The sequence below is a fragment of the Pituophis catenifer genome, unplaced genomic scaffold, assembly GCF_029215685.1.
Source record: "Pituophis catenifer annectens isolate HBS135680 unplaced genomic scaffold, rPitCat1.0.hap2 SCAF_7, whole genome shotgun sequence".
In the NCBI taxonomy this organism is placed as follows: Eukaryota; Metazoa; Chordata; class Lepidosauria; order Squamata; family Colubridae; genus Pituophis; species Pituophis catenifer.
Window position 1 is genome coordinate 81088721 of NW_027256887.1, and position 244812 is coordinate 81333532.

General features: G+C 40.9%; 1 protein-coding gene across 2 annotated transcripts; it reads left to right on the forward strand.

Moving 5' to 3' along the window:
- The first annotated feature begins 408 nt into the window (after positions 1–408).
- On the forward strand, positions 409–236046 carry PLEKHA5 (pleckstrin homology domain containing A5). Of its 2 annotated transcripts, XM_070947658.1 has the most exons (29): positions 409–500; positions 681–757; positions 6478–6535; positions 131874–131957; positions 134832–134952; positions 147921–148025; positions 150206–150278; positions 159523–159623; positions 161522–161637; positions 177385–177849; positions 182564–183020; positions 184827–184913; positions 188023–188142; positions 188935–188988; positions 193475–193555; positions 201358–201420; positions 203388–203468; positions 203605–203754; positions 211864–211965; positions 216663–216777; positions 217003–217046; positions 218717–218905; positions 219708–219828; positions 228408–228523; positions 229418–229627; positions 230648–230806; positions 231527–231636; positions 233566–233720; positions 235199–236046. In XM_070947658.1, exons 1-29 carry the CDS (start codon positions 409–411, stop codon positions 235231–235233), a joined length of 3741 nt encoding a protein of 1246 aa, XP_070803759.1. In that variant the 3' UTR covers positions 235234–236046. The 2 variants fall into 2 exon arrangements, with proteins under 2 accessions (XP_070803759.1, XP_070803758.1); XM_070947657.1 differs by lacking the exons at positions 193475–193555; positions 218717–218905.
- The last annotated feature ends 8766 nt before the right edge of the window (positions 236047–244812 follow it).

The window sequence follows — 244812 nt, forward strand, 5'->3', positions numbered from 1 at the left end:
CACCTAAACTAAATAACCCCCGCGGGCGGGGTCTTGAGGCGAGCGAGAGCGCGCGCGGGGGACGGGGTCGGAGGGGGGGAGAGAGGGAGGGGCGGGGAGGAGCGAGATTTCTGGTTGGCCGCCGCTCGGCTCAAGGGGCGGGGCGTCGCTTCCACCACCACCACTCACTCACTCATTCTCACTCACTCACTCTCCCCCTCCCCTCCCTCTTTCTCTCTCTCTCTCTAGCTCGCTCGCTCCCTCTCCGTAGCCCAGGTGCTGGTTGGCGGCCTCCCTCGCGCGCCCCCGCCTGCGCGCGCGCGCGCGCGCCTCCCACTCCTCCTCCTCCTCCGCTCCCCTCCCCTCCTCGGCTCGGCTCTAGCTCGCCGTGCCCGCGCGCGCCGCTTTTCGCCCGGGCTGCGCTCGGACATGGCGGCGGAGCTGAGCGCCGAGCGGCTGCGCTCGCTGCCCGCCAGCTGGAGCTTCGGCATCAGCCGCGGCGGCCGCATCTTCTTCATCAAGTAAGCCGGCGGGGGCGGGGTGGTGGAGGGGGTACAAGCGGAGGGGAGGGAAAGGGAGGGGGGGTTGGGTGGAGGGGGGCGCCCGAGGCGGGGGTGGTAATCCCGGAGGGTGGGGGGGTTCGGGCTCCCCTCCCCTCACCATCTTTCTCTCTCCTCTCTCCCCCCCCCCCACTTTGGCAGCGAGGAAGCGAAGAGCACCACTTGGCTGCACCCGCTGACGGGCGAGGCGGTGATCACCGGGCACCGGCGCAGCCCAGGTAAGGCGGGCACTTTCCTCTGGAGGGCATCGGGCGGGGAAGGTGGGGTGGGGTGGGGAGTGGGGGAGAGCCGGGGAGGGAGTTGTTTCCACCATCCCCCGTTTCCCTGCTTCACTTTTACCTGCACCCCCCCTCTCTCTTCCCCGTGCACCCTGCTCTCCTGCACCCCCAGGTTTGAAAAAAAGAGCCCCCCCAACCCCACTCCTCCCTTTGCCTAATTTTCCCTAATTTTCAAACCTCCCACCATCAAATCAACATTTTAATGCTGCCCCGGTTTTTTTTCTTCTCAACTCTCCCTTTCCAGCCTCCCCCCCCCCCCTTTTATCTCCCTTTCCTTGCCTTTGCCTGCCAGCCTCTTCCTGGATTGGCCTTTGGCCACCGAAAGGGATCCTTCTTCTTCTCTCTTAAGGATTTCCTTAGGTGTATTGCTCTGCATTCACTCCCCCCCCCACACACACACACTTCCACCTCCCTCCCAATTCCCCACTTCTCCGGTTCTGCAATTCCCCAATTTTCCGGTTGGTTCCCTCCCTTTGCTGCATCCTTGCCCTCTAATCTTTAGCCTGTTTTTTCACTTGTGATTGAACATAGACACCCACCCCAAAAGTTTTGTTACTTGGCTGCCCCCCCCTTTTTTTTTTTTTTTTTTTGGAGTGGTGGTGGTGGAGATCATGGGAATGGATATGGCAACTCAGGTTTGGGAAGAACCCATCCTTCTCTTTCCTCCTGTGGCTCAAAACTTTCCCTCTGGATAAAACTGTTTCCTTGGTTTTTGGTTTTTTTTTTGTCTTTGACCTTTTGACCCAAACTATTTGCTTTTCTTTCTGCCACTTGCCCTTTGGTTTGAATGCAAGATTTTTTTGCCCCCCGTTTCAATTCAAGACTACTGTACTACCATTTATTTTGTGGCGTTACGTTTTTCCCCCTCTGCTCTATGAAAATTGTTCCTCTCCCTCATAACTTGAACCAAGGAGATTTATTAATTGTTTCACCCTTCATGCAGCCATCACTGACTTGCCTTCTCTTCCTCCCTCCCTCTCTTGCTCTAACCTTATCTCTTTGTCATTTTATCTGAAGCTCTTCTGGGATCATAAACCTGCCCACTCCTTTCTCACACCCGATCCCTTTCACAGCATCCCCTCGTCTTTCTGTTCTCTCCGTTTATCCTTTAACCAAGTAATTCCTAAGTGAAGGGTCTTGGACTTAGAATATTGTTTTGAACTCTATCTAGGCAAGTCGGGCATCTGATTGGAGCATCCCTTGTAAATCCCTTGTTATCTCCTAGTGATGGACAGTTTGGGCCTCTATGGCCCCGTATGTATCAAGGAAAAAAATCCCTCTGGTTTCTTCGTCATCCTTTAAGCCAGCTTTCTCCCTGTGTTTAAAATGCATTTTCCAGCAGTATATTGACTCTGGATTAATATTAGCATCCCTGTTCCAATTCTGACCAGGACCTCTGTTATTAACCTGCAAATATACTCATGTTATAGGCATCACTTTTCTGTCATTTATTTTCAGGTTATTGCATCCTTAAACCCAACTAACTTTTAAACTTTCTCATGTATGCTCACTTATGCCGCTTTATTAGCCTATCTCTCTCCATGGTTGCTACTCTTCTTTCGCCAGTTACATATCCATAGAACTAAGAGATGCCCATGTATGTTAATTTGATTGTATTTGCTCAAATGAATATTCTGTACCCTTGATGAATGTACCCACACCTGGCATAATGAATTACAAGAGGCTCAGTGCTTTTAAACTTACATGTCAAACAGTGCGTTATCATTCTAGCTTCTCTAACTAACTGATTGTACTTTCACTGGCCTCTAATAGGTGTGATAGCCAAATACTTTGTTTCTGTTTTCTTGTCTCTGTGTTTCTGGTGTTATAATTTAATGGACCCATTTGCATTAGGTTAATGATAACTAGGTTATATGTTTATCCCACTTGTTCCTAATCTTGGCAGATTCCTTTACTATTATTTTCTGCATATATGCTTTGTATTTGCATTCATAATTTGTTATTCCTACCTCTTTAGTCTGATACCGATATTCATCCAGTTTATGACTTGTTATCTGTTGGTTCTCTCTTCCTATTGTTTAGGAGTTAATCTGGTAGACATTTTTATCTGTTCATTGGGAAACCTAACTATACTAATCTTTTCCTGATGACTCCTTCCAATAATGACTCCTGCATTGCTATCTTGCAAGTGCTTTTGTATAAATGGAGGAAGGGAGGGAAGGGGCTTAGAAATTCACCTACCATTCACTTAAGCTGTAGAGATTTCTGTAGTCCTCTTCAGTGATCTGATCTCTATCCATTCAGCGTGCTTTCCAAATAGCTCAGAGACCTCCAACTATTCTGTTTTGAGCAATATGTTGCTTCTCCTGGCTCCCTCAACATATTCTCTTTATGCTGTCCTACTCCATTGTAAAGCTTAAAAGAAACCCATAGCTGAACCTTTATTAAAAAAAAAATACAGAGCAGTATGGTTCTAGCTGTGGGAGGTGAGTATTTTCAGCAGCAGTGGTAGAATAAGCTATTCACTTGGTGTTTTAAGAGTTGGCTAGTCCAGTTGCCACTGATGTTGAGGCAAGTCCCTTCTTAATTGAGAAGAACTGAGTACACATTTTCCTCTATTTTTCATGTTTTAAGGCTATAAGCTTATTGTTTTATATTACATTTATTGCCATTTTTATAGTACATCTGTAAGTTTTCCAGAGACATCAAAGGAGGAGCCAGCTTATATTTTCTAAAATAATGCATCACATAACGTTCAGGATCAGAGTGGCATTAGTGGTACTTATGGAAGGAAAGCTTCGTGTAAATAGCAGCACCAAATTGCAGGTTGAATAGCAGCTTTCTCCTCAATGAAGAAAGATACTTCCCGGTGTAGATTGTAATTTGCAATTTAAGAATGAATATGTATCATATTTTAGTGGTCCTGTGAGCACACAGTACCTTTCTCATCCTTCTTGCCTACTCTCATATTATAACCAACATACAATTCTGTAAAAATTCCTATAGCCAAAAGCTTTTTCACTGGATGAATTCACTTGTCTGTATCTTTTCAGTGTCATACTTTCTAAAGCTCGTTCGCTGCTTTTTGAAATTCATGCATTATCCTTAATTGTCTTCGCCCTTAAAGATACACCCTGGGTTTAGATAAGAGAGTGGGTGGCTTCTGAGTGACAGGAAAAGGTGGGATGAATTGGAGAAAGAGGGCAGGAGCTTGGAGAGACTATGGGAAAAGAGTGGGGGGCGGGTAGACTCCATCTCTGCCATTTGTTTCTCTGGAGACGAAAAGCAACAGAGAAGGTCTGGCTGGAAAAAGAATAACTGGTTGCTGGTATAGCACATCAATCAAGAATGCCATGGGGAAATGGGTGTTGCTATTCAGCAGTGCAATTGCTCCCCCCTTCTCTTTCTTTTATGCAAGTGGATGTATGAAATAAGGGGTGGGGAGAAGAGAGGCAATCTAGGGACACTTGGGTTAAGAGGACGACTAGTCTGGCATTTTTGCATTTTCAGAAATGATTGTTTATATTTCATTAGTCTTTGCTTTTGATTCCATGTGAACCTGGGAGCAGTTTCAAGGCAGAGTGAAGTTCTTTTGTTTATCTCTCTTCCTAGTCATAGTTATGGGAAATGTCATGGGATAGTTTATAGCCAGCTGTGTTTCAGAGTCAGAAACTAGAACTGCTGGTTAATTGAGAAGAGTTCCCTGCTCCTTGTATAATTAGTGTTTGTGTTAATTGAAAAGTCCAGCAGGTAAGGGGAAGGGGCAGATGTGCTTGAGTGATCTGGCTGTTGAACGCAATTGTTTTTCTCCTGTAATTCCACCCTGGTCTTAAATTAATGCTTTTGACTTTACTGAGGGAAGAGTTTTTCTTACTCACTTTTCAGATGTATTCTGTTTCATTCTACCATAGAAATAAGTGCTTTAGCTTTGTTTTGTACCCCTGCGAGTGCCAAAATATGTTAATGTCTTTTAAGGAAAAAAAAATCAATTTTGGTTGCTTTTAAAGTATTTTGGATAATGAACAAAGCTTAGTTTTAGACAAATGGAATTTCTTCTGAAGGCTTGCATGGCAAATTCTGAATACTCTTATGATAATATTTGGATAGGAAATTGTACCAACCAGACCTGCTGTTTTACTCTTACATGGAAATAACATGTTGAAAGCTATTTTACTCTGGCTTGTATAACCTTTTAATTGTGATTGTGGGAACTTATTATGTTTATCTTGAGGAAAGCATCTCTGAATTTAATTGCTCTTTGTTTATAGAATGTTTACCATGCAAAAGTGTTCTTCACCAAGCTCTCAAAATAGCTTTAACTGTCTCACCAAAATATTCTAACACCCAAAGTATTTCAATTACCTGTGCTCAAACATATATATGGTACTATTATAAAAAGCAAAGGCAGCTGTATTTATGCACAGTGCAGTAGGTGAAATTATTATTTTAAGCAGTGAGCCTTGTAATTAAGCACAGCTTTTTAGTGATCCATTTTCTCCACAATGCTTTGTTTTTGTTTTGTTTTTTTGTTCTAAAGATGAGACTAGGTTTTGAATCTTGCTTTTAAAATATTGATGCTTAATTGATGACTATAGAGAAGCAGCACATCTCTCTTGCCTTGTCACTAGATTAATAGTGAAAATTCAACCTCTGTACTACAGGTAGTCCTTGACTTACAATAGTTCATTCAGTGATCATTCAAAGTTACAACGGCACAAGAAAATGTGACGGTTTTTCCACAGTTACAATCTTTGCAGCCTCCCCATGATCATGTGATCAGAATTCAGCTGCTTGGCAACTGACTCACATTTATGACGGTTGCAGTGTCCCAGGGTCATGTGATCACCTTCTGCGACCTTCTGACAAGCAAAGTCAATGGGGAAGCCAGATTCACTTAACAATAGTGTTACTATTAACAACTACGGGTGATTCACTTAACAACTGCGCCAAGAAAGGTCATAAAATGGGGCAAAACTCACTTTAAAAATGTCTCACTTAACAACAGAAACTTTGAGCTCAGTTGTGGTTGTAAGTTGAGGACTACCTATATTGCTTTACTTATGGGTGCTTCCAAGTAAAACTTGAAGATATAGCTTGATGATGATACCATTTTAGATATTTCAGCTCAGGTATTTTACGATTGGCACAACAGCTACCATGTTTCCCCAAAAATAAGACCCTGTCTTATATTTTTTTGAACCCCAAAATAAGCGCTTAGCCTTATTTTCAGGGAGGTCTTATTATTTTGGGGCGTGTGGAATAAGACAGGGATCCTCTTGCCATCTTACCTGATTTCCAGCTCTGTCTCCCTAACCCTAACCAGAGGAATTGGCAGGAACTGGCTGCGCATGGGTTTAAATATTTTCGGGAAAACATGGTACATGAAGTGAATGAATGAAATACTTTTTTTAGTATATCTATCTGTAATTGATGAGAGGAAATATAATACTCAGAAATATATGTGGCAATACTTCAATTTGTTAGGATTTGAGAATGAGTTACTGTGCTGTGTTTTACTTTCATGATTTAAATCTTATTTGCTCTTGAGTTCATAATGAGTAAGAATTTGAGCCATGTGTGAGGTATAAAATTGATAGTAGTGTTTTCTTTTAAAACATTGTAGAGTAAAAAGAGCTAAAACAATTGCAAATAAAAAGATTTTCAAACATATGATGAGACTATTTTTTTTCCTACCCTAGATCTACCCACAGGTTGGGAAGAAGCATATACTTTTGAAGGTGCAAGATACTACATAAAGTAAGTGAAGCTCAGCATGCAATATTCTGCTGAACCTGCTTATTGCTATAGACTTTGTCCTAAGGACCCTTCATAGTGCAGTTTAATGGCAAGATGGATGTGTGCGATAATCTGTAGAATGGGATTTTGCTATGTAACAACAATGCCTAATGGCAGTAGCTTAAGGGAAGGAAGAATGGCATATGTTTCGGATTTTTGCGGTGATCCTTTGGGATAGGTGAAACGAAGGAATAGCAACTTGATCAAGACAGCTAAGCACTACAATATTTGTAAAGCTTTGTATCTAATGGGAAGTTCAGATTTCTCACATAAAAATTCAACTTCTGCACTTATCCTATATTTTGGCCACTCTAGGATGTTTAAATTGACAGTTATGGCGTTCTCATTTTGATGGAAGATGTACTGTAGTTTGGGACTAATGAAAACATAAAACTCCACATCCATAGGAGTGTTGTATGTGTTTGCCATCTTGAAATATTTATTGAAATAAATAATAAAAGTGGATAAAACATCTAATAAATAAAATGCATTTGAAGAAAAAAAAATAAAGAGTTACTGCTCTGTGGGTTCTCCTGCCTATCTAATCTTGAGTCTTAGATGTTTGCATTTATCTGTTTATATCTCTGGCCCTGTGGGTTAATAATAATATTTGGAGGATTTTGCAGTGTGTGACAAATTTTATTATATGATAAAATGCTTCAGAAAACAGTCCGCATGTGTTTCTATTTAATATCTGGCTACTGAAAAAAAAAAGGAATGGTGTCAATCCTCAATGTCTTTATTTAGATAGTCTTGGGAAAATGTCCTTCATGAAATCTAGAGAAGCCATTGGTAGTTACCATAAATAGCATCATGGATGGTTAGACTATATACTTCTTTATTCTATAAAAGTTTGAGGTAATCTCTGTTGTCCTACCTAAAGGACCTACTTCTTAGTGACAAGCCTGATGTTCCAGTTTTGATATTCTTAGGAAATGCACATATTTGTGTATTAAATGCGATTGCTGTTTTGTATTCTATGCAAAAATATACAGTAACTTATTCCACTGAATTTCCTAATAGCCCATTGGAACAAAATACTGCAGAATAATGTAGAGAAAGCGTGGAAAATGCTGAAGTCAGTAACATATTGGTTATCATGCTGTTTTTGTAGAAAATAACCATTTTTGGATTTTTCTGTTTTATGACTTTTGTGGTATGTTTAAGTACAGGATGTTATCAGAACTGTTAAATGGTGGGCATGTGGCTGATAGTGCTTCATCATCAAGTTATTCTGTTGTCATTGAAATAATTATCTAAATATTATGCCAAAGCTCAGAAAGCATATGCTCCTCTTCTCTAAAGCATTCTTAACATAATTTGGTAATGAAATGTTGTGTGACTCTCTGGTGTAAATATGCATATCTTGCAGAATGCATGGAGTTTATGTGGTGGAATGTAATCCAGAGTTCCAAGAGGGAGGGGCTATTTCCCAGGGAGCAAAGGGACAGCATAGCTTGAAATCTTCGATATGCAAAAAAAGGGTGAAGATGAACCCCCTCCCCAGAAGTTTACCGAGTATATCTAATAGTGATGCAAATAGTTGCTTTAGTCTGGCAAGATTCCTATCTATAGGCGAGCAACAATAAAGAAACTACTCTGAAGCAGCTGCTCATGTCATTCTTGGGGCTGACGGTTCATATCATACAGAATAGGTCTGTGATTGAAATGGACTGTTTCTAAATTTAATAAATACAGGTCCTCAATTTATAACCATAATTGAGCCTGGAACTACACTTGTAGGTTGTGCGGGCCGTTAATCCCATCATCATGTGACCGACTTGATTTTCCGACATTTTTGTGGTGATGGTTAAGTGAAGCACCATGATTGTTAAGCAAATCCATAGTCGTTAAGAGAACGCCAAGTGAACCCATTGTCCGCAATGGTGGTATTTCTCAAAAATCAGAAATAATCAGTTTCTGCCAAAAAAAAAAAAAAAAAAAGTCAGTTGCAGTCATGTGACTATGAGGCACTCTAAATGGCCGTAAATGTGGGCCAGTTGCCAAGTGCTGAAAATGCGATCACATAACTCAATGGGGGAGGGTGGCCATCAGAACTTCAAATCTGGGTCAAAAATACCTTTTTTGGCTTTGTCATAACTTCGAACTAAGTGACTTGTCATATATTGAGGACTACCTGTAAATAAATACCTTTGTCACGTAAATAATAAAAATGGCAGCTTTTTTACATTAGGCTGGTAAACCCATTTATTTTGGGCAATGTGAAACATTCTTCAGAGATTGATTCACAAGATTTCTTACAGCTGGATGTGAGATTTTTCTTTTGACAAGAGCTCCCATTCATCTTTTTTATTTATTAAGTTTCTGCTCCTTAAGGTAGATTAAATTAGGTAAAGTACATAAAATACAAAAATATAACAATAAAATGAAAATCATTGATTGCCAATTAAAAGCTGTACTATGAAACAAAACAGTGTGAATAAAATACATTTTTCTGCCAGCTAGCATTTTTATTTCTACTGAAAAGTAGCTACCAGAAAGCATTTTTTCTTATTTCTTTTCATAATTATAGCTCCAGTACTGGCAAAACTGAGAGAAATCTCTTGAAAATCTTAACTTTGAATATGTTTGTAGGGAATGTGTACTATAGTAAATGTGTGTGTTTCTAAATTTAAATGTCATTGCCTCCACTTTGAAACAAGGAATAGAACAGAATAGAACAGAACACAACAGAATTCTTTATTGGCCAAGTGTGATTGGACACACAAGAAATTTGTCTTGGTGCATACCCTCTCGGTGTACATAAAAGAAAAAATATATTCGTCAAGAATCATAAGGTACAACACTTAATGATAGTCATAGGGAAACAGTCAATATAAATCTTAAGGATACCAGCAACAAGGTTACAGTCATACTGTCATAAGTGGGAGGAGATGGGTGATAGGAACGATGAGAAGATTAATAGTAATGCAGATTTAGTAACTAGTTTGACAGTGTTGAGGGAATTATTTGTTTAGCAGAGTGATGGTGTTGGGAAAAAACTGTTCTTGCATCTAATTGTTCTGGTGTGCAGTGCCCTATAGCATCGTTTTGAGGGTAGGAGTTGAAACAGTTTATGTCCAGGATGCAAGGGGTCTGTAAATATTTTCTTTTTGACTCGTGCATTATACAGGTCCTCAATAGAAGGCAGGTTGGTAGTAATTGTTAGAAATAAATTAGTGATTAGTAAAACTGTTGGAATGTCACAGTAGTCACAAAGAGATATAAATAAGTTTTCACAATAACAATCTGACACCTCTAAGGATCTAATAGTTTGGTGTAGTAGTTTTAGCTGGGTAAATTTGCTTGTATCCTTTGCTTTCATGTTTAGAAATGCACTCAAACTTTGAACCCAGGTCTTTAGGGTCATTATAATTTTCTCAGCACAGGTTGTATTTCAGAAGGCAAATGTCAATTGTTTAGGTATAAGATTCATGGATGAAAATTGTATCACAAAACTACTACCGATACAGATATTCTAGCACTTGCCTGATCTGGCAAAAATATTTACATATGAAGCTTCTAATCTCACCTGGTGCTGATTTGCCTGAACTTTTTTATTGTATTTGGGAAGAGCTACTGATCCCCAAGTAAAATATTGATTCCACAGCCCCTAATTTGTAATCTGCTGCTGCATGGTTTCTTGCTTACAATTTTCATCCCTGTGTCATCTCTGCTGCCTTTTGGCTTTCCTGATATGTAATTTCATCTAGGACATATTCCGGAACAATATGGCATGATGGTGAAAAGAATTTCTGTGCTTGGACCTGAGATTCATTTGAGAGGTTAATGGCAAGAGTTCTATGTTGATGTGTCATAAAGGTCCTTTTGAGAAATACCTGTATCCTGCAGTTACATAGGTAGTATCACAAACATTTTTGTAGAGATTTCTGCAAATAGGTCTGTAATACTAAGATCACAACCTGATGGCCAGAATTGATATGTTGTCCCAGAAATACTCAGAAATTCTATTTAAATTGTAAATTTTAATATGAACAAAGGGAAAATCGTTAAATACCTGACTGGGGAACAATCAGACAGGTACAACCATTAGCACAGTGAAAGGTGTGCACTATTGTTGTAAAGTGTTGACTTTCAACAGTATATTTTTGATTGAAAAATGTGTGAGGGCCATATGCTGTTGTGGTCCTTCCATTTGCAAAATAACAGAACTCGGGTCTTCCATTTGATCCCTAACTATTTAGTCATTTTATGAAATGCTCTGCAAATTTTCAGAAGCTTCAGAAGGAAAACTTGTAAAGTGAAAAAATGAGGAATTACAGCAGAAAACCTATATGCAATAGTAACATACATGTAGTCTTTGATTTATGACCATAATTGAGCACGTAATTATGGTTATTCCTTGCAGTTGGGAATCAAGGCATCACATGACAAACTGATTTTTCAGCATTTTTTGTTTCCTTTCCTTAAGGAAATCCATTATACCCAATAGGCTATTTTTGATGGAAACCAGAAGTAGATGCCAGAAACCAGCAAACAATGTCAAAATTTGTGGTGACGTGACAATGGGATGCTGCAAATCGTTATATATATGAGCTGATTGCCAAGCACCCAAAATGTGATCCCATGAGCATGGGGGTACAGGGTACAGATGTTGTAACTTCAAAATTAGGTTAAGTAGCTTTTGGGGGAATCAGTCGTAACTTTGAAGGGTGATAAGCTGAGGACTATCTGTACATATTTGTTGTACTTATGGCAGACGTATTTGAGACATCAGTAGAAAACAATTGCAGATTTGAAAGGCTTGATCTCAAACATAGATAAAATAACAATATGATTACTTAATGAAAGCAATGACAGGAAATACTCTTTTACCTTGTTGAAATTGCAAATAGGATTGCAATGAAGTTTCCTAACCATACATTTTCCTCTAATGAACTGTGATTATAAACAGGAAAAGAATGTGGCGAAATCACAGAGAAGAAACACCAGTGACTCCTATTAACAAACAAAAAATTTTTTAAAAAAATGATCACAGTAAAACGAGGAACATTGTTTTCTTTCCTCAGTAAAATTCTAGCTAGGCTATTTATATGTGTAATAGCAATTGTTTATCATTCCATTTTTTCACTTGTATCTTCCATCATGCATTTCCAATATTTTTCCATGGGATATTTGATGCTTCTTCCACAGGCATGGTACATATTCCAAATTAAGCTTTTGGTCTGCAGGTTAAATCTGAAGACTTTCTGTATTATGGCTGTCAAACCAATAAAACCAGATAAATATCTTTTTGCAAAGAGGTGCCATCATAGCTTGAACATTTATTGCATAAGTATTCCAAATCATATGGGGAAATTTATACTAATTAAAAAGAGTATATGATATCCAAATTATTGTTATCTGGATTGTTACCTGTTTTTCCTTCTTGATGTTGATTCTGTACTAATTACATACTGGAAGTGTTCTCCAGAACAAAGACTGGTAAATGGAGTCTATTTGTTTTGGGTAATAAGATTTTGTCTGAAGTTGTGATAGCATTTTACTTTTAATGAGCTTAGTGAAGGATTCCAAGTTTTATTGTAATTCAATTTAGTAGAAGAATACAGATACTGCAGTTTGATAGTACGGGTTAAAGGGAAAAAATAGATTAGTTCTATCTGAAAAAAGTAGATATTTCTAGCATTGGAAAACCAGCTATTTTATCTACTAAGAATTTAAAGTAGACAAACATACTGAAATTCCTCATGAACAAATTGTTCTTTGGATAAACAGAATTTTGATGCTGAGCCTGAAAAAATGATGTTTAGTTCATAGTAGGACAGTAGGAGTTAAAAAGAAATTGATGGCCCATAATCAATCAACCAATGTTTTCAATAGAGAAAGGTAATTGAAAATAGCTTCACTAGTTTCCCTTTTACTATAAGTTGCTATATTACAAAATTTAATTGAAACTGCGGTACTAGCATTTACAATGATTTGAAGCATCAGTTAAAGTACTTCAGGAAGAAAAAAGGGGAAAAAATGACCTAAGTGAGGTTTTTTCTCCCTCAATTTTTTCATGCCTCTCCATTTCATGTTCTTGTTTAAGAAAAGTGAATTATCTGTATTGCATTTTGCATGCATGAAGCCTCCTAGAAATCAGAAACATGTAATTAACTTTTAATCCCTGGTGCTTTCTTTGCATTCTTATGAGAGAGCAGGTGGCCCTAGAACCAAGGTAGTCTCATATTGATCTTTTGTTCTGAATTGGATGGTGTTTAGGGTGTTATCTGTTTGACCTGTGAACAAACCCCAAACAAACACAAAAAGCAGTGTTCCACTCTGCTGATTTTGCTTCTGGTATACAGTTTTTGCAAGGTGAGAAGAGGTCAGACATATAGATAATTGCAGGGGTGTTTGGCACTGTTAAAGAGATGTTGATATAAATATGAGGTGTTGACAAGGAAGACTCGTCCCAGTGCATGGTATTATGACCTTCTTCAGTTCTATATCAACAAGGCATAGTATTCTTCCTAGAAAGAAATATTTTCAGATTAAAATTTATTCCAGATTAGGCATTGATAAAGTCTTTGTCAGGTGAGAATTTTAGAAGGGCTAGGGATCTGTATTTGGACGGCTTACACAAAGAGGCTAGAGCCGTGATGGTGAACCTATGGCATGCGTGCCAAAGGTGGCACGCAGCACCCTCTCTGTGCACACGCGAGCTGTCACCCCAGTTCAGCGCCGCCACACATGCAGGTGTGCCTCCCGCCAGCCAGCTGGTCTTCGGGTCTGTGCTGCATATGCTCTGGCAGCGGGGCTTGTGCAGGGGGCCACACGTGCATGCATGGGGGCGGGGTTCATGCGGGGGCCTCACACGCATGCACAGGGAGGTGGGGTGCATGCGGGGGACCGCACACGCATTGTATTTTGAGTCTTCGGGCGCACACACATGGATTCACGCCCACACGCGCATACTTTGGGCACTCGATCCGGAAAAGGTTAGCCATCACTGGGCTAGAGGCAGCGACTACAGATAATCCTCAGTTTATGACTACAATTGAGCCCAAAATTTCCATTGCTAAGCGAGACAGTTGTTAAGCGAGCTTTGCCCCATTTTACGACTTTTCTTGCCACAGTTGTTAAATGAATCACTGCAGTTGTTACGTTAGTAACACAGTTGTAAAGTGAATCCCCATTGACTTTGATTGTCAGAAGGTCGCAAGCGGTGATCACATGACCCAGCCACCATAAATAGGGTCCAGATGTCAACCATTCGAATTTTGATCACGTGACCAAGGGGACGCTGCAACGGTTGTAAGTGTGAAAAATCGTCGTAATTGTCATTTCAAATGGTCATTAAATGAACAGTTGTAAATTGAAGACCACCTGTACTTTGGTCTCAACCTATCTATTTTAAAGTGTCCCAAGCTTTATGTTTCTTTAGCAGATTTATTAGTTTTATTATCTAATGCAGAGGTCTTCACTTGGCAGCATTGAGACTTGTGGACTTCAACTCCCAGAATTCTCTAGCCAGTTATGCTGTCTGGAGAATTCTGGGAGTTGAAGTCCACAAGTCTCAAAGCTGCCAAGTTTGAAGACCTCTGATGTAATGTATAGTTAAGGTAAGAAGAAGTCACTGTTCCAAGGGACATATTTTCTTAAAATATATTAAACCTAAGACCACTTTCTGTGGAACAGATTGGTTTTTGTCTACAGGGAAATAAAGTATTGTTTGTTAAACCAATTAGAAAGGGTCCGTTTAAAACAAAAAAAAAAGTGTTTCAACTTGTGTTGCATTTACAGTAGTTAAGGGGGTGATTACCTGGAAAGGTACAAGGGATTAGTCTTGATTTCCCCGTGTTTACTTTTGTTTCTTCGATTCACTGCCAGTTTTCTGCACTTGTGAAATGTTCTTAATTAAACCGTACTGCTAACTCTCTTTATTTTCCCATGGTAGACGCATCCTTGGGAGGCTTTCCATTATGAACTCTTCCTGACAAATTCTTTTGCTTTCCTGAGTGCTGAACCTGAGGCAATAACACTGCTAATCAGATTGGGGTCTACAGCCACTACAGTAATATAAATGTTAATTTAGTTCTGCATTCTGATTCCACATTAGATCAAAACGTCTCTTCCAAGAATCTAAACACTGTACCTAAACATTTTCCCCTCAAACACTAAACTAAGTTAGAGTACTTCATATCACAATCTCATCTTTTGATCTGGGACTACTCAAACCCTCTTGTGATCGGATAAAACAGAAGCTATAAACACTGACTATATCCTCTATTTAGGATGTTCATGGAAGCAGCACTGCTATCCTTAACTTTTAATATCTGGAATCAATTTCTTCTCGATTATGAGTTTTTAAACCTTACCATCAAGCTACAAGCAATCCTCAGTTAACAAAGTAACAGGGACTGAGATAATTGGGATCAGGAACTCATTGCTGAGCTATATGGTTGCAAAGCACCATGTCACATGACTGCATTGACTTTCGACAGCAGTTCCGGTTGCAGTCATTAAGTAAATCCTACACGGTTGTTAAGCGCAACGTTATATGATCACCATTTGCAACCTCTTGATGGCTTCCCCACTGACTCTGCTTCTCAGAAACCAGCAGCGAAAGTCACAAATGGCCGTGGGGACATTGCAAATGGCTGCAGTTTGAAGAACAGATGTAAAGCACCTCATTCTGTGCAGTTGTAACTTCAGTCAGCTGAATGAGTGGTTGTTAACCTAGGACTACTCATATGTTTATTTAAATACACAAGACATATAAGTAATCTTTGTAGTAAATCCTTGTGGGGAGAAGGAGTATTAGTTGAAGCTAAGTCTACAGTCATTTGCATCCATTCACTTGCAGAATTCTATAATTCAGTGTTATTTACAGCCAATGACAAATTATAATACAAGAAGGATGTAAATTGTTTCCATTGTCTGGACTGCTTCAGAGGAATGGACTTTGTCCATTAAAGCACTATGAAGCAGTATATAAGTCTTAAGTGCTATTGCTATTTCTTCCTTTTTTTTCAGCCCATAGTAATAAATCTTGCTACAGCATTCAAAATCTGCTCTATGAATGGTGTTGCATAAGATTGACATTTTATTCTATGAATGTTGTCTCTGCATCTGTTCTTAGAGCAGTGGGTAGGCTGCCTTTCCCCATTAATATTGAGAGATGGGAATTTACTTCTCAAGCAAGGGTTTATCTTTGTGCTTTTGATGCTCCGTGCCTTTGCATTGCAGTGCTCATTCACTTAACATGCATGTCATTATACGGTCAGTGAGTAGGAGTGCAGTCACTGTTGCAATTCAGAAATAAGATACGTCTATTTTCCAGCAAGTATATCATGGTTTCATGCATATTAGCACATTCTGGAATGTAAGTGGAAGTTTGAAATCCTTCCTTGAAAAGGTTGTTTATGTTAGGATTTAAAGAACTGCAATTCCTTTTGTTTCCCTGATATCCCTTTTGATCTGTTTCTAATATTTCTTTGGAAGTACTTAGATGAAGAACATATCAAATCCTCTTCTTTGACCATCTAGTGAGTAAATTGAAAAATAAGATCTGATATAATCATTCATAATATGAAAGCTAAACTCTTTCTGGACAATTAGCCTTGGTAGAAGCCTTGGTAGTACAGTGGTTTAATGCACCCTGTTATTAACACAGCTGCCTACAATTTCTGCAGGTTCGAATCTTACCAGGCTCAAGGTTGACTCAGCCTTCCATCCTTTCTAAGGTAGGTTAAATGAGGACCCAATTTGTGGGAGCAATAAGCTGACTTTGTATAAATATACAAAAGTATGAAGGCTATTGCTTAACGCATTGTAAGCCGCCCTGAGTCTCCGGAGAAGGGCGGCATATAAATCAAATTAAAATAAAATAAAAAATTAAATTAAAAAAAATTAAAATAACGAAAAGGTGTTTAATGTTACAAAACTAAAATTGGATTAATTGGGAAGATACTTCAGATCCAGAAAGCAATAATAATCTCTATTTATTTTAAGAGGCGCCATTGTTTTTCAGAGAGAGATGCTTTATTTGTAGACTTGGTTTTTTGACTTGTTTATTGAATAGAAGCAGATGAACTAAGTATGACTTCCGTTCACTATTTGGACTTTTGGACCTCAGGTATTATATTGATTTTAATAATTGTATTTGGAAATGCATGTTTCTCAATATCAAATGCAGGTTGCAAAGATCTGTTGAAAATCCTACATTTCCAGACCTTTAAAGCAGAGACCTTATTTTGTGGTCTTCATTGTGTGGTCTTCATTTAACAAATGTTTCACTTAACAAAAGAAATTTTGGGCTCAATTGTGGTCGTACGTCAAGGACTTTACCTGTACAATGACAGATCCATTAGCCAGGCAACAATCAGAAAAATGTGGTTTAAGCCAGGGGTGAAATGCTACCGGTTTGCTCCGGTTCGGGCAAACTGGTAGTGATAAAAACTACCGGTTCGGGCGAACTGGTAGTGATAAAAACTACCAGTTTGGGCGAACCTGTATTTTAAAAAAAGCTACCGATTCCTCTGAACCGGTATTTCCGACGATCAGCTGTGGCGCGGGGTTTAGCTTTGCTGGAAAGCAGGATTTCCTGCTTTCTAGCAAAGCTAAATCATGTGCCACAGCTGATTCCCCCCTCTCGCTGTTCTACTTACCTTCCCAAGCCTCCTTTTGGTGCGTACTACGCATGCATGCATGTGTGTGCAGTGCGCATTTGGTGTGCACTGCGCACGTAGCATGTGTTTGGCACACGGTGCGCATGCGCGGCCAGCAAACCAGTTCGAATTTCACCATTGGTTTAAGCTCATTCCAAGAAACAAACTTGAAAAAAAGCCTTGAGAAGCCCTTCCCTAATTCAAATGAAGATGAACAGAGGAAAAAAGCAAAAAGCAAGATTTGGTTCTAATAAATGTAGTATTAGACCCAAATGGTATATATTACTTAGTCTAGTAGTCTACCTTATAGGACTGTCAATATCTTGTTAGTAGTCAAATATGTATTTTGTTACAAGTCCTGTTTATATGATAGCGGTCTGCATTAAGTTGGGAAAACTCAAAAAACTGCTCTTTTAAAGTATTTAAATAGCAGAAGGCTTTCAGTTATCAATAAACAGTTCATAAACTCATTTTTCTTTCTTCCTTTTTTAAAATAAGGAACCTCCTTCCAGGTGGCTTCAATGATTTGCTTCAGTATTGATAGACTATAATTGCTGCTTTCCATTGAACAGTTTTTCAGGGATAATTGAAAAACTATGGACACTGGTTTGTGTTTGCCATATGAGTGGAAGCTGCATTCAACCTTGTCTTTAACTATTTCAGTATTTTTGTCAGCTGTTAGCTATAGTATATAGCCATGATGTCGAACCTTTGTGCCAAAAGCGGGGGGGAGTGTGGAAGGGTGTGGCGCTTGCATGCCCACACCCATAATTTAATGCGGCCTGTCCTCCGTGCATGTGCACATGACTCCCCCAAGCATGCATGCATGACCCCCCCAGGTCCCCCCACTTTTGGCATGTGATGGCATGGTGGGCCCAGTAGGCCCGTTTTTTGCCCTCCCCAGGCTCCAGAGGCTTTCTTGGAGCCTGGGGAGGCATAAACGGCCTTCCCCACCCCACTGGAGGCCCTCCAGAGGCCGGAAATGGCCCATTTCCCAACTTCCAGTGGGCCCGGAAGGCCCGAATATCAGCTGGCCAGTGCATGCATGCACACTGGAGCTGAGCTAGGGCAACGCTTGCATGCCCACAGATATGGCTCCGTGTGCCACCTGTGGCACGCATGCCATAGGTTCGCCATCATGGGTATATAGCAAGGATAGAAAAGTAATCAGTACATTGAGGTACATTGCTTTCCGATTCCCATTTTGATGAATTTAGCAATCCATTTTTTTTCTAGCTCCACATTATTTATTTATTTATTTTTGCATTTTACATCTAGTGATCTTCAGTTTCTCATCTTATAGTTGAGTTGACCTTCTGTTTTTGTTTATTGAAATTGGTCAGGCATGACAATTAATTTGGAGTGTCACTTCCTTTACATAGCTGGTAGGGCTTTGGCTCTCTCTGCGTGGTGAAAATTGCAACACTGCAGTGTCGTATAAAACATGGTTATGTAAATCTATGCTAAATGGTAGATGAACCACTGGCTTCAATTTTGTTTCTTCTCCTAGCAACCATTGTGAGCTACAGATCATAGGCATTTGCAAATATAATACATAATGTAGTTCTTCATGGAGATTCTAACAAAACACACTACATAATTCAAGGCACCTACCATGTAGAATGTGTGTTGCTTTTTTATATAGTGAAAATAATTATTTCCATTTTCTGCTTTCACTCATTGTTGTTACGCAATTGAAACAACAGCTAAAATAATGAATATTCTAGAATTGTCACCTGAATCTGCTTAAAGTTACAGCAGTATAACTTAACCAAAAGTATTTGTCTCTGTAAGAGTTCTACAGAACATGATATTAAAATGATTTCTTACTTCAGAAATAAAAGCTTGTTATTTAGTTGCAGAAAGTGAGATTTAAGCATTGCTGGAATAAACTTGAGGCACACAAAAATAAGATAGAAAGAACAGGGGTTATCATAGCTATATGGGCACAAAGCAGACAAAACCGAAGCTACAGGAGAGAATGATCATGGCAGAATTATCTCAAATTTCATTGCCTCAAATGTGTCTGAATAGAGAAACATAAGAGGAAATGAGCGGGAATAACAAAATCATCTTGGCATCGTGAATTGTCTTTAAATTGTTGGAAAATGAGGATGGATTTCAAATAAATTTTTTTTTCATCTGGGTGAAAATGTCAAGTGAAAGATGCTTAGACAGTAATTAAAAAATTAAAACCTTTCTGAGAAAGAATATCAAGATGGCAGAATATCAAATACTATAAGCCGACTAGAGTTATCGTGACGAGATGGAAAGAAAGTTAATAAACAAACGTCTAATGAAAGATGTTGCTGTGATGTTGAGGTAATCTTCTTTTAAGCTATATGATCTGTCACACATCAGAATGTATTGTATTATTATTTTTCCCCCTGAACCCTCTCTGTGTCATAATCAAATCTTATTTTTTTCCCCACTGTACTTTTCTTCTTCCCCACTCAGCTGACTTGGATGTAATTGGAAAGTTGTGCCTAACAGTGATGACAGTAAAAATAATAGTATGCAGATTTACTATCTTCGCCATCAATATCACCGTGGAATGCCTTACCAAATTTTATTACAAATTTAATCCTGCCATTTTATTACATAGGCAAGATTGGTAGTAAATGTTTTTATTATCATAATAAAGATCCCTCCTCACAAATTTACATCCATTTTTAGGATTAGGCAATACTAGGTTGGGATTCTTAAAAGGGCAATGCCTGGAGTGAGTGACAAGATAAATTGCTTGGTATGAGATATAGATTAATTGTAAAGAAGTTACAGTTGTTGTAGTGTATTAAAAGAACTGAATATTGGAACAGCCCTATAGTCCAAGGTTATTTCCCCTAAAGCACTATCATTGAATGTGTCTGGGGAAAATGATTTGTATTTCATTAAAAGTTAGGGCTATCATTTTTCCTTTTTTTATTTCCCCTAATGTTTGAGAGAGAAAGATGGGGAGAAATAAGTTTTTATTTACTTCATTTTATAGTATATGTATTTTTGCAGATACAATATTTATTTACTTACTAAATTTATATGCAGTTCATCTTGCATAGAGGTGGTTTACAACAAAGGCAGCAAGACAAAATATTAAAATAATAAATAAACTTAATAGTTAATAATATATCTCTGTTTCTCTTCTCTTCTCTTCTCTTCTCTTCTCTTCTCTTCTCTTCTCTTCTCTTCTCTTCTCTTCTCTTCTCTGCCCTGCCCTGCCCTGCCCTGCCCTGCCCTGCCCCCAATATTTTATTTTGGATATAGAGGTTGGTGAAGGTTGAGATTTGGTCCTCTTCTGTGGAATGTGGTATTTTCTATTCAATATCAATGTTTTTATTTAATTGAAAATAGATGCTGCTAATTCTGACTTTTTTAAGAGGAAAACCACAGTGGTCTGATTTTAAAATCAGATTTTAAAAGATCTGAATTTTCAGTTAAAACAAAATGAATGTACAGTAATATGATGGCCAGTGATTTAATTTTGACCTGAGAATCATATGGCTACCATTTACTGCTAATGTCCTTGACATAAAATAATTTTCTTGAATCCAAGATTGGCATCTCAATTTAAACATATTTCAAATTCTATACCCTAAAGATTAATTAGAAATGTCACTTTCTGCCTTCAACCTCTTAAGCCCTTTGTTTTATCTAACAAGTACATTTATTGGCTCCATAGATTTAAAATTAGAATCATTTTATGCAAAAGAGAATTTTGCCATGGATTCTTTCTTAAAATTGTTCTTTCAGCCTTGGTCACCTGCCTTTAAACTGAAAGCTCTGCACCGACTTCATTATATGTGACAGCTGAATGTGGCATAACCACAGTGTGTCAAAAATAATTGAGGGGTTTCCCCAAAATACACTTTTTTTAATATAAGCCAGCATTATTTTTATTCAGCTGACATGAATTTTTGTTTTTCCTTTAAAAGGAAGATGTTTCATTCCATAAGACTTGCTGCTTTCCACAGATTCATCTTTTAGTCAGCACGCAGTGTTTCAAATAATTTGAAGTTAATTTAAAGTGAAGGATTTATTTTGTCATAATAGCGACTTTTATGGAGACATGAAATGTTCAAGTCGTATACCTTCAAATGAAGAAACATGGTTGTAAATTTGAAATGATGTGAAAATATTGTCATATACAAAGAGAATATTATTACCTCTGGTTATAATCCTTTCTTTAGTATGGGGTATCTGCTTTGCTTCTGGGATTAATGGTGCCATGTGCACAGTCTCTTATGGGAAACAGAAGGTTAATATCCTTAGCTATTGAGACTCATTCCTTTCCAATAGCAAAGGGAAAAAAAAACCTGTAGAAAATTGTTTTAGGATTCCTGTCTGGAATAGCAATAACAATAGCACTTAAACTTATATACCGCTTCACAGTGCTTTACAGCCCTCTGTAAGTGGTTTACAGAGTCAGCATCTTGCCCCCAACAATCTGGGTCTTCATTTTACTGATCTCAGAAGGCTGGAAAGCTGAGTCAACCTTGAGCCTGGTGAGATTTGATCTGCCAAATTGCAGGTAGCTGGCAGTCAGCGGAAGTAGCCTGCAGTACTGCATTCTAACCACTGTGCCACCATGGCTCCTAATAGACTATAACTAGTATTCCATTAATTAGATTGCTGAGATAGAAAAATTGTGCCACAGATTTCAGCAACCTGGCTGAGAAGGGCTAGGTTGCCCATCCTTGCTATTTCAAACTATCTTGACTATTTATTTAGACTAACTACAATTAGGCAGGAGACTACAGTGTTGGTACAAAGTAATTATTTGTAAATTATCAAGATCCTGTCAGGGTTAGAGGACTAGCACTCTTCAGCTGAAGAGTGCTAGTCCATTTAGTTCATGCTCACATGCCTGCCTATGGTACACCACAGGGGCAAACTAGGTCCACACCAGAAGGATGAGCGGTGTCCTGCGACATCATCCAGGGCCTGCTCTCACCACTGATGTCGCTGGGCATTACATCCAGGCAGGTCCAGCATCAAAACACCGCCATGTTTCCCACTGAAGTGGTACCTATTTATCTATTCACAGATAACATGCTTTCAAACTGCTAGCTGGGCAGAAGCTGAGACAAGTGACGGAAGCTCACTCTGTCATGTATGTGGTGCTAGGATTCGAACCACTGGAGCAGGGATCATTTCCAGCCATCTTTAAGCCTCTCAGCCACCGCGGCTCTGAGACGATAATTTTATCAGATAAATTTCTGTGGGATGCGCCTTTGCTTAGGGAAGTAACACAGAGAATGAAATGTTCTGTAAGGGAATTATACTTAGAATGTAAAGTCATATAATCCATGTTGGTATTACAACTTTATTTATTGTTTTTATATCCCATGTGTTGGCTGGTTAGTATAGTTAGTGCATTTAATGATGTCAGTGGGTGTGGTGTGGTGGTATGAACCCACTAATCTAATTGTTGGGTTTCTACAACATGATTATGTTGATTTAACCAATTCCTGAACTTAATATAATATCCTGCACCCAAACCAATAAAGTATATTATTGCTTAATATGATGAAACATATTGAACTTCTTCCTATCTAGACTAGACTAAAGTAGTTTAGCATGTTGCACCAACAGAGACGGTGAATAATAGAGCAGGTTTTACCTTAAACTGTATTAGGGCTATTGTTGAGTCACACTGCTCTGCTCCAGACAGGTGTGTGTTTATAGAGATGAAAATCACCTGTAAACCAGTGTTTAGGCCTGACCTAATTAATTCTCAAGGAAAAGGGTAGAATTGTAGAGCATCTGAAAAACCAAAGTACTCCATTAAACCAAAGCCAATAATGTTATCTGCCTGGATAGTGGCAAGGAGCCAATACTTTAATGGTGCTTTATGAATGTACTTTTGGTACAAAATGTCATGGAATATAAAGAAAGAGAAAAAGCATTAGATAGAGACTTTGGGTTTCCTAAAATGGTAAACCGATTGGTGTGATAAATAGCTTAAATAGCTATTACTGATTGGGTTAAGTGTGTTACATAAATATATCCAACAGGTCAGACCCAAGAAACTAATTTTCACTTTTTCTTTCCTTGATATATGGAAGAAACATCACTCATTTTTATGTTCTAAAATGCTGAAAGTAGGATTTTAAGAAGGAAAAATAGGTTTGTTTTAAATCCATCGGAATGCTTCCCAATATTCTCCAGTCTGAAGGCCTACCTAATTTAAACCCAGTTAGTGTTTAGCATTGTAATTAAATTTTCGCAATAGAAAGTATTCTGGCCCAATTGTATTGCATTCTTAATTATAGTGTTTGTAACATTTATTGTTTTTCAATCTGTTAATGACTTTAATGTGCTAGGGAGTATATCTTACACGTACATAATTTGCCTTTTACTGGCAAATAATTTTCCTAGTGACCAGTATAGCAAAGTGACTTTCTTGCTGGCGAAACAAGAATTCACTTTCCTGCTTGCATATAGATTTAGGGTTTATAGGTTTTATAGCTTTACCAATAAACAAAATATTTCAGGAAAACTAAAAGGACTGGTCCGTACACCAATAGGCTTGTGCTTTAAAAGCTAAGTACTATTGAGATATAAAACAAGGGGAGAGCAGCAGAGGCAGGAATATACACGTAATTAGGTTTGATAACAACATGGTTTATGAACTAGAGAATTGTACCAAAGATAGACAAGCTGCTCTGTTTAATCATCCAGTTCCTAGTTGGAAATAAAATAGGGCTTTCTGTCAAAGATAGAGGTCTGAGAATTGTAAAACAGGAGTAATAAAGCATATGGTCCATCATATAAAATACAAATATATGTGTGCCTTATTTTAATTTGGTTCTAGTATAATTTTAAAGTCTTGTACGTTTAATGATGTGCCATATTATTGAACCTCTCTTAACCTACAGGATAGGAAACTTTGCAAGCTGATTACAAGTGCTAGTTTAAAGCCCAGAGAATAGCCTATGGCAGGGGTGTCAAACTCGATTTCATTGAGGGCCACATCAGGGTTGTGTTTGATTTCAGGGGCGGGGTGGGTATGGCCAGCTTGACATCACTCATGTCGGGGGGAGGCATCTGTGCTGGCCCAAGCGCACTGCCAATGAAAACAGGCTCCAGAGCTCCATTTTCAGCTGCAACGACATCCTGACGCCCTCTGCCCGTGAAAACAGTCCTTTGCTCTTTCTAGGGCAGCCCCCGCAGGCCAGATCTAAGCACCCCGCGGGCCAGGTTTGGCCCCTGGGCCTTGAGTTTGACACCCCTGGCCTATGGCGTATTATAGTAATCTGATTACTAGGTTTAGGAAGGAAGGAAAAGAGACCCTCTTTCCTGCAATGTAAGATTGTCTATCTCTTTTCTCAGTCTCGACAATGTAAGATGGCAGACCATTTTGATCTGGCTGATCGTTATGGTTGTGAAGGAAGGTCTTCCCATGCTGAAAATCATAGACTCTCATTTTCTTGTTCTATGGGGTTGGGTTGTAAGAACACGTCCCTGCCCTCCTGAAATTTAAAAACTGCGTAGTATTAACATTATGTAGATTATCTGTTAAAAATATCTATCTATCCTGGCTTTCATTCCATGAATGGTTCCAGAGCTTAAAGTATTTGTGTTCTATTTCTATTTTATTTCTCTTCTTCCACTCCGCCCCGCCCCACCCCATGCAGGTTTTAAAATACAATAATATCTATCCATAAGAAGTAGATTTCTCTCCCCCCCCCAATTACTTATCAGCTGAGTCGACAGATGGTTTATATTTTTTTGTTAGGAACTTGAAAATAAAGGAATGGGCAAGAGGTGCCAATGAATATAGGCACGTATTTTGAAAATAAGCCTTATTATTTATCTTTGTTTGGGAGGGTTGTTTGTTTAGTGAATTTTCCCTTTCTTAGACCACAAAAAACATAACATCTCTCTCTCTCTCTCTCTCTCTCTCTTCTTTTCTATTGTTTCCTGTTGGTCTTGCCTCATCTCCATTGCAAGCTTGTTCTTCTCGTTTAATGTAGCTACTCTCCCCCTTATCCCGTCTCCTGCTTTCCTTTTTTTTTTTCCCATTTTGGTATTTTTGATGGAGGGAAAGAAGTGTATGTAATGTTTCAGTATGTCTGTATGAGAGAGAATAGTTGATTTATAAAGGGTACTTTATGTTACAAACAATTTTAATACAGTAATATTGCTGCTGATTTTATTATTATTGCTAGTTTGTCCTGGATCTAGCAATAAAACTTAGACTTATATACCGCTTCATAGTGCTTTAACAGCCCTCTCTAAGCAGTTTACAGAGTCAGCATATTGCTCCCCAACAATCTGGGTCCTCGTTTTACCGACCTCGGAAGGATTTAAGGCTGAGTTAGCCTTGAACCAGTCAGGATCAAGCTCCTGGCAGTGGAAATGCAGAGCTAGCCTGCAATACTTCATTCTAACCACTGCGCCACCACTGCTCTGAGTAGTGTGTGATTTGCATACATGTGTGTGTGAGGGGAATGAGAGCTGGGAGAGTGGTTGGTTGATTTATGTATGTATAGGAAGGGGCTGTTCAGAAGCAACCTAGGGAACTAGACTTGTATATCTGGTGAGGGTGCTGTGATGATGTTTGGGATGATGCTTTTTGACCTTCAGGGGGGCTAGCATGCAGGAGGCAAAACATGCTGTGGTGATTAGCAGAGGTAGATATGGTGGAAGACAGGATGAGATGCATTTGGGGAATGTCCTCTTAGTGTATTATATCAATACCATGTTCCAGTTCACCCCAATGCCTGGTCATCAGACTTTCAGGAGTCCTGGATTTTGGCAACTACTCTTAAACATCAAGACAGGCTATAATGAGGTTTCTAATCATTGTAATTATTATTCATGATCTAATTATCAGTGAGAGGCTGGCAACACCAAGACCTGGACAGATATGAAGGGGGAATTTTAAAAAGTGTTTATCTGGGTTTTGGGTAAAGTACCATCTGAGACTCCAGGGCAGGTGTATTAAAATAGCGATGGTAATCCAGGATATTCTGGTGGCTTTCAGAGTTGCTGCACCGCAGATAACTGAATGTGACATCCTGTTTGTAAAGTTGGACTCAAGGGATCAGTTAGAAATGTTGGTGCTGTACCAGCCTCCCTGCTTTATACCTCGTTTTACCGAAAATAAGACATCCCCTTATAATAAGCCCAATCGGGTTTTTGAGCGCATGTGCCAAAATAAGCCTCCCCCCAAAAATAAGCCGTCCCTAAAAATATTTAAACACAGAGCTGGAAATCAGGTAAGACGGCAAGAGGAGCCCCATCTTGCTCCACATGCCCCAAAATAATAAGACCTCCCTGAAAATAAGGCCAAGCGCTTATTTCAGGGTTCAAAAAATATAAGACAGGGTCTTATTTTTGGCAAAACATGGGTAATAGCTTTCCTACCTGAGTTGTTCGATTCCATGGTCAGATTGGCAGTGAAATTCCCCTGGTTTATGGTTTCGGGGGGCTTCTGGATGCAGATTTGGATGAAGCTTAGGAGTTCATGGCCATCATGGACCTGAGCCAGATCATTAGGAGCCTGACGCGCAGCAGTGATCATATGTTGGATCTGATGAGTTTGATCCTTGACTCTGTTAATTCCGAGGAAGCAGACAATGTTCATGTGACTGTGAGCTTAGCAACTATATGTTTAGATCCATGTCTTTTCTGATTAGTTAAGGTTTCCTGGGAAATAACATGTGGCTATTTCAAGTGGAATTGAGAATGTGGTGGTCTTCTTTTTCCTGGACCTGTCACTTTATTGGAAATTTACAATAAAAGGAAATGGTACATATTTAGGGGTAGTGTCAGCCAGCTGAGGTTGTTGAAAGTCCTGGGCCTCTAACAGCCTCAGCACCACTACCGAGGAGTGCCTCGTGCAGGGCGCACAAAATGTGAGTGGGATATAGCAATAGCACTTAGACTTATATACCACTTTACAGCCCTCTCTTAAGCGGTTTATAGAGTCAGCATATTGCCCCCAACAATCTGGGTCCTCATTTTACCCACCTTGGAAGGGTGGAAGGCTGAGTCAACCTTGAGCCTGTTGAGATTTGAACTGCCAAATTGCAGGCAGCCGGCAGGCAGCAGAAGTAGCCTGCAGTACTACATTCTAACCACTGTGCCACCATAGTTAGATGGAAGGAGCTGAAGATGTAGACAATCCCTTACCTTACAGAGACCGGGCCTGGGAGAAGCCAAGGTAGGAATGGGTTGGATTAGGGCGGGTCCTCACTTAACGACTGATGGGATTTGGTTAACAGCGGCAATAGAGAATCCTGGCATTGCTATTATAAGTAATACAGTCATGTGATATCATATTTTATAACTTTTTATATTACCTTTAAAGCCCTACATGGCTCAGGGCCAGGTTATCTTCGAGACCGCCTTCTACCACATAACTCCCAGCGACCAGTAAGATCCCACAGAGTTGGTCTCCTCCGGATCCCGTCAGCTAAACAATGCCGGTTGATGGGCCCGTGGGGGAGGGCCTTCTCTGTGGCTGCCCCAGTTCTCTGGAACCAGTTACCTCCTGAAGTCCGGACCATCCCCACCCTATTGGCCTTCCGAAAAGCAGTGAAGACCTGGCTTTTCCGGCAGGCCTGGGGCCGTTGATCTCGCTGTTGCGATCTTGTGAGATTCGGCCATGAATGGTGTGAATGGGTTTTAATATTTTAATTTTTAAATGTTTTTATAATTTTTGTTTTTTAAATGCATTGTAAGCCGCCCTGAGTTTCCGGAGAAAGGCGGCATATAAATTGAAATAATAATAATAACAACAACAACAACAACAACAACAACAACAACAACAACAACAACAACAACAACTACTGCATTGCTTAGTGGTGGAAAATCTGGTTCCAGTCATAAATTGAGGACTACCTGCATTTGAACAATTTTGGTTGAAATGAAAATACGCTCTTCTGCCTTGTGATTTTGGGTGGTCCAGCCTTCTCTAATGAGAGATTGGTCTTGGTAATTAATAATGTTTCAACACCTCTCATATTAACGCATCTCGCTGGTTAATAAGATGCATAAATTTCAGGCTTTTTAATTAAGCATGTTCATTGTGACCTTAAAAAGAATTTTTACTAGAAACAAGCTAATTTTATGTCTAGTGTATAATTAAAAAAAAAAATCTGGCGTTTTAAGTAACCAGTACAGCATAGATACCTAGTAAGTTCTTTGAGCAGCTTCACCAGATTGTTTCTGATTTATAAATCCCTTAAAAAAAAAAAAACAGTTTGACTGGTTATTTTTCAAATAATTCGGCTCTCCACAGTTGTTTAAAATTGGATCTTATGAGACAAAATAGATTTGAGGAATATTGTTTTATTTTGATCCATGATGTGAACATCTTTCATCCACTTGAAAAAAAATGAGACAAAGACGTTACTGAGAAACAAATGATCCAATGTAGAAACCTCTTGAAAAATAGACTTTTGAGTACTGGGAGAAAAACAAATAGTGTGAAGACTACAGGTTGCATATCAGAGCAAAGTTTATTGATGTCAGGTGTTTAGAGCAGCACTGAGTTTAGGTGCTTACTGCTTAGCACCACTGAGTTGATTGAAAAGTGTCATAAAAATTTGTCTTCGGTTAGAAAAAGAACCTTTGGCCTGATAGTTACCTTTATTCTTTACCTGCCGAAATATTTGCAGAAGTCGTCAACACATTTTAACAGCCTGCAGCTACTACAAACGTCCCCTCTGATTTTCAAATAAAACTGGTGTAGCGGCATAGGATTTTTTTCCTTCTTGATAAGAAATGCAAGGAATCTATTAAAATAGCTGAGATGCAATTATATAGATAAGTGTGGATATTGTGGTATTAAACTTACTTAGCCAACTTTTCTAAACCAAATCCCCCCCAAATATTGCTATTTTCTAGAATTATTCAAGGTTATAATTGAAAACCTTATTCATTGCTCAAAATTTATGTCAATTTCAGATGTTTTGTAATTTGCCATCACTTTTTCTTGTCCCTGCAAGACCTGAATTCCTAATGTAAATAAAGAAAAGAAAATTGATTTGATCTTCGGTATTAAACATAAAGTGCTGCAATACATTTTACATTACAAATTATCTTTCAAAATTTTAATTGACAGGTGGAACTTCAAAGATTGGAAGTGTACCAGTAATCACAGCATAGGTGGCTAAGTCTTAAATTGAAGATTTTGAATAGTTGTGATGATTAATAATCTTACGATGTACTTCACAGGATTAGGAAAGATCATTCTTATATGCCAGCCATATTATTATAGGTAATTACATTTTAGCTCCCTTAGCTCCCTTGCAGTTTAATCAGATCAAATACCTTATATTCAAAATACTCTAGACCTGTGATGGTGAACCTATGGCACGTAGGCCACAGGTGACAGGCAGAACCCTTGCTGCGGGCATGCGAGCCATCACCCCAGCTCAGCTCCACTACACATGTGCGTGCATCTCCCACCAGCCAACTGATTTTCAGGTCTCTGCCGCGCATGCATGGGGGGCAGGGAGCATGCGGGAGATGTGCGTGAATGCGCCGGGGTTGGGGGGAGCATGGGGCATGGGCGGGGCACACGCAGGGGTCACGCATGCATTGCATTATGGGTTATAAGTGCAGGGAGGCCTACTAGGCCCAAAACGGAGCACTGGGGGGGGTCACGAGTGCATGCGCAAGGGGGGGGCATGGGGGGTGCATTGCATTAAGCGTGCCGAAAGGCTGCACGCTTTCGGCACGCGACAACAAAAAGGTTAGCCATCACTGCTCTAGACTGTTCCTTAACATTAGAAAATATGAAATTGAAGTAAAAGAGAAGTTTATTTGAAATGTTCAAGTTTTTTCTTTAAATATGAAGTCTGGTATCGAAGATCATAACAGTAATGAGAATAAATATTAGTTTTACAGTTCAGACTTTTGGTGACTTTATAGGCAAGTGCTCTCTCTCTACTACAAGGTAGATTTTTCCTTTCAGTATTCTATAATACCTCCTTTAATCAGTTACATGCCCCCAAAATCTATAACTTGGATTGATAGATCGCAAATATTGATTGTCAAATTTGGAAACACTTCCAAGAAAAGCATATGTACAGTATCCTAGATTTAGTGGTCCATTAAAATTTATTACGTATTAATGTAATTAAACTAATTTCATAGACAGTTTAAATTGAGACATATTTGGTTAATTTACATGAATTGTCTGGAGTGGCTCAGATATAATGAACTTTGTTATTTTGGAATGGTGTTCACTAAAGCGAGGGCCATTAAACTGAGTTTCCACTGCATTAAGGATCCTGTTGATGTCAGTCCAAAATGGAATAATAAATGCAACAAGACCAAACCTTATAGGTTCATGAATGTTCCAGCTCTTAAGTTTCATCTCCAGAAACAGAGTGATTGTAACCAGCCCTTACTAAACTTTGAGAGATCCAGTATACACAAAATAAATGTCTTTATCGTACCAGTTGTTGTCACTTAACAATTGGTCACTTAAAAACCATTCTAAGTTATGATGGACCTCCCCAGAATTACTTACGAGTTGGTTTCAGAGTTCCAATTTCTGTACATACAATATATACCTTGTTATGTGTTTGCATTTTGGGCACTTGGCAGTAAGCTTACTTTTATAGCTGTTTGTAGCATCCTGTGGTCATGTGACTTTGATTTTCAGCAGGGTTTTTTGCCGGTTTCCAGCATTTACTCCCAATTTATGGTAAAAAAAACCAAAACACCCATTGAAGAAAACAGGTTCATTTAACAATTGTGGTGTTTAATTAACAACTGCCACGAAAAAGCAGTACCAGTGAGTATTTCCATTATTCCAGCATCTGATCCTTAAAGCATAGGTTAAAGTGATAATATTAAACTTATTTTACTGGCTTACTTTATTAAAGTTTTAAATGCTAATGTTTATGCTGTCCATCATGAAAAGGGGTTCATTGTGTACCCTTCTCAGTATTGCACAGCTAAACAGGTGGGAACAACTGTTGGTAGCAAAGGTAGATTTGAAAGCAGGTAAATCGTCTTTGCACCCTTTCATTAGAGGCACAAGTCAAGAAACAAGGGAAAAAAGGCTAGGCATTTAATTAGTATTGAAAATAAAGATGAGATTTTGTATAACAATTAAATGTTAAATACAGGACGAAGTTCATCAAGGTTGCTGAAAGTACAACAATCACACAAGCAAACCAGAATAGTAGAGCTGAGGAATATAAATTATTTTATTTATTCCCCCCCCACCCCCAATTCCTGAACAGAATTTGAGGCAGCTCCACTGGTCTGTCTTCCTTTTGGCAATAACCTCCAGCCTTTCATCTGTAATCAAATGATTAGATAGCTTTCTGGAATGCCAGCGAATCCAACTTGGAAACCAATCTAGAGTTTGTTTTAAGTAGGCAATTGTTCCTTTGGTATGTGAAAAAACAACCTTAAAAGAAGGGCTCATTATGCCTAGTTAATGAAAGAATACCAAAGGCAGCTGTGTCTCACTAACTTGTCTGACTCACTTCACATTTAAGATTCATTTCCACACCTGTATATTCAGGCTATCATGTGTCTCATTTATGCATTTTCAATTTTCAAGCTGCCAAGCTTTCAGGAAGGCGATGTAAGGATTATTTAAGGCATTCAGTTCTGCTTAAGCCTTCTGCTGAAAAACATGTGCATGAATGATATAATTTGACCACTGGTTTTACCCAATCATTTGGCTATTTAATAGAGGTATGCCATATGTAGAAGTGTACCTCTAATGAGGGAATGATAATCAGAAACCTATCAGATGCAGATTTTTCTTCCATAAACATGTAGTCCATAGGTTGGACATCTGTCTACTTAGTGATAAAGGAATAGAGGAATTGTGTCGTTAAAAAAACAAAAAAAACCAGCAAATCTTTTCGAAGCTGATAGAAAATTCAGAAGCTTAGACCACCTCATTGTGGTTTCAGATGTACAGAATCCTGGCCTGTTTTGACATGTCCTGTGGTTTGTTGGGTTTATTTGAAGCAGCTTTATACTATGCTGTCATCTGTGAGTACCATGAAAAATTAAGACAGCGTGGGTATGTTTGCATAACTAAACCAGGTTGAACAGGAGCTGAGTAGTTTGTGGTTCAGCAAGTTTTGGGAAACTATTCTTGTACTCAAATTTAAGCCATATTTTGTTTACAGGCAGTAAGGGGAAAGACACAGCATGTTATAGGCCAGTGATGGTGAACCTTTTAGGCACAGAGTTCCCAAACCGGAAGATGCACGCGCCAGAGCGCCGATGACCAGCTGGCTGAGTTGGATCGACGGCACGCATGCTCACAAAGAGGGCCCTGCATGCCACCTCTGGCACACGTGCCACAGGTTCACCATCACAGTTATAGGCTATGTTATGGTGCACTAATATATTTACAAACTTTTTGTGAATGGAGTCTTCTATATTTGCTTTGTGGTTGGGAGTAAATGGAAATCTGATTAGACCCTTAGAAACCTTAGGGTTTAATATTTAACTTTTTTATAATTCCATGTGTGTGAAAGGATGCTGCAATTGGAAAAATAATAATTCTATAGTTAAGATTACTGATGTGAAATTCACCATGTAGACATGTTTGTTCTCAGGTTTGTAAAGGGTCACTTACTATAAGGAAGTAGTGGTCTAGAGGCAAGTTTATATACCGATGAGAGTGGTGTGGTGCCACTTGCCTCCCACTTAGAAGGTTGAGAGTTAAATACCAGGTAGTGGCAGATATTTCTCTCCTAAGGTTCAAAGAAAAAGAACATCTGCTGTGAACTCCACATGGCATCAGGAAGGGCATCCGGCTAATAAATACTCTGCTCCCTCCAGTTGCCTCGACTCTATCCTGAATTAAAGAGATTATAGGGTTGTAAAAAGAAAGTTTTTTCTGTAGTTACTGATGGCAGGATCTGGAGAGTCTATCCAATTGACATGATTCATTTGTTCCAGAGTTTTAAAAAAGTATTTGTATAATTTAAAAAAATTACAAGTACATGTTTAATTTAGAAAGAAATTAGCCGCCTTTAATCATTGCCAGCGCATGTGCTTGGTTGTTATATTTTACAGTTCACACACAGCAGCTTTCTCTTTAACAACTGAAGTGATAGATTACTTATATTAATTGCTTAAAACAATATAAGTAGTACAGTATGCTTTGGGAAATTTAAGCATTATATTCACATTGATGCAACTGATTCCCTTTAATTTATGTACACGGCAAATTAAAATATATAGTTAGGGTATTTCCTAAGCATTTTTATTTTCTCTTTAAAAACCTAGTTGCTTTTCTCTCCCAGCCCTCCTATTAAATATGAGTTAGGATTAAAGAACCCATTGAGATAGGCTTAAATATTTATTTGCACGTAGGGGATAATACATTTCAGGCAACTTCAGTTTACTTTTTTAATGGATTCATTCTCCCTCTGCCTTGTGAATAAAGCAACCTTTCTAGACTCAAGTGCATGTGACAAAAACGATCCTGTGTCTTCCGTAACATCTGAAAAATGCTAGAGCAAGGGTGTCCAGCTGTAGAAACTTTAAGACTTGTAAATCTCAACTTCCAGAATTCCCCAGCCAGCATGGTTCACAGATTGGACACCCCTGCCCTAGTGGAATTGAGGAGAATAGAGGTTCCCCTTGCACATATGTGCTAGTCGTTTCCGGTTCTAGGGGCAGTGCTCATCTCTGTTTCAAAGCCGAAGAGCCAGCGCTGTCCGGAGATGTCTCCATGGTCATGTGGCCAGCATGATTAAACGCCAAAGGCACACGGAACGCTGTTACCTTCCCACCAAAGGTGGACCCTATTTTTCTACTTGCATTCTTTACGTGCTTTCGAACTGCTAGGTTGGCAGAAGCTGAGACAAGTAACGGGAGCTCACCCCGTTATGCGGCACTAGGGATTCAAACCGCTGAACTGCCGACCTTTCGATCGACAAGCTCAGCATCTTATCCACTGACAGCAATACTTATATTTGGATAACAAACGGTGCTGGGGCTTACCTTATTGAAATATCCTGTGCAGAGATGAGGAGATGCTAAGGAACTGCAGGAAGCATTTTTGTTAGCTCTTCCATTTCTCCAAATGGTCCTACAAGTAGTCAGAGCTGGTTGGAGGCTGTTAGTAATAGTTCTGATCAGACAGCATGGAGTAGTAGTTCCTTTTGATGAGTGAATTCGAGATTGCCTGCTCAGGGGAAGGGAATTCCACTCTCATCAGCACCAGCTCATTGTGTACATTGAAGGAAGTTTGCAAAAGTTGCTCCCATTAGTTGTTTCTGGGAATAGGGCTTAGAATAGGGATAGATAGGGATGCAGGAAGTAAGTTGTGGATGACCCTATCTGGATTCAAAGGCTGTGCAAAATTAGGGTAAACTTAGCCCATGAATAGACGAACATCAGGGAATATGGGGGGGTATTGGTGTAGTGGCCTAGTGTTGAAGGCACTTGCCTCTTATTCAGAAGATTGAGGGTTCAATCCTATGGAGCGGCAGATTTTTTTCTCCTAGGGCACAAAGAAAAAATATCGGCTGCAAATTCTGCATGGCATCAGGAAGGGCATCCGGCCAGTAAATGCTCAGTTGCTCCCAACTCTATCTCAAATTAAAGGATTACAGGTTCATAAAAAGGGAGTTTAGGTTAGACTGTTGGGAAAGACAGAAGGCAAAAAGAGAAGGGCATGGCAAAGGATGAGATAATTAGATAATGCCATCAATTTAGTGAGTGTGAGTTTGGGCAGACTCCGGGAGACAGTAGAGGGTGGAGGGGCCAGGCATGCTGTGGTCCATGGGGTTGTGAAGAGTTGGACCTGACTTAGCGACTGAGCAACGACGACAAAGGCTAGACTGGGAAATGGAAAATACATCATGGAAAGTAACAATGTCAGACTAGTTTTGATGCCAAGAAAAGGGCATGGCTATGTAATTACCAAAAGGGACTTTTGGAGTTGATTTTTTTGGTACTGATTACAAAACATGAAAATCATAAATATGGTTGCTTACAACATAACATGAGTTTTTGAGCCTTTAGATTACGAGATATTCCATATTTCTTCTGAAAAAAAAAAAAAGAATGTTTCGTTTCTATTATTCTGAAGTACAAGGCCTGCCACTAGCATGTGTAGAATGTTGCGTCAATCAGACACATAGCTAAGGGAGTCACCTTATTTGCATTTCACAATATAGGCTGCATAACTCTTAAAAGGGTCAAAGGTAGATTTTTTTTTTCCTTTTGGAATTATTTATCTATTGCATAAATTCTATGATCCGGCAATTAGCAGATTGGCACTAGGAATCTGAGTCTCAAGATTTTGTGGTAGGTATTTAATAATGTATATTGAGTATTAAAATATTTTTCAGACATACATTGCTTATACACTCACTTCACATTCTTAAAATAGATATAAGCCAATTTGGAAGGTGAAGGTTAATAATCCTTTTTGATGATAATTCAGTAGAAAGACCTGTTTATTCTGTAACTGAATTTTCTTTCATGAATATTTTCTTTTTTTTTTCCTCAGCAGCAATTGTACCATAATTCATTTTATTGTGAATTTCTTTTGCAAAAGGTGGTATTTATTTTTAGAATTTTCCAAATTGGTTTCAGAGAAAGAGAAGGTTAGAATATAAACCCCTTTTGATTTAATTGTTCAGATGTAAAATAAATGCATATTGTATTTGCACATCTGAGCACCTTAATTGCATGATGGTATTTTAAATGTAAAGATAAGAGCAAAACAATATAGACAGAATATAGTTTGAAATTATTACAGTACCAGTTTATTGTGGATGGATGTAGGTACTTCTAAAATAATTTGCACTTGGTACTATTCACCTGCATGTCTCCCCCCCACCCCAGATTTCTCCTTGAGCAGGAAAAAAGGTTGTTGTTGTTAGTTGTGAAGTCGTGTCTTACACATCACGACCCCATGGACAATGTTCCTCCAGGCCTTCCTGTCCTCTACCATCCTCTGGAGTCCATTTAAGCTCACACCGACTGCTTCAGTGACTCCATCCAGCCGCGTCATTCTCTGTCGTCCCCTTCTTTTGCCCTCAATCATTCCCAGCATTAGGCTCTTCTCCAGTGAGACCTTCCTTCTCATTAGGTGGCCAAAGGATTTGAGTTTCATCTTCAGATCTGGCCTTCTAAAGAGCAGTCAGGGTTGATCTCCTCTAGGACTGACCGGTTTGATCACCTTGCATTCCAAGGGACTCGCAGGAGTCTTCTCCAGCACCAGAGTTCAAAGGCCTCAATTCTTTGACTCTCAGTCTTCCTTAGGGTCCAACCTTCACAGCCATACATTGCAACTGGGAAAACCATAGCCTTGACTATATGCACTTTTGTTGGCAGGGTGATGTCTCTGCTTTTTAGTATGCTGTCTAGATTTGCCATGGCTTTCTTCCCCAGGAGCAAGCGTCTTTTAATTTCTTGGCTGCAGTCCCCATCTGTGGTGACCTTGGAGCCCAGGAAAATAATTTTTTTCCCTAAATTTTGCCTTCCTTGTGGTTTGTGATTGATTTGTTTTTGTATTTTGCAAAGCAAGTGGGAGGGACTCTTTAGGATAGAGAGGACCTTTTGTTCCTTCCTAGGGAGAAAAAAAATAAAATAAGACATTTTATCTGAAAATAAGATAGCACGTGGGTGCTACCGTCTTTTTTTAAAAAGCCTGTAACAACAGTATCCTGAAAGTGAAATGTAAGTATTAAGGTTTGTTGGAAGAAATGTCCATCTGGGTTCAGTTCCAAGTGCGGAGAAAGACACTGGAAACATGGAGACTGCTTGAAAAGATGGTTTAATGGTGGACAGGACCACATGGTTTTGAGGTCCTGGGCAAAAAAAAAGCACATGGGTGTGAGAGAGAGATTTATATCCTCTGTTGGGCTTTGAATTGAGCTTGTATTCTGATTGGTTGTCAGACTCCCATGGGGCCATGCAGGAGTAACTTTGTAAATTGTCTTTTGAGTCCCAGGCTTCGTTGAGCCTTGCTGGGTGATGCAATCTCCCCAGGTGCCATGTGGTGAGTTCTGTTGCTAGATGGGTAGAGGGCTAATCCTATCTTTGTTGGATCTTGGGTGAGGGCATTTGCTTATAAATAGACCTAGCTATCTCTTTATCTCTTAAGTGCTGACATCTGCTGTGGGCTATTGAGAGTGTGGGGGCTATTAAGAGTGAATCTGCTTCCTGCCTAAAAGACATGTTTCCTCTATTTCTCATCCAGGGAGGTATAATATTCTGCCTTTTTAATATTTCCTAGAATATTTCATTCTTCTAGGAGAGGGGTGGGTGCTAACTTCCTACAGATACAAGATGTGCTATGTATCAAGATTCTATAATTTGAGAATGGATTTAGAAAAGGTATCGTTAAACTTAATGTTTAGAAATAAATATGTAAATTTGTATTAATGATAAATTTGTATTAATTCTTCTAGGAGAGGGGTGGGTGCTAACTTCCTACAGATACAAGATGTGCTATGTATCAAGATTCTATAATTTGAGAATGGATTTAGAAAAGGTATCGTTAAACTTAATGTTTAGAAATAAATATGTAAATTTGTATTAATGATAAATTTGTATTAATTCTTCTAGGAGAGGGGTGGGTGCTAACTTCCTACAGATACAAGATGTGCTATGTATCAAGATTCTATAATTTGAGAATGGATTTAGAAAAGGTATCGTTAAACTTAATGTTTAGAAATAAATATGTAAATTTGTATTAATGATATAATAATAAAATACGCTAGTGATTATTCAGTGTAAAAGCCTATATAAACACACAAAAGGAATTGGGAAAAAAGGGATAAAAGATTAAAATATAAATGAATAAAAAGGGATTTACAAATGTCAGAGAGTTTTTAATTTTCCAGTCTTTTATTAAAATTTATCAGGTAATTAGTAATTGTATGTATTATATTATTTTAAACAATAAATTGCTTTTAAGCTTTGAACAAAGCATGACTGTCAGCAACCATGAGCAGATCAATATACATCACCAAATGAGATTATACAATGCAATAATTTTTTAACCGTATTTGTAAAAGTATGTTTTAAAAATCCTGCAAAATTGAAGTATAAACCTCTAAGCATAGAAAAACCTTAATACTGGATGTGTTACAAATCCATGTGTAAAATTGTAATCCAGGAGTAGTTTTCAATTTAAATTAAATCATTTATTTTATTTATTTTTGAAACTTGACGATATTCTAGAGATGATAATCTATTCTTCCAATGGGCAATCAAAATTGAATTGAAAAATAGTGAGAAATTTGGCAAGACTATAAAAGCATTTATTTATCAAGAGTATAGCCCAGCTGAACTATGTTTAAGTCACCCTGCAACCTTTTCTTAGAAAAATAACTCAATCTTTAAAAATTAAATAGGTCATTTAAATGGATTTTCACTGCCTGTCAACACATTTCTGCTTCCAGAGCGTGAAGTGGGAGTCAAGTATTTTGAGATTTAAGCATTTGAACATGTATCCACAGGTTCTTAATCTTGGATATTTTGGATTAAATTTGATTGCATTTGGTTTACTAGTGCCTGAACAGGAAAAAACAACTTAAGTTCAAAGTATGCAGTTTACCAGCTGTTCTGCCTACTAATAGTAGTGCTAATAGGGATGTGCATTCTTTTACATTAAAAGTTTGAAAATGTTTGCATCAACAAATTCTGAAGACTGAATTATCCTTTTTATGCAGATATTTATCAAGTGTGTTGCTTTTCACCCCACTTCATACACCATTACGGATAGTCCTCGGCTTTATGACCACAATTGAACCCAACATTTTTGTTGCTAAGTGAGACAGTTAAGTTGTTAAGTTGTTAACATCATTTTGCCACAGATATTAAGTGAATCACTGGCTTCCCCATTGACTTTGCTTGTCAGAAGATCGCAAAAGGGGATCACATGACCCAGGGTCACTGCAACCGTCATAAATATGAGTCAGTTGCCAAGGATCGAAAATTTGATCATGTGACTACGGGGCTCTTGCAATGATTGTAAGTGTGGAAACGGTCATAAGTCACTATTTTCAGTGTCGTCGTAATTTCAAACAGTCACTAAATGAACTGTTGTAAGTCGAGGACTACCTGTATTAAACATGGTTGATTTTAGTGCCATTCCATGATATTCTAGAGTGGATTTTTTCAGAATGAATTCTGCAGATCTACCAAACCCACAAGGCTTCAAACAGAACGTGTCTTGAAGAGGGAATTCTGCAAGGCACTAAGTCTCATTTCTCCAGGAGGAAAAAAACAATTCTGCTTCTAATCTACAATTTGTTGTACGCCCAGCAAAAAAAGAAAGAAAAAAAATATGGAAGCTACATTTCCGCTTTTCTAGGAACTCCAGTGGGACGTTGTTAAGTGTTGGTTTGCTTTCTTTCCCATGTGAAATTTTGTCTTTTGGTACATTTTACAGTGCAGTTCCTAAAGGCTGAAGCTATGGATGGTTCAGCAAACAGGAACGCTGGTGAGAAAGAGGAAATAGAGAGAAAAAAAATCCAGTTTCCTGTTTTGAACTTCAAATGCTACTGGAATTGTCAGATCAGCTTGTTTCAGGTTCAAGATACCTGTTTCAAACTCAAAATGGGACATTTTGAATAACCCTGACTGGAACATCAGCTACAGATGTTTTTATTTCAGGTTGTAGCCTGTCCAGGCCTGAAAATACTTTACACATAAGAAATACAGAGAGGCCTGTGATTCTCTGGTACTATAGTTGGTCCTTACCATATTTAATGCGTTTCCATTAAATCCCAGCTTGGAGGTAGGGTGGGGAATCTGGTTTAAGAAGGGATACATTACATCTTAACTTTACAACACTAAACATTAGTGTTGATTACTGTAGGTATGATGCTTGTAGCAATGAGCACAATTCTGAATTTTCAAAGCCTTTTATAAATAACTTGGCAAGGTTTCTACTATCCTTGAAGTAAAACTGAATTGATTCTGCTCTTAAACACTGAGTTGCCATATACAAAGAGGTCTTTGGAAAGTTTCCCTTGCTTTTGTGACCTTGCATTTCCTTTTTTAAAAAAACCCATTGTACAATCTTCTTTAAATTTTCAAACATAAGGGTAGTATGGAGGTGTATTTCAGAACACTTAAGTGTGGTTATCGGGAGTTTCTCTTCTCCTTTAGTACTTTCAGCCCAATTGAAAAACTAGGGCATACAAAACCTTTGCTGGACCAATTCTCGAATACAGCTCATCTGTCTGGAACCCGCACTGCATATCGGACATTAATACAATTGAGCGAGTCCAGAGATATTTCACGAGAAGAGTCCTCCACTCCTCTGCTCACAACAGAATATTTTGTGCCACCTGGTTTGAAATTTTGGGCTTAGACAATTTAGAACTACGCCGCCTTCAGTCTGACCTAAGCGTAGTACACAAAATTATCTGCTACAACGTCCTACCTGTCAATTACTACTTCGGCTTCAATTGCAATAATACACAAGCACACAATAGATACAAACTTAAGGTAAACCACTCCAAACTCAGTTGGAGAAAATACGACTTCAGCAACAAAGTGGTCAATGCCTGGAATGCACTACCCGACTCTGGTTTCATCCCCAAACCCTCAAAATTTTAACCTTAGACTGTCTACTGTTGACCTCACCCCATTCCTAAGAGGTCTGTAAGGGGCGTGTATAAGCGCACCAGCGTGCCTACCATCCCTGTCCTACTGTCCCCATTTATTTGTATCCATTTCCTGTATTCATAATCATGTTTATACTTATATCTGTTATCTTATACATGCTTGACAAATAAATAAATAAATAAAAACTAGCTGAACTTGCTAGCATAGTTACTGACATCTGGGAAAAGGAATTGTTGAGGCTTGCTTTGCCAGAAGTAACTCAGCCAGTTGCAGCGTTTAAAATTACTGCCTTCTGCTCATTTTACTTCCAATAGATTTTAAAACAATTTTTGAAAAAAACATTTTTATGCTTCTGCTTTAGCAGTACTTTAGAATCCCAAAATAGAAAATACATACTAAGTAAGACAGAGAATGAATTAACAATGAAGAAAGCAGAAATGCTTAAGCGCTAAAAAGCAGCATTTTTTTGGTTAAAACTCAGAAATTGCTATTTTTTTAAAAACAACAACAGCAACAACATAGGCATCAGGTGTGCCTATCTATTTGGCGAGGCACTGCACTATCATGGAAAACCATTCCCTAAAAATTAATTGCATTATCTTATTTACTGAGGAGTGACCTCTGAATATAATTTTATGGGCTGAGCAAGTATGAAGATTGGGATCCTTTAAGTAATGTTGGCTGGTGCTTTAAAGTTAATAGCATTCTGAAGAGTGCCCAAAATGCATTGGAAGCAAGTGAAACTGGTGAGAGTACTGATATTATAGAGTCATATTCCACCACTTTTATTAGCAGTCTTGATGTCCTATTTCAGACAGAGATAAGTGTCTGGCCATTTTATAAGATAACACCATGAGTAACATTGCAGTAATCCAAATGAAGGATCACCAAAAGATGCTTAGTTACACATATCCAGAAAGAATTATAGTGTGTATATAAGTTTAAATTGATAAAAGATAATCCCAAACTATCTCTGTTTCCAGTGATTTGAGAGATCACTTCACTGAGCAAGCCAAACCATCTCTTGAATAGAATATCTATTTTTGGGGATTGAGTTTCAGTTTATCGACCTTCATCTGGTTTATTACTTCACCTGGCACTGATTTAGGATGCCATTAGCTCTGTTCAATCATTCTTTATCTAGAGCACTTAATAATGTCAGTTGTTATAAATGCTTGCACTCAGTTGAGATCAAACAACTGTAGCAGTGAACATTCAAGTGAGTGGGCTTCCATGAAGAGCCTCTTGTGTTGTTGCTTTGAACATAGAAGTGTTTGCAGTAGAGGACACCATGTGAGTGATATGGGGTGGAGTGGGGTGTCCTTAGTTGCTGTTAGTTGCGAAGTCGTGTCCAACCCATCATTGCCCCATGGACAACTTTCCTCCAGTCCTTTCTGTCCTCTACCATCCTCTGGAGACCATTTAAACTCACACCGACTGCTTCAGTGACTCCATCCAGCCACCTCATTCTCTGTCGTCCCCTTTTTCTTTTGCCGTCAGTTGTTCCCAGCATTAGGCTCGTCTCCAGTGAGTCCTTCCTTCTCATTAAGTGAGCAAAGTATTTGAGTTTCATCTTCAGGATCTGGCCTTCTAAAGAGCAGTCAGGATTGATCTCTAGGACTGACTGGTTTGATTGTCTTGCAGTCCAAGGGACTCCAAGGAGTCTTCTCCAGCACCATAGTTCAAAGGCCTGTGTCCTTGGTAAGGAACATCAAATGCTCTACTTCAGGGATGTCAAACTCATGGCGTCATGTCATCACGTGATGTATCGTGACTTTTTTCCCCTTTGCTAAAACGGGGGTGGGCGTGGCCAGCGTGTGACACATCTGGCCCATGGGACGCGAGTTTGACGCCCATGCTCTGCTTGGGTTAAAGAAGCATACCATCAGCACTGAAATTAATCTAGCCATCTGTAGATAATCTGTGCAAGCCAACTTCTGTAGATGTTGATAGGAGCATAATAGCTAAAAATAATTTGTGTGAAGACCATACAAGGAATCCCAAATAGTAAATCCTGTAGAAGTGGGATTACCACAACATCACATGTTACACATTTAATCCAAGCAGACTGTTCATAAACTAATGAGGTGATCTGCAGAAAAGGATCTACCGGGTTACAATTCTCCCAACTCGCTCTTCTTCCCCAGCAGGTTTCTGTTCCAAAACGATATCTGAAATCTGAATGAGGTAATTCTGAAAAAAATCAGCTTCATCTCTGAATCAGTTGCCTGGCAACCTAATCAAACTTCTTTCCAGGGTGGATAAAAATCAATGATTTTTTTAAAAAAATCAAAAAAATCAGATTTTTTTTATTTAAATCGGATTTTTTTTTATTTTTATTGAATTTATTTTAATAAAAAACTTTTGAGGTAAAAATCTATCGTAAGATAGTTTTCTATTTAAGATACATAAATAATTTAGTTTATTCAGCATGAAATGGAGCTTAGTTATGTAGCATGAGGCGGTATATTCTGCAACACTGGGACTATCGGTGAGTCAACAGTGGGTCAAAGGAGTAGCAGAGATGACAGTTGCTCTTTAAAAATTATGATTTAAATCGAGTTGATTTAAATCAAGCCTTTTTACTAGTGATTTAAATCATGATTTAAATTGTGATTTAAATCAACTCAATTTAAATCAAATCCACCCTGCTTCTTTCTCACAAAAAAAGATAATAGTTAACATCCGAATCAAATTTTTAAGGTTGTTTTGCCGTTTTGGTTTCCTGACTGTTTTTGCTTTTAATGTTCTGATCTAACAGATGGATTTTACATAACATTGTCTCATCCAGTATTTTCTCACAGAATTCCATTGTTCATTTTTTTATTTTCAACTGTTCCTCATTTTACATATATTTGAACAAAATACTACAATCACTGCAAATAAGTAACTTTCTGTGAAGCTTAGACTTAGAACCCCTAAATTTTACTGGTTTAAATCTGAATCTTTATAAGCATGATTATTTTGCATTGCTTGGGGGCCTTTTTCATTTTTACTAGTGTTTTCGCTGTGTATATTTCAGCTTTAATAAAATTTCGATAATATAATATATAAAAATGATAAATATAATCACTTTATTTTTAAAAAAGTTGCACACATTTATACGGGCAATAGCTGCATCTGTAAACTATAAAAAATTAATCCAGTAATAATTTGGAAAATAATTTCAAGAATGCTGAAATTTTAATGAGATTTATTAATCTGCTGTCAGCCACTTAAGGATTTTGCAGTTTCACAGTAGTGAACCTTTATTTTCTGAAAACTTTAGCTCCTCCTAGGAAGAGCACAGCAGAAATGCAACTGTTGTATATATAGTTCTGTGCAGTGCCTTAACAGTTTATAGTTCTTAATTTACAGATTTAGCCTCAATTCCAAATGGGATCTCCTATTTCATTCGATTACCAAGCTCCACCGTTTTGAAAAAATTATTACCTACTGACTAAAAAATCTCTTTAAAAATGCGAACAAATATTTTGTTTTTGTTTCCATATGTTATTTTTAAAAGAGGACAATCCAGCAGCTTCTTTGGAGGTGGGCAGATACTTTCTGCATCTAAATTCTGTTGTAAATGAGTTTTAATTAATAAAAGGGTTAAATCATAATACAGTATGATCGGATGAGACTTTAAAACGCCGCTTTGATAACAGTGGATACTACACTAATACCAGCAGTCATAATAATGATCTACTTCAGAAATTGTTATCTTTGGTGATCTTAATATATGTACTTTTCATCTTCATAATGTAGAATATTAGCCTTCATAATTAATAAATTAGGGATGTGGTGGCTCAGTGGCTAAGATGCTGAGCTTGTAGATTGAAAGGTCGGCAGTTCAGCGGTTCAAATCCCTAGTGCCGCATAGCGGGCTGAGCTCCCGTTACTTGTCTCAGCTTCTGCCAACCTAACAGTTCGAAAGCACATAAAGAATGCAAGTAAAAAAATAGGGACCACCTTTGGTGGGAAGGAAACAGTGTTCCGTGCGCCTTTGGCATTTAGTCATTCTGGCCACATGACCACCGAGACGTCTTCGGACAGCGCTGGCTCTTCGGCTTTGAAACGGAGATGAGCACTGCCCCTAGAACCGGAAACGACTAGCACATATGTGTGAGGGGAACCGTTACCTTTTTAATTAATAAATTGAGGGGCCTTGCAGAACAGATTTTTGAATGTTGAGTATAAAGAATATCTTCCCCTCCCCCCATGCCTTTCAGCTTGAGATCCCAGCTGTAGAAAAGACTATTTTTCACATCTGTTTTGGAGGTTGTGCAGTTGGATGTTTCTGACACCCAGTTCTTACTTGTCATTCTGAAAGGCATGTGTAGAGCTGTGCATTAAAATTCAGAAACCTCTACAACTTCTTAAAAGCAAGATTCTGAAAATGAAAAGGACTGTGTTTTGAAGACTTTGACAAAGTTGCCATATTCTTGGGAAGAAATTATCCGATATTGATTGGACCAAGAAATAAAGACCCTCATTTATTCAAAGTACATAAAACCTTCACCTTTCCGTTGAGAACAGCGTTTGAGTAGCAGAAGAATAAATTGCTCTAATTAGTTTTGCTGGTGGGTCTATTATTGGATTCTGCAGATCCACCTGCTTCCTTTTTTTGTTTCATTTTCCTGAGAACTACTTGATCATAGACATCCATTACTTTTTTTCCCCCCTGTTCCTTTGAAGAAAATTTGGTGAAGCAAAGTTTTGACAATCTCTGGGTAGAAGCAACTTAATCTTCCAGTGTCTTTACTTGTATGATTTCGTGTTTCTGGGCCATGTTTGTTCTGATAAAACTTTTTTATTTGCTAGCGTTGATAACTGTATTTGTACAGTTGACTTAAGCCTGATTTATATATAACCTCAGAGATTCATTCCAGCAAACAGGAAAGGATAACGAAACCAGAGTGATTTAAACCAGGGTCTAATGAGAATCAAAAAGTTGTATTCTTGCTTCAGAATCATGTGTTTCTATTAGCTGTTTGTATCTGTCGCCTAAATAACATATTTAGGGCTTGGGAGATAACTCAAAATAAGCTGACAGTTCTTTATTAATCCAACATAAACTACGTTTAGGACTGTGCAGCTACAGGTAAGTCCTTGGGATACTATGGCAATTGAGACTGGAATTTTGGCTGCTAACCAGTGTGGTTGCAAAGTATGATGACAATGCCAGCAGTGCTGGTTGCCGATGTAACCAGCGGCCACATGGAATGTGACCAGAGTCCTTGGCAAGCAGGTGAGAACACTTGGCAAGCAGGTGGGTGAAAACCTGTCCCCAAATACCTCTCCAGATGTCACTTCAGAGGAGGATGAACCAGTCCCAGTCACGTCAGGAGGGGAGTTGGTCAATGGCACCGAGCATCTGACTGAGAGTGATTTGACGGAAGCCCAGCTACAGGAAGACAGCCCTGAGGCTTCAGGTGGGGAAAGCATGCAGCTGCAGCTGGTTAGTGAGGAGGAGGAGAAACTGCCTTCTGTACCTGATCCAAGAACACGTAGGACAGAGAAAAGGCAGGAGCAGCGAAGGTCAGCCTGATTACCCATGAGGAGGCAGCCTCATCCCTCTTGATGGGCTGCATTGGAAGCTGCCTATTTAGCACAGCAGACAGATGGAGGTAATGCTGGGAACAATGTGTTCCTTTCCTAGCTGCGTGTTTCCTGGATGTTGTGATTCCTGCCTTGCTTTGGATTGACACCGTGTCTTGATTTTGGATTGTGCCTTGTGAATTCTGGACTTTTCTTGCCTCATGAACCCTCTTGTGTTGGGGATGTAATTTTGCCTGATGGATTTGTCTTGTTTGGGAAACTTTCAAGTGCCCTGTGGGCTCATTAGCTATTGCTCTGTGGGCTAGCATTGCTCTGCTTTTGGCTGGACTGAGTTGGGACAGTGCTGGGTTTTTTTGGTGAAGGGAATTGCTGGGGAATATTAATAAATCCACTAAACCCATGATGGCGAACCTATGGCATACGTGCCACAGGTGGCACGCATAGCCATATCAATGGGCATGTCAACTCAGTTCTGGCGTGCATGCGCATGCTGGCCACCTGATTTTCAGGCCTTCTGGGCCTACCAGAAATAGGTAAACAGGCTGTTTCCCACCTCCGGAGGGCCTGGGGGTGGGGTGGGGAAGGCCCATTTTTCTTTCTCACCTGGCTCCAGATCCTCTCTATGCATCTGGGGAGGGCGAAAACAGCCTTCCCCACTCCCTCAGAGGTCCTCCGGAGGCCTGAAACAGCCCATTTCCCAATTCCCGGTTGGACAGGAAGTGACTTTTTTGCTGTCCCCAGCCTCCAGAGACTCCTAGAGAGGAGGGCCTCCGAGGGGGTGGGGAAGGCTGTTTTCGCCCTCCCCGGATGCATAGAGAGGATCTGGAGCCAGGTAAGAAAGAAAAACAGGCCTACTAGGTCATTGCGTGACAGGAGCGGGGGGGGGAGAGGGGGGTTGTGTGTGCATGCGCAGGGTGGGGGGCATAGAATTATGGGTGTGGGCATGCGATGGCAAAAAGTGAATCTCCCCCACCCCGCCCTCCTGGCATGCGATGGCAAAAAGATTAGCCATCACTGCACTAAACCATTTTTATGTGTATGTGCAAGTAAGCGGGACAGCACAATGAGTGCTTTGGGCAAATATTCAGTGGAGCTGAGAATGACCACTGCACATGGGCAGTGAAGTGCTGTGAAGTACGAGGTCCCTGTATGCTAATCCCCCCTAAAAAGACGTGGCTTTTTAAAGAATTACTGACAGAACAAGCATGTTCACCCTTGATCCAAAACATCTCTCCTGCTTTGGACTGCGCGACCATACTTAAAATCACCAGCTTTTGCATCCTGAACCTCCAACAGTTCTGAGTCAACCTTCTCCTCCTCTTTCACATTTTTTGATTTTTTTCCCCTGAATCTTTGCTGCTGAATATGTAGAGCTGTAGGGTGGCTGATATATAAAGGAACTCCAGTTGAAAAAGAAAAACCATCATTTGATTTTAATTTCATAAAGTAATAGAACGTCCAGTATGCAATATAGTGAAAAGTAAACAAGATCCTAGTTTAATTCAGTTAATTGTTTGAGTATCTCATTAAATACCTAGGGCTGATTTTGAGCCAATTGTTTGTTGGTTTATTTGTATCCCACCTTTATTATTTTTTTTTTGCAAATAATTCAAGGTGGCGAACATTTGCAACACATCTTCCTCTTATTTTTCCCCACAACAACAATCCTGTGAAGTGAGCTTGGCTGAGAATGAATGACTGGCTCAAGGTCACTCAGCTGGCTTTCATGACTAAGTCGGGACTTGAACACACAGACTTCTGGTTCCTAGCCCTGGTGCATTAACCACTAAACCAAACTGCCTCTCTGTGACCAAACTCTGCCCTTTATATGTCTCACAAGCTTTGGTTCCGCTCATTACAATGTTCACATCATAAGAGATTCAAAGGGACATCATAATAATTCAGAATAAATTTATGAATTGCCTCGCCATCTGGAAAAGGTTACTGAATTATTTCTAAAGCTCTGGGAACCATTGGTCTGCAGAGATATTGACTTGTAATGGAGAAGACTAAGGGAAAGAGTGAATCTTCCCAAGTGTGGGCATTGCTGTCAAAATGACTTGAAGAGCAACTTGACTAACATTAATGTTCATGACTACCATCAGAAAAGCACTGAGTAAGAATTCAATTTAATTGAGAGTAGCAAGGCAGAAGCTATTGCTCACTAAAAAGAATATTGATGTTCATCTCCACCACCTGGGAGATCCAGGGTTTTTTTTTTAAATGAATATTCTATGGGGAAAAAGCAAAGAAGATAGTTGTCGGTACGCTTGGTGAAAATCAAAGCTCCACTCTGCAATACCACCTGATAAGACCACCTATCAGCTCTAAACGGAAAACAAATATGCAGGACAGGAAGCCATTGTCTGGATGGAATATGGCAACACAGACGGGTTCCAGGTAAGCACAGGAGTGAAAGGGGTTTTAGAACCACACATTAAGAATAGGAACCACAGATTAATTTCCAGTTAAGTTGATGTGTTGCTCATGCCTATATACAAGAATCTAGACAACTAAAGGTCACCACTAAATTGGTGCTAAATAAAAGCTAATGGATTTCAAGAGAGGCTGGACTTAAACCTTTTGTGGGAAGTAATGACTCCAGGCTAATTCCTCTTTTGACTCCTCCCCCCGGACTTTGCCTGTGTTTCTCTAACAGAAACAATGTTTGTACATTCCCCTTATTTATTCTGTCTATATCAGGGGTGTCAAACTCGATTTCATTGAGGGCCGCAGCAGGGTCGCGTTTGACCTCGGGGGGCTGGAGTGGCCGATGCTGGGGTTGGCATGGGCAGCTCAACATCACTCGTGTTGGGGGCACCTCTGCTGCCCGAACGCTCTGTCAGAGAAAACGGGTTCCCGAGTTCGTTTTTTGGCTACAACGGCCTCCTGCAACCTTCTGCCAGCGAAAACGGAGCTTGGGAGGGCTGCACGTGGCTCTCCTGAGCACCGTGTTCAATGGCGGAGGAACTATGGGCTAGTCCATCGCTGTTTCCAGGGTGGCCCCATGGGCCAGATCTAAGCACCCCACGGGCCGGATCTGGCCCCCGGGCCTTGAGTTTGACACCCCTGGTCTATATAGTTGAATATTCAAAGAATCCATTGAAATGTGGCTTCTGGAATATGAAACAATACAATAGCTGTGATGCACAGCATAATATTTAAGCTGTGCATAAGGGCATAAATTGGGAGAAAGACCTCACTAAGAAATGTCCTGAAAATGGACATCTCTCTGTGTCTTATCTGAACTACTGTTTTTCATTAATGAAGTTAATTGATAATGGTATAAAATAGAATTATTTTCAAACCATTTAGAATTTTTTTTATTATTATTATTATTTTTAATTTGATTTATATGCCGCCCTTCTCCGGAGACTCAGGGCGGCTTACAATGCGTTAAGCAATAGCCTTCATTCTTTTGTATATTTTATACAAAGTCAGCTTATTGCCCCCACAAACTGGGTCCTCATTTCACCTACCTTAGAAAGGATGGAAGGCTGAGTCAACCTTGAGCCTTGGAGAGATTCGAACCAGCAGAAATTGCAGGCAGCTGTGTTAATAACAGGGTGCACTAAACCACTGTACTATCAAGGCTCTTTTATTATTTTTTTTCCCCTCTTGAATCCTGAATTCAAACGCTCTTCGGACTCTGGATGACAAATCCAATAAGAACTCAGATCAGTAATTGTGATGCCGATTGTGATTTCTTTATATCGAGTAGCTAAGAATCTCTTTATCCTCCTTGTAAAAGTATGAAATGGGATTTGAGTTTACCTCAGCTAGAACTCTATATTTCGTGATACCATTAATGTGATCATACTGTTACCACCAACAATGATTTTTACATATGAAATGGAAGAGGAAATTGGATAGCAACATTAAACTCCAAATGAGGTTAAGTTCCCCATTTGCAGTCACAGCAAAATCAAAACAAAACAAAAACAAAAACCTGAAAAGCTGGTACTGCTGTCACAGATTAATTAAGTATTCAAAGGAGAGCTGACTCTGCACTTAATGTGTTTCAACATGCACTTTGCACTTTCTGTGAACAAGCACTTTGTTGGGTTGTACAACCTGTTACATGGCTCTTAACCATAGAAGCCATTTACGCATCATCTGACAACCAGACCCATGAACCGCACATAGGAGATTGCACAGTCTCAAACTGTGCACTCTGAAAGACCGCAACTATAAACAAGGGCCAGGTGTAACTTAGTTTTGTCTGCTGAAGGCTCAGATTTCCTGTACTCACCTGTCTAGTACCTGTTACTAAGGGGAAGCCCCCAATAATGTATCAAGACGCAAAAGCCCAACTCTCATCCTTCCTTTTAAAACAAGGGAAATTGTTCTCAAAGTATATTTGATTGATGTTAGCCTCGTATGGCTTTGAGATCCGTAGTGGTATTCACTTACCTTCGCTACCGGTTCGCAAATGTGAGTGCGCCTGCTTCGCTTTGCTCGCACGCGCCACCTCTGTGCATACGTAGAACGTCTGTGATGACGTCCAGGCGGGTGGGCAGAGCCTCCCACTACCGGTTTGCCCAAACCAGGTAGAACTGACTCAGTACCACCACTGATTGAGATGGTTCCAGTATAACTAACACCTGCTTTTTGCTGAATAATTTTTTATTTTTTGGGAATAAGATAAAATGCTGCATTTTAACACTAATTATTTTTTAGTTTAGTTCTTTTATAATTTTAAAGCTTTTAATGTTAATCCTTTTTATATATTGTTTTTAACTTGGTTGCACACCGCCAAGAGACACTTATTTGTGAGACAGGCAGCCATCCATATAAATATGATGAATAAATAAAATATTTAAAAAAATATTTACTTTTACAGGTAGTCCTTGACTTACAACAGTTCGTTTAGTGACCATTCAAAGTTACAACGGCACTGAAAAATGCAACTTATAACGGTTTTTCACCGTTACAACCTTTTCAGCTTCCCCATAGCAATAGCCCTTAGACTTATATACCACTTCATAGTGGCTTTACAGCCCTCTCTAAGCAGTTTACAGAGTCAGCCTATTGCCCCCAACAATCTGGGACCTCATTTTACCCACCTCGGAAGGATGGAAGGTTGAGTCAACCTTGAACCATGATCATGTGATCAAAATTCAGACGCTTGGCAACTGGTTCATATTTATATTAATATGAGCAAATTGTGGCCCAAGGTCATGTGATCATCTTTTGAGACCTTCTCGCAGGCAAAGTCAGTAGGGAAGCAAGTTTCACTTAACAGCTGGGTTACTAACTTATCAACTGCAGTGATTCACTTAACAGCCGTGGCAAGAAAAGTTGTAAAATGGGGCAAAGCTCACTTAACAAAATGTCTCACTTAACAACAGAAATTTTGGGCTCCATTGTCGTCATAAGTCGAGGACTACCTGTACCTTTATTTAACTTCCTGCAAAGGAAGAGATAACAACTGAATGTCAGAGCAGTTTTTCAAAAACTTCGTACTTCAGTTGCGCTGCACCATCCTAAAGGAGATGCAAAAGCATTATGTCTTCATGTTGTGTTTTCCTTGCTTAAGGCGTTACAAGTGAGACTCTATTTAAAGAATGCGTAACAAAATTGGCAGGCTGACACATAGGATACAACAGATCCCAGAATGACCAAGATGACTTCCTTGCCTCCGTCCCCAAATGCCTTTTGTTTATATAAGTAATATCTACAGTTGGGTCCCATGGGATCTGAACAGCGCTAAAGAACCTTAACTGCATCAGTCAGCCCTGAAAGATCAGCTGCCCTCAATTCTTCCCATCTCATCTTTCCTTTTTCTTACCGTGTCATATCGTTTAGAGTAGACGTATCAAGAAGACTGCAACCCACAGCAGTTCTGAGCATGGCTGGAACGGCATTAAAACGCGCTTGGGAAATATTTTTTTTAAAAAAAATAAATAAAAATAGAATTAAATGTAATGCTGCATTTTAAAACTCATTAATTGTGTTGGAATGTAGTCCAGAGTCATAGGAGGGAGGGGCTTTTTCCCAGAGGGGAAACAGACAGCTTGGAATGTCTGGTAAGCAGGAAAGAGAACAAGATTGGGTCCTCTGTAGCAATTCACAGAGTATACCTATAGTTATTGCACATAATTGCTTTAGTCCGGCAAGATTCTGTCTGTAGGCGAACAATAAATTCCTCAGAAGTAACTCCACAGGTCCTTGATTCTTGGGAACTGACAATAATGATATATTTAATCACCTGCTACCATAATAATCTTGGCTATTAACTTGTGAGGAGTCCTGCACAGGTTTGCTTGGTGCTGCCACAGCGCAGGCTGAGAAGGAGCTCCATGTAACAGGAGTTCCCTCTCAGTTTGAGCTGCAGCAACACCGAGAAATCTCAATGGTGCAGGTAAGCTAAGACGTACGCTCCCCCCCACCCAAGACTGAAGGCAAGCAGCCTTGCGTTAGTAGCAACGGTAACAGTTGTAATTGGGAAGACCAGTCGTAAGTCCCCTTTTCAGTGCTGTTGTAATTTTGAACAATTACTAGACAAATGGCTGTAAATCCAGGTCTCCCTGTATTCTTTGCTCATCCCTCCTAGGAACACTTCCACTTGCCACAGTAAGGCAGCATAGCAGGAACTGGTGGTGGGGCTTCATGGTAACTCTATAGTTGTTTTTTGGGGGGAGCTTTGTTGATAGCTTTAAAGGTGACCACCTGCATATTGCTTTGAACCAGGGGTGAAATACTCCCAGTTCGGACCGGATCGCCCGATCCAGTAGCGATAGCGGCGGGTGGTTCGTAGAACCGGTAGCAAAAATCCCTGTGCCCCCCCCCCGCCCATGCCCAGCTGAGCCACGCGATCATCAGAGGTTTTTTTTTAACTTTAAAACCATCTTTTCTACAACCTCTTCGGCCAAAGAGATTGTAGAAAAAATGCTTTCAAAATCCTCTGACGATCCCAGCTGAGTTGCCTGATCTTCAGAGGCTTTTAAAAGATTTTTTTTTTTACAACCTCTTCGGCCGAAGAGATTGTAGAAAAAATGCTTTTAAAAGTAAAAAAAAAAAGTTGGCCCCGCCCACCCAGTCACATTACCTCCCACCAAGCCACGCCCACAGAACCGGCAGTAACAAATTTTACATTTCACCACTGCTTTGAACTGCAAAGATTGAGCTAGTTTGGTCTGGTGCAGTGATGGCGAACCTTTTCAGCACCGAGTGCTGAAAAGAGAGGGCACATGCGGATGGGCGGCACCAAATGCCAAAAAGGAAGCACTTCATGCACTCGTCAGGGCCATGACCAGGAAGAGAAGCTGCCCAGGGGGCATGTGCGTGCCGGATAAGGTACTTCCGGTTTCCAGCAAGTCTTCCGGTTACTGCCGCACATGTGCACATGCCGATCAGCTGGCTGGCATGCATGCTCACGCCGGAAAATGGAAGACCAGCTCTTCTGGTTTCCGGCACTGCCGCATGCACAAAGGCCAGATGATTGTCACATGCGCATGCGCGCCAGAAACCTGGAAGAAGAATGGGCGATGCTGCGTGTGCCAGGTGACATGGCTCCATGTGCCACTTTGGACACGCATGCCATAGGTTCGTCATCACGGGTCGAGTGGTTAAGGCATTAGGCTAGAAAGTTCAAGTCCCACCTCAGCCATGAAAGCCAGCTGGGTGATCTTGGGCCAGTCTTCCTCTTTCAGCCCATCTTCCCTCATAGAGTTGCTGTTTGGGGAAAATAGGAGGAGGAAAGTGTGTTGGATATGTTTGCCACCTGGGATTATTTATAAAAATAGTAATGTCCGGATACAAACAAACTTCAACTACTGGGATTAGGAGCGCTACTACAGGAAGGAACCTTCCGGTTCCATAAAAAATACTACTGTATTTTTCAGAGTATAAGACGCACCTTTTTCCCCCCTAAAAGGGGGTGAAAATTTAGGTGCGTCTTATACACCGAATGTAGCCCCGCCCACCCACTGGCCCCCACCCTTTGGCTCTGCCTCCCAGCAGTTGAACAAATAGCTCCTTTCAGCTTCAGCACAGGCTAATTAGCACAAGTTGATTGGATCGGCCTCCCGACTCTCAGCTGATTTGCTCTCAGCTGTTTTGGGCAGGGCTCTGCTGCTTGCTGCAAAGAGGTAAATTGCTGGAGCAGATTTTTTTTTTCCCTTGTGCTAATCAAGCTATAATGAAAATGAAAGTAAAGCAGGCTGTTTGTTGTTTGCTGCAATGAGGCAAAATTGCTCAGAGGCAGAGGGAGATTTCTTTTTCTTCTTTTCCTCACCAAAAAAGGTAGGTGCGTCTTATACTCCGGTGCGTCTTATACACTGAAAAATACAGTAGTTCTTGCCGTACTCTTTTTCTCACTATGTGAGAGAGGCCTCCTTAAGGAGACACAACAGATGCCAAAGACATGCTGTGTTTTTATTTCCTATTAACCCTAAAAACTATTTTCTATTGGTTCTCCTTCTCCTCAGCTTTTCTATATTCTGGTCTGAACCGAAGATCAATTTATACAGCAGAAGATTCTATTTCTCCCAGCTTGAGAGCCGGAGAAGTTTTGGAGTAGTAGTCAATTTGCTTTAGCTCTTACCTCATAAATGTCTGACAGGGAGTTGATGAGGTCATGTGATCCTTGTCTCCCTTTCAAAATTATTCAGTTCATTTAAGAGAATCTTTAACTTATGACATGTGGAAAAAGGCTGCCGGTTGATGGAAACGGTCATTTACGAAGGAATTGGAGCAGATACATCTGCCTATAATGACAACAAATTGCTTGGGTTTTGACTTTGATCCTAAGAGTGTCGTTTCATGTAAGGACAGGTAGTCCTCAATTTACGACCATAGTTGAGCCCAGATTTTCTGTTGCTAAGCAAGACAGTTGCTAAGTAAGATGTGCCCCATTTTATGACCTTTTTTGCACAGTTGTGTGAAGCAAATCAGTGCAGTTGTTAAGTGATTCATACAGTTAAACGAATCTTGCTTTCCCATTGACTTTCCTTGCTGGGAGCCACCTGGGAAGGTTATGGATGGTAATCACGTGACCATGGGAAGTGCAACCATTATAAATATCAACCCAAATTTTGATTACGTGAGCATGGGGATATTGCAACAGTTGTAAGCGTGAAAAACGGCCATAAATCACTTATTTCAGGGCCATTGTAACTTTGAATGGCCACTAAACAAATAGTTGTAAATCGAGAACTTACCTGTATTAACATTTCTTTATGAGAGCAAACCTGATTCTCTGACCTTAGAAGGAAGTGGGCATGGCAGTCTGAGAAGCACCTGTTTAGCAAGATAGAAAACCCAAAAAGACATTGTTATTAGGAACTTGAATACAGTATTTTGCGGAGCGTAAGACGCACCAGAGTATAAGACGCACCTTAGTTTTTGGGGAGGAAAATAAGAAAAAAAGCTGATTGGCAGGTGAATTGGCCTCCCAGAATACCCCCCAATCAGTTGTTCCCAGAGGTGAATTTTAGCAACAGGTTCCTTGGTTGTGAGCTCTATGCCTTGCTTTTTTTTTTTTTTTGCTTTTTTTTTTTCTGCCTCTGAAAGCCTCCGAAACAACTTCAGAAAAAAAGCCTCTAAAGCTCTATTTGAGGGCTTCTTTTCTGAAGCTCTATTTGAGGGCTTCTTTTCTGAAGCTCTGTTTGAGGGCTTTTTTTCTGAAGCTTCATTTCTGATGCTATTTTCAGTCTCTGAAACCTTCGTTTGAGAAGCTGAGCGGGGCTACATTCAGAGTATAAGACACACCCAGATTTTCACCCTCTTTTTTTGGGGAAAAAGGTGCGTCATATACTCTGAAAAATATGGTAGCTATGATTGATTAGCTATGAAAGGGGAGTAAATCTATTTCTAGCCATTGCCAGCCAGGATAAAGAATATGCCCTGATATTCTTTTAATACTTCTCTATAACTTATATTTTATATTACAAACTAAGTATAAACTATAGGAAATATGATCCTAGTCCAGAGTGACAGAATAGTGTTGGGATATATTTATTCCACTTATATGCCATCTTGCCATCAAGCAACTCTAGGTTGCTTAACACAAAACGATAAATATTGAAATCATAGCAACTTGACATCTTACCTTTTGAGGGGGGGGGTTTGAAATGTTTCACATCTGAGCCAAGTCGATTCTTTCCCCCAAAGAAAATGGTAATATGCCGATGAAGATTCTCCATCATCTAGGTAGAGCTTTGGTAAGCAGCAAAATTTCTCAAACCAAAAAAACATCCAATTGCCAAGACTCAACTTCTAAACCAGTGATGGCTAACCTTTTTCGGACCGAGTGCCCAAAACACGTGTGAGCGCGAATGCGCGTGTGGCTGAACCCCCAAAATGCAATGCACGTATGGACCCCGTGCATGCGCCATGACCCAGGGGTGGGTTCCACTTAACTTTACTACTGGTTTGCAACGGGAGCATGCATGTGCGCTCGGTTCACTCGCGCATGCGTGTGTGCTTCTGCGCATGCGCAGATCATCAGTGATGATGGGTGGGTGGGTGGAGCCTCCTGCCGCCATTACTACCAGTTCGCAAGAACCAGACCGAACCGGGAGCAACCCACCACTGCCGTGGCCCCCATGCATGTCCAAAGACCAGCTGGCCAGCAGGAGGTGCATGCGCATGCACACTGGAACTGAACTGGGGTGACGGCTTACGTCCCCACAGAGAGGGTCCTGCGTGCCACCTCTGGCACGCGTGCCATAGGTTTGCCATCACCGTTCTAGACAGTTCTATCTGGATGTCTGAGAATTGATCAATAAATATTAACATTAATGGCAATAGCACTTAGACTTATATACTGCTCCTTAGTGCTTTTACAGCAGTCTCTGAGCAGTTTACAAACTTAGCACCTTGCCACCAACAATCTGGGTCCTCATTTTACCGACCTCAGAAAGATGGAAGGCTGATTCAACCTCGAGCTGGTCAGGATCAAACTCCTGACTGTGAGCAGAGTTAGCCTGCAATACTGCATTCTAACCACTGTGTTACCAGGTCTCCTTAATTAAAATTAACCGAAGGAGCTAACGAAGGAGCCAATATACAACAAGGTGGCGGTGGAGTCTTCTTTTAATTCACTAATCACCTTCCCGTATGGGACACCCTCACCAGGATCCTGGGGCATTTGGCAAAGCAGGGTTTTAAGGCTCTTCTGGAAAGCAAAGACAGCGGGGGCGTATCTCACCTCAAGGGATACGTCGTTTCACATGGCAGAGGCCAGGGCAGAAAAGGCTCTTCTCCTGGACCCTGTCAGCCAGAACTCCTTGATGGACAGGATCCTCACCAGGGGTGAAATCCAGCAGGTTCTGACAGGTTCTGGAGAACTGGTAGCAGAAATTTTGACTAGTTCGGAGAACCGGCAAATACCACCTCTGGCTGGCCCCAGAGAGGGGTGGGAGTGGAGATTTTGCAATATCCTTCCCCCAGGAGTGGGGAGGGAATGGGGATTTTGCAGTACTCTTCCCCTGCCACGCCACGCCCACCACGCCATGCCCACCACGCCATGCCCACAGTACCGGTAGTAAAAAAAATTTGAATTTCACCACTGGTCCTCACCATGCAGAAGATAAATACATATAGGATCATGCATGTGGTAGTACTGGTAAATGCACCTGCCTTTCAATGCATACAAAACTTGGCAAACTATATGGCCCCAGAATATTTCTCAGAAGTTCCCTTTATAACCATTAACCCAGGCCTGACCTGCTTACCTCAGAAAACTGACTTTTTAGTACTGTATTTGCTGTCTGCTGTTGTCCAGATTTCCAAACTTTACTATGGAGAGAGTGTTTTGAGCAGCTGAAGCTGTGCATTTAAAAACAGATTGACAGAACTCCTTCAGGCTGGCTACATATAATGCTACTTAGATTTGAATTCTCTCATTTGCATAGTGTCACAGTAAATATATTCAAGCAGCTTAAATGGATTCAGTTATATGGAATTAATGTTGCTTGAGTATCTATGAAATATTTCAAATGTTACAGAACCAGCTCATAATTGCCTTTATTTTTCAGTGGATGGGGAAGTGTGTATTTTTAATTTCAATATCCTTTTTTTGACCGAATCTGAAAGAAAACTTTCCCTATTGCTTGGTGAATGCAGACAAACAGGGTTGACTTAAGAAGCCTCTGAATAGCTAGTCCTGCAATTACTTTAGATATTCAGTTGACTATATTATGCCGCAAGTAATACAGAATATAAATGCAGTGGTATATTGCATTCAATGTTGGGTTTGAATGCAAATCAAATGAGAGCAGTATTATTTAATTAAATAAAGACCATTTTTCTCCACTGTTTTTTCAAACACATAGAACAAACATGTGAAAATCTAGCTTCTTGCATTTCTATAAAGACTCCACTCTTCTGTTTGGAATGGAGCATTCCAGTTGATAGTCAATAGGGCCCAATGTTTAGTATGTATTATTACAAAATACTTTTTTGCCATTGAGAAAACTAAAACTAAACTCCATTGAGAGTGGAGACAGCAGCCAGCGTGGGTAGTGCCCATCCAATCAGCTTGAAGGACTGAGTCTGCCAATTATTCCTAGTCCCGCCCTTGTTGCCGGGCAGACCAGCTTTTGACTCAGTCCTTCAGCGCTGGCTGGTGTGTGGGACTTCTCTCTAGTTTAAACTCCTTTTTCGTCTCTTTAGTGTCGTTTTCTCTCGGATTTTTTTGACTTGGACTGTTTGACTGTGCTCTAGTATTCCGATTTGGACATTGATTGCTTTCTCCGGCTGACTTGGACCGTCCTGACGTCGAATTTGTGAGTTGCCATAGACCTCCGTTTAACGCCGGTCTCCCCTAGCTTGCCAGGGGAGTGGAGATTCCTTGCCCTCGTTTCCACCAAGGGAGGGCTTTTGGTCGTGAGATCTTCGAGGGACATTCCTCCCTGCGGTTTTTCCACTCTCCCTCTCAGTTTGGCCGCCCTCACCCTCTTCACTCTCGGCAGTTTTTGACGGGCGTTTTCTAGCGGCCGCCATTTTGGACGCTGATTTCCCGCCGTTGGGGAGAGCGAATTTACAGCGGCCTGCAATTTCTCTAGTAATTCGGCCGGCTGAGGCATTCTCCATTCAAAACGCCTCTCTTGCGGCCGCTCTCTATTTGAATTGAAGCGTGGCGGGCTGAGCGGTTCTCCTGAGGAGCTTCGCGCCCCCGCCCTACTCTACTGTGGCCTGCAGCTGCGGCCTCCTTTAAAGCGCCTCATACTAGATCTAACGCAGTTTAAATAGGACGCTAGCTGCTTGCTGGCGGCAGAGGGGCTTCGCGCCCCCCCTCCCTCCTCCAACGCTGCAAGACCGAGACAGGAGGAATTGCTACTGTGCTAGTGGGGCTTCACGCCCCCTCCCTCTGTTGAAGCTATTTGGTTTGGCCTCTGTCTCTCATTTAACGTCAGTGGAGCTTCGCGCCCCCACACTTGTTCTCGCTTTACAACGGTCACATGACTGTGACCTAGATTGCCTTACTGTTTGTTTGATTATTGATTGCCTCCCCCCTCAGCACGTGCAAAAAGCCTTCCCACCACGCCTTTCAGTTTGAGGAGTTGGTACGCTCCCTTCTTAATTGGTTTGGCCTTTAGTTTATAATCATTCAGTTACAGGCTATTCAAAGCTACCTCACGTGGAGTTTCTCTCGCTCCCCTTATCTGTTCTGAGTCCGTCCATTGAGGCCCAGTTTAGTGTGTGTGAGGTTTTTATATCTATCTTGGCCCCATGCCTAAGGCCCTTGCAAAGTCTAAGCACGGCCGGAAGGCCAGTGCACGTGAAGTTGGCCAATCAGACTCCATGTCTGTTACCCAGCAATCTGTCATGGAAGATTCCAGGTCTCGTTCCAGGTCTTCTCAACCCTCACGTTCTCATCACAAGTCTTCCTCTCGGGACTTGACATCCTCCTCTTCCAAAGCGGAGAAACGTAGAGACAAAGTTTTGACCAGATTATGCGATAAGGCAAGCGCTCAATTAGCCCCCTCCACTCCTCAACCACCTGACCCTTCTGATTCTTCCCCGGCCGCTGTACACCATTCACCTACTCCTGATCAGCTATCGTTGCAGGATTGTCCAGTAACCATTTCTGACGACAATTTGTGGGGTCCTGGCTCAGTTTCTCATCAATTGGCCCCTGATCCAGCACCAGTACAGGCGGATCCTCCCTCTGATCCTGTACCGACCCGCTCTTTGGACTCTATCGTGCCTCCAGATCAACTTCAGCAAATGATCGAGTTGGCGGTCCAAAGGTCTTTGGCCGTCCGTTCGGGTTATTCTAGTCGACATGCATCGGTAAGAGAGGTTTCTCCTTATTCAGCGGACCGCAACGATGAAGGATGCTCTCATTCAGTTCGATCCGCCTCTCCTACTTCTTCCCACTACAGTCATCCTTCTGCCTTAATTGATGAGGAAGCTCCTGATTCTGACCTATCGGAGGATGAGAACCTTCCCCCTGACCAGCCGGCTTTCACAGGTCTCTTCCCTCAAGCCTTATTCAAATCATTACTCTTCAAAGCTGTTAATACGGCCCGTTTATCCTCTCCAAATGCTGATCCGGCTCCACCTTCATCTTCCTCGGGATCTTTGGACCCAATGTTCGCAGAACCAGCTAGACCCATAACATCCGTTCCTACACCTCCCCTTTTTCTGGATGTAGTGAAACGACAGTGGGAGTCCCCTGCCTCTGCTCCCCTCCCTTCCTCAAATGACAAACGGAACTTTCAGGTATCCTCGGATCTGGAAGCTCTTCTTCAACTTCCTTCTGTGGATGCTCCAGTCGCAGCTCTTCTTCCTAACTCTAATGTTCCGGGCGATCCTGATGAAGGTCTTCGGCCTGATGAACGCAGATCAGATCAGGTTCTTCAAAAGGCCTTTCAGAGCTCTTCCTGGGCGATTAAAGCAACTACTACGGCTTCCTTCTTCAATCGAACAACTTTGCTCTGGTTGCGTCAGTTGCAAGAAAAGCTAACCCCCGGAGATGCTCGTATCAGACAAGACCTGAATAAAATTGTGGCTGCCGTCCAATTTTCAGCCGACTCTACTCTAAATGCTGCGAAGTTCTCTGCAAAGTCCTTGGCTTCGGCTGTCACAGCTCGTCGTTTACTGTATCTCCGTCACTGGCAGGCGGATGCCAGGCACAAGTGGCGATTGGCTTCAGTTCCCTTCAAGGGCACGAAGCTTTTCGGGGACGCTTTAGATCCTTTCCTCACAGAAACCAGGGACAAAAAGAAGGTGTTAGCAGCTGTTTTCCGGAGAGGACCGCCCCGTTTCTCACCTTACCCTCCTCGTTCCTTTTCCCGAGGTGCGGATGGGGGATCTTCCTCCTTTTCTTCCTTTCCCTCATTCAGGAGAGATGGGTCTTTCAGCAGACAGCGGGGTTCTTCTGACAGGTCATTCAGAGGGCGTCCCTTTAACCTCAGACGGCCCTTTCGAGGGGGAGGAGGTCGTTTCGCCCGCCGCCGTCGCTGATTGCCCCTTCGACCCTCCCATTGGTGGTAGATTGGGTCTCTTTGCCACTGTTTGGGAGGAATCCACCTCGGACAAGTGGGTCCACGCCACATTAAAATCTGGGTTGGCCATTGAATTCGTTGCCCCCCCTCCTCACTCCTTTGTCTGCTGTCCGGTTTCTCGTAATCCCGTTAGGAGGTCCCTTATGGATTCATCGGTTCAGCACCTCCTGGCTATCAGGGCAATTCAACCTGTGCCTCCCGGTCAGGAGGGTTTGGGATTCTACTCGAGAGTGTTTCTTGTTCCTAAGTCTTCGGGGGGGTGGCGTCCTATCCTGGACCTCAAACGTTTAAATAGATATGTTGTGTACCGAAGGTTTAAAATGCAGTCATTGAAGTCTATTCTCGACGGTGTTCGGCGAGGCGATCTCCTCTCTTCTATTGACCTTACTGAGGCCTACCTTCATATTCCTATCCTCCCGTCTCATAGACGGTTTTTGAGGTTTTGTTATAACGGAGCCCACTACCAGTATAGGGCCCTCCCATTTGGCCTTTCTTCTGCCCCTCGCACCTTTACGAAGGTGCTAGCTGCTTTGGCGGCTCGGCTCCGACTTCGTTCAGTCCGCCTCTTGTGTTATTTAGATGATATCCTGCTATTGTCCCCTTCTTTACATCAGGCTACCATAGATATTCGCCTGACGGTTGAGACGCTAGCGGCTCACGGCTTTTCCGTGAATTTGGAGAAGAGTCATCTCTTCCCCTCCACTAGATTAGTTCACTTGGGTGCCCTGATTGACACTCTCCAAGGCAAAGTCTTTCTTTCTCCCGATAGGCAGACTAGTCTGAGAAGGTTAGTTTCCCAGGTTGAAGGGAGTCGGGTTGTTTCCCCCTATGTCTTGTCTCAGCTCTTAGGTAAGATGATATCTGCGATAGCTATTGTTCCCTGGGCTCAGCTTCATGCCAGGGAACTCCAATGGTTTCTCTTGCCCTTACAGAAGGCTGGCAGAGGCACCTCACTGAAGCCGATTCCGCTCCCTCCTGCAGTACGAAGATCCCTCCGGTGGTGGCACTCCCCCGCTCTCTCGGCGGGGTGCTTCTTCCTCGAACCCTCCAGGGTAGTGGTGACGACAGATGCCAGTCTCCTGGGCTGGGGAGCTCATTGCCAAGGTCATCTGGCTCAAGGGACTTGGTCACCCTCGGAAGCTCGGCATCCCATCAATTGGCTGGAACTGAAGGCTGTCCTTCTTGCTCTAAAGTCATTCCGCCATCTGGTCTCCGGAGCCCACGTCCTTGTTCTCACGGACAACGTCGCCGCAAAGGCTCATTTAAACAAACTGGGAGGCACCAGATCGAAGTCTCTTCTGACCCTGGCTGTCGCGTTGGGCATCTGGGCGGAGCACCACCTGTGTTCCCTGCGGGCAGAGCACATCTCCGGGGTAGAGAATGTTCAAGCGGACTGGTTGAGTCGCCGGCGGATAGACAATGCGGAATGGCGTCTCCTCCCGCTCCTTTTCCAGGAACTGTCTCTTCGCTTCGGCCGTCCTGTGATCGACCTGTTTGCGACTCACGAGAACTCTCAACTTCCGCTGTTCTTCTCGCGATACCCTCATCCTCGAGCGGCCGGCGTCGACGCCCTTCGGACTCCTTGGCCGCCAGGCCTTCTCTACGCATTTCCCCCGACGGCCCTCCTTCCCAGGGTCATCCGCAAGATTATCTCCGAGCGAGCGGAAGTGATACTTGTGGCTCCGCATTGGCCTCGGAGACCTTGGTTTGCGGACCTCGTGTCCCTATCGGTGACCCCATCGTGGCGCATTCCTCTCTCGGACAATATCCTCTCACAGGGCGCCCTACGGCACCCAGACCCGGCCTGGCTCAATCTAACCGTCTGGAGATTGAGCGGTGCACTTTGAGGGAGGTTCAGGTTCCAGCAGACGTTGTGCATACCTTACTATCATCCCGACGTCCTTCTACGGAACGCATCTACTCTGCCACCTGGCGGAGTTTCTACACCTGGTGTAACCAAGTTGGTGTCATTCCTCTCCAACCGTCTATTATCCATATTCTGATGTTTTTGCAGAAGGGCCTTTCCCAGGGTCTCTCTCCTAACACTCTCCGCCGGCACGTTGCAGCTTTATCTTCAGTACTTACCTGTGGCTCATTGTCTTCTCTAGCTCAACACCCTTTGATCCGCCGTTTCCTTCGGGGAGCTAAGAACTTGTGTCCTCCTGCTCTGCATCGATACCCTACCTGGGACCTTCCTCTCGTCTTACAGTCTCTTACGGGTCCTCCATACGAGCCGCTTCGAACTACCAGTCTCAGACTTCTCACCTGCAAGGTTGCCTTCTTGGTGGCCATTACTTCGGCTCGTCGTATATCTGAACTCGCCGCCTTGTCCACCCGTCCGGACCTTTGTGTTTTCCATGCAGACCGAGTGATACTCCGTTTGGATCCGACATTCGTGCCAAAGATTAACTCGGTCTTTCACCGGGCCCAGGAACTTGTCCTGCCTAATTTCTGTCCCCGGCCTTCTCACCCTCGGGAACATCGTTGGCATGCCCTTGATGTCCGGCGGGCACTGCGGATCTACCTGAAGAGGACGGCCCCTTTCCGTCGCTCGGAGTCGCTCTTTGTCTCCTTCTTACCTACCTCTCAAGGCAGTAAGGTCTCTTCTTCAACCATTGGTCGATGGATTCGCCAGACTATTGCAACGGCCTATGATGTCAGAGCCCTTCCACGTCCTTCAGGATTGACAGCTCACTCCACCCGCAGCGCAGCTACGACAGCAGCTTGGGCAACGCAGGCGACTTTGCTGGAGATTTGTAGGGCGGCCACGTGGACTTCCCCTGGTCCTTTCATCCGACACTACAAACTCGACCAGTTCGCATCAGCCGAAGCGTCATTTGGTCGCCGAGTTCTGCAGAGAGTGATTGCCGGAGAGGATAATGTGGTCCAGCGTGATCCCCCCCTAACTTCGGGACAGTGAACTTGGGTATGTCCCACGCTGGCTGCTGTCTCCACTCTCAATGGAGAAGGATCGTTGGTTCTTACCTGATACGTTCCTTCTCGTTGAGTGGAGACAGCAGCCAGACCCCCCCTTTTTTCTTCTTCGTGCTGGACTTGTCATTCTTTCTGTCTTTTCTGCCTTTGGCTTCTCCTCTGTCCCACACACCGAGTCTGTCTTCCAGTCTTCGCCAAAAGCTGGTCTGCCCGGCAACAAGGGCGGGACTAGGAATAATTGGCAGACTCAGTCCTTCAAGCTGATTGGATGGGCACTACCCACGCTGGCTGCTGTCTCCACTCAACGAGAAGGAACGTATCAGGTAAGAACCAACGATCCTTCTGTTTGGAATGGAGCATTCCAGTTGATAGTCAATAGGGCCCAATGTTTAGTATGTATTATTACAAAATACTTTTTTGCCATTGAGAAAACTAAAACTAAAGCATTTGTCATTCAAATGCACTTGAGTATTAATTTACAATATATAAAAAGTCTCAAGCTATCCGTGCTCTGCAGTTACATTGAAAAAGAACAGATATTTTACATTCTCAAGATTGAATTATCTTGTGGAATCTTTTAACTGCTATGTTTGGCATCATCGCTAATGCTAAAATTAACGGTTTCTTTGCTTAAGCATTTATTTTCTCCTGGCACAATCTTCATATGTAAAATATAAAATAGCATTTTCACAATAAGGAAAAAAAAAAGATTTGGAACATTTGCAGGCATTTTTTGTAAGCTCTTTGCTTTGCTGTGTGATTACTCCCTATTTTTTGACTATGAAATTTGAGGATAAGAGTTTGTTTATACAGTTGAAATTAATGTTACCTTAGGGTTATTACCGCCTGTACAAACAGAATTCCATAGTGTTGTAGTTAGACATTTGTGGCTAACCTGTGTTGATAGAACTGTGAAGTCCACAGTTCAGGGAGTTAATACTGCAACTGTGTTGACAGGATAATTTATCTTGCAAAGAGCTCTGTCAAATGTCTCATGCTTCTGGGGTCATTTATTCTTTTATATTATCTGGAGCTTGGATTAGTGACTCAAGGTCAGCTCATGGTGATTTGATAGACAGGTCCATGCAGTTTTCTTGGCAACACTTTGGAAGCTGTTTACCATTGCTTCCTTCTGGCATTTTTTTTCCCAGGCCTATCTTAATGGGTAGTCTGCTGTTAAGCACTAACCATGCCCAAACCTGTTTATCTTTCAAATGCAAATAAGGTATTGTCACCTGCTTCAGAAGAGGTAGACAGATTAGACACTAAGGTTGTCATCTCTAGTATAATCATACACTCTCCAGATTAGTATTGTCTGAATTTGAGTTTTGTGTATTGTTTTTGTTAAATGGAATTTTTTTTCCGAACTGCATTTGTATGTCTGTGTCTGTGTGTGTATGTGTGTATCAGCGAAATGTTTACATTTAGAGATACACTTTGTAGGTTAATATAACGTGATATTCCATTTTATTCTTTTAGCTGGTGATTCTCTGACAAGCTATTTTCTACAATTTAGGGGAAAGTAAAGTATGTTATGAATGCAAACTATTTCTTTCTGCGTACATACAAAAAGAATAGGATTATAGCTACAATTTCCAAATAGATTCTCTCTTTATTCTTGTGTACAATGAATGGAAATTATGTGAAGCAGCCCAAAAGGCAAGGCAATTTGTAATCCAGGACAAATATCACACCAATGAATAAATTCCCTCACATAAATTTTGAAGATGCTCACTTTCTTTTAAGATACCTAGAACCAGGGATAAGAGAAGGAGGTCCAGTCTATTTTTAAATGGATAATGAATATATGCTCCCCACATGTCTCTTCCTTGACTAGTCACAGTGATATTATATATTCTAACCCAAATAATGTGTTGATAATTTGATATTTCCTGAATCATTTACAAATAGCCTAGTTTCTGTTGGTATTCCCCCAAAGGGTATAAGTCAGCAGGTTCTGACCAGTTCTGGAGAACCGGTAGCCAAAATTTTGAGTACTTCGGAGAACTGATAGTAAAAATTCTGACTGGCCCCGCCCCCATCTATTCTCTGCCTCCCAAGTCCCAGTTGATTGGGAGGAAATGGGGATTTTGCAGTAACATTCCCCTGGATTGGGGACGGAATGGAGATTTTACAATGTCCTTCCCCTGGAGTGGGGTGGGAATGGAGATTTTACAGTATCCTTCTCCTGCCACGCCCACCAAGCCACGCCCACAGAACCGGTAGTAAAAAAAATTGAAACCCACCACTGGTATAAGCATTTGAATGTAAAATATTAAATGATAACCTATCCTAGGTAGCACTGGGTTTTGAATGGTTATTTAATATTAAAATCACTGCTCTAGTTTATTTTTCTCCTATAATGCTTCAGTATTTTTAGAACTAAAAGAAGCACCATTTTTTTGTTGCTATCTCGTGGGTTCTGTGAAATTGAATGTTATGCCAATGAATGTTAACATATACCGCATTGTCAAAAAGAAGGTAAGGTTATCTATAAATATGTCACTATTGAGATTTGTTTAGAAGATCTTTTTCCTTGAGTGCAAAAGAGCTGAATTGCTGGATTCTCTCTCTTAAATCGCCATGTGTTTGAAGTTTTACATTTCTCTCTGAAATAGTAGGTCAGAATACTATAATCAAGGTCAGTCCTATTCTAAGATTCCTTTGCAGACCCAGTAGGACTCAGAGCCCCCATCAGTCATTCTGAAGAGTGAGTCACTTTCTAAATTCAAACTCAAAAAAAATAATAATCCAGAGTTATTAATGTGAACAGTAATATGAAGGAAGATGTGTCCTTATAGCACAATGACAAGAACAAGAGCCAGTTGGGGGGAAAAAAGTTAGATAATGAAGTGCCTACAATACATGGCTTGCTCTCCCCAATAGTCTAATTTCGAGAGAGAGAGAGAGAGAGAGAGAGAGAGATCTATCAATTTCAACAGTACTTGAAGACAGGGGTGCTATTCAGCAGGTTCTGACAGGTTCTGGTGAACCGGTAGCGGAAATTTTGAGTAGTTCAGAGAACCGGCAAATACCACCTCTGGCTGGCCCCAGAGTGGGGTGGAAATGCAGTTTTTGCAATATCCTTCCCCCAGGAGTGGGGAGGGAATGAAGAATTTGTAGTATCCTTCTCCTGGAGTGGGGTGGGAATGGAGATTTTGCAATATCCTTCCCCCAGGAGTGGAGAGGGAATGGGGATTTTGCAGTATCCTTCTCCCAGGAGTGGGGTGGGAATGGAGATTTTGCAGTATCCTTCCCCTGCCAAACCCACCAAGCCACACCACACCATGCCCATCAAGCCACGCCCACAGAACCGGTAGTAAAAATATTTGAATTCCACCACTGCTTGAAGAGCTGTGGTGGCACAGTGGTTTGAATGCAGTATTGCAGTCTAATTCTGCTGACTGCCAGGGGTTCAATCCTGACCGGCTCAAGGTTGACTCAGCCTTCCATCCTTCCGAGGTGGGTAAAATGAGGACCTGGATTGTTGGGGGCAATCTGCTGACTCTGTAAACCACTTAGAGAAGGCTGCAAAGCACTGTGAAGTGGTATATACTGTAAGTCTAAGTGCTGTTGCCATTGCTACTTAAGATAGTGGAAATTTATAGTTTATAGCAGTGTTTCTCAACCACAGTACCTTAAAGATAGCAATAACACTTAGATTTATATACCATTCCATAATGTTTTACAGCCCTCTCTAAGCGATTTACAGACTCCGTATATTGCCCCCAACAATCTGGGTCCTCATTTTACCGACCTCGGAAGGATGGAAGAGTGAGTCAACCTTGAGCTGGTCAGGATCGAACTCTTGGCTGTGGGCAGCCTGCAAAACTGCATTCTAACCACTGCACCGCCACAGCTCAAGATATGTGAACTTCAGCTCCCAGAATTCCCCAGCCAGCATTCTAGGAGCTGAAATCCACATATCTTAAAGACGTCAAGGTTGGGAAACATTTGTTTTATACAGCTGGAAAATGTTGCCAAATTTCCAATATGAACTACAATTAAGGGAAACCGCAGCACTCGGGGCAGTACTGTTACCTCTTTGATCACACCAAAATAATCAGTACAATCTAATCATTTTTGATTGAGAAACTAAGATTCTTGCTGAGATACCAAGTGTAGTTATTCAAATATACATGGCTTGAGAACACCCTATAATTACTACCATCGTAGTATAATCTGTATTTGATGGGGCTGTCCATCCGTTTGTATTCAGTCTCCAGAAGTTGCTGTAGGTGCACCTACTTGGCACCAGTTTATAACTTCTGAACCAGACCTTTACCTGGGATGTACTGTTCTGCATTTGCACCTTCGTGGCTTACAACAGACCGGGTTCTGCACACAAGTTTTTAACTAAATGTTTGTAAGGCAAAGGGGAAATAGAGGTGGGGGGGGAGGAAGGAATATATCTAGTAGGGGCATTTGATCTTTCCTTGCTGGCATCCTTCCTTGAATAACAACTGGTGGCATTTGGCCTTGTGCTTATGGAGGAGGCAAATAATATGCATTTCAGCTCTCTAGTTCCAATACTGTTAGCTTGAACTTTGTGATCTCTCTGGCAAAGAAAGATGAAAAGGAAGCTTTCGTAGCAGCTTCTTCACAATGATGTTCTTGAAAAAACAAAAGATCCTGTGGGTCTTGGCCAAAATTTTTCTAATCATCTATGTTTTTTTTTCTTCTCTAGTCCAGATAAAAACTTCTCTAGTCCAGATAAAAGAGGATGGTGAATTTAGGTATTTATTTATTTATTTGTCAAACATGTACAAGATGGCAGGTATAAACATAACAAAGGAAGTAAGTACAGATAAATGGGGACAGTAAGACAAGGATGATAGGCACACTGGTGCGCTTATGCACACCCCCTTTATGGACCTCTTAGGAATGGGGTGAGGTCCACAGTAGACAGCTTAAGGTTGAAGATACGGGGGTTTGAGGATGTAACAACGGAGTTGGGTAGAGCATTCCAGGCATTGACCACTCTGTTGCTGAAGTCGTATTTTCTGCAATCAAGTTTGGAGCAGTTTACCTTGAGTTTGTATCTACTGTTTGCCCGTGTATTTTTGTGGTTGAAGCTGAAGAAGTCGTTGACAGGTAAGATATTGTAGCAGATAATTCTCTATACTCAGGTTTTTCTGAAAGAAATTAAAATGTGCAAATGTATAGTAGGAATGAGTTCCATTTTTGACTGAAACTTAAAAGTTCTTTAGGTATGAAATCGATAATTCCCACACACTTCATTATCTTTTTTAAAAGATATATGAAAATACCCAGAATTCAGTTGACAATTCACTATATTACAGATGCTGGTGCTTAAAAAATGGAGAAGGTAATGGATATGTTTATAATTTTATAAAATGCTTGAACAGTGCTATTTACATCTTGCATGTATCACTATTGGTTGGGGATTCTGCATTGTGTTGTAAGTTTTAGATTAGGGAGCCATGCATAAGCTACACTTCTGATTCTATCCAGGTGAAGTGATGTTAGCTGTGATCATAGTTGTGGTGTGTATATTGATTAATCTGGGATGTGTCAGTGAAAGGATGCAATTCATGAAAAATCATTTCTATGTAACTGCAGAGATCTTTCTGGCCAGCTGAGGGCACCACCGTCATCTTTTCCACATTCCTGGAATCTCTTTTTAAAAGGCTGAAAGAAATAATCTTTGTTTTCCTTGCTGAGTATTACCTTAAGTAACATCAGAATAACTGAATCTTTTTGTATTTGCTAAACTAAACCTCCATATGATTTTGCAATTTCTATAAAGGGGTTTCAGTTTTTTTAAAAAAATCATTTCATAGGTAGAATTTTCTCCCGATTTTTTTCCCATGCTTCAAATTGCGCACATATTTTAGGGCTAGATCTGGAACCGGATTCTCACACTGATCTCACATCTGTTGATGAAATGCAGATTTATAGTATACTCAATATCTGCAATATTCTTGGAGCCTCATGTTTTATTTTTAGAATGGAATTAAACTTTGCAATCTGTTTCTCTTAAAGGAAACCAAATAATGGAGCCACATTTTTTGCTTGTGCATTTTCAAGTGCGTTTTTTAAGAGTCTTAATCTAGCCTTCAGGACGTTGTTATCAATGGCTGCAAATATTTCTGAATTTTATTGATTGATTGATTGATTGGTTGGTTTGATTTATATGCCGCCATTCTCCGGAGACTCAGGGCGGCTTACAATGCGTTAAGAAATAGCCTTTATACTTTTGTATATACCTGCTTAGTAGGGCTTTCGCCCCCCCCCTCCCAAGCGGTGTTCTTTTTTATACAAAGTCAGTTTATTGCCCCCACAATCTGGGTCCCCATTTTATGTACCTCAGAAGGATGGAAGGTTGAGTCAACCTTGAGCCTGGTGAGATTTGAACTTGCAGTAATTGCAGGCAGCTGGTGCTACTTAACAGCACTTTAGTCTGCTTTATAAGACTCTTTGAAAAAACCACCATCTTAATTAAGTTAATTGTATTAAATGCGGATTGACACTAGGCTAAGCCCAGGAACAACACCAAATCACTGAACCAAAGCTCAGTTCTTCATTTGCTTATACACAGTAGACAAAATATTGCCAGACTACACCTATACTACTCTCACCCTAACCCAGGGGTCAGCAACCTGCAGCTCTGGAGCCGCATGTGGCTCTCTCACCTCTCTGCTGCGGCTCCTTGTCACTCAAAATATGCATCTCAACCGCCAATGTGCGACACCCGCCAGCACGTGATTTATTGAGCTTTTCAACCCCCGGTAGGCCATCCATGGATAAATCCAAGAAAAGAAAAGTTTCTGAAGAAAACAGAACGTTTAATTCAACTACATATGCTAGTTTTGTGGCCGCTCAACAAATAGTCAGGCACGGGAAGGGTTTTGTGGCTCCCGGTGTTTTCTTTTCTTTGGGAAACAGGTCCAAATGGCTCTTTGAGTGTTTAAGGTTGCAGACCCCTGCCCTAACCGATATACCAGCATGACATCAGAATCTATTCCAAAAGGCTATCTAATGTCACTGCTTATCAGTATGGGGCATTCTTTCCCCCACTTTTTATTTTGATTTCTCTATATAATAGCATCGTAGATCAGAATAAATAAAACAACAAAAGCTTTTTAAGTCCTAAGATATTTCAAGTATGAACCTCCAATGCAAATGGGACAAATAAATTACCTCAAGGCCTGCGTGATTCCACATTAAGCATTCGTGTGATGAGCTGTCCTTGTATTTTCTCAGCCAACAATCAGCTGTGATAGTCGATGGAAAATGTGTGTCCCCTGCCACAATTATTAGAGCGGTTTCACAATGTTTAGGTTTCCAGCAGAGCCAAGGTCAATCAGGTGCTGCCACCTACTGACTGTTTTTGGTAATACAGTGTTCAATAGTATTAAAGTGTAATACAAGGTGTTGCCCCTAACAGATGCTCTAACTTTGCTGCCCGAAGCCAAGGGGAAATGTACAGAGCTGTGGAAAAAGAATGTTCCAACTGGAGGGGAAAGTGTGCTTTAGCAAAATTAAATTTGTGGTGCTTCTCTAAAGCCAGAATACATATCGGCACTTCCAAATGCCTGCAGTGGTTTCTGTCTCACCCTGGAAAGGAGATTAGTTATCACAGGTAGTCCTTGACTTACGACTATTTGTTTAATCACCGTTCAGAGTGACCATGGCACTGGAAAAAAGTGACTTTAGACCAGTCCTCGTACTTATCGACGGTTACAGCATCCCCACATTTATGTGATCAAAAATAAGTGCTTGGCAACCAGCATGTATTTACAATTGTTGCAGCGTCTCAGTTTCACTTGCTCTCGGTTTGTGATCTCCTCATAAGCAAAGGCAATGGGGAAAGCCAGTTTGCTTACTGACCATGGCAAAAATGATCGTAAAATCATATATATATATTTAAATGTTTTTAATATTTGTATTCTATGTTTTTTATCTTGGCTGTACACCGCCCTGAGTCCTCAGGGAGAAGGGCGGTATATAAATTGGAAATTAAATTAAATTAAATTAAATGTGTGACTCACTTAATGACTGCATCACTTAATAACAGATATTCTGCTCCAAAATATGGTTGTAGGTCAAAGACTATGTAGATATTTTAGGGCATATTAGTATAGACCAGGGGTGTCAAACTGGCGGCTTGTGAGCCAGATGCATCACGCGTAGGCCACGCCAGTGGTGAAATGTAAAATTTGTTTCTACCGGTTCTGTGGGCGTGGCTTGGTGGTGGGGGGGTAATGTGACTGGGTAGGCGTGGCCAACTTTTTTTTTTTTTACTTTTAAAAGCATTTTTTCTGAGGTTGTTAAAAAAATGCTTTTAAAAGCCTCTGATGATCCCAGCTGAGCTGCACGATCATCAGAGGCTTTTTTTTTACTTTTAAAAGCATTTTTTAGGCCGAAGAGGTTGTAGAAAAAAATGCTTTTAAAAGTAAAAAAAAAAAAAAAGCCTCTGATGATCACGCAGCTCAGCTGGGCATGTGGGGGGGGGGGGCGCAGGGATTTTTGCTATCGGTTCTCCGAACCACCGGCCGCCATCGCTACCGGATCGGGCAATCTGGTCGGAACCGGGAGCATTTCACCCCTGGGCCACGCCCATCCCAGCTCCGTGAAGAGAAAAAAGTCACAGTACGTCACATGACGGCAACAGTGACACTGTAAGTTTGATACCCGTGTTACAGACTTTTTTTTTTTACTACAGAAAAGTAGAAAAATACTAGTTTTTAACAGCTGCGGTTAGAGATAGTTCTGGGGATTCAATTGTGGTTGTAAGTTGATTACTACCTGTATAGCAATAACAAGCACTTTTATGCCAAGTAGCTGCCTGCGGCTCATTTGTGTGGAGAAATTTGGCACAGCCTCTAGGCAAGACATCTACCTAGTTGGGGGTTTCCAGCATTAGCAACACAAATATCTGCTTTGGTGAGCAGATGGCACCCTTATAATGTTGAAAGTAATCAACTTCTGCCTGTATAATTCAATACTATGTAGGAAAACCTTTAGAGCAATCAGATAATAGTACAGTACTGCTTTATAAACAGAAAGTTTAAATAGATAGCTTTTAAAAGTTCTTCATTGATAAGATCATAATTTTGTATTATATTTTGTGCATGAGCTTTGTGATCAACAATGAAGAATTTTACTTGCCAGGCTTTCACATGCCAACTTTGTGTTAATTAATGAAAAAAAATTGCTACAGAGAATAAAGCAGGAATGTGAAAGTTAAGACTATTAAATTGCACAGCGAGCCGTAGCTGTATAGTAATAACAGTACATCTGTTGTTCATAAAAAATATAGTGATTTTTTTTTTGTTGGTTCCATTTGTTCCACTAAATAAAGCCATGCTTATGATAGATAGAAGCCTAAAAACACTTCATTTAAAAATAAATCAATTGCTGGAATTTTTGTGACGCAACCATTTTGCACAGTATCCGTTTGAAGTTACGGCACTGAAAAAAAGTGACTTATGACCGTTTTTCACACGATCATTGCAGCATCCCCATGGTCACATAATCAAAATTTGGACACTTGGCAACTGGCATGTATTCAGGATGGTTGCAGTGTCCCAAAGTTATGCGACCACCTTTTGTGGTTTTCTGACAAGCAAAATCAATGGGGAAACCAGATTCACTTAACAACCATGTTACTAACTTAACAACTGCAGTGATCCAGAGGTGGGCTTCACATAATTTAACAACCAGTTCGCCCAGCACCGAAAATGTGAGCACATGCATGCGGCCTTCCGTGCATGCGTTTGCTTGCATGTGCAGCTCGCACGCATGCACGCAGCTTAGAAAACGTGACTTAATAGGACAGCAGAGTGCTGGGGCGGGTGCGGTTCGCCTGAACCGGTCTGAACCAGCTGAATCCCACAACTGCAGTGATCCATTTAACACCTGTGACAAGAAAGGTGTAAAAATGGGGCAAAACTCACTTAACAATTGTCTTACTTAGCAACAGAAATTTTGGGCTCCATTGTGGTCATAAGATAAGGACTACCTGTAAACTTTTTTAAGTTTAGGATGATTTCTTCTGTTTCCTGTTTCTGGAAGGAAAGTATGGCCAACCCTCCCTAGCTCTTCAGAGATGTAATGTTCAGCATTCTCTACGTATATCTAAATGGGATGGGCAGAATCTTACAAGGTGGCCCTGTGCCATATAGCAACAGCACTTAGACTTATATACCACTTCACAGTGCTTTACAGCCCTCTCTAAGCGGGCTGCGTATGGCCCCAACAATCTGGGTGTTGTGGCTCCGATCCCTGAGCCCATCTTATCGGAGGAAGAAGACTCCAAACATGAAGGAGAGGAGCCGGCCAGGCCTCCCTCTCCAGGCCCCTCCTCTCTGGCAATGCCTCAGGTGTCTGCCGAGGGAGAGGAGATTGACCAGGAGCCAGGTGTCTCCGATGACAGCGATGTGGGTGATAAGTCATTCCTGGATCCACGTCAACGAAGGCGAGATAAACGTTTGCAGCAGATGAGGAGGCGTGCCAGGGATTAAGCTGAGTCACTGGACCACACCCCACAGGCTATATAAGAGAGTGTGGTGGCCATTTAGACTCTGTGACGGACAAAGCTAACTTCTGGCTAGTCACTTTGTACAACGCCTGATCTGCTGAAGGTTTCATGTTTGAGCTGGACTGTTTTGAAAACTGTGTGTATTAGTTGGTGTTATCTGGTGGAGGAACACTCCCTCTTCTTGTAGTAAAGCACTTGGCAGACGGTTATCGTATTGCTGCCAAGTTCCTGATAACGAACCTTGTGTGTGCCGAGTACTTCTTTAACCCCCGGCTGGCTGTTTGTGTGTGTGTGTGAGGACGGGGACAGAACACTGGGTCCTCATTTTACCCACCTCGGAAGAATGGAAGGCTGAATCAACCTTGAGCCTGGTGAGATTCGAACTGCCAAACTGCTGGCAGCCGGTGATCAGCAGAAGTGGCTTGCAGTACTGCATTCTAACCACTGCGCCACCGTGGCTCATATAAGGCTTCATAGATGGAAACCAATCCTTTAAATTTGGCCCAGAATCTCACTGGCAGGCTATGCAACCACCACCAAACAAGTCCAATTCTGTGATAATGGATTTGTATCAGTTTGGCCACTCCATTCTGTATCACTTGAAGTCTCCAAGTCATATTCAAAGGCAGAACGGATATAATATACAACAGATCCTCTTCGGGTTATGACTAGTTGTTCAATGATTTTTCCAACTTGCAACAGTGCTGAATAAGGTGGACTTTCTGGCCATCAAGTGTTCCCCACAGTCATAGGATAGAAGTGGAGGGGAGAGGAGAGGGAAGGAGAGGAATAACCTTTATTGTCATTTATTCTCCGTACACAATGGCACACATTAAAATGAAATTCTGCTGTCTGATGATTACATGATTACAATTTCCAGCTTCCAACAAGCAAATTCAGTGGGGAAGCCAGCAGAAAGTCGCAGTCAAGTAAGGTCCTCGCTTACCAACCTGTGTGGTTTTTGTTTTAATGCAAGCAACAGGGACTGCCGGGATTGCCATCGATAAGCAATGCAGTCAAATGATGTCATGGTTTATTAACGACAGCAGTTCCACTCCCAGTTACTGTGATTAACCCAAGGACTGCCTTGGGTAATAAATTGCATGGTAATCAATTTATTGCCGAGCTTTCCAGGTCTGGATAGAACTGCAATTGAGACACCAAATTGGGCAATGGTAACCATTGGAAGTGATATTTCTAGCCAACTTTTTGGGTGAACAGCAGAGATTAAGCTGTTTGAGTTGGTGTCTTCCCACCCAGTCCCTTATAATTTTTAGGCACCCATTCAAGATTTAAAGAAGTTTGGCTTGACCTGATCTATATCACTAATTATCATCAGGAACTAACGACACCTCAGCCCAAATTGACAAGTCGCATCACGCAACGATTACCTACAGACATTAAGTAATATGGGAGGGATATTATCAAGCCTTGCAGTGCTCTGTAATAGTGCCAGGCCTCGGGTGATTCATGTCCCATCCTTGTGACATTAAAACCTAGTGGTTCTCCCAAGCCTTTGAGATTAGATGGAGGGCAGGGGGGGATTCATTACAGGCAGAGAATGCTGAGTCCCCTCTCCTAAGGAGGTCCGTCTGGAAGGACCAAAGAGAAGGGCCTTCTCTGTAGTGGCTCCCTCCCTGTGGAACATATCCCCACAGAGATAAGATTGGCTCCAATTTTGACGCTCTTTTGCAAGGCCCTGAAGACCTGGTTTTGCCAATGGGTCTGGGAACCCCAGAGTGGATGGAGCTCTTTCAAATGGCTCATTTGATTGTTGTCACCAGGGGAATGGGGGCAGGGGTGAAATTTACTTATCTTCGCTACTGGTTCGCAAATATGGGCGTGCGCGCCTCCTCCACACATGCACAGATCCTTCTGCACATGCGCGGAGGGTCAAAAACAGAATGTGATGACATCCGGGCGGGTGGGCAGAGCCTCCTGCCGCCAGCGCTACCAGTTCGCCCGAGCCGGATAGAACCGGCTGAATTTCACCACTGGATGGGGGCAGGGGTGAAATCCAGCAGGTTCTGACAGGTTCTGGAGAACCAGTAGTGGAAATTTTGAACAGTTCGGAGAACCGGTAGCAGAAATTTTGAGTAGTTTGAATAGTAGGCTGGCCCCAGAGTGGAGTGGGAATGGAGATTTTGCAATATCCTTCCCCCAGGAGTGGGGTGGAATGGAGATTTTGCAGTATCCTTCCCCTGCCACGCCCACCAAGCCACACCCACCAAACCACACCCACAGAACAGGTAGTAAAAAAAATTTGGATTTCACCACTGAAATGGGGGTTATTTTTTTTTGTTGTTATAATATGTGGATTTTATCCTTATAAGCTGCCTGGACTCATTGAGAGTTAGTTGGGCAACCATATATTTTTTCTTAAATAAATAAACTTGTAATGGCCACCGGATTGCCTGGTATATTGTTTTCTTGGCTGGCCAGAAATCCCTTTACTTGTATCTCCCAGTGCTGTTTTTCTTTTTCATTTGTAGGCGATGCAGAATGATTGGGAAGTCGGACAACCTCTAACTTTGAGTAAATAAACAAAGGGCATCATGGTTAAATGGTACTGAAGGCTGCCAATAGGTCTGAAGAATTAGGAAAGAGTTTATCCAGACCTCAATAAAGGCTGTCCACCAGAATGAACAATATTCTTTCCATCATAATGGAACGTGTAAGAGCTGATGCTAAAAGAGTTTTTACTTGAACGAACACCATCAACAAAAATTACCTCAGGCATAAAAAATTGTTTCTGCCTTCTACTTCTATAACATTTCCCAGACTCCATTAAAGCATATAACTGTTATTCAAAAACATAGTATTTTTCTGTTCGGAGAACCCACTGAAGATAGACGCTGAAGTATTTGAAAACTGAGTAAATACAATTCTTGACAAATTTGCCAGATGCCTGTAATAAACCAAATTAGTTTACGTGTACAAATCTCACAAAAAGAAAAACTTAACACTAATCAAATAGCAAATATTTATTTTCACTACTGCCCCCAGATGCAAAAACTCTTCTTCATGTATTAATCAATTGGGAGTTTTATTAAAATTGATTTCTTTTTGCTTAGTTCTGTATATTAATAAAATAGAAATACGTTCTTGCGTTGGAATCTGAGCTACAATTGCATCAGTTCTTGTTTATCTTGATGTAATTTTCCCTATCTCTCACTATAAACTCCCAGTTCGGGAGTTTAAGGTCTGGATTCTAAATTACCTCACATGAATTGTATTTGCTATATAACATAGCAAAAGTTTGATATCTTTGGGGAAATTGTACTGTAAACATTCTGTTTATCTTTTTGTGCAAATGGAAGAGCAATTGCAAACAGATAGCAATTAGAATACCGCAGTAGCCATTTTATTTCTGTACAGAAGTTTCTATAAATCTTATATGTCATGTACTTCTCATTAGCGGTGTGTTTTTAAGGTATGATTTGTTCTTTCCCTTAAACCAGCATAAAGAGCAAACCGTTCCAGGCCAGCTAAGAATAGCATTTGAGATAGGGGTCACTTTATTTAATTAGCTCTATTTATATCATTTCCGGCTTCACTTTATCCATTCATTATTTCCAGGGCTGTGATTTCTGCACTGCCATCTTTCTTAGGATTAGTAATTTATAATTGCTGCTTCTCTGCAAGCCTTAACATAAGGGCAAGTTTTTTCAACAGTAATATTTCAAGACGGCGGGGTGGGGTGGGAGAAGAGTATGGTTCTGCCGTCCCAAGTTCTTGGTTTAAAGAAGAAACTATCAAGGATAGAACCAGGATTTGGCGTTGTCTATGGTGATCTAAAGGGACACAGTGGCTCAGTGGCTAAGACACTGAGCTTGTTGATCGAAAGGTCTGCAGTTCAGTGGTTCAAATCCCTACTGCCACGTAACAGGGTGAGCTCCCGTTACTTGTCCCAGCTTCTGCCAACCTAGCAGTTTGAAAGCACGTGAAAAATGCAAGTAGAAAAATAGGGACCACCTTTGGTGGGAAGGTAACAGCGTTCCGTGTGCCTTTGGCGTTTAGTCATGCTGGCCACATGACCACGGAGACGTCTTTGGACAGCGCTGGCTCTTCAGCTTTAAAACGGAGATCAGCACTGCCCCCTAGAGTCAGGAATGACTAGCACGTATGTGCGAGGGGAACCTTTACCTTTATCTTATGTTGATCTAGGACTTTGGCCAGATGGTGGAGATTACAGAGTTACAGAGGAAGGAGGATCAAACAACTTCCTCAGCAGCTGGAGTAGCACATGGCCTAACTTGTGTGGCTCAGCAATACAGCCACATTTATGGCTGTTTGCAGTGTCCCATGGACACGTGACCACATTTTATGACAGTTTCCCCTGGAAGTTAAATCCCATTCACTGCCTCCAGAATGAAGTTCCTCTGCTCCTGAAGGTTGTGTTGTGGCCCGCCAGCAGCCAGCGGAGTTGGCAGCAGACTCGGACAGTGAGGAGGTTGGGGAGGAACATGAGCCAGTCCTGAAGTTTGGGGAAAGCTCTGATGAGTGCTCTGCATCGGAGGCAGAGAGGGGGCCAGGGCCATCAAGACAGTTATCAGCTACTATCAGAGTCAAAGATAAGTGAGGTTGAAAAACAGCTGGAGCCTGTTCCTGATGTGCGCATGCACAGAGCTGCCAGGAGAAGGGAACAATTAAGGAACATAGGTCAACTCAGGAGTAAAGGCACAAGGGGACGCTGAATGGCTCCTCCCATAGGGAATTAATAGGAGCAAAAGGGGAGTGGTGTTTGCAGGAGACAATTAGTTCGTTTTATTAGTGTGAAGATTTGCTTATCTGAGTTCGTGACTCACTGAGACTCCTTGCCAAGTATTTGATTGTGCCTGGAAGCTATTGGCTTGGCAACTGTCCAAGGACTGATAAGGTCTGTGGTTGCAATTCACCCTTGAAAGACTGTTTGCTGGGACTTTGCTGGATGTGAATGCTAGGAATTCACATTAGCCAAATAAAAATGGTTTGTTTTTTTTTTCAGGACAAGGAGTCTGTTTCATGATTTGGTGAAGCCTAGGTCAGAACAGGTTGGGTGGTATGCCCTCTTCTCCATTGGGTTCCCATTCAAGTGGAGAGCTGTCATTGGTTAGGAAAAGATATACTTTTCCTGGCTAAGTGTCTCATTTCCCCCCCCCCCATTGAGATTTGGAGGGAAGGAAACAAAAACAGAACGAGCAGACGTAGCTGTGTGCTAAGTTCATCTGGTACATGCCAATGCAGTTCTTTTCCCTGCTTTTCGTATATGTGCTCTCTTGCTACCGAGACAGATGAAATCTGTGCTTAGTCTCCATAGCAATGATGTCTGTAGGCTGTTGCTTTGCCCTTCAGGATGTATAATAACTGCTTTTCTTAACAGCCTCTCCCACCCCTCCACCCCCACCCCTCCATCCCAAAATCCGGGAAGCATGCTGATTGAATGTAGTAGCAGCTCCCCAGCTCCATCTTCTCAACATTGAGAGGACAGACGGGGGAGAAGCTTGGATGGTGAGTGGCATCCCAACCCCTGCTTATATTGCAAAGTTCTTTATATTCCTATACAGCTAAATACATTTTTGGCTGTATCCTGCAGATGATATTCGCATTTGCAATGGCTTTTCTTTGTTGTTCTGGAATTCTCCTGTCAGCCTTCGCACTTTTATTACTAGGATCTTAATGCGCACTCTTCAAAAATTAACTTAAAAAACAACAACAATGGGATAGACGGTATTTCTCTCCATTAAAGAAGCATCAGATAATCCAGTTGATAATTATTGAATTGAAATATGTGTGTGTATGTGTGTACAAGTACATAACTTCTTTAAGGTAATGTAAATAGCTAATTGCCCATAAGGTTATCTTCGTATGTATATACATGTTCATTATGTGTTAAGGCTATGAAAGAAGGAAAACTAAAGTATTTCATTGTGTTTCTAGTCTGTATATCTGTATTAATTGATTTTTAGATTTTCAGTTCTTTGTTGGTTTTAAACTAGGCCATCACATATTACACAGATGAGTAGTATTGGATTTTTTCCCAAGTAAATACTGAGCATGCTCATAATGAATTTTTATTCTAAAATCACCGCTTTTCACAGTTTTTGTCAGAATGTAGAGAAAAATAGCACAGCGTGTTCTTTTGTCATTATTATATTCAAAAGTAATGTTTCATCAGTGGAAACCTGAGAATTAGATTGAAGCTTATGTCTCACATTTGGAAGACCACAGTTTTAACAGGAGATTTTTCAAGGTGAATTTAAAAATGTGTATTCTTTTCCTGCATGTTTAACATTTAAATATAGTTTCATTTCTTTCTTTTTTGGGGGCCTATTACTGACATCATCTTTTTAATTTAACAGATTAATTGATGCAGTACCAAAAAAAAAAAAAAGTACAGATATATCTTGTTCAGGTTTTATGATGTTTTGTGTATGAATTTTACCTGTTCCATTAAATGAGGTAAACTATTATTGTGGGCTTGTAACATCATGTTACATTATTAGAAGACTTTGTAGTTTATTGGACTAGTTCTCTAGACAAATAGAGTGAAATAATGTCAAGTATTGTTTAACTAGCATCATATGCTTAAACTTACTGCGTATCATGGTATGGGTGGCTCTGTTATAAAGATGTGCAAATTCTATAACGTATTTTGATGGCGCGAAGTACTTTAAAAGCAATTTATAGAAAGAGGTCGTAATATCAGCTATGACTCACTTAGTAGCCCTAGCAGTGGAAATGTTGGTCCCAATTGTGACCATAACTCGAGGACGATCCGTAGTTAATATCAAAGCAGATCTTTTATGATTTATCTTGATATTCCATGCACTGAGATAAGGACGTTAGTATGGATATTTGTGTCTAGTGATTTTGTTGTTGTTTTTTTCTTGAGCCTCAAGGCCATTTTCATTAGTGTTCTGTTTTTATTTTGTTTGCCATCCAGAGTTTCTTGGATAGTTGAGTAGCCAAATAAATCAGCTTAATAAATAAAACAAAAGGCATTGCAGATGTGTCATTACCCAAACTAGGTAACATCATGAATGCTGGTACTGGATAGCACTGATGAGGTTACCTAGTTGGGTAATGAAACATCTGCAAGAAAACAACCAAGCTCAGAGAGCACCAAAGACCCCTGACTTCAAACCCTGAGCTACAAATATTCTCCTTTATTAAAATAAATTAGTTGAATGAAACTAATATACCTAACACAACACAAACATTAAAAATTCTTATAAGATGTCTAAGAATTCATCAGAAACGCAAGCAAATAGAGGCAATTTGGTCTAGTGGTTAATGCACCAGGCTAGAAAACAAGAGACTCTGAGTTCAAGTCCCACCTTAAGCATGAAAGCCAGTGGGTGACTTTGGGCCAGTCACTCATTCTCTCTCAGTCCAAACCAGGGCTGGGTTCTACTTACCTTTACTACCGGTTCGCAACGGGATAGCTCGCGCTTGCTTGCTTCTGCGCATGCACAGATTGCTGATGATGACATCCGGGGCGATGGGCAGGGCCTCCCGCCGGTTTTACTACCGGTTCTTGCGAACCGGTCCGAACCAGGGGCAACCCACCACTGGTCCAAACCACCTCACAGATTATTGTTTTTGTGGGGGGAAAAAGAGGAAGAAGTATGTTGGATATGCAGGCAGTTGGACTGGAAAACCTCCCTTCCAGCTGTATTATTCTATTATTCTGTTAAATGTTTGCCAGCTTTGAGTTATTTATAATAAATAAACAAACAAATCAATAGTTCTTATTACCGAATTAAATTTTAGAGAAGCTATTGTTTATCAGATTGTTAAAATTTAGAGCTCCTGTAACTTCTTGTAAATGATCAGGCCATTGCAGCAAAATATTTATTAAAGGAAACAGCTATTTTTGTCTACTCGATTTAGATAAGAGCGGACTTTAGAACGTTACGATTTAAGGATTGATTTCAACTGATTCATGCAAAGAAATCATGCACACAGATATATCACATGTACATGTATTACTTGTGATCCTTCTTGAATGACCAATTAGTCGTGGCATGCATGTTGAATTCAGTGGTGGGATTCACCAGTTGTAACAACCGGTTCGCTCGCATGTGCGCTGAACTCGCGCTACCACGCATGCACATTACGATCAGAAGTTACCTTCTACTGAATCCAGATTGAGTAAAACAGCTGAGGTGCGGCAATCCGCTCTGCCGTGCCTATCAGCTTGACTTAAAACAAAAGAAATATAGGAAGGTTATAGCTCGGGGCGGGGGGGGGCGGGCCCATCTGATCGTCAGAGTGAACTGATTCATTCTCAGCTGATCGTCGGAACTATCGGTACACCCGAATCGGTCAGAACTGGCTGAATCCCACCCCTGGTTGAATTGTAAGGGAAGTCCTGAAACATTTCAAAATTTCAAAAGGAGACGGTCATTAAAAAAAAAAAATTAGGAACTGGTTCTCTGCCCGGTTGCTGGGTGGCCGTGACCATGGTGGGGGTGGCCTACTTGGCCTCCTGCACCATGGTGGGGGAGATTCACCCTCCCCAAGCTCCAGAGGCTTTCCTCAAGCCTCCGGGAGGGCGAAAATGGCCTTCCCCGGGCTCTGGAGGCCCTCCGGAGGCCAGAAACGGGCCCGTTTCTGGATTTCTGGGAGGCCCATTTTTCATCCTCCCAGAGCCTCCATGCGGGCGCTGCACTTACCTGGCATCCAAAGCGGGCCATATGAAAACTCCTGGGAGGGGAGGGGAGGGGAGGGTGGGGCCAGCCAATCCTTGCAACTACTGGTTCAGTGAACCAGATGTAAAATCCCACTCCTGCATGGATCTACAGTAGATGCAGAGCTACAATGAGAACAAAAAATGGCTTTTTCCAATCTTGGGAGTGAAAAGAAAAACTAAACACCTCTTTCTCTCAGATAACTGTGGCGTTTTATTTTGCTTTTCCCTATGCAGAAGGTCTCACATTTATTCCTTAGCACAAGAAGTACGAAAAAAGATTACTAATGAAGCTGTCTTGGATTACTCATGATCCTATTTTAGCTTTGTAAGTTTATAAGAAGAATTGAGTTAAAAGAAGAATTGAACTGGGTGAGAACATAGGCCTCCCCTTTCAAGGATGATGGTTTCACACAGTGACTAAGAAGATACTTATTGGGAAGTTCAAATATAAATGACCGTAACAGCAGGTACTGTGTTCCCCAATAGTTGATGTGTTCAGCAGGTGGCATACCTCTGATGCTGGAAATAATACAAAACCATCCAGGATTAGTAATTTTCTATGTATTTGCCTTTTAAAGTTAAGCTTATTTAAAGCCATCATTTTACCTCTTGGGAATTCCAAAGTTTAACCATAACAGAATAACATAGTTAGGAGGGTCCTTGGAGGTCTTATAGTCCAACCCCCTCCTCAAGCAGGAAACCATACACGGCGTTTAGATATTTGCTTGTTTGTTTATTAAATAAAATAAAATAAATTTAATATTAAATATTAAGCCGTCATAAATATGAGTCAGTTGTCAAACATTTGAATTCTTTTTTAAAAAAATTATATTTTTTATTTTTAAATATACATCCATATTGTGCGTGGACAGAGTTGTTTCTGGGTATCATTCATATTAATCCAATTCTCAGTAACGATATTAATAATCTCTATCACATTTATCAAATTTAAGTAACCCTCATTATATTGTTTAAACATACATAAACAAAAAATGCCTAACATCTGTAAACTCCTAATCTTTCTATTTTTTTAATTCATTCTAATAAAAATTTATATTCTAATATTTCCCCTATCTAATTTTATTTCTGCCTCTTTCAGCTTGCAATCAGGCAGACATTTGAATTCTGATCATGTGACTGTGGGGATGCTGCAATGGTCAGAAGTGTGAAAAACGGTTCCTACGTCACTTTTTCCCGTGCCGTTGTAACTTTGAATGGTCACTAAATGAACTGTTGTAAGTCGAGGACTACCTGTACTTGTTTCAAGCCAGACTAAATTGTGCACTGCTGAGTTTACTAGTCTCAAAAGCTACGGAAAGTTGTATGAATATTATTTGCATGTTAAGAATTCGAGATGAAGAGCATGTCGCAGAGAAGGATGCAGCCCAATTTTTTTTTGGAATTCTTCTACATCAAGCTGAGGCAGTGCCAGTGAGATGCCATCTGTTTTGCTTCTTGATGTGCAGGGAGGCTTAGTACCAAATGCCTGGTTCTTTGTTGGCTTCCTTGATTGCCTTTGATGTAGCTCTTCTGTACACCTTGATATTAACTTTCAAAAATAGCCTATCCGGGAATGATTTATTCTTCCCCTCGTTTGATCATTTTAGAGCCTTCCTTTTATTTGTACAGAGTGACTTTTAATCAATGTTTACTAAACTATTTCAACCATTTCTTTATGTAAGACTCTACAAACCTGAATGCCTTATTGCTTTATTTGCAATTTCGCTTTTATGAATATTTCATTTAGGTAAGTGTTATCATATATAGTCGAAATTGGTAATAAAGACAAATGGAAATTGTTGAACCGTTTTTGTGTACGCCATTCATTTTTGTTTAGCTTTTCTTATGGCTCTGTAACAAGCCATATTTTTTCTTACTTTTTCGTAGGTTTTATGTGTGTTTTTCTTTTAGCCAGGTTTTTCCTACGTAACCAAGATTTTTCTACGGCCCTAGCTCAGTGGAGTCACATCCACTCGATTCTGGGCTTTTTTTCTTGTGGCAACCAGCCTGCTGGCTGCCAGAAGAAAACAAATATATATATATATATATATATATATATATATATATATATATATATATATATATATATATATATATATGGCTATAGGTCACATCAAAAGTTGCCATTTCATGTCTACGAAGTAATATGGCTGGGTTTTTTTTAATTGCATGTTTTAAAACTGTTACGAACTCTTAAAATACTTTTTAACTAAGATTAAATTGTTGAGCCAAGCAAAGTTGGCAATTTTAATATTACAGGTAGTCCTCGACCACAATTGAGTCCAAAATTTCTATTGCTGAGCAAGTCAGTTGTTAAGTGAGTTTCGCCCCGTTTTACGACCTTTCCTGCCACAGCTGTTAAGTGAATTGCTGCAGTTGTTAAGTTAGTAAGACGGCTGTTAAGTGAATCTGGCTTCCCTATTAACTTTGCTTCTCAGAAAGTCACAAAAGGTGATCACACGACCCTGGGACACTGCAGCCGCCATAAATACGAGCCAGTTGCCACCAAGCGTCTGAGTTTTGATCACGTGACCATGGAGACGCTGCAACAATTGTGAGGAAAAAGGTCATAAATCACTTTTTAAAGTGCTGTTGTGACTTCAAAACGAATGGTTGTAAGCAGGGGTGGGTTCTAAAAATTTTTACTACCGGTTCTGTGGGCGTGGCTTATTTTGTGGGCATGGCTTGGTGGGGGAGTAATGTGACTGGGTGGGCGTGGCCATTTTTTTTCCCTTTTCAAAGCATTTTTTCTACAACCTTCAGAGGTTGCAGAAAAAAATGCTTTGAAAAGCCTCTGCCGATCAGGCAACTCAGCTGGGATCGTCAGAGGCTTTTCAAAGCATTTTTTTAACCAGCTCTTCGGCTGAGAGAGGTTGTAGAAAAAATGCTTTTAAAAGTAAAAAAAAAAAAAAGCCTCTGACGAGGTGGGCGGGGTAAGCGAGCGACGACCGGGCCGGGGACCAGTTTGGGGGCGTGGCCACCCAATGTTATTACTGGTTCTCGGAACTACTACAAATTTTTCCTACCAGTTCTTGCGAACCGGGAGCAACCCACCACTGGTTGTAAATCACCTATAATCTCCTGCTCTGCTGAAGCTTTGCCAGCCTAATGCTAAAACAGAAGTCACTCTAGGTGTCTCACCAGGTATAAGTGAAGAAAAGGTGGGATTTCAGCTCAGTGTTATCCCACTCCATTAGGACAGCTTTTTTTTTTTTAGTACAACAGAGAATGACAAATGTTTTTTTCCTCAGCTTTTCACTCCGTCTTCGAGTTGCTTGTTAACAAGACCTTGCCTTTCAGAAGTTGTACTTATAGGTGCATTACCTGTCACCAGCTCTTTGCTATTTTTTGCCTCATGCTTACAAATTATCCCTTTTTGTTGGTTTAGAACTAGAGCGAAGGAGAAAGAAATAATAAGGTGCCCTTCCATAGCTACTAATTTTCTAGAAAATTAAAATCGGGATTTGATAAGATGACACTGGATGTACAGCACCTTTTCTACCGATCCCGTGCTCATTTATCAAAATGGTTTGGGGAACATTGCATCCAGTCTTCTACCTGTTGCTTATATATTATGTTTTATCTGCGCGCGCGGGCACACACAAAACTTTTTTTTTTTTTAATCTGTTTTTGGAATAACCGGCAAAGAATTACCCTGCTTCAGCGTGCAAGAACTGAAAATAACAGGTTTTTTTTCATAATTCAGTCAAAACTGCTGAGCTTGTCGATCAAAAGGTTGGCAGTTCAGCGGTTCGAATCCTTAGTGCCGCATAGCGGGGTGAGCTCCCGTTACTTGTCCCAGCTTCTGCCAACCTAACAGTTTGAAAGCACATAAAAAAGGCAAGTAGAAAAATAGGGACTGCCTTTGGTGGGAAGGTAATAAGCATTCCGTGCGTCTTTGGCGTTTAGTCATGCCGGTCACATGACCACGGAGACGTCTTCGGACAGCGCTGGCTCTTCAGCTTTGAAACGGAGATGAGCACCACCCTCTGGATTTGGGAACGACTAGCACATATGTGCAAGAGGAATCTTTACCTTTACCTTTAGGCTATCATACAATGGAGTTAATTCCATTCACTTGTAGTCCTTTCAGATATTATAGAATTCTCCTATTCAGAGGAAGTGAGGATGACAATCAAGAATTGGAAATCCTATGATTTCTTGGGTTTTTATTAGAAGGTTAGAAGTGTTGGATAATTGCAGTTGAGTTTAGAATAGAATAGAATTTTTATTGGCCAAGTGTGATTGGACACACAAGGAATTTGTCTTGGTGCATATGCTTTCAGTGCACATAAAATAAAAGATATTAATATGTGATGAAAGCAAGTTACAGTTTGAAATCAACCAGTTTCTACTAATGATAGTAAAGATGATCGTAAACAAGGAACTATTTCACAGTATACTGTGTTTCAGTGTTGCATCGAAGCCAGCCACAAAGCTAAATGAAATGTAAGAAAGAAATATAGAGATATATTTCAGATTTTGAGCGCATGTGGTAGATTCTTTCACAGAATGCGAAAAAAGTCTTGCTGCCAAGGAAGATTTGCCTCTTTACAAAATAACACAATATAGTTTTGGATAGCTAACAACTTTTACCTAACGTATTTCCATTTACCTCTTTCCTATTCATTACTAATATTCTTCTGAACATGTAAAGAAGGCACATACAAGAAATCAGATTAAAAGCAATGTATAAAAACGTTAAGAAAATGGTTGTTTAGAGATTTAAAAGGCCAAAATAAAGAAGGGTGTCTTAATTCTAAGAAGCAAGAAATGTATAGGTAGAAAACCTTTCTGGGTGTGATTTGAGAGTGAGATGCAGATCCCATAAAGTCTAATCCAGGAGTGAAATCCATCAGGTTCTGGAGAACCGGTAGCGGAAATTTTGAGTTGTTGAGTTGCAGGTTCGGAGAACCGGCAAATACTACCTCTGGCTGGCCCCAGAGTGGAATGGGAATGCAGTTTTTGCAATATCCTTCCCCCAGGAATGGGGAGGGAATGGGGATTTTGCAGTATCCTTCCCCTGGAGTGGGATGGGAATGGAGATTTTGCAATATCCTTCTCCCAGGAGTGGAGAGGGAATGGGGATTTTGCAGTATCCTTCCCCTGGAGTGGGGTGGGAATGGAGATTTTGCAGTATCCTTCCCCTGCCACGCCCATCAAGCCACACCATGCCCAAGCCACGCCCACAGAACTGGTAGTAAAAAAAATTGGAATTCACCACTGGTCTAATCAGATATATAATAAAAGAGCTCCTTCATTTTTCTATCTATAGCAAGATTTCCTTTCATCTCTTTCTCACACTCTACTTATTAGGCAACATGTGTTTTAGGCATTCTGTATTGCTGCTTGCACCTGCAAAAAATTGTGTGGGCCTTCTTTTCAAATTGCTTTAAATCCAACTATTTTTCATAGAATAATCCCATAGGTTATTTATTTATCATGAGCAGTTTACCGGGAACGCTGTGTGGTCAGATATATGTGTGATCCGAGCCCTACTCTTATTTGGAATAATGTTATCTATTCGATAATGATTATCAATAGTGTTTCCTATCCAGTAATGACTATCAGAATAAAATTCGGCTGTTAAAATATTTCCTGGAATCTAGTTAATGTATGGAATACTTTCACCACTAGAGGGAGCAAATGTTACTACATTGCTAATGAAAGGTTCCTAAACTTAGCATATGGTGTACAACTACTAGATTGATGCTTTGCTGCTTTGGGCATGAAAGATATGAAACATATTTGGTGGTGAATAAAGCTCTTTGAGTGCTGGGCTAGCAACCAGAAGAGTCAGATTCAAGTCTGTCTTTAGCCATGGAAGCACACTGATCATTGATATTCTCTCAGTTCAGCTACCTCCACAACAGTGGTGGGTTGTTCCCGGTTCGGTCCGGTTCTTGTGAACCGGTAGTAATGGCGGCAGGAGGCTCTGCCCACCCGCCCCAACGTCATCACTGACGGTCTGTGCTCGCGCAGAAGCTTCTGCACATGCGGAGAAGCTGCTCCCATTGTGAACCGGTAGTAAAGGTAAGTGGAACCCACCCCTGCTCCACAAGTTGTTGTTGTGGAGGAAATAGGAGATGGGAGTTCTGCATATACCGTCTTGAGCTTCTGAACAAAAGGTTGGCTATAAATCAAACAAATAAGGGGAAAGAGGAAAAAGTACATTTATGTTTATGGGTCAGGAAGTATAACAGAGAAAGAAGGTAAGAATTCTCAAATATGCATTAGATCAATGGCCTTTTCCCATCTTTAAATTCCTACTTGATCAAATAAACTTTCGTGCCACAGATATATTGATTCATGCTTTGTAGCTGCTTTATGGTTTGGCGTTTGAAGTTTATTAGAAGTAAACACATAGACTTTCATCTACAGTTGGATTTTACAGGAGCAAGAAAAACGTAAGACCTCCAGCCAGGGTGGATTTGATTTAAATCGAGTTGATTTAAATCACTGGTAAAAAGGCTTGATTTAAATCAACTCAATTTAAATCATAATTTTTAAAGAGCAGCTGTCATCTCTGCTACTCTGCTTTGACCCACTGTTGACTCACCGATAGTCCCAGTGTTGCAGAATATACAGCCTCATGCTACATAACTAAGCTCCATTTCATGCTGAATAAACTAAATTATTTATGTATCTTAAATAGAAAACTATCTTACGATAGATTTTTACCTCAAAAGTTTTTTATTAAAATAAATTAGATAAAAATCAAAAAAATCCAATTTAAATAAAAAAAATCCGATTTAAATAAAAAAAATCTGATTTTTTTGATTTTTTTTTAAAAAAATCATTGATTTTTATCCATCCTGCCTCCAGCAAATCTTGTCACTAGAACCATCAGCTGTGTATTGTATATTTATCCCCACTGAAAATGTCTGGGAAGTTGCTGCGGGATGTTACGAGTTCCAGCGTGATCCTTCATCTAAGAGTAACAGGGAAGCAATTTTAGATTCCTCAAATTCGCAAAATAGTTAGCAGCTTGGTGATAGGCTCGAATCGACTTTGATTTAATTCGACCCCACAAAGTATCTGACTATTTCTATGTTTTCTGCTTTTGATATCTGTTGCAGTAAAAGTTACCAGTGTAATGGTATTTTTGCCACCGTGGCAAAAGCTAAACAGAGTGTTTACTATATCAAGATTCAAGTTTGAGAGAGACCTTCAGATGAGTTCATTGAAGGGCATGGTGGTGTTCTGACCTTAGAAAGTAAACAGCACAAACTTAGTCCCGGCAAACCTCTTTAATTCAAACGGCTGTGAATTATTGTCATTCCCAGTCTGAAAGGCTTCTCAAACAGTCTATCAGGGGAGTGTTTACAAACACTCACCTTATCTCCCTTGGAATGCTGCCAGAGAACTAATTGCCTAACTCAGGGCAAGGCCAAACTTAGCACAGAGTCAAAGCTTTTCCAGAGCTTTTACCGACCAGATGAACTAATTGCTTCCTGCAAAAGCTCACGTCCTGTTCACTTCTCTTTTATGTTTTATGGGAGGGGCCAATCATCTCCAAGCCTTACTCCCAAGTCGACCCTGTTTTCTTAATTGTTCCTGTCTTCTGGCAGCTCTGCGCATGCGCACACTGGGAACAGGCTCACGTTGTTCTAATGCCTCGCTGATGTCAGACTCCAGAGACTCCGGAGGCAGCAAAGAACTACCAGATGGCCTTGGCCCCCTCTCTGCCTCCGACTCACAGCCCTTCCCAGGCTCCAGGACTGGCCCACGTTCCTCCCCAACCTCCTCACTGTCCGACTCTGCTGCCAGCTCTGCTGACTACTGGCAGGCCACAACAGGTGTAGGATTGAATGGGTATGTTTGGCTTGAAGGTGAAATGTCTATGGGGAAAGCAAGGAATACAAGGATGGCCCTGGAAAAAGAGACTGATTAATACTAAGTGAGAATTATATAACAAAAAGAAATCAATTTTTATAAGAGTCAGATAATCTAGACAGGGCTGAAAGGCATGACAAATGCTGCAGAAATCCTATACATTTTAAAAGAGTTTCGGTTTCATCAATTTTGACAGAGACGATGCTCTTTATCCTAATTCTGCCTTTTATGGTACAGGTATTCCTCAACCTACGACCACAGTTGAGCCCAAAATTTCTGCCGCTAAGTGAGTTTTGCCCCGTTTTATGACTTTGTCACATTTGTTAAACGAATCGCTGCACTTGGGTTAAGAGCCTTGGTAGTACAGTGGTTTAAAGCACCCTGTTATTAACACAGCTGTCTGCAATTACTGCAAGTTCGAATCTCCCCAGGCTCAAGGTTGACTCAGCCTTCCATCCTTTCTAAGGTAGGTGAAATGAGGACCCAGTTTGTGGGGGCAATAAGCTGACTTTGTATAAATATACAAAAGTATGAAGGCTATTGCTTAACGCATTGTAAGCCGCCTTGAGTCTCCGGAGAAGGGCGGCATATAAATCAAATTAAAAAAGAAAGTTAGTGACACGGTTGTTAAGTGAATATGGCTTTCCCATTGAGTTTGCTTGTCAGAAGGTCACCCTGGCACATGGCCATCATAAACATGAACCAATTTTCAAGCATCCAAATGCAAATCCCATGACCATGGGGGTGCTGCAACCGTCATAAGTGTGAAAAATGGTCATAAGTCGCTTTTTTCAGTGCCGTTGTAACTTTGAACGGTCACTAAACAAACTGTTGTAAGTCAAGGACTACCTGTATCTTGAAAAACCTGACTTCCGCTCCCTAAAAACATTGTAAACCTCTGCTATCAGAGTAATAAAAGCGTGGACCTTTCCAGTCGAATAGAGAATGAAGTCTGCTCTTTTTCAATAACATAAACACTTGGCATGGTTATTTAATCAGATCTATCTACCATTTCGCCTCCATTTCAGACAGGTGAAATGGTAGTTCATCTTTTCAATCCTTTTCCACCTCGGTAATCCCACAGAACTGATCGATTTATGCATGCATCTTTTCCAAAAGTAAAGACGTCGAATCATTTCTACAAGGAGATTTTGTTTGGATCTCTTATTTTTTTATAGGTGTGAAGATAAGATCCATCAAGTACGGTAGATGTCACCCATATTATTGAGCAGAGCAAATATTTCCTAGCGCTACGGAGCTTTTCAATTTTAAGAAGATTTCAGTTCATTAAAAAATCATCATGTTTGGCTTGTGTGGAAGGAAGAGCACTGAGGCTTTCAAAAAAAAAAAAATCTGTACTCAGAGAAACAAAGACCCTCATCTTTATAGCTGGCAAAGCATGCGACTTAAATTACTATGCTGATGGTATTAGATAACAATTATACTTTCTCTGAGTAAACTGGCAGCCTAGACTCCCTTTCTAAAAATAAAAAAAAAAGGAGTTAAATAAAAGAACTTGCTACTGTGAAACATCATGTATTTATTGCTTTTGATGTTAGGTGTGTGTGTGTGTGTGTGTGATTGGGGGGGGCATTTGCATATATTCATAAACCCTCTGTTGCACAACCGTGCTCTTAAGTGAGAGAACAGTGCTTGTGATTCTGTTTCTGAAGCAGTGTGACATCACTCCAGTATCGGTTTTCCCACAAAGCTAGCAACTCTCCCAGCCAAGATGCTTTTTCTTACGCTCAGGTTGCTCACACAGCTCATTGGAGAGCAGCTGGAAGACTAAAGAGTTGTTCTGCCTTGTAGCATTCTCCGTGTTGTTTTCTTTAAGGCTTTGGTGAAGGATGGATTATTCTGAAGGCTGGTGAGCTATTGCATATTCTCTTTAACCCCAATAAAAGCTCCTTCTTACTTCCTTACATAAGCCGAGCCGGGTTTTTAAACATCTAGTTGTGTAAATTGTCTCAGTTTTACATTAAATAAGAGGAAAGAAAGCTCCCTTTGATTCCTTCTTTAGCTTTACTTTTAAACGGTTTGCTGCTCTGATTACTTCTTTAGCTGTAGTTTTATTGTTTGTGGGTCGGATTGCTCACAGCTGCAAGGATTGTATTGCAAAAAAACATTGCTGTGTGGTTGGAAAAAAATAGTCGAGGGATAAATCTAGAGGGTGAATGTAGATGGATTTCACTTCAACGTTGAAGTAGCTTAAACAAAAGCAATTTTAGAAATAGTACTTACTCTATGTTCCGTGTGTAGTAATGACTACCTGGCCATTTCTTCCCATCCAGATTAGTAGACAGATAAATTATTGAAGCATTGATAAAACAACCACAGGAATTAGAAATAGTTAAAGTTTGACACTTTGTACAGATTGTCAAGCTAGTGTGCTACAATTGAAGTAGCAAAACAGAAATGACAGTAACCTTGAAAGAACACTGCCTTGTTTCTATTACAAAGATAATAAAAGAACAACATTTATTTTAGAGATTTCCCTCAAGAGAATTTGATCATTGTTTAAAAAAAAGGGGGGGGGGGAGAAACACATGACAATGACAGTTTGTGACATCCATTATTAATAAATATATAGAATTGATACAAAAGTAGAATCTGAAGACTGTTTGAAAGATCTTTAATTCACCAAATGCATATTTTTTACTGCAGTTATATCAGAGGCTCATGTTTAAATGTTTTACTATTTCCAGTAAAACTCTACTTTTAAAAAGTATACATCTGTTGGTTGATTGATTGATTTCCTTAAAAAATTGTTTTTGATTGATAGTTGTAGCATTCTTTTGGCTGACAGTTCTGATAACCTATCTCTAGAAATTGTAACATATTTATATAAAATAACTTTGAAAATTCTTAGAGATGTTTATACTAACAAAACAGCACACAGTATTTGAAACTGAAGGTATACTTCTATTTTAACCAATTTAGCAGGTGTTTGAGCTCCTATTCCTTGATTTATAAACAGACCCTCTGTTTACTGAAATGATCAAACATATCACTTCTTAGAATGACAACCCTTTTCAGTGAAACTGCTTTTAATTGTATTGCCAGAGCAGTTGGGCATACAAAATATTTCCATGCCAAAATTGTTTTTGTGATGATAACATTATTTTCATATAAACATCACTTTAATTTAATGTGTTGTATTTTTTTTACCATGCAGGATGTCAGCATGCGTTACAATAAGGATAAATACAATTTTTTTCCCCACATCTTATTCAACTTGTTGCAATTCCTATAGCAGACAAGCCCCTAATCCAACAAAGGATACCATGGCAAGGAGAATTCAACCATGGCTTGCATTCATAGTTTGATTAGGTGAATTTTATACTGTGATATTAACTTGGTTTCGGAACAGAATCATTCCTTAGTGGTTATTCTTTGATTTATTTTGTATTAGGAATTTAGAATTGCAAATTTTTGTGTAGTCTTTGTTCTTTAAAATAGTTGAAAATGCTCATTGGTGATGTATGGGGGCTTCTTCCTAAAATCACTGATGTTCAGTCTGCAGTGATTTCTTACATTCCTTGGAATACATTAAAATGTTCTTGTTTCATGCTTAGCATTATACATACATAGACTTAATATTTCTCAAAACTTGTAAAATACTGTTAGTGTCATAATTATTGAAAGCATTTTCATTCCATTTTATCTTAATTAGTTCCATTAAATAGTTTGACATCTGCTGTGGTGAAAAATGAAGAATGAAAACAGGGCATTATTTATTCTTGATCGTCTCTCAATACATCATTGAAGAAACTGTAGCCCACCAGATGTTACTGAACCACAATTCCCAGGGGTCTTAAGTCAGTATATCCAATGAAGAGAGAAGGATGCTGAGAATGATAAATTTAGCAACTTCTGAAGAGTCAAAAAGCTTCCTGCCTCTGTTCCCCATTCCTGTTGCATTCTCCTTGCAGTTCTGTAGCAATCTAATACAGCTTTAGCAGTAGCTTAGCTAAAATGGGAAAGTATGTGATAACAGAAGTAAATGGATGAGAAAGGTAAATGTTCCCCTCGCATATATGTGCTAGTTGTTCCCGACTCTAGGGGGCGGTGCTCATCTCCGTTTCAAAGCTGAAGAGCCAGCACTGTCCGAAGACGTCTCGGTGGTCATGTGGCCAGCATGACAAAATGCCAAAGGCGCATGGAACGCTGTTACCTTCCCACCAAAGGTGGTCCCTATTTTTCTACTTGCATTTTTTACATGCTTTCGAACTGCTAGGTTGGCAGAAGGTGGGACAAGTAATGGGAGCTCACCCTGTTACGCGGCACTAGGGATTCGAACCGCTGATCTGCCGACCTTCACAACAAGCTCAGCTGTTAGCCACTGAGCCACCGCGTCCCCCCCCCTCTCTATAGATGAGATAGAGAGATGCTATTGTAATAACAAGGGTTCTTCTGCTGGTCTGCATTCACATTGTTAAATGGTTGTATAAAACACCATTCAAGAGAAGAAGAGAAGAATGATTAAAAAGTAAGATAAATTGATTATATTCCTAGAAACCTATCTTCTGAATTCTTATGGTGAATCTGTGTAGCAAGTCTAGGGACTTACTCCTTGGATTTGTTTATCCAGGTATTACAGAGTACATTGTGGCTTTAGCTTAGTACTCCTTAGTATTCTAATACAGACAAGGGTACTATGTATTGGAAAGAATTTCATGGCTTTTTCCATGGTCCTCCTGCACATCATAGTTATAGGAATGCTTTTTTTCATATTTCTTTTTTTTTTTTTTTAATTCTGTTACATGTGTACTTAGAACAGGAAAGATGCTTTTAGAAGCTACTACTAGAAATGTCTGGAGTATCTTGTAGTCTCCCACCTTTTTTTAAGATCAGTCAAGGTCAGCTAAGTGTAGCGTCATGATGATACCAAGATTGAATTTGAATGAATCTCGCGGTGGTGCTGGTAATGTGATTACATTTCTTTGGCATTTTTTAATATGCTACAAAGGGAACTTATTAGATATATATAGCTTATGGTTATTCTTCTCTCATTTTTCTTTGATACTTCTTATTAATCCCACATATGAAGATTTTGAGTATTCTTCATCTGTTTACATAAGTTGGTTGTTGATGGTTTTTCTTTGTGTCAATTTTGGACTAAGCTTGATCTTATGCCTGTTCTGTTCATCCCCAGTGACTTTGTTTTTAATTAAATCTTTCACCCACATTCACAATTTGGAGCCTAGCATTTCAAAGCAGGGTTCTTACATCACCATGTATATTGATAATGCTATTTTTTCCACGACGGCATATGCTTCAAATGTCTTTTCTATTTTAGCAGTGTCCCCCACAGAAGAGGTTCTTCCTCTCAAGACTTCAGGATTGAGATTCTTTCTTTCCCCCCCATTTTAATCTTCTTTTGAAGGGTTAGCTAGCTTTTAAAAGCATGGAACAAATGTCTTCTTGGCAATCTTGCCAAGTAGATTTGACTGGTAGTTGCCAATGTTATCCACGAGCTTCGTTAATCAGCAAGAAAATGATTATTTTATCATCCACTAGAAAGGAATGGCTTATATTGATCCCAGCTAGAAGAATAGGTTGCTAGGATAATTTTTTTTTCTGTGTATTTTTTTTCATAAAGTAAATGTTGTTGCCCGTGATCTTCATAGATCATTCATTTTTGTTATGACTTAAACCTAGATAATTTGGCTTTACTAACCAACAGTTACTGTGACCTTGTTATTAAACAAGATCTGATAATTTATCTTCTTGCAAATCAGTGGTTTTGATTCTTTTTTTTTTTTTTTAATTTGATTTATATGCCGCCCTTCTCCGGAGACTCAGGGCGGCTTACAATGCTTTAAGCAATAGCCTTCATTCTTTTGTATATTTTATACAAAGTCAGCTTATTGCCCCCACAAACTGGGTCCTCATTTCACCTACCTTAGAAAGGATGGAAGGCTGAGTCAACCTTGAGCCTTGGAGAGATTCGAACCAGCAGAAATTGCAGGCAGCTGTGTTAATAACAGGGTGCACTAAACCCTTGTACTATCAAGGCTCTTTCTTCATCTCTCTTTATCTCTCACTGGGACAAGAGTGATTGTTGTCCGTCATTTATCACCCCAAGGTGAGACCACAGCAATGCGAAGAAAAATAAGTTGAATTCAAACACCTTTGCTATAAATGGTGCTTAGCTGAGAGAAAAATTGGAACTTTGCAAGCTACTTGTTAATTCCAAGAGCAGCTACAGCTTACATTGTCACTAAAACTACCAGTAGGATTAAAATAAAGATTCAAATTTTAGTCTGAAGGACCTCTGCATGATCAAATAATAAAAAAAAAATGAACTGCATGAAAAGCAGGCATGACAGAATAAACATGATCCTTGCATATAGCAAAGCTAAAAATGATTCGACTTTATCCCGTTCAAACTGAATCAAAATGGATATTTTACATTTGCTTTCATAACACCTCTTTCTGTGCTCTTTAGTCTGCATAACACACTTGGAATACTGCATTCAGTTTTGGTCACCACAATGTAAAAAAGATGTTGAGACTCTAGAAAGGGTGCAGAGAAGAGCAACAAAGATGATTAAGGGACTGGAGGCTAAAACATATGAAGAACGGTTGCAGGAACTGGGTATGTCTAGTTTAATGAAGAGAAGGACCAGGGGAGACATGATAGCAGTCTTCCAATATCTCAGGGGCTGCCACAAAGAAGAGGGAGTCAAGCTATTCTTCAAAGCACATGAGGGTAGGACAAGAAGCAATGGGTGGAAACTAATCAAGGAGCGAAGCAACTTAGAACTAAGGAGAAATTTCCTGACAGTTAGAACAATTAAACAGTGGAACAACTTGCCTCCAGAAATTGCGAATGCTCCAACACTGGAAGTTTTTAAGAAGATGTTGAATAACCATTTGTCTGAAGTGGTGTAGGGTTTCCTGCCTAAGCAGGGGGTTGGACTAGAAAACCTCCGAGGTCCCTTCCAACTCTGTTATTCTATTCTATTCATATGGAAGTTCAGACCAGCCCTTTCTGTCTGCTCTCTTCCAAAAACTTCAGAATATAAACCATACCATCATCTTCTATTAAGTCCAGCGGATGATGGTTGGTGGCTATGTCACGAAGGTATCAAGATAGGGAAGGCCAAGTCAGAAAAAGATCAGCAAAGGTATAGCTTCCTTGCTCAAGGATTGTGTGCTTCAAATATCAATAGATGAGATGACTGTTGCCCAGTTTTGATTAATTTTCATGCAATTTATTTTAAGAAATAAGTCTCAATAGTATTGAGCATTCAAATCTCATTGAAAGAACATGTGAGTTTGGACTGTCCTATTTATTTATTTTTTTAGTTGAGAAACCACTTGTACCAATTTGAAGACTGCCAAAAATTCTTGGTACTTCTTCTGTTAACATTGACGCCCCCCTGTCTGGTGTGGGAATAATTTTTTTAAAAAAAAAAAACAGGGTGGTTTTGATACAAAAACTGCTGACATAAGTCTGTTCTCAACCACACATACTTTCTCTTTCACATAAAATAATAAGAAAGGACAAGCAGAAGCATTTGGTAAATTACGAATATTTTTGAAAAGCATTGTTTATTAAACACAGCAATAGATTTCATAACTAGAAGGAGGGAAGCAAATGAAGAATTTTTTTTGAGATTTATGAAAGAAGCTTAAATGACGTGTAGAAATCTAGAAGTGTTTCTTGTAATGCTTGAATTAGGGTGATGTAAAAACATTTATTGCTGGCTACCCCGTTTCCCCGAAAATAAGACATCCCCTGATAACAATCCCAATCGGGCTTTTGAGTGCATGCACTAAAATAAGCCTCCCCTTCCCGAAAATAAGCCCTCCCCGAAAATATTTAAATGCAGAGCTGGAAATCAGGTAAGATGGCAAGAGGGCATCTTGCTCCATTCACCCCAAAATAATAAGACCTCCCTGAAAATAAGGCCAAGTGCTTATTTCGGGGTTCAAATATATAAGATAGGGTTTTATTTTCGGGGAAACACGGTAGACAAAATAATACATTATTATTATTTTTTTGTCTAAAATCATTGTTCTACCATTGAATAGAATGGTAGGATCTATATTCCAAATGGCAGTCAGGGCTCAAAGAAAAACGGTTTAACTTAATATATATTTAACAAACATTATTTATAGTCAGTATATTTACATCCTAGGGAATTAATAATTTGCCCTGTCAAAATTTTTAAAAAATACATATCGTGGGCAGTATTTGGAGGGTGTTGGGATTTTTGCAGCCTTGTTCTATGAATAGATTTAGATTTTCAGTATCAAAAAGAAAAAGCCATTTGTGACTCTAAAAGGGAAGATTTAAAATGATAGTATTTTTTTTTTCTAAAGTGACCGTTTTAGATTTTTTTTGTAGGCGTATTATCTATGTGATCAGTGGTCATATGTGTATGACTTAATCAAGTGGTAAAGGAAAAATGAGTAATGCAACATATGGTTAGATGAAATTAATTTGAAGTGTTACATGCAAATGACTCATAATTTGGAATTCAGAGCAACAAAAAATTCCAGCAAAAAATATACTAGTATTCCGTTTCTGGCTTTGATTATTGTTGTTTTTTTTAAGTAGTTTGGCCAGTTTGGTCTAGTGGTTAAGGCAGAGATCTTCAAACTTGGCAGCTTTAAGACTTGTGGACTTCAACTGGCTGGAGAATTCTGGGAGTTGAAGTCCACAAGTCTTAAAGCTGCCAAGTTGAAGACCTCTGGGTTAAGGCATCAAGCTAGAAAGCAGGAGACCATGATTTCAAGTCCTGCTTTAGGCATGAAAGTCAGCTAGGTGATTTTGGGCCAATCACCAGGAGACCGTGAGTTCAAGTCCCACCTCAGCCATGAAAGCCAGCTGGGTGACTTTGGGCCAGTCACTCTCTCTCAGTGCAATCCATCTCACAGGGAGTTGTTGTTGTGGGGGAAAGAGCCAGATTGGGGGCAGATTAAGCTGGGAAAAGTCTTGTTATGTAGTTGCTAAGGGTTGACGCCAATGTGATGGCACATAATCAACTTATTGCATTGGGTCTCAGTTTGGTAAATAAATAGTATGCATGTTCTAGTTACATTTGTACAGATGTAGGGATTAATACATATGTGAAATATTAAACCATAGTAGAGCTAAGGCACTTACTTCAGATACCCAAAAGGAAGCAAAATGTTGTGATTTATTACCTTACGTTATTGGTGCAAACAATACAGAAATTTCTTCCTCTTTCATCTGAGGGGAAATAATTTTTGAGTTAATGTATTGTTGTTTTCAATTTTTTTCCAGAGGCCAAATTTCTGTATTTCATTTAAGTCGACAAAGTCTCAGTAGTATTCTGCACTTAGCTCGAAAACCTGGTTAGATATTTTATCAATTGAAACAAACCTAATGCTATGATTTCAGTTGAAAGAGTCCATAAAAATGAACAATAGCATGTTCCCTAAATTCTTTCTAAAATGAAACTTTTGGTTAGCTTTCTCTGACAAATGTACAATTTGAAATAGCCAAATACATTAGAGTGGTTCCAGGCCATTTGCAGTGCATCTTTTCTATCAATGTTTCTCAACCTTGACAGTGTGAATTTGAATGGACTTCAACTCCCAGAATTCCCTAGCCAGCATGGGAGTTGAAGTTCACACACTTGGGAGCTGAAGTCCACAATTCTTGGGGTTGAAGTCCGCACATCTGGAAGTTGAAGTCCACACATCTGAGAATTGAAGTCCACAATTCTGGGACTATTGTTCTATATTGACAATACTATTTATACTTTTATATACACCCTAGATATGAATGAACGAAGAAAGAAAAGATTTTTTTTTTTGAAAAATCATAATTTATAGCAGTGATGGATAACCTTTTCCAGACCAAGTGCCCAAAGCGCACACATGCTCGAGCTCCCAAAATGCAGTGCACATGTGGCCCCTGCGAATGCCCCCCATGCATGCATACATACACACCCATGCACATGCCCCCCCACGCATGCGCATGCGGGCCCCCCCCAACATGGCCTGCCCCTCCCCTGTGCATGCATGGCAGAGACCCAAAGACTAGCTAGCTGGCGGGATGCACGTGCGGAGAGCAGAGCTGAACTGGGGCGATGGCTCACATACTATCAGGCCACTGCATGCCACCTTTGGCACGCGTGCCATAGGTTGGCCATCACAGATTTATAGTAATATGGATGATTCATATGTGTTTCTATCGCTTTTTCTACAGAAACAATGTGATGTGTGAGAAGCATAACATCTTCTGTGAAAGCTGATATAAGAATCATTTCATTTGATTGGACAAATGATATATATCACATATAATGTTTCTACCCTGGATTGACCCATCCCATCTAAATGCCTCTCATAAGCTAATTTCTTGCTATGGGAAAATATAGGTGGCTCCAGTATACAGAATTCAGGAAAAGGGTCAGCAGAGGGTTCCTGGTATACTGGTATGTGAGTCAGCCATGTATGCCCATAAATTAAAAGATTTCTAAATCATGTTTTCTTCTTTAAATATTGACATCGATAACAGATGCTTGAGATATTTCAAAATACCGTATAGCCAATATTTGCATTCTTTGTGCGTGTGTCTGGGCGCGCACGCACATTGTATTAAGAATATTAAGTGTGCAAATAATTTAGATTTTAAAAATACGAAGAATGTAATAAGTAGGCATGAAGAGACTTTTATGTCTCTTTGAGTATCATTACTACTCTATTCCTTTCTATAATGCCATATCTGGGAATAATACGAATATTCTAATTTAAAATGTCTTATTCTGATCCACCCACGTTTGCTTGCTTAGTCTTAAAACATCCAATTTAATATGTTTCATGTCTATAGAAGTATTTCATTAATTCCTCACACAATTTTAAGCTTTGCTTTAGATTTTACGAAGCCATAGACTCAGATAGGAATATCAGTGAACAGAAAAGTTTCAGTAAAGGCAAAAGGACAAAAAAAATAAATAAATCCGAGGTAGCTCATATAATTTGGATAATAGAACAAGGATTTTTTTTTAAAAAAAAACCCTTTGTTTATCGTCCTTTTATTGTATCGATCATTCCAAAATGTAGACGATTTCAAGGCTAAGGTATGCCAGAATACAAGACTTAACTTCTGATAAACCTTTTGTAGGGAGGAAAAAAAATCTCAAAATAGGAAATGAGACAAGGATCTGTTTAAGAAGCTTCTTAAAGAGAGATCCAACTTAGAATTAAGGAGAAGTTTACTGACAGTGAGAACAATTAATCAGTGGAACAGCTTAACTCCAGAAGTTATGGGTACTCCATCACTGGATATTTTTAAGAAGAGATTGGACAGCCATCTGCCCAGAATGATATGTCTCCTGCTTAACAACTGAAGTGGTTCACTTAACAATTGTGTCAAGAAAAGTGGTAAAATGGGACAAAACTTAACAGTTGTCTCAATTAGCAGCAGAAATTTTGGGCTCAATTGTGGTCATCGGTCAAGGACTACCTGTGCAAATAGAATTATGCTAGTGTAGGGATATGCCTGTCCCCTTTTGTCATTATTCTCTTGTCCAGATGAACTGTGAAATTCAGGCATACTCTTTGGCCCACTGTTGCTACTGCATAATCTTACAGTGTTAACATTACCCAGTTGTCTTCTCCTTTCACTGTATTATGGCGAGGCACTGAACTTTCTGAAATTATGCCTGGCCATAGTAATGGACTAGATCAGGGCAAGTAAACTGAATTTCAGTTCAGAGAAGACAGAAAGTGTTGATAAAAGTATCTGCGCAGAAAAATGAGATTCAATCTAGGATACAAACTCAGGTTTGAGAGCGGTTGTAGATCTATTGATGCCAGAGGGATTAGGGGCCTCGGTGGAGCAAAGCATCTATCATAATCTTAGGTTAATTAGAGGTAGACTTGCAACAGTAATTGGTATCCTGTTAATTATTGCAATGCAGTATGTTATGTATGAGGTTCCCCTTGAAGACAGTGGTGAAATTTTAATCAGTGCAAACCACTATGGGATTAGGTGAGATAAACTCTTCATGGTGGTTATTTTTGAACTTTGCTGATTGCTAGTTTGTTTGTAGTCCAGTTTGAAGGTGCTGAATTTCTTCTGTAAAGTCTTTCACAACTTGGAACCATAAAAACTGAGCTCTTCCTATATATCCCTATTCATACTTAACCCTAAGATTATCTTCAGAGAATTTGCTTTAGGTACCCCTTCCATGCTGGGACACTGTCAGTGGTGGGTTGCTACCGGTTCGCCCCAGATCGGGCGAACCGGTAGTGGCAGCGGCGGGAGGCTCCACCCACCCACCTGGACACTTCTGTGCATGCGAGCGCACGAGTGCCCACAAGCAAACCGGTAGCTACAGGATTTACAACCCACTACTGGACACAGTAGTTGGCTCCCTAGAAGCAGACATTTTCAGTGGTTGCCCCAATACATTTCCAGGAGACAATCAAGTGCAAGCAATCACAGATAACTTTCTTAAATTTGGGAATAAATTACAATGAGGAAGCCGCAACTTATTAAACATTAGGATCTATAAAGCAATATTATGTTGCCGTCACACAAAATTCAATGGGCTATATTTATTAATGAAAATATAGATGTATGAAACTGTCAAAGCCAAGAACGAATTTTTGCATTAAGGCAGTACACATAATTTCTATTTTTTTAAAAAAAATAAAACTGTTGGCTTAGCTTCCAAGCTTGGCAAAACCTTAGCCCATCAGATAGACTCTCTGATTTTGTTGGAATTTTAAGAGGAACTGTGCCAGTTTTCCAAACTGAATAAGCTCAAGTGACCATAATAAGAATTCCATATTTTTTTCAAATTAAAATTGGTTTTCACTGCAAAGTTAAAAGTGTAAGATATTTTGTGAAAGCAGCAATGCGGAATGCAAATACAAAGCATCACTAAATCTTTTTGTGAGTTTACAGCTTTCTGAAGGTCTTTCTTAAGATCAAAGTTGGAAATAGGTAGCCATTTAAGTTTATTGATCTCATTCGTTTTATTTTTTTTCTCCATAGAAAATCAGTTAAGTTAGAAAAGATTTGACTATCATCTCTGTTGAATATTCCTTCCCTCCCTTCTCGAGGAAAGGAAAAGACATGCACCAAATTCATTGATTTCAATAAAGTTAAATTGTGTTAATAGTCCTTTTTATGGATCTTCTGATTGCCCCTGTTGACATTATCCTACATTTCCCCACAAAATCAAGTAGACATGTAAATACATGACTAGCTAAAATGTATTCCATGTCCTCTTCCTTGCATGCCCAAATAGAGTGAAAAAAGTGAGATAAAATAATACATCCAGGAGAACAAAATGGTTGCTAACAGACACAATTACTAGCTCAAGGCCCGAGGGAAAAGCCAAGAAAGAATGAAACAGGGCCCATTCAATATCTTAATAAAAATATGGGGATATCACTGAAACATAAAACCAAATCAGGTTCAGTTTGTAGTTTATAGTTTATTCAGTTCAGTTTATTCAACACTGTCAAACTATTTACTAAGTCTGCACTACTGTTAATCTTCTCATCTTCTCATCGTTCCCACCACCCATTTCCTCCCACTTATGACGGTATGACTGTAACCTTGTTGCTGGTATCCTTACGATTTATATTGATATTGTTTCCTCATTGCTTATTTGTAACCTATGACTATCATTGTGTTGTACCTTATGATTCTTGATGAATCATATGTACACTGAGAGCGTATGCACCAAGATAAATTCCTTGTGTGTCCAATCACACTTGGCCAATAAAAAATTCTATTCTGTTCTGTTCTGTTCTATTCTATTCTGCTCTGCTCTGCTCTGCTCTGCTCTGCTCTGCTCTGCTCTGCTCTGCTCTACTCTACTCTACTCTACTCTACTCTAGTAACCATTGGAAATAATAAAAGTTTAGGAATATTGGGTTGACATTTTGAAGTTCACTGATCTATGTAGACTTTCAACAGAGCATTAAATTTTTATTAAAGTTTCTGTTTTGTAGTGTTGGAGGCTAACATAAGATCTGTCATATGAGTGATAATACATATTTCTCTTGTTTCACATACATCAGTTTGAAGGTTAGCACTAGACTGGGGGTCCCCAACCCCAGTCCGTGGGCATGCCAGAAACCGGGCCACACAAACAAGTGAAGACCCATTCGCGGGATGCAGGCAATACATGAAATCAGCCCCCCTCCAGTCCACGTAAAAACCTCTCCACGGAACCAGGGCCTGGTGCCCAAAATGTTGGAGGCTGCTGCTGTCAGGTATGCTTCCTTCAGTATCCAGGAAAGAAAACCCCAAACTCAAGCATTTTGAAGAATTTGGTACTTTTACTGAATATGAAAAGATTAACAACCCAGTGAAAAGCTGGAAGTGAACAAAACGCGCGAAATGCATCTACTAAGCTTCTTCCCCCCCTCGTGTTTATATTTTCTCAGCCAATCTAAAGGTCTTCCAAAGGTCAGGTGGCAACACTTCTGGCAGCGTCATCCATCAGGAATGTTGAGACAGTTGGTCAGCCATCCCCTTCTGAAATCCAGTTTCGATTCCCACGAAATCCCCTCCTACAAAGACAAACCCCCTCCTGCTCTCTTCCCCCCCTTTGCTCCATACCTAATCCCTCCCCGTTTCTTATGGCAGCTAAAGCAGAAAAGCTGAGGCTGACATTCGGCCCCTCTTGCAGAAGAGACGTTAGTCCTAATTAAAAGGAAAAAGAGAAAGAGAAACAGAATATATACAATGATCAAGGTTTATCAGGGTATTTGGCATAGAACTGTTGTACTTTCTTGGGAGCTCGGACATCCCGTTTATTTACTCATTCAGCCTGAGATAGTGGAAAATGTTTCCAGGCAATTAGATATTGGACTTTACCACAGTGTTTTCTAGAGTCCAAGATTTCCTTAACCTCAAAATGTTGCTCCCCTTCTATGAGGATGGGAATTGGAGGGTTGCTATGATCAACCCTTAGGGGAGATGAGTGTTCAGGTTTCAATAAACTAACATGAAATACAGGATGTATCCGTCTCAAGGTTTTTGGTAATTCTAATTCAACTGTCACTGGATTTATCAGTCTAATCACACGGAATGGTCCTACATACTTAGGTCCCAGCTTTTTAGATCTCTGGGTGGTTTGTAAGTATTTGGTAGACAAATAGACTTTATCCCCCACTTTATAAATGTGAGCTGGGGACCTTTTCTTATCGGCTTGTGCCTTATGAGCTCGGTGTGCCTCATCTAATGCCTTCCGAGTCACTGTCCAGGTGCTCCTTAATTGTTCTATCCAATCTATCAAGGAGGGATTTTGGGGATCATCTTGAGGTAACTCGGGAATGGGTACAAAATCCTGGCCCGATGCAACCTTAAAAGGGGTGAATCCGGTGCTACTATGCACAGAATTGTTATACGCCACTTCTGCAAATGGCAACAAGTCTACCCAATTGTCCTGTTGGTAATTCACGTAACACCTAAGGTATTGTTCGAGCACCCCATTGGTTCTTTCACAAGCACCTCTCAGGATCCTCGGACCACGAAACGGAAGAAACACACCAAATCACCAATAGACAAGGTTTTGCTTTGGGATGATGGTTTACTTTCGTAGCAACGAAGGATACAGCAGTCGTACGCGATTTAAAAACGGCGCTATGGGCGTTTAGCTCGTAGCGTTTTTATGTCTCTCCGCCCAGCTGCTGTGGGGCGTAGCCCGCGCCGCGCCCATCCGCCCCCCGAACCAGCGAATCAGCGGCGGAATCCTCTCCGCCCAGCTGCTGTGGGGCGTAGCCCGCGCTGCGTCCATCCGCCCCCCCGAACCAGCGAATCGTCGGCGGAATCCTTTAGCTGAGATGACGTTGCATGCAGGAAGCTGCTGCCACGAGAAGCCCTATATCCGACGCACCCCGCCACCTCACCCGGCCGCCTAACCCAGCGCCCTGAGCCCCACCCCCGTGTGCCACCATGTGCGCCCGCTGGCCGTCCATCCCCGAAGCTGAAGGGCGAGGGATCGGCGGTGAGTTGTGTCGAGCGTGAGGGCGAGCTCGACATGCGGCACCCCTTCACCACGGTGTGGTCTGAAAGATACAAAGCAGATTCGTTAGCTCCTATTATCTCCGGTGGACTCGGTTTCATAGGGTATTTGCGATGAAACCGTTTCTGTAATTTTTTAGCGTGTACATCCTCCATAGGTACCCAGGATGCCTCCTCTTCAGGGTATCCCTTCCATTTAACTAGATACTTGAGCCGGCCCCTACTCAGTTTTGAATCTAATATGTCTTCCACCTCGTATTGGTCATCCTTAACAGGCCCCGGATATGGCGGTCTATCCCTGACACGAGTTACTGGTTTTAGCAGACTCACATGGAACACGGGGTGTATCTTCCCTAATAAAGGTGGGAGTTTGAGAACCACAGTAACTGGGTTTATTACCCGAAGTACAGGGAACGGGCCTAGGTATTTCGGACCCAGCTTCCGGTTTGGTACCTTCAGTTTGATATATTTAGTGGACAAATATACTAGATCCCCAACCTTGAGGGGATCACTATGGGCCCGTTTCTTGTCTGCATGCGCTTTATACACAGTAGCGGCCTCATCTAACGCCTCTCTAACCTGTGGCCATAGTGTACGTATTTTATCCGCCCATTCCTGCGGATTCTGCTCGCCTTTGGGTAGGTCTTCTAACTCGGGTATCGCTACAAACTCACGACCTGTGACAATACGAAAAGGGGTAAAACCGGTACTGCTATGTACCGCGTTGTTATAGGCAACCTCAGCCAATGGCAAGAGACTGGACCACTCGGTTTGTTGATATGAGACGTAGCACCGAAGGTAACGTTCTACCATGGCGTTGGCTCTCTCAGCTGCTCCATTAGTGCTAGGGTGGAATGCTGAACTGAGCCCTTGCGTCGAGCCAATGGCTTGTATAAAAGACCTCCGAAATCTAGCTGTGAATTGCACCCCCCTGTCTGAAATGATACGCCGAGGCACCCCATGTAACCGGTACACATGTTGAATAAACAGTTTTGCTAGCTTTCTGGCTGATGGCAGTCCGTTGCATGGGATGAAATGGGCCTGTTTTGAAAAAAGATCTATCACCGTCCATATGACTGTATGCCCATTACTGTCTGGCAGATCGACCACAAAATCCATACCTATCTCATCCCAAGGCCTAATGGGATTTGCGACTGGTTTTAGTAAACCGAGGGGCTTCCCTGGCCGTGGTTTTGATTTAGCGCAAACAGTGCAGCTTGTGACGTACGCATCCACGTCAGACCGTAGACGTGGCCACCAGAACTGGCGCCGGATCAGGTGTAATGTTTTGAGGAACCCAAAGTGACCGGCAGTTTTGGCATCATGACACCTTTTAAGGACGTCTTGCCGTAACACATTAGGGATATACATTTTATCTCCTTTCCAAGCTAGTCCATTGTTATATGTGACGAGCTGTGTGTTCTCTGCCACCCACTTATCCTGGGATGTGGCCTCCCGTACTGACTCCTCCCAACACCGTTGGTTTTCTGCGCTGGACGCCGCCCTCCCACCGTGGCCGTTACCAGGGAGGATAGCCTGAACAACGTCGTCCCGTTTACTGTGGAATTGGGGTAGTCGTGATAAAGCGTCAGCGAGGAAGTTCTTTCCTGCCGGTACATATTTCAAGACAAAGTTGAAACGTTGGAAATAGTGGGCCCATCGCACCTGTTTTGGGGATAATTTCCTGGGGGTTTGTAAAGCTATCAGGTTTTTGTGGTCCGTCCAGAACTCAAATTGGGTACGGGCCCCTTCTAGAATGTGTCGCCAACTAATGAGAGCCCAGCGGACAGCAAAGGCCTCCTTTTCCCATATAGCCCAACCCCGTTCCGTGGCACTAAATTTCTTGGATGTATATGCGCATGGTTGCAACTGCCCTTGGCTATTGGGCTGCAACAACACAGCCCCCACGGCCACATCACTTGCGTCCACCTGCACTATGAACGGAGTCTCTTGATCAGGATGCTGTAGTACTGGGGCCTGTGCAAACTGAGCTTTCAAGCTGTCGAAAGCCGTCTGGCAAGCCGACGACCAATTCAGCTTCTGACCCGGCCGTGGCTTTCCCACCTGTCCCCTAGTTTGCAAAAGGTCAGTGAGTGGCAATGCTATATGGGCAAAAGAGGGAATAAATTGCCTATAGAAATTGGCAAACCCGAGGAAACTTTGCAATTGTTTCCTCGTCTCTGGGGCTTGCCATTCCAAAACGGTGCTGACCTTCTTCGGATCCATTGTCAAACCGTCTGTAGAAATTCTATAGCCCAGATAATCCAACTGAGTACGATGGAATTCACATTTTGACACTTTCACATATAATTTAGCGTCCAATAAACGCCGCAATACCTGACGGACTAACTGTACATGTTCCTTCATTGTTCTCGTATAGATCAGTATGTCGTCTAGGTACACTAAGACACCACGGTAGAGGTATTCATGGAGAACCTCGTTGATTAATTGCATAAACACTGCCGGGGCGCCTTGCAGTCCGAATGGCATAACCCGGAATTTATAACTTCCTAGGGGGCAATTAAACGTGGTTTTCCACTCATCCCCCTGTCTGATTCTAACCCGGTAATACGCCTCCCTCAGGTCTAACTTAGTGAAATATCGCCCCGTCGCTAATGTGGCCAGAAGGTCTTTTATCAACGGGAGGGGATACAGTGGTTCTACACTCACAGCATTTAGACCCCGGAAGTCGACGCATAAGCGAAGGCCCCCATCCTTCTTCTCCCGGAATAGTACTGGAGCAGCCATATGGGCTCTACTGGGTTCAATAAACCCCCGGGCTAAGTTCTTGTCGATATATTTACGCAATTCATCTACCTCCCTTGGTGTCATCGCATACATTCGGGGTTTCGGTAACTTCGCACCAGGTACAAGTTCTATAGCGCAATCTGTCCTACGGTGAGGTGGTAATATATCACACTTCGCCTCGTCGAATACAGCTGCTAGATCTGTATACACTGCTGGAACCCCCGGTGTCAGGGGTCTCGACCTATGTTCGGTCCCTTCCAGCAACCGACTAGAGGGTTCAGGAGCACTTGGTTCAGGCCCTAGTTCAAGGCGGAGTTTGCGATACCCTCCTTCCCACCAGATAGTTGGTTTCCATTTGTCCAGCCATGTTAACCCCAGGATAATGGGCTCGATCATAACATCCACTACTATGAACCGAAGATACTCTTTATGCTCTCCTATCCGTAATTGTACTAGTTCCGTTACCTGCGTAGCAGGAGCCCCCCCCAACGTTGACCCATCCACCTGTTCAAACTTAATAGGTGAGTGCAACCGATATAACCGTAACCCTAACTGCACCACTAATGCTCGTCTCATCAAGCAACGAGTACAGCCAGAGTCGATTAGCGCTCCCTGTTGTACAGCCAGACCCCGTCATGTGTTCTCCATCGTAACCGGGATCAGAAAAGGACGAACGGGAGCACTCACCATTGGATCCCGGTTGCTGTCCTCCTCGTCGCTATCCCCCTCTACAACGAATGCCTCGCCAGTGCTGGAACGTTCTACAGGCTCGATTGGTGACGTGTCGTTACCGGACGGTCGAGCCTGAGCCACGACCTTGGACCGTTCTGGCGTGGTCCTTTGGCGTTCACGGCCCTTCCCCCCAGTCGCGGGTGTTCGGCTTACGGGTTGTTGGGAGGGCGGAAGAGGGCAGTCCAGAGCACGGTGGCCTATCTGATTGCATCGGAAACAACGAAACGTCGGCCGACGAACGGAGTCTCCAAGCGCTGTAGGTGCACTTCCTCGGTTGGCCACAGGTCGCTCTGGCAGCCTCCTCACTTGGGCTGATGGTCCTGCACTGGGTCTGCTGCGGAACTCTTTCAGCCCCATATCCAGGTCTATGGCTGCTCGAAACCACTCCGACAAACGCGGTGGTAATCCTCGATATACGCATGCCTGTCTCAGGTCCCGATCCAGTCCCAAATGAAATTGATGCACAAGCATACGTTCAGGCCACGCCCGCAACCGCCCAGCGATGGAACGGAATTCTTTCACATAGTCCTTGGCAGGACGGCCTTTTTGTCTCAAGGACACAAGCTCCCCTTCGGCCTGTTGTGTCCTAGAATCATCCTCGAACCGGGCCCGAAGGCCCTCCAGAAAAAGTCCAACGTCGGTTAACTCACGGGCGTGGTCGCTGTGTAGGTCCGCCACCCAGTCAGCAGCCTCCCCTGCCATAACGGTGGTAAGGGCAACCACCATGGACCACTGGGATGGGTAGAACCGGCCATAGAGATCGAGATAACTGATAGCCTGGCTGAGAAAGATTGCCACTCGGTCCGCACTCCCATCAAACGTTGCTTGGAAAGGGGGAGGGCCCCACATAGGCTGGGCCCCCCATGGCCCCGCCGTCCAGGGTGGTATGGACCTGGGCTGACCAGCAGGTGTGCCACGGAAGCTCTGTGAGGGTGCCCGCCGCCCTGTTTCGGCCCGACGTTCCTCCTGTGCAGGCCGACCCCTGGTATCCGGGCGACCCGTTGCCCTCTCCTGACCGTCTGTAGGGGGAATGGTCTCACGTCTCTGTCCAGGGGCCCCCCCGTCTGCCCTCAACTTTGGGCTGGCCAGACGGAAACGGGTATCTGTTGTAGTTGTAGAAGCCCCTTGCCAAGCTGCTGAAGACTCCCCCCCCATAGCCCATGGTTGCCAGGACTGTGCGTCCCGAAAGCTGGCCTCCCCAAACTTCTCCCTTAGGACATCCAGAGTCGAAGGAGCCAGTTCGGTGGAATAACTCCACCCCCCCCCTTCCTCATCATCAATCCACCGCCTCTCTCTCCACCTAAGGAACCTTTCATCCGTGGAGGGTGGGGTCGGCACTCCCTTACTCGGACCGGTGAGGGCTGAGCTATGCCACCATTCTCCAGAGGCCGTAGTTGTCCTCCCCTCCGGCTCGCCTGGCCCCTCACATTGACTCCCCGTCCATTCCTTCGGCCGAACGACAGGGGTGGGAGCCTCATCCAAGCCCCCTGCGCTTGCCTCCACTTGCTCTACCCCGGAGTCCTCCCCCACGCACAGCTCAGGATCCAAACCTTCAGCCATTCGTCTGTTTGGTTCCTCCGCTGTGGTAAAAAGAAAAGCGCCGTTTTCCTCTCAGGATCCTCGGACCACGAAACGGAAGAAACACACCAAATCACCAATAGACAAGGTTTTGCTTTGGGATGATGGTTTACTTTCGTAGCAACGAAGGATACAGCAGTCGTACGCGATTTAAAAACGGCGCTATGGGCGTTTAGCTCGTAGCGTTTTTATGTCTCTCCGCCCAGCTGCTGTGGGGCGTAGCCCGCGCCGCGCCCATCCGCCCCCCGAACCAGCGAATCAGCGGCGGAATCCTCTCCGCCCAGCTGCTGTGGGGCGTAGCCCGCGCTGCGTCCATCCGCCCCCCCGAACCAGCGAATCGTCGGCGGAATCCTTTAGCTGAGATGATGTTGCATGCGGGAAGCTGCTGCCACGAGAAGCCCTATATCCGACGCACCCCGCCACCTCACCCGGCCGCCTAACCCAGCGCCCCGAGCCCCACCCCCGTGTGCCACCATGTGCGCCCGCTGGCCGTCCATCCCCGAAGCTGAAGGGCGAGGGATCGGCGGTGAGTTGTGTCGAGCGTGAGGGCGAGCTCGACAGCACCATTTGTCTGAGGGTGGTGACTGGAACTCAACCCCTGTGCGGAGCCTATCAATCTTAAAAATTCTCTCCAGAAACTGGAAGTAAATTGCACACCCCTATCAGAAATTATTCTTTTCGGAGACCCATGTAGTCGGTAAATCTGCCGAATAAATAATTTTGCGAGGGTTTTTGCTGAAGGGATCTTTGAGCAAGGTATGAAATGTACTTGTTTGGAAAACAAATCAGTTACTACCCAAATGACAGTGCAGCCCTCACTGTCGGGTAAGTCCACAATAAAATCCATAGATATTTCCTTCCATGGGGCGTTCGGTCTAGCCACACTTTGCAGTAATCCAGGGGATTTTCCTGGAGGTCTTTTAGCCGAGGCACATACTGGACAGCTAGCCACATATGCCTGTATGTCCTTTTTTAGTGCAGGCCACCAAAACTGTCTCTTAACAAGATGTAAAGTTTTGACAAACGCAAAGTGTCCTGCGGCTTTGGCATCATGCGCATATTTCAATACGGTTGGTCTTAATGTGGTCGGAACATACAATTTTGATCCAACCCAAGCTAGTCCGTCGCGAAGTGTGCATTCATTCGAGTGGACTTTAAACCACTCGTCAGCTTTTAGCCCTTCTCGTAATTTTTCAAGTAAATCCCCTGAGAGTTCTGGATCGGTTTTACTCTGCGCTCTGGTAGTGACAGGTGTTGCCAATTGCGTTAAGGGGATCATTGGTTGAACCACTTCCTTCTTTATGCTGTTGTATTGTGGTAATCTGGAAAGTGCGTCCGCCATGAAATTTTTCCCCCCAGGAAGGTAACGTAAAGTGAAATTGAAACGCTTGAAATGTTGGGCCCAGCGTGCCTGTTTGGGTGACAATTTGCGTGGTGTTTTTAATGCTTCTAGATTCTTATGGTCAGTCCACACCTCGAAAGGGTGTTTTGCCCCTTCTAAAAATTGTCTCCATGTTAACAGCGCCCATCTAACTGCAAACGCTTCCTTCTCCCATATGGCCCATCTCCTTTCTGTCTCAGATAGCTTACGGGATGTGTAAGCACAGGGTTGTAATATTCCATTCTCATTCTTTTGCAAGAGTATCACTCCTACGGCAACGTCGCTAGCATCCGCTTGTACTACAAAAGGTTGTTCTATGTCGGGGTGTTTGAGCACAGGTTCAGCTGCAAACAACCGTTTCAGTTTTTCGAAAGCGGCCTGACAGTCCATAGTCCATTCTAGTGGTTTCGAGGGTTTGGGTTTTATTTCCCCTTTGGTCTTGAGCAAGTTTGTAATTGGCAGTGCGATTTTTGCGAAAGAGGGGATAAATTGTCTATAAAAGTTAGCAAACCCTAAGAAACTCTGTAACTGTTTACGGGTGCGTGGTGCGGCCCATTCCATTACTGCCCGGACCTTTTCCGGGTCCATCTCTATTCCCTCATGCGATATACGATATCCCAGATAGTCGATTTTGTCTTGATGGAATTCACATTTAGAAAGTTTGGCATAGAGTTCAGCTGCTCTGAGTTTATTCAAGACCGCTCGAACCAATCTTATATGGTCGGCCATGTTGTCAGAATAAATTAGAATATCGTCCAAATAGACCAACACCCCCTTATATAGATGCTCATGCAACACTTCGTTGATCAACTGCATGAACACGGCCGGGGCCCCCTGTAGTCCAAAAGGGAGTACTCTAAATTGGAAACACCCCAGTGGGCAATTAAATGCTGTCTTCCATTCATCTCCCTCTTTTATTCTCACTCGGTAGTATGCCTCTCTTAAATCAAGTTTGGTAAAAATTTTTCCCTTTCCTAAATGGGCCAACATGTCCTTCATAAGTGGGAGGGGATAGACATTTTCCACGCAAATGGCGTTCATGTTTCTATAATCAACAACTAATCTGAAGGATCCATCTTTCTTTTCGCGGAACATTACTGGCACTGCTACCTTGGGTTTGGCTCGTTCGATAAATCCCCGTTCTAAGTTTTTGTCAATAAAATTCCGCAATTCCTCCAATTCTCGAGGTGTCATGGGGTATATTTTTGGTTTGGGAAGCTTCACCCCTGGGAGTATTTCAATGGTGCAGTCAGTGGCCCTGTGGGGAGGCAGAGTGTCAGACGCTTTTTCACTAAACACTTCCTTGAGGTCCCAATATTCCTTCGGAATTTTCTCTTCTCCCTCAATATAGTTAATGGCTACTGCGGCCCCTTCTGGTCTTATGTCGTCCCTTAGGGAGGGGCCTTCCTTTTCCGGAGTTGGTTCTGCCGTACGGATGCGCAGGACCCCCGTTTTCCAATTTACTCGTGGGTTCCATTTACGAAGCCAGGGCAGTCCTAGAATCAGGGGCCTTTCCATGCCAGGTGCTACGATAAAACTGAGCTTCTCTATATGACTCCCCAACTGTAGTTCAAGGGGTTCGGTCATAAAACTAGCTGGGCCCCCTCCTGCAATCGACCCATCTAATTGACAAAATGCAATGGGTCTTTTTAAAGTTTTCAGTCTCAGTCCCATTTCCTCCACTACTTTGGGGCTAATTATGCACCTAGTGCACCCCGAGTCCAACAGGGCTAACAATTGCGCGTGAGTTCCTGTGGAGGGCACCCTTACTTCTACGGGGATGAATAAGGGTTCTTCCGTGTGACTCACCCGTTCATCGGTGTCCGAGTCGGAGTCCGTCTCGCTGTCGTCATCGTTGGTCGGAGTTCCCAACTCACGCTGGTTCCGGGGAGTGAACTCAACGACTTCTCCTTTCAGGGCGGTGCCGCGGGTTTTGGCGGGTATTTTATCGCTTTTCTTTTGGCTGGCCCCGGTGGCTTTTGGCGGTGGTTTGGAGAAACATTCGGCCGCCCGGTGACCCTCCTTCCCACATTTGAAACAGGTGAAGGGCTTTGACTTGGGTTTGAATTCGGTCTTCCCGCCAGTCATCTTGGCCGCCCCCTTACGGTAGAAAGAGGATGACTGGTCCCCCATCCGCCTTCCTCGGAGTTCGCTCCGTTTCAGCTCGATCTCCACATCCTCAGCTACTATGTACCATCTATCCAAATCATCGGGGACCCCCATGCTCCTGCAATCTCGATATATCTCATCATTCAATCCATCCTTGAAACTCTCCAAAAGAGCCATCTCTGACCAGCCTGTCATATAAGGTGCCAGTTCACGAAACTCTTGGATATACTCTGCCACCGGCCTCCGGCCCTGCTGAATGCTCTTCATTCTGAGTCTCGCCTTTTGTTCAGCTAAATGGTCTTCAAAACGTCTTCTAAGGGCCCTCATGAACTGGTTGTAATTTCTCAGCAGGAGGGAGTTGTTATTGTGGAGAACTACCATCCACTCAGCCGCCACTCCCTCTAGGGCATTCGCAACGCTTCTGACTTTAGCCGCATCCGTTTCGTAGTCCTCCCCCCAATCCTGCATGTGGTTCCACACTTGGGTCAGGAAAAATCCCAAGGTTTTAGGATTTCCATCAAACTTCCCAGGAAGGGGGGGGATTTTTGGCTTTTTACGTCTGCGGGGGGGGGGCCTGCAGGGCTGGGGTCCTCTGGCCGGCTGCATCTCTTCCTCGAGCTGCCGAAGCCTGGGATGTTCCCTCCTCAAACTCTTCCTCTCCCCCGCAGGCTGTCTCTTCGGCCTCCCCCCTGGGGTCTGCTTCCCCCTTCTCCACAGGAGTTTCAAAAGACTCACGGTTTTTTCTGCTTTCTTCCACATCACGGATAAGCTGCAAGGCTTGATCTATCATGAGATGTTCCTTCTGCTGCTGCATCCACACTGCCTCCCTTTTTCGGGGTCTGGAAGTCGTCACTCCCCGGGGATTCTCCCCCCAGTCCGGCAGTCTCCCCACTCCTTTGGACCATCTAGCTTCCTCCGGTTCCAAACGGAGTTTTTCCAGCCATTCTGCAGTTTCTCTTTCCGACTGGAGGGCGGTTGAACTCGCTGCCCCCATCTTCCCTTCATCACTCCCTCGATCTGACATACTTTGGATTTTCAGTCCCCTCGGGTTTTGTCCGGGATGACTGAGATGACTTCCAGCTTAATGTCAGGTATGCTTCCTTCAGTATCCAGGAAAGAAAACCCCAAACTCAAGCATTTTGAAGAATTTGGTACTTTTACTGAATATGAAAAGATTAACAACCCAGTGAAAAGCTGGAAGTGAACAAAACGCGCGAAATGCATCTACTAAGCTTCTTCCCCCCCTCGTGTTTATATTTTCTCAGCCAATCTAAAGGTCTTCCAAAGGTCAGGTGGCAACACTTCTGGCAGCGTCATCCATCAGGAATGTCGAGACAGTTGGTCAGCCATCCCCTTCTGAAATCCAGTTTCGATTCCCACGAAATCCCCTCCTACAAAGACAAACCCCCTCCTGCTCTCTTCCCCCCCTTTGCTCCATACCTAATCCCTCCCCGTTTCTTATGGCAGCTAAAGCAGAAAAGCTGAGGCTGACAGCTGCTCTAGACACTGTCATTACTGCTATATAGAACAATATGTATGAAAGACTACAGAGCACCTTATAATTGATTGATTAACTCAGCAGTGCAGAATTAATTGGAAGTTCTCAAGAGTTTTATGTAAAGTATTTTCACAGATTAATTAGTGCACAAAATATTTTATTAAGAATGAAACAAAAACCACTAGTTGATTAAATGGACCTGTTTCCAGTATGTTAAAATATATATCCATGTATGAATTCACTACAAGATGTTAGGTGATTTCTTTGTTGTTGTTGTTGTTAGTTCCAAGTCATGTCCGACCCATCGCAACTCCATGGACAACGTTTCTCCAGGCCTTCCTGTCCTCTACCATCCTCTGGAGTCCATTTAATTTCACGCCGACTGCTTCAGTGACTCCATCCAGCCACCTCGTTCTCTGTCATCTCCTCCTTCTTTTGCCCTCAATCTTTCCCAGCATTAGGCTCTTCTCCAGTGAGTCCTTCCTTCTCATTAGGTGGCCAAAGGATTTGAGTTTCATCTTCAGGATCTGGCCTTCTAAAGAGCAGTCAGGATTGATCTCCTCTAGGACTGACCGGATTGATCGCCTTGCAATCCAAGGGACTCGCAGGAGTCTTCTCCAGCATCATAGTTCAAAGGCTTCAATTCTTTGGCGCTCAGCCTTCCTTATGGTCCAACTTTCACAGCCATGCATTGCAACTGGGAAAACCATAGCCTTGACTATACGCACTTTTGTTGGCAGGGTGATGTCTCTGCTTTTTAGTATGCTGTCTAGCTTTGCCATGGCTTTCCTCCCCAGGAGCAAGCGTCTTTTAATTTCTTGGCTGCAGTCCACATCTGCGGTGATCTTGGAGCCCAGGAAAATAAAATCTGTCACTACCTCCATTTCTTCCCCATCTTTTTGCCAGGAATTGAGAGGGCCAGTGATTTCTTACAGAATAACGTTCTTAGTTTTTTTCCCATCAGCACCTGTTTTACAAATCTGTATGGGGAAAAATATTTTAAAAAAATACTTACCTGGTAGGGGAGAAACCATAATCATTGTAGTCGATTACTCCAAATATAAATGCACAGTTAAAAGTACTACCACTTGCTGGTTTCTGCATCACTTAAATTAGAGAGCTCATTTTCTTGAGCAGGCAAGTGCTTGTTGAGGTAGCATTCTTAAACTTCTACAATACTTTGTATGTAACAACTTTTCACTTAACAAGTTTTTAGTTATAAAATGTACACATAAACTCTTTCTTCAGGCTATAAAGGATTGTCCGATTAAAGTGGCCTTGTATTACCCTTGAAATATATCTTGAAAAGAAACAATTTGTAGAAGCTCTAGAGCCGTGATGGCGAACCTATGGCACGCATGCCACAACTGGCACACAGAGCCCTCTCTGTGGGCACGCAAGCCGTTGCCCAGCTCAGCTCCACCGCACATGCATGCACGTGCCTCCCACCAGCCAGTGGACTTTTGGGATGTGGGGGAGCAGGGCACATGCCAGAGATCTGTGTGCATGCACAGGGAGGGTCGCACATGGGGGGGAGTGCGTGGGGGTGCAGTGCAACCCCCATGGCCCGTTTTTGGGCCCAGGAGGCTGCAGGGAGGCTTGCTAGGCCCAAAACGGGGGCAGGGGATGCAGTGCGCCCCCCCATGGCACATTTTTGGGTCCAGGAGGCTGCAGGGACACCTGCTTGGCCCAAATGGGGGATGGGGTCTCACATGCACGGGGGAGCAGAGGGGTCACGTGCGCATGCACGGGGAGCATGGGGTTGTGTGTGCATGTGCAGGGGGTGCATTGCATTATGGGTTTCAGCACACTCGCACACTTTCGGCACACAACGAGAAAAAGGTTAGTCATCACTGTTCTAGAGGAAGCTAACTCTAGAGTTAGAGGATAATAACTGAAAGTGCTTTTCCCCCCTAATATATAACTACATCCTTTTTAAAACCATCTTTTCTCATATGTGAATAAAATAGATAGATTTTCACTTAAGCTGAGTATATGCGACCTGTGATTAACATGCTGTTATTGGTGTAGGATGGATTAGTTTTAATGTTAATATTTTTGAGTAATTTAAAAACTTGAAGGGGTGCAGAGGCTCATTAGTTAGAGTCGCTGAGCTTGCCAGCTGACAGCCCCAGTTCGAAACCCAACCGCTGTACAACAGGGTAAGCTCCCATTACTTGCCTCAGCGCCTGCCCACCTAGCAGTTCGAAAGCATGCAAATGCGAGTAGATAAATAGGTATCACTTTGTTGGGAAGGTAACAGAGTTCTGTGTGCCTCAGCATATATTCATGCTGGATTTGGATAACACTGTTTTGTCTTTGCATAACACTGAATCCCTCAGCTAAGAAAGGAGATGAGCACTGCCCCCTAGAATCGGACACAACTGGACAGAATCGGACACGACTGGACCTTCAATTTACAAACTGTTATTTCTATCAAACATCTATTAAAGGGACATAACAATGCATTTCATTTCCCTTTATGGAACTTGTAAAGTTAGACTGCGTTTATTTCACACTGATTGACTGCATTATATTGTCTGTAATATATTTTATCTTTTTGGTGCTACTTAGCCTGTGAGAGCGACAATGATAATTCTGAAATCACGTCTTTCCCAGGTGTAAAAATAGGAAAGGAACTAACATTAGTTTTAACTAATAAAAATCTATAATTATTGTAGTCATATAAATTGTGAGCTTTTTTATATGTGAGAAAACAGACTCATAATATGGCCCACACACAGCTATTATTTTTTTCCATGACTTTTCCAAATTCCTGAATTTTTATTGTTAAGAGATCTTATTGTCCTCCCCAAAATGGGTAGCTGTCCTGACATTTTGATGGAAGTCAGTAAGAAAATAGCTAAAAAAAACCTGAGTAATTATATTTGTTCTGTGTGGTTTAGAATTATTATTTTAAGCATTGCTTAAAAATTCTGAAATCAACCTGTGGTTTATGGAGATAGTTTATGTACCTCCTGTTGTCATTTAAATTAGGGTCACTGATATTTTTATTCATCGTGCTCTACCCAGGGCAAAGGAATTACTTCATATTCTTTCAGTGAAATGATTTGTATAAGCCATGTATTCCCTCTGACAAGCTTACATCAATTATCATTCCATTGTCTCTGCTGAAATACAAGCATGTGTGTGCCAACCAAAAAAGGACAAAAAAAATCTTGTTAGGAGTATAAATGGAAATGTTTCTAATCCACTAGCTTGCTGAACACCAAAGCAGAAATTATAAACCATAATAAAAACTAGTAATGCTATTGTTTTGTTTACTATCAGATGTGGATACTAAGAATTCTGGAAGGCCAAATGGATCACTATAGAGTGTTTGCCCCAATAATTTGTGCCTCCAATGAGAACTCAGGTTGATTTGTTTGACGGTCCATGTATTTCTTGGCTGTCTCAGGAATTCTGGGAGTTGAAGTCCACAGGTTGTAAACGGGCCACAGTTGCCCACCCCTGCTCTACGGTATTCTTCACAGTCTTCTTCAACACCAAAGTTCAAAAGCTTAAATAATCTTCTCATCCAGCTTCTTCAAAGTCCAACTTTCGCTTCCATAGAATGTCACAGAGAAAATCATTGTCCGCATGATTCTGATCTTTGTAGGTACTGTAGAGACACATCACAATTTCTGAATATCTTTTCCAAGGTCTCCATTGCTACTCTATTGGGTGTTAGTTGGCAGTGCATTTCTTGACTGGTTTTTCTGGTTAATCCTAAAAGGCAGAAGCTATCCACCACTTCAGTGTTTTCATTTTCAATTTTAAGATTGGTGGTTGTTTCTGTTGTCATGAGCTTGATCTTCATTATATTTAATCTTAGTCGCATTGTTTTCACTGTGCCTCATGACTTTCATTAATATAGATTGCAAATTATTTGCATTTTCAACTTTCACAACAACGTGACTTGCATAGAGCAGGTTTTGTATGTTTCTTCCCACATTTTTAAACCACACTCATCATTTTCCAGTTCCGCTTCCATCAATCTATATTCAGAATATACGCTGAATAAATGCTTTCTTTGCTGGGCTGGAGCCAAGCTATTTCACCACATTCCATCTGTGGTGTGGCTTCCTGACTTGTGTATAAGCCTACTATATTTTACTTGTCTGGGTGTGGCATGTTATGTGAACATGGCAGTTGCATTTTATTAACCTCCTTATATTGTTTAGTAGATCATGGGAACACAGCCTAAATGTTGCAGAAAGTATTTGTCCTGCCTACTTTGAAAATATTTTGATGGATTAAAAAGGGCTGAAAAGGACAATCTTCCATACTATCATCAGAAACTGTAATATTTCTTTCAGTATATGTATGTTGAGATTCCTTAAGAGAGACACAATAGTAGTTTTTGAAATAAATTTATGTTTTTACTGACAAAAAAATAAAGGGAGACTATTTTATATATCTATTTCAAGCTATTTAGCTATCATCAGTTAGCCATACCCTTCTGGGATTTGAAGCCGGGCTATTTTAGGTATTAGCAGGTTCTGACAGGTTCTGGAGAACCAGTAGCAGAAATTTTGAGCAGTTCGGAGAACCGGTAGCGGAAATTTTGAGTAGTTTGGAGAACCAGCAAATACCACCTCTGGCTGGCTCCAGAGTGGGATGGGAATGGAGATTTTGCAATAACCTTTCCCCAGGAATGGAGATTTTGCAGTATCCTTCCCCTGTCATTCCCACCAAGCCATGCCCACCGAATCAGTGGTAAACATATTTGGATTTCATCACTGGGTATTAGGTAGATGTATTAACCTCTAAGCCACGGGCTCTCCTCCCTTTGTTGGCTATACCAGGGGAAAGATTAAGTGTTTTTTGCCAGGGCAACCTGGTCTACCCAATTATGGGATGGAGCATACTGCTTCCACTTTCGCCTTTCAGCCCCAATCCAGGAGCCTTCACAGGCAGTTGCTTTTTGCAACAACTATTTTTGTGTTAAATGTACATTTTTACCGACAAAGAAATAAAGGGACATTAGTACAGATCTATTTCAAGCTATTTAGCTATCATCAGCTAGCCATACCCTTCTGGGATTCGAAACGGATGTATGCTCTGTTCCATAATTGGGTAGATCTGGTTACCCTGAAAAAAAAAAAAACACTTAGTTTTTGAGGTGTACATTTTTAAAAGATTCCCCTTATTCAAATACTACCATTTGCATAGATATTGATTTTTGACAGACCGCTTTCATTTTCCTTTACTCCTGCTGAATATATTGTTAAATATTTAAAATATAGTCACAAAAATATCATGCAAGTTGGCCAACAGGTTTAACTTTGCAACTAGCTGGGATTTCTTAAAACATGCAGAATGTCTGACGTATTGTCCTAAATCTGTGTGTTTCAAGACAGTCACTTCCATAATCTTAAATGTTCTCTAAAGATTCAGGCAGGGGTGGGCCTCAAAAATTTTAGCAAGAGGTTCTCTGCCCGGTTGCTGGGTGGGCGTGGCCTAGTCGGTCTCCTCCACCACGGTGGGGGGGGCGTTTTTGCCCTCCCTGGGCTCCGGAGACTTTCCTCGAGCCTCTGGGAGGGCAAAAATAGCCTCCCCAGACTTTGGAGGCCCGCCCGAACTTTCAGTAGGCCTGTTTTTCACCCTCCCCAAGCCTCCATGCATGCCCTGAACTTATCTACATCCAAAAGGGGCTGTGTAGGGACTCCTGGGAGGGGTGGGGGTGGGGTGGGAGGGGCCAGCCAGGAGTGGGATTTGGGGGTTCTCCGAACTGCACAGAATCTTAGCTAGAGGTTCTCCTGAACCCCTGCATCCCTGGATTCTGTACTTCAGTGCATCCTCTGGAGATAAATCAAAAGGAATTGGTAAGTTCACACTTTGTATTACTACTGGGCTATAGAGTAATGCTGCAAATGTTGAGAGAGCTCAAAATCTGAAATGTTCTTTAACTTACATCTTTTTGTAAGTTATTAACCATGGTGTGACGTTCGTCTGCATATGGTCCTTGTGTCTCATTTTTGTTTTCTTTTTTGAAGACATCCTTTTTCTCTTCGGCTTCCTGAGCTGTCTAAATGAAAGCTTACTATTTCCGCGCTGAAACCTGATAATAGAAGCTTTTCATAAGCCACAGGTGGGGGATGCTGTCTTCCATCTGGTTACTATTACGTTGTTACGTGCTTTCCAATTAGAATCTAAGTAAAAGTTGCCGTTTCATATCTGTTGTGGATAAACAGATGTACCAATCTCATTTTGCGTAATACTAATAGTTTTACTAAATCGCTGTCCTTTTCTGTGGTACTTAGCACCTTTATCCTTGCCTCTGCTGAGTCCAAATTGAGGGTTTTGAATATTCACAGTGAATTTAATGTATAGTTTTCTGGACTGGAAAACTTGGATTTCTACGTCAGCAAACGATTTAGGAATTCCTAGGCAGGCTAAATCCGTTTTATAATTTGCCTGCAGAATACTGTTGTTAAAGATTAAGCGACCCTAAACCTTGTCTTTCAGAGTTTTAAATTTACTGGGAAATAGCTCAACAGACTGGTCCCTTGAGTAAATAATTCAACCTAAATCAGTGGTGAATTACTACCTCCATAGATGAAACATCTTAGATCTTATCCTGAGTTTGCACCAAGCTGTGGGAGCAGGAAAGATTATTAATGTGGATTTCAAATCCTGATGTTTAAAGCTAAAATCACTACCTTTGTGTGAGAATTCAATGACTTTGAAGTTCGTTGTAATGCTCTTTTATTACCCAAGAAATATTCTGATTATGGAGCCTGATAGTCATCTGTGTTTCAGAAAAGCTTTTTCCATTTTCTATTTTCAAACAGATGTAATTGAGAAAAACTTCACATCTTTAGATAATATGAAAAATCCTGAAGTGACATTTCAGGGGGAATATTAAATTTGTACAGCTGCAGATTTCATATAGATATAAATATGTTTATTACATTTTCCCAGAATATTTTAGTAATTTTCTCGATGCATCATGTATCATTGAGGTTCATATATCTCACTGCAAAAGAAGAATTAGTACAGAGAACAAAAATAGCAAAGAAATATTCCCTCTCTCCTGACACACCACACACACAAATACAAACACTTTTTCAAAACATTTGTAAATGTTAAGAAATGTACATTTGCCCGTTTCCTAATATATCTGTAAATACAGTGAAATCAAATCAGTGCTTTTATTTTGGCTGAATGGTCCTCAACTTACAACGGTTCGTTTACTGACTGTTCAAAGTTACAATGGCACTGGAAAAAAAATGACATTTCTGATCTGAGACTACTTAAGGGCAGTGCAGACTGCACACATGTAGTCCTTGATTTATGATCAGAATCGGGACCGGAAATTCTATTGCTAAGTCAAGCGGTTGTTAAGTAAGTCACAGCCAATTTTACAACCTTTTTTTGCCACAATTGTTAGGTGAATCACTGCAGTTAAGTGAATCGTGCTGTTATTAGGCAAATCCAGCTTCTCCCCTTGACTAGACTACAGTGAGATGTATAGTTGTCTGCCACACCTATTCATCTCCGCCCCCTGCCTTTTATCCCCAGAGCTAGGGTGGGGCTTTGCTAGCAGCGGTGGCTCTTCCTTCCCCAGGATCGGCCCACAGATTTCCACTGCTCTCCTCTCCTCTGCCTTCTGCGCATCCGCGCGTCAGGCACTGGACCTAGCTGTTCCTCCTCTTCCTCATCAGCCACCTCCAGACCTGGGGGCTGTTGACTGTCCATCTGAGGGCTGATGGACAGCCCAGACTCAGCCTCTGTCTCTTTCTCTTTGCCGGCTCCATTCCCTCTTTCTCCTTGGAGCTCTCAGGTTGTCCGATGCTGACCCTGACTCCCACGCCTCTCCTCCTCTGATTCGGCTGCTGGAGGGGCCGATGGCCAACAGACCACAACAGAGCCATCTGGAAAAATCACACATGACTCCAGGACTCTGCAATTATCATAAATACATGTAGGTTATCAAGGGTCTGAATTTTGATCACCTGACCATGGGGACGTTGAGGCAGTCCTAAGTGCAAGGATCAGTTGTAAGTCGTTTTTCTCAAAGCCATTGTAACCTTGAGCAATTTTTAAATAAATAGTCTTAAGTTGAGGACTACCTGCATACTATTCTGAGAGTATCCATTTAGGAGATGAAGAAGGAGGAAAGATGAAGAATAAGGACCCCAGAGAAGCCCCATCCTAACATTGTTACTCATAAATGACCGTAAACTCTTTAACTTAACATACTGCCCATTGCAATAAAACCTGTAATACTTTGAATTTGTGAGCACCTTGGTTTCTAGATTATGAGCTTGCATAAGACGCTTGACAGGAATAGAGCATAACCGGTTCTGAGTTTCTCTCTGTGTTAATTGAATAGCTATATATATATGTGTGTGTGTGTGTGTGTGTATGTGTATGTGTATATATGTGTGTGTGTGTGTGTGTGTGTGTGTGTATATATATATATATATATATATATATATATATATTAATAATAATAATAAATACATAAACATATTCACCTGCCCAAACTGGCCCAGAACATTCCATCAAAAATCGCACAGTGTCTGGGCATGTAGATTCAAGAACCTGGGTTTATGTTGTTCTGCCAAATAGACACCCGTTTGATAGCTATCTGTGTAGCTGCAGATATGCTGGTCTATGACCCAGACACATAGGACACAGAACAACAGAGTTGGAAGGGACCTTGGAGGTCATCTAGTCCAACCCCAGCTCAAGCAGGAGGCCCTTACAGAATCATAGAGATGGAAGGGATCTTGGGAAAGATTTGATTTGATGTACCGTGTTTTCCCGAAAATAAGACCCCATCTCAGGGGTGAAATCCAGCAGGTTCTGACAGATTCTGGAGAACCGGTAGCGGAAATTTTGAGCAGTTCGGAGAACCAGCAAATACCAGCTCTGGCTGGCCCCAGAGTGGGGAGGGAATGGGGATTTTGCAGTATCCTTCCTCTGCCACGCCCACCAAGCCACGCCCACAGAATCGGTAGTAAAAAAATTTGGATTTCACCACTGCCCTGTCTTATATTTTTTTTGAACCCTGAAATAAGCACTTGGCCTTATTGCCATGCGCTCAAAAGCCCGACTGGGCTTATTATCAGGGGATGACTTATTTTGGGGGAAACAGAGTAGCTACAGAAATGTTGGGTTCCAGCCTCTTGTGTAAAATGTAATATTGAGTCCTCGGTTTCCTAACTAAAAAAAAAAAAAATGCAGTTAAGAGGATTTATGATGCAAGCTGTTGATTTCTGGTGAAGGTATGTCTCAGCCAGCTGTGCCCACTTCTGAAGGCCTCGCTGATGGAGAGAACTAGTTATGTACTGATCTGAGAAAGAATGGCCCTGCATGGCAATGAAGTTACCATGGAGGCTTCTGGATTTCTGGATCTTCGCTTTTAGACTGGCTGTTGTCAAAATACCAATATATTGACGTTAAAAAAATAAAATAAAACATACCTCTGCTTTCATCTGTCTCCGGGGCTTTTTAATTCTGCATGATAAAGATAACACGAGTTTGTTAAAACAAATCTATTTTGCTCCGAAAAGGAACACTTAAGTAGGTTACATACTGACAGCTCTCACATAATTAAAAGGATATAAAGAAACAAGAGAATAAAATGTTTACTACCCAAGAGAGGCCAATTAAAACTGGTTTTAAATTCCAGACAGGTAGATTTAATTAACCTGCAAGAAAACCTCCAGGAATTTTAGGCTGTGAGAAAAGATGAGAGAATCAGGTTGCAGTACAGCAGTCAAACAAAAGCATTCGCCCAGCAGAGCTTTTCAAGTATTATTTTTCCTGGGAAGCTTCAGGGAAATCTTTACATTAATGCCATCTAGGAGATAGAGTTGCAGAGTTGACATAACATAAATGCATTCAAACTAAATGAGGAGTGGTAATTGCTAATCAGTGAAACAATAGCCTCTCGATTCATTGGAGGCACCAATTAAGCTTCGCGGATCCAGAATGCGCATAGCTAATACTGGTTTCTCTAATAGGCAAAACATGTCTGATTTCACGTGCAAATCTTTTATCTCCGAGTCTTGGATGTGGACGAAAATCCTAAGTATACCCACTCATATGCATCAATGGTGGGTTCCAACTGGTGTTACCACCGGTTCTCTTTGCATATGCACTTTGTGTGCAATCGAACCGAACTTGCCCTCCGCGCAAGCGCATTAGATTTCTGCCCAGCTGAGGCGCAGCAATCCACTCTGCCGCGCCTATCAGCTGGGCTAAAAAAATGACAAATAAAGGTAGTGTTGTGGCTCGTCAGTGGCCTGTGCAGCTAGTAGCTGATTCCGACAGCGAGGAGGCTGGTGTGGTGTTGCGCCAGCAGCCTGTGCAACTGGCACTCGAGTCAGACAATGAGGAGGCTGGAGAAGATGTGGTGCCAGAGGCAGGGATTCAGCCAGGGCCTTCAGAATCTCCAGAAGCTTCCATAAGTGAAGAGGAAGAAGAGGAGGAGCCTCGATGCACGGGGGCGCAGAGCTGCCAAAAGGCAGGAATGGCTCCTTAGGAGGAGGTCTCCTCGAGAGTAAGGCTTGGGGCTAATTGGCCACTCCCTTAGCCTATTTAAGGAGGAACGCCGACTGAAGCAATTTGCAGGGAACAACTTCGTTCACATACCTTCGTGTCTTGTCTTGCTTATCTTATCAGCTTCTTGCAAATTGCTTATGGGCATTCTGCCAACCACAGTAAGCTTTCAGTATTATTCTTTGAATTCTTGGCGGCTGTTAATGCAGTTAATTAACAGCCGTTGTTGTAAAAAACTGGTTTATTTAGTAAACTAAGGTTTGAACGGACTTCGTGTGTGCTGCGTTCTTTGGGATCCGTAGCTGGGGAAGAACAGGTAGGTATAACGTGGGGGCGGGCGGGCAGCTCACAGTCGTAGAGAACCGGTTCGCTGACGTCACATCATCACCACTACCAGCTCGCCCGAACCGGGCCAAACGAAAGCAACCCACCACTGATATGGATGCTTACTGTTACAACAACAGACTCTCAGATTACTTATGGGCAGTGATTGCTTTCTGCAAGTTGGCAAAGTACAGGTTGCTTTCTCGGATGGGGCAGCATTGTGTACAGCTTTAGGCAATCATTGTTTCACCCGTTTGGCTAGGGTGACATTATCCCACTGTGCGAATGCTTTGCAAGTTCAGAATAGGCCTTTGAAAATGGCAGCAATATTAAATCATCTCAGGCATCTTGCAGTAAACAATAAAAAAATAAAACACAGGGGAAAGGTCTTGCAGTGGAGAACTTAGTTATAATTTATACTTCTGCTATTCATAAGGATGGAAGATACAAGGCAAAGTTTAATATTTCATTAAACTAATTATATATATATATATGGATGGAGAGGGGGGAGAGAGAGAGAGATTGAGAGATTGAGTTTGAGATTATTTCAGTTTACTTAGATGTATCTTCTATGCGCCTCACTCTATTGGTCTTAAAGTATGCCTGGGTATGTTTCAGTGGTGGGTTTCAAATTTTTTTACTACTGGTTCTGTGGGTGTGGCTTGGTGGGCGTGGCTTGGTGGGTGTGGCAGGGAAAGGATACTGTAAAATCTCCATGCCCACCCCATTCCAGGGGAAGGTTTCTGCAAAATCCCCATTTCCTCCCGATCAGCTGGGACTTGGGAGGCAGAGAATAGATGGGGGTGGGGCCAGTCAGAATTTTTACTACCGGTTCTCCGAACTAGTCCAAATTTCCGCTACCGGTTCTCTGGAACTGGTCGGAAGCTGCTGAAACCCACCTCTGGTATGTTTGAATATGTTTTTTATTATTTATTTATGTGTGTGTGTGTGTGTGTGTGTGTGTGTGTGTCCACCAACCATGAAGTTTATTTTACTTTACTTGGATATATCTTCTATGTGCCTCGCTCTCTTGATCTTAAAATATGCCAGGATATGTTTGAATATGCTTTTTATTTTGTTTTGTTTAAAGTGTTGTCAGATACTACTGTTCCCTACATAGGAAGTTATCACTATGGTTTTGGCAGAATATTCTGTATATTGAAGGTTGTTGCATCACTGAAGCTTTGCCTTTTCATGTCCTCCACACACACACACCCTTTGTTTGCAAACTTTGGGAAGTTTTAAATAAACAGAACAGAAGGCATAAAGAGAGTGGGATTAAATACAGTGTTTACTACAAGGCATTTGGCCCTTACTAGAAGAATGAAATGTTATAAAAAGCAGTGAAATGATAAACAATTAATTAGTGATTTACAGATTTTTTGATTAGAGAAGAAGGAAAAACTTATTATAGACTGGAAACCTTATATGGACTGAAAGAATTAAAATACGATGAATTATGGGTTTAAAAAGATGGTAGATTAAATGAGGGGCTAAAAGGATTTGTATACTTTCTAAGAGGGAGGAGGGATTATAAAATAGCACTTATCTCTTGAAGAGTGGTCAGAAGACATTACATTTCATAATTTGCAATTTTTTAATTGAATTTTTAGATTTGCCTTTTACTTTATATAAAACTCTCAATAAATATAAATCAAAAAGAAATGGCAGACAATTAATTAAGACAATTAAGCAACAATCACAAGTATTCCTCTCAATTTTATGTAGTAGCAGCAGCTGCAAGTAAGAAAATTTCATAGATAATGTAATATTAATCTTTCTTAAGCAGAAATTTAAAAAGAGGGCAACTACTGCAACAGCTGCTGCTACTACTACTACTATTACTACTACTACTATGACTACTACTACATTCGAGACAGAGGATTAGCCAGTGATATCACCATTGCTTGGGGAACACTCGGTTGGGGACTCCTTTCACGTCCCTGTAAAGTTGCCTATCAAAGTGGTACCTAACGACATAGTTGGGGTTGCATACTTTTGAACTGCTAGGTTGGCAGGAGCTGGAGCGAGTGATGGAAGCTCACCCCATAAAGCAGCAACTCTCGGATCTTAAATGCTGGCTTGCCGATTGTCAACCCCTCCTAATCAACTTCTTAAATTCCTGTATAGATACTATTCCTCTATTGCCGGCTGTAGGATAGAGAAATGTATACTATGTCCTATATTCCATAATCGCAGGAAAACAGAGAATTCAGTTGAGACTCCTACGGTCTCATAATAACTACAGTAGATCTTTGGATCTTTGCCCAATATACATAGGCTATATCTTATCAATATTTTCTCCTTTGTCTTCTGAAGATTATATGCATTCATAAATTGATTATCTACTGCCATTCACGACATGAGAGGCTAGTTCAAAAAGAATCTGAGCAATTTTAGAAAAATAATCTCTCAATAGCATAATTACAATAACCCCAGTGCCCAAGGAGCAGCCAAAAAGAAGAAGGAGAAGAGATAGATACATATTTCCAAAACAAGAGAGTCAACTAACTTAACGTTGGGAGGGAAAGTTGTCAAAAAGAGGAGAACTGCTAATGTCTAATCTGTATGCCTATGGAGATTCTCAGTCATCCAGGTCATAATTGTCCCAAAGTGGCTTCTTTCAAAAGGCCGCTAGGCTGTTTTTTTTTTTTCCTTAAGGGAGAAGAAGAAAACATTTTGCTCCTCATCCAAGAAGCTTCATCAGTTGTGATGGCGGTGGGAAGGAAGGATAGGTACAGACAGTTGAGTCTGGATGGTGGGAGGGTGGAACCTATCCTTCCATCCCCGCCACCATCCAGTCTCAATTGATAATTCCTATCCTCCCATCTCCCGCTATCAGTACCCAATGAAGCTTCTAGGCTGAGAAGCGAAGTGTTTTCTTCTTCCTCAAGAAAAAAGACAGCCCTTTGCCTTTTCGAAGAAAGCACCTTTGAGGCAGTCTAATCTGTATCAACATGCAATGGGGAATTGAACTGTCTTGAAGAATAGGTGACAAACCAGAATATAAATAGAATGTTCGTGCCATTTCAAGCAAAGCCATGAGGAGTCAAAAGAAAAATATGAAGGAAATTACTTCCATCTCTGTTTCACAGACTATAAAAATATGTTTAGATTATATTTATGTAATCTAAATTTACATCATAGCTTTCATTTTTTTCTATTGTCTACAATTTTTTTTTCCAATCATCAAATCTGTATGTCATTTCATTTTTTTTTTTTGTTCCATGCAAAAAGTTCAAAGGGGGTTTCCAATTAGCTGTAAAATTAATCAGTGCATGCTTAAATAATTCCTGTATTTGTTCCTCCACAGTCACAATGAACGAAAAGTGACCTGCAAGCATCCAGTCACAGGGCAGCCCTCACAGGACAATTGCATATTTGTCGTGAATGAACAGTAAGTACGTGTTTACAAAAAGTTGTACAAAAAAATTACATTTTTTTTTTGATATTCTGAATATCTATTTATGTGGTTGTTATTGTGTAGTTGTTATATAATATACAGTAATTGTTAAATAGTACCATACTGTTATTTACAAAATCCCAAAGTAGTTTGTAATGGTAAAACTATTTTAGAATAAGCCAACCCATTGAAAGATAACTGTTAAGGAAGTTAATGCCTGGGAAAAGGTGAATGCAAGCATGAATAACTATTTACTTTTGTTGTTCAACTGATGATCAGTTACTCATTCATATGCGATCCGTTAACCAGGTAGTTGTCTATTTATTTATAAGTCCAATTGTCTCTTGAAAAAGCACCTTTGGGACACTTATGGCCATGTTGTTGAAATAGAGTACACCTGTGAGGGCAATATAAACGGCAACATTTATTTAGGTGTGATATGCCTTCATGGGTGAAGAACCCAAGTTCCAGAACAACGTTTCCCATATTCCAACTTTTTCCAATTTTATTAGGCAATGAAAAATGCGTGGAGATGTTCTACAACTTGTGAAATTTAAAGAATACAATTGTCTCATATCATATGTCAGCATTCCTTTTTTTCCTCCATCTTCTGTTTCTATATTGTTGATATCTTGGTCTGTCCAAGTAATCACCAATCCAATCATCCATTCATCCCAGACTGAAATTTTCTTGTAGTTCTGACTCACAGAGTTTTCCGCCTACAGAGTCCATTCTATTCATAGTTCACCCTATCAATTATTCCCCTAAAAGAGATTTATCTCTTTTTTGTTTTGCAACAAGCATTTGGTTTCCTTGAATTTCCTTTTTCAACGTCCTGGAACTTCCTGAATCCTCTTATTTGGTCATTATAATTTGCCGTTATTGAACAAGATCAATCTTGAAAAGGAAGAAATATGGTGAAATTAGACCTACTCACCCTCAAAATGGGGCTGTGACGTCAAAGATTAATTTTTGCTGCTTGAGTTGTAGAATTAAGAGCCTTGATAGTACAGTGGTTTAGTGCACCCTGTCATTAACACAGCTGCCTGCAATTTCTGCTGGTTCGAATCTCTCCAAGGCTCAAGGTTGACTCAGCCTTCCATCCTTTCTAAGGTAGGTGAAATGAGGACCCAGTTTGTGGGGGCAATAAGCTGACTTTGTATAAATATACAAAAGTATGAAGGCTATTGCTTAACGCATTGTAAGCCGCCCTGAGTCTCCGGAGAAGGGCGGCATATAAATCAAATTAAAAAAAAAAAAATTATACAGACCAGCCTTTCAAAGACTCCACAAAGCATGGATGTTCTGACCTAAGGTCCCTTAAAAAGCAGGAAGCAGAGTCTTGGTCCTGGCAAAACTTCTTTTATTTACATGACTGTGAATTCCTTTCATTCACAGTCAGCAAGTCCTGTCCAAACAGTTTTTCAAAGGAATGTTTATCAACACAGACCTTAGCTCGCTTGGAAAGCTGCCAGGTAACAAGTTTCCAAATGCAGTACAAGGCAAAACTAGGCACAGAGTCTCTCAGAGTCACGTACGAACAAATTGTTTCCTGCAAAAGCCCACTCCCCGTTCGCTCCTCTTTTGTTTCCTATAGGAGGGGCCAATCACCTCCAAGGTGTGGCTTGCTCCCAAGTTGACCCTGCTTTCTTAGTTGTTCTTGTTTTCTGGCAGCTCTGCGCATGCGCACACTGGGAACAGGCTCCAGCTGTTCCTCTGCCTTACTGCTGTCTAACTCCCTCTCTGCCTCCGATGCAGAGCCCTCGTCTGAGCTTTCCAAAGCCCCCAGGACTGACCCATCTACCTCCCCAACCTCCTCACTGTCCGACTCTGCTGCCAGTGCCGCTGACCGCCAGCAGGCCACAACAATGGATGCCTCATCAGATTCATCACAGATTTGGACATGTGTGATTCCTTAAGATTAATTAGTTTATTTCTATAGTTTTTCTTTTTTTTTTTTTGAGGGTTTTTTTGTATTTTTATAAAATCTGCAAATATACTACAAAGAATGCATACTAAAAGCTAATATTCACACATTTGATTTAAAGAAATGAATGTAAATATAATTCTTTTATATACAGCTTAAATCCAAATTTACAACTGCATCATTTTCATGGAGGAGGTGGCATAGATTGAACAGACATTTGAGTTGTAGAACTTCAGCAAACTGAAAAGATGCTATATAAAATTGGTATCATGAATTCCTAGTGTCTTCAAAAAATAGAGCAGTTCTTAAATGCTAATTTCCATTAGAAATATATATAGAGAAATATTTCTATATTTTTTCTAAACACGTGTTTATTACTGTATTAATTCAATAATTTGATATTCAAATTTCAAGGTCTCCCAATTCCGCAACCATTGGGTGGCTTACTGTGAAGTAAAATGTAAAAAAAAAAACAAAACCATATATCTAAGACAAGAATGTTAACCAATAATGTGAAAAACCAAAAAAAATTGCCAAAACCAATGGGGCTCATTCTGCCTGGGAGAACAATCAGATGTTCAGCAATTTACCGCAATGGTTAGTCATTCAGCTAATATAAGCTTGTGATTCATAAAATTGGGCACATCAAATGACTCATTTTTTGGCAGTCTTTTTCTTTCTTTTTTAGCACTATAGGCCTGAGAAGTTTTCAGGTATGGAATTTACTAAAGTAGAGATACTTTGCATTACCTGTTGAGAACCTACTGTAGGATGCTCCAGGGAGACATGTTTTACATAGTCATTATTGTTTTGCATCAACATTTGCTGGGAATCTGGACAAGTAACACATTCAGACTCTTATTAAAAACAATTAAAGGTATTTTTCTCCTAATCTTAGAATACCCGGCAGGTTCTTATGTAATTGAATATTCTATTTCCAGGACTGCAGCAGCTATGACTTCAGAAGAGAAGAAAGAACGACCATTAAACATGGTGTCTGAAGCTGCACACTATAATTTGACATCAGATTACACAGCACATCCGATGAGTCCTCTGGGCAGAGTAAGTTATTGTATTCAATATACATTATTCATTAGTACAAAATTATTGAGCTAGTAAGCCTAACGTGGTGTGGAGGCACAATTATGTGGAGGTTGTAAGACAATCGATCTTCGTTTGGAAGTTTTTTTAAAAAATACCTTTTTTTTAGATCCACGGGTCTGTTTATTGGGTTTGGGTTTGTTTGTTTTTAAATAATTTGTTGTGTGTTGTTTTCTGTGAGGAAAAAAAATTCTCTCAAGTGAAGTGCTAATAAAAATTAAGTTGCGGTATACAGTCTATATACAATATGTATAAAATCCATCATGAATAATAATAATATTGTATTACGCATGCTGGTTTTTTTTAATTATAAACAACTTCATTATTAAAAGCCAATAAACAAATATTAGGACTGTGAAGCAGTTCATTTCTGGGAATAGATGTACTTGGCTCGGTTTAAGGCCTCCCCCTGAAACACCTTTTTTGCTTTCAGATCTAAAGCATTGCACAACCCTACTAAGTGTGTGGCTAAAATGGATTCTTTTCTTATTTTAAAAAGTCACAGAGAACAGATAATCCTTTAATGGTTTTCTAATAAACTATAATCATGATCCCAGTTGGTGGCCCATGCGGTAGTTCTTACTAAAAAGCTTGTGAAAGCAGCCTCAATGCAGCCTACCGCTGAGGCCAAGTGGTTATGGGGGGGTAAAAAGCCCTCCCGGATCACTTTCTGAGGTAATGAAGAGCACGACACAGCAGATTTTGTTAGAACAAATCATGCCATACTTTTGAGTTATATATCCGTATGGTAGAAGATGTCTGAAGAGGTTTTTATCTGCTAAATTGCTACTCTGAAGTGCAAACTTCACTTTTAAAAAAAAAAAACAAGAAGGAAAAGAAAAAAAGAAGGAAGGATGGATGGATGGATGGAAGGAAGGAAGGAAGGAAGGAAGGAAGGAAGGAAGGAAGGAAGGAAAAAGAAAAGAGACAGATTATCCAATTCCTGGTTGGCTTTTCTCACTCATTTGTTATTACTATTTCTTTATATTTTTTCTACATTCAGTTTCTTGGATTTCAGCCAAATACCTTGGATGTCGGAAGTGAACGAAAGAGAGGAAAATTGTCACCCTTTTTCTCTTCCGTCCTTCTTCTTAAGCTGTAATTTTTACTTGAGACATTAACTGCAGTTCTTTAAGAAACCTTACCTTACAAACTGACAATGCTTTTCTATTAAGTGTGGTCAAAATTTAAAAAAAAAGTCATTTTGCTCTTCAACATGGGCATGTGCCGTGTTTCCCCAAAAATAAGACGTCCCCTGAAAACAAGCCCTCCCCGAAAATAAGCTCTCCCTGAAAATATTTAACCGCATGCACAGCCTGTCCCCGTCATTTCCTTTGGTTAGGGTTAGAGAGACAGAACTGGAAATCAGGTAAAACGGCAAGAGGAGCCCCGTCTTGCTCCACACGCCCCAAAATAATAAGACCTCCCCGAAAATAAGGCCAAGCGCTTATTTCGGAGTTAAAAAAAATATAAAACAGCGTCTTATTTTTGGGGAAACACGGTATATGCGCGCACATACACACATGCTCAAACAACAAGGTGGGTGAACATTTTCATTCTGCCTATTCTCTCTCCTCTGTGGTCCGTAAACAGAGCACAAAACAAACTGTAAACCCTAAACCCAAGATGGCGAACCTATGGCACGCGTGCCAGAAGTGGCACACAGGACCCTCTCTGCTGGCACGTGTGCCATCACCCCAGGTCAGATCTCCGTGGCGTTTCTTTCGTGAGCTTCTGTTTCCCTGCAAATGACGAAACAGAAGCTCACGAAAGAAAAAGATCTTACCTCTTGCCGTGATGCCGGTCTTGGGATGCCATTTTTATTCATGATGGTTGCTGATAGAGCAAAATCAGGTGAAATTGTGAAGACTGAAGTCAGCACATGCACATGTCTGTGCATGTCAGTGCATGTGCATGTTTGCGCGCACATACCTTTCAATTTGGACATGCGTGCGCGTGGTTTGGGCACATGGTGTCTTAAAGATTCGCCATCACTGCCCTAAACCAAAAAAGTTTGCTTCTCTCCTACATAATAAATAACTCACCTTCAATTTCTTCCATTAATTTCTGTTAATTATCATGCATATTGCTAAATATTATAAATTTCTCCTTTACCTTCTTTCTGGTCTCATGAAATGTCTCAGCTTATGAAGCATGGGAACACTGTACCAGTGGTGGCGAAACCTTTAGATGGCATATCAAAAATTCAGAAAATGTCTAACCTGTCTCTATTGACATGTTGCCCCACATCCACAAATAAAAGAGAAACAATTCTTTGCATATTGATTTATCTGAAAAAAATACAATCCAATCATGTATGTTGCTATGTATTATATAGCAATAGCATTTAGACTTATATACTGCTTTACAGTGCTTTACAACCCTCTCTAAGCGGTTTCGAGTCAGCATATTGCCCTCAACGATCTGGGTCCTCGTTTTACCTACCTCGGAAGGATGGAAGGCTGAGTCAGCCTTGAGCCTGGTGAGATTTGAACTGCCAAATTGCAGGCAGCTGGCAAGTCAGCAGAAGTAACCTGCAGTACTGCACTCTAACCACTGTGCCACCCTGGCTCATATAAAAAAATGTCAAATAATTACAGTTTTTTTTTTCTTGTGTCCTTAGCGAAAGGATTAGCCAGTGATATCACCCTTGCCTGGAAGAGACCCAGTTGGGGGCTCCTTTCGTGTCCCCATGAAGTTGCTCACCAAAGTGATACACATTAATTTACTCACAGTCACCCGCTTTTGAACTGCTGGGTCAGCAGGAGCTGAAGCATGTGATGGGAGCTCACCCCACCCTGCAGCAGCAGCAGGTCTCAAACGTGAACCTGCTGATTGGCAGCCAATATTCTAACTTCATGGGCCACCACACTCTTCTCATTACAAAAATGAAATAAAAGTAAAACTCATTTTCAGAAAGTCTGGAGGCTGCATGGGAGAATGGAGCGTGCTTTTGAGAATAGTTGTTGGGTGTTGGTAAACGCTGGCGTGTCACCTTCGACATGTGTCACAGGCTCACCATTATTTCTCTGTGCTGTATTTCTGGATTTTTCTAAGCTACAGACAGAAGCAGCATACTGAAAAAAAAAATGGTAGCAGCTAAGAAATCAGGATTTGGAGAGAAAAGATCAACCTCAGAGACCTTGAACAGAATGTTCTGGCAATAACACTAACCCTCTCTGCTATAGCTTGGGGCTTCTCTCCTTGTGTCTTGCCTAATTCAATTATTTTGAAGAATTAAGAGCAACAAGAAACCAATGTCAATTAGGAGTGAGTGCTTATTAATAGTTCTAGTGTTAAAATGGCCCAGCTCACTATTTAATCCACACTGGATGTTTAAAGAAGCTTAACAGCATCAGTGGTTCTGTGCAAAAGTCTAGTCAGTAACTGAAACAATTAAATGTTCTTTTACTATTATCCCAATAACGTTTTCTTCACGTTCTGCTGTTGTTTTTTCCTTTACTGAATTTTTAAGTATAAGATCCCTGGAGCAAGGATGCGTCTTCTTATGATTTATAAAGTGTGGTCTCCATACAGATGGAGTAATTATAAACTAATGACATTAGAGAGTCACTTTCATGGCTGAAAATGTCCACATGAAAATTATTAATACTTTTATTAAGCACACAAGTTTATTAGTACAAGTGCTTTCCTGTCAGGACATGCATCTTTTCTGGACTACATTTGGAAGATCCTTGTGGCAGTATAATAGCTGGGTGCAAACAAGTAGATACTCTTAAGTCTTATAAATACAGTTGGTCCTCGACTTACGATCACAATTGAACCCAAAATTTACGTTGCTAAGTGAGACATTTGTTAAGTGAGTTTTGCCCCATTTTACGACTTTTCTTGCCACTTTTGTCAAGTGAATCAGTGCAGTTGTTAAATTAGTAGCACAGTTGTTAAGTGAATTTGGCATCCCCATTGACATTAGAATAGAATAACAGAGTTGGAAGGTACCTTGGAGGTCTTCTAGTTCAACCCTCTGCTTACTTTGTTTGTAAGAAGGCCGCAAAAGGGGATCACGTGACCCTGGGACACTGCAGCCATCAGTTGCCAAGCAGCCAAAATTTGATCACGTGACCATGGGAATGCTGCAATGGTTATAAGTGTGAAAGATGGTTATAAATTCATTTTTCAGTGTCGTTCAGTGGTGGGTTCCTCCCGGTTCGGCCGAGCCAGTAGTGGTGACGATATGATGTCACCAAACGGGTTCTCTTTGTTCGGGAGCTGGGCTCTCCTGCCCCCCCCCCACCCCCCATTATTATTATCTTATATTTGGCCCCGCCCCCAATCTATTCACTGCCTCCCGAGTCTCAGCTGATCAGCTAGAAGGAAAAAAACTGTTTAAACTCTTGCCGCAGGGCTTCAAAGGGCCGCGCTACAGCTGATCAGTGTTAAAAGGCAGTGTGGTGGTAGACCAGGGCGCTCGAAAAACAAATGAGTAGATCAGTGCCTCCAATAACAAATGGGTAGACCGGTACAGCTCTGCAAGCAGTTAAAAACCTGGTAGATCAGTACCTCTGCTAAATCCTAAAGAATTGTCACATGACCATCAAGCCACGCCCACAAAATAAGCCACGCCCACAGAACCGGCAGTAAAAAAATTTAGAACCCACCCCTGGTGCTGTTGTAACTTTGAACGAACACTAAATGAACTTTTGTAAGTCGAGGACTACCTGTACACATTTGGAAAGAGTCCGTTTCTAATTTTTATGTACGTTATATATTATATTATTACTAGCTGCTATTACTAAAAACACATTGACTTTGCATGGCTAAAGAAGCATTAATATTACCTTCCATTCTTTGGCTGTATGCTAATTGAATATATCTGTTCACAACAATATGAAGTCACAGCTGTCCCTTCTTTAGCTGGTGTCAGCCTTCATACGAGTTCTTCCCAAGAACCTAGGATGAGCACAAAGAAAACTGGAACAAAGATAGCCGTAGATCTATATACCGTCCCTTAGTGTTTTAGTGCACTTTCTGGGCAGTCTACAGAGTCAGCATATTGCCCCCAACAGTCTGGGTCCTCATTTTACCGACCTCGGAAAGATGGAAGACTGAGTCAACCTCTTTCAGGCTCTGTCAGGATCGAACTCCAGGCTGTGGGCAGAGTTTGCCTGCAATACTGCATTCTAACTACTGTGCCACCAGTGCACTAGTGATGTTACCTTGTTTGGGTGATGAAATGTCAGCAAGAAATCAACTAAGCTCAAGAGAGCCCCAAGAACTTCAGTTTGTATGAAGAATCCTGTTCTCCTGTGTCTCTTGACAAGTTTTAGCCCAGGCATCACTGACATTACTTGACAGAAACAGGAGTGGGCAATCGGTGGTCTCAGTTTTGGAACCTACTGCAAATTCAACCGGCAGTGGTTAAAAACTAGGGACATGTTTTTCCACCATTTTGAGATGGAAAACCCATGGAAGCTGTAATATAATCCTATAAAATTCGTTGTGGACAGTTTTGAAAAGCAAAGTCCTAGAATACTGGCCCACATTTCTTGATATTGGAGATGGGCAGTATAAAAACTTAACAAATAAATAAATCTTCCATTGTACATCATCATTCCACCCAGTGCAGCCTTTTCCTCACGAAAAATACAAAAGGAAGCCCCTGGTTTTCAAAAGGTTGCCCACTGTGAGGGAAAACAAGAGTGCTAGATAGGAACCAGTGGTGGGATTCAAAAATTTTTACTACCAGTTCTGTGGGCATGGCTTGGTGGGCGTGGCTTGGTGGGCATGGCAGGCGAAGGATACTGTAAAATCTCCATTCCCTCTCCACTCCAGGGGAAGGTTTCTGCAAAATCCCCATTTCCTCCTGATCAGCTGGGACTCGGGAGAATAGATGGGGACGGGGCCAGTCAGAGCTGGTATTTACCGGTTCTCGGAACTCCTCAAAATTTCCGCTACCGATTCTCCAGAACTGGTCAGAACCTGCTAAATACGACCTCTGATAGGAACAGGATTGAAAGGCAAAGCTAAATAGACAGAGAAAAGCAATGGGAAACAGGGCTAGTAAAAATGTGGCAGAATGGTGATATTTTGTCTTTTACAAATGCTGTGGTACAGAAGGTTAGATGAGTGCCTAAATTGAGGCAGTGAAGATAACGTTCTTTTGATATCTTGGAAACATTGTGATCTAAGCTTCTAATTCACAGCCTGGTCTTCTGATAGTTGACAATAAGTTCTGGCTAGCTTTCCACTTTTCCTTTCTGTGGGAAAACAGCTGCATTTTTAATCTTTGTGGTCATGCACATTCTCTTGTTACTCATGAATAAAAGTGAGAACATTCATTTTGCTATCTCTCGTGACAAGAGGATAGTGCCACCACAACAACTTACCGTCAAGTAGACCAAGCATAAATGCGTAGCCTACAACTGAAGTGTAACCAAATGGGAATCACTTTCATTAGTTCATCAGAATTTAAATCTCATCATGTTGATGTGATATGGCAACAGTTGTAATTAAACGAAGAATAGAATGGAGACCGAATGTTACAGTGAATGTCTTATCATGCTAGTTTTATTAAGCTCCCTTTGGTCTTAATCAGAAAGAATTTTGAAGGTGGTATCCAGGGTAGTTATTCTGCTCATTATACAATAATGGGCTCATATTTAATTGACTAAACTAAGTAATAATTTTAATTAGCAATTTTATGATGTTTGTGTGTCTATATTTTTCTTGATTGTACACCACCTTGAGTCCTACGGGAGAAAGGCAGTATAGAAATATAATAATAAATAAATAAATAAATAATAAATAAATAAATATATAAATAAATATATAAATAAATATATAAATAAATAATAAATGATAAATAAACAAACAAACAAACAAACAAACAAACATGAATTACAGCAAAATTAGGAAAGGTAGCTTTGAAATCTGGAAAATACTGAAAGAGTCTTGAATCTGGGTTGTAAAGAACCTCATATTACAATTTTATTTGATTGCTTATTTCCATTCAATTTAGGTACCTTCTGAATCCAAACCAACTGATTATGGTTCCTCTATACCAGGGGTGTCAAACTCAAGGCCTGGGGGCCAGATGTAGTCTGTGGGGTGCTTAGATCTGGCCCACAGGGCCGCCCTGGAAACAGCGAAGGACCAGCCCGCGGTGCCTCTGCCAGTGAAAACAGAGCGCGCGAGGGCTGTGCGTAGCCCTCCCAAGCTCCGTTTTTGCTGGCAGAGGGTTGCAGGAGGCCATCACAGCTGAAAATGGAGCTCGGGAACCCGTTTTCACTGGCAGAGCACTCAGGCACCATGGGTATCCCCCCAACACGAGTGACGTGCTGGCCACAACCACCCTGCCCCCCTCCCCCCCCCCGAGGTCAAGCACAATCCTAATGCGGCCCTCAATGAAATCGAGTTTAACACCCCTGCTATATATGTACAATCTATATGAATGCATTAAACCCTTAATTGGCAGGAAGACTTTTGTGGAAAACGTTTCTTCAAGTAGGTTGAAGGAAAATTCATTATTTTGTGATTAGAGTGGGGAAAGAAGCATTTCGGTAATTGTATAGATTGGTGGAACCTGATCTCCTTTTGCTCCTGTTAAGCCTAGTTTAGAAAGGATTTATGTTGTGGAATAAGATTTTTCCCCCCGTTCCTCCTCTATGGCTGTGGGTGGAAAAGGGCTGGGATTAGTTTCTTGCAATTCTTCAGAAACTCCACATAAGAAGAACTTAGTTGATCCGTAATGTCATGCAAAAGAAACAAGAAGAGAACGGCTACAAAAAAGTGTTTGATGTTTAAATTTGATCTGACATGTTTCAAGTTAGAGTATGTAAATTTTTATTCTAATATCCCTATAGCCCAGGAGTGTCCAACTCGCAGCCCGTGGGCCAGATGCGTCACGCGCTGGCCATGCCCACCTCCAGTTTAGCAAGGGGGGGGGGGAAAGTTGCGATACATCATATGACAATGTATCATCATGAGTTTGACACCCTTGCTATAACCATTTTGTATTATAACTATTTGTTATAGTTTCAAGAAAATCATACTTTATTATTTTGTTTTCATTGTCTGTTTGGTACTAAACTTAAAAAGAAGTGGTGGGTTTTTTTAAAGGGAATCTCTGCATTAATAATTTAAAAAGAGTTTTTTTTAAAAAAAAAAACTTACTTAACAGTTACTTTTTGGATCCACTATTTAAAAGGATGCTTTTCTACTGTTTCTTTTTTCTTTTTAAAATGTTTTGCTCTTCAGATAAGGATAGCATTATGGGGTGAGCATGATTATTGGCTATTGGCTACTATTAGCCAATTATTCAATCAGGTATTTGCCTGCCAATATAATTGCTAAAGAGTTTCTGGGCTTTGTACCTCCATATCCTTTGACTTCAACCAAATTGGTTGCAGCTGCAGTAAATCCTAGTTTAGCCACCTATGGAGGGCCACGTGTTTCCCATCTGCAAAACAAGAAGGTCTTATGAAATTTGGTGCCTTTATTTTGCATGCCACAAAAGAACTCTTGTCCTGGAATTAACCTTAAGTTTTATTTTCACTTTTCCACTGGCAAACATCTCTATATTCTTGTTATACGGTATATTCTCATGTATAAACCCATCAGTCAGGCGCAAAAGATCATGACACCATGTGACCTTGCAGTTAAGATTTATTACTCAAGCCTATTCACAAGAATCTAGTCACTAAAAGTATAAAATTGGCACCACATAAGGGTCAACAGAATGCAGAAGGGGCTGGTCTTAAAAGTATTTATGGGAATGCAATGACTGTAGACCAGGAGTGTCAAACTCGATTTCATTGAGGGCTGCATCAGGGTTGTGTTTGAGCTTGGGGGGCTGGAGCGGGCATGGCCAGCTCGACATCACTTATGTCAGGGGGCCTGTGATGGCCCGAGCGCTCTGACAGAGAAAACAGGGTCTCAAACTCTGTTTTTGGCTGTGATGGCCTCCTGCAACCCTCTGCCAGTGAAAACGGAGCTCGGGAGGGTCACCCGCTGCCCTCGTGAGCTCCATTTTCTCTGGGAGAGGCACTGCGGTCCAGTACTTTGCTGTTTCCAGGGCAGCCCCACGGGCCAGATCTAAGCACCCCCGGGCCCCGGGCCTTGAGTTCTACACCCCTGCTGTAGACTGATGACTTGCTTACCTCTGCCTCCCAGCTCTGCTTGCTTTTCTCCTACATCATGTATAGATAAGACAACCATCACATTTTTAACACAAATGCCATGAAAACCCACATTTTTCATGATGTTTGGGTTAAAAATGTGAGTGTCCGCTTGCCTTCAGATGGGTTTATATGCATGTATAAAGGGTGTGATGGCTCAGTGGTTAAAGACGCTGAGCTTGTCAGATGGAAAGCTTGACAGCCCAGGTTCGAGACCCTAGTGCCGCATAATGGGGTGAGCTCCTGTTCCCTGTCCCAGCTCCTGCCCATCTCGCACTTTGAAAACATGCAAATATGAGTAGATTAATAGGTACCACTTTGGTGTGAAGGTAGCAGCATTTTCTGCGCCTTTGGCATACAGCCATGCTGTCCACAGGATTTGTGGACAACAGTGTATTTGGACGACACTGACTCCCTTGGCCAAGAAACCAAGATGAGCACTGTGCCCTAGAGTCAGACACAACTGGACTTTCCCTGCCCAGTCGTGTCTGACTCTAGGGCATGGTGCTCATCTTGATTTCTTGGCCAAGGGAATCAGTGTTCTCCAAATACGTTTTCCATGATCCTTTGGACAGCATGGCTGAATGCCAAAGGCGCAGGGAATGCTGCTACCTTCCCACCAAAGTGGTACCTATTAATCTACTCGCATTTGCATGTTTTCAAAGTGCGAGATGGGCAGGAGCTGGGACATTTACCTTATATACAGTAAATATGGGTACTTCACAAAAGTCTTAGCATATATTGTGAATGAGCCAAATCTGACGTTTTGGGTGCTTTTCAACATCTAAAATTCTTAGGTGTTCTTATCCATGAGTCTATACAGTAGCAAAAGATGAAGCTAGAAAACACTGGATAAATACAGTGAATAATGTAGAGATTTTATTTCTTTAAATGCGCTGATCTTGCCTGGTATTTAGGAAAGCATCTTCATGTTGAGGGCCAGTTTCAAAACTGGCTCTCCATGTAAAGGTGCCTTGCTTAAATTGCCAGCAAGCTTTTTTTTTTTAAAAAAAAATATTGCTACTGGTTTCATATATTTTCTAATCAGATTTCAAAGCTTGGATTTTTTTTATATATTCCTAACCACATAATTGTTAGCAGATTCATGTTGAGCTTATGCTGCAGAAAGTTTTCTGTAAATGTCACATTTTTCAGGCACTAAATTTAATGTATAAATGAATAAATATGTTTTTTATTTATGAGCTATGTTAAACTATATTTACAGCAATAAATTTTAAAAGTTCTATTAGATTAATATATAGCAACTAACTATGATGAATGCAAGATGTACATTAGTTGTAACTAAGATAATGATTTGAAGACAATGGGAGTACTTTGAATGGCACGGCTATCTTATTAGATGGAACAGAGCTTACGGTATATTGTTTCATTAACTGTAACATACATTCACAATTGTTGATAAAATATGACTTAATTGTAAAGATGCACTTGTCCCTTGTACAAAAGTGAGTGCCTGCTATTCAGAGTCCACTAACAGCTGGTTTCATTGTCACAGTTATTTTATTCATTTGTCTTTAGCAGCCTTTGCTAAATGTATGATGAAAAAGACGAGAGGGTGTTGCCTCTATTCTTTTACATTTTCCTCTTTAATGAGCAAGCCTGTTTGGCCACATCATTTTAACTTTAAGACCCGCTGCAAGAAATTGTTTGCTACCCGTTATGTCATGGACCATATGTCACAGAAATATCCACATTAGTTATAAAAGTTAATGGAGCTTTACGATTCAGAAGGCAGTACAGTTGTTCAGTGTAATAAGAAAGCAAAATATAACACAATGAGGTCATTTGATAAAGGGATTAAACAACAACTCTGTGTGTCGTTGAGCCAGCTGTGTGTTTAATTTTCTTGATTAATTCTCCTTACCTGTTCAAAACTTGATACTTTTTTGGGTAAAATTATTTAATCTGATAATAGTTTCTGTGTAAGTTCTTTTTTTCCAACTTCTTCTGCCATAGTAAAGTGCTTCCTTCTTCCTATCTTCTGAATGATACCCAAGGGAAATAAATAGTGGTACATGTTAGGCTGAAGAATGAAGAATTAAAAAAAAAAAAAAAAGCCAAATGGGAAATATTGAGTATATTTGAAACAATTCAATTTTAACTTTTCAATCTGAGAGGAAAGAATTGAAAAATTGGACACTAGAATGTTGATTTCATGTGAAATTAATGTAGATGTTACAATCGTTACAAGTTTCTAACTTCATTTCTTATTCTTGGGCCAGCCTAAAACAACTTAGTTCTTCTTTCTTCCTCTGTTTTGCAGAGAAACATTTAAACTTAAAATAAAAGGTGTAGTGATATTTGAACTCCTTTTCTTAATCAAGTAGCTACATGCCCACAGAATCCTGCTTTCCATTCCAATTAATGTTTTAACAACAAATCTTATCTTATCTTATATCTATATAAAAAAGGCTGTATGTATGTATGTTCCAGCATAACTCTGGAATGCCTCGAGCAATTTCAACCAAACTTGGTACACATATGACTTACTATCTGGAAACAAATACTGGGGGGGGGGGGTAAGACACCCTTGGGGGAGGGGTGTTCCAGCATAACTGTGGAACACCTGGGCTGTTAAGGAGAGTGAGTGCGGCATCCTAGAGAGGCAATTGTTTGTGATGTCATGGGAGGGGGAAGGGAGAGCCTGGGCCATTAAGGAGAGTGAGTGTGGTGTCCTAGAGCAGCAATTGTTTGTGATGTCAGTTCCTTTGCAGCTTCCTCTGGAAAAGCAGCCATAATGTTTTCCCTCCAGTGGAGCAATGGGGAAGCACCTGATGGATTTGGGGCAAAGTGCCAGGATCATAGACAGGGCGGGAAAGCGGAGCGCATGGGAGGGGGAAGGGAGAGGACAGGGATGATGGGCATGGGAGTAGGGGGAAGAAAGGCCCCTCTCAATGGCTCCCTGTCAGACAAAGGCTTCAACATCTAGAAATACCCGGGCAACACCGGGTTACCATCTAGTATTAAATAAAAATTCAGATACATTCTATCATTTTTAACTGTAAGTGCATGATATATGATATTCTGTGCTGCTCTTTTCATGGGATCATGTTACTGCTTATAATGCCTGCATTTAAATCTCAAAAACGCCACAAATGGTTTGTAAATATTGATCTGATTTTTCTGAATCAAGTCACATTTATATCTGTGACACTTGTGATAATAGGAGTGGTTTTATAAGGTGCTGTTCCCCATTTTACCATTACACTGTAAATTGGCAAAAGAACATCGATGAAAGCCCTTGATAAAAGATGATTTATTTGCGCGCCACCCTCTTGAACTGATAACACACAATTGTTGTATTTACGGAGAAAATTCTAAGGGGGGAAAATAAGCAACCACTTAGTTAACCTAAAGTACTTTCTGCGTGGAAGAATATTGGCAAAATAATAGATAATTACGGTACGTTAGCAATATTAGCTCATTTTGATTATAATTTGGCTTTCTGGCTAAAAGTTGTTTCGGTTTTAGTGATTCTTTTCTCTGCCCGGTTTCCAATATTCTCTGTAAAACTTACGTTCTTGTTAAAATAGATGCTATGCTTATGTAATGCTTGGGAGCAGAGTTTCTTCCCTTGCTGAAAGCTTCAAGAAAACAGAAATCAGCAAAACTTCCAAAGTAGTTACTGATTTACCGGGGGGAGGGGGGGGGATGGAACGTCTTATAAGTCATAAGGGAAGCATATGATCCAAATCTGTTTTTCTCTCTGAGGTAGCTTTACATCTCCTATATGTACCGAGTATTGATAATTTCCTTTTATTTTATTTTTAGACATCACGCTCCTCAAAAAAGGTCCATAATTTTGGAAAGAGGTCAAATTCAATAAAAAGAAATCCTAATGCACCTGTCGTTAGGCGAGGCTGGTTGTATAAACAGGTAATGTCTATTTGGGGAAGGGGAGGGTTGGAGGTATGTACTATAGTGTCACCTGAAATGTAGCATTGCAATTATGAGATAAGAAAAGTGCAGAATCGCAGCTTAGTTCTACATTACATGAAGAAGTAATCTGTTAATGGTATCTGCTAGAGAACCCACACACTTGCAAATGAGTGATTTTCCTTTCTGTTATTTTGGCCTGCAGGAAATTGGAAAACTATACTAGCTTGTGAAACATTTTATAACTGCTGCAAAATGACAGTGCGTTAGATAAAAGTTTGCTCAATTATTTGGATTTGATTTATTCCCCCAAATAGGGCCACAACTGTTAAGGGATTCTGTTTCTATTGTGCATTGTTTTATTATAAACATTTCTCAAAAGCAGATGCAATATAAATCATTTTTGCTTTAATTCACCTTTGCTGCAGTTCTAACATACAAAACTGTAGCACCTGCATTTATTTATATATTTTTGCCTTTTACTTTGCATTGAATGCAGAAAAGATGTAATTCACATCTTGAGGTGAATACTGAAGTTTGAGCTAAAATGGTAATTTATTGGTACCATATGCCTGTATAAACATCTGCTTAATTTGGTTTACATAATCCAGATATTTAGCATATTTGTACTATAGATTTTACTAATAAAATCACTTTCTGGGCCAAGGGTAGTGTGTCATAATCTTTTATTTTACTTGTGACAAGATTTTGCTCCATGGTCAAAGTTATATTTTAAAAAATAGTCGCTGTGGCACTGTTGAAATCTGATGTGGAATAAGTTGGACCTTAGCCAGCCACAAGAGATTATGTCAGTGTTTCTCAACCTTGGGGACTTTAAAATGGGTGGACTTCAACTCCCAGAATTCCCCCAGCCAGCTTTGTCGTTTTCTTGTTTTCATATATCAACTAGCATTCTTCCTGTGCCATTTGGAATGTGTATTTCTCAGAAGTTTTAAAGTGTTTAGCCTTGTCCTAGTTTCACTCTAGGTACTGAGACCCATCTTCTTAAACTTAAGAGTGCAAGATGAGGCTCAGATAAATTGTTCTTGCTGTTGATATGAATGGTGTTCTTAGAAAGGCAAAGATTGGCTCCTTCAGATACATTTAGATGTTGGTCCCCAGGGTTTAAAGCTCATGTCTTTTATGCAGTAATGAGTTTTTGCTGCCCATTTCACGTCCCCTGATGTTGAAGGCACCTACCTTATGATTTGCAAACTATCTTTTCTGGTATTACTTCCATTCTTCAGACATCAGAGGGGTTCTCAATCTGAGCATAGGTTTACAACTCATTGAGATGGGAGAGGGGGTGAGGATGACATGTTGAAAATGTGACAACCTTAATCTGTAATTCTAGATATCTTGAGGACAGGCAATGATTAGAATAGTATAGAATTCTTTATTGGCCAAGTGTGATTGGGCACACAAGGAATTTGTCTTTGGTGTATATGCTCTCAGTGTACGTAAGGAGAATAAAATACATTATTCATCAAGAATAAAAAGATACAACACTTAGTGATAGTCAAGGTTACTAATAAGCTGTCAAATCGTTCTAGGAAACAAATAAAAACAATATAAATTGAAAGATACAAGCAACATGGTTATAATAATAAGTGGGAAGAGATAGATACTAGTAAGGAAGAGAATAATAATAATAATACAGTCTTAGTATAATTATTTGACAGTGTTGTGGGAATTAGTTGTTAAGCAGAGTGATGGCATTCGGGGAAAAAACTGGGATTACTGGGATATGAAGAAAGGGTACAAATGGAGGATGTCACATGTTTATTTTGTCATTTCTCAGAACTTGACAATTTCCCAACCACATTTGAAAACATTTTGTGTTGAGAAGAAGAGTTTTATGACTCAGTGAAAAAGGCATCGTTGAGCACTGTTGCACACAAGTCAGAAAGGTGAACTGGGAAAATTTCCAGGGTCTAAAGTTAATAGGGCTCTATTATTGGTTGCCTTGGCAACTGTTACACATACATCTTCTGATTCAGGACACAGATGTCAGGCAATGTGGGAATTATATTTGCGACGATCAATGTTTAATGGTTTAATCAGACAAATACGTAATAACCTATGATACTCCAGGATTACAGAAAGGTTCTGATTTTGGTAATGTGCCCAAACTCTTGTATTTCCAGTCTCTATGAGTCTGTATTTCATTACCTACACAGGATAGTACTGGCATGAAGCTCTGGAAGAAGCGATGGTTTGTTCTTTCGGATCTCTGTCTCTTCTACTATCGAGGTAAGTCTTTTAAATGACTCTAAGCAATGGTGTTAAGCTATGCTTCCAAAAATATGTTATCTGTTTCTTAAAAAAAGAAGATGATGACTTTGGAACGAGTAATGGTCATTCTGCCCTTCTGTTGATATAAAAATAAAAGTGCTGATTTGAGCAGTACCCTTAATTTGTTCCATGGGAAATTAATGGTCAGTTAGTTCTAACCTTGTACTATCTGGGTCAGAACAAACTCCCGTCTTTGTGTTTTGCATGTCCCCTGACCTATATCACAAGCTGTGTTATTGTTGCTGTTTAAATGGAATGTCAGAAGCAGCATTAAAGGCTGGAGAAGCTTCACATAAAATAGATCGAATACCTCTGTTCTGTACTCCTAATTTTAGCTATTCCACTGTTGCTTCCTCTGATTGATCTGATATACTGCCACAGGTTCTTCATGAGTACAAATTTTGACACTTGTGCTATCGTTTTTTCGGAATAGTTTAGAGCACTGTTTCTCAACCTCAGCAATTTTAAGATGTATGGGCTTCAGCTCCCAGAATTCCCCAGCTAGCATGGGAATTTAGAATTCCCCAGCCAGCATGGGAATTTAGAAGTTCACAAAGTCCACAAAGTTGCTGAGGTGGAGCGGCACTCATCTAGAGTCTAGAACAGGGGTATCAAACTCAAGACTCACGGGCCGGATCTGCCCCACAGGGTGTTTAGATCTGGCCCATGGGGCCCACCTGGAAATAGCGAAGGACCGGCCAGGTGCTCTGCCAGCACAAACGGAGCTCAAGAGGGCCGCGTATGGCCCATCCAAGCTCTGTTTTCAGCTGCGATGGCCTCCTGCAACCCTGTGCCAACGAAAATGGTGCTCTGAAGGGCCCTGCTCTGTTTTTCCTGGCAGAGCACTTGGCCACCACAGGCGCCACCAACATGAGTGATGTCGGGCTAGCCACGCCCACCCTGGCCACGCCCATTGGTTCCCCCCCCCCCCCGCTTAGGTCAAACAACCCTAGTGCGGCCATCAATGAAATCGAATTTCACATCCCTGGTCTAGAATGCTTGATGGAAGCCACCATATAACCTTTGAAAAGTGGAGTACTCTCACTATTCCTTTCAATTGTTTTATGACAGCCACATCAGTACTATATATCTCATGGATCTCATTTCTCAAGTAGGCTTGTTTTTCGTGGTTTAAACTGTATAAAGAAGGGCTATCCAAACTTGGCAACTTTAAGAGTTGTGACCTTCAACTCCCAGAATTTCCCAGACTCTTGGTAAAACCCACTAGGAAAACCAAAATTGTAGCATATGCTTCTTAGCATCCTATGGGCCCTTCTGATGCTTAAGTTTCCCCATCTTTCCATTTTTTGCTGATAGATGAGGGGTGGAGGGTTTTTTTGGTACAAAATAGCAAATTTATTATGAGGAAAGTAGAATACATGATGTAGAGGAATGCAAATCTTTCTCCAATCTGTTTCAACTGCGAGAGAGATTTACCGGAAGCCAATAAAGAAGTTTATAAGGGGTTATGACTGAATTACTCCGGAGTTTTGACTTTGGATTTTTGAAGCATTAAATCATTCTGTGTTGCTTCAGACTCAATCTTGGTATTCTTAGATAGGTAGCAGTAATTGCATTTGGATAATACCAGGCTTAACTGAGCCCAAAGGAGCCTACTCCTTCACTGAAGCACTTCAGTGCAATTCAGAGATTTTTATATGCAACAGAGAAGTCCTTGTTGATTGATGCTGCAAATTTACCCTTTTTTGTCTTCAGGAAAGTAATCATTATGGCTTTCTCCAAAGGGTGCTGGGAATTTCAACTTGCAGAAAGTGTACAGCATTCTGTTAGAACGTCTGAGCTACTTCTTCTACTTAAAATGTTGTCATTTTATGGGACTTCTTTGTAGCCACCTCTGCCCTTCAAATTTGCATGGTTCGAACCCTGCTGGGCCTGAGGGATTGTTTTGACATCACATTGGTGTTGATATTTTAACTTGATGGGCTCCTGTCCAAGTGCTAAGCAAGATTAGTCCTGACCTTACTTAGCTCCAAGTTAAAAGGGATGGCATCACAAGACAAATAGATTCAGGATGGTTTTCATTCCGATGCTCAAATCTTTTTATCACATTTTTCTTTTTTAAAAAAAAAAATGATATTTTTCATATGTGACACTGAAGCACATAAGATAGTTTGATCAGAGCTATGAAAGTATCTGTATAGTAAAATTAAAAACTGGCAGGTTCAGATAACGGTGAAGACAAGACAATTGGAACATAAGCGCCTTGAAGTCTGGAGTTAAAAATCATCCAGGAGATTGGGTCTGTGATAAAAGTAAAAATGTCCATTGACCAAATGTTAAAAGTGAAAGAATTAATATTGAGCTCTGGAGACTGAAATAGAATGCAAACCAAGATTTTTCCAGCAGAAATATGGCAATAATTTTAAACTGAGCTAATTCCTTTCACTTGAAACGATTACAGAAGGACCACATTGCTCATGTTATAATCAGTTTAGAAATGCAGAGCTCTTATGTTCAGAAAGATTATAGACTGTTGGAAAAGCCAACCCATTCAGAGTAACAATTAGGGGCGCTGCAGTATTGTAATTCAATACATGGAGACTTTGGTTGAGCTAAAATTGTACTGTAATTAGGGAGATGGCTGTCAGTGGGTTGTATTTTTTTCCCCCTACTAGAAGGAAAGTCAGTTCATCCATTTCTGTCAAGGTCTTTCAGAGACCAGAACTTGGCAGTAAATCTCAGTCCACTGTCTTTGCAAAGTTTTACTAATCTGCTAGTCTCTGTATTCAGCTAAACTCTTAGGTACTCGCATGGCAAAACTAGATTAGAATATTTTTTTGCAAACTAAAATAAAGCCATGCTAAATGTTTAAGAGCATATCTATATAAGTAGTCCTTGACTTAGAATTGTAAATGAGCCCATAATTTCAAGTAGTGACAATAATAAAGCAGGACACCATGTGATCAGACCCAGTTTTATGACTGTTTTCTCAGTGGTCATAATAGAAACGGCATGACCATTAAAAGAACAATTTTTGCCAGAAAGCAGAGGTAAACACCAGTTTCTGGCAAAAACATCCCAAATTGCAGTCATGTGATTGTTAGACGCTGCAAATGGACATAAATGCAGGTCAGTTGCCAAAGATGCCTTCATGTGCCTGAGGAAGGAGACATCAGAACTTCAAATCTGGGTCATAAATCCCATTTTCAGAGTCTGTTGTAACTGAAGAATGATTTCTAGAAGAGGACCAGTCATAAATGGAGGCCCACCAATATAAACCACTTCTTATTTTTGCAATAATTAGGCAAGCTAGGTCAGTATTCTTACCTCATTTTACAAATCAGAAATGTATTCTGGAAAGTTAATATTTAATCCCATTGTGATTGAGATTGAGCTAAATTATGAAACTCAGATTTTTCTGGTTTACACTTCATGCTTTCATTATTAGAGTAATTAAATTACATATCAGATATTGACGAAATACAGAATCCCACTTTGTTTTGTGGAACAAAGACCACCATTAATATAGAGCACATCAGCAAATTGAAGACACACTTGGATATTCACATTTGGTCTTTTTTTTTTTATCATTGTGGCAATGTTTTTTTTTTTTTGCTCCCGTCTTTCTTGCATTTGCTGAAGGATAAAAGAGCATTTGCTGCAAACAATTGCGCATCCTAATTGAATAAATATTTGTACCGAAGGCCTGAGATAAGAGAATCATCATTGTTTGTTTCTTAATCCTATTCATATTCTGTCTATAAATAAAAATGCATGTAGGAGGCAAAAAAAATCTTATAGAGAGGCTCTTTTTAATAAGATGGTGATAATGCAAATAATTTCAATTTACCTGTAAATATGGTTGTCCTTAATAACCAATTTAATGTACAAAGAATTGTACATTATTACATAAGGGGACGTGGTGACTCAGTGGGTAAGACGCTGAACTTGTCGATCAGAAAGGTCGGCAGTTCAGCAGTTCGAATCCCTAGTGCCGCGCAACGGAGTGAGCTCCCGTTACTTGTCCCAGCTTCTGCCAACCTAGCAGTTCAAAAGCACATATAAAAAAAAATGCCAGTAGAAAAATAGGGATCACCTTTGGTGGGAAGGTAACAGCGTTCCGTGCGCCTTTGGCGTTGAGTCATGCCGGCCACATGACCATGGAGATGCCCTCGGACAGCGCTGGCTCTTTGGCTTTGAAACGGAGATGAGCACCGCCCCCTAGAGTCGGGAACAACTAGCACATATGTGCAAAGGGAATCTTTACCTTTACCTATAATGCAAATAATTTCTGTATACCAGTAAATATGGTTATCCTTAATAACCAATTTAATGTACAAATAATTAGAAATAAACTAGACATTTATCTGAGAATGAGTAGACCTGTTTCATGGTAGCATATGGTTAAACAGGTGTTCCCATTTCCTCAGCTGAAGTACAGTGACTTACCATCATTCTTACTTTCACTATCACTTTTGCTACCTTAATGATCCTCAGACTGGTTGGTCTAGCCAAAGTTTGCTCATTCTTGGTTGCAAGCCAAGCTGAAGCCAATAAATCAAGGAATCTCTGATAGTGGCCACTGCATTGGACAATTTTAAAACCAAGTGATGAGAGTCAGAAGATGAGGGATTTCCAGGCCTTCATAAAAATGGAGGATTTCAAAGCGGTGTTTATTTTTTTAGCAGAGAGAGAAAGTATTCATAGCATGGAATGTATGATAATGTTGGAAATGGGATAAGTATTGTTCCCATATTGCACATTAGAGACTGAAGATCAGCAAGTACCCTGAATTGAAATTTGAACTAGGACTTTCAATGCTTTATACTCACGGAGGCAGATGTGCTGCTTCCAGTTAGGAGACCCTTAATTAAATGCAAACCATGATGAGCCATTTGGTTTATCCTGGTTGATATAAGAATTAAACACCGTTTTTAAGTTGTGTAGATTGCCACAAGCTTGAGCTATGTTGCTTGTCTTGTGGGCACCATAAAGATTGTGCGGGAGTTCTATATAGAAGCCACAAATGGAAATCCCACTCACAGTCTGGCATGGGGCCAGAGTATTCACTGATGTAAATCCATTTGGTACATAAAGTGGGAGTTGACATGTTCTGTCCACAGATGATTGTGTTTATTCTTCGGTGTGGTGGTTAAGATATTGGCCATCTTCAACAGGGGTGGGTTCTACTTACCTTTACTACCGGTTCACAACGGGAGAGTGCATGCGTGCGAGCGCGCTTCTGCACATGTGCAGAAGCTTCTGCACATGCTCAGATCACCCATGATGATGTCGTGGCAGGTGGGCGGAGCCTCCCACCAGTTTTACTACCGGTTCTATAGAACCGGACCAAACCGGGGGCAACCCACCTCTGATCCTCAGCCATGGAAGCTCATTGGATGACTTTACTCTCTCTCTCTCTCTCTCTCTCTCTCTCTCTCTCTCTCTCTCTCTCTCTCTCTCTCTCATACCAACTTGCCTCATAATGTGGATGTTGTAAGGAAGAATAGGAGAGGGGGCCACTATGTCCTCCATTTTGAGCTCCTAAATTACACCCCAGTATTTATCATTGTATCGCATTGATCCTCTTGATTCACAAGAATCAAGCGAACCATTTAATGATGCAAACATAATTTCAGAGGGTTATATGGTGGAGATATGCATCTACGTACAGCACTGCGTGTATAGTAATTGCACGGATTCACGTAATGCTACTTTCATTTATTGCCTGTGTTCAAATGTAATAGAACTGCTGTGAAAAAAAAGGAAACAAATTGGAGGAAAGTTAAGCAACACAGTTTTTGGAGAGAGATAATTTTTCAGCATAATATTGCCTTTCTACTTTATGCAATGGTTGGACTGTATCATGTTCCTTTATGTACTAATACACTGAAATATCTATATATATTCTTAGCATCCAAAGCAGTGGTGGGTTTCTCCCAGTTCCTCCCGGTTCCGCCGAGCCGGTAGCGGTGACGATATGACATCACCAAACCGGTTCTGCCCCCCCCACCCCCCGCGTTATTCTTACCTTTTATTTAGCCTCACCCCCAATCTATTGCTGCCTCCTGAGTCCCAGCTGATGGGCTATAAGGAAAAAAACTGTTTAAACTCTTGCCGTGGGGCTTCAAAGAGCCGCCCTACAGCTGATCAGTGGTAAAAGGCAGTTTGGTGGTAGACCGGTGCCTCCAAAAACAAATGAGTAGACTGGTGCCTGCAAAAATAAATGGGTAGACCGGTACAGCTCTGCAAGCAGTTAAAAGCCTGGTAGACCAGTACCTCTGCTAAATCCTAAAGAATTGTCACATGACCATCAAGCCATGCCCACAAAATAAGCTACGCCCACAGAACCGGTAGTAAAAAAAATTAGAACCCACCCCTGATCCAAAGGAGTATTTAATTAAAAGTGACTTTTTTTAAAATTCCGGAAGATTTATGTTATATCATTAATAGCCTTCTTTGAAGGCTGCCTGCTTCTTTTGAAAGAAAAGCATCGTTTTACTTCAGAACTGCCACTAAATACAATGGTAGGATAAACTTCCTCAACAATGTGTGGGCACATGTTTTCTTTGGGGCCAGACAGACACTGGTTGAAAAGCAGTTGCAGAATTCAATCTAGTCTTTAGCAGAAATATGAACTGCCAGCACCAGGTTGGCCTTAATATACCCGAGAGTAAAGCTGTGCTACGCTTTGGATTTGATTGAGGAAAAAATGTGTTGGAACACACAGTGCCCATGCTGCTGTGGTATTAATTAATCAATAATTAATTAAAATAATGAATCAAAATAATGAATGTATTAAAGATGCTGCATCTGGATCCAGGATTGGGCTGCTGTAATGGAAGTCTCTTATTTTTTTTTTGTTTTAATGAGTTGCAGACAAATGCTTTGCTCCCACAAATTCCAAGGATGCTCCTTTCCAAACCGAATACAAAACATTGCATAGCTGAATGACAGAGCCCTCTGCTCAAGAGGCATCATAAGCCCCCTTACCTTAACACTGTCTTTAAAATAACAGGCTTTTAATTCGGGTCTTACATTTAATCTTCCCTATGCACTTCGTCAAATAATACATTGATGATTGGGGAAAAATATTTATGATGACTTGTCAAAGGAATCAATCAATGGCTATGAGATGTTCTCAGTTAGGATGGAGAGAGGGAGGGAGGTAACAGAGGTGACTGGAGACTTAGGGTTTGCAGTTGGGCTTCAAGATTATTCTTTATTTTATTTCACTGCTGGAAGAAGCGGAATAGTTTAAAGGAGATGAATAACTCCATGAGTCCTTTCAGGTTTTTTTTCCTATTTACATTCTGTAGAGGAAGGAGTTAAAAGAGGGATCAGCCTGGAATCCCTGCATAGCCACACGTGAACTAAGTCCAACCTCTCTTGAATTTCATGGACCCTTATCTAACTCCAAGGAGATCCGCTCTTAGTTGAGAATATTCTTGTATATTGGCATGAAGAGCAATAAATCAGTTTAATTGGACCTTCATGCATGGACTTATCTTTGTGCCTGACACATTCTTCCTCTAGTAAAGAATAGAATAGAATAGAATAGAATAGAATAGAATAGAATAGAATAGAATAGAATAGAATAGGTTTTATTGTCACTTTAAATGTACACTAATCAGCATACATTAAAATGAAATGTTATTGCATTCAGCTTTCAAAGGATAACCCGTATGTATATCCCCACATACAGACACATATATAATACAAAGAAACATCACAGTCTACTTCAAATGTATACATATACATGGCAGAGGGGGGAGGGAATCCTGCAAATTTACAAGACAGATGGCATAAGGAACAAAGCTGTTACAGAATCTAGTAGTCCTGCTAGAAATACTTTGAAACCTCCTCCCAGAAGGGAGCAACAGAAACAGACCATGAAGTCCCTAACAAAGCTTTGAGCTCTAAGCACATAGCACTTATAAGCAATATCCTGAATAACAGGATGCAAGCTTTCTATAATCTTCTCAGCTGTCCTCACCGCTCTCTGTAGGGACTTTCTTTCTGAGGCACTGCTGCCACCAAACCAAACAGTGATGCAGTTTGCCAAAACGCTTGCAGTTGTACCTCTGTAAAAAGTGGCCAGGACAGAAGGAGAAAGATGTCCTCTCCTCGTCCGATGCAGGAAATGCAAACGCTGGTTTGCACGCTTCAGTAAAGATAATGTATGAAGAAACCAAGTCAGATTGTTATCTCTACCCCCAGATACTTAATACTATTGACCACTTCCACAGCTGCAGCCTTGATGCAAAGTGGAGTATGATTATGCCGACTCGTTCTAAAATCAACAATGATCTCTTTTGTTTTGTTATCATTCGAAACCAGGTTATTTTTTATTGCATGAGTCCACCAGAGCCTTCACCTCCTCCCTATAAGAATCTTCACTGTCATCCCGGATAAGACCCACCACTGCTGTGTCATCCACTTACTTCACAATATGATTCGTAGCAGATTTGGCATAACAGTCATGGGTGCTATGAACAATAATGGACTCAAGACACAGCCGTACTCTGGGGAACCCGTACTCAAGAATTGGAGACTTTCCTTCCAACTCGCACAAACTGGGGCCAATCAACAAGGAAATCAAGTACCCAGTTACATAAAGAACTATTCAAACTTAATAGGCCCAGTTTGTTCACCAAACGCTGAGGAATAGTTGTGTGGAATGCCGATCTAAAATCAACAAACGGCATTCGGACATGAGTGTTTTTCTCCTCTAGGTGCGCCAATCTAAGATGAAGCACACAAGAAAGTGCATCATCTATAGGAGGGGTCTCCAACCTTGGCCACTTTAAGACTTGTGGACTTCAACTCCCAGAGTTCCTCAGCCAGCTGGCTGAGGAACTCTAGAGTTGAAGTCCACAAGTCTTAAAGTGGCCACGGTTGGAGACCCCTGATCTATAGAGCAAAAAAGTAACTTCTTTAGCCACAATTATTGTTTTGTGTACTCATACCTATACAAATACATGTCTCCAGAAGATAAGCAGAGAATCGGACAGAATTAGCTGTTTATCAGATTCTATTCTAAAAGTATCATTATACTTGCCATCTCTAAGAATCTGTGGTGAAAACAGATGGTGGTTACAAAGGGAAAAGAACAAGCAAAATTACGAAATATAAAATATTCAGGTTCCAAAAGCCAGGGAAGATTTATATGCATTTGTTTTTTTCTTACAACTGTATGACAATTTTCTCCTTTTACTTATCGTTTTGCTCTATTTTCTAGACGAAAAAGAAGAAGGAATATTAGGAAGCATACTTCTTCCGAGCTTTCAGATAGCCATGCTTTCTTCTGAGGATCATATCAACCGCAAATATGCATTTAAGGTGAGAATATTCTTCAACTTCGCGTTTGCGGTGTTTTATATTTCAGTGGAATATAGTTGTGAACACGTGAATTGCAGAAAGGGCCTCGGAACAGTTTCTGAAACGGAATGCACACACAGACGTTTCCTTCATTCAATCAGAGTGTGTGTGGTGTTTCCTTTCCATGCTACCCAACTAAGGAATATGATCATTTGATTTGATTGCAGCACCCCTGCAACCTCAGCACAAGACTTTTATAGATTTCTCAGGAAATAAATGCATTTTATGCAAACAATTTGCTTATTAAATAAAGCACAATTAATAGGATCATTAACACATTAAGACCAAAATCAAGCCAACGTTTCAACCCAGCAGAACATGCGAGCCTTGTCTTTTTGTGTCTTTAATACTTGTCAGGGATTCTAATTAGCATTGTCTTTGCAACCTCGTTAACTTCCTCTTCCTGCTCCATATAGTTTCCTCATCCAATTTGCATGTTCTTTTTAATGAACTTACTCTTTTCCCACACCCATAACTCCTGAAGCTGTTAACTCTTGGATAAATTTCCTGTCAGACTCCAAAGAACCAGGAAAGACATGCTGAGATTCTTCTGAACAGTTTCCTTTATTGCTCCACACCTGCAGACAGCAGCCTTGCCAAACTAAAGCAGTCACCTTGCATCATTAAAAATATACAGGTAGTCCTCAATTTACGACCTTTCGTTTAGTGACCATTCAAAGTGACAACAGCACTGAAAAAAAGTGACTGATGACTCATTTTATTTTCACACGACCGTTTCAGTATCCCCGTGGTCATGTGATCAAAATTCTTGTGATCCCCTTTTTGTGGCCTTCTGACTCGCAAATGGGGAAGCTCTCAATGGGGAAGCCAGATTGTCAACTGCAGTGATTCACTTAACACCCGAGGCAAGAAAGGTGGTAAAAATGGGGCAAAATTCACAGCAAATGTCTCACTTAATAATAGAAATGTTGGGCTCAATTGTGGTCGTAAGTCGAGGATTACCTGTAATTCAGACATTCAAATTAAAGTAGTCTCAAAATATAGTGTTAGGCTGGTCTTTTTCCTCATATCTACCTGCTCTCAGTAGAATATGTTTTACAAGGTGCATTTTCTCCATTGTATGCATAATTGACACTTTTTCTATCAAATGTCCTGACCTTTCACATTTTGTTTCTTGGATTTGAACTACTTTGGGCTGTTCTTGGCGATGAGTAAACTAAATCACGCTTCATATTTTAATGGGTGAGTATGTATTTGCAACTTCCTAGCCTGTTTCCCCAAAAATAAGACCCAACCAGAAACTAAGCCCTAGCATGATTTTTCAGGATGCTCGTAATATAAGCCTTACCCCCAAAATAAGCCCCAGTTTAGTTCATTAGCAGACGGAGGTGTTTAGTATACTATTTCCCCCAAAAATAAGACCTAACCGGAAAATAAGCCATAATGCCTCTTTTGTAGCAAAAATTAATATAAGGCCCGGTCTTATTTTGGGGAAAACACGATATGTTTCCCTCCACCCTGATTCTGGTTATCCCAGCTAATCTATTTCTGTAATCTGTGCATACCAGATGCCGGCAGAAAATATTTATTCTATAATTGATAGGAATCATTTAGAAACTCAGCAGGGGCTCTGAACAACAACAAGCCTTCCAAATTTAATACTAATGTGCTTTTCCTCGAGTATAATTGCCTCAGAAGATGAGCATGATGATGAATAGTATTGTATTAGTTACAGTGGGATGAGTTTCTAGCAGCAGCTTGCATAAATCTTGAAACCGATAAATTACTGATTATGGAAACCAGTAATGGCTTTTGATTTTCCTCCAACCTTCTCTTTTCTGTCTTACAGAACGTTGTACCTTTCTCCCCCACAAAATGACCATGTCATTTCCAATCAGGCAGCTCATCCAAACATGAGGACCTATTATTTCTGCACAGATACAGGGAAGGAAATGGAGTTATGGATGAAAGCCATGATAGACGCAGCTCTTGTACAGACAGAGCCTGTGAAAAGGTAATGTAAGTTGACAGCCCCATAGAATCAGCCATTTACGGTTTCTGGCCTTGATTACATATTGTGAGGAGATGTGTTCTGAAGTAGGAGGACAAACCAACCCTCGTATTTATTAGCTTCTTGAAGACCTTAAAAAGTAACATCAAAGTTTACTTAAGCTGTTTCCCTTGAGGTGCACCTTAAGGTTCCTGGAAGATGCAAATAATGTGTCATCTCTTAAGGCTTTCTATAGAGCAGAAGTCTTCAAACTTGACAGCTTTAAGACTTGTGGACTTCAACTCCCAGAATTCTGGGAGTTGAAGTCCACAAGTCTTAAAGCTGCCAAGTTTGGGGACCCCTGCTATAGAGGTTCAGTTGTTTTTAGGAGACCCATACTGGTACAGACTGATGGAGAACAACTGTCCCAGTTTGAAGTAGGGCAAGATCTGATGAACCCCCCCCTCCCCCATACCTTTGAGCCTTATCTGGTCTTTCCCAGGCAAAAGCTGCCAGTCTAGGGGAGATTCGTGGATTATAAACAGAGAACAATAAAGTAATTGTCCCAAAGGTGCTTTTTCAGAAGGCAACTTGGACTTTATTTTTTCCTTGAAAACTTCACTTCTCGCCCAAGAAGCTTCTTCAGTTCTTCAGTTAGGAATGGAAGAAGCTTCTTGGATGAGAAGTGAAACATCTTCAAGAAGCTTCTTGGATGAGAAGTGAAACATCTTCAAGGAAAAAACAAAGAAAGCCCAATTGCCTTTTGAAAAAATACCTGTGGGACAACCATGACCTTGGATGATTGAGAATCTCCATAGACAATAAAGTAGCTAATTTAGACCGTACATGTGTGGGCCTAGATCTAGATCTGGATCTGGATCTAGTTGTTCGTGGCCGGCACAGAGGCATTTTTTAGGAATTGGGAAACAGACAAATCTCTGAACAGTAAAGGTACCCTGTTTGCAGCTTGCGTGCTACTAAAGCCTGTTCCATTTTGTCAGTAATGGGATGAAGAATTGCAGAGGTGATAAGTGGATTTTAATGGGCTGTTGCCCCATTTTGTAGTATAGTTTTATGTAGCAATAATTCCTTGCAATAAGGTGGTACAGAGCTAAGGTGACTTTTCCCTTGACAACCGAGGCCATAAATTTAATCCATAATATTGTTCTCATGGGTTTAGCAAGGCAGTACATGAAAATTTATGTTAGCCTAGATTGTTCACATTCTAGTTTCTGCTTACTCAACTGCAAAGTTATTCAGGACAAATAAATAATAAACTAAAATTAGATATTGTATTCACCTCAAATAAAAAGATACTTTACTATTTTTGTTATATATTTAATGTTTCCATGCCCCAAACAAATCAAAGCAAAACAAATTAGATGTTTAATCTACTTTGAATAGGATGTCCTTTCCCTGATTTGATTCTTGGCTGCTTCTGTTAAAACATTGTGTTTATTTTCGGTTATTTACAGTTTATTATTAAGCTTGATAATGTTTTAGAAAAAGATTAGTGTCCCAAGAATGAAAGCTTTTGTTTAGTTTTGGTTCTGAGCCCTGAGAATTGGAACATGTCAACTGCAAAAGAACAAAACAAAATTCCAACCCTCTTTCCCTCTTCCTATTTACTGCCCTGATTATTTGCAACAGCTGAAATACCATATTTTTTGGAGTATAAGACGCACCGGAGTATAGGACGCACCTACCTTTTTTGGTGAGGAAAAGAAGAAAAAGAAATCTGCCTCTGCCTCCCAGCAATTTTGCCTCGTTGCAGCAAACAGCCTGCTTTACTTTCATTTTCATTTTCAGTATAGCTTGATTAGTACAAGGGGAAAAAAAAAATCTGCTCCAGCAATTTACCTCTTTGCAGCAAGCAGCAGAGCCCTGCGCAAAACAGCTAAGAACAAATCAGCTGAGAGTCGGGAGGCCGATCCAATCAACTTGTGCTAATTAGGCTGTGCTGAAGCTGAAAGGAGCTGTTTTTTCTTGCTGTTTGCTTGCAAGGAGGTAACTGCTGGGAGTCAGAGGCCAAAGGGTGGGGGCCAGTGGGTGGGCGGGGCTATATTCGGTATATAAGACGCACCTAAATTTTCACCCCCTTTTAGAGGGGAAAAAGGTGCCTCAGAAAAATATGGTAAGTAGTGCTTTTCAGATTGGATTTAGATATTTTCATCTCCATTCTGGAAGTTGAAAAATCAAAATAGTCTTACTTTATGCTATTTTAGAAGGAAAATGATACCTAAAGTATAAAGGAGAGGGAACCTGAATCCTGCCCCTTTTCATTCTTATACTTTTCAAGTCTAAAATAACCATTTGATATCTGAAAAATTGCTATTATTACTGTGAAATAAAAAGAGTTTTGCGCTTTTCATATTGAACCAGTACTCATAATTTCTATTCTAAATCTGTCTTTTTGTATAATACAGTCTGAAGACTTCTATTGTTCTAGTGAATATCTATAATTTTCCGAAAGTTATTTTATGCACATTGTTTTGAATGAGCAAATCTAACATTCAGACAATGAAATAAAACCTCATTTGGCTATATTTTTGATTATATCTCTGTTATAATTTAGGTAATTTGAAATAGGTTCTTTACAAAATAAAATCTAGCTTTTCCATTTAAAAAGTTCTATTTTTTATATTACAGTTATTTTCACTTTTATACTAAGAAATTCTTTCATCAGTTATGACATTATTATAATATATTAGCTATCATACAATATTGGTATAATACGCACTGTTGCTTTGAACCAGCAGTGAAATTACCTTAATGTTATTAATGAAAACTTGCTACTGTTCAAATTGGCTCCATGCTACAGTTTGTTTTTTTTAATATATATATAATTATCCAGTATTCATAGCATTTCTCAGATATTGTAAAGTCTCTAAAATAAATGATTAAATCAAATCAGTTAAAAGTGAAATTGGGAATAAAGGGACATGATACGGTCAGAGAAGGAACAGTGGACTAAAAGAGCAGGGAAAAAATTAAAATTAAGAGATATTTTAAGTGAAAAGTATGGTTTTAATCTGCTATTTGATATAGATTGAATAAAGTAGAAGCCAAAACAAGTAGGAGGCAATCATCTGTACCAGTTTCTATTCTCAAAATCCTGGAATCTTTCAGCAAGAAATAAAACTGCACTTCATCTCTGCTTTAATTTATAGCTATAAATAAGTTTTGGCTGGAGACTGGATCCATTCAGGTTACATAAACCATCAGAATATGTTGAAGGATTTTATACAGTGCTTCCCATTCATCCCAAGCACTTACGAACATAATCCAGCCTGTTTGTTTTACCTGCAGTGCACAAAGCAAAAGCATTTAATGAAGCAATCAATATATGAGAACTGCCTGTGTGTTGTCCAAATGGAATTGCAAATGAAGACATTTTCAGCAAGAGAGTTTTAGGCTGATACCTTCTGTGCTAGTACATATTTTAGTATCTACAGTAGGAAAACGTGAAGAAAAAAAAAAGCTTATATAGAAATGGCACCAAATGAAAGCAAGCAACAATTCACAATGAGTGGAAGTTTCCTTTGGTCCCTTCATGCTATTTTCAGTTAATAACATCTTAAATTGGAAGTAATGCTAACCATTCTAAAACCAAAAATATTTCAAAGGTGTTCGGTTTTTCCCTTGTTTCCTATTTTTCTACAGGAAAAATTGAGGGAAACATTTTCAGAAAACAATTCTCCCCCATGCTCTATTTTTCCCTCTCCCTCCTTTTTATTTTTCTGGGCCTTCACATTCCAAATTAAATTAACAATTCGATGAAAGGCTGCAAAATATAAGAAAGGTGTGACTATAAGAATCCCCATACCTTTTGATAAAGCTGGATGACTTAATAAAGAATGGCATTCCCCATTCTTAAGGAGAAAACAGCAATAGTATTTGTACTACTTAATTACTTTATGACTTAAAACAAATTCATAAAGACTGGGGGGGGGAATGGTCATTAAACTAAATTGGTTAATGTATGTGGTATGACACATTCATCACATAGGTATATATGCCAAAAGATAGAGAAAGTAAGTTTGAGGTTCAAAAATGAAATGAGACTTTTAAAAGCAGGAAGTTGAGATTGGAGAAAAAGTGACATTTGGCAAAGGAACAGGATCAAGACAGAAGAAAACAGTATTTCCAGGAAAAGTACAACTGTACAGAGGTAAAAGAATAAAGCAGAGAAACAGATACTTTCATCTCACACAGTTTGAAATGTCAGTGAAGAATTTAAGAAGGATTATTAGCTTAGAAAAAGATTATTAGTATGAAGATGGTAGCTAATCATCGTAGGATGGAAGGAAAATCTAAATTCAATTAAGGAAACCTGAGACTTGAAAAACTCCTACATGATTTGAGCTGGAACAAACATAGAAAGGAATAGAACAACTCTGAAGAGAAGCAGAAAGAACCGGGACAAAACTACATGATTGTTTCCAAGAGAAAGAAGTAAAAATGAAACAGTAGTTTGTGATGCGAAAAATAAAAGGGGAAGACTTCTGCTTCAGCAAAAAACAAAACAAAACAAAAAGGAACTTGAAACAACTGTCACAATGAAGATGAGACCAGGGATGCTATTCAGCAGGTTCTGACAAGTTCTGGAAAACCGGTAGCGGAAAGTTTGAGTAGTTCGGAGAACCAGCAAATACCATCTCTGGCTGTGGAGTGGGAATGGAGATTTTGCAATATCCTTCCCCCAGAAGTGGGGTGGGAATGGGGATTTTGCAGTATCCTTCCCCTGCCACGCCCACCGAGCCACACTCACAGAACTGGTGGTAAAAAAAAATTTAATTCCACCACTGGATTAGACTTTTTAAAAAATCAAAAGTAGATTGCCTGAAGTGTGAAGATGAAGAGAAAAAGAATTGGTTGATGAATCCTGAATATTTTGAGAAAGAAAACTTGGACAAAAGAGATTATAACTGAAAGCAGAAAGGGATAAGGGATTACATGGCCAAAGGTGCTTTTGCTTTCTTGGTTTTTTCCTTCTCTCATGAGAAGGCGAAACGTCTTCAGAGAAAAAACAAGAAAGTCCAGTTGCCTCCTGGAAAAGCATCTTTGGGACAACCATGACCTGGATGACTGAGAATCCTTACAGACTTTCACAGGATCTTTGGATTCATATCAAAATGTACAAAAATGGGACCGGGCTGATTTTCTAAAGTCCTCCGTCTCAGTAGCTTACTGAAGATGTTTTCCAAAGGTCAATTTTCTCTACTGAATTGTGTTGATGCTGGTACCAGCTGCCTTAAAGAAAGAGAAGCTCTTGAAAATCAGGCTTGAGCCAAAGGTTGTCTGAAAGGCCATAACTCAGTAGGTTGTAAGACTGGAACTATAGAATAGTTCAGAAAGAAGAAAGGAAATGTGGATGGAAGCCGAAAGAAATGCGCCTGAATTTTTAAAAAAGCAATTGACCTTTTTTGCTCAGTTTTTCTTGGGTAAATATGCTAACCATGCAGCTCTTGCTGTTTCTAAAAGGATACAATTATCGTACGTACACCACAGACCAAGTCAGCAGATATTTGCCTCAGTTATAGTTCCTAACGCCACAACTGCTTTTCAGAAAAGTAATAACTAGAATTTTACCAAATTTTTAAGATGTCAGTGACCATGAGAAGTTCAAAATGCATTAATGTTCCCCTTTAATATGCTGAAACAGCTGGCACTGGGAATTTGAACTAGAGACTTCTAAAGATTGCATTTTCTGAAAAGACATTTGGCTTTATTTCAGTCAGGATTCCAGTCCTTGGCAGATAAAAAGAAGCCACAAAAATCATACTTTTCCATCCTCGGGAGAGAAAGTTGCCTTGCCTTTTTTATTTCTTCTCTTTATGTTTCCATTTTGAAAACGGAGTTCTTTTTGCCTTTAAGAAAAATACAGAAGGCAGAGTTGTAGAAGTTTTACTCCCTTGAAATTTTTGTCTTCTTCAACATACAGATGTTTGATCTTCATTTCAACAATATTGATAGATAGAAGGGGATATGATCTACAAGTATCATGTATCACTTATGGTACATTTTACAGTCCGTTGTGTAATTTAAATAAACATAAGTGCAGATTTCACATGTGGACATACTGAATACATCTGTACATTTATCTCTACCTCAGATATCTAAAATTAGAATCAGGTGTACAGATCAGGTATCTTTTTTTAAAGAAGATTATTAGAGTGTATCTGAGAGAAATATCTGTTATTTAAACTCAGATTATTAGTTTGATTTGGTCTTCATTGTTGAAGTGTGTACATAGATCAAAAGAGCTCTCTGAAGCCTTCAGAAGATTTATAGATGTCTCCAAGTCTGGGAAGGGGTTTAAAAAGATCACCAAACAATTGGACAGCAAACTCTCTGCTCTCTGGAAGATCAACTACAAGTGGAGAAGGTTCCAGACAATTACCAACTTGTCCAAGCGGGCGATCCCAACATGTTGAAGCAGAGAACAAAGAGAAAGATGTTGAAAGACATCTCTAAGAACACCTCTCTAACATCTCTAAGAATTTCATCATATGTCCTACAGGTAGCTCTCATCACTATTGTTGTCAAAGTGCATAAATCTATCCTTAGAATAGATCTAAGGACAAATTAGATCTACAGAGTAGGAGTGTCAGGAGGAATCCTTTGGTGACCCTAAAAATATCAGGTCAAGACCAAAGTTTACTCATCAATATCTTGATGAAGACTAGGACTTCTGGACAGACAAGACAAGGATAAAATTACTTGGTACAGTACCAGAAGACATCTTTGTCAAAGCCCAAAGTCACCATTTCACCAGCTGTAAGGCATGGTAGTAGAAATATTTTTGCCTGCTTTGTTGCCTCAGGACCCAGGCAGCTCATAATCCACAATGAATTCTTCATTGTACCTTGACAAAACGTGAGACAATCTGTCATAAAATTGAATCTCAACCCAAAATGGACTTTGCAATATGACAATGACTCAGGGGTGACACCACCCTAGAATTGCTGGGGAAAAAATGGATTTTGGATTCTGGAATGGCCAAGATAAAGCCCAGAATTAAATCTAAATCAAATTGCTATGAGGTGATTTGACACAAGCTGTGGATACAAGAAAGCCCTCAAATATCACACAGCTGAAAAACCTCTGCATGGAAGAGTAGGGGAAAAAAAATCCAGTGAGCATCAGAAACATAAACAGATAGACCAGGGGTGTTAAACTCAAGGCCCATGGGCCGCATCTGGCCCACAGGGTGCTTAAATCTGGCCCGTGGGGCCGGCCTGGAAATAGCAAAAGACCAGCCTGTGGTGCCTCTGGCACCCAAAATGGAGCGCGGGAGGAGGTTGCGCAGCCCCCCCCCGTGCCCCATTTTTGGCCTGGACAGCCTCCTGCACCCTGCTTTTTTGGCCGGCACGGTGCTATAGGAGGCATCCATCCTGTCTCCCTGCCACCCTCCTCCCCAGCCAGCCTGCAGAGGAGAACTACAATGCTGATCTGGCCCTCGAAGAAATCCAGTTTGATACCCCTGAGCTAGACAGTTATAAGAAATATTTCCCCGAGGCTGATTCTGTCAAAGAGGCAATACCGGCTATTAGAGCAAGGTTTTACTTACTTTTTCCACAGAACAGTTGTTAATTTTTTTATAGCATCAATGATTGAAAAATCAATTTTCATAGCAGTTTTTTTCTCCAGTTACATCACCTTTACTTTTATGGTTTGAATGAAGATAAAAATCCATATATGTTTAATATTTTTTTTTAATAAAAAAGATGTGTCATGTGCTAAGTTTTTCTATGACCGCAGCTTCCTTTCTGCTTTCCTGATTTATTACTAGATAGCTGCTTTTGTGTTTCAAGTGTTTTGTTTTTCTTGTTGCTCTGTAAGCTGTCATGGGAGCATTCATTCTGAAGCTTCAGAGTAAAATGAATCATAAAGCAGCTCCTCCAATTGGAAAACCTCCTTTGTGTGCATATATTTAAAGCTGAAGACTTCGTTCTATGGGATAGAATTTTGAAACCCTTCTGGGCCTTTTCACAATGTAAGGAATAGAATGTAAATTGCCACTGCATCATCCATTGTGTGAGATATGTCTTTTTTAAAAGGAATGGAATGCAGATGTATTATATCTTGGGCAACCTGTTTGCATGGCAGTGAAAACATGTTTTTAAAAAAACATTGCTTAAAGCCTAGACTTTACAGATATTCCTTGCTTATTAAGTAGATCGTTGATTATGCAGAGAAGGAATTGAATATTTCAGATAAAAGCCTTCAGATATTTATTGTGCGAAAGGGCAGTATGCATTACCCAGAATCAGCGAGGTTGTTGCAAAGATCAATATTTAGCAAGAGGTCAGATTCAACAAAAGCAGACTGGAATATAAAGCCTGGTCAGATTTGATAGTTAAAGGTAGTCCTCGCTTAACAACAAGTCGCTTAGCAAACTGGCTGAAGTTACAACAGACTTCTCTGGAGCGACTTACAAGTCTTAAATTTTAAATTCCTACAGCCACCCTGCAGTCATACAATGGTATTTTGGGTGTTTTGCAACCGGTTTGCAATTACAGTCGTTTGTAATATCCCGCACAATTTCTGCGTGTTTTCCCAGTGTCTGATATTTGCTTCTCTTTTCTGGCAAAAATACCTATTGTGGGGGAACGGACTTGTTTAACAACTGCCATGTTCGAATAGAATAGAATAGAATAGAATAGAATAGAATAGAATAGAATAGAATAGAATAGAATAGAATAGAATAGAATAGAATAGAATAGAATAGAATAGAATAGAATAGAATAGTTTATTTACTAACTTATATACCACAAACTTCAAAGACCTGTTATTTAATAAAAGTATGTATGATAATATTTTTTAAAAATAATATCCCACTTTTCCTCCAGAAGCTCAACACAATACAGTACACACTGAAAATCCTCCAATTTTCCCTTACAAGAATCCTGTGAAATGCTTTGGGCTGAAAAAAAATGAACTGGCCCAAAGTCACGCAATCGGCTTCCATGATGGAGACGTTGACCTGGTCCTAATTTAACACTTGAACCACTGTCCCACACGAACTCCTCCAAATTGGATTACGAATGTTGCTGCTGAAGAGGGCAGCTGCCTTTAAAATGAAGCAGTAACAGCATGTCCACTTTTGTGCATTACGCATTACAATTACCCAATTTTACAAGATTTCTTCTGGCAGGCTTTAAACATATGCATGGTTGTTAAACGAGTCAAAAAGAGGGCTGTGAAAATATTTACAGACTCCTCGCATCCTGGACATAAATTGTTTCAACTCCTACCCTCAAAACGACGCTATAGAGCATTGCACACCAGAACAACTAGACACAAGAACTGTTTTTCCCCAAACGCCATCACTCTGCTAAAGAAATAATTCCCTCAACACTGTCAAGTGTAACTAAGTCTAGTTACTAGTTATTAAGTCTGCATTACTATTAATCTTCTCATCGTTCCCATCACCCATCTCCTCCCACTTATGATTGTATGACTGTAACCTTGTTGCTGGTATCCTTAAGATTTATATTGACTGTTTCCTTATGATTATCATTAAGTGTGGTACCTTATGATTCTTGATGAACGTATCTCTTTTTTTTGTACATTGAGAGCGTATGCACCAAGATAAATTCCTTGTGTAGCCAATCACACTTGGCCAATAAAGAATTCTATTCTATGGTACATCAGCATATGAGATACTATAGACGTTTTCTGGCTGTCCCATTCCATAAAGGATGTAATAAAGCTGGCCAAAGGGTAGAAGAGGGCAATCAAAATGATTGGGGATTTGAACTCTTTTGCTCTAGCAATAGGCTGTAGCAATTTTTTGGACACGTTTGCTTTGTAATTTGAGGTGGAGACAGGCATGTCATAAAAAAGACCTCTCTCTCATTCAGTAGATGGGCAGAAAATAGGGGAAAGAACAGGTATTGTGAAAAACTGTGATGGAGTGATGACATGTTTAAGGTGTAATCCAGTGGTGGGATTCAGCCGGTTTGGGCCAACCGGTAGCTAAATTTCTGGCTGGCTCCACCCTTCTAGGAGTTCCCACATACCCCATTTTGGCTTCCAGGTTAGTGGAGGGAGGCCTCCCCCTGCGCCCCATTTTTGCTCCCAGGAGGCTTCAGGGAGGCCTCCTAGGACCAAAACTGGGTGCAGGGGGGGGCAGCACATCCCCCCGCAACCCATTTTTTCCCCCAAGAGGGGTGCAGTAGACTGAGTGCTGCCTGTCCCATCCCCTGGCCATGCCCACCCAGCCGGTCATTAGGGCAGAGAACCGGTTGTTAAATTATTTGAATCCCACCAATGGTGTAATCTATTCGGCATAGCATGGACAAAATAAATGGGAAGAATTTTTTTCCCCCTCCCTCTCTCGTAACGGATTCAGGGATCATCCACTGAATCTAGTTGGAAGGAGAATTAAAGGAAGCACGAGAAAAGGAAAATTGTCTTCCCATAGTGTATAATTACCTTGTGAAATTTATTATCACCAAGCATAGCAATGGCCGCCAACCTGAATAGCTGTAAAAAGGGATTGGATGACAGGTCAATTAAGAGCTGTTCATCCCGAAAATTTAATGTCACCTTCTAGATTAGGAGCAGCAGGCATCTAGAAGTTACAGCAGGATAGTGTTAGGAATATAATAATAGCCCTGCTTATGAGCACACCAGAGGCATCTGGTTGGCCACTGAGAAATAAATTTCTACCTCAAGATACTGACTTATCTTTTATCAATCAGGCTATTTTTATGCATTTATCTCACAGTATATCATCCGGAAATGTTTATGGCTTAAAGGACTACACCTTTAATTTCAGGGACTGGCTGTAAAAATCTGGTTGTAAATAAAGTCTCTCATACTCGGGTTCTTGAATACAAAATTGCAGTCATGGTTAGGGCTATGTTGAAAGCTTTTCAGGGGATCTGTGGTAGACGGATCCATCCTCATTATCAGACTCAAAACCATCCTTGTTATCAGACTCAAGTGTGAAAGAGTCAGGAGCAGGTAATGGGCAATATTTCTGATCCTTTTCTGGTTACATTGTACTCAGGTACATCTAAAGCAGGATGTCAAACTCAAGGGCCGGGGGCCGGATCTAGCCCATTGGGTGCTTAAATCTGGCCCATGGCTCTTCCCTGAAAACAGCAAAGGACCAGCAAAAATGGAGCTTGGTAGGGCTGCCCGTGGCCCTCGCAAGCTCCATTTTCACTGGCAAAGGGTTGCAGGAGGCTCTCAAATCCGAAAATGGAGTTTGGGAGGGCCACCCGTGACTCTCGCAAGCTCCGTTTTCGCTGCCAGAGTTTTGCAGGAAGCTGTCCCAGCTGAAAAAGGAGTTCGGGAGCCTGTTTTCGCTGGCAGAGTTCTCGGGCCCCCACAGGCGCCCTTGACACGAGTGATGTTGAGCTGGCTATGCCCACCCTGGCCACGCTCACCCCGGCCCCCCAAGGTCAAACACAACCCTGACGCGGCCCCCAATGAAATCGAGTTTGACACCCCTGATCTAAAGTGACACGTGTGGTTTTCCCAAGCATATTACAATATGTCCATGTATGGTTCTTACCCTATAGATACAGATACCTATGATTCTTTGGGGCAGTGGCTATGATAAAATAATTACCCGTAATGGTGTGCCATTACCATATAACTAATATTTGGTTGGGGGCAACAAATTGAAGTGGAAACTAAGTAAGAGAGAGGTGCTGTGAATAAGGGGTTTTCAGAACTGGAAACTAAGGCAGCATTTATTAAATTTGCCAACCGACTGCCAAAGACTGGGTGGTTCAAAGTAAAAGACATTTTTAAAAATACAATCAGAAACTGAAATAAGGAATAAAAGATAACAGGATGACAAGAACTGGGACGGAACAGATATAAACTCAACACAATCCATGGGAGCATCCCTCAACCTCACTAAAGGCCTGGGTGAAAATTCAGGCCTTCAATCTCCTTCAAACCAACAGTAGGGTGGGGGCCGCCCACATTTCGGGGGGAATGTTATTCCATAGGGCAGGCTACTACAGAGAAAGACTGCTTCCAGGATCCTGATAAATGGCATTCCTTTAATTGAAAGAACCTGAAGTGCAGGAAATTAGTCAGGGATATATGGGATATATGTGATCCCTCAAGTGATCTGGCCCGATACCATGAAGGGCTTTGCAGGTAACAACTAGCATCTCAGATTGCACCTGGAGCAAATTGGCAACCAGTGCAGTTTGCTAAGCAGAGGTATTACATGGGCACATTGAGGCATGCCCATCACTTTCATACCATTGCATTTTGGACCAGATGAAATTTCCAGGTAGTCTTCAAGGGCAGCTCCATTTAGCGTGTATTGCAGTAGTCAAGCCATGAGGTGAACAGGGCATGGGTAACTGTCAGAAGAGCCTCCTGATTAAGGAAAGCTACAACTGGTACAAAGGCCTTCCTGACCACAGCTGCTATCAGCCCACTGAGAATTGTAGTGGAGAAGGTAGCACTCTCATGAAGGCACAAGTGCATAACCTGAGGATTTTCCTTTATTTCAACGTATCATAGGAGACAAACAAGGAGGATATTGAACCTAGCTGGGTTCAGGCCTTCATAATTTTATCAGTTGGATTACTGTAATGCGTCACTTTTTAAAAATGTCCAAAGCCACAGTCATTGCAAAATGCAGCTGATTAAGTGGAAGAATAGTAGGACCATGTAACATCAATTTCAAAAGCAATATACCATATTTTTTGGAGTATAAAACGCTCCGGACTATAAGACGCACCTACCTTTTTTGGGGAGGAAAACAAGAAACAAAAATTTGCCTCTGCCTCCCAGCAATTTGCCTCCTTGCAGCAAACAGCGGAGGCCAGCGCGGCAATAGGCAGTGGCAATCCCTGCAGCCTGAAACAGCTGAGGGTCGGGAGGCCGATCCAACCGACAATCAACTGCTTGTGTTAATCAGGCTGTGCTGGAGCTGAAATGGGCTGTTTGCTGTTTGCTGCAAAGAGGCAAATTGCTGGGAGGCAGAGGCCAAAGGGTGAGGGCCAGCGGGTGGGTGAGGCTACATTCGGTGTATAAGACTCACACAAATTTTTACCCTCTTTTGGAGGGGGGAGTGCATCTTATACTCCAAAAAATACGGTACTTCTTGCCTGTCAGATATCTGGCCAATTTAAGGACCCAAATGCATTAAAAAAAAATAGCCTCTGGAAGACATCCAGCTTTGCAGATCGAGGGGGGCGAGGGAGAGGGGATGATTTTGTGTGAGTGGCTGGCAAGTGTGTGCGTGCCGCTCCATTTGGATGACTGGCATGAACTTGCACTCGCCACTCATGTAAATGGATTACCCATTCACACACTTGCCCGCAAGTGAGGATGTGTGCGTTTTCCCTCGGTTTCTGCAGCCTGGTTACAAATAGCACATGGCCCATTAGTGGGCCGGGGCCCAGAGGTTGGGGACCCCTGATTTAGATTACCTGGGAAAGTTCTACTTGGATTTATGTTGGAGGATTCAGGTCACAGACCGGAGTTGGTCTTTCTCAGGGACAGTCTCCCAACTTAATGAAACTTTTATTTGAGTGGTTCTCATGCTATCTTTTTAAAACATGGCTGTCCACCAAAGTAGAACGGCAACTGTGATAACTCAGTTGCTTGTTAGATTTCCTGTTATTTTCCTTTCCTGCTTTTTTTTTTAAAAAATGAAGTTTGATAAGATCTGGATTTTTTTAAAGCACGTATTTGCTTATTGTATTTGTATATTGTTCTCAGAGGCTGTCAAGAATGATTGCTGTTTTGTTGTGATGAAACACAACAAAACAGCCATATTAAAGATTGGTTTTACCGTTATCGTGTAAGCCATTCTATTTGCCTGGAAATGCACCAGAGAAATTAAACGAGTAATGAAACGAACAGGTAAAGCTATGGAAATGAGATTCCAGTGCCGGGGAATTCAAGAAATGGCTGAGCGGATGAGAGACGGAATTAGACGTGGATTCTTTCTTTGGGACCCCCAAATTCAGCTCCACAGTATTGAAAACTAATCTTTTCTACTGTTCTGTGATGAAAAATGAAGGCTGCAGTAATAAGCCCTAAAATAGAATTAACATGGTTTTTGTTGTGTTCGGCAGCCCAGCAACCGGGGACGCCACCCCGTGATTGGTCAAGACAGAACAGCTTCTTAGCCTTATCTCTATAATTCTACCTAATATCCATCCAACCCATTCAACCACACTGCAGATACAAAGACACTTTAGGGTGGCCCCCCTGTCCATCGATGTCCTTCCCATGCTTGGCTGAATAATGAGTGATTGATTCCCTGCCATGCATAAGCAGAGAGTTTATTGGAACCACTCGCCCAATTCCCATTCAAGTCCTAGTGGGCAACCATTTAAATATGAGCCAGCCGAGCTGCCAAAAAAGCCAATACAGTTCTAGGCTGCATTAACAGAGGGGTAGAATCAAGATCACGTGAAGTGTTAATACCACTTTATAATGCCTTGGAAAGGCCACACTTGGAATATTGCATCCAGTTTTGGTCGCCACGATGTAAAAAAGAAGTTGAGACTCTAGAAAGAGTGCAGAGAAGAACAACAATGATTATTAAGGGACTGGAGGATAAAACAAATGAAGAACGGTGGTAGGAACTGGGTATGTCTAGTTTAATGAAAAGAAGGACTAGGGGAGACATGATAGCAGTGTTCCAATATCTCAGGGGCTGCCACAAAGAAGAGGGAGTCAAGCTATTCTCCAAAGCAACCTGAGGGCAGGACAAGAAGCAATGGATGGAAACTAATCAAGGAGAGAAGCAATTTAGAACTAAGGAGAAATTTCCTGACAGTTAGAATAATTAATAAGTGGAACAACTTGCCTGCAGAAGTTGTGAATGCTCCAACACTGGAAGTTTTTAAGAAAATGTTGGACAACCATTTGTCTGAAGTGGTGTAGGGTTTCCTGCCTGGGCAGGAGGTTGGACTAGAAGACCTCCAAAGTCCCTTCCAACTCTTATTCTATTCTATTCTATTTTGTGTCTGTTTGTTTTTGCCATTCAAAAATCACTCAAGCAGGCAAGTCAGACTCTGTTTTAAGATGGTCTCACTACTTGCATGTACAGGCAGTCCTTGACTTAAAATGTCCACAACTGAGCCCAAAATGTCCGTTGCTAAGTGAGACATTTGTGAAGTGAGCTTTGCCCCATTTTACGACCTTTCTTGCCACCATTGTTAAATGAATCGCTGCAGTTGTTAAAAGTCAGTAACAAGGTGGTTAAGTGAATCTGGCTTCCCCATTGACTTTGCTCATCAGAAGGTCGCAAAAGGGGATCACATGACCCCGGGATACTGCGACCGTCATAAATATGAGCCAGTTGCCAGGCGTCTGAATTTTGATCACGTGATCATGAGGATGCTGCAACGGTCATAAGTGTGAAAAACAGTCACAATGGTCCCTTTTCTCAGAGCCGTTGTAACTTGCAACTGTCACTAAATGAACTGTTGCTATGTCGAGGACTACCCATGCAGGCCAGTTGCCAAGCGTCTTGAGTTTTGATCACGTGATCATGTGGATGCAGCAACGGTCCTCTAAGTGTGAAAGCGGTCCTAAGTCAATTTTTTCAGTGCTGTTGTAACTTCGAACGGTCAGTAAATGATTGGTTGTAACCCGAGGATTACCTGTAGTTGCGTTAGTTCAACCGTTTGAAGGATGACATTTTCCGCTTGATGGGCTATTCTGGAAAAGTGGGGAGGGGGGAAATGGCTCCCTGTTGAACAGACAGAATTGTGACCTGTGATATTGTTCTCCAGTGCATATTTCTTCTTTTTTTTTTTTTAGAGCAGACAAGATTACTTTTGAAAACACAGCACCTCGCGAAGTAAATAACATTCCCAACCATCGAGAGCTAATTAAGCCAGAGACTCAGAACAACCAGCGGAACAGAGAAGGCTGCAAAACGGAAGAGAAGAAATGTTTAGAAGCAGAAAAATACGGATTTCAGAAAGTTGGGCGCGATAGACCCTTAACAAAAATCAACAGTGTAAAACTGAATTCCTATGGGCCAGAGTATGGAACTTTGCCAGCTAGCGCACTTTCATCAAGCCATTACAGGCCTGTTCATTTAAATGGGTCAGAGAAAGCTGTAAACCTCATTCTGGGAGATTCCAGCGATGGGATCCATCACAACACCATGCATTCGCATATAGAATCCGAACGTGTCATCCAAAGAACTAATTCCATGTTACAGTTGGAGCAGTGGATTAAAATACAGAGAGGGAAAGGACAAGACGAAGAGACAAGAGGGTGAGTAATTTCAGAATTCATGAATATCTGAAGTCTTAATGTATGTGATGATTCATATTTTTGTTCTGTGGAATATTAATTGGATTGGGAAAGGTTCTTGAATGTGTTACACAATATTTCAAACAGGCCGTGAGATGCTAGCTGAAACTATAAAGAAATTATTTATAATTCTCCTTATTCCAAATATCTGTGTCTAACAGTAATTATTATTCATGAATAAAGGGTTATCTTAGCTAGGAAGATCAGTCCTTATTTATTTTTTGTTCAGCCCAGCTTTCTAGATTTTTTTTTTTTAAAGGTTAGACAGAATTGATAACTTGGCCTCCCTAATTAAAGTTTTTAATTCTGTTTTTCTAGCAGTTGCTAAGTCACTGGATCTCCATGATCTCGAGTGAAGATTTTCCTACTGTTACTGATGGTGACAGATTTAAATTAGAATTTTCTTCAAGAAAACCATGTGCTCTCATTTATTATTTATTTGTAACACATTTCATATATAAGACTGGGCAGCTAACAATTAAAACAAAATAAAAAGTCAAAACACAACCAATAATTAAAAACATAAATAACATAACACAGCATAAAACAGCATCTGAGAACAATCACAGCATTTTACAATCAATATAAGCATGATGTGGGCTCCCCCACACAATCAGAGCCCCAGTCTTAATGGCAAAGATATGTTTTTAAGAGCTTTGAATGTAACCACTTACATCTTCAATTAGTTTATGTTAACTATATAGTTTTGTTACAGTCAACTAAAGGTACAATTATTTGTCTAAACCATAAAAAGAATTTATTTAACTTGGTGACAGAAAATGCTAGCATTAACATACCTTTGAAGTCTATTTGGAACATGAGTCTAATGCAGCAGAATATTTCTGAATTATTATTGGTATTTATACACAGTGCAAGGCATTTTAATGTAAAACACTAGCAGCTTTAATAACTGTTACTGGCTGAGTGATCTAGGGAATAATTTAAACAGAATGTTACGGAATTAACATTTTTCCTGTGCTCTTGGCTTTTTCTGTATTTACAGAAAGAAATACATAGAAACATGAAAATACGTGTTTTTAGTATTTAAAGACTTTTAAAATGTGTCCCTGATGACTGAGCCAGTTAAGACTGGAATATTTTGTTCTGCATAAGAATTTTTAGGAGGCCTTAGCAATACCCAGTTCTGATTGTTCCATTTTAGTGTAAAATATTACGCTACAATAATTAAGTTAAAGTGAAATTTTGATAAAATAACTACACAAATGTGGGTTAATTTAAATCAATGGGAAATGCAGATCTTGCAGGAAGGTAGAAATAGTGATTGGGGGTTTTAATCACTGGGAAACTAAACTTTTTCAGGCGTGGAGTCTTCAGGAAATTTTCAACTCACCTTGCTGATAGGAAAGCACAAGAGGATTTTTCCCCCCCTAATCTTGATACTAACAAGGAAAACCTATTGACCAAAGTCAACTCAGAAGAAACATTGAATATTGAATCAAGAATCAGTCAAGAGGCAACTGGACTTCCTTTGTTTTTACCTAGGAGATGTTTCTCTTCTCATCCAAGAAGCTTCTTTACTTCTCAGAAGCTTCTTCAGAATGGAAGAAGCTTCTTGGATGAGAAGAAAAATGTCTTCAAGGAGAAAACAAAGAAAGTCCAGTTGCCTCTTGAAAAAGCACCTTTGGGACAACCATGACCTGGATGACTGAGAATCTCCATAGACCACGGGTGTCAAACTCGCAGCATCAGGTTGCCTTCACGTGACATTTCACAATGTTTTCCCTATTTGCAGAGCTGGGGTGGGTGTGGCCTGCATGTGACACATCTGGCCCGCGGGCCACCAGTTTGACACCCCTGCCATAGACATACAGTCAAGCCTGTTCTTTGGATTTCAAGAAGCCAACTTTGATAAAAACAGAGCAGAAGTTTTAATAAACTTAGAGCAAGGATATCTTAATATTGGAAGCATCCCAGAGTTAACCTATGGTAAGATGGGTGGAAGATGATAGATGATAGATAGATAGATAGATAGATAGATAGATAGATAGATAGATAGATAGATAGATGGGTTGCTGGGGGTTCTCAGGGGTTCAGGAGAACCTCTAGCTAACATTCTGTGCAGTTCAAAGAACCCCCAAATCCCACTTCTGGCTGACCCTGCCCCTCCCCTCCCAGGAGTCCCCATGGAGGCTCAGGGAGGGCAAAAAACGGGCCTACCGGAAGTTTGGAAAAGGTCCTCCAGAGGGCCTCTGGAGCCTGGGGAGGCCATTTTCGCCCTCTCAGAGGCTCGACAAAAGCCTCCGGAGCCCGGGGAGGGCAAAAACGCCCCAACCCATCCCCGCCGTGGTGCAGGAGGCTGACTAGGCCACTCCCACTATGGCCACGCCCACCCAGCAACCAGGCAGAGAACCCCTTGCTAAAATTTTTGAAGCCCACCCCTGGATGGAAAGAAAGAAAGAAAGAGAGAGAGAGAAAGAAAGAGAGCGAGAGAGAAAGAGAGAGAGAGAGAGAGAGAGAAAGAAAGAGAAAGAAAGAAAGAAAGAAAGAAAGAAAGAAAGAAAGAAAGAAAGAAAGAAAGAAAGAAAGAAAGAAAGAAAGAAAGAAAGAAAGAAAGAAAGAAAGAATCACGGCAGGAGACTCTAGAAAAATAGAGTATAGAGGGGAGAAGACCCTTTTTAGAGTTAAAAATAATAGAGTTGCATTATCTCTGCATGTGTTCCTGGTATTTGCTATGGTTATCTTTAACCACGGCCCAACCCATCTCAACGTCTGGTTTCTGTAATATAATTAATATGATTAGAAATTTTCTGATTGCAGCAAGCCAGGTTACATTACATTACTTTATTATGTAATGAACATGTCAAGGAAAAATTGATGTTTGGATCAAATCCCATTGTTTTAAATTTAGGCAGACATAGGGAATGGGAACCTCTGTCATTTGATCCCATCCTCTAATGCTGTTATCATCAGATTCATTGCATTGGCTGTTCTCCCAATCAATTTCAGTCCACTGTAGAAATGTTAAAATGGCAAAAGCTATTAACAACACATTATTAATTGGCAGAAAGCCAATCCTTTTGATCACAGAGAACATCTTGTTAGTTAAATATGGATGAAATTATTAGCACAGACCATATAGTTAGAAATGATGGCTTTGCTTAAAGTGGATTTGTCAAAACCAGCAGGATTTAATGCCTGGTTTCTCTTTTAGGAAATACGAAAAGTAATGCTCCCCCTTGACATGCCTGCGTATGCTATTTAAAAACAATATAATATTAATTTCAAGAAAGTCAATAAAATCTAGAGTGAAAATGGAATGGGGAGATCAGTCATTGCTCCCAGGGAAGTAACAAATCTCTTTCTCATAAAAGTCTCTTAACAGTGATTATCCTGCCTTTCCATAATTTCAAGGCAGTTTGCAGAAATCAAGTTATTTTTTAATTTTTTTTTTAAAAAAAACCTTGTATTTTGCTTGGGAGGAGCAGGGGAGCTGCTCGTGAGGACATATAACAAGCTTTCCACTTGTAAACCAGTTCCCATTGCTCCTGTGAGAATTGGGACTTGGTTGAGTCATACGGTAGTATTTCCCCCATTCTCCTCTGCCTCCCTTCCCTTTCCTTTCCCAAAGGCAGCTGCATGAGAAGCCAGCTATCTCGGGAGTAGGAGATGCTAGATACAGAAAGGGAGAGAGAAGCTAGGTTAGAGGAAGCTGGATAAGGAACTCTGTCTCACTCTGTCACGTGCACAGGCAGTCCTCGACTTACGACCACAGCTGAGCCCAAAATTTCTATTGCTGTGTGAGACGTTTGTTAAGTGAGTTTTGCCATGGTTGTTAAATGAATTGCTGCAGTTGTTACATAGTTACAAGTTGTTACAAGTTGGTAACACAGTTGTTTTAGGTCAGGGGTGGGCAATTGTGGCTGTTTTACAACCTGTGGACTTCAACTCCCAGAATTCCTGAGACAGCTGTAAAAGAGCCACAATTGCCCATCCCTGTTTTAGGTGAATCTGGCTTCCCCATTGACTTTGATAGTCAGAAGGTCGCAAAAGGGGATCCCATGACCCCCGGGAGACAGCAACCGTTGTAAATATGAGCCAGTTGCCAAGCGTCTGAATTTTGATCATAGGGGATGCTGCAACGGTCACTTTTTTCAGAGCCGCTGTAACTTTGAACTGTCGCTAAATGAACTGTTGTTGTATGTTGAGGACTACCCATACAATCCAGTTGCCAAGCGTTTGAATTTTGATCGCACGATCATGAGGATGCTGCAAGAGTCATTTTGCAGATAAGATAATAACTAACATTGATCACTTTTGGATTCACTCATATCTGGTAAAAATATTTCTGGCAATCCCTGTTAGTGTATATTTTTTTAAAAAAAAATGTTACTGTGAACTTCTCCAGTTCGTACCTCCCAGATTGTTGAAACTGCAATTATTATTGGTCAAACTAGATGAAATTTTACCGGTAGTAGTTGCATCATAACTTATACATGGATTGCTAGTGGTATCACCTCCTCTAAAGAGCCAGCCTCCTTTGGCTTGAATGGCCGGAGTAAGGTATAAATTTCTCTCTTGTTTGACCTAAGGTTGCAAGTAAAATGCAAGACCAAATTACCTGTAGAGATAAAATGTGGGGGAAAGAATTTTTAAATGTTACTTATAATCTACCCATTTATTTTCCAAATCGACTAACGGAGATTTCTTGTTTCAGCATAATTTCTTATCAGACTTTACCGAGGAATATGCCAAGCCATCGAGCCCAAGTCGTACCTCGTTATCCAGAAGGTTATCGCACTCTTCCAAGAAATACTAAGACCAGGCCAGATAGCATCTGCAGTGTTTACGATAAGACCCTGGGATCCTTACCGGCTGAAGATAAAAGGAGATCCATGCGAGATGACACCATGTGGCAACTCTACGAATGGCAACAACGGCAGTTTTACAATAAGCAAACGACTCTGACTAGACACGGTACTTTAAGTAGCCCCAAAACCATGATTAATATATCTGATCAAGCAATGCATTTGATTCCCACATCGCCTTCCCATGGTTCAATAGCAGGTTTCCAAGGATACTCTCCTCAGAGGAACTACAGGTCAGAAGTGTCCTCCCCGGTACAAAGAGGAGACGTCACCATTGAGCGTAGACACAGACCGCATCATAACAAGGTGAGGGCTTTTGCTTTCTACAACTTGCTGCAATTTATGTCCTCATAAAAGATAGACCAGATGTATAGCAGCCACTCTAGAACAGCCATCTCTTATTTACAATTTGCCTATAATACAGATAATCCTCTACTTACAACAGTTACAACACCTACCGTGTTTCCCTGAAAATAAGACCCTGTCTTATATTTTTTGAACCTCGAAATAAGCGCTTGGCCTTATTTTCGGGGAGGTCTTATTATTTTGGGGTACATGGAGCAACACGGGGATCCTCTTGCTGTCTTACCTGATTTCCAGCTCTGTCTCCCTAAACCTAACCAGAAAAAATGGCGGGGAATGGCTGCGCATGTGTTTAAATATTTTCGGGGGGAGACTTATTTTCAGGAAGGGCTTATTTTAGCGCATGCACTCAAAAGCCTGATTGGGTTTATTATCAGGGGAGGTCTTATTTTCCGGAAAGCACGGTGGAATACTGCATCCAGGTTTGGTCACCACACTATTAAAAAGATGTTGAGACTCTAGAAAGAGTGCAGAGAAGAGTAACCAAGATGATTAGGGGACTGGAGGCTAAAACATATAAAGAACGGTTGCAGGAACTGGGCATGGCTAGTCTAATGAAGAGATGGACCAGGGGAGACATGATAGCAGTCTTCCAATATTTGAGGGGCTGCCACAGAGAGGAGGGGGTCAAGCTGTTTTCCAAAGCATCTGAAGGCCAGACAAGGAATTAATTGATGGAAACTGGTCAAGGAGAGATGCAGCCTAGAAATAAGGAGAAATTTTCTAACAGTGAGAACCATCAAACGATGGAACAGCTTGCCTTCATAAGTTGTGGGAGCTTCATCACTGGAGGCTTTCAAGAAGAGACTGTACTGTCACCTGTCAAAAATGGTGCGGGGGCTGCTGCTTGGGCTCATGATCTGCTTCCCAAACTCTTGAAAGTTTTAAGCAAAGTGTAGAGGGAAGGTATACCAATAAATATGTCAGGATGACACATCTGAATCTCTGTAGTAAATTTTCTTATCTATTCGCTGCCTTGAGATCTTCCTCAAAACAGGGTGGCAAATAAGTGTAACAGGGTTATAAATGTTTGTTGTTTCTATGTTTATTTGATTTATATACTGCCCTACTCCCAAAGGACTCAGGGCGGTGAACAGCCATGAGATAAAAACACATAAGTACAAAATTTAAAAACAGAATAAAACCGAATTAAACAATTTGGCCGAAGACAGATTTAAAACACCCCAATAAATTAAAAACGAACTAAAATTTGGGTTTTAAAAAGGAAAAAATTAGGCCAGGCCAGCCTGATGGAATAAAAAGGTCTTGAGAGTGCGGCGGAAGGTACATAGATCCGGAATCCTCCGTATCTCCGGGGGGAGCTCATTCCAGATAGTAGGTGCCCCCACAGAGAAGGCTCTCCGCCTGGGGGCCGCCAGTCGACATTGTTTGGCCGACAGCACCCGGAGGAGCCCCCTCTCTATGAGAGCGTACCAGCCGGTGGGAGGCTACTGGTGGCAGCAAGCGGTCCCATATAAATAAGGTTTTTAGCATCAGAAGGATGCTGTCCTTCTTGTTATTTGCAAAGTTTGAGATGAAAGTGCAACATTTCAGGATATTTGTACTGACAAATTATTAACCACTTCACTTTGGACACTTTTCATAAAATCGTAAGTTGACTCGGAAAAGCATGTTGAAAATATTAAATTTAACCTTTGGTTCTAAAAGCCCTGAATTACAATGCCCATGGTTTGTTTGGTGTTTCTTTCTTCCCGCCCCCCCCGCCCCTCCCCCCCCCCCCCCCAATAGCAGCATGGCTTTGTGCCTGACAGAAGGTCGATTCCAGCTGGCTTGAGTGTGCAGCCTATTACTCCCCAGAGCTTGCAAGGCAAAACTGTGAGTGGCATTTTTATATTTAGCCCATCATTTTTTATTTAAGAGCAACCTATAAAACACAGCATACAGTCTGGCAACTCTTCTAGTTACGGGGTCCACATTAAATGCAATTTCCTGTCCTGATTCTTTCGGCAAATAAAGGGCATCCTTTCCCAGAGGTCAATTCTGTCAGCGCACCTTAAATTTTGCAAGGATGATCTGTTCTTACTTTGTTTCAACGGTTGTTTGAACTGCATATTTCCTGTTAGGGAAAGATGTAGACGCTTTCAGGACAACACTTTTAAAGATTTTATTTTTTGTCCGTTTCACTTACCATTAAATGATAAAAGAGGAAATGCCAGTTACTGAAGGTTTTTTATTATTTCATGATGGGAGTCACAATTAGGTAGAAAAATTGCTGTTCTAGGCAGTTGGTTATATATTGTGCTGTCTTATGACAAAGTTATTTACCCTGTAATTGCAATTTTATTCACATCATTGGAAGTACTTGACAGTTATGTGTCAAAGCCTTAGTTCACAGATGATAGATTTCTGCAGACTTTCCCAAAATTCATTTAATTCAACTGTGACTACGTTTATATATTTTTTTCTTTTTGAGTATGTTTCTGTGTATTTTGAGATAGCTTTTCCTCAAATGATGGGTTACATACACAGATGTAAGCATGTAGTTAGAATACGCAAGGACTTCGACTCAAAATACTCAAGGAAATAATAGTTTATTCATATAAAACATAGTACAGTACTGAAGATAAGAGAGCTCCCTCTGCTGGGCATTGTTAAATACAATCAAAGTTGCTAATATTGTGTGCTATGAATACACTTTTAAGTTTAACACCATGCAGTGTGGATATTCAAATCTAAAACTATTAAAAAAAAATTGAGGGCCTAATTCCAAGGCTTCTGAGCGGCCCCATTCTTGTATACCAGATGCATCTACAAAGAATGGGGTATTCTCATCAGATATGAGAACAAGTCCTTAGCTCGGGAAAATTGAACACGGCACATTGTAGAAAGGTTACAGTTTGCTATATAGAAAAGATAAGTGCTTGGTGACGATAAAGTTATTTGGGAGTTGTTGATACATGAATCAGTCTGATGAGATTAATTTGTAGAAATACTAATATGACGCTATAAAACCTTAGTAAGACCACACCTAGAATACTGCATCCAGTTTTGGTCACCACACTATAAAAAAGATGTTGAGACTCTAGAAAAAGTGCAGAGAAGAGCAACCAATATGATTAGGGGACTGGAGGCTAAAACGTATGAAGAACTGTTGCAGGAACTGGGCATGGCTAGCCTAGTGAAGAGAAGGACCAGGGGAGACATGATAGCAGTGTTTCAATATTTGAGGGGCTGCCACACAGAGAGGAAGGGGTCAAGCTATTTTCCAAGGTACCCAAAGGCCAGACAAGGAATAATGGATGGAAACTGATCAAGGAGAGATTCAACCTAGAAATAAGGAGGAATTTTCTGACAGTGAGAACAATCAACCAATGGAACAGTTTGCCTTCAGAACTCGTAGGAGCTTCACTACTGGAAGCTTTCAAGAAGAGATTGGACTGTCATCTATCGGAAATGGTGTAGGATCTCCTGCTTGGGTGGGTGGATTGGACTAGATGACCTACGAGGTCCCTTCCAACTCTGTTATTCTGTTAAAATGGCGGGGACTTACATCAATCTCAGCAGTACTTCAGGAGCATAAAGGAGGCAGTTTTGGAAATGGAAGATTAACACAATCAAAAAGACAAATAATGAGAAAATTGTAAATAGCTGAAATCAGGATCCACGATAGAATGTCATACGTAAGAAATGTTATTAACCCGATTATGACTTTTTGTGTTTGGGCAAAAGACACATAACAGCAAATTGAGTGAAGGAGAATAGTCTGTCTTAAAATATTCAAGGTTAGGATTCTTCTTGGCACTAGAAGCTTGTGGAAAAGTAGAGCAGTTTTCTCTTTCTCCAGACATAAGATTTTGTTTAAAACTGCTACATGTCAAATCAAAATAACTTATTTTGAAGCATTGGCTGTATTCGTAGTTTAATAATAAGGTAGCTGTTTGATTCAAAAAAGCCTACACACCAGCTGTCTATCTGTGGATGCAAGTTTATGAATCAGTGACACACTGATTGCTTTCAAGGTGTTTTTGCTTTCTATCTCAATTTATCCTTGATCCTCAAACTTCAAGCCGTGCTTTTGTGCCTTCAGTTCTAAGTTAAATGTGCTGAGGAATAGTCTGGGGAAATGTGGGAAGATCTGTATTAAAAGAAAGTAGAAAGCGAATTGTAGTTTGAGTCTGCTATCTTCAAATGTGTATGCCCTTTTTTGTAAAAAGTATGGGTTATTTCATTCTTATTCTTTTTCCACCCTTAGAATCAGTTAATAGTTTCCATAGCTTTCCATACTTTTCTGAGGAAGTATTCAAGACGTTTGGATACACACAGCCTCTCTCTGGCTCTTCCCAGCTTTGGGGGATGGGAAGCAAATCAAGTTTGAATATGATATGCACAAAAATAAAACTAGCTGCAGTGACACCCGTTGTCATCCTTCTATTTGGAGGAATTTACTCCAAACTGGTTCCCCCTGGTTGAGACAGATTTTTTTGGAAAGCATCATCAGTTCCCTTGCTCCAAAGCAGGGGTCAGCAATCTGCGGCTCTGGAGCTACATGTGGCTCTTTCACCCCTCTGCTGCGGCTCCCTGTCACTCAAAATATGTGTCACAACCGCCAATGTGCGACACCCGCCAGCACGCAATTTATTGAGCTTTTCAACCCCTGGTAGGCCAACCATGGATAAATCCAATAAAAGTTTCAGAAGAAAACAGAACGTTTAATTCAACTACATATGCTAGTTTTGTGGCCGCTCAAGAAATAATCAGGCATGGGAAGAGTTTTGTGGCTCCCGGTGTTTTCTTTTCTGTGGGAAACGGGTCCAAATGGCTCTTTGAGTGTTTAAGGTTGCAGACCATGCTCCAAAGGGACTAACATAACTTGGTTATACTATACTAGCTAGCATTGTTGAATGCAAGTGTAAAACCGAAGTTTTGTCTGGGACAAGAATGAACTAATTTTCCACTGTTGGCTTCTTACCCAATGTTCCTTTAGCCAGAGGAGCTCACTCTGCTGCTCATAAAGCTGAGAAGGCAGCAGGCCGAACTGAGTAGTATCCGGGAACACACATTAGCACAACTCATGCAGCTAAAACTTGAGGCCAGCAGTCCAAAGGTCAGCTATGAAGTGATGTTTCTCATGTGCCATTTCCCCCTCATTCCAACTCTGTAGCCTTGGGCCGCCATTTCCTAATGTGGAATCTGCTTTCCTGGTTGTCTCTGGTGTTCTGCTATTAACCCTTTGAGTTCTGGTGTGAGATACATTGATCTCCAAACGAAGAGAGTAATTACAAAGCCATTTTGCTTTCATGAATTCTAAATTATGCAAATTACTAGATGACACCCAATTCTGAAACCAGAACAGGTTAGAAAAGGCCATAAATACAATCTGGCACAAGTGTTTTCATTCTTTTTTCTGCGACAACTTACAAATTGGTTTTTTTTTTTTTTTAGCTGCAGGAAATGCATCCACGTGTATCAAAGGGTTTATAGTTTGAATAGATTTAACGATGTGTTATTTTTTTTGTTCTTCATTTTGTTTTAATATTGAAAGCTAATTTTTGTAGCTAATATGACTTGTTGAGAGCAATTGCAACTGTAACTTAATCTCACTAATTAAATTAACTCATTAAAATTAATTTAAAAGCCAGTATGTTTTTTTTTTTTTAATTTTAGCTTCTGTATGTCAATGAAATATTACTTAATCCATTTAAAGGCCAATGTCAGTTTTACAGTTCTCAGTTTTCGCTGAGTTTTATGTATGGCATCAGCAGGCATAATCTAAAAATCGTTAAAAGTTAAGATGTGTGGTGTCCTTTTCTTTCCTGAATGACTTTTTCACCTCTTCGTATCTGTCCTTTTCTTTCTTTCTTTCTTTCTTTCTTCCTCTCTGAATGCTGGTTGCTAGAATGAGATTCTTTCTCATCATCTCCAAAGGAATGCCATTTATTTGGACCATCAGGTGGGACTTATAGCTTCTTTTTTTGTATGTTTATATTTAACAATATGTTGATTCTTTTTTGTCACGGAACTTGACAAAGTCGCTGAAATTCTGCTACCATTTTAAAATAGTGGGGAAAAGTTTCTGCAGCGGTTAAGTGGTGCAATTTTAATTGGCAAGTCACCTCTCTTGCTCCTATTGATCTAACTGCTAGATTCCAAAAATTGTACCGTATCATTTGGGATGCACTATTCGAATTACTACAGGTAATCCTCTATTTACAACCATTTATTTACTGACTGTTACAATTCAGTTCAGTTCAGTGACCATTCAGCGCAGTTACAACAGCGCTGAAAAAAGTGACTTACAACCCGTTCTCACACTTAACAAGTGTCACAGCGTCCCAGTGATCACATGTTCAAAATTCTAGTACAGGTAACAGGTAACCATGAATTCATTTAATTATTGCAGTATCCCAGAGTCTTGTGATCGCCATTTGCAACTTTCCCAATCGGCTTCCAACAACCAAAGCCAGGTTTGCTTAATGATCACGTGACTCTAATAACATCTACAATGATTCACTTAGCAACCATAGCAAAAAAAGATTGTAAAATTGGGGGTGATGCACTTAAAAACTGCCTTGCCTAGCAGTGGAAATTCTGGTCCCAGTTAAGATCTTGGGGACTACCTTTAATTTGTGTGGTCCTTATCTAGAATGCTAATGGCGAAATGAAGACATTTTAGGGATAATTATTTCTATTTCTTCCACTGACTATCTGTTTTCTGAATTAAATATTATTATTAAACTTGGAACACAAGTCTGTGCCATTGTATTTATATTTTGCAGATGTTTCCCCTTATTTAGAACAGGCTTCACCAAATGCATCTGGCAAAAATGAAAATCTTGCCATTATCTTTTTGTGATTATTGTCGTCTCTTTTACTAAAGAAATTGGGAACTCTTTCCAGATTTCTACTTTTCCTTTATCATCATCTGTCTTTGCAATTATAAAGCTAAATTTCTGATTGGAATGCTGTTGAGCCAACATTAGCCCACAATGGGATACTCCGTCTATCTGAGGCCAGTCAACATTTTTATTAATTGGACCCAACATAAAATCTCTTCGTTTTATAAACTTTTTACTCAAAACGTAAAGGTTGATCTTCATTTCACCATGTATACTGCTGTGATTTGCAGTCAGAGTGTTCATACTGTTTCCATTAGAACCATTTGAAACATGAAACTCAATTAACTTCATATCTTAAGAATTTTGGAGACGTCTCAAGCAAGAAAATTCTCAGGATTTTTGATTCAGCCTGGCCAGAAATAAAAGTTATACATTCAGAATCATTCGAATTGAAACACTTTTACAAACTTTTAATCTGCAGGAGAAAATGGCAAGCATTTTCAAGAATACTAAAAACAGATTAGCATTCCCTTAGTAGTGTTATTAATATCACACGCTCCTTGAAGAGGCTGCATTTTCATATTATTGTACAATATATTGCACACTATATTTTTTGAAGCAAATATATTTTTAATAGGGTACGACAGTTAAATCTGTTTTGTGAAATGAAATTTAGGGAAGCCCCTGCTTCATTTAAAACAGGTTTTATGGTGGCTTACGTATAATGCTAACACAGGATTTTCAGTTGTCTGCAAAAATTTTTGACAGACTGGGTTTGCCTGCTTATCATATCAATGCTGAAAACTTGAATTGGATTTCAGTGCATGCAATTAATGTGTATTAATTTAAGTCATGTTGCTGGGTTTGTGTTCATCTTTGGGCAGCTTAAAATATTCAAACTAGATGCAGTAGGCTTGTATTGACATTCATTTCAGACATTAGTTGTAGAGCTGACGCTAACCTGAGTCGTTTTAGGAATATAACTCTGAATAACCCTTGAAAGACATCAGTTTTCATTCTTCCCTCGTATCTGCTTATGAGCAGTACATTAGTGATCAGGTCACTCAGAAACTCTGAAATAGCCTAGTTTTAGCACACTGGAATTGCGATTAAGTCAATATCTCCAGAGACTCCCTAACTGCATGGAAACTTATATCCTGCAGAATTTTTTATATGTATTGTTGTAGTTTCACACAAGCTTTTGCCCTGTTGGGTCCTTGGTGCTCACCGAGCTTGGTGGTTTTCTTGGAGACATTTCATTGCTTCTAGCACTGACGATGTCACCTAATTTAGTAATGAAACCTCTGCAAGAAATTGTCTTTGGAGATTCTCAGTCATCCAGGTCATAGTTGTCCCAAAGGTGCTTTATTTCAAGAGGCAACTGGACTTTCGTGTTTGGCTTTGAAGCTTCTTGGATGAGAACCGAAGCGTCTTCAAAGGAAAACAAGAAAGTCCAGTCACCTCTTGAAAAAGCACCGTTGGGTCTGTAAGAAAAGCACCCAGTTTAGAGTGCACCAAGGACCCCGCAGTTCAACCCTGAGCTACAGATATTTTCTTCTATGGATATTGGCTCTGCTATTACCCTGAATACGGAATTGAACAACTCGCTGTGGGGACAGTTCAACAAATACAAAAGTTAAATTAATTTTGACGGACCCGTGGCCAATAATAATAATAAAATAACATCAATTCAGAAAGAGTTACAATAATTTTGACAAAAACATGATCACTAATAATAAAAGTACCTGAATTAAACAATTGATACAGGGTTGAATTGTCGCGCGGAGAATTGTCTTGCAGTGAGTTGGCCGTGGCAAATTGTCCTAGATCTCCTGAGCAGACACTTCATACTTCCTGTCTGAAGTGTGTTCATCACAGGCCTATTTTTGAATAAAAACGACGCTAGTTTTGACAGCTGAGAGCTGGTGTTACATTAATTCAAACATTCCCAGTAAATCTTTATTAAGCAAATGGATTGAAATTGGAATTGCTAAATCAACAGTAGAAACATAACTGATCTCTGAGATTAAAAAAAATATCCATGTTTTTTTGTCCCTGCTTACCTTATTTATTTGTTATACGCAGTAGAAGCTTTGCAACTGACAGAATGAATCTCTGAAAGGCAATCTGTCTTCCCTTGTATTAACAACAGCCACAAAATCATTGGCATAAATAAAATATTGGTACCTAAGGAAACGTGCAACATTATTTGTGTTTAGGAAAGATATAAAATTGACTCTATTAAATTTTGGTGCGGAAAAGTTGTTGTATTAAATAACAGCCCCTTTTTTATGAGGTTAGAATGGGAAAAAATTCTGCAATTAAAAAAAAAAGCCAGTTCTTGGTTAAGCGAGCTGCCTTCCTCACATACACATAGAAAATGTACCGTAGTTTGGCACTGATCTCTTACACAGCTATTGCAATTCTATTAACAGTTCCCATCTCTCATTTCAGTGTGTAACTTCTGCCATTTATTTCTTGGTTTTCATATTGCAATGCCAAGTTCTTTTCATCTCTTTTCTAAGTAAATAGATCAGTGGAATCTGTACAAAGGGACACATACAATCTAAAATTCTATATGTATATTGGTGCATTTTCTTGAATGGTATTAAGTGGATACACCATGTTTTAGTTGAACCAAATCCTTAAAAGCTCTATGTCAAGAGCACTTATCCTCCTTTTTTTTTTTCCAATGGAACTAGAAAGTCCAATAAATGAATTGAAAGTATTCAGAATTTTCTGTTCAGTCTTACGACTTCCAAAACTTTATTACAGATCAACACGGTAATAAGCAAACATGGCTTACAAAGCAGCTAATATAAATAGTATGAAATAGTCATCAGTTATCATACCAGAAAAACAGAGGTAGAAGCTATGTAAATACATTAACTATGTTCAGAAAAACTATTCATATTTATAATGTTATATTGAAGGTCAGGAAATGTATATGAAAATTAAATTGGCATTCGTTTTTTTAAAAAGCTTACAGTTTACACTGTAGAATAGGAATATAACCCCAATTCTTGCTTGCCATATTTCATACATAGCTCTAGAGCTGGTCCTACTAAGGGTTGGGAGGAGAAAGAGCTACTTCAACAGAGAAAAAAATGGGTGAAGTCATTCAATCTCCAAGTTGGTACATCATTGCTACCTTAAATTTTAAAAGATTTGCTCCAAAAACCACTATTTTGCCCAGAATGAGTGTTTATTTTGCACAGCATTTTTATCCTACATGCTACTACATGTCTTAATCTTGGTAAACTGAGTATATGTAAACGGGAGTAATGAAAATAGCACCTTATTCATCTCAATTAATTATGTTCTGTCTCGGGAAGCTTTCTAGAATCTTATTAATGATATTTATTGCTTAATTAATACGGAATGTACACCAATCTAGTTTCAATCCATAGATATTTTTTTTTCCAGTTTAGTTTAAACAAGCTCTTTGGAATGTACAAGTTTACTAATCGTGAGAGGAATTATAAACTGCTGCACTAATGGAAAACAATTAAAGTAGAGGCTATATTTACAGTGTCGTCTTTCAAATCTAGCCGTGCTGTAAACTGATGTTTGCTGTATGCTCCTCCTGATTTGAAATAGATGAAAGAGAATGAACCTTTAATCATCTTGGTTCACACTATGATTGAGAACTCGGCGCTAAGACCACAACTATACCATCAAGTAAGGTCTTGGATAGTGAATGAAATTGCTTTTTCTCATTGCAAAACTTTTCCTCAGTGACAGTTTTTGGTTGTTCCCCTCCAGTTTATCCATAACATTGGTGTTCCTCCCCTGTTTTTGTTTTTGGAAAACCACAAATCATCCATGCTTCCTACAATGTTGCAGTATCACTAGCATGGCTTTGCTGAACGTACTTGTCCTTGAGTATTGAGTGTCCTCTTTCCCCCCCCCCTTTGGATAACCTTTTTCCCCCTTTTCCAGAATATTTAACAAATGACTGCTTTTTGTAGGTGAATCCCATATATTCTGCTTCCGACATTTGTCCTAGCATGGATCTATGCAATCTCCTTTTTTCTTTCTTTCTTTTTGCCTTTGAAGGAATTAATCTTGGTTTAATGCAAAAGCATGCCAGCCGTGTTGTCATTTTCTGGCAGCTTTTTGTTCGAGGGGAAAAAAAAAATTACTAAATGTTGTAGGTTCCTGGACAATTGCGTGCATTCCTTCTCTTGCTCGTTTTCTTGTCGCTCTTGGGAGTTAAAAAGGATCAAAATCATTTTGATCTGGGGAATATAGCTCCTTAAGAGCACTATGTTCAGAAAGTCACAGCAAACAAAGTCAGTCTTTGAGTCATGATTATCAAGAGAGGAAATATGCTGAATGGAAATATAACATCAACATATTTGTTAGAAAATCATTGGAATGATCATTTAAACTTGAGCATCCTATATTTCACAGAATGCCAAATAAATTGATTGGTAGTGGAGATATGGTTTTCCTTTTTACACATAAAGTCTTTTTTTTTCTTTAAATTTATGATCTCGGAGGTTCCCAAGTTCCAAACTCAAATTGACTCATAATCTGAGCTTGGACCAACATGGAAGATCATTGATGCCTGTGGATGGAGAGCATTTAATTTTCTTTAGTAGCTGAATAACAACAGAGAATTTGGGCAGATGCAATTCTTGACCCTGTAGGTGTGGTAGATAAACCTGGCTCAACCAGATGTGTTTCCTAGGTCCTACAGTGAATAAACATCTTGGCTTCACTTTCTTAAACTTCTCTGAGACTGGGCGGGTTGTTAACGATTAACAGCCAAATGTGGAAAATAAAATTCTTAGGAAGGTTTAATAGTTTAAAATGAAAAGAATACAAAGAAAGCACAGATTCCTCATTGTTACTGTGTTTCCCCGAAAATAAGACCCTGTCTTATATTTTTTTGAACCCCGAAATAAGCCCTTGGCCATATTTTTGGGGAGGTCTTATTATTTTGGGGTGCATGGAGCAAGATGGAGCTCCTCTTGCCATCTTACCTGATTTCCAGTTCTGCATTTAAATATACTGCTCAAAAAAATAAAGGGAACACAAGCAGAAGACCTCCGAGATCTGAATGAATGAAATAGCCTTATTAAATACTTTGTTCTTCACATACAGTAGTTTATACACTGCTCAAAAAACTAAAGGGAACACAAAAGTACTGTATGTACCGAACAAAGTATTTAATAAGGCTATTTCATTCATTCAGATCTCAGATGTCTTCTGCTTGTGTTCCCTTTACTTTTTTGAGCAGTGTATTTTCGGGGAGGGCTTATTTTCAGGGGGAGGCTTATTTTAACGCATGCACTCAAAAGCCCGATTGAGCTTATTATCAGAGGATGTCTTATTTTTGGGGAAACAGGGTATCTTTTTATTTATTTAAACCCAGGTTCTGGTTTCACTTTTTTCCCAAGCTGGAAGTATTGATTTGTCCTTCACTAAATCATTTTGTAGCTGATTGCCTTACGTGAGGTTTTGAAGAAGGAGCTGCCCATGGGGATCTTTAGCAAACTGAATTGAATGTAGAGCTGGGAATAGTTGCTTTCAAGGTTTAATCTGCTATGCTTGGCATGATCCCTCTCATGCCCCCTTCCTGCCAAGCTTGAAGGGATGGGTCACAGCTGTCTGGAGTTGAACTTGACCTCCTGGTGGTTATATGAATACATCCATGCCGTTTTCTTGGCCTCTAGACAGCCATTCCCTTCTTGGAGGATCTGTGTGAGAGGGTTTTGTTCCCCATCTTCCCAACGTAGTGTATGGTTCTAGAATTTCTTGATGGATTCTGATCCAAGTACCAATGACGTCCTATCTTGCTTAGCTTTTTGAGATCAGCTAAGGTCAGCTAAGTGCCACTTGTTGGTGTCAGTTACAGTAGGCAAGCTAGAAATCACGGGAAGGCTATTTTACATTGAGAGTGGCTATAATATCATAGTCTTGCAGGTTTGATTGTGTTTCTACTTCATTGTGTTTCTCCTTCTTCTAGTTCATTGAATTAGGGAGGTGTCTGTCTGGGCTTTTTCCAAACAGTATCTATCTGTTGTGAACTTAAAGTATGTTTTACACCCTGACAACAGAGATGGCTTAACTCTGTCAAGCTCATCTTCCTTACTCTGACTTTCAACATGCCATCTTTATCAATTGCAAATATTTAATTCAGAACAATCCAGATGGTGACTGGGGAAAATATATTTGCAGCTTTTATCAATTAGCTTTCACTGAATGATTTCCTTTAAGATCAGAAATGTTCCCATAGTTTCAAGGAGCTAAAAATACTTCCATTCTCTGCAAGGATGTATAAAAAGAGGGAGCAAACTGATCTTTGAAATGAGCAAGGTATTTATGCCGGAAAAGTTAGCACCCAGAATTCATTTTCTGAGCAATTCCTTTGCATGACTCCTTCCTAGTTTTTACTCCTAAATGCAACTCCTATACTTGAGAAGCAACTATTCTCTGCAAAGGCTTCTGTAGCTAGCCAAGATGATACCAAGATGGTGAAATGAGCCTCGTGTCATGATTTAAGCACTGTTCTTTTATACGTGCCTCGTGATATGCAAGGATATAAGGAGAAGAGTTTCATGATGATGTCGGAACACACATTTTATCATTGGCCTCTTCCCACCCACCTCCCCCACGGATGCCCACGGCTCTCTGTGGCTCTTAAGAGGTTGAGCCAAGTGGTTGAAACAGATTTTCAAATCTCTGCTTGTGATCTCATGAGGCTTCCTACTTTGAGTTGCATCGCATGCCTGTTGTTTGCCAACAATTTTATGATCAATTACAAAAGACGAATAAATTATTTTTAAATTTGGTGATAGGCAGAAGCTTACCATATGGTGGATGCGTATAATGTATGGAAGCCCCAGCGTGAGGGTGAGCTTGGCATTATTGGTGCCTTGCTTCCACAGCTGTTTCCAAATTGAGGAAATCGGTGGAAGCATAATAGCTGATTGGCCTCTGGGGATCTAGAACCCATAGAGCAGGGGTGTCAAACTCGCTGCGTCACATTGCCGTCACATGACCTATCACGATGTTTTTTCCCCTTCGCAGAGCTGGGGTGGGCGTGGCCTGCATGTGACGCGTCCGGCCCATGGGCCGCCAGTTTGATACCCCTGCAGAGGATATGCTTTCCAAGCAGTTGTTATGGGAAGTGCCTTGTTGTTTGTGAAGTCCGAAAGTTTGAAGAGGGAGTTCTTTTGTCAATCCATTTTTGTCTGTGTTGCCAAGAGTTATTTAGAAATATTCTATTTTATTTCATTTTACTAAGTTTCCAGGTGCAAAGATATTATCAGAATGAGATAGGAAATGATAGATTTAGGGCATCATTTTGAAAGAAGACATTCTACTAACTACATTTTCCACATCTCTCAGTCCTCAGTAATATCAGAATCCTCAGCTCAAGGGCAGTTTGGACCATCCAAAGGCCCATCTTGCTTAATTCTGCATTTTAAATATTAGCTTTGATATATAACATTTCCAGAATAGCTATCATGATAAATTCATCTTTTTAAAATAGTACTTAGAAAACATGTGATATATTGATGTTACAACTATCAGAAGTAATAGTTATGCATCTCATGTGTTCATTGCGGCATTTTGACTGCATTTGAAATGGTTCTTTCCCCCTCATTACTCTTTCATAGTTGCCAAAGTTTTCTAGTGCCCTTAGGCTTCATGCTGAGTTCTAAGCAACATTTTTAAATTATGCATGTACAAAAAAAAAAAAAAAATCGAGTTGTGAGGTGTCATGAATATAATTGCCATGTTTCTTATGGAATACCTGAAGGACGCAGGTATTTTCTGAGGAGAAGCTGGTAGAACTGTATTGGTGAAAAAGGTTTTGATCTCTGCAATTGGAACCATCCCAAAACAGTTCTTGAACTAGATGGGCCAATGGTCTGTTTTGGCATTAAGCCCTTGCCAGTAAAATAGCGGCCCCCAACCTTTTGGGAACCCCAAGGACCGGTTCCATGGAGATCGGTTTTTCCATGGACCAGAGGGGGCGTGGTTTCTCATGCTGCCTGTATCCCACGGATGGGGTTTCTCTTGTTTGCCGACCCGGTTTCTGGCATGCCTCAGCCAAGTGCCGGTCCACCAACTGGGGCTTGGGGGACCCTTGCCCTAAAAGGTGGGAAAACACTATCACCTGTTTGGAAGATAATAGACAGTCTGGTATGCAGTACTGTTGTTTGGGCACTAGATAGTACTGTCTCTTGAGTCTTTATGGGGGTTTTATTATATGATCGAACATGGACATAACATCAAGCCTTAAAACATCTAGGCACTTTTTAAATAAGAAGTTGGAAATGGGGCCTTTATCTTTTCCTTAGATTTCCGAATGAGTTATCTTCAATGAACTCTATTTTGCCCATCATTTATTTTGGGGTGTCAAACTTGCATTGTCACGTGACGTATCACAACTTTTTTTCTCCTTCACTAAACCAGGCGTGGGCGTGGCCGGCGCGTGACACATCTGGCCTGCGGGCTGCTAGTTTGACACCCCTGATTTAAATGCTGTTGCTGCTGCCTCTTCTTTTTGAGTTTCAAATATCCCTCCCTCAACTAAAAAGTCAATGGATGAAACTAGGTTAGTTAATAGAGTGAATTTGCTGTTTTCCACTTGGAAAGTTATTTCCATCTTAAACTGACCTTATTTTGAGGGTACGTAGATGTTTGCAATATTTTTCAACATGTGAGAGAGATCAGAAGATACGGTGGACAAGCTGTCATTCCATGAAATATTATTTTACCATTGGCAGTTTTCAAAATGAAGAACTCTGACAGCATTATTCCTTAGAACATAATTTTCAAGCTACTGGAAAAGACTGAGGATACTGTTATTTATTTTTGTTTTCTGTAGATTAAATACTCCAGAGCCAATAGAAATTCCCTTTGATTTTAAGTCTATAACTGAATTTAAAGTATAATTGTTATCTGTGCTTCAATTCAAGGTAGTATCAACTGTGTAGCTTAAAGTTAGCTTAAACTAACTGAAAATGATGGTTTGTTTGAAAGCAAACAGTATGTGAACTTCAGTATCATTGAAGTGTGGCATATTATTTACATTATGGACAAATGCTACATAAGAATAATTATTCCTTCTGAAATTGCATTTCTGAAAATGTGAGATTGGTAGAATGTGCTGTTGATAATTGACATTATTTTAAGAAACACAGAATGTTAATTAGATAGATTATATCGTTCCAAGAAGTTTAGGCGATTATCAGTGCATTTGCTTCAGTTTTAGGATATAAAAAAATAGGTAATTTAGATTCAGAATTGTCTATAACTTCATTAAAAATTACAGCTGAGGACATATATTTCATCCTATAATTTCTGCAGATTGATTCATACCTTTCTCCTTTGAGAGCTTGGCCAGATTTACATCAACCATATTTGAGCATATCTGTTTTATCATTTATATATATATATATTTCCATTCTTCAATTCTTTCTCCTATCAAGGTGAATTGTGTAGAACATATTCAAGTGGGTTTGTAAAACAAGGTACTAAACTTCATACCAAATTAAAATATCTAATCTTTCTGAATTTAAAGGTGCTGTGGCTTTTTCATCTTCCAGTGCTCATTTCATTAAATGTTCATTTCAAAGCAAAGTTATTTATATGGCTTTAATACACAGTGCATTCCCTCAGATTGTCACCAAGCGCATTTGCATGAGGATAGATGCCTTGAAATGAAACACTTTTTTTAAAAAAACAAAAAAAACCTTCGGGCGGATCTGTTCTGTGATTGAAATATTTGAATTGCTAAATCCTTGCCTCATCTTTGTCTTTCAGTTTTATTGTTTTAAACACAATGAGGTTAGGCTTCTAATCTAATTGCATACACAAAAATACTGTGCGTGAATGTGAAAGTAAGGAGGGTAATTGATATTTTGAGAACTAATAACTTAAACAACGTTGTGAAGGATTCAGAACTTTTGTAAAGTGTTTATTGGGATGGCCTCAGTACAGATGTAACAATTAGGCATATGTGTTTGAGGCATTTTTTCTTTCCCTTCTTCCACTCTCCTGACCATAAAGTTGTGTCTCCATTCATCACTTTGGCTTCAAACTCACTTGTCCTTTTATCTCAAACTTGCAAAATTATTTTAAAGCATTTGTTGAAAACTCTTGACGGTCCTTTTAATTATAAAATTAATTTTAATTATAAAATTAATTTACTGCTGATTCAGACTTAGCACAAGATCATGGTTAAAGAGTGGAAAGGAATGGGGAAGTGTTCACAATCACATGAGGGCATTATATCTGTATTGGGCCTCTGTCCATTTATTAATGCAAAAGTTGTGGATTTGCTCACAAGGTTTTTGCCACAACCATTATCCTCTTCAGAATTTTTTTTTTTAAGAATCTTGCTAATCAGCAGTCTTAAAATGTAGAGGTGAGAATGAATATATGGCATAGACCAGGGGTGTCAAACTCACGGTGTCACGGTGGCATCACATGATGTATCACGGATTTTTCCCCCCTTTGCTAAACCGGGCGTTGGCGTGGCCAGCGTGTGACGCATCCGGCCACGAGTTTGACACCCCTGGCATAGACAGTTTCCTTCACACTACAGTGGATTGCACTAGCTGCCATTCCATTTAGAAGTTTATATCTCTTGAGGAAGGAGGTATCAGAACGACGGTTTATTGTAGAACTAAGCTGGGAAATCTCATGTAACCAACATTCCTGCTGTTTTTAGAAATTCCCAGTCTATATCTATTTATCTAGAATGGGCTATTTTGCCCCTGTGTAGCAGTGAACTCTTCTCTAAATGCTTATCTTCTCAATAATTCCTACGTTCCTCCAGTGTTTTACATTTTGAACTACTGGTGCATCTCCCCTCACAAGACAGAGAAATCTTTTTATACACATGGCTGTGTGAGAAGCATTTTTTAAAAGAAAATTTGACAAAATACACCCAGAGTAGTAGGCCCTATCTACAGGCAGTTGTCTTTCTGTTTTTCATTGTTGTAAGACATAACTGAGAATAATCTCTTCTATACATCTCAAGTAAGAGTTTTACGGAGCTTTTCTGAAAGGTAAAATAAAGGCAGGATGGAGCTTCATATTCTGAATTCTCATATGCAGATTTACTCTCTGCTATTAGGATGTCAGATCCTTGGTTTCACTGATTTATGTACTCCTAATTTGCTTCATGGGGGGTTCTTATTTATTTGAGTGGCTAACAAAACTAAATTTAGATTATTTTATGATAATTATCTGAAGCTCACAGATAACATGCCATTCCGTTTTCATCTTTGGGGAAGCTTTCCACCAAGAGTAAAACAGTTCTCCATTCTGACAGTCTAAATTTGGCATCCATTATGAATGAATTTACATAGTGTATGTTGATTAAGGCATATTAAGTGCTTAACATTTTGATCTAAAAGTAATGTATGCTTAATTAAACGTTCGCTTCGGAATGCATGGTTTGGCTTGATTTTAGTGAAGTGGTTTGATGGCAGTGTTTTTCCTTGTTATAGCTGACGCAAGATGAAAGTAGGTCTACTCTGTACAAATACAGATCAGAAGAACTGGATATTGATGTAAGTACTTTTAGCTCTCTGATTATTGATATTTTTTTTTAAATTAAACTGCTGTCTTTGTAAGTGAACAGTCTAATAACTCTTTCTATCTTTGTGCAGAAGAGTTGAGTTATACCTTGAGATAAATTTGAACCAATAGGAAATATGTACAATATCTTCTGCAGGTACCTAAGATAGATCACATAGGTCATTGGCCAATGGGGTGCTTAGATCTAGCCCGTGGGGCTGCCCTGGAAACAGCAAAGGATCAGCCCGTGGTGCCTCTGCCAATGAAAACTGAGCTCAAGAGGGCCGTGTGCGGCCCTCACAAGCTCCGTTTTTGGCTGCAATGGCCTCCTGCAGCTGTCTGCTAGTGAAAACAAAGCCCGGGAGGGCCACACACGGCCCTCATAAGCTCCATTTTTGCTGGCAGAGGGCTGCAGGAGGCCGTTGCAGCCATAAACGGAGCCCAGGAGGGCCGCATGCCAGAGGTGGGTTTCAGCAGGTTCTGACCAGTTCTGGAGAACCGGTAGCGGAAATTTTGAGTAGTTCGGAGAACCGGTAGTAAAAATTCTGAGTGGCCCTGCCCCCATCTATTCTCTGCCTCCCAAGTCCCAGCTGATCAGGAGGAAATGGGGATTTTGCAGTAACATTCCCCTGGATTGGGGACAAAATGGAGATTTTACAGTATCCTTCCCCTGCCACACCCACCAAGCCATGCCCACAGAATTTTTTGAAACCCATCACTGCCACATGCTGCCCTCACGAGCTCCGTTTTTGCTGGCAGAGTGCTATCAAAACAAACTACTAGCAAAAGTGGCATTTGATCACAGGAGTAACGTTGAGCTCACCACACCCATTCTGGCCATGCCCAAGGTTAAACACAACCCCGATGTGGTCCTCAATGAAATCAAGTTTGACACCCCTGGCATAGGTCATAGCACCAAGATGAGTCAGTTTATATCGGGAAGTACAGGTAGCCCTCGACTTACAACCATTTGTTTAGTGACCCAAGCTACACTATGTGACTTATGGCCAGTTTTCACATTTAACGACGGTTGCAGCAGCCCCATGATCACATGATCAAAATTCAGAAGCTTGGCAACTGACATGTATTTATGACAGTTGCAGTGTCCTGGGGTCATGTGATCACCTTTTCTGACCTTCTGACAAGCAACATCTATTGGGGGGGAAGCCAGATTCACCTAAGAACTGAGTTGCTAACTTATCAAGTGTAGTGATTGTGGCAAGAAAGGTCGTAAAATAGGGCAAAATTCACTTAACAAAGGTCTCACTTTACGACCGAAATTTTGGGTTTCAGATGTGGTCGTAAGTGACCAGGGGTGTGTGTGCAAAGGTTGTAAATGTGAAAAACGGACATAAGTCAGATTTTTCAGTGGCGTTGTAACTTTGAATGGTCACTAAATGAACTTTTGTAAGTTGAGGGCTACGTGTATTATATGCCTGAACTTGAAACTAAGCTCTATTTGCACATAACCAGCAGTGAAATGCAACCAGTTCAGGCGAACCAATAGTAGAAAAAAAAGCTACCAGTTTGTCCGAACAGGTATCAGCTATGCTGCGTGATTTAAAATTGCTAAAATCTAAATCGCGCGGCACAGCTGTTTCCCCCCTTCGCTGTTCTACTTACCTTCCCAAGCCTCCTTTTTCTGCGCGAAGTATGTGTTTGGCATGCACAGCACATGCATGGGCAGCGAACTGGTGGCAAACTGGGAAGGATTTCACCACTGATAGAGACACACACACACATACAGAGAAATCATTAGTTCAAAGTACGGTACCTAAGAGAATTGATAAAGATGTTTGAATTTCTGTTTCCAGCCAAATGCATGATTTTGACTTGAAGAGTGAAGATCTGCTGTTGGACATTTTTTCCAGTCTTTGTACAGACATGTCTATGTATCAATAGTCAGTATTTCAAAGCAGCTAGTGGTTACGAATTATCCACAACTTTTCTTCTGCACTAGGCTAAGCTTAGCCGGTTATGTGAACAAGATAAAGTCGTGCAGGCCCTCGAAGAGAAGCTTCAGCAGCTGCACAAGGAAAAAGTAGGATAATTATATTTATTATTCCAGATTTATGTTATTTTGCACGCTTTATTATCAGAACATTGATAAGTGACGTAAAAAGAAAATCAGTCCAATGATGCAGAACATTAAAAAATTACTCTTTTCATTACCGCAGTACACGCTTGAGCAAGCTTTGCTATCGGCCAGCCAAGAGATACAAATGAATGCAGAAAATCCAGCTGCCATACAAAATGTCATCTTGCAGAGGGATGATTTACAGAATGGCCTGCTGAGCACTTGTCGAGAAGTATCTCGGGCTACGGCGGTAAGAAAATGCAATTCTTTTCCCTTAGTAAAACTCATTGCTGTGCTTAGCGATGTCTCTTATTGTAGCGTTGTCTACGTGTTTTTCTTATTACATGCTTGCAAATACCGATTCGTCTTTGATTTGCCAAATCTGTAGCAGGCTTAGAAAGTCTGGATGGAAGTTATTTTGCTACAGTGGAATAAATGAATGCCTTTATTTTTTAAAAAAAAAACTTTAAAAAATAATAATAGTAAAATCTGCTCTGCCTGTTCTAGCAAAAGCTGGAATTCTTCATCAGACGAATTATCTTAAAATATCCTGAGGTCATCAAGCTGACATATCTATTCAAGCTGTCGTTTTTACAGCTATTTCATAGGAAATATATCACCACAAATCTTTCAGTTTCTTGTTTCTGTAGTCAAAATAAATCAGATCCCTAGCCTTTTCCTTTGCCATTTCTATCTGTACTCTTTCTGTGTTATTATCCCCAAACTGCTCTTTATCAAACTCCTATCTGCTGCTAGACTTCCTATTTTTAGATGCCTAGACTTAGTCACAGCTTACTAATCTACTTAGTTTTGATGAACAATTACAGGTAGTTGACTTACAACAGTTCATTTAATGACCCTTTGAAGTCACAATGGCACTGAAAAAAGTGACTTAAAAACCGTTTCTCACACTTAACAACCATTGCAATATCCCCAGGGTCATTCATTCACTTCTGCCATCAACAACCTCCCACCGGCCAATATGCTCCCATAGAGAGGGGCTCCTCAGGGTGCCGTTGGCCAAACAATGCCGATTGGCGACTCCCAGGGGGAGAGCCTTCTCTGTGGGGGCACCAACCCTTTGAAATGAGCTGCCCCTAGAGCTTCATGTTAGCCCCGACCTGCGTACTTTTCGCCGTGCCCTAAAGACCTTCCTGTTTCAGCAAGCCGGACTGGCCTAATATGAATTTTAAGTGAGTGTATGTGTGTTTTAATTGAGGGCCAAATTGTATATATTTGTTTTAATTGGTTTTAAATTTTATAATTTCATGTGTTTTAATGTGGCTGTACAATGCCCTGAGTCCCCTGGGAGAAGGGCGGTATAGAAATCCAATAAACTTAAACTTCATTGGCATCCTTCAGTCTCAAAAGACTATGGTATCGTGCTCTGGAAAGAGGTCCTAAAACAGCATCTGGTGTGACTAAAAAGGCCAATTCGAGAGTGGCCATCCCTTCCACACTGAGGGCAGATACATTCCGTCCCCTGCCCAGCCCCCAGATTTCACTGGTTCCGGGACTGCCTTTTTTCCTCAGCCTGCTGAACAAGTGTCTCTTTGAATTGGAGAAGGCCATTTTGATCCCCAGGGTCATGTGATCAGTATTCAGATGCTTGGCGTATTCATGATGGTTGCAGGTTCCCAGGGTCATGTGGTCACCTTTTGAAACCACCTGATGAGCAAAGTCAATGGAGAAGCTAGATTCACTTAACAACCGTGTTACTAACTGCAGTTATTCACTTACCAACGGTAGCAAGAAAGGTCTTAAAAATGGGGCAAAGGTCAACACATTTCTCACTTAGCAACAGAAATTTTGGGCTCTGTGTGGTCGTAAATCAAGGACTATCTGTAATTATAGGATCCAGCTATTTTTAAAATAGCTGTGTGGCACACAAATCTGTTCCACATAGCGGAATGCCTGGAGGGCACTGTGAAAAATCCAAATACTATTTTTCCAGAGTAATGTGTGCTACGCAAGGATTTAGATCAGCATTTCTCAATCATGACAGCTTGAAGATACGTGGATTTCAACTCCCAGAATTCCCCAGCCAGGTCTTGAAGTCCACACGTCTTCAGGTTTTTGAGGCAATATACTAGACACCGTAATATCCTTACTAATTGTAAATGTTGGTGTCCCTGCTCACCTATGTCAAACATTCATAAATTAAGAAATTAAAATTATTGATTTTTTTTTCCTTATAAAGGATGGGGAGCAGGTACAGAATGTTTTATTTTGATCCAGACTCAAAATGTTTCAAACTACCCATATTTACTACCTCAACTCAACTCAACTAGAAGATATAGAATTACCTATAGATACTGAATCATTAAATTAGAAGAGACTACTTAAGCCACTGAGTTCTAGTCCTTCTTCAGTGCAGAAATCCAAATTAGTGTTCTTGACAGTTAGCTGGAATAGCTAAAACCTACCATCTCTTCTTTTCAACACCTCTGAAAGAACTGCAGTTTATCTTTAAAACAGGATAGATAAAAATTGATGTTTTTTTAAAAAAATCAAAAAAATCAGATAATTTTTAAAAATTTAAATCGGATTTTTTTTTAATCAAATTTATTTTAATAAAATGCTTTTGGAGTAAAAATCTATCTAAAGATAGCTTTCTATTTAAGGTACATTAATAATTTAGTTTATTCAGCATGAAACAGAGCTTATGCAGCATGAGGCTGTATATTCTGCAATATTGGGACTCGGTGAGTCAACAGCGGGTCAGAGGAGGAGCCGCTGCGGGACAGAGATCACGGTTGCTCTTTAAAAATTATGATTTAAATCGAGTTGATTTAAATCAAGCCTTTTTACTAGTGATTTAAATTGTGATTTAAATCGTGATTTAAATTGACTTGATTTAAATCAAATCCACCCTGCTTTAAAATATCAAGGACCCTCAGTATATGATAGATATATGTAGGAACAAATGTATCCTTTGCACATTTGCACTTTCCCTGCTTTACAGCTCAACCAGAAGGATTCTAGGTGGTTCAGTGGCTAAGACACTGAGCTTGTCGCTCAGAAAGGTCGGCAGTTTGGCGGTTCAAATCCCTAGTACAGGCCTCCTGCGTGAGCAGGGGGTTGGACTAGATGACCTCCAAGGTCCCTTCCAACTCTGTTACTGTTACCAATCTGTTACATGATTCCATCTACCTAGTAAGATCTGGTCAATTCTTAACAAGATTAGGACCCAACATGGCAGGTGCCCTAGTTTCCTCCATCAATGGAATTGTGGTGCTCCAAAGCAGACAGAGTGACATATTATGGAACAGGGAATAGTCATGTTGTGACTATATTTATATATTTACAGTCTATCTTTGGATTTGTAAATAGAATAAATACTTTCATATTTGCTCATTGAGAATGTAATTGTGACATGCTTTTTGTGATGAGCCACAGTGGTGCAGTCGTTACAGTGCAGTACTGCAGGCTACTTCTGCTGCCTGCCTGCTGCTTGCAATTTGGCAGTTCAAATTTCACCCGGCTGAAGGTTGACTCGGCCTTCCATCCTTCCAAAGTGGGTAAAATGAGGACCCAGATTATTGGGGGCAATAAACTGACTCTGTAAACTGCTTAGAGAGGGCTGTAAAGCGGTATATAAATCTTAAGTGCTACTGCTATTGCTTTTTAACATTTTGCCATATGCTAAATAAAAAAATAACATTTGCACTAGCCCCCGTTTAGCATTGGCAGTACAATATCTGTAACAGTCGAAGAATATCTTGTAACAGTACAATATCTGTTAGAGTCGTACTGCAAAAGATTAGCCGTAGCCTTGTTCTGTCATCTCTGTTTTGGGGAGAGAGGAGAAAACAGTAACTTCATTGAAGACAGTTTTCAGAAAAGGCAGGGTAAGGTTAGATAGCTAATGTGGATAATGAGGAGAGCAAAATAATTTAAGGAGGTTTACCCCCTGCTTTATTGTCTAAAGGAAGGCTTTGATCAGGTAGAGCCAGCCAAAATGTGGAACACATTAAGGCTAACAGGCATGCCGAGTGACTTGATTATTCTTCTGAGCAAAGTTCAAAATAAACAAGAAGCTACTGTAAGAACTGAATTTGAGGAAACAAAGAGATTCAGTGTAGGGAAGGGAGTGAAACAATAATGTGTTTTGTCATCATTTATGGTTAATTTACATGGCAAAAGTTTTAGAAAAATGGCAATATTGGAAGAGATTGCAGATGGAAACAAAATTGGAGGATGAAACACAAAGAATTAGAGCTATGCAGATGGCACCTTTTGTCCGCTGTAAGTAAAATATATACAAAATTTGGTGATTCCGGAGCAAAATGTTCTGGAGAACTATTGGATGTTTGTTCCCATCTCTCTCCGAATTCCTCTCCCTGCCATCCCAGTTCATTTCTGAATCTTCGTGAGACCAATTTCTGAAATTACATTCACCCGATGAAAGTGGCAACTTGCATCCATACAGATGCCTGAAGAATGGCATCATTTGAATGATATTTGACAAGGTTCAGAGAGGGAAACAGAAGATTCCAGAACATTCTCCAGAACATTCAGTTCCATAAGGAGAAATTTTCTGATAGTGAGAACAATCAACCAGTGGAATAGAAGTTGCCTTCTGAAGTTATGGGAGCTTCATCACTGGAGGCTTTCGACGGGAGATTGGACTGCCATTTGTCGGAAATGGTGTAGGGATTCCTGCTTGGGCAGGGGTTGGATTAGATGACCTATAAGATCCCTTCCAACTCTGTTAATCTGAATCTATTTAAGAATATCAAAGGCCTGGAGGCTAAAACATATGAAGGACGGTTGCAGGAACTGGGCATGGCTAGTCTAGTGAAGAGAAGAACCAGGGGAGACATGATAGCAGTGTTCCAATATTTGAGGGGCTGCCACAGAGAAGAGGAGGTCAAACTATTTTGCAAGGCACCTGAAGGCCAGACAAGAAATAATGGATGGAAACTGATCAAGGAGAGATTCAACCTGGAAATAAGGAGAAATTTTCTGACAGTGAGAACAATCAACCAATGGAACAGAAGTTGCTTCGGAAGTTGTGGGAGCTTTATCACTGGAAGCTTTCAAGAAGAGACAGGACAACCATCAGTCAAAAATGGTGTAGGGTCTCCTGCTTGGGCAGGGGGTTGGACTAGATGACCTACAAGGTCCCTTCCAACTCTGTTAATCTGTTAATTTACGCCCATTTCTACAGTAGTTGCAGAAATGCTCGTTAGGAAAATAAAATGGAAAATGAAAAACGTGGGTTAATCTAAAATATTAAGATGAAGGTAATGCCACTTGTAAATTCACAATGATTGCCATGAAATGAGAATGGTAGTTATTTGTATTTTCTTAAACTCAAGAACGGAAAAAGAGGGACCACTTCTGGAAAAATAAAGAGATTAATCTTACTCAGGAAGGCAGTGACAAATGTAGACAAGTTCATGACATATGCACACTTCTATCATCATATAGATCAGAATAGTTAAAGCAGTGCTTTTCTCAGTGATAATAGATACTATGATTGATGGACATTAAGGAAAAACAAAAATAATTATTGACTTCAAATGATTGATTTAGAGGGAGGTATTAAGAATATAATGGACTTCAAGAAGAACCAAATAAGTCAGTCTGGGACAAGTCTTTGAGGCAATAATTAGCAAGTAGAAGCTTATTATTTCTGCAGATGATACTTGTTGGGGATGCACTAGGAAAATGCAACCAAATGCATTGCACAGTTGAGGGGAGAAGATGGGAAGACAATGATTACAGTGGATAGATTGGATTAGAAATATTATTGTAATGCACCTGGAATTGCTATAGATTGTCATCTGTAGGAACAAGTCAGGATTTGTCCATATGGTCACTAGACATCAGCCCCAGCTCAGTGGTTCTAACTAATATAGCTATAAATCCACTAGCAAATGAACTGTATCCAAGCAGCAAGTGAACAGACACTTTTTAGAAGAAGTATCCACATTGAAATTTTTTTAAGACTTATGCCATACTAAAGAACAGGGACTCATTACTCATGGCAAGTAATGAATGGGAGTGAAGAGACAGAATTGAGCAAAAGAAGCGTGCACCAACTCTTCTATTGGATCTCCTTCCATGAGTTCATTAAACTGATATTAAATACAACCCAAGAAATCCAAGAAACAAACCAAGTGACAATAGAGAAAGTCAACGGAGGACTTCCCTCTTCATCAGTAATATTGCAAGATCTTCAGGTTTTTTTTTCCAATTAAAATATTAGTTTTGTTTGTTTGTTTTTCTGTTTTATATTTTACCGTTTACACTAAATAATATTAAAAAAATATTAGTTCCTAATAAATAAAGGAAACTGTGCAGACCTATTTCCCCTTGATGACTTGAGTTGTCAACCATCTGAAAAGATGACAGATCCTTCTCATATTTATCTTATAAAAATGTATATTAAATGATTTTTTATTTATTTGTATCCCACCTTTATTACTTTTACAACTAACTCTAGGCATTGAATACATCCAATACTCCTTCCTACTTCTATTTTCCCCACAACAACAACTCTGTGAGGTGGGCTGGGCTGAGAGAGCGTGACTGGCTCAAAGTCACTCAGCCTGCTCTCATTATTGTTTATCATTTTGAAAGTATCAATCTATTTTGTGAGGGTTCTTTGCTTTTCAAGGATTGGACACATCACTGTAACCCTTCTGTATATACTACTTTATTGCAACACACACCTTCCCCAACAACAGATAATTGCTCCAGGTTAACTTCACCTTTCTAGGCCTTCAAAGTTGATATTGCCATGACTTCAATATTCAGTTCTTCCATACTCAGTCCAAACAAAAGTCACAAAGTCTCTAAAGTCACATGCAACTTTTGCTTCCTTCCAAAAATTCTGGCACTAGTTAAGATGAGGTACTACCTCAATGAGGTTGCTTCTATTCTGGTTGCTGGTCAGGGTCAACCTCCAAACTCTGCTCTTAAGCAGAGCTGGTTTTGGACACTCCAGCTGAGCTCCAAAGCCAGGCTTCCACCAGAAATACCACCAGGATATGCTGCTTGTGTTTGTGGTCCTGGCCTTCTTGGAATAGCCATCAGTCTCCAGATCAAGAGTGAAATGCTACCGGTTTGCCCCGGTTCGCACGAACCGGTAGTAGTAAAAACTACCGGTTCGGGTGAACCGGTATTAAAAAAAACCTACTGATTTGGGTGAACCGGTAGTTTAAAAAGCTACCGGTTCATCTGAACCAGTATTTCCGACGATCAGCTGTGCTGCCCGGTTTATATTCTAAATCACGCCGCACAGCTGTTCCCCCTACCCTCACTGTTCTATTTAACCTAATGAAGTGTTCTTTTTCTGCACGAAGCGCACATTTGGTGTGTTGTGCATGCGCACACAGTGTGCTTTTTGCACGTGCTGTGCATGCGTGCACAGTGTATTTTTTGCATGTGCTGCGCATACATGCGTGCAGCATGCTTTTTGCGCGCACTGCACATGCACGGGTAGCGAACCAGTGGCAATCCACGGAGGATTTCACCACTGCTCCAGATGTTGCTTTCTGCTTCCCTGTCTGCTCAGCGTTTGCTCCTTTTCTTCTACGTACCCATCCATCCACACTTTGTCACAGTATTTGGTTTTGTAAGGAAAGGGCCTGGATGGAATCAAGCTACCTCTGGACTTTGGCTGTCCCTGGAAATGCTAAGGTGTTGCTCAGTTAGCCAGACAGCTGAAAATGCCAGCATGAATGCTTTTTAGTAAATCTGAATAGGGGAAATGATTATTTTCAGGTGAGCCTATTTAAGTGGCATGTCACTCACATGCCACTTAAATGTGGCTTTTAACTTTCTATTTTAGACCACTAGTGATGAAATTTTTAGCAGTAGAAGGTGACTTAATTGTCAGTGTTAACTGAATGTCGATAAATCAAGATGTTGCATTACTTCTTAACAGTGTATGGTCCTTGGATTTGTAAAATATATACGCATCTTTGTGGCAAACCACCAAAATAGGATATAGATATTTTTATCTATCTACTTTCTTACTTTTCGTAGGTTTTATGTGTGTTTTTCTTTTAGCCAGGTTTTTCCTACGTAACCAAGATTTTTCTACAGCCCTAGCTCAGTGGAGTCACATCCACTCGATTCTGGGCTTTTTTCTTCTGGCAGCCAGCAGGCCCTATGCTGCCCTATGCTGCCTGGTGAGAGACTTATATAGATCTATTTCTGGCTCGTTAGCCATCATCAGTAAGCCACACCCACATCTCATGTATCCTCCCTGTAAAGGTACAATATCTATTTTCTTACTTTTCGTAGGTTTTATGTGTTTTTTCTTTTAGCCAGGTTTTTCCTAGGTAACCAAGATTTTTCTACAGCCATAGATTTTTATCTATGTATATACTTCTGTTTTCAGGAACTCGAGAGAGCTTGGAGAGAATACGACAAACTAGAATATGATGTGACAATCACAAAGAACCACATGCAGGAGCAGCTGGAACGGACAAGCGAGGTTCAGGTGTGACTGGAATATCAACTTTGTTCCATAGCTTTTTCTGGGTATGGGGGTTAATGATCTGTAGCTCCCTACATGGCCTGAAGCACCATCTTTTCCCAGTCAAATCTCCTCAGAGCAGGGAGGCAAGGGATGTTACAGGTCCCTTCTCCTACACAGGTCCACCTAATGGGGCCTTCTCTGTGGTAGCATCATACCTGTGAAAATAAGATTGGTCCCCACTTCTTTCAAAAGGCCCGGTTTTGCCAGCAGGTCTGGAGACTCCAGGATGATATGGAGCCCATCAAGTAATTGTTGCAAAGTTGGGAGGGGGTGGGAGGTTTATTGGGTTTTCTATTGGGGATTTATTTCTATAAGCCACCCAGAGTCACCATGAGAAAATATTAATTATGTAAATCACAAATACTGTTTTGGACTTAGCGGGTACGTGCTAGGTGTTTTTTTTGCAACATAACGGATTATGTTGCAGAAAAGGATAATAGAATGGCTGTTTAAACAGGCAGAGTGTTATTTTGAAAAAATGGCAGAAGGATTAATTAGAAAAGCTCTACCTGAGTGAATGGAATTAAAAATAGAAGAGGTTGAATGATATAGGGTAAAAATGACATGAGGGAATTCTGAAAGGGCTGCTCTAGAGATTTGCGTCAGAATGATAATACGTTGAAGAGTAGAATTGAAATTAATACGACAGATAATAGCATTCAAGAAATCATGAAAAGGAAATCATAGATGGCGTGAGAACATTGGAAAAAATGGTATGACTGAAATGATAATGAAATTGAAGAGATGTGAAAATACGTGCATGGTTTGCTTCTAGAGTAGTTGTGTGTCTTGTTTCAACATGTTATAAAGATTACAATTGGAGGGAAGCTGTCATTGTTCCTCTATACCAGGGCTGTCAAACTCACAGGTCGGATGCATCACACGCTGGCTACGCAAAGGGGGGGAAATCCCAATACGTCACGTGACAACGCCGTGACGATGCGAGTTTGACACTTCTGCTCTATACAAAGGAGGAAAGAACAAGAGTGAATGAAAAACTTGCAGAGGAATCAGTTTATTAAGCGTTTGGCCAGAATACTTCATGGAAAGGCTACAGGTGGTGACAAAGAATAACATTAGGTAGTTTCTAAATATTGCTTTATGCTAGGTAGGGAGTGTGTAAACCTGATCTTTGCTTTTATTGAGAAATATCTCAGGTTGAGAAAGAATGCTTATTGTACATTCGTCGGTTTAGAAAATGTCTGTGATAAAGTGAATTGTGGAATGTTTTGCCTAAGAATGAGGTTAAAGATTGGTTGCCGAGTTTATCAGCAGCATGTGGTGTAAGTAAAACAGGCATGAGAATAATTAGTTGTTTTTTTTAAATATTTCAAGACAGAGCAGGGATGTCCCTTTAGCTTAATGGCTAAATGAATAAAGTTTGTGATGATGGTAAAGCATATTGGTTGAGAATTGTAAACAGACTATAACTGTCTCGTTGGCTGAGAACATAATGATTTGCAGCATGCATCGAACAGTAGGGTGCAGTAAGGACTATTGATGTATAAATGTATTCTTTTTCAGAGACCATAATAATTGGCTTCAGAGGGAAAATGGTAGAAAGATTGCAAGTTATATATAAATGGTGAAAAACTAGAGCAAGTTGATGAATTCGTTTAGCTTGGTCAATAATTACTAAGGGCGGGTTCTCTATTTTTGCACAGTGTATATTCAGTTTTTGGTCAGTTGGGGGTACCGCATGACATGTTTTGTCCTGATTGGAATTCTTCAGGTGTAGGTAGCCAGATGTTCTCCTTTGGAATTCAAACATCTACCTGAAAATTAACTCACAGAGCTTCACATTTTAGATGCTTGCATACAGTGCATTGGGTTTAGAAGAATCCAGTAGCTTTTTAGCAGCTTAGCAGTTGCTATCAAGCTCTTCTGCTTAAACTCTCACAGAAGAGAGATAACAGGTGTTGCGTATTATATCATGCCCCATTTATGAGATTTTACATGACTTACCAAACTATGAGTTAATCAGTAAATGTGGATAAAGGCAAAGTATTTGAACCCCTTAGGACAGGGGTGTCAAGACCATGGGCCGGATTCGTCACGCGCTGGCCACGCCCACTCCTGTTTTAGCAAAGGGGGGGGAAGTTGCGATATGTCACGTGACCAGGTGACAACGCGAGTTTGACACCCCTTCTTCTTGTGCCATATCCATCATCGAATGTTGGCGATCCTATTTTTATCAACAGCTGCACGAAAAAGTGCTGTTGAGTTTTGTCCAAACCGGTCCCTTAGATTTTGAAGCTATGATGTTGACATCCCTGCCTTAGGATAAATATCTAGTAATCTCCATCTGAAAAATTCTAATAAGGACAAAACCACACATTGGGGGGGAGGGGGGGCTTCCTGATGCTCAATGTAACTGAAAACACCACAAAAGAATGTACACTATTAAAAAACAGAAATTCCACCATCACCAAGGTGGGTGTGGAAGTCCTGTATATAACATTATTACACATGGGGAAATTTTAAGAAGTAGAAATACTGGTAGAAAAGTAATGAATAAGGTCCCTGGTTCACACGGTTAGCAAGTTACAGAGAAATTTAATGGCATAGGCATATGATCTGTTTAGCTCCCATCCTGATGGTGATCTGGAAATCTTTAAAAACCTGGCATAGAATAGTGCTTGAGCCCGCTGGTTGTATTTTATGTTATAGGGCTGTGATGGCGAACCTTTGGCACGTGTGCCAGAGGTGGCATTCAGAGCCCTCTCTTGCTGGCACACGCGCCCTCGCCCCAGGTCAGATCTCCGTGGCTTTTCTTTCGTGAGCTTCTGTTTCCCTGCAAACGATGAAACAGAAGCTCACAAAAGAAAAAGATCTTACCTCTTGCTGCGCTGCCAGTGTTGGGATGCCCTGCCAACTAGCTGGTCCTCAGGTCTCTGCTGCACATGCGTACATGTCTGCGCATGCACATGTGCATGCATGTTCACAGATGTGCACGCATGTCGACACATGTGTGCGCACGCCTTTTAGTTTGGGCATGCACACGTGCACAGTTTGGGCACTGTTATAAGGAGTGTGTTTGCCCAGACTTCTGGGATTTTCTTCTATTGTTCCCTGAATTTTAATGTGAGCCATCCACAAACATTATGGAGTCCAATCACACAAATAATATATATTTTATATTTATATTTATATATACAATATAAGATAGATAGATAGATAGATAGATAGATAGATAGATAGATAGATAGATAGATAGATAGATTGATTTGTTTTCTGAGGTTTTCGCGGGTATTTGTATGTAGGTCTTTGGTTATTCGGGTTTTCTCCCACGTAAAATTGGAGGTGTCTTGGCAACGTTTCGACGAAGTCTCATTCGTCATCTTCAGGCTGGTGTCTTCGGCTTCGAAGCCGAAGACACCAGCCTGAAGATGACGAATGAGACTTCGTCGAAACGTTGCCAAGACACCTCCAATTTTACGCGGGAGAAAACCCGAATAACCAAAGACCTACACACACACACACACACACACACACACACACACACACACACACACACATATATATATATATATATATATATATATATATATATATATATATATCTGGCCCCAGACACTACCTAGTTGGATCTTCTAAAAGATGTTTTATTGATGGTAGGTAACTTCTTGGACATGTGGTTATTTATTCATTTTCTTTCAGGAGAAGCAGTATTATTCAAAGTGCAGTAAAAATAGTAAGCCAAAGAAATTAAAGAGACAGACAGACCAAGTAGTTACCTACCACCTATAAAACATGCTTTTAGAAGATCCAGTTGGGTAGGGTCTGGGGCAGAGGTGGGTTTCAGCAGGCTCTGATCAGTTCTGGAGAACCGGTAGCGGAAATTTTGAGTAGTTCGGAGAACCGGTAGTAAAAATTCTGACTGGCTCTGCCCCCATCTATTCTCTGCCTCCTGAGTCCCAGCTGATCGGGAGGAAATGGGGATTTTGCAGTAACCTTCCCCTGGAGTGGGGAGGGAATGGAGATTTTACAGCAGCGGTCTTCAAACTTGGCAGCTTTAAGACTTGTGGACAGCTATGTTGACTGGAGAATTCTGGGAGTTGAAGTCTTAAAGCTGCCAAGTTTGGGGACCCCTGTTTTACAGTGTCCTTCCCCTGGAGTATGGTGGGAATGGAGATTTTACAGTATCCTTCTCCTGCCATGCCCACCAAGCCATGCCCACCAAGCCATGCCACGCCCACAGAACTGTAGTAAAAAAAATCGAAACCCACCACTGATCTGGGGGCCAGAGAATGCCCTTGTCAACTCAGGTTTTAAGGCTGGTCCTATTTTTTTCCCTCCTCCTTTCTGGCTCTTTGAATACTTATCCAGAGTCCCACTAGACAACAGAGCTCTGGGCCATTTCACCCGAGCTGCATCCCTTACCATTGCCTTTGCTGTGCACATCTCACACGTCGTGCACAATTCCAAGTAGGCAGAACTTGCTCTGCCGTAATTACATGTGCCAACTATTGCAGGCAGCAAATAACTATCTTGAGAGTTTGGTTATCTTGAGAGAAGCCAGCAGAATAGCCTTTTAATTAGGTCCAGGAAAATATCTGTGGATTCAGAACAGGACATAAAAGGGTGCATGATACTAGTTGAAAATAATTGGATGCATTAAAAGCACGGTGTCTCATCGCTAACTTTTATCTCTGCAGAGTGAGTCGGCTGGGATACAGCGTGCTCAGATTCAGAAAGAGCTCTGGCGAATTCAGGATGTAATGGAAGGTTTGAGCAAACATAAGCAGCAAAGAAACAGCACCACGGAGGCAGGTAAATTAGCATATTGCCTTCCTGCAGAATCTATGGGAGTAGCAGAGAAGCCTGCACAATGAATAAATGCTGCACTTATTCTTCTTTGATGAAATGCAATTTTACTTCCAAAGACCAAAAAGGAAATAATGGAAACTCTAAATCACAACAAATCTGTGCTACCGCAACCATAATTTTTAACCATTATTTATGATAAGCTAAACATTCTGCTTTGTTTTTAAATAGGTCTCATAGCATCAAAGACCTTTTCACCAAAATATAAAAATGAGGTATGTTTTTCTGCTTTTTTTTTTTTTTGAGATTCTATAGAAGCTATTTAATTTCCAAATTTAAGCTCCTGCATCTCCATTGCCGTGTACACTTCATAAGTGTCAATAAGATATTTATTTATAGGTGGGGTGCATTTAAAGGTTAAACATTTAGATTACACTTATTATGAATATAAATTTGAATATTGATTTTATTTTTTTGGTCCCTCGTCACACACACACATTTCAGACAAAAAGAAATATTGCTTTGCTTGTGTGCCTCATATAATTATGAGCTGAGCACTTGAAACAACAGTTTAATGAAATGTTTGAAGCTGAATGCAAGTGCTGTGTCTGGTATGAGTGAAATATCAGGAGAGAGTTGCTTTAAAAGTTAGCATCAATATATGAAGAAAACTGGACAGACTTTTAATATGGGAAAGCTATAAAATCTTCTCATGATTCCTTGGTGAATTTATTCACCCTTGGTGAATAAAGGTATATTTGAACATTTTTTTTTTTTTAATTTGATTTATATGTGCACAACATTGATGTGCATAGGGATATATCAGTGCATAAAATGACGCAAAAATTGTAAATAAATTCAGAGGAAATAGAATTAATTCTTTATGTAAAGAGCTACAGGTAGTCCTCAACTTGCGACCACAATTGAACCCAAAATTTATGTTGCTAAGTGAGATATTTGTTGAGTGAAATTTGCTCCATTTTACAACCTTTCCTGTCACATTTGCTAAGTGAATCATGGCAGTTGATAAATTAAGAGCGTGGTTGTTCAGTGAATCTGACTTCCTCATGGAGTTTGCTAGTCAGAAGGTCGCAAAAGGGGACCGTCATAAATATGAGCCAGTTGCCAAGTATCCAAATTTTGTTCACGTGACCACGGGGAAGCTACAATGGTCGTGAGAGTGAAAAATGGCCATAAATCACTTTTTTCAGTGCTGTGGTAACTTTGAACAGTCACTAACCAAACTGTTGTAAATCGAGGACTACCTGTATTTGTGTCCTAAGTAAAGTTCTTTCCTTTGCTTGAGGGTGGTGGTGGAGAGAAACTAAGGCCTATTTTTAAACGATACCCAGGTGTGTACAAATGGAAAGAAAAGAGAGTTGCGTCCACCTTTGTGTATCTAACTGACGTAATTGGGGATTTTTCCCTCTGTCCTTCGTTGCGAGAGCAGCTTCCCTCTAATCCAGGGGTGTCAAACTCGATTTCATTGAGGGCCACATCAGGATTGTGATTGACCTGGGGGGGCTGGGGTGGGCATGGCCAGGGTGGGCATGGCCAGCTCAATGTCACTCATATCAGGGGTGCCTGTGGTGGCCCGAGAGCTCTGCCAATGAAAATGGGCTCCCGAGCTCCGTTTTCGGCTGCGACGGCCTCCTGCAACCCTCTGCCAGTGAAAATGGAGCTCGTGAGGACCACCCGCGGCCCTCCCGAGCTCCGTTTTAGCTGGCAGAGGCACTGAGGGCCAGTCATTCGTGGTTTCCAGGGTGGCCCCTCAGGCAATATCTAAACACCCCGCGGGCCAGATCCGGCCCCCGGGCCTTGAGTTTGACATCCCTGTTCTAACCCCAAACTATGTTGTAACTGCTGTGAAATATTTGAAAGAAGTTGTGTAAGTCTTGTGAGAGGTGAGCACATCTAAATCAGGTGACTGTTCTGCAATCTTTAGGAAGAGGAAGTAGTCCCACCTCGTCCTCCGCTCCCTCGGTCCTATGACTTTGCAGAGCAACTTCCCATAATCCCCCCTCTGCCCAGTGATAGCAGCTCCTTGCTCTGTTATAGCAGGGGCCCCGTCCATCTGCCTGAAGAGAGGAAGATTCATCAAGTTCAAGGCTACCAAAGAAATGGAGCTCACTGTGTAAGTGGCCACCATTGCCACGTCGTCCGCCCACTGAGCATCACGTACCCTACCCATCTCCTCTCCCGCACGGTTGCCGTTTTATTTGATGGTCATCCCACTCATTTTATGTTGCTTTCCCTTTCTCAGCTTCGTCTTTTTGTTTAATTTTTTTTTTCAAGGACATTATTCATGTTTGCCATTTGTGATTTTTGTTTTGGGGTGGGGTTTTTTTCCCCTCCCTCCCCCAAACATTTTTGAATATAAATGTCTCCCTTGACTTGGATTGGTTGCATGTCCGTGTTAGGTTCAAACAAAATACAACTTGTCGTTTAGGACGGTTAGAACAAGATTTTTTTTTTGCTCTGTTCTATTGAGTATACAGTAAGTGTTGAAACATGCCATTTTTATCGGCATGTTCTTTTTATTATCATTTATTCAAAACCATTCATGCAGATCGTGTTTTCCAAAGTCAAAAAAAAGAAATAAAATCATGACAGAAAACTCCCTGCCAGAGGGAATGTATGATTTGCATTTGAATAAAAACGAAATTGGAGATGGAACACAGTTTTTAAAAGACTTTAAATGATAAGGCAAGGAAAAGAAGGGGGAGAAAGGATGTTTTTTGGGGCTCAAAAATGAAAAAAGAGAAAGATGTTTAGAAATTATTCCCTATGAAATTAGAACAATTCAACTTTTTCTGAACCGGAGCTTCAGATTTTGATACAAATTTTGTCATACATGACAGGAAATTCCTTTGCAATTAAGGTGCTGATACACCAAACAAGGAGAATGAATCTGTGTCCTTCTGGTTCATTTCTAGGGTCCTGATTATCGGCTTTATAAAAGTGAACCTGAACTAACAACTGTAACAGAAGTTGATGAATCGAATGGAGAAGAAAAAGCAGACCCCGTTTCTGAGTCAGAAGCTTCTATGACTAAAGGTATTAATGAGACCCTGTGCTTTAAAATGGCTTCATTTTCATCTGCAGGCAATAGGGCAATTGTCAACTTGCAAAGCATTCCTGGCCTGCTCTCGAGTTGCCATAGGCAGGAGGGGGGAAAACTGACGGAGCAGCATGGCAACCACAACCAGAAGCGCATTCCACGCATACCTTTCTCAAGGCTGTATCCCAAGTTACTTGGAACAGCCGGAGGGGCGTGATCTCTACAGCCCGCGAAAGTGCTCCATTGGAGAATGTGATTTATGACACACCCTGGGAGGATGGGGGAAACAGGGTCATAATTGGGCCGTAAATTACGTGGGGCAGAGCTGGCTTCACCTGGGTACGTGCAGACATGTTGCTCCTAATAAATAACTGGATTGAAGCTTGGCTCGAGACTCATGATTTAATTAGGGCATCCGGAACCCTGACAGCAATAGCAATAACTTTATTAGCAGGGTAACATTTTCTTATAAAATGAGTATGCGAAGATAAATTTAATTACGTGACTGGGAGGCATCAAGTCGGGCATAACTCAAACAATTCCTAGTTTTATAATATCAATAGTCCTCGACTTATGACCACAGTTGAGCCCAAACTTTCCATTGCTAAGCAAGGCAATTGTTAAATGAGTTTGTTCCCATTTTACGACCTTTCTTGCCACATTTGTTAAGTGAATCACTACCATAGTTAAGTTAGTAGCACGTTTATTCAGTGAATCTGGCTTTCTCTATTGACTTTGCTTGACAGAAGGCTGCAAAAGGAGATCACATGACCTTGGGACACTGCAACCATCATAACTACAATTCCAATTTCATTTTAGGCCAGGGTTCTCCAACCTTGGCAACTTTAAGACTTGTGGACTTCAACTCCCAGAATTCCTCAGCCAGCAAAGTCCACAAGTCTTAAAGTTGCCAGGGTTGGAGACCCCTGTTTTAGACTGTATTTTATTCCAATTTCATTTTAAATTGTGTTTTATCCAGTTCCATTTTAAATTGCTTTTATCAAATTTTTAGTAATAATTTGTTACTGGAACTCTGTACTTTGATTTGACCCAAGGGCTAATCAATAAAATGAAGGAATGAATGAATATATACGAGCCAGTTGCCAAGCAGCCGAATTTTGATCAAGAGTTTTTACTGCTGTATATTTTAACCTTTCTCCCAACCTTGGCTGCTAAACACTTTTTTTTTTTGCTTATTTTTTTTCATTATTTCTCTTTTTGTAAGCTTTCAGATACTGAGGGCCTCATTTGCATTCTCATAAAATGCCCAATTAGTGGCCTTATGTCAGCAACTCATATCTTCACTTGATATTATAAGGAGCAGTTCATTCAACTAGCAAATAATTAGTAAGTTGTATGAAGCAAAGGTATTTGGTGACTGTACCATTTATTAGCACTAGCACTAGCATTTAGACTTATATACAGCTCTACAGTGCTTTACAGCCCTCTCCAAGCGTTTTACAGAGTCAGCATATTGCCCCCAACAATTTGGGTCCTAGGAAGGATGGAAGGCTGAGTCAACCTTGAGCCTGTTGAGAGTTAAACTGCCAAATTGCAGGCAGCCGGTAGGCAGCAGAAGTAGCATGCAGTACTGCACTCTAACCACTGTGCCACCATGGCTCATTAGGCTGTTCTCCCTGTGGAAATCCACTGATTGTTTTACTCCAGCTACAAGTAATCCTCGCCTTACAATCACAATTGAGATCAGAATTTCTGTTGCTAAGCAAGGTGGTTGTTAAGTGAGTCATACCAATTATACAGCCTTCCCTAGAGATGGAACAGGTCACCTGCCTAAGTCCACCCAAGGCTTCCCCTACCCATTGAAATATCTCATGCTCCCCACAATTGCTTTCCCCCACCACCCAACCTGCCACACCGGGTCACTTACTGTGCAAAGATCTAATAAGCAGTCTCCACCAGCCTCTCAGCCACATGTGCCCTTCTGCAGTGCCATTTAGGCCTGCTCAGGCCTCGCCCGACAAGTTGCATGCCAAAATGGAGGTCCGGAGGGACAGATCTACCTCTCCAGAGCTCCATTTCGGCCTGCAACATGCCAGGCTAGGCCTCTGGAGGCCGAAAGGCGCATCGGAGGGGTGGATCCGCCCCTTGGAAGCACTTCTTTGGCTGGCAACGTTCAGGACACCTGGGTCCAATGCCTGATGCGCGGATGCGCAGAAGAGAGGAGAACAGTGGAAATCTGTGGGCCGATCCTTGGGACGGAAGAGCCACCACTGCTAGCGAAGCCCCACCCTAGCTCTGGGGATAAAAGGCAGGGGGCGGAGATGAATAGATGTGGCAGACAACTATTCATCTCACTGCTGAACAGACTTGTTAGCCAGCATTGAGAGAGAATTTTTTTGCCGGGGCTGCTGGTCCTCCTAATAAAAGAATCATTGATTTAACTACAGAGGGTTTGTCTGTACAGCTACAGAGGGGAGCTGGGTCAAAACAAAAACGTTGAAAAAGTAGTTGAAGAACATGAAGGCTACGATGTCCTATCTCAGAACAGGAATTACATTGAATATGATTTTACTGTGAGAAGTGTGTACTTAAAAAAAACATCCTTTTCATATTTTTGGTGATATTCTGAAGACACCAATACTACAGCTCTATTTATTTATTTATTTATTTATTTAATTTGTATACCGCCCTTCTCCCAGAAGGGACTCAGGGCGGTGAACAGCCAAAATTAAAAAACATACAAATGCAAAAGTTAAGATAATTAAAACAATTAAATCATTGGCTACCCAAATTTAAAACCCCAAATCCATAAAATTTAAAATCCCAATTAAAAAACCATTTAGGCTAGGCTGGCTTGATGGAATAAAAACGTCTTCAGGGCTTTACGGAAGGTCCGGAGGTCCGGGATCAATCGTATTCCAGGAGGCAGCTCATTCCACAGGGCGGGTGCCCCCACAGAGAAGGCTCGCCCCCTGGGGGCCGCCAGCCGACATTCCCTGACCGACGGCACCCCGAGGAGGCCCTGTCTGTGAGAGCCTATTGGCCGGTGGGAGGTTATCGGTAGCAGCAGGCGGTCTCGCAAATACCCTGGCCCTAAGCCATGGAGCGCTTTAAAGATGAGAACCAACACCTTAAAGCGCACCCGGAAGACCACCGGGAGCCAATGCAGCTCGCGCAGGAGAGGTGTTACGTGGGAGCGCCACGTCGCTCCCATAATCACCCGCGCGGCCGCATTCTGCACCAGCTGGAGCCTCCGGGTGCTCCTCAGGGGGAGCCCCATGTAGAGAGCGTTACAGTAGTCCAGGCGTGACGTAACCAAGGCATGAGTGACTGTGCACAAGGAGTCCCGATCCAGAAAGGGGCGCAACTGGCGTATCAGGCGAACCTGATAAAAAGCCCCCCTGGCCACGGCCGTCATATGCTCTTCTAAAGACAGCCGTGTGTCCAGGAGGACGCCCAAGTTGCGAGCCCCCTCTGTGGGGGTCAATGACTTGCCCCCAATAGCCAGCGATGGCACCAGCTGGCTATACCGGGACGCCGGCATCCACAGCCACTCGGTCTTGGAAGGGTTGAGCCGAAGCCTGTTCCTCCCCATCCAGACCCGCACGGCCTCCAGACACTGGGACATCACTTCGAGGGCATCATTGGGGTGGTCTGGGGTGGAAATGTACAGCTGAGTGTCATCAGCGTACAGATGGCATCGCACCCCAAAACCACGGATGATCTCACCCAGTGGCTTCACATAAATGTTGAACAGGAGCGGCGAGAGGACCGACCCTTGCGGCACCCCGCAAGCAAGGCGCCTCGAGGTCGACCTCTGCCCCCCTGCCAACACAGACTGCGACCGGTCAGAGAGATAGGAGGAGAACCACCGCAACACGGTGCCTCCCACCCCCAGTCCCTCCAGCCGGCGCAGCATGATACCATGGTCGATGGTATCAAAAGCCGCTGAGAGGTCTAACAGGACCAGAACAGAGGAACAACCCCTGTCCCGAGCCCTCCAGAGATCATCCACCAATGCGACCAATGCCGTCTCCGTGCTGTACCCAGGCCTGAAGCCGGACTGGCACGGATCTAGATAGACGGTTTCATCCAGGAACTGTGGGAGCTGTCGCGCAACCACACTCTCCACAACCTTCGCAACAAAGCGAAGGTTGGAGACCGGACGATAGTTTGCCAAAACGGCCGGGTCCAGAGAAGGCTTCTTGAGGAGGGGCCTCACCACCGCCTCTTTCAAGGCGGGAGGCAAGAAACCCTCTCTCAGAGAAGCATTTATGATCCTCTGGAGCCAGCCTCGTGTTACCTCCCAGGTGGCCAGTATTTAGATATGGACAGATACGTAACAGCTTCTTTCAACCATCTAATAAACAAACCATCAGTGACGCCAGTAAGATGACTGTCCTTGCCTCCATTAATAGCAAAGAAAATAGTGAGCTAAATTTAAGACTCTATAAATCTTCATTTAGTTTGAGCGATTTAAGTGTCCTTAGGTGAAGAACATTAATTTGTGCATGCATCTGCATTCATTGTAGCAATATCGATCAACAGATTATGCCCGTGCATTTTATCAGGGCTTTGTCCCCGAGACTTGCAAGATAATCAACGTTAATTGTTTAATGTTTATTTCCAGACCACAGCGGTCTTTTCCCATAGTGAAGAAAACATCAATATCAAAGAGCGAGCGAAGAGCAAAATAGCCTGAAAAATTGTTTTTATCCTGTCGATTTTTTTAAGTTAAGGAATTGAGCCTTAGCAGTTAAAAAAAAAAGAAAGAAAACAAGGCATGTATAGATCTTCCTGATTGGTAAATTGTCTTTTATTGGCTAGTACAGGCAGTTCTTGTTTTACAACCGTTTGTTTAATGACTGTTCAACGTTACAACTGCAATGGGGAAAAAATAATTTATGACCAGTTTTTACACTTCCTCATCAGCCACCTCCAGTCCTGGGGGCTGTTGACTCTCCATCTGAGGGCTGACAGACTGTTGCAGAATCCCCATTGCCATGTGATCAAAATTCGGGCATTTAACAACTGACATGGAATCATGTCAGTTGTTAAATCATGTAATCACCATTTTTAACCTTCCCAGCCCACTTTTGACAAGCGGGGAGCGGGGAGTTAGATTCACAATGGCTACATGACTCACTTAACAGTCGCAGTGATTCAGTTAACAACTGTGGCAAAAGAATGTTGTAAAATGAGGCAGGCCTCACTTAACAACTATCTTGCTAAACAAAGGAAATTTTGAACTCAATTGTGGTTATATATCAAGGACTACTTCTAATAGTTTCATATTTTCATTTCTATACAGGTAGTCCTTGATTTACAACCACAGTGGAGCCCAAAATTTGTGTTTGTTAAGTGAGACATTTGTTAAGTGAGCCTTGCCCCATTTTACGACCTTTCTTGCCGCTGTTGTTAAGTGAATCACTGCAGTTGTTAAGTTAGTAACACGGTTGTTAAGTGAACCTGGTTTCCCCATTGACTCTGCTTGTCAGATAGTTGCAAAAGGTGATCACATGACCTTGGGACACAGCAACCGTCATAAATATGAAGCAGTTGCTTAGCATGTAAATTTTGATCACATGATTATGGGGATGCTACAAAGGTCGTAACTATGAAAAATGGTCACAAGTCACTTTTTTTCAGTGCCATTGTAACTTTGAATGGTTACTAAATGAACTGTTGTAAGTCGAGGATTATCTGTACATAAAACATTGTTATAATAATATACATAATGCATCTGTATACCTAATACACTTACTCAGGAAGGCATGTAGAGTAAAAACAGAATCAAATCTGTTTTAAGGATTCGTCTTTAAATGCTTAACTGTCTGCACTTCTATAAACAGCGGGAGGAAAGATCTGAGCTTTTTGTGGGTTGTTTCTATGTAAATAGCTTGTAGTTGCATATTAAGATCTTTAAGTCCCGTTGTTAACAGATGGAGAACTTATAACCATCTAGAAATAGCTGAGCTATAACATGTAATTTAATGGTATTTGGAAGGCCTTTAGTTCGCGATTCCTGCTGGGATGCCAGAAGAGGGCTTTGCGCTATTATGTTACTTATTCCAGGAAATAGCCATTTCCAAATCACTAATTTGGAGGGGGGGAAATTAGCACAGTACTTCCAAGTGGTATGAGATGACTTAACTAGGTTTCCTGACTTTAGATCGTGGTCACTATATATTATTATAGAGCGTAAAGCCTGCAGAAAATGTTAAGGCCAGTGGGGCTGTGATGCAGTGAGGATTTATATATTATGGAGAACGTTATGTGCGCACCGGGAAGCTAAGCTTCCGGTGTCCGGGGCACGCATCTGCACCGGCCAGCTGGTCTTCATGCGTGCCAGAAACCAGAACACCAGGTGACCGGCACACATGCACATGTGGGAAACTGGAAACTCAGCGCCGGAGAACTGCTCTTACGGTTTCTGGCACTCCCGCATGTGCACATCGGGGAGCTGCTCTTCCGGTTCCAGTACTCCCGCCCACGCACTCCCGTTTCAGCACTCACATGACACTGTCCTGTGATGTGTACTATAGAAACCGCATGTTCTTTTATACTGCCAATTCTATAGGGACATTCACCGCTAACGAATTATCTTTTTTTTATCAGATAATTGTTACGTGCATTATTTGTTATATAACCAAGTTTGCTGCATTATAGATAAGCTTCACCTACACATGGTTCCAGTAATTGTTGATGTTAATGGTTGACTTTGCTTTATTTGTTTTACTGAATGTGTTTTTTTTTTGTTTTTGTTTTTGTTTTTTTTTGTTGTTGTTGTTGGTCAATGAGCAAAATAAAGTTTCTGTCTGTCTGGTAATAATGTGATTCGGTCTGGATGTAGTGCCAAAAATTGCATTTTTCTTCTTTTTCTTTGAAACATTGTGATTGCGCTAGGCAATCATTTCTCCTTTAATAAGAGTTCCTTTGCATTTCCCTTGCCTGCCAACTTTAACACAATGGCACTCTCTTGTAGCAAGCACGCCAATTAATTTCTAAAATGCAGGTCTATAAACTTTAAAAGAAATTGTTGGCACTAGTGAGGAGAAAGCATTTCATTGTATTTAAAAGCCTCTTAAACTGGGACTTTACTATTGCCTTGCCAATGGTCTCCGAAGGCCAGTTGATGCTGGTTGTTTGCATAAGTGGAATGAATTAGCTAGAGACACTTTGAACAGCGTAATTTCAGTAGTCCAGGTCTTTTGGCAAAACAGTTTCTACGTTTACATAAGCAATGATAGAACTTCCTTTCAGAAAGAGTTGCTTGCAAAAGTGTGAATATAGGGAGAAAACGAAAGAGGGAATGTTTAGTCTCATGCCGTGTTTCAGATTGGTTTGTTTCTTTAATTTAGAGATGGGGGGGAAAAGCAAAACCATTGCTAGTGAAAATTGCTATATGGTTACCGCATCCTTTTTCTGTTAAGGCAAGGTGTTTGATTGAATAATTGGTAGGCTTTATTTTAAGACTGTGGCTGGGATCCAAAGAATTATGCAGTTTTCTAAGTGATTTAGGTCTACATCCAACTGGATGTGGATGTAGGTGGCTCTCGTTAATAAAATGCTTCTCCTAAAAATTGCAGAGGGTGAGAAGATGGTGTTCAGAAAAGAGGGTTGTACCTACTTTTTAAACAGCCAGATGTGGTTGCTAAATGTACCCTGTGCATCCCAAAATGGTAATACCTACAATTTGTCATAACACACTGGGGGTCAATTGGCCCAGGAACCCTGCATCTTGATTAGCTCCAGTTTTATTCTATATTTCTCTGATTTCAGTCTAATGATATCATATTTGAGTACAGTGCAACCTGTAGGTGAAAAGCAGGCAAAATCTGGGGGCAGAATCAAGAGAGCTATCAGCCTGGAGTCATTACATGCCCACAAACATCTAAGTCCAACTCCTCTTGAGTTCCGTTGACTCTTATCTAGCACCAATTTAGTGCTGCCCATTAATTGACTAGGTTTTTTTGTGTAAAGGTATGAGCGATAAATAATCTTAATTGGAACTTAATGCCTGGTCCCAGTTCTTCGCACCTTACACAGCCTTCTGCAATCAGAAATTGCCTGGGTGCCCTGGAGTAGAACTCCCAACCATGCTGGTTAAAGGCAAGTTGGAAGTTCTGAAAGTCTATTCCTGTATATTGGGCAGAAAACAACTTGAGGCAGTGGTGGGATTCAAATAATTTAACAACCAGTTCTCTGCCCTAATGCCGGCTAGGTGGGCATTCCCTGCAGCCTCCTGGGAGCGAAAATGGGCCGTGGGGACTCCTGGAAGGGGAGGGGAGGGGCCAGCCTCTGCATGCCCCGTTTTGGGCCTAGTAGGCCTCCCTGCATTTACCTGGGAGCCAAAATGGGGTGCGTGGAGACTCCTGGAAGGGGAGGGGAGGGGCCAGCCAGCAATTTAACTACCGGTTCGCCTGAACTGGCCCGAACCGGCTGAATCCCACCAATGGCTTGAGGGAATCTAAGGTGATTGTATTGCAAAATCCTTGCTAAATCCTGTTATATTAAGTCTGGAAATGTATCAGATTAACAAGCTTCTCACCGGAACAAAGCCTAGTTCTGACATTGTGGCATACTTTAAATGCCTTTCTCTTGTTTTTTATAGGATCACATTTTCCCATTGGAGTTGTGCCACCCAGAACAAAATCACCAACCCCAGAATCTTCAACGATCGCTTCTTACGTGACTTTAAGGAAAACAAAGAAGATAGACCTAAGAACGGTATTTAAAAGAAATAGATTGTGTTCTTGGCTTCCTCTTATGCTCTCATCAGTATGGCATCTCAGCTAGTAACATGGAAGCAATATGGATGTAAGGGGTAGAAGGAATAACCTTGAGAAACAATTGCAACCTCTGTGTGGTTTCTGTTTCCTGGATCTATCTTCATCACACAGGATTTGACAACATAGACATCTAATGCAGCCTTTGATTAGAATCTCCACTGATAAACTGGTGAGAAAATTGGCAGAGAAAAATTACAGTGCTTATCACTTTATCAGAGCAGCCCATTTTCTGTGGCCAACTGACAATTGGTGGCAGACTCATTTAGGCATTATGAGCCACAGTGGCGCAGTGGTTAGAGTGCAGTACTGCAAGCTACTTCTGCTGATCACTGGCTGCCAGCAGTTTGGCAGTTCGAATCTCCCCAGGCTCAAGGTTGACTCAGCCTTCCATCCTTCCGAGGTGGGTAAAATGAGGACCCAGATTGTTGCGGGCAATAGGCTGATTCTGTAAACCACTTAGAGAGGGCTGGAAAGCACTGTAAAGCGGTATATAAGTCTAAGTGCTATTGCTATTATTACAGTGCTGAAAATTCACCCACTGATATTCTAGATCAGGGGTCTGATCTAACAAGCTAGCTGAGGAATTCTGGGAGTTGAAGTCCACAAGTCTTAAAGTTGCCAAGGTTGGAGACCCCTGACCTAGATGATGTGTGCGTGCAGAGAGTTTCTTACCGAGCAATATATTAGGAACCTGAAACTTTTGATAGTTCAATGGTTTATGTAGGATTTGAAGTAGCCTTGCCACAGAAGGACGTGGCATCCGTGGCAAAATGGTATCCTTTGAGAAAATACTTTTACTACCCTCCCTTTTTCTTTCTTTCTTTCTTTCAAGGAAAGGCCGAGAAGCGCAGTGGAGCAGTTATGTTTGGCGGAAACTACTCGCCCACGAATGACGTTGGAGGAACAGATGGAAAGAATAAGGAGGCACCAACAGGCCTGTTTGCGTGAGAAAAAGAAAGGGCTGAATCTTATTGGCATTTCAGATATGTCCCCTTCACAAAGCCCAGCCCCCGTCAGAGAAAACCCTTTTAAATTATTGCAGGTAGGCCCTGAGTCCAAAGTTCTGTCGGTATTATAATCTCAGGGACTTCGGTTCTTTCCAAGTGTTACCATGGAGATAGAATTTGATTTTGATCTTGGTGGATTTCAAGCAGCTAAGCAATTGGAGGCCTTATTGGTCCTTACGTGGGGCCACCAGCCAATGAAAAAGGGCAGCACCAATCCAATTCTGCTTCATGGTTGGGAAGACAATATGGCCATGGCCATGAAGCCACCAAGACGTTCAACCCAGAGGGGTTTTGACCTTTTATTTCTTACAGTACGAGGAAGTGGGCTTCTTGGTGCTCTCTGAGTTTGGTTGTTTGCTTGCAGAGTTATCCAACTAGCTATAATACACTCAGCACACTGATGAAGCTTCCCAGTTGGGTAATGAAACATCTGGAAGCAAACAATCAAATTTAGAAAAGTATCAAGGATCCTATAGTTCAACCCTGAGCTACAGAGACCCTCTTCTATTGAAAATGTTGTTTATCTGACAGTGTTAGATAAAGTTAGTGGAGTTTTGCTTCCAGTTAATGACAAGGAAAACTCTAGAGTTGAGAAGAAGCAGAAAGTGTAACATGCATGACATTTCGGCTTTCCAATCAGGAACTCCCAGTCAAGGAGGTTTATGAGTCTTGAAAGTTCAAGACATCTGCAAGCTATCATTTTTAGAGAAGGTTAATTTGGAGCACTCTTCCTCCTCCTGATTTACACCTTTCTACTTCTTTGATTTCTGAAAGGCCATGAGAATATTTTATAGTGCTGTTGTCAGAGTGGAAAATTAAGGGGCATCCAAATATTCTTTTACCCAGATATTGAAAAAAGTTGTACTTGTTTCCTACAAAGATACTATTGCATATTTCCATGTTGCGGTTTTATATTTGTGATGATATGAACCAAAGGAACCTCACATAACATGCATGTTTTCCTTGGTTGTTTATTCTGTAACTACCATTTCTATCTTTAACAGGAGCGTCACTTATTTAATTAATTCCAATATATATATATATATTTTCCACAGAGCCCAAGGAAAGAAGACTTTGTATGCAATCCCAAGGAAGTAGAATATAGCATTAGAATGAGTGACATTAGCCAAAGCCATCCAAATGATGTAGAAGACACACCTTGGTTGAAAGAAAATGATTGCGCCAATGAACACAACCCTACTTTTATTACACAGGTACTGTTTCCTTCCATCTACGTAGTGCGTATACATGAGGTATCTTGTTAAGACTCTTGGTTATAATTTCGGTACTTTTTAATAAATTTCTATTACTAGTGTGTTCTTTCTATTTTAATGGTTTTAGAAATACTCTGCAGATTTTTGTCTGTACAAAATTGGATGCCTGTTAGGAAAACAAATCACATAGTAACAATAGGAGCCACTTTGGTCTAATGATTAAGGCACCAGGCTAGAAAGCAGAAGACAGTGAGTTCAAGTCCCACTTTAGCCATGAAAGCCAATAATCAATTTCATAGATTGTTGCTCTATTGGTCACTCTCTCTCTCAGCCCAACCAACCTCACAGGATTGTTGTTGTGGAGAAAATAGGAGGAAGAAGGTGTATTGGATATGTTCACTGTCTTATTTATTATATGAGTTATTATTTGTAAAAATAATAAAGACAGGACACAAATTAATTAACAAGGATGCACTCAAATACAAGAACATACCAATTTTAAATATCCTTCATATCATTTCTCCTTTTCTTACTCTGAATTCTTCTGAATTTCACAAGACTAAATAATTATAGTTCTCATAAAAACTGCATTAATTTAAGGGCTAGCAAATTCAGTTTTTGCCACATGGCTATGGTAACACCACTATGGTTTTGAATCACAAAACTTTTCTATTTAGTGCCATTAACATTTGCTCTTTAATGTTTATATCACTGTTCCAGTTACCAAAAAACGAAGAACAGCTGTTCCCAGATCTTTCGGAGCCACAGGAGAGAAATCCTGAACAAGCATCTGAGAAGCCAGAAGAACAGACAGGAGATAGTGAGGCCAGGTAAAGCAAAGGGGATAGTAGGTATTTGTAGCCAATCCTGCAAATAATCTAACATGGCTTCAGTCTTTGCATCCAGCAGGTTCTGACAGGTTCTGGAGAACTGGTAGCGAAAATTTTGGGTAGTTCGGAGAACCGGCAAATACCACCTCTGGCTGGTCCCAGAGTAGGGTGGGAATGGAGATTTTGCAATATCCTTCTCCCAGGAGTGGGGAGGAGATTTTGCAGTATCCTTCCCCTGGAATGGGGTGGGAATGGAGATTTTGCAGTATCCTTTCTCCAGGAGTGAGGACGGAATGGGGATTTTGCAGTATCCTTCCCCTGGAGTGGGGAGGGAATGGGGATTTTGCAGTATCCTTCCCCCAGGAGTGGGATGAGAATGGAGCTTTTGCAGTATCCTTCCCCCAGGAGTGGGGATGGAATGGGGATTTTACAGTATCCTTCCCCTGGAGTGGGGAGGGAATGGGGATTTTGCAGCATCCTTCCCCTGGAGTGGGGTGGGAATGGGGATTTTGCAATATCCTTCCCCCAGGAGTGGGGACGGAATGGGGATTTTGCAGTATCCTTCAGGCTCATTTTTCACAAAAATGGGGGCGTTTTTGCCCTCCTCAGCCCCCAGGAGCACTCTGCAGGCCTCCCAAACCCTCTGCAGGCCCCATTTTTGCAAAAAAGTGCAAAAACTTTTTTTTTCTTGTTTACCTCTTCAAAATCTTGGTGTATCTTATACTCCGGTGCGTCTTATAGTCTGAAAAATATAGTATATTCTGGACTGGACCATAGTGAGGAGAGTGGAAAATGTAGATTTTCTACTCTGAAATGTTTTGAAATGTTTTTTGCTGTGCAGTGGTGTCGTCTATCAAATTATCTGCAAAAAAAGCAGATAATTCTTTTCCTGTTGTAGTTTCACTTGCCATCTGCATGATCTACAGGAATATTTTTTTTCCAAGTCCAGGGCTGTAGTCCCTGAGGCTAAGCAGAAAAGAAGCCCAAATTCTTAGGGATTTTACAATTGCTATGGATCGCTTCCCAAAACTTTTCCCAACTGAACCACAGACATTGAGGGTTGCTGCATGCAAGAGAGAACATCATCTTGGAGAGGATTTCCACCCATATGGACTTCTCCTCACCATCTGCCCTGCATTCCAATTCCCTCCTGTAAAAAATCAGGTTAATCTGTCCACAGATCCCTGTCGTGGATCATATTAAAGTTGCAGAACATCTTCTTAAAAAAAAAAAAAAAAGAAGTCCAGCAATGTTTCTTAACCATTTTGGTAACTTTAGTTCCTTTTTCTTGGTGGCTGCTTACCTTTTTTTGCCACAGAAGGACACTTGTGATTGATGTCGTGATTTGGATGATGTCCCGCTGGCCTTTTTTTTTTGTTCTGATTGTCTCTCTATTGGGGTCATTAGCCAATTTGGTGAACCTACAGGGATGTGTGGAATGTTTTGACCGAGTTCATGGCTTGCTTGGCATCAGAGTGGCCTGGTTTTTAGGAACGTGCCTTCTTTGGGGACCGTTTTTGAACTTCTCAATCTGGCCTATAGAGGAGGTGTTTCCTCACGGGAACCCGTCCAACCAGTACCCAGGCTGAGCTGTAGTACCTAATGTTTCCTAAACATAAATGATTTCCCCTTTCCTTATGTTTGGATTATACTCAGGATACAGGAGTGGGAGACTAGCCGAGCCAATTTCTTTGAACTCCTGAAACCTTTCTCCGGTAATCAGGCAGAGTTCAAAGCAAAGGCCAGATTTCTTTGTTTGGGCCTCTCCCCACTCCTAAATCCTGTAAAGCATAAGCCGGCGTACTTCACAGTCACCATTTTGTGTTACAGACTTTATTGAAAGGGTATATAGTATCGGTTAACCTAATTAAAGGTTAGAGGAAATTCTAAACCTAGTTCTCTCTCCCCCACCCCCCTTTCCACCTCCAGCAGCCCCAACAAGGAGGCCTCGCTAATCAACCACAAGCTTGAAAGCAGCTCAGAAGAGAGCGAAAAAAGCAGAATTCAAGAGCCACAGGAGGATACGGTTTCTTCTCCGTTCGAGATGCCAGCACAGTCTTCAAAGGGAAACTCCGCAGCAGCAGGTTGGGTTTCCTATCCATAGATTGTCAAAACATGTCCAGGGGGTTACATGTACTCCAAGTTAACCTTCTGGCTAACTTTAAACAAAACAAAAGTGGAAGGGAAAGGGACCCAGGTCTTTTTCACAGGCTTCTATCCCTGCCTGAGGAGGTCAGATGGGTGCCTGGCATTTTAGCCAAAGCTTTGTTGGCATGGCAAAGAAATCTAAAACGGTTCAGCTAAATCGTTTCCCAGATCCCATATACTCACAAGAAGGCTCTTTGGAGTTCTTTGTCGTTTATCTGCTCTCAGTTCCTTTCATTGGAGATGCCAGAGACTTATCTAGGAACTAATTGGCTACAGTGAAAGGACCCTACCACTTCCCTCACATTTTTGGCACAGCCTTGTGTTGTTCTTGTTGTTTTTAATTGTGTCATTTTGAAGTAAATGGTCATAGATTAAAGAACAATCAAGGAAAGTTTTAGTACTTCAGTGAGAAACACTCCTGAGCTATCTGATACAAAGCAGTTGAAAACCTGCTCTGCATTACCAGATTCAGTGCTGCATTCCTGAGTCTATAAAAGATTTTTTTATTTAAAAAAACCCCACAATCCCACTTCAGTGGAAAAGGACAATTAAGTCATCGCTAACCCGGGCACCTTCCGGGTGGGTGAACTTCAGGGTTGAAAATTCTGGGAACTGGTCCACATATCTGCTCAAGGCCAGAAATTCTGCTGTATGGGTAGTCCTCAACTTATGACCATAATTGGAACCAGAATTTTGGTTCCTAAGCAAGGCAGTCATTAATGCCCAATTTTATGAATCTTTTTTTTAAAAAATCACAATTGTGAAAAAGTGAATCTTGTGGGGGTTAAATGAATCCAGCTTCTCCCCCCCCCACTCCCCACCCCCAATGACTTTGCTTATTGGAAGCCGGCTGGGAAGGTCACAAATGGAGATCAGATGACCCTGGGATGCGGCAACCGTCTTAAACACATGACGGTTGCCAAGCAACCAGAATTTTGATCACGTGACTGCAGGGAGGGATCTTGGAATGGTTGTGAGGTCATAAGTGTGAGGACTGGTCACAAGACACTTTTCTCAGCGCCATTGTACAGTTGCCGCACAAAGTGGTTATAAGTTGAGGTGTTTCTCCCATCTAGGCTTTTCTGGAAATAAGTTTTCTTCCAAGTGAGTTCAGTTCTCTTTAAATGATAAGTAATTTCCCCTCATAATTTGGCACTTCTTCAGGAGAATTTGTCATCAGTTTCAATATTCGGTTAAAACAGTATTTGTCAGGAAAGATGCTTCTTCTCTCCGCCTGTTTTTTTGCCTTGACTAAGTATGAAAAATCCCTCTCCTTTCCCCTTATCTGTCTGGGTAATCAGAGATTTTAGAGAAGTTTCGTTCTGACCTGCCTTATTTTAAAAAGAAAAAAAATATGTGTTTTTCTTCTTTCCTTGGATTCTTGGGTGTCAACAGAAACTTTTTTTTTTTTCAGCCCTGTTGGCTTCTGCTGAGACCATCCACGGCTGACCTCCCAAACACGCCTGTGGAAAGACAAAAGGATGCTGTACAGTCACTTTTATGAAATCTATGAAATTCATAGTTCCGATGCTTTTGTCCATAGAGCATCATTTTATCACATTGTGGAAAACATTTATTCCAAGAAAGCTTTAAATATCCCCACTGTACCTTCAACCAAGAGTTCTTCTCGCCGTCGCCAGCTTCCTGCTATCGCTGCTCTGTATTCATTCCATCCACACAACTGAGAGTTTGCCCCCCCCTCCTCTTCCTCGCGGCCTACAATCAGAATCGTCCCCTCCTGAATGGGTTTGAATTTGGAAGGATTCAGTTACAATGGCTTCCTTCGGAGCCTTTCCTTACTGGTTTGTTTTGTTGTCAACATTGGAACATGGTTTTTTTTCCAAAGCTTGATCATGTCTCATTTTCACTTTTTGATTAATCAATGCCACCCTCTATTTAAGATGTGCCATTTTTAAAAAAAAAAAAATCATTGCAAAGTTAAGATGTGTCTCTTTTTTTCTGTTGTTGTTGTTCTGTAAGTACCATCCCAGTCAGATTGCAAAGTCAGTTACTGCCATTCTGCTATCCGCATACTCACAAATGCTAGTATTTACTCCCCCCCCCCTTTTTTTTTTGCCTTTTTTTTTTTTTTTTTACAAAAAGAAATGGAACTGGATGGACTGGGCTCTTCTTCCTGTGTTGAAATAGGGTGTATATATCAAGAAGCAGGTATATTCAATCTCCAGTTAGGTCTGTGTACAAATGTAATTATGTTCATTGTGTATATATTATACAATGAGCACAACTAATGTAAGTATAAGAAACCCCTTATTATTGTTCAAAGGCAAAATGTTCATATCTCATTTCTTTTATATCATGTTATAAATAAATGTTGATGTTCTTAAGCTGTGGTGTGGATGTTATGCATCTAGCAATGGGAATCTGAATGGGAATTATTGTTTGACTCCTTTTGTTTTTAATCTTGCTATATAATCTCATTACTCCTGGCCAGTTTTATTTTAAAAAACTACAGAATTAAAACAACACGCAATCCAAGTAGCAAAATCAAAATCAAAATAGGATAAAAAAAATGTAAGAACAAGAATAGGTCAGGGGTGAAATTAAAAAAATTGCCCTACCGGTTCTGTGGGCGTGGCTTGTTGGGGGAGGTCATGTGACTGGGTGGGCGTGGCCAACTCAACATCACTCACATCCTCACCAGCCCCTCCCCTCCCAGCCACTCCTTGTCACGAATGGCAGGAAAATGGGGAGGGGAATATTCCTGCCTACCATCCTTCCCTCGGTCTATGCTTAGATTGAGGAATGGATGACAGGCAGGAAAATGCCCTTCCCCATTTTTCTGCCTTTCACAAAAACGGTTCCATTCCAGCTGCTCCCCCGTCCCGTCCCCCTCCCTCCTGGGGACTACCTTAAAAGGGGCAGGCTGCAGCAGCTCCGTTCTGAATGGAGGGAGAAAAGTTAGCATTCTCTCTGCTGCATTTAACATTGAATTCTGTGGCAGAGAGAATGCTAACTTTTCTCCCTCCATTCAGAACGGAGCTGCTGCTCCCTTTATGGTTCCCTCCTGGCCCCCCTCCCTCCTGGGGACTACCTTAAAGGGACAGGCTGCAGCAGCTCCGTTCTGAATGGAGGGAGAAAAGTTAGCATTCTCTCTGCTGCATTTAACATTGAATTGTGTTGAGGAATTCTGGGAGTTGAAGTCCACAAGTCTTAAAGTTGCCAAGGTTGGAGACCCCCTGATGTAGATAATAAGGTTCTGGTTGACAAAGGAACCAACATAAGGCTAAGAAGCCATTCATGAAACATCGTAAACATGAACCTTTGAAAGCGAAGAATTTCAAAGGAATTTAGAGGAGGAATTTAGAAGGAGGAAATTAGAAGGAGGAAAAAATACATATGGCTAACATTTAGAGGAACCAAAATCCTGTCCAGAGTTGGAATCAGGTCTTAATTCCAACCACTGGTCCTATTGATGAGAATTGTTGAGAATTTTTTGGAGTGCTTTTGTGGGGGTTAAATGAAGAGGTACACAATGCTCACAAGCTCCTTCTAAGTCAGCCTGTCTTTAGGTTATAAATTGTTGTCACAATTGCCCTATCCATGATGTTGCAAGGCCTGTATAATCAAACTGCTGTGCTGTTGAATGAAATATGGAACAGTAATAATAGCATAATGATCGCTTTACAACTGGAAGATGCTTAGGTGCCTATTATGTAAGCTTCACATACATGATTTCAAGCCATCCTGCCAATCAACTTTCAGGGTAATGATTAAGATGCTGAAGCCAGGAGACTTTGAGTTCGAGTGCTGCCTTGGAAAAAAAATGGCTGGGTGACTCACTCACTCTCATTCAGCTCAACTGACCTCCCAGGATTGTTGTTGGGGGTGTGGGGTGTGAAATAGGAGAAGGAAGGAATATTAGGTATGTTTGCTGCCTTGAGTTCTATATGGAAAAATGTGGGATAAAATCTTTTTTTTTTTTAAAGGTAGAACAATACTGTTCCATTACAGCACTGGGTGACTCTAAAAGATATGATTTGTTTAAGGCCATGGAATAAAATTGTAGTTGAAAAAAAACAAAAGAAAGTCTTCCTGAGATTTTAAATTTCTACCATTAGCCTCTTTACTCTTCTACCTTCTCCAAACAGAAACAGGTTACAATTCCTTAAAGGTAAAGTCATGTCCCGCTCTAAGGGGTTATGTTCATCTGTTTCCTAGACAACAGATCCCATGCTGTCTGAAGATGCTTCCTTGGTCATGTGCCTGGCATGATTATATATCGAGCTGCACAGCACTCTTTTATCTTCCCACCCAAAATGGTACCTATTTATCTACTTGCATTTGCATGCTTTCAGACTGCTAGGTTGGCTGGAGCTGGAGCATGTGACGGGAGTTCACCCGTCACGCAGTGCTTGGGTCTCAAACTGCCAGTCTTCCTATCCACATTCCCAGCTTCTTAACCCACCACACACACACATACTCCAACATTCATTATCAAATAGGAAAACCATATTAATATCCAAATTAAAAATCATAGGCTCAGCAAGATCAGGGAACACCAATTCAGGGCATGAAGATCTAACATGAGAGCAGCTATGAAAATATGATGCCTCTGAATGTGTGAAGGAAACCTAAACTGGAAAAAAAAAGAATGGAATACTGAACCAGAAACTCGACTAGGTTCATAAAGCAAGACAGTTTTGACAATGCTTTTGGTGGCTGTTGAAATCCAGCTAATTCACCCCAGAGTGGTCTTTATTCACTGGGCCTTTTGATCTTCCACCTTTTGCCTTGTCAAAACCAGTGTCTTTCCTGAATGCATTTATGATGGTTGAACTCCGGCTTTGGAGAGCAAGGGCTTAAAACAGATCACCGATGAAACCGAAGTGTCTGACTGTTCTTACGTAACATGGCCGATTGCTGTACACCAGTGGTGGGTTCCTCCTGGTTCCGCTTGGTTCCGCTGAGCCGGTAGCGGTGACGATATGACATCACCGAACCAGTTCTGCCCCCCCCACCCCCCGCGTTATTCTTACCTTTTATTTGGCCCCACCCCCAATCTATTGCTGCCTCCTGAGTCCCAGCTGATAGCTAGAGGGAAAAAAACTGTTTAAACTCTTGCCGCAGGGCTTCAAAGGGCTGCCCTACAGCTGATCAGTGTTAAAAGAAAACAAATGAGTAGACCGGTGCCTGCAAAAATAAATGGGTAGACCAGTGCCTGCAAAAATACATGAGTAGATCAGTGCCTGCAAAAATAAATGGGTAGATTGGTACAGCTCTGCAAGCAGTTAAAAGCCTGGTAGACCAGTACCTCTGCTAAATCCTAAATAATTGTCACATGACTATCAAGCCACACCCACAAAATAAGCCATGCCCACAAAATAAGCCACGCCCACAAAACCGGTAGTAAAAAAAATTAGAACCCACCCCTGCTGTACACCCAAGGAGAAAGGGGTCACCCCCCACCAAGAGAAGCCCATTGGGATAGGACACACACTGTACAGATGTTCATGCTGTTCAAAACCAATTACATCTCCTTCCATCTGGAGCCATTGTTCTGAAAGGACTGGCAAGCGCCTTCCTTTCATATCTCTCACGCAAGCCAGCCCCATTCAGAGATGGGGAAAAAATTACTTTCGCTCATTATGCACTCTGGGATTATTCAGGTCCACAATGTTGCCGCTTCATTTACAGAACACACAAAGCTGCATTGTGTGTTCTTATTAATAAGCGGAAAATCATTCTCAGATTTAATCATCATTTGGCCATCTGATAACGCAGAACCCAACTTCGTGTTTGCCACCAAATCTTGATGGCAGTGTAAGTTAGTTTTAATAGTTCTTTTTAAAAGAAAACCAAAGGGGAATCCATTAGTAATTTATTTATCGGATCTATTTGTATCTTCAGGAACTGAAGGCGGTACGTGTTCATAGCAGTCATTCTCCATGGGGGTTCTCCCCCCCCCCAAAAAACCCCAGGATTATAAAGTAGAAATTGTGATTAGCTCAAAAGTCTCTTTGGCATGACGATGGACTTCATCAATCCATCTGATGCCCAGATCAACTTGGTATCAGGAGAGATAAAGTCCCAGCCATCGTGACAGCTGCTCAAATATGTAACCTGTTGATTATCTCTCTCTTTCTCTCTCTCTACTTTCCATAGCTTCAATTCCTTAGCAGGAAAGATGGGACAGTTATCTATTGAGGATAGAATTATAAGAAATTGACCTTTTTCATTTGATAGTTTTGGCAGATCAGCATTAGATGATTAACATCTGCAACATGACTAAAAAAGAGCTTGCTTGTTCAACTTTTCAGCTTCTATTTATCCCACACAGCTGCTTACTAGTAGTAGCTGTGGGTTTTATTGTTTCAATAATCCAAAAGCATCTGGAGAATGCAGCTGCAGAGCACATTAGCTGTGCAAGTTAGTCCACAATCAGGACTAGAGTTTCTGTTGCTAAGCAAGCTGCTTGCCAAGTGAGAACAAAGTTTTCTCAAATAATTTAGTTCTGTCTGACTGACTCCAAGCATTTTTCCCCCTTTAATTTAAAGGTTTAGCTACAAGAACAGAATTATATTTAGCCCACCTAAGATTGGGGAGACTGGTTTAAATGAGGGCATCTACAAGGGGGACCTATGAAAAGAGTTGGGATTACCATTATCGCTACGGTCTTCTCTTCCAACTCCTGTAAACATCTCTGGCTTGAATCCTTCCTCAGTAACCAAGGTCAAACTGCTGGGATTTCTGTAACCTCTTCTTCTTTTCAATAAAACTTGTTAAAGAAAACTCTGAGAAAATCTTGGTTTGGATTGAAATTGTTTGCCACGAGCTTGACATGAAAATTTGGAGTCCAGGATAGTGCCAAGGATTTCCCTTGTACTCCCCTATGGCTGAATTCACACAAAGTAATAAAGTCTGCTTTACCCTAGATTAGGATATAGACGGGGTGGGTTCTACTTACCTTTACTACTGGTTCACAATGGGATCGTGCTCGCACACTTGCTTCGCTAGCACACGTGCCTTGCTTCTGCGCATGCGCAGATCGCCGATGCCGACATCCGGGACAGTAGGCGGGGCCTCCCGCCGGTTTTACTACCGGTTCTTGCAAACCAGTCCAAACCGGGGGGCAACCCACCACTGGATATAGACTAACTCAACCAGAAAGATGCACTGCTGAATGAATCCAGTGTGATAATGATTTTATGTCCCTATGTCTTCGCCCTGTTCAATTGTTGCATTTTTAATTTTTTAAAAAAGCCTCATTTCCCTTGTTTCACTTATGAGATGCCTGCACCACTTTTCCCAAGTCCAGAAGTTAAAATAAAGCAGTATTTTATTTACTAAACTGCAGTTGCACTTTAATGCCAGCAATCTCTTAACGTGGGGCAGACAAAAACCAGAGAAAACACAGCATATTATCACAGAAAGACATCTAAAAAGTTCCAATACTCTGTAAGGGCATTATTTAAAAATTTAACTGTGATCCAGTGATGGGTTGCCCCCGGTTCTATAGAACCAGTAGTAAAAGCGGAGGGAGGCTCCACCCACCAACTCCGACGTCATCAGAACGCTTCTGCGCATGTGCAGAAGAGCGTGTGTGTGCACAAGCAAAGCGAGCACATGTGCGCGGCCCCGTTGCGAACCGGTAGTAAAGGTAAGTAGAACCCACCCCTGCCATGATCTCATGTCTGATTTGACATTGCATAGAATTCAGTAACACTCAATGACTGAGTACTGGATAAGAAAAATGAGAGACAAAAATTCTCTGGAAAATAAATTTATTCCACATAGCCCTGTGACATTAACAGTTACGGTTTACCCCTGCCCTGCAAACACCTGGATTTCATAAGGGACTTTATAAGACCCACATAAAGAACCTTAGAAAGGCAGATAGTACTGTGTGAAAGAGAGAAGAGGGCAATAAATAAACGATTCCAAAGGAGCAAAGCAGGAGTAAAACAGTTGTTTTGCATTAATATTCCTTCTCCAAACCCAAGATTTTGATTGGAACCTAGATTTAGATTGGTTGAGAAGTCAATATCAAGTTCAACATGCAGCTATGTCACTGCTTGAAATGTTGTTGAGTTGATGCAATACATTAAAGAGTACAGTGACTTACCGTAGGTAACAAACCAAGATTTAAAAACTTCTGGCTTACGCGTAGAAGAGAATATATTTAAGGGTTGAACTGTGGGGTCCTTGGTGCTCTCTGAGCTTGGTTGTTCACAATATCATCAGTGCACTAAGAGAACATTAAGGACTACAACTGTGGTGTAATTGTGCAAACTAGCTCATTGCCTGATTCACCTGGGAAGGATTCACAGAATGAGAAAGGACCAATGGTGGGATTCAGGCAGTTCGGAAGAACCGATTGTTAACTTTCTGAGCAGTTTGGTTGTTGGAAGAAATCATTAGGGCAGAGAACCGGTTGTTAAATTACTTGAATCCCATCACTGGAAAGAACATTCAGAAGTCTGCTACACTTTTAAGCCTGTATCTAAATTCAATTTCAGCATCTCCTGGAAACCTTGTTCCCCACAAAGCTTAGAAGACTGACAAAAATATTGAGAGAGAGAGAGAGAGACAGAGGTCAGAATTCTGTACAGAATTGGGCTCTGAACTGGAATAAGATTTCATTTTTATCTGTTGGGAACAAATCCTTCGTTTAAAACAGAGCCCCGTGGCAAAAGGAACATTTGGTTCCTTCTGGCAGACGAGAAACAAGGGATGATCTCCCCAGACAGGCTGTTTTATTTCCAAGCTTTGTTCTTACTAAGGCCCTAAACCCAAAACCTTGCCCTTTCTCACCAAGTCAAATGAATTTCCTCCGTATAGAAATATTGGGAAGGAAAGAAAGAGCTGAAAAATTCTGGCTTTCTAAATCATCTCTCCAGAAAATTCTAGCTTTGGCTTATATGGAAAACCAGAGAGAGAAAAAGTGTGTATATTTGGGGACACACACACACCCACAACGACCACAGAGAGACTTCTTTAAATTACTGCTGGTTGCTGTCACCCAGAAGTAATTCAATCTGAGCTCATTTCCAGTTTGTGCACCAAGTGGGATTAGGGAGTTTGAAGCAAAGGCTGGAAAAACTCTGGAAGTTGAAAGAAGGGGGGGGGGTTGCGGGCAGAATAGAGAGTGCACAGAGGGGCCCTAAGCTCTGGGTTGTTGTTTTTTTTTAAAAAAAAAAAAGCTACGGCAGCTGCTGCTTTCCAGCAGTTTGCCCCTTCCCCCTATAGCTTTTGTTCTCCTGCAGTTTACGATTGTCCCCCCAGAGTTTGAGAAATGAAAGCTGGCATGCCTTGATGGCATAGGAATGCAGATGGGGGCCTAGAAGGGGCGTTTTGCAAAAAGCTTTGGGAAAAGGCACAATAGAAAAGTCTCTCTGTGTGTGATTTTGTGTGTGTGTGTGTGTGTGTGTGTGTGTGTGTGTGTGTGTGTGTGTGTTGGGAGGCTAACTTTAGCCAGGAGCATCAGGAGCTGACGAAAGAGTTCTGTCACCGATCCCACATTAACTCCAGCAGAGAAGGACTTGGGGTATTTGCTGACTATGCCTGGGAACTGCAGAGCACGGTTGACCCAGGAAGAAAAGCAGTTGTTATCCTAAGCCCCAATCTTTCTTAACGTTCGCTTGCTTATTTATTTATATCTGTATTGACTTATATACTGTATCTTGTCTTTATTATTTTTTACAAATCACTCAAGGTGGCAAAAGCATATCCAACACACCTGTTTTCCTCACAACCACCACTCTGTGAGGTGGGTTGGCCTGAGAGAGAGAGAGAGAGAGAGGGATTGGCCCCAGTCGCCCAGCTGGCTTTCATGGCTAAGGCAGGACTTGAACTCAAGGTCTCCTGCTTTCTATAGCATGGTGCCTTAACCACTAGACCAAACTGGCTCTTAAATCCTAAAGACAGACATCCCAAAGGTGCTTTTTCAAGAGGTAACTAACTGGACTTTCTGTTTTTTTCATCCAAGAAGCTGAAGCTTCTAGATGACTTCCAAGGTACCTTCCAACTCTGTTACTGAATGTGTGTGTGCATTTATTACCAAGATAACTCAAAAGAATATGTCAGACATATTTATGATATGTTTCATCTTCTGGCATAATTATATACCAGAGGTCTTCAAACTTGGCAGCTTTAAGACTTGTGGACTTCAACTCCCAGAATTCAGCTGGCTGGAGAATTCTGGGAGTTGAAGTCCACAAGTCTTAAAGCTGCCAAGTTTGAAGACCTCTGATTTATACCAATGTTTCTCAACCTTGGCAATTCTAAGACGCGTGACCCTCAATTTCCCAGAATTCCTCAGTCAATATTCAGGTAGTCCTCAAGGCCTACCTAGATTGGCTGGGGAACTCAAGTCTTAAAGCTGCCAAGTTTGAAGACCTCTGATTTATACCAATGTTTCTCAACCTTGGCAATTCTAAGACGCATGACCCTCAATTTCCCAGAATTCCTCAATCAATATTCAGGTAGTCCTCAAGGCCTACCTAGATTGGCTGGGGAATTCTGGGAGTTGAAGTCCACAAGTCTTAAAGCTGCCAAGTTTGAAGACCTCTGATTTATACCAATGTTTCTCAACCTTGGCAATTCTAAGACGCGTGACCCTCAATTTCCCAGAATTCCTCAATCAATATTCAGGTAGTCCTCAAGGCCTACCTAGATTGGCTGGGGAATTCTGGGAGTTGAAGTCCACAAGTCTTAAAGCTGCCAAGTTTGAAGACCTCTGATTTATACCAATGTTTCTCAACCTTGGCAATTCTAAGACGCGTGACCCTCAATTTCCCAGAATTCCTCAGTCAATATTCAGGTAATCCTCGAGGCCTACCTAGATTGGCTAGGGAATTCTGGGAGTTGAAGTCCACAAGTCTTAAAGCTGCCAAGTTTGAAGACCTCTGATTTATACCAATGTTTCTCAACCTTGGCAATTCTAAGACGCGTGATCCTCAATTTCCCAGAATTCCTCAGTCAATATTCAGGTAGTCCTCAAGGCCTACCTAGATTGGCTGGGGAATTCTGGGAGTTGAAGTCCACAAGTCTTAAAGCTGCCAAGTTTGA

What these genes read in the sequence shown, in the direction of transcription:
- PLEKHA5 (XM_070947658.1), top strand. Translation starts at nt 409, where the DNA reads ATGGCGGCGGAGCTGAGCGCCGAGCGGCTGCGCTCGCTGCCCGCCAGC. An exon ending in ACCGCAAATATGCATTTAAG is followed by an intron (nt 159,624 to 161,521) that starts GTGAGAATATTC and finishes ATTTCCAATCAG; the next exon opens with GCAGCTCATCCAAACATGAG. An exon ending in AAGTATCTCGGGCTACGGCG is followed by an intron (nt 203,755 to 211,863) that starts GTAAGAAAATGC and finishes TTCTGTTTTCAG; the next exon opens with GAACTCGAGAGAGCTTGGAG.